Raw genomic sequence first — 288,358 nt, 5'->3', positions numbered from 1 at the left:
AATGTGTTTGTAAAGCTCAGCACAGTTTAGTTTTAAACTATATAAAGTTTTATATAGCGATAGTCTTTTTACTAGTAGTAACTTTACTGTCTTTTTGAAACCACAGGTTGGCACTATGACATGTTTTATTGAAATTTTATATATATATATATACAGCTCTGGAAAAAATAACCACTTGGAAATTATGAGTTTCTTTCATGTTTCCATATTTAAAAACCTCTGGCATATAATCAAGAGGAAGATGGAGATGATCACAAGCCACTCTCAGGAGTGGAATAAACTTATACAAAAGCAGTGTGTAAGACTGGTGGAGGAGAACATGTTAAGATGCATGGAAACTGTGATTAAAAACCAGGGTTATTCCACCAAATATTGATTCTGAACTCTTAAAACTTTATAAATAAGAACTTGTTTTCTTTGCATTATTTGAGGTCTGAAAGCTCTGTGCTTTTTTTGTTATTTCAGCCATTTCTCATTTTCTGCAAACAAATGCTCTAAATCAAAATATTTTTATTTGGAATTTGGGAGAAATGTTGCCCGTAGAATAAAACAACAATGTTCATGTTACTCAAACATATACCTATAAATAGCAAAATCAGATAAACTGAGTCAGAAACTGAGGGGTCTCTGAAGCTGTATATATACATTTGTACATACAGATTAACCATATTTTCCCTCTACTTAAATAAATGCATGGAGCTACAGCACCACCTTGAGGTCAGAGCTTTAGTACAATACTAAAAACTTCACAGAAAAGGGCATCTAAATGCTAAATCAGAGTATTTTGGTTTGTGTAGCACTTTTAAGTTACTACATGATTCCTTATGTGGTCCTTCATAGTCTGGATGATGTCAGTACTTGTTTACAATGTAGGAAATTAAATTTAAAAAATAATAATTATACAAACATTAAATGAGAATGTGTGTTAAAACTTGTGTCCAGACTAGTATTGTATGTTACAAAATATATATTTAACTAATTTATTCTCATTTTGTTTGCACGTTCTCCCCGTGTCTGCGTGGGTTTCCTCCGGGTTCTCCGGTTTCCTCCCACAGTCCAAAGACGGCACGTTCAGGCTAATTGGAACTTGATTGAAATTGCCCCTTAGGTGTGAGTGTGTGAGTGAATGTGTCTGTGTGTCTGTCTGTGTCTGTCTGCCTTGCGATGGCTTAGATCGTAGAACCTTGTGATTAGACAGTACCTTTCCTGCCGCGAAATAGCCGACGAGCTGATGTGGCGTTAAACTCGACTACCCAACCCAACCCATTCTCATTTTGTTTCTCATGATATGGCTTGCACATGAAAAGACTTGGTAATTGGTGGTTTAACACATTGCACATATAAAATGCATGTGCTCTTCAAGCTGTGTTTGAACTTTTTAATACGGAAGGGATGAATAAACACAGGTGTGTGTGAGGTGATGAGAGCTGTGTGGTTAATTTGAACTGTTTAAAAGAGGAAAAGGGTTTTTGTAGAGGAGAGAGAGTGTGTGTAACACTGTGTAAATGCTGCACAGAAATATACTGCACTGTCATTAGATGTGAGAGATTTAATGGTCAGTTTAGCGTTTTTATCTCCACTTCCTGATAAAGCCGTTTTATTAATGAATTCAGGCTCCCAGAAAGCCTGAGCGTAAGAGAGGTATCCAATAAGCTGGAGCTGCTGGTTTCTGGTTTGTTTGTACCAGAGAATGCGATTATAGCCAGAAATGCTGTGAGAACAATGCAGCTCTGCAGACTCTCCATCCTTTCTGAACTGATCAGGAGGAGTTTGAAAGACTTGATCACTGCTGGAAGAGACTGTAGAATGAAAAGAAAATAAAATAAAAGAAAAAGACAAAAAACGTCCTTCAAAAATGCATAGTATCAATATATTAGGAGTTTGAATGTAAATGGAAAAAAAAATACCTTACCTCTCAACCAGATTAAACAATGAACAATATAAACAAGAAAAAACTGAATCATACATTTAATCATGTTCAGAGTGTAAACAGGATCAATACGTATTAAAAATGCAATGATTCCAGTGAAACGATTCCTCCCTACTGTCTAAAACATGACAAGAACATCACATTAAATCTACAGTATCTACAGATACAACACTGCCCCTCTGGTTAATATACTGAACTGCACAAGAGAAAGTGATCACGAGATATCAGAGCAGCTATAAGCCTCTATATAGTGTTCTTGCCCATTAAAGAACAAGTAATATCTGATTGGTTTACATAAGGACTGCTCTACAGTTCCCTTTCACACCTGGTGAGACAGATGTGTTTTTTTCTCTCTGATATAAACTGTTTAAAAAAGCACTTAGAGGTCCATAATGATTTCAATAAATATATTTATTTAATATTTGCAATGTTATTTCAGTTTTACTGAAAAGCTTGTAACTCTAATGTACACTTTACACTAATGAAAAATCTTCATACCAGTGGAGGGATCCTTTTTGGTGGTGCATAAAATATTTATGATTCTTTAAAGAACCTTCTACAGTACCAATCAACAGTTTAAACACAGCTTCTCACTCAATCTTTCTCTTTATTTCTTTATTTAATTTATTTTCTACATTGTAGATTCATTTTAAAGACATGAAAACAGTTAGTGGACACATATGGAATGATGTAGTCAACAGTTAAAAAAAAAAGTGTTTTGTCCTCCGCAGATCTAAATCTGATAAACTGAGATGGTGATTTGGGATGAGCTGGAGCTTCACATTCAAAACTCTAAGAAAACTATTCCAGGTGACTACTTCATGAAGACACTGAGATTAAAATGCCAAGAGGGTGCATATCTTAAAGATAAATGTGGTACTTGGAAGAATCTAAAGTATAAAACATATCCTGGTTTGTTTAATGCTTTTTGTTAACAGATTAATTCTGCATATGTTTTTACAATGTAAAAAAAAATCATAAAAAGAAAGAAAACTAATTAAATGAGAAAAGGTGTTTCCAAAATTTTGACTGGCACTGTATTGTATCAAATATTGTGTTTTTACTGGGGGTGTGACGAGACACTAATATCATGAGATGAGACGAGAGGAGACACGATACTGGGTTCAAGAGAACGAGACGAGACGAGATTTTAAAATGAAATTTTAAAGAAAACGTCAAAAATTAAAAATTGCTTGAAAACTATAGTTTTATTTGACAATCATATAATGACAACTTAACTGGTTTCTCTCACACATTGATTCTATCTACTTACCTACTGTTTTTTTTCCCCGCGAGAAAAAAAGAAATATCGTCACGTTTTAATCTCGCAAGATCTCATGCCACGAGTTCTCGTCACACCCCTAGGTCTTACCCTTCCCCGTTTGCTCTTTATTGCTTCCTAGCAGCTTAAAATTGATATACAACATAAAACAATAGCAAAGTCTAATTCACAAACTGTGAATTTCTTCTTTAAACACACAGTTTAGTAGTAATGTAGAATTTTGTTAGGACATTTTTCAAAAAGTAAATTAAAAAAAGATATTAAATTTAAATAGGTCATTTTGGTGAATGGGGCCTAGTGTTATTAGTATGTTAGTGTTTTACTAGTGGATTGTGCGTATCCATATATTTGTGTGTGTATTTGCACATTTGTGTCAGCAATGAGTGCATCTTAAAGTAGCATTCAAGCATTTGTTAAACTCTGTTTACTTCAATTTGATCTTATAATCATCTTTATCTGTTAAACGACTTGGAATACACCTGGTTCTTAAAGGTACAATATGTAATATTTTCCTATATGTATGTTTACGATAAACTACCTTTTACTGATTAGCAGCAGACCTATTGGCCTGTTATAGACAGAGAGACATTTTACGGATCACAAACTGAAGATTTATTGATTTATATTGTTGAGTAATATTCTGTGTGGTTAATTCTTTGGTTAAAATTCATTATACAGGTATTGTAAAGAAAATCTACTTATTGTACCTTTTAAAAAAAAGCAAGAGTATGAAAATTTCTCTACTTGCTTTTAGCTCAGTGTTTTTAAGCTGTGAATAATCAATAAGGATTTCTTATTTTCCGTAAATAAATAAATAAATAAGAATTTATCTTCAGTAGTGGTGTTGGTGGGAGGTTTTTGTATTAGAGGGAGGGCTTTTGGAGCACTGTGCTTTGCTTGCTGCACAGTAATACACTGCACTGTCTTCAGCTCTCGATTTGTTTAGATGAAGAGTGGAATATTTAGCACCGTCTCCAAATACACCAAAGCGATCCTCAAAAGAGCTTTCAACAGTTGTTTTTTTGTAATAAACATATCCGATTAGTTTCAGTGAAGGGTCTCCAGTGGACTGCTTATACCATAATATGGTATAGTAGTCTGTAATACTGTGGTTACAGTGCAGCTGATGATTTTCCTCTGGATTAATCAGCAGGTTAGAGGGATACTGAAGAACTTTGTGGTTTTGTGTTTGTCCTGGAAAAGAGAACAGGATTTTAGTGTAGAATTTTATAGAACAGAAAACTGTGCTCTTCTATACTGTGAGAAGATCTTACCTGACACTGAGTGCATCACAATCAAAATGATAAGAATGTGTCTCCTCATCATGAAGGGTCTCTGATTAAGAAATGTATTAAACTGGTTAAGGAAGATCTTTATGGCATCAGTGACTTACAGAAGTAGCAGTAATTAAAAGAGTATGTGTCTCATCAAGCCTCACTTTCCTTTCAAACTCTCCAAAGTCCCCGCCCACAGCACGTGAACACGTGGACAAGATATCTAAATAGATTTTTTTTCTAAATAGATCATTTAATCATTCAAACAAACATAATCCTGCATTGTTAATGTACATTTTAATACCAAATCAACATCAATGATAAACTGAATGATAAACACAATACTAATCAATTTATAGACATGCCATAAGTCATGGGATGGCAGTATTTAAGTTGATCACGAAGTGTTGCCTCAGCAGACAGCCTGGGAACCTGTATAAGCAGGGAGGTTTTATCTTGTGATAGGGTCGGACAGTGTGTTCATAGCAAGGTGATTTGTTGTTATAGATGTCTTTATTATCATTTACTGTGGATAGAGCAGTGGGTTGTAATGATTCACATATCATTTACATAAGATCAAGATCAAATAATGTTGCTTATTATGTCATGGGCGAAGCTAGGAAAAACAATCATTCCTTGACACTCTGACCTAATGTTTAGCTTTTATTTTAAACTACCGTAATTTTTGGAATATAAAGCACACCTAAAACCCTTTAGTTTTCCCAAATCATCAGTGCCCCTTATAATCCAGTGCACCTTATGTATGAATTGTACCGGTCAGGTTGCGCTGCTAACCATGGCTGGGAATTGCTGTTAACCAGGCCTAGCTAGCACTGCTAAACACAGTAGGTGTCTAGTGCAGCTAACCAAGGCTAATTGCAGCCTTCCTGCTAACCGCTAACTGTGGTTAGCTGTTTTTTTTTATTTTTTTATTTTTTATTTTTTTAGAATGATGGTTTTGTTTTACTTTCCTCCAGCTTCCCCAGTAGAAGGGAAACATGGCAACACATCCAATGTAGGCATCCTTACTAGTGTTGCTTAATACGCCTTATAATTCAGTGTGCTTTATGCATGAAAATAAACCAGAAAATAGATGTTCATTAATTGTGCGCCTTATAATCTGGTACACATTACTGTATGTATGTGTGCGTAAAGCTGTTTCTGCCTTTATTTCTATCCTAAAGAGGGCCTACTAGAAATCAAAATGTTACACATATACTCACACACTGTACTTAAGACACTCACACATTTGTAAGCAGATTTATATAAGGAAAATAAAATAATTACGTTAGTTAAAGATAGAAAACCATAGAAAACCATTGCCTTTTTTTTCTATGACCACGTAAAGCACACTGTTCACTGACTGTTTTTCTTATGTTGCTCATGATTTAACATAAAGCTTTAAATGGAAGTTACTGTGGATGAACCTTGGAAAAATGAATACAGTTAGAACAAATAACATGTGCTCTATATTAGCAAAATATAACAGACAATTCTGAGTGAGCTGGACGTTGGAATTAAAGGATATTAGCAGATTTGTAGTCAGGCTTGGGGGCCCTATCGTACACCCTGTACAACAGTGTTCTTTGCTATCTTGCACCCCCTCAACAGTCTATTTAGCGTCGGAGTTTAGGAATAAATCTATACTGATGGGTATGGTGGTCTGGAAGTGAGGTGTGTTCAGGTAAATTTCTGGTGTGTTGCTACAGTATTTTGGTGGTGGAAAACACAGGTGCTCCACTGACTGAGATGAACCTAGACAACAGTCAATCATCACAGTCCATTCCTATAGGTTGGCTCAACCAATAAACAGAATAAACAATAAAATAGCATTGCTGTTCCCTTAAATGTGCTGCTGACGTGCAAAGTGCCGCGCTGTTACGATATCAATGCGCCAAAGTCAGAGCTCACCTGCCTCTTGAAGGGAATGACAAGTGACACACTGATTGGTTTATTTCATGTTACGCCCAAAGCTCACTCATCATTAATTAAGAGAATTAGTTTAGGCCTTTTGCACATTATAAGTTCAGAAAAGACATATTTTTTTGTGCCCTCATGATACCAAAGACTTGCCCATATGCCTTAAATAGCCCTTTTAGTCAATATATCAAAATTAGATGTACACCAGCATCAGAAGGAGAATAAATTCATATAGATGTCTAACTCATTTGGGTTTTCACACATCCTTGACCATATAAAATTGTATTTTTCCCTCCCAAAAGTTCATACTGAAGAGCTGCTGATTAATTGTGTAACATTGCCCTCTTCAGGCGTCCCCCAGTTCTGTTATTGTTTCACAAAATGTGTGTGTGTGTTTCTGTACAGCCTCTCCATGTGGTTCTAACACTGTGTTCTTTTACAGCACAGAAATACACAGCACTGTCGGCAGAGTCCAGATCTTTCACTGTTAATGATCCCTCCTCTGGAACCGTTTTACTGGCTGTATATTTCTGCTCATCAAACCCATCTCCAAACTCTGGCTTTTCAATATAGGTGATTTTGAGGACGATTAACTTCATGGGCTCTCCTGGCTTCTGCCGGAACCAGTACATCTGATTGTAAGATGCCCCCTTGTTCTGTTTACAGCTGATTGTGGCTGATTTTCCTGCATACTCCCAGACTGCTGTAGGCTGAATTACATCATCCACTTTTGCAGTGCCTGTAAAGAAATTGGAAAAACACATAAATGTTTGATAAAACTATTAGAGATATACAGTATTTTTGAGATATATGTTTTTTACCTTGAGTCCAGTACAGTGACTGAAGAAGAAATATTATAATGGTTCTGATCATGCTGACTCTTGCTAATGCTTGGAGAATTAATTAAAGTGGTATTTAAACTCTAGCTTTAGAAAAACGCGACATCAATATATCAGTGGCCACAGCCATGTGGTGTTAAACCCCTCCTTATGTAGGCTACTGGGGCAGGAGAAAACGTTGACAGGTATATATATATATATATATATATACAGTGGCGTGTAAAAATATTTGCCCCCTTTGCTTTTTTTCACATCTCTGAGGAGGACTTTTTTTGTATTATTTTCTTTTTTTATTTTAGAGGGTTTTCAAGGGTTTTAGGCCACTCCAAAACCTTTTTTTTAGCCATTCAGTAGTGGACTTGTTTGTGTGCTTTGGATCATTGTCCTGCTGCAGAAAGCAAGTACACCTGAGCTTGAGGTCATGAACAGATGACCGGACATTCTCCTACAGGATTGTCTGGTAAACAGCAGAATTCCTGGTTCCATCTATTACAGCACGTTGTTCAGGTCCTAAAGCAGCAAATCATTCAGTATGTTTTTTTTTACATTCAGTATGATGTTCTTTTTTCTTACATTATCTGTTAGTTTTACACCACATGTAACGGGACTCACATCTTCCAAACAGTTCCACTTTTGTCACCTCAGTCCAAAGAATATTTACCCAAAGTCGTGGGGATCATCAAGATGTTTTTTTGGCAAATGTGAAACAGGCCATTATGTTCTTTGGAACTCTCCCATGAAGACCTTTTTCGAACAGTCTTTTTCTTACTATTGAACTGGAGGAAGTGAGACCTGCAGTTCCTTTTTAAATGTTGTCCTGGGTTCTTTTTGGAACCTCCTGGATGAGTTGCCCATGCCCTTTTGAACTAATTTTGGTCAGCCTGCCACTCCTGGTTCACCAGTGTTCCATGTTTTCTCCATTTGTGAATAATAGATCTCACTGTGGTCCTCAGAAATGACTTTGTAACCTCTTTTAGACTTAAGATCACAGCATAATGTGTTGCCTTTTAAGATCCTTTAGCTGCTTCATGTTAGACAGCTTCTATTTAAGGTAGTGCTGGGCGATAAAACGATATCAATAGTTATTGAGGAAATTCTATATCGCGAAAAAGTGCTAAACTGCTCAGCCAAGTACAACCCCCGTTCTGGACCTGTGTGGATGTATAATGACTTTTTTAAAATTAATTTAAAAGTTGTTTGAGCACCTTGTATCCACCTGGCAAGTTGTGAATATCCTTGTGGCTGTCCACAAGGCTCTGAGCCTGCTAGTGAGCTTGGCCATAACTCCCTTATTCTGTCACTTATGAGTAAAAAGAAACCTCTAAGTGTAACAGAAAGTGATTTGATTAATATCGTGATACATATCGATATCGGCTGATATGGAAAACTATATCGTATGTCGTGAAGACTTTTTTCCATATCGCCCAGCCCTAATTTAAGGGATTTCTTGATAAATTAAATCATCATTATAAAGTTATTTTTATATTGTAAGGTAGAAATACTTTTTCACACCACTGTATATGAAGCAAATGAAAAGGCAAATGCTTAAATGTGATACCAATTTGAGGTACAAAAAAACATGAGCAGGAGGCCATTTAGTTAATAGTTTGTGTATACAATGTAACTTAAAATAACTAATATTGTAACTAACTGACAAACACTAAGTAACTAAAAGTACCCTAGATTCTAGAAGTCTGAAATTTACACATTACTACATAATGTGAACACATAAGTGATCACTTATATACAGTACCATTAACTTCCATGGACTCCAATAGACTTCCACTGAAAGTTGCTGTTTTGGAAATATTCAGACATTTTCACTGTACAATGACCTTAATATCACATGAGATCTATCTAGGTACCATGTACACTGTACAACCTAAACAGGGCCCATGTTTAACCCCTCCTGAACCACCAATCACTGAATCTGCTGGGCTTGAAGACAAAACATGCAGCTTCACAAGACTCCCCCTGTCTGTATGAATTATAATTACAGTATTATCAGTACAGGTGTTTTTGTACAGTGGTGTAATAGATCTGTAACACTGTGTTGGCTCACAGCACAGAAATATACAGCATTATCTGTTGAATTCACTTCGTTCACAGTGAAAGATCCACTCTTAGCTTCTTTTTTATAAGCTGAGAATTTCGTTCCTTTAAAAGCACCAAAGTCTGGCTCACTGGTGGTTGTTGTGAACACTATGAGCTCCATAGACTTTCCTGGGTACTGTCGGAACCAGTACATGTAAAAGTAAAGTGGTCCTTTATCATGGCTGCATTCTATTTTAGCAGGTTTTCCCTTCTCAGTCCAGAGTTTCCCGGGGGTCTGAGTTACACCACTGTCTCCTGCAAAAACTATCAGATAAAAAAAATACATTGTTATATGAAATATATAGCATAATGAGCCAGTGCAGGTGTATTCTGTATATTCTGTAGAGTATGGTACCTGGATTCCCCTGAAGTGCAAGTGAGAGAGTCAGTGTGATGATAAGAGTGATCATACTGAACTGCAGTGAAGACGAGTGTGAGTATGAGCTCACGGATGTTTGCATTCATAGCAGCATCCTTTTGAAAGATCAGCCAGAGGAAATGACATCAACAAGTGTTTCATCTTAGTTTTCATCTTTATATAGTACCAGTCAAAAGTATGAACACACCTCTTCGGTTGCAACACACGGTTGCTTAGTGCTTAATATACCACAGTTAGTTCCGACCCTGCAATGTGATTGGCTGAGAGGCGTTTTATGAGTGACATTATTAGCCCATAATGCACCTTAACCGAAGCTTTCTATGTATTACTCCACCACATACAGGTAACCTAGCAATGATGCAGCGCTTACAAACCAAATACACACCAAATGCGATATCATTAAACATCACTGGGAGGCGCTAGATTTTATAGCCACAGTGAATAAATGCCATGTCTCCAATAGGCGGTGCAGACAAAGAGGCGGTCCCACAAATAAATAAGTGAATGTGATAAGACTTATTTGTAATTAAGAGTTTAACACATTACACATATATACAATATATACATGTGCGCTTCAAGTCGTGTTTGAACTTAGATAGGGATGAATAATCGCAGGTGTGTGTGTGTGAGGTGATAAGAGCTGTATGGTTAATTTGAACTGTTTAAAAGAGGAAAAGGGTTTTTGTAGAGGAGAGAGAGTGTGTGTAACACTGTGTAAATGCTGCACAGAAATATACTGCACTGTCATTAGACTTGAGGGCTTTAATGGTCAGTTTAGCGTTTTTATCTCCATTTCCTGATAAAGATATTTCATTTTTGAATTCAGGCTCCCGGTATGGCTGAGTGTAAGTGAGGTATCCCATGAGCTGAAGCTGCTGGTTTCTGGTTTGTTTGTACCACAGAACAGTTTCATAGCCAGAAATGCTGTGAGAACATTCAAGCTCTGCAGACTCTCCATCCTTTCTGAACTGATCAGCCGGAGATTGGAGAACTTTATTACTGTTGGAAGAGACTGAAAAAAACAGAAAAAATGTGTTATCAATCACGATTTCTAAAAGTCAAGTGTTTTAAAGCTTCGTTAACACATATTACAGAAAAATAGCCCACCAGACTTACCTTCTATCCAGATTAAAGAATGAATGATGGTAATCAGAGTGAGCCTAATTCTGAGTTTACTCATGTTGAGGCTGAGCTTCACAAAACCCAAATGGTTCAAATTCTCAGTGAATCAAAAGAAAAGCTTTTCTATCGCATCACACATTTTCAAATGAGATACAACACTGCCCCCTGTTGTTAATTTACAAGGGTGGTAGATCTTCAGAATCCAGACTTGAGTACACCTGTCCTACAGGTTCTTTATCCATTAAATGTTCTTAGTGGTGTTGGTGGTGGTATTGGTAGTGTTGTTTGTGTTGGTGGTGTTGTTGATGGTGGTGATGTTCGTGGTGTTGGGTCAGTTGTTGATGGTGGTGATGTTGCAGTTGGAAGTCTTGGTAGTGGTGATGCTGTTGTTGATGGTGTTGGTGCAGTTGTTGGTTGGTGGTGTTGGTGCAGTCGTTGGTTGTTGGTGTTTGTTGTTGTGGTTAATGTAGTTGTTGGTTGTTGTGGTTTTGTTGGTTGTTGGTGGGTGTTGGTTGGTGGTGTTGGTGATGTAGTTTTTGTTCGTAGTGTTGGTGGTGATGTTGGTGCAGTTGGTGTTGGTGGTGTTGATGGTGTTCATGATGTTGGTGAAGTTGTTGGTGGTGATGTTGGTGCAGTTGTTTGTGGTGGTGTTGATGCAGTTGTTGGTGGTGTTGGTGGTGATGTTGATGCAGTTGTTTGTAGTGGTGTTGGTGCAGTTGGTGGTGGTGTTAATGGCGTTCATGTTGTTGGTGCAGTTGTTGGTAGCATTGGTGGTGATGTTGTTGCAGTTGGTGTTGGTAGTGTTGGTGCAGTCGTTGGTGGTGATGTTGGTGCAGTTTGTGTTGGTGCAGTCGTTGGTAGTGTTGGTGGTCATGTTGGTGCAGTTGATGTTGGTAGTGTTGCTGCAGTTGTTGGTAGTGTTGGTGGTGATGTTGGTGCAGTTGGTGTTGGTAGTGTTGCTGCAGTTGTTGGTAGAGTTGGTGGTGATGTTGGTGCAAATGGTGTTGTTGTTGTTGGTTGTTGAAGTTGCTTTAATTGTTGGTAGTTGTGGATGTTGTTTGTTGGTTGTTGTTGTTGGTTGTTTTGGTTGTTGGTTGTTATGGTTGTTGGTTGTTTTGGTTGCTAACTGTTGATGGTTGTTGTGGTGCACTTGTGTAATTTAAGCAGTCTAATAAAGGCTTTCTATAGATTCTAGAGCATTGCTGTGAGGATTTGATCGCTTTCCACAACAAACGCATTAGTGATGTCAAGATAATAATAATAAACAACCCACCTTATTTATCTCCAACTCCCCAATCTGATCCCAAAAGTATTGGCTGGAGCACCATCATTCCAGAAGACACAGTTCAACTGCTTTACAGCTCAACAGGGGGATTTAATACTCCTCTAGACTGTGCCTTGCATTGGGCATTATGCCAATAGGTTGATGTTTATCACCTTTAGAGAGTTTTATTATATTGACAGTACCTCTCTACACGGACTAGACAAACTATATGTGTGCATTTACACACCTATGTCAGCAACTTAATAAAGTAAATGAATCCACAAACACAACCCCCCCCCCCCCAAAAAAAAACAAACAAACAAAAAAAACACTAACTATTACAAATAAAAAGTCTTAAAACTAGAGTATGTATCTGTATGGTGCTGTAGGTTGGAGGTTTTTGTATTAGAGGGAGGGCTGTTGGAGCACTGTGCTTCTTTTGCAGCACAGTAGTACACAGCACTGTCCTCAGCTGCTCTCAGGTTGAGGAGACTAAGAGTAGAGTTCTTTTCTCCGTCTCCAGATACGTTGAAGTGAGTCTCAAATGAACTTTCAATCTTTGGAGTCTTGTAGTACATATATGCGATAAGTTTCAAAGCGGTATCTCCAGTGGATTTTTGATACCATAAAATAGTATCATAGGAATTAATACTGTGTTTGCAGTACAGTTCTCCAGATTCCCCTGGGTTAATGAACAGTTGAGATGGATTCTGATAAACTTCATGTTTTTGCCCTAGACAAAAAAAAGAGAGAACAATATACAATATTAGGGCACCGCCATGTACAATACAAAACTCTGTGCAGTCATACTGTGTAACACAGTTTACCTGACACCAAACTGAAGTGTAACACAGTCAGAATGACAACGATCTGTCTCCTCATGCTTGAAGTTTCTATGCGTTAATAATGTATGGAGCTTTATATGGAGATTTGTTTGACATCAGTGACAAACTACAGTAGCAAACCAATATCAGTAGCTCAAAAAGTGAGCAACTGAGGGAAATCCACCAGTTCAGATTTCCCAATATCATCCAGTTCCCACCCACAACACTGTTGTGTCAGGTGACTGCTTTGAAACATCTTGTGTTTTAGAGTGAGGGTGTTCTCTAAAGGATGGATCAGGCATTCAATTTCCAAAAGTTGTGCAAGCATTTAACGTTTCTTAATACACAGAGTCATGCATCTATTGGTAATTACCTCATCTACATTCAATTTATGTCAGGAAGAAATTGAATAATTTAAGGCGTTTTCACACCTGTACTTCTGTGGTCTGGTCTGAATAAGTTGATGAGTTTGTTTATTTAGAGAGTTTTTCTCCCTTGGTTTGGTTTCACACAGGCACAAACCTAAATGCACCAAAATGTGCACCAATTAACCCTGCAAGGACATTTGTCTCCTCTGATTGGTCAGTGCTGTCTGGAACAAAACCAAGAAAGTAAATATAGTGAGAAGATTTCAAACACAACGTTTTAATTGGACGTGCAGCACAGATCACATCCACGTATTACACCACAGTTAGTTCTGACCCAGCAATGTGATTGAGAGGCTTTCTATAAGTGCCGTTATCAGCCGGTAATGCTCTGTAACCGAAGCTCTCCATGTATTACTCCACCACATACATGTAACCTAGCAACAATATCTAGCAAACCGCACATCTATAAATAGAGCAGCAATGGAACTATTTCAACTCGTGAAGTTTTTATAATCAAACAGATCATATTTTTCTCATACTCTTTAACTCTTTAATAAAAAAATCTTTCAATAAACAGGCTGCAGGGCCAATTTTACACATTACAACACTGCCTTTCATGTATCTTTGCTTAGATAAAACAAAATTGACAGAGACAGATTTATTTATAGCTGTGGTAATTAGCATTATCTGGCTAATATATCAGATTAAACTGATCCTTGTGAGCAGTTTAGCTCAAATAAAAGTATATATTTGGAAATATTTGATAACTGGATCAGATGGTGATCAGATCAAGTTCTCACCACAAGCAAACCGCTCCAGAGTTTGGGTTAAGTTGTTTTGATTCGCACCCGAGTGCGATTATTTTTTACATTTTCACACCTGCTCAGTTGAACCGCACCAAGGGTACAATCAAACCAAATAGACTTAAACTCAAATCAGACGCATATACTATTATAAACATAAAACAAGTGTTTTTTTAAACATCTTTTCAGCAGATAAGAAGATAAAACTGTGGGGCGCAAACTTTTTTACATATTTTTTCGAGCATTCCCCCCAACAGCTCCCTATTAACAGTGGGGCATTACATCATATCTCATCATATCTAGTCTAGTCTAGCACACTGGCTAGTATTAATATAAACACAAAAAATGAGTTGAAATGAGTTTCTTTTTTAAAATTCTGTTTAAAGATCTACTATAGAGACAAACTTGCGTTTAAACACAGCAAAACATACTTTTTGCTTTAACTATTATGGGTGCAGAGACTTGTTTTAAGAAAACCTTGAGCCCCCCCCTAAAAAAAGGGTCAGAGATGCCCTTAGTGATGACAGTATATCTTTATGAGTTATGATTACAATACGTTTTTACATTAACCCTTTCGGACCTGAATTATCTTAAGTGATGGGAAAAAAATTAATGCACAGAAAAGGAGACTAATCTTTTACTATATAATCTATATAGCATATAAATCCATTTAAATAAAATATTTTCATTGCATTGGAAACCTGTGTGTAATATTGTCTATTTTATATTGACCTTTTTAAAGGAAACAGTTAAACCAAAAGCATGATTAAAAAGTGTTCTAAATCACAATGAATTAGTAAAAAAAATAGCTGGTACTTTACCTCAGTGATTCTAATATTACTGTTTTTTCCAGTGCATTGGGCACCTTGGCGCCAAGCTACTGTTTCATTGGTTTATAATACTTATTCATTGGCTGGTTAATGGTTTATTCTGATGTGCAACAGGACATTTTAAAATAAAAAGATACATGATGTCTATTGTAATGGATGCAGGGTCTTAAAGGGTTAAAATCAAGCTGAGAGTGAGAACCTGCAGATTTACTGTGCTACATTGCCCTCTACTGGAGCCCTTCACTTCTCTATTTTTTTGTGTAATACACTTGAATACACACACACACACACACACACACACACACACAGTCTACTGTACAAAGTTAAGTTTTTGTACAGCCTCTCCCTGTGTTTGTAACACTGTGTTCTTTTACAGCACAGAAATACACAGCACTGTCAGCAGAGTTCAGATTATCCACTGTTAATGATCCACTCTCTGGAACTGTTTTAACTGTTGAATATTTCTTCTGATCAAACTCATCTCCAAACTCTGGATTTTGAGCATAGCTAGCTTTGAAGACGACAAGCTTCATGGACTCTCCTCGGTGCTGCCGGTACCAGTACATCTGATTGTAGTCTCTTCCTTTGTTGTGTTTGCAGTCAATCGTGACTGATTGACCCGTTTCTGCACAAATTAAACTGGGCTGAGTGACATCTTCAGCTTCTGCAACACCTGTGAAAATACAAAGTAAATAAAGCTTTATTTTAATATATTTAACATTATTTAATTTTGTGATTTCTATGTATGTATAACAGTTATATAAAATAATCCACAGTATAATAAGTCGGTATCACTTTAAAATAAGACTACCTTTATAAAGGATTTATTAATGATTTACAATAAGTTCATTAATGGTTACTAATTAGGTCGTAAATGCCTTAAAATCATTAATAATCAGTTATAACACATATACTTAGAAAGAGCAACAATATAGATGGCTGTGTAATATAGTTCACTATTTGGCAAACAACAGGTCATTGTTGCTCTTTCTACTTATGTGTAATAACTGATTATTTATGATTTTTAAGGCATTTACAATCTAATTAATAACCGTTAATAAATGAATTGTAAACCATTTATAAACCCTTTATAAAGGTAGTCTTATTTTAAAGTGGTACCAATAAGTCTTTATTTTCTGTCTGTCACCTGGTATAGTGTAGCAGTAGAGTATCTGAAGCAGTATTATAAAAGTTCTGATCATGCTGGCTCTCAGTAAAGACCGAAAAGGACCAAAAATGCATCTAGATTGAGATGCATTGAGTATGAGAGTATGACGTCATACCAGTGGTTACATGAGGTTGACGCCCTCCTTAACGTCAGATGCGAGAGGACACAAAATACTAGTTTACCAGGCATTACTAACACTAGGTATTGTTGATCTGTGCTGCGCAAATGTGCATTTTGACACTTTTATTGGTGTTAAATTAATGACAGATAAGAGATGGTAGCAGATATAAGTATGAGTAAAATTAAGTTTTTTTGTTTTAATGATTTTTTAAAGGAAATGAAAATATAAATACAGGCCCGAATGTGAAATGTCATGTTCTAATAACAGAACAATTGTGAATAATCTGGGCTTCACTACCAATCAGAAACACTTTAGAGATCATCTGATTTCCAGACCAATTTGTTGGTTTATGGTGGCTATGAAGAGTTTATTGTCTTCAACAAGACCATTGATCTGTACTTTGTTAAAGTGAGGATGGTTATAGTGGTCAAGCTCTGACAACTGGTTTTAATATTGTATGCAGTTTTACATATATAAATCATATTGGATCAAATCAAATGAAAGGTTTTGTTACAAGCATAGTCATACACAGTACTACTATCCATGAAATGCTTTCATAATTGACCACCCTGTTTCTGTTTTATACTGTATATATTTTATTACATGCTGGAATTTTATTTCTAATATAATTCTTTTTTTTCAATTTTATTTCTTATTGTAGTTTTTTATTCCATATTTCTTTGTATATGGGCGTGTTTCTGTTAGTAAGCTGTTGGAATTACCCCTCATGGATTAAAAAATCTTATTTTATTTTATCTTATCTAATATTAAGTAGCAGAAAAATATATATGTATGTTTTTCATTATTAGAGTTGGTATAAAGCAGGGGTGTCCAAACTTTTTTTGTTGAGGGACAGAAGTAGAAATATATTTGAAGTCAAGGGCCACAGACTTTGTAATAAAACAGTCTTTTATTCTCTTTGGCCCGTTTTTCTGTGCTACAACTGAGCACTCTCTCCGCTTTTAGACTCTTTGACCCGTTTTTCTGAGCTACAACTGAGCACTCTCTCTGCTTTTAGACTGTTTGGCCCATTTTTATGTGCTACAACTGCACACTCTCTCCGCTTTTAGACTCTTTGGCCCATTTTTATGTGCTACAATTGCGCACTCTCTCCGCTTTTAGACTCTTTGGCCCGTTTTTCTGCGCTACAATTGCGCACTCTCTCCGCTTTTAGACTCTTTGGCACGTTTTTCTGCGCTACAACTGCGCACCCTCTCCGCTTTTAGACTCTTTGAATCTCACATTATAAAAACCTGCTTAACAGCGGGCCAACTTTCATTCTATTTCTAAAATACCTGGACACCCCTGGTATACAGTGAATAGCCCCATTTGAGTAATGTTCTAATCTATATTATGGCAAGAGTTTAGTCAATAAGGAAAAAATCAAGAACTTTAAATGTATCCTCAAGTGTATTCTCAAAGACCATCAAAAACATTATGATGAAACTGACTCTCATCAGGATCGCCCCAGGAAAGGAAGAGCAAGAGTTACCTCTGCTTCATCAGACTTAACAGCCTCAGAAACTGCAAGTTAACAGCACCCCAGATAAGAGCAGCCTTAATGCTTTACAAAGTATTTTGGTTTGTTTAACATTTCTTTAAATTTCTTATGTTTTCCTTCATAGACTGGATGACTTTAGTATTAATTTCCAATAAGGAAAAAATGCATAGAAAGAAGAATACATCATTGTGCAATTTAAAGATGCGTTGTTAAGCACAATGCTGTGTAACTGTGCAGGAGGTTATATAATAAATACATTCAAGTCTACACAGCTAGTGTTTATCTGTATGAGACCGTAGGAGCATTTCTGCAGCTGTGAAGGAGGAAGAGGAGGTTTTTGTAGAAGAGCTCAGTGTTCTGCAGCACTGTGTATATCTCACAGCACAGAAATACACTGCACTGTCATTCAGCTGAAGGCTCTTGATGGTAATTGTGCCATTATTACGTCCATCACCACCTAAGTCAATCTTGTTCTTCAGGGCTTCTTCAGGATTTTTAAAATTTAAATTTAGATATCCTAAAAGATGGAGCTGGTTGTCTTTAGTCTGTTTATACCAGAGCATAACATCATGGTTCGTTATGGCGTGAGAACATTGAAGTTTGGCTGATTCCTGTGCATTCTTGATCAGGTCAGCAGGAGTCTGGTGAACAGTTTGAGCAGCTGAAGAGTATCCTGTTTTAAAAAAGGAAAAAATAAATAAATAGCATGATTACTCCATTATTCTGAACATATGAGCATTTTACCAATAATGTACAGCTATTTATATATACTATTAAATAATAAGATTCCTAAAATAGTAAAAATAATGCAACTTTACCTATAACATAGATGATGGATGCAGTAAATGTAACAAGATTGGAGATCATCTTGACACGTTTTCTTATTTAGTGTCTGCATTTACACTAACTAATAGACAGTTACAGGGCCTTCACTATCAGGAATCCCTCAAGACGCCCCCTAACAGACAGAGGATGCAACTGCATCTATGATATGAATCATCTGAGGGCAGGTGCACTAATCAGCCATTGGTTAAAAGGCTTAACCACTAAGACATTAAAGGCAGAACACACATATGTTCTCAGATACTTTACCACAGAAACAAAAGCTGATACGTGAGCAAATATTGTCACTGTGTGTAGATGGGTTCATTCCAGGACACAGTAAAAATGAACATTTTCAGTTTTTTAAAGCCCTATCCGAATGGGATTAGTTTTTTTAGGGGGTCCTGGGGTAATTTTCTCTTTTATGGGGGGGTCCTCTGGATTTTATTCCCACCCGGATTAAGTATGTAGGTGTTTTTCTCAGACGTCCTCTGAGACAATTACATGCTGAATTACCTACGTTTTTTTGCTGTGGTCGTAAGGTAATTTTAGTCCCGTCCGGATCCACATCTCTGAATTCGTCAATTCGCATTTAATAAAATAGCCATTTGTCCACTGCCAGGCACCGTAATCACACTTTAGGTGTGCGTTTCCATGGAGACCCACATAAACACAACAGCGAGTGGAAGTAGAGGAGCTACTAACGTAATGTCATGTGACTTAGAAAGTAAAAAAAACTCACCGGTCCTCATGTTTTTTCATTTGCAGTCCGGACGCAAGAGTTTTATCACTGAGTAAAAGTGTAAAATATTTTTCACAGACGTGAAGAATCCCGTCTAAGAAACTAACCCCGTCCGGATAGGATATATAATATATATTAGCCAACTAATCATATCTTGTGTGTTAAATAATGTAGAATACTAAACTCTGCTTAGCTGTGCCTTAAACCCCATAGCAAACAACTACAAATCTATGTGTTTAGCTGGAGCATGATCTTAGCATCTCTAAACACAGTTTTATTATTGCAAATTTCTTAAACATGCACCTGCATTTTAAGGGCTGGATCCAGTGCTAGGCGGCCTCCGGCCACCAGAGGGGGCAACAGGTAGCTTCTGGAGGCAATCAGGCCTAATCAGCAACACCTGTAGCCTGCCTTTAAAAGGGGGAGGAAAACAGACCAGCATTTGTTGTGTCTTTGTGTGTATGAGCAGCAGCTAACGGCTGCAATTCTTTCCCTTCTCAAGCTTTTGGGTCTCTTGGACCTATTTTATGTCTTCCATTCCCTTTCAACAAAAGAAAAGTAAAGAAAATACAAAAAATATATAGAGTAATAAGTTTAAAAGTTACCCTTTTCCAGATCTTTAGTTTATTTTTTTTTTTGGAGGAGCCATTTTGTTTTGTTTGTCTGTTTTCTCTGTCTCTTAAAAAGCCAGCTTCTTCTCTGGCATTCTTTGTTTGTTTCCCGCCAAAATCCTCACATTAGGTGTGGGCTCTTGTTTTAACTTCCACCTGTTTTCAGCCTGTCCTGTCCATTATAAATCACACCTGCTTTGCTAGACCAGTGGTAGAGCACTCCTCTGGCAACAAGTGTCCTGGGTTCAAATCCCATGTTTAGCATTTTACCCCCTTTCTGGGTGAGCCATTATATGTAATGGTTATGAGGTGTTATCTTGTGAGTGAGGTTGAATCTTGGCTAGTGTGATCATGGAAAGGCAACATAAATTCCACATTTAGATGTCTATTCGTATCACTTTGTAGAGTATCAAACCTTAGGTCCACTAAAGGACATGATCATACTGAACCACAGCGAGGACGTGAATATATATATATGAGCCTTTGTGCAGCAGCAGCAGCTGAAGCCTCCTATTGAAAAACATATATAGCGCAATTTTGGTCTTCATTGCATCCATTTTTTATTTTTATAAATGTGTATAAATATATATATATATATATATATATATATATATATATATATATATATATATATATATATATATATATATATTTACACTAGAAAAGCCAATTTGCTATGTTATAAGCTGTGATGTGTCCTACAGAAACAATACATTTAAACTATGTACAGGTAACAAAATTTATGAAATACAGTTACTCCTCTGTTACAAGCGTCCTATGTACAGGGACTGTTGTAACACATACCAGGAATGATTGTAACATTTTATACATAATTAATCAATCAAATGTTTTAAATTTAAAATATTAACAACTCAAGCTACTGTGACTTCAATTCTTTTTTTAATAGACCTAATGATTACTTCTAATAAGTAGAACAAACATCCTCAAAAGACTTTAAATCAAATCAACATTCCCAAGGGGGAGCCACTATTCCAGCAGGACAGTGCTCAATCACACACTGCTGCCTCAAGAGCCTTGAAGTAACTTAAACATACTACCCATGGCCAACCACATCACCAGACCTATCCCCTACCTATCCCCAGAACTTCCTAACAATATTCAATCTGCACTGAATGGATTATTGCAGGACACCATTAGGAACCTCTACAACTCTACAAGTCTGGAATGTTGCGGTATACATAGGTTAAACACTACTTTTTTATGTGTAGCTCAATACATATGACCAAGAGTTGCCCATTATTTTTTCATTATTTGTAGTAACCTTTATCTTCAATTCAGCTCATCCTTCTTAACTACTAATCTACTGTGGCAACCATTGATTTTAGGATTAGTGTAAAAGAATAGCAAGTCACAAATTAATAAGGCTGTCTGACACTAATCACATTTGTATTAAAACTCTATAGCTGTCACACCTTAGCCTGTGTCTGTGCAGTGTCTTTCCTTTTCCTGCTTTTTGTAGTTTGTTTCTTTGTTTGTTATTTTTGCTTGTTTGTTTCAGTCTTTTAGTTTATCCTCTGTTTTTTAGTGTTTTGTTTTTGTTAGTTAATAATATGGAAAATAAAGACGTGCATTTGCATCCTGCCTCCTCCTCTGCGTTACAATAGTTTATGGTTTATGGTGAATGGTTTATGGTCTGAACAGCATTAATCTGAGGCTTGATGGTCCTCAAAACCTTAACAAACCCCATTTTCAGCTTCAGTAGGTGGGTATTTTCAGTACAGCTGTAGGCAGGAGGTTTTTGTATTAGAGGGAGGGCTTTTAAACCACTGTGCTTGACTAGCTGCACAGTAATACACAGCACTGTCTTCAGCCGTCAGTTTCCCAAGGTGAAGACTAGCATTGTTTGCACCATTTCCAAATACAGTAAAGCGACCCTCAAAAGAGCTTTCAACAGTTGGGTTTGTGTTATACACATATCCAATCAGTTTCAGGGAGGTATCTCCAACAGACTGCTGATACCACAATATCATATAGTAGCCTGCTATAGAGTGTCTGCAATAAAGTTGATTATTTCCCTCTGGAGAAATCAGCAACTCAGGTGGAGTCTGGAAGACTTTGTGGTCCTGTGTTTGTCCTGAAAAAGAGAACATGATTTTAGTTTATCGTTTTGTATGAGTGAACACTTTCTTCAGAAAGCAGTGTGGGAAAAAAAGACCTTACCTGATGCTGAGTGGACCACTGTCAGCATTATAAAGACCAGTCCCCACATTATGATGAAGTGTCTCTGATTGGTCATAAAATCAATGATTTTATCGTAACAAACCAGTTGCAGCAAGTGAATAAGTACACTGTGCCTTTTTTTTTTTTTTTTTTTTTTTTTTTTTTGATGAGCTGAAGCCTCAGACTGATCAAGGAACTAGTTATGAGGAAGTCATATCTTGATCCCACCCACATCATACAAACATGCCTATATCATTTTTCTTAAAAAATGAAATCCTGGTTATAATCAATCATTTATATATATATATATATATATATATATATATATATATATATATATATATATATATATATATATATATATATATAATTCACTCCAATAAATCAAGAATACTGTACTTTATTTTTCTCATTTCAGGGTCCTTTTCTATAAGAGAGAAAAAAACCTCAACATTAATCTATCAGCTTAATTCTTTTAGACATCCCTTTTGGAGTATATTGTTAAGTCAGGACGTTTTTATCAGCCTGCTTGGTGGACATTCTTGCAACTTGAAATTAGTTGATGCAGAAAGAGTTAATAAACATGTTAATTTAACTGTTTTGTCATTTTTCTTAAATAAGGACACCCAACTTTAGTTAGGTATTCTTAGTATGTAGAACTTTGTGTGTGTGAGAAGAAAATCTTAACAAGTTGGCTCAACTTTTTAAAAAACCTGAAACTCTTAGTACCGTATTTTTCGGACTATAAGGCGCACTTAAAAACTTTTAATTTTCACAAAAATTGACAGTGCGTCTTATAATACGGTGCGCCTTTTGTATGGATTTTACTCGTCAGGTTGTAAGGAGCAGTAAACACACACTCCGTGCAGCGTTATACAGAGTTTCAGTGCTATACAGAGTCCAGAGCCGTGCAGCTCCGAGGCTGAGCAGCAATAGCATTAGCTAGATGCTAACCGCTAAGCTAGCTAGCTTATTCACTGAGATCAGTATTATCTAAATTTTACTCGTCAGGTTGTAAGGAGCAGTAAACACACACTCCGTGCAGCGTTATACAGAGTTTCAGTGCTATACAGAGTCCAGAGCCGTGCAGCTCCGAGGCTGGAGCAGCAAATAGCATTAGCTAGCTTATTCACTGTTCAGAGATCAGTATTATCTAAATTTTACCCGTCAGGTGTAAGGAGCAGTAAACACACACTCCGTGCAGCGTTATAGAGAGTTTCAATGCTATACAGAGTCCAGAGCCGTGCAGCTCCGAGGCTGGAGCAGCAATAGCATTAGCTAGATGCTAACCGCTAAGCTAGCTAGCTTATTCACTGTTCAGAGATCAGTATTATCTAAATTTTACCCGTCAGGTGTAAGGAGCAGTAAACACACACTCCGTGCAGAGCCGTGCCGCTCCGAGGCTGGAGCAGCAATAGCATTAGCTAGATGCTAACCGCTAAGCTAGCTAGCTTTTTCACTGTTCAGAGATCAGTATTTTCTAAATTTAGTACTTTTAATACTGCTGGAGCAGTATTATTAGAGTTAGATGCTAATCGCTAAGCGTTCACCGTTCAGAGGTGAGTTATCGGCCTGTAAGTCTGTGCTGCTTTGCCTGGCTAGCATTAGCTAGATGCTAAGCGCTAACTCTCTCAGAGGTGAGTTTTATCAGCCTGTAATCTGCTTGTTTACAGTGTTAAAACAAGCTACGGGGGACGAATCGCTAGCTAATATCTCACTGTCTTACCAGAACACGCAGGATTACTCAGTGTAACGCTGTCGTTTAAGTTTGGGTTAACTTTACTAGTTTAGGTGACTAGCTAGCGTGCTAGCGGATAGCTATGCTAACGCTGGTGCAGCAAGCCTTAGTGGACATCTGGAAATCTAAGCTTACTGTAAATAAACTGAAGCACGTTACTCACCCAAATAAACAGTTTTCAGGAGAGGAATCTGTGTAGATTAATATCCAGCACTCGTTTGACTTTGAAAGAGCTAGATTTATATATACTGAGACGCTCCACCGGCAAGCGACCACCCCCGGTGGGGGAAGGGAAACATGGCGCCACCCCTGTTCACTTTGATATAGGCACCCTTTCTAGTGTCACTTAACGCGCCTTATAATTCGATGCGCCCTATGTATGGAAAAATAGCAGAAAATAGGCGTTCTTTGATAGTGCGTCTTATAATACGGTGCGCCTTATAGTCCGAAAAATACGGTATATGTAAAACTTATTTTTTTATTGAAGTATAAATAAATGTGTAATTATTAATTTAAACAAGAAATAAATAGTTGTTTCAATTTTTCTTAAAAACTTAATATTTTGAGTTGAGATCTAAACTCAAAAATAGAGTGCAGTAAGTTGCCTTGAAATTTTGAGTTTTTTCAACTTTTTCGTTTTTATAGTACCATACTGGGAAATGTCCACTACTATACAGGGCATGTGTTGATTAATATATTTGTTTCATATATAAATGGCAGCAGAGAAAACTTAAAATCACACTAAAGAAAGGGAGAAGAACAAGAACATTAGCTAAATAGCTAAATTTTAATTTTTGCTTATTTCAGGGTTCTTGTCTAAATAGAGAAAACAGGTTTCCTGCAGGTCCTTAAAAAATCTTAAAATGTCTTAAATTAAAATCAGGGTAATTAAGGTCTTAAACTGTATAAATTTCATTTAAATTTGCTGTAAGTCTTACATTTTCAGATGGTGCGTTAAATGCTGGCTGGAAAGCACATATCATTTATAGCAACAAGTTATCTAGGTTAATGTTACCTAGGAGAGAACTAAAGTTAGCTGTGAGCTAGCTAATATACTAACATTAGCAGTGAGTTAGCTGACATACTACTGTTAGCAGTGAGTTAGCTAAAATACTAAAGTTAGTGGCAAGTTAGCTATGATAGACAACTTAGGTTAGCAGAGAGCTAGCTAACCATGGAACAAAATTGCAAAAAATAAAAAATAAATAAAAATTACAACAAATGGAAAATGTTAAGTTTTGTTTTATAATACAATTAATTATTTTACAAAGAAATTATGACTACATGAGTCTTAAATTATATTTATTGAGGTCTTAAAAGGTCTTAAAAGCATTAAATTTGACTTTTAAAATGGTGAAAGAACCCTGGAGAAAAACCTCAACATTAATCAATCAGCTTAACATCCCTATGGAGTACTATACTGGAAAAAGTCAAGAATTTCACAGTGCATATGTTAATTTAAAGTATTTTTCTCATATAAGTGTCAGCAGAGCAAACAGATTTCTTGGGATCACCCTAAAGAAAAGGGAGAAGATGAATGTGTTAACATATTTTTCTCATATAAGTGGTAGCAGAGCAAACAGATTTTTTAGTCACTCTAAAGAAAAGAAAAAACATGAACCCGATTTAGAATGAATATCATTTAACATATATTTAACCCTAGGGAGCCAAGACTAAGGGGGTTAAGCCTAGTCCTGAAATACACAGCATTTAGAAAGGGGATTTTCATTTAAAAGGAAAATATAGACTAATATAACTGCTTAATTCCACCTAAATATATAAATGGAACTACAGCACCATCTACAGGGCAGATCCCTAACATCATACTGTCATTAACACTAAGAATGTGTAATGTAGCTAAACACAGAAATACAGATCTACAGAACATTCTAAAAAAAAATTAAGCTTATTAAAATGGTCCATTGATTGATGCCACAGAAGCACCACTACTGGTTTCACAAAGAGGAGCTAATGCTGCCATGGCCCATAGCCATAGCAGGCTAATTTGCTAACTCTGAGGAAATAAGGGGTGAATGTAAAAATATATACTGTAGGTCCTATGATGAGTAAAGAGGCCATACATATGAAAATACATTTAAAAAAAAGTATATTCCTCAAACAATAAAGTGCAAAACTGCTTTGTTGGCTGCCATTAATGAGCAATAAAGTTTGGTGTTTTTGACTGTTATATTTATTTTTGACATAATGCAATGCGAGCAATGACTATTTTTTAAATGATCTCTTCACTGCTTTTATACAACAGTTTATTTTTACAAAATGAATAAAGAAAATAAATCAAAGAACTTTGAGAAATTCAGTTTGAATATGCTTTAATATGGACTGTGCCTTCCGCCAAAAAGTAGTTCCACCACAACTTAACTATAAAACGGTGTATGGTTCATACAGACTAACACCAAGAAAGTTAGCTTGAAAGCAAAATTGGGAATAAGCGAAGATGGTGATGTTAGGAGCGTGAAATAACGCTAATACTCTCCTCTCCTGCTCTGTGGAGTTGTCTTCAGGTGAACGCTGCGCATTTTTTGAGTATTTCTGTTTGTTTTGCTGGGTGGTGTTGGTTAGCTTGCCGGTGTGGCTGGACTGTGGGTAGGTGACCGGAGTCAAGCTATCCGCGCTTCGGAAATTCCCTGTCAGCGTAGCTTGCTTTAGCTCAGCATTAACTTAGTTTAGCCTAGCCTGGCTGGTTAAGTTATCGTTCTGGCGGTCAGACGGCATTAGCCGAGCGGTTTTCCTCCCCTTTTTTTCACGAGTCAGCACTGCGGGCGAGTGTGCCGCGGCTGAGCGATAGCCTGTGCTAAGCTAACGCTGCTGTTGGTGCCGGTGGAGGCGATGATTCAGAACTGTCCTGTGTATATACGCCGTTACTAGGGCAACGCGTTGGCGGAGTGATACAAGTTTAGTGTGAGAAAGCTGTGATGTTATCACGAATATCATCACAGCTAGAACACTTCTCAACCAATCAGATTGTGAGGTCGGAACTAACTGTTGTATAATTCTAAATAATTTAAAATTTGAATAAACGTGCCACATTTTGCACGCATTATGTTCTACTGCCCCCCCCAAGCAAAGCAGTCTAGAACCGGGGCTAGTTTATTCTGTATATGGTTTATGGTCAATAGAGCATGTATCTGAGGTATGATGGTCTCATGGCTTGGTCCTCAAAACCTTAACAAACCCCGTTTTCAGTTTCAGTAGGTGGGTATTTTCAGTAGAGCTGTAGGCAGGAGGTTTTTGTATTAGAGGGAGGGCTTTTGAAGCACTGTGTTTGACTAGCTGCACAGTAATACACAGCACTGTCCTCAGCCTTCAGTTTCCCAAGATGAAGAGTAGACTGCTTGGCTCCATTTCCATATACAGTAAAGCGACCCTTAAAAGAGTTTTCAACAGTTGGATTTGTGTTAGACACATATCCGATAAGATTCAGGGAAGTGTTTCCAGGGAATTTTTGATACCATAATATCATAAAGTAAGATGGAATACTGTGGCTGCAATTCAGTCCTTGATTATCTCCTGGATTAATAATCAGCTCGGAGGGATTCTGATGAACATCCTTGTTTTGTGTTTGTCCTACAAAAGAGAGAATCTTTTTTAGTGTAGAATCTTAAAACACAGACATGCCTTTATGCTCATACTGTGTGAAAACCTGACTGTTACCTGATGCTGAGAGGATCACAGCCAGAAAGATAAAGATGTGTCTCCTCATGATTATGAGACTCTGCTGCTGGTGTAAAGCTGTAATAAACTAACTGGGGTGAAGAAGCATTTGCAGAAAAGTGAGAGCAAGACCTCCCTCAGGACATCAGAGCAGTAACTGATGCAGATTTCCAGCATCAGTACAAGGTATACTTGTTTAGTTCCCACCCACAACCCAAAGTATATAAATCAATATTATTATATTATTTTAAAGCCAAAACAAGTAGAACAAACTACCAGATCAGGAGAATCCCTCACTATCTTTAAGATACTCCTGAAGACAGAGCTCTTCAAAGAGCACCTACTCTCCTAACACCTCTAACTAACTACCTTCTACTACCAGATCAGGAGAATCTCTCACTATCTTTAAGATACTCCTGAAGACAGAGCTCTTCAAAGAGCTCTCCTAACACCTCTAACAAACTGACTACTTTTTTATAATTTCCTCCTCTTTTTCAGTATAAAATTAGGTTTATACTGTAGAAACTGTAAACTGAATTTTAGGCTGAAGTTTAGACAGCTTTAACTTGTCGTAGGAAACAAGTTTCCCCTCTGTTGTAAGTAGTAAGTACTCATTATTTCCCTTAGGGCCTGTATTAATTGTTTTTTCATCTTGAACTTCTATGACTTTAATTACTAATTGTACATCATTATAGCTTTGGACAAAAGTGCCTGCCAAATATAAATGTAATGTAATGTAAAAACCTTTTATCTTATTATTCCCCCCCCCCCCCTGACTAAATGTATAACTTGCAGTTGTGTATTTATTTATATATATGTAATTGTTTTTAATGTTTTTTTATTCTTTCAATTTTGACTTCTATTGACAGTTAAAAGGGTTTTTATTCTCCTATAATGTTTCCCTCCAGCTTTAACTTGTCATAGGAAGCCAGTTCTCGCTCTGTTGTAAGTGGTAAGTAAGAGTCAGGAAGGAGAGATAGATTTCAAATGTAAGAGATGGGGCAGTAAAAGGTTGCAAAAACTTAAAGAGAAGAGAGGTCCAACGGATTCATAAGCTTTGAGATTGGAAAGGGGAGGAGCTTTAGAAATATTTTTTATTCCAAAACCCTAGTTATTTCATAACACGTATTGCATGATATTTAACACGCAGTCCTGCCACTGTTGGGCCTCTGACAATGGCAATCAAAACTCACTGCTCCCTGGGTGCCACAGTGATGGCTGCCCACCACTCCAGGCCTGTTTGCTCACAGTATGTCACTGTTTTTGTAGTCTGAGTGAGCTCACTAGTGTGTGTATGTGTGTGTGTGTGTGTGATTGTGTTCTCTTTATTGATAAAAGACAGAGGCCATACTCCCATCTGTGTTCTGATATGTTGAAAGAAGTTGTTTTGCTTCACACCAAGAGAAAGTTAAAGCTGTAATTTTCTGGAAACCACCGTACCAGAAAATGTTAGTAAAAAAATGGTGCTTTCTACGTTAATTAGGAAACTTTACTGTGTGTTTTTTTTAAATGTAATACTTTTTCAAATGCAAATTAATCATGTTACCATGTTCCCAAGTATGTTAATAGATATAAGCAATACAAACTAGCATATTTGCTAGAGAAAAAAGATGAATGTGTAAAAGCAGAAGTGCACAGCGGAGCTGGGGGAGAAGCTGCTCACGTTTCTCATGCAGGGATTGAAAATGGAAAATGAGTTTTACGTTTTACATTTTAATAAACCTAATTTAATGAGATCTAATCAACAATTACTATCTATCTTCAGAACAGTGTGAAAGGGGACCACAAAGCATTTGTGCTTAAGGCACAATAATAATAATAATAATAATAATAATAATAATAATAATAATAATAATATAATAAAGTAAAAAAGGCTCTAGTCTGTTTGCTAGGCAAACAACTATTACATAATTATATTTGTCTACCTCCAGAAAATACAGGAATGTGCCAATATTTATTTTACATACCAATATTAATATTAATTTTATTAATTTTTTTGTGATTTTTAATCAGTTTTTTGTGTGTAAAATCACATGAAACACACAAGTATTTTATCGAGGGCTCTGAGTGGCCCAGCGCTGCCACTGTGATCAGGGGATCACTGGTTTGAATCCTGTTCATGTAGCTTGCCGTCGGCTACCGGAGCCCTGAGGGAGCACAATTGGCCTTGCTCTCTCTGGGTGGGTAGATGGCGCTCTCTCCCTACATCACTCCAAAGGGTGATGTCGATCAGCACAAGGTGTCTGTGAGCCGATGTATCAGAACCGAGTCACTGCGCTTTCCTCCAAACACGCTGTGATGCTACTCAGTAATGAAGTAGCAGTTTGAAAAGTCGGAGTTTGACTTCACATGTATCGGAGGAGGCATGAGCTAGTCTTCACCCTCCTGGTGTTGGGGCATTACTAGTGATAGGGGGAGTCCTAATGAGTGGGTTGGGTAGTTGGCCATTAAAATTGTGAGAAAATAGGGAAAACATTAGAAATAAAATTTATTTTAAAAAGTGTTTTATTGTGTAGAAGTGTTTTATTGTCATTTCTTGTGGAAAATAATGTGGATTTTATTAGAGAAAGCTTCATGTCAGAACTTTGTGACCTCAAATGAACTTCAAATAAAAGCTAAGATTAAAGTATTTCCAAAGGTGCGTTCAGAAATGTTGCAGGTTTATTGTGTCACAGTGCCACCTTTAGGTTTTATTATTGTTTCTCAACACAGATTGTAGGTTTTTGTACAGCCTCTCCCTGTGTTTGTAACACTGTGTTCTCTTACAGCACAGAAATACACAGCACTGTCAGCAGAGTTCAGATCTTTCACTGTTAATGATCCCTTCTCAGCCACTGTTTTAACTGTTGCATATTTCTGCTCATTAAACCCATTTCTAAACTCTGGCTTTTGATTAAAGGAGGATGTATAGACAATGGTCTTCATGGGCTCTCCTTGGAGCTGTTGAAACCAGTACATCTCATTGTAAGTTTGTCCCTTGGTGTGATTGCAGTTAATCGTAGCAGATTTATCCTTTTCTGCCCATATTATACTGGGCTGAATGACATCTTCTGCTCCTGTGACACCTGTAAAACAACAGTAAATAAGCCCATAAAACAGTTATTAGAGATCGATAGTTATCAAATTGATGTCTATTTTAAAGGTTTTGATTTGTATGTTTTTAGTTTACCTTGTATCCAGCATAGTGATTGAAGCAGTATGATTATGACGATGCTTCTGATCATTCTGGGTCTCGGTAACGTCCAAAGTGAGTCCAAGTGCCACAATGCAAACTCTAGCTGTAGATACAGGATATGCATCATTTCAGGGTTCGTAGCCATGTGGTAACTTCCTCCTTATCCATAAAAGAATGCAAACACTGTCTACCCCTCTATCTATCCATAGATACTGTATATCATAAAAAGTATCTGCATTTTTGTCGATGTTTAGTTTACTACATAATTTGAATATTCATGATGAATGGACCAATAGAAATTATCTGAAATAATCTTAAATAGACTCCTTTTTCATTGACTTCGAGTGAAGTTTAAGAAGGTTTTATCTCTCGCTTGTTAAGTTGCTATTTTGGAAATACATGTTTTTCATTGGACAGTGACTATATTAGATGAGAAATCTTAGTAATATAAGTTGCAAAACCTTTTAGTCCCTTAAATTATGCTAAAATAGGTCTGTAATATTATTGTTATTTTGGAACCACTAATTTGTACTTAATTACTACTTGTTTGTAATTAAAATGTTATAAATGTGCACTAAATTCATACAGAGTATTCTAGTCATATGTTATTTCCGCCACTATTTAATACAATTGAAGTATATTTGCGTAGACTGTCCAAATGAACATTAAAGACATATATAAAAAGTGTGAATAAAATCTAGATCTAACATCACATTCACTTTAAAGAAAACTGGGAAAAACAAACCCAAGATATCTCATTGCAAGCATCAGCTGTTAAAGGTCTTTCTACCTGCACTACACTAAACAAACTAAAGTAAACTTTTGAAGTATGGTTTTAAGGAGCAACACAAAACTAATGTTTTGTTAGTAAATTTGACTGAAGTCGGGATTTATTGCAGAAATATGAGCAACTACTACACACATATACACATTTACTAAAAGTATAGTTTCATCATATAAAAGCACAGTTTTTGTCATGTTCTGTGTTTTCCCCGTCCTTCCCCCATGTGCTCCTTGTTTTAAATTAATAAATTATTAATAATTATTAATAAATTAACACATTGTGAGGTTAAAGAACTTTCTCAGATAGCATGGCCATGTGAGGCCTATATGGATAGCTCAACTGGGAACCAGAAAGTTGTCTACCAGTTCACACGGCACTACCAGGAAGCTCATCGCCTGAATATTGATATCGCCTGGTTCACCCACTGTATATACACCTGCACTTTTTTTCAAACCCTGATTTTTGCTTGCTCTTTGATATTGTTTCAATGTGTTTGACCCTTGGACTGTTTCTCGTTTATAGTATGTTTATCCCCTTTTGCTGCTGTTTTCCGGTGTTAACCATGCTCGTTTTGACTACCCACTGTTTAAGAAGCCCAACTGGGCCCAGTAAAAGCAAATGTACAAAACCACTCAAAGCCTATGCCTAATCTGGAACCCACCCATCTTATGTTCCAATGTTCCACCTATTAGTTCTTATAGTGGGGCTGCAGATGTTTTGGTCCACACTGCCCCCTTTAGGTCTGCAGTCTCCTTTTTTTGCCTGATATACTTGTACACAGTGTATATTAACTGTGTGCTAGCTTGGTTGAGAACATTGGTTGAGAATCTTGATCATCTTAGCAGTCTTGGTGGTGTCTATGATGAGCTGTCTGGTGTGGTTAAACAGGTGCAGAGGTGGGTATACTGATTAAAATTGGGTTTTTGTCATGAAAATTAAGGAAATGTACCACTGTGCATATGAAGCTGCACAGAAGTACAGAGCCGTGTCCTCGACTTGTCTTGCTTTGAGAATATGCAGAGTAACAGATGATTTTCCATCTCCACTCACTTTAAAATGACCTTCAAATTCTTTTTCAGTCGTGTTAATAGTGGTCATTCTCACATAACCTATGAGCTTCAGGTCGGTGTCTCCAGGTCTTCGCTGATACCACAATACTGTGTCGTAGTTTTGGATGTTATGTTTGCAGATGAGATTAACAGCCGTCTGAGGTGGACATATAACGTCAGCAGGGCTTTGATGAACGTCTTTGCCAATCGAAGCTCCTAGTTTTAAAGAAAAGTGTAAAATTAATATTTAAATATGACTAAATAATATTTTAAGCCTATTTTTGGGGGCTAAAAATGTAAAAGTATTACCTGAGAGACAGCTCAAATAGATGATGAGTTGAAAGAGAATTCTGGCCATATTAATTTAAGCTGGTTTGAAAAAAATAAAAACAAGAATCTACACTTAAGCCAAATCAGTACTGCTAACAAAGTGCGTAGCGTTACAGTGTCTTTGAAGTAAGAGAGGATGTGACATCATACTGTGACAAAGCTCTGAGCTTCCCTTGTGGTGTAGAACTTAATTTAGCTGTTTTAATACGCTGCATTTATACTATATTATATTTCTTATCACTTTTTAATAGACATCTGCTACTGTTGCTTTACGTTTTATTTTTTTTTTTTAGTATGACTAATTTTCTTGTTAAAAACTGTGATATATCAGCATAATATAAACAATTTTGTACATAATTAGAGGAATAATTTTTAATTAAATGTATATGTTCCATTTATGCAGAAACATTTGTATTAAATCACATGACTCATTCAGTTTCAACATATTAACTGCATATTTTTCAGTCATGTTAGTATAAAATGTAAATAAAATATTTCTTATATCTTATATTTGTGACGCCTACCACAGACTCTGTAGTTCCTTTTTCTGACTCTGCCGTTCCCGTCTATGGACAATCCCCGGTCCGGAACTACACCTCCCAGCATGCACCTGACAACACCACGTGTTCGGACTCAGCCAACCGCGGCTCATTCGTGCGGTCTACGTCACCGGAATTCTAGACTGTGTTCAGGTGTTAGTAATTTAGTTTAGGTATAAATACCTGTCTGTTTGTCTCGCCTGTTGCGACGTATTTTCCCTGTTCACCAGCGATATACTGAGCGTTATTTTCCTGTCTGTATTACCCGTGTATGACCCTTACTTGTTCTTTTCGACTACGTTTTTGCCTTATCCTTTTGTTCTGTTTGTATTGTGATTTTCTGGTTATTTGAACTCTGCTTCTGGTTTATGGTTTCGTTTTCGGTTTGTGATTCGGCTCTGATGTTTTGGTTGGTTGTTTTCCTGGCTTTGACCCACGCCTGTTATCTGACTACGCTATCTGCTTACGTGCTTAATAATAAAGCCTCGTTTTGTTTTTACCGCGAGCGTCTGACTCCCGTCTGTGGCGTTACAATATTGGTGAAACTTTATGATATTAGAGTTAGACTTCCAGTGGTTGTGTTTTTCAGGTGTGTTGTTCAGTCTAGACTAATAGTGGTATTTTTGGTTAAAGAGGGAAACCACTAACAGTAAGCTGCAGTAAAGTAAGGCTGTGTCTAGAGCAGGGGTCACTAATAGGCGGACCACGGTCCGGGTCCGGACCCAGACATTGTCCAATGCGGACCCAAATCGATAAACTACAGATAAGGATTTAATTTTGACAGTGTTTATTTAAAGCGGTGGAACTTTTCTTGTTCACTCTGCAGCGACTAATACTATAAATTGAATTTCATTTAAAGAAAGAAACAGAACAAAGGAACAGTGCGAATAATTAAGCAATGATACACAAGAGGGAGTGCTATAACATGTAATATTGGCACTGTGCCAAACTTACACATTTTAGCATAAACTTTGAGTGTATTATTTCGATTATACCACAGTTCCATTATCACTGTTTATTGAAAGACTTTGAGTGAAAGAGGAGGAGAAAATATGATCTGTTTGGTTACAAAAACTTCACGAGTTAAAATAGTTCCTGTGCTGTTTGGTTTGTAAGCGCTGCATGGCTGCTAACCTATATGTGGCGGAGTAATACATGGAGAGCTTTGGTTACATTATGTTACCGGCTAATAATGTCACTCATAAAACGCCTCTCAGCCAATCACAATAGCAGGGTCGGAACTAACTGTGGTATAATTGTAATTAAACACGGGATACTGTTGTGATTTTAATCTGATGTGTTTTTTTTTTTATTAATTAGCACCACTAGTTTTTTAATGTCTAATACATTCTTACAATGTAGGCTCCATTTGAGAAACATGATCATCTGATAAGGTGACAGCAGTTGTTGAGGTGGTTTTTGATATAAAGTCAGATTTGGGGTAATGCAGCTGTACAGACGTCAGTAGAAAAGATAAAGGGAGATAATAGGTTTTTGTACTGAAGTGAGGGTAATAGCACTGCTGTGGAATAAGCAGCGCAGTAGTAAACTGCTGCAGTATCTGGTGAAAGGTTGGTCAAGCTTAGAAAACTCTGGCGCATATTTGCTTTCCCACTGATTTTAGCATCTCTGATATTTGCCTCTAGATTTCCTGAAACTCCAACATGATATCCTATGAAGGTAAAATCCATATTCTGAGTCTGTTTGTACCACAGAATGCGATCGTAGTTCTGAATGTTGTGGACACATTTTATCTCTGCAGATTCTCCCTGATTCTTGAAGAAGTGGGAAGGAATCTGTTGAACCACTTTGGATGTTCCATCAGAAGAACCTGTGGAAAAAAGAAACATTTTTTTTTTTTAGAAATGAATAGATCTTTCTAAACATCTCTTTTCATAAATATGAATCAGTTCTCAAAGTATGTTTTATATTACCTGCAACCAGGAGCACCAGACAGAACAGACTGAAGAACAGTTGGGACATGTTGTAGTAGCAGAGAGCATGAGGACGGAATGAGGGTGGAAGACTAAAATGATGATGAAGTGTTCTCAGTCTCAGAGTTATAGTCAGTAAAAACATTGGTTGTCACTCATCTGGTGCACCTGACGGGCAGAGAGTAGAGTTGGGGAAGCATGGAAACACAGTGCCATCACCTGGAAAGAATAAACACTGCACTTTACTTCAGATCACTATCATCAAACAAGCTCGTGGCCAAGGTTTCTGGTCTTTCTGGTTTTAAAGGTAAAGAAAAGCAACGTTCCCTTCTTTATTTTAAGTTTAAGTGTATGCATACATTAACACAATGTGTATTTATTAAACTTGTTTGTATAAAAAATAATACTGCACTAATAAAAAACTGTGAAAAACAAAATAACATTTAAACGGTTGATTAAAATCCATCCTAACCACCTTAAACTGATTCAGAAAGTCATGAGAGTCTTGGGACCAATACATTTATCCTGAGGCATATCTGGATGTGTCTGGTTCAACAGTGAAAAACTGCATATTTTATACAATAAAATTCAGTGGATCATCAACCTTCTTATGAATTACCTAATTGTTTCAGCTGAACTATTATTGGTTGTAAAATATTTATTTATCTGTACGTTGAGCCACCAGATGCCACCAGGACCCACCAGTGCTGTAGCCGCATAAATTGTCGGGTTACATTTATATCCCATAAGTGACCTTCTTCTAAGTTTCCTTTTTAGTTATCTTTGCAGGTGTAGTTGTTTTTACTTAATGATTTTCTCACTAACAAACAGGTGCTTACACTCCCTTTCTGTTTCTTTAATCCTTTAATTGGTTCCTGTCAGGCCAGCCACTTCCTGTCTGCCTGCCATGGACTCTAATTCAGTGACTCAGAACTACATTTCCCAGGATTCCCCTGTGCTCTCTCCTCCGGACTCTCCCAGTCACGTGCCACTGCGTCTCACAAACTCTCCATCTTACTAATTAGTCTGATTGTTCTCGCCTGTTCATCTCTGTATAAATACCCCTCATTTCCTGTTTTCTGTGCCCGGTAGGCTATTGAATCTAGTTTCTAGCTCTTCTACCTTGTGTAACAATGCAAACTTGGGACATAAGAAGTGGAACATACAATATTTTGGCTGGATTCATTGTAAAAACACTGTTAAGTGGTTGAAAGAACTCCAGGTAAATGGTTATGGTTTTAAAGAAAATAAGTGAAGCATTATTGGAATGTTTAGCTGCAATCCTGTCAACTCAGGTGTGACTTCTTTCCCAGCTCCACCTTCCAAATTTCTGAGGTATGATGGTTGCAGGATAGTGTTACAAATGAGAACATTCATGAGTTAACAGTGAGAAAAAATTAATTTTTAAGAGCCAGTGAAATGAAAAAAATGCACTTTTAGATAAAGGGTGTTTATTTGATCACCCATCCAAATCATTGAACTTAGGTTCTCCCAATCACTTCCATGGTCACAGGTGTATAAAACCAAGCAACTAGACATGATTCATACTACTTCTACAAACATAAGTGAAAGAATGGGTGGCTCTCAGGAGCTCAGTGAACTCCAGTGTGGTCTCATGATAGGATGCAGCGCCTGTGCAACAAGTCCAGTCGTGAACTTTCCTCAATAAATAGCCAACGGTCAGTGATATTATAACACAAAGCAACAAAGGAAAAGAGGTCTCCAACTTCCTGCAGAGTCACTACATCACTACACACCTCCAAACTTCAAGTAGCTTCAGATTAGCCCAAGAACAGTAGAGTGTAGAGAGACTCCTGAAATGGGTTTCCATAGCCAAACAGCTCTATCCAAACCTTATTTCACCAAACGCAATGCTGGTGAGCAGATACCTTTGGCAATATAGTCTTATAGGCAATCTAATCTACCACCACATATAGAAAAGTGTCTTAAATAAATGTGAAAAATCGGATTTGGTGTGTCCACATAGCCCTGGTCATCTGAAGAGCTTAAAACAATTGGATTTGAGTCACTTTAGCCTGGTAATGTTGTGTTAAAGTGAAAAAAAAAAATACAACTCATTCATATTTAAAAGAATGAATAAATGCAGGTGTGTGTGTGTGAGAGAGAGAGAGAGAGAGAGAGAGAGAGCTGATAAGCAGTTTGTGGTAATGTAGAGAAGTTTAAAAGAGGAAAATGTTTTTTGTAGAGGAGAGAGAGTGTGTGTAACACTGTGTAAATGCTGCACAGAAATATACTGCACTGTCATTAGACGTGAGGGCTTTTATTTGCAGTTTGCCTTCACTACGTCCATTCCCAGTCAGCTCAAGTTTTCCAATAAACTCAGTCTCTGGTTGAGGTTGTGTTGCAACAAGGGTTCCCATAAGCTTGAGTTGCCTGTGTCCAGTTTGTTTGTACCACAGAATACGATTATAGCTGGAAATGTCGTGAGAACACCAAAGCTCTGCAGACTCTCCATCTTTTCTGAACAGACGAGGGGGAGTCTGCGAAACTTCATTACTCGCAGCAGAGACTGTGGAGGAAAAAAAAAAGGGAGAAATAGTACATTAAGCATATATACCAGCATATATACAGTAGCATAAATAATGCTAAGAACAACAGATTTCACAGATTAAAAGATATATTCAAATTACATATACAAAAACTAACCTTGTAATCTGAGTAAAGTCTGAATGATGGTGATGACAATAAGAATAGATCTAACCATGAGTTTACTCATGATGGAACCACTAACTGACTGAACTGTGTTTCATTTGATTCAAAATAAGTATATCACCACTGTCTGTGTGTGTGTGTGGGGGGGGGGGGGGGGAATCATAGGTCATGCTAGTGCCCCCTATTTTTTAGACATCGAAATGCAAGAGAAAAAAGATACTTATGTAAGAAGCAGGGGCCTCATGTACTAAGACTTGCGTGGACTTCCTATTAAAATGTTCCGTACGCTTAGACCTGAAAAGTTCAGTACGCACAAAAAATCTGGATTTATCAAACCGTGCGTAGGCAGAATTCCAAGTACTTTCTCTTAGTACATCACAATCAACTTAAAAATCAAGCGCAAATGCACGAAAACATTACACCTGCCACGACTCCTCCTTAAATTGTATTATTCTAAATTAATAAATTATTTCATTTAAATGCTTTAAATGAGTTGCTTACCAAGAAGCCACACGTCACGCACTCAGTTTGTTTTCTTATCCACTTATGCTCTTGGAAATCTGAAAAGGCTTATAAGCCAGTCATCATCATGGGCCAAAAAAACATAATGGTCACGGGAAATGCGCTCTCTATGAATTCGGCCATTAGCAATATTTTCCAATAATGCCAACGCTGCCATCTCCAACAACTCCAGCGCAACATCTTATACATGTTTATATAATCTAGGCTAAGTGGAAACACGTTGAACGATTATTTCTGTAAGCCAATGAAATTGTCTGATTAATTTACTTTATTTTACCCAATAATGCTTACTACAATGTGTGCGTAAAGGATATCTTAATAGTTTTAATTTAAATGCATCGCCTCTAAGTGTCTCCAAATGACAAAAACACAATACATACGTACAAAAAAAGGCGTACCTTAGGGGACGTGGGCATGAAATATGGCATACGCAATGTTTTTGTGCGTACACACCTTTAGTACATGAGGCCCCTGATCTTTATCTATAACACTTTCCCTTACATGAGATTCATCTAGTGCATTTTATAGGCGTATGTTGCTGTATATTTTGGTTATTTTCATTTTAGATGTTGTTTAACTAAGAGCAAGCAAATTTGATTATTTTAGTAGGGGTACATTTGGATCAATAAATTCAATAAAAAAATAAATGGGTTATTTTGATGATATTAAGTTATGTGATGTTTGCTGTATTTGGGTTACAATGGGTTATTTGGGTTCAGGTTGTCATTTTTGATTATATTGAGCTATGTGGGTTCTGATTGTTGGGTTATTTGGGCTGCATTTGCTTATTTAGGTTATGACTTCTGTTATTTATTATCTCTGTTATATTGTTGGGTTTTGTGTGTTTTATATTGGGTAATTTTGGTTCTGATTGATTAAATATATGGGATATATTTCATTATTTGGGTTCTAAATATTAGATTTGAACTAGTTCGATATTATTTAGATATTGGGTTAGTTGGGATATTCTTAAATTCAAATTTTTAAGATTCATTGATTTATTTGTTTTTTGTCTGATAATTGTTGAATTACATTGGGTTATTTGGGTTCTGATTGTTGGGTTTTGTCTTTTATTTGTTATTTTGGTTCTGATTGATTACATATTTGGGTTCTGAATATTAGATTTGGATTATATTGGGATATTCTTAGGTTCTGCTGAACTGTTGAGCTTCAATGATTATTTGGTTCAGGGTTCATACATTTCTTAACCAATAAATTTCCATTATTTTTTTATGTCCTTTCCATGTCTTCAAGGTCAATTTTCATGACTATAGGATTTTTAATACATCAGTGAAGACATGGACAGTAAAATAAATCTATACTAAAACTGTAATCTAACTAAAACTATAATCAAAAAATCGATTATAGTAGGCCTAAAATGAATCTGATAAAAATAATGACAATTTTTAATAATAAAATGTGTGTCCAATCCTGAGAGCACCATTGTGTAGGGCTAAATTACTGAATTGTATATATTTGTTAGCTCAAAATAAACAAATTTGAGATTTGAAGACCAAATTTCCATGACTTTTTCCAAAACGTTTCCAAAACTTATCCAGGCCTGGAAATTGCTATTGGTTTTTCATGACCGTACAAACCCTGTTGATTTATTCAGGTTCTGATCGTTAGGTTATTTTGGGTACTATGGGTTCTGAATTGGGTTATTGTCATTTGCATTATACTGGGTTCTAAGTTATTTGGGCTTTTGGGTTCGGATTATTGTTATTTGTATTATACAGGGTTGGGTTCTGAGTATTGGGTCATTTGATTTCTGATTGTTAATTTTAACAGATTAAACAGTTAAGATGCACAGTATAAACTCCCAAGGCCTTACATATCAGATCACTTGTATAGTGGTTGGCAACAGTCCTGAACCAGACCTCACGCACAGGTGTGGAGGAGCTGATGTTGGGTTAATAATACAGCAGCACAGTAGAGGGTTTTCCATCCACCAAGTTTTTGCGCATTTTGAAAATGCGCATGAAAAAAGCTGGATGGAAAAAGTCAAAAATTCGAAAAAAGCCCCAAATATCGCAAAACGATTTTTACGCTAGGAGGGGGTGGAAAAGTTAGAATATCGCATCGCCAAAATTCGGAAAAACTGGATGGAAAAGGGTTTTTCGCATAAAAAATGACGTATCACCTGTGGTATATGGTGCGCCGCGTTATTGCGCTGTGCTATTTCTCGCGCCTCCGCCGCGTCCGGTAATGCAATGTACCGGTTCATTAGTTTTATTCGTATTGCTTGGCATACAGCGTACACACAACGATGGACTGTTGTAACGCTTACACCAAATGTTTCACCCACTACTCTGTACTCAGCACAGGTGGCCAGCTTGTATATGGCGATGGCGATTCTCTTATCAGTTGGCACAGGTGGGCGATGACTGGAAATACGTGGCCCTACATATGGTCCAATCATGACGCACAGCTTTTCGAAAGTTGTTTTGGACATTCTAAAATGCCGAATCCAAAGCTGATCAGAAAAATGGCTCTGAACGATGTTCTCCCAGAACAGTTTGTTTCGTTTGCGCTCCCAGGTATACGGTGGCTGTCGCCGTGGTCGCGCCGAGATTTCCGCCCTTAATAACGTTTCCAGTGCTCGTCCTGCCCGGCGTCTTTGAACAGCAAACATCATCACCATGTAGAGATGGCAAATGGACACGAAAATAATTCTGCACAGAGCAAAAACAGAATCAAACCTCTCCATGCTTGTTTGGCGTCCTCTCCCACGTTATCTAAAGTTTATTCGCATAACTGTAGTGAATGGAAACACGGCTTAATTCGCATTTTTTCCTGCCGAAATTTGGAAATTGCGCATTCTTTTTTCGAAAGGTTTGGATGGAAACCTGCCTAGTGAGAGTTTTTGTACAGAGAGTGCACTGCCTGTAGCACTGTGTAAACTAGCAGCACAGAAATACACTGCACTGTCATTTACTGACAGATCCTTAATGATCAGAGTCCCATCCTTTAATGCATTTCCTTTAATTATAATGTTTTTGTCTTTAAATGCAGGCTCATAATTGTCGTTGGTCATGAAGAGATATCCCAGTAATGTTAGTTCTTGGTCCACACGGCTCTTGTACCAGAGTATGACATTGTAGCTTGATATATTGTGCAGACAATGAAGCTCCATCGAGTCTCCCCTACTTTTAATCAGATCAGAAGGGCTTTGTTGGACCTTGCTGCTCAAGACTGAATCTGTAGAAAGACAAAACGCATATAAGTATCTTTTATATCCTGTACATCCAGTCATTCGGTCATTAAACTGAATTATTAAATTTAAAAGAAAACCATACCTGTGAGCCACAACACAGAGACAATAATGATGCTCTGAATGCTGAACATATTGCCTCATAAGTCTACTTAAAAAAGGTCTGAACCAAGTACTGATTTCTTGTTTATATAAAGACTCAACATTGCTCTCACGCTCTTGCAGAATTGCAGGATTTCCTCCTGTGTGGTGTACATTATAAGATGGTGTGTGGGCGCCCTCTACCTTCATTGTTTATTCTGAACAGGCGTTTGATACAGACTGAATCAGATCAGGAAAGAGTTAAATTACATAACTGTTACAACTGTACAACTGTTATTTGTTGGGTAATCATGTTTAATATTAATTCTAACTACAACTACAGTCTCAAAAAATAAAGGTGATACAAAACGTTCTTAAATTTGCATAACTTTTATTTTTAGAAGTGCTGTAAATGCAGTTGGTCTCCAATCCTTCCCCAAGAAGATCCAGGTTTGAAGACTGCCTTGCTGCCTTGAGACTGCTTAACATTACACTGGTGTACCGATCTTCAACTGCAGAAACTTTACAGTGGATGGTGAGGCACAAGGGTTTTCAACAGAACTCAATCTAAATAAAAGTGTTACCTAAATGCCTTGAGTTTAGGCTGGAGACCAATTTTATTGGCAATTAAATGAAAATGCTTGCATTTTTTGGGGTTTATCCTGGGTTATATTGGGTTATGGAATATGATTGTTGGGTTCTTTGGCTCTGACAGCTGGGTTATTGGGTTATATTTGGTTATTTGGGCTCTGATTGCTGTGTTGTTGAGTTATTATTTGTTATCTGGGTTCTGGTTACTGGGTTATATTTGGTTATTTGGGCTCTGAATGCTGGTTATTGAGTTATATTTGGTTATTTGAGTTCTGATTACTGGGTTATATTGGTTTATTTTTATTCTGGTTGCTGGGTTATTGGGTTATTTGGGTTTTGATTATGGGGTTATATTGAGTTACTTGGTCTCTGGTTTGTTTGATTATGGGGTTATATTTGGGCTCTGATTGCTGGGTTATTGGGTTTTTGGGATCTGATTGCTGGGTTATTGGGTTTTTGAGCTCTGATTGCTGGGTTATTGGGTTTTTGGGATCTGATTGCTGGGTTATTGGGTTTTTGAGCTCTGATTGCTGGGTTATTGGGTTTTATTTGGTTATTTGGGCTGTAATTGCTGGGTTTTACGGGTTATATTTGGTTATTTGGGTTCGGATTGCTGGGTTAAATTGGGTAATTTGGGCTCTGATTGCTGGCTTATTATGTTATATTGGATTATTTGGGCTTTTATTGTTGGGTTAATTGGATTGTATTAAGTTTGTCGGGTTCTGATTGTTGGTTATTTTAACCATATTGGGTTAAATGGCTCTGGTTGATGGGTTATTTTGATTATATTGGGATACTTGGGTTCTGATCACAGCGTTTGTTGAGATTCATGGGTAATTTTGTTTTTCAAGTTCTGATTGGTGGGTTATTAAGTTATACAGGCTCTGGTTGCTGGGTTATTGCGTTATATTGGGTAATTTTGGCTTTGATTGCTGGGTTATCTGGTTACATTGGTTCATTTGGGTTCTAATTGATGGATTATATTGGGTTATTTGGGCTACGATTGGTGTTTTTTTGGGGTTATATTTGAGTTTTGATTGTTGGGTTAAATTGTGTAATTTGGGCTGTGATTTCTTGTTTATTGGCTTTTATTGGGTTATTTGGGCTCTGATTGCTGTGTAATTGGGTTATATTTAATTATTTTGGGTTTTATTGTTGGGTTAATTGGATTGTATTAAGTTTGTTGGGTTCTGATTGTTGGTTATTTTAACCATATTGGGTTATTTGGCTCTGGCTGTTGGGATATTTTGATTATATTGGGATACTTGGGTTCTGATTGCATAGTTTGATGAGATTCATGGGTAAATTGGTTTTCAGGTTCTGATTGGTGGGTTATTTGAGTTATAATTTAACTGTAACAGATTGTAAACAGTAAAGATGCATATTATAAACTCCTAAGGCCTTACATATCAGATAACTTGTATGGCACCAGTCCTAAACCAGACCTCACACACAGGTGTGGAGGAGCTGATGTTGGGTTAATAGTACAGCAGCACAGTGAGAGTTTTTGTACAGAGAGTGCACTGCCTGTAGCACTGTGTAAACTAGCAGCACAGAAATACACTGCACTGTCATTTACTGACAGATCCTTAATGGTCAGAGTCCCATCCTTTACTGCATTTCCTTTAATTATAATGTTTTTGTCTTTAAATGCAGGTTCATAGCTGTCAGTGCTCATAACAAGATTTCCCAGTAATGTTAGTTCTTGGTCCACACGGCTCTTGTACCAGAGTATGACATTGTAGCTTGATATATTGTGTTGACAATACAGCTCCACCGAGTCTCCTCTGCTTTTAATCAGATCAGAAGGACTTTGGTGGACCTTGCTGCTCAGGGCTGAATCTGTAGAAAGAAAAAAATATATAATTTATTATATATTTAAATAATGTTTTAAATCATTCACATACATTTAAAAAATGTTGGTCAATGAATAATTACAGGGAGGTTTGAATTAAAAAGAATACCTCTGAGACACAAAAGTGAGACGATAATGATGCTCTGAATACTGATCATGTTGCCTATGGCCTCCTTAAAGAGGTCTGAACCAAATACAGGTTTTGTATGTTCATATAAAGACCCAACATTGTTCACACAGTTGCTGAACAGCAGGATTTTCTCATGCAAAGCACATTTTAAGATGGAATGTGAGCGCCCTCTACCTGCATTGCTTCTTCAGAATCTGATTTAGAGTGATTAAGTTGAAAGTTAAGTGTGGTAATCATCTTTAATTCTAATTATCACAACATCCAAAACGACACTTGGAGATTCCATAAGAGATATTTGCAATTGCCCAAAGTGACACTTGGAGATGCCCAGAGGGACACTTGATGCCAAAAATGAGATTTGGAGATGCCCAAAAAGGCACATGGAGATGCCCAAAGTGGCATTTGGAGATGCCCATAATGACATTTGGAGATGCCCAAAAAACACTTGGAGATGCCCAAAATGACATTTGGAGATGCCAAAAAGGCACTTAGAGATTCCCAAAGGGACACTTGGAGATGCCCAAAGGGACACTTGGACTTGCACAAAGTTGCATTTGGGGATGCCCAAAATTACATTTGAAGATGCCCAAAGGGACACTTGGAGATGCCCAAAGAGACACTTAGAGCTGCCCAAAATGACATTTGGAGGTGCCCAAAGGGACACTTGGAGATGCCCAAAGTGACACTTGGAGATGGCCAAAGGGACACTAGGAGATGCCCAAAGAGACACTTAGAGCTGCCCAAAATGATATTTGGAGGTGCCCAAAGGGACACTTGGAGATGCCCAAAGGGACACTTGGAGATGCCCAAAGTGACACTTGGAGATGGCCAAAGGGACACTAGGAGATGCCCAAAGGGACACCTAAAGATGCCAAAAGGGACACGTGGAGGTAGCAAAAATGAGATTTGGAGATGCCCAAATGGACATTTGGAGGTGGCAAAAATGAAATTTGGAGATACCCAAAATGCCACTTGGAGATGCCAAAAATAGCACTTGGTGATGTCCAAAGGGACACTTGGAGATGCCCAAAATGTGACTTGGAGATACCAAAAATACCACGTGGAGATACCCAAAATGCCACTTGGAGATGCCAAAAATGGCACTTGGTGATGCCCAAAATGCCACTTGGAGATGCCCAAAGGGACATTTGGAGGTGCCAAAAATGAGATTTGGAGATGCCCAAAGGGACACCTGGAGATGCCCAAAATGACACTTGGATATGCCTAAACGGACACCTGGAGATGCCCAAAGGGACATTTGGAGAAGCCAAAAGGGACACTTGGAGATGTCATAAATGGCACATGGTGATGCCCAAACAGACACCTAGAGATGCCTAAAGGGACACTTGGAGATACCCAAAGGGAAATTTGGAGATACCCAATATGGCATTTGGAGATGCCCAAAGGGACACTTGGAGATGCCCAAAATGGCACTTGGAGATGCCCAAAGGGACTCTTGGAGATGCCCAAAGGGACACTTGGAGATGCCGAAAGGGATACTTGGAGATGCCCAAAGGGACTCTTGGAGATGCCCAAAGGGACTTTTGGAGATGCCCAGAGTGGCATTTGGAGATGCCCAAAGGGACACTTGGAGATTCTCAAAGGGAAATTTAGATATGCCCAAAATAATACATGAAGATGCCCAAAATGACATTTGGAGATGCCCAAAGAGACACTTGGAGATTTCCAAAATGACCCTTTCGAGATACATAAAATTATACTAGATTATACTAGATAGATATTATATAGATGTTTAAAAAAATACAAAAAAAAAATTATATTGGCACCATTTTAAAGGCAGCCCACAGCTTTAACATTGTGAGCATATTTGTTGTTTTATGCATCTAATAATCTATTTTCATCTTTATTGGCACTTAATCAATGTCAGCCATCTGCCCACAGCTGCAGGTGTTGTGTGTTGGTGGTAAAGTAGATCAGATGAAGGTTTTTGTAGTGAAGTGAGGGAATCTACAGCACTGTGTAATATGCTGCACAGAAATACACACCACTGTCGTTCACTGAGAGACTTTTTATAGTCAAAGTAGCATTATTCTTTCCATTACCACTCAGTTCAATCTTGTTCTCATATCCAGTCTCTTTGTGGATAGATGTTATCACCAGATATCCCATGAGTTTAAATCCTGTGGTTTGATCTTGTTTGTACCACAGAATTCGGTTATAGCTCTGTACAGTGTGTGCACATTTGATCTCAGCATCCTCGTTATTATTCTTTATGAGATCAGAAGGACCCTGGAGTACATTACAAACAGCAGAACCTGTGGAGAGACAGAAGAGACTGTGTAAGGTATTTAAAAGATATAATAGTGTCTGTTAAATTGTACTCTTGTACTTTTGTCTTAGTGACACTATATAAGAGTATAAGGTAAGAGCTAGACTATGTTTACCTGTGAGGAACAACAGAGTTGTTGAGAGTGTGATGAGAACCGTAGCCATGATGACTCTGTGCTGTGTGGCTCTGCTCTGAATTTGAAGGAAGTGCTGAGTGGGTTGGTTTGAGGTTCCGCCTGCAGATATTCTTAAGTATCAGAGTGATTTTTGTAAGGATTTTAAAAACAGATAATTCCATGATCTTTTACCAAAAGCTTATCGTCGCTGTCCAATAAAAAAACACTTTTTTCTCCATTTTTGTCAATTTTTAGTTTACTATATAATTTGAACAGTCAAACTGTCCCTTACACTGTGCCAAGATTTCCTGATGAAAGGACCAATAGAAACTCTTCAAAATGACATGGAATAAATTCTTTTTATATTGACTTCCATTAAAAGTTTACAACGTTTTTTCTCTCTCCTGTAAAGTTGCTGTTTTGGAAATAAGTGTTTTTTCAATTGGACAGCGATGTTATGTACTATTTTAACATGCCATAATTTAAGTAAAAGACACTTAATTCACATACTAAAAGCTGATTGGCTTAGCTGGTCATATTGTGCACAACCACTGCTTTCTTAGGTGTGAAACAAAAAAAATGCCTTTAAAAGGAAAACTGGCACAGGAAGAGTCACGTCTGGCTGACCCACATGGCAACAGTGCATTTGGCTCAGCTTGACTTTGGACTATGACCAGAGGTGGAAATGTACTGAAAAATTGTAATTAAGTAAAAGTACCTTTACTTTGCTAAAATTCTACTCAAGTAAAAGTAAAAGTACCCATCTAAAAATCTACTCGAGTAAAAGTAAAAAAGTACTCAATTTAAAATGTAATTTTAGTAAAAGTTACATAGTTACTTTTAATTACTTGATGTAAAAAGGTACAACAAATCATAAATTAAATCTTTTTAAAAGAACTATTATTCCACATAATAATTTGGATCTTTCAGGCAGTATTTGTTCAGACCACCCCATAAAACATTTTCACGAACAAGTGGCATAGGTTTCTATGGTTTCTATTTTTTATAGTTTTACAGGTAATTATTATTTTTTAACTTCCCATTGCTATGCTTTAACTGCTATTTAGATTGTTCAGTGTTCCCAATAAAAACTTAAGGAATTATCAATAAAAAACGTGAAAAAATTCAAAACAAATGTTGGTTGGCGAATGCACAGTGCCGTAAAGAAGCACACATCGATGGGTAGCATAACTTGACAGAACACTGGTTCCCCGGAGCTGCACACACAGACCCTACGCTACACAGCTAATTTACACAGCGTCTCTCCCGCTAACCAAAATAAACACTCCTGGGAAAAGTTCAGCTGCACTGCCATGGAGAACAGCAGCAGAGAGGAGCGGAGGGAGGGAGGAGGGGTTTAGTGTGGATGTGAGCGTCAGACATGTGGATTGGACATTTATGAAAATACGGAACAAATCGCGTCCCGTATTGGTTTAATTATTTTTTTCAATTGTTTTTTTCCCAGCATTTTATTTTTTACTCAGTAACAGGGAGTTGTCCATTGAAGCGAAGTAAATTACTTCTGTCAAAATCTATTTGAGTAAAAGTTAAATTACCTATTTTAAAAATTACTTAAAAAATTAGAAATTACTCATAAAATCTAATTATAATCTTAATTACAGTATCGTGAGTAAATGTAATTCGTTACTTTCCACCTCTGACTGTGACTATGTTCACATTACCAGGCTGAAGTGACTCAAATCTGATTTTTTTTTGCTCAATGTGGCTCAAATGTGATTTTTTTTTTCATGGCTGCATGAATGTGCTAAATCCAATATTATTCAAATCAGATTTTAGTCACTTTCATATGTAAATCATATACGTATCCGATCCATGGACATGAGACATGGATGTAAACGGTGAAATTCATGCGGAATTCATGCATCCGATCCATTTCCTTGTATTAAGCTATAAGTCATCTCTCAAATATGAGTTTTTTTGTTGGTGGTGAAGAAGGCGATGTTTAAACGTGTATCAATATGCGCATGTGAGGCGTTTTAGGGACAGATTCGTTCACATTACACACAGATACAGATCACTTACACATACCTGTCAAGTCTCCCTTTTTGGCCGGGAAACTACCGTATTTTACTGCTCATTCCCGTCCACCCCCGTATTAGAATTTTCCCGTAAATTTCCCGTTTTATATTAACAAAAAAAAAAATCTCTTAAAAAAATCTCTTAACCAATCATGGAGCCGGATCAAGGCGAAAGTCCCGCCTTTCAGGAGAAACAGCCAATCAAGCTTGCTGGTTTTGCAGCGCGAGAAGGAGGGTCAGTGTGGGAATTGTCAGTTGTTAGAATTTGTTGAAATCTCAAGTAGTGTAATTTATTATTTAGAAGGGGTAGAAGAGATGGTTAAACTAGAGAGAGAGAGGACATGTGGAGAGGACTGAAATTAACTAAACTGATCAGGACTGGACTGATCAAAGAAAGAAGTATTAATTTAAGATTAATTGTGTAGACCCCTTAGGACTAATATTTATTAGTATTTCTTTAGAAAAAAATGTTTCAGTGTGTTACAAAAGGTAAAATAACAATTTAGAAACAAGTGAATTGTTTACATTATTACATTGCTACATGGAATCCATTATTGACACACTGTTTTGCATACTTTATTAAGAAATTATGGATTCACTGATGGAATATATCTGCTCCATGTCTATATGTTAAAGCTCATAATACTATTTTTAGGTCACCAACAGTCATTTTGCAGAATTCGTGCAGCCTTTGTTCAATTTTAAATCAATTAAATAAAAAAAAATATTAAGTAAATAAAAAGTAAACATTTCATGTAAATATCTAGAAAAGGGTTTTATTTAGGCTGTATTATAGGAATTACATATGTAGGAATGTTCACAACATTTCAGTGTCAACAAGGGTAGACCTATCAGATTCAATATCTAATTGTAGTGTGTAAGTGGTTCACAGGTGGTTATTTTCATACCTGTCAAGTCTCCCGTTTTGGCCGGGAAACTACCGTATTTTACTCCTCTCCTCCCGTATTAGTATTTTCCCGTAAATTTCCCGTATTATACTAAATAAAAAAATATATAGGCCACAGGCGACAATGCACTGACCGCTGTGTGTCTCTTAACCAATCGTGGTGCCGGTTCAAGGAGAAAGTCCCGCCTTTCAGGAGAAACAGCCAATCAGCTTGCTGGTTTTGCGGAGAGCTGTTTAGTGTGGGGGAAGCCCCGCCCCTCCCCTCGCTGTGAGTTCAGGCAGCTAGTCGGAACAGCTGTCGTTAAAACTAATCTGGATATACGGAGAAGAAAGAAAGGTAACTAACCATGTAAACTGTGATGAGATTGTTTCTGATAGCTGGTTAAAAAGACTCTTCTCTGAATCAAAACATAAATTAAACCCATTGTGTGTTTAATAAAATCCAGCTTGTGACTCAGTTAGCTTAACTTTAGAATTAGCTAGATAGATATTCAGGGTTTGAGAAAAATCTATAATATATATATATATATATATATATATATATATATATATATATATATATATATATATATATATATATATATATATATATATATAATGCCCTGCCCTTATGTGCCTGATCAGCCAATAACTATAATTTCCAAACTCTATTTGTTCAGGGCTAGTTTTAGGGTTTGTTAGAATTTGTTTAAATCTCAAGTATTGTGGTGTAATGTATTATTTAGAAGGGGTAGAAGAGATGGTTGAGCTGGAGAGAGAGAAAATGTGAAGAGGGCTGAAATTAACTGAACTGTTCAGGAGTGGACTGAACAATAGAAAGAAGTATTAATGAAAGATTAGTAATTGTGTAGGCCCCTTAGGACTATTATTTACTTATGGAATATATCTGATCCATGTCCTTCTTGTACCCTTCAATTTCATATATATATATATATATATATATATATATATATATATATATATATATAAAGCACAAGCCCTCAGTTGGGCTGTTGGGGCGGCGGAAAAAAATCCCTTATTTTTAAGTCCAAAACTTGACAGGTATGTTATTTTAGATTTCTTGTAAACTTAAAATGTAAGGGATACTGAACCTCAGTTGGGCTGATGGGACGGCTCGAAGCGGGCGGCGGAAAATTTCCCTTATTTTTAATTTCAAAACTTGACAGGTATGCTTACATTTGTGAATGTGAACCGTCATGATAGCCAAATCTGAGCCGATCTGAGCAAAAAAAAAAAAAAAAAAACGGAGTTAAACAATGTGGCTTGTAATGTGAACGTAGAATTAAAGGTCTGACAGATAAAGTGGCAGTAATGAAGTCATTGCAAAAAAACAACAACAAATAAATAAATCAATATATTGCTATACAATTATGCTACTTGACTACTAAATAGAATAGGTGTCTTCTAAAACTTTTGACCAGTAGTGTATCTATGAGAATTCACATATGACCTTTTACCTTTTTCATTAGTTAGGCAACGGCGCCTCCTGTCTGTATGAATTATTATTACAGTAATATCAGTACAGGTGTTTTTGTACAGCGGTGTAATAGATCTGTAACACTGTGTTGGCTCACAGCACAGAAATATACAGCATTATCTGTTGAATTCACATCGTTCACAGTGAAAGATCCACTCTCAGCTTTTTCTTTCTGTACTGAGAATTTTGTTCCTTTATGAGTTCCAAAGTCTATATTGGAGGTTGTTGTAAAAACTATGAGCTCCATAGACTTTCCTGGGTACTTTCGGAACCAGTACATCTGAAAGTAAGCACCTCCTTTATTATGGCTGCAGTCCATTGCAGCAGGTTTTCCCTTCTCAATCCAGAGTAGCTCGGGGGTTTGAGTGACACCATTGTCTCCTGCAAAAACGTTCAGACAACAAAAGCTGTAAAACAATCAGAGAACTTTGCAATTTGATACATAATGATACATATTAAGTCAACAGTTAAATTTATCAATGAAAACTATAAAAAAAATAGATTTGAAGTACCTGAGGTCCACTGAGGTAAAAATGCCAATGCGATAATAATGCTAATCATGTTTTTTCTTTTTGTAAAAGAAGATGATGACCTAATTACTGCTGGAAATGCAGCCTTCTGTTAATGATAAGTACATTATACTCATTTATATACTCTTTCTGAAGTGGGAGTGGCATATGATACGATGACATGATGGCAATGGCAGATGTTTCCTTGGTGCAGTATTTAAAATTCTGATGATAATAACCTAATAAACCCAATAAACTAGCATTACTACTTGGTTTCTTTAGTTGCTGCAATAGAATAGAACTAGAATACAGTATAATCAAGTTTTATTGTGCTAAATAAAACACAGAAAATGTGTTAAATTGTAATATTTTTTGGTTAGGCACCATGGTCAGCATCAAGATTAACCGTTTGTTAACAGTTTGGTGTGGAGTACAGTTTAACAGTGTTCTTGATTTAATTCAATTCAAGTGTATTTATATAGTGCTTTTCAGAACAAATTTCACAAAGCAGCTTTACAGAGATAAGGTCCAGGCCTCTTAAGAGTAAGCACCACAATGATGGTTCCAACAGTGGCAAGGAAAATCTCCATCATACTAATGCCCGGATCAGACTACACGATTTTAGCCTGATTTTGACCCGATTTTGTCGGCGCCGACACATTGCGTGCGTCGGATCAGAACAAAGCGACAAAGGTCCGTGTAGTGTGACACAGTCAAAGCTCAGTTATATGACGTGAGCGACGCCATTGGAGCGTCCGACGGAAAAACTGGCATGTTAGAATTTTTTGTATTTTATCGCCTAGTTTGACATGCTCCCCAACGTGCTTCCTGACTCTGACCAATAGGAAGACGGAGCGCTCTGTGGCGGACAGATGTAAACACGGGAAAAGAAAGCAGGACGGTGCTCCTGCAGTTTGCTGAACCAGCGAAACAGAAGAATAATCTAATAATCATCTAATAATCTACTTCATCCATGAGATATTCTGTTTACATTCACTGAAACCTAAGTAGCTACATATTTACCATACCTTAAGTTCTCTCTGGAGTACAAAAGGCATGTAATGTCCATTTGGGTCACCTAGGAACCCAGGAGCCCACAGTCACTTTTCCCCCTTTTTAGTTTTTTTTTTTTTCAGCACAAAAGCGCTTCCGTCACGCACAGGGCTTCTGTAGCCATGATTCGCAGATTCTATGCTTCTCCCCCGCGATGACCTACGAACTCGCGTGAGGACGCGGACGATGATTGGTCGGTGACTAACGTGTAGTGTTGCCAGTTCACAGAGAACGACGCAAAATGAAAATAACTGCTTAATCTGACATAGTGAACATTGCGAGGGACAAAATGTCGTGTAGTCTGAGCTTGGCATAAGAGGAGGAAACCTTGAGAGAAACCAAGACTCAGTAAGAGGAGCCCATCCTCCTTTGGTTGACCCTGACAGAAATAAAACCAACAAATGACAAAACAAAAACAAATGTACAGAGATATGGGAAGCTGTAGTTTTCCAGAACAGGACTGCATCACAGCGGGGAACAGGGCAGTGAAGAACCAGGCTGAGCAACATTAGGAACAGATCATCTTGATCCATGCGAAAGAGAACGAAAAGAAAGAGAAAACAGAAAAGAAGGAAAGAAAAAGGAACGAATAAATGCAAGACACTGTTAGGAACCTACATTCCATCTGACATCTGGCATGATGCATTAAACATATATTATACACTATTTCTGTATGTGTAGCTCAATTAATATGACCAAGAGTTGGGTTACAGTCTAAAGGCCCTATTTTAGTGATCTCTAGCACACTAGTCAATTTTACTTTCATCACAAAGCTTGCCTTTGGGGCGTATTTTTGGTATCATGAAGGCCCAAAAAATATATATGTCTTTTGCGGCTCAAAACATGCAAAACTAAGAGAATTAAACTAATTCTCTTAGCTAATCACAGCCAATCAGTGTGCCAGTTATCATTCCCTTTAAAAGCCAGGTCTGCTCTGACTTTGGCTTGTTGGTATCTTAACAGCTCAATGCTTTTGCACGTCTCAGCAGGAAGATACTGGCCTGCACACTCACACTGTGAAGGTGCACCAGCAGCTCATTTAAGGGAACATCAATGTTGTTTTATTCTTTATTCTGTTGTATATTGTTGATGTAAAAGCTGGACTTGTGGGCTGCAGTGCATCCATTTGTGTGTGTAACGGGGGGTGTACATGCAGATGCTCCTGCATGGCTGAGATAGGCTTAGGCAGCTGACTGTTGACTGTTGTCAGGGTTTTAGTCAGTCAGTGGTGCACCTGTATTTCCCAACACCAAGATAGAAACAAACCAGAAATTTAACTGAACACACCTCACTTCCCAACCACCACGTCCATCGATGTAAAAATATATTTGTTAACTCTGACGCTATTTTAACAGCGCTGGTGCAAAGTGTGCAAATAGACTGCTGATGAGGTGTAAGCTAGCATTAAGCATTGGAACTTGTCTTGTGCAGGGTGTATGATAGGGCCCTAAATCTTTAATCACTCGATCCTGGAAACATGTATCATCCTTCTGGATATTATTGCCATCCAACACCTCCTTCTAGATGCAACTATTTCTGCAACTATTTATCTGATGAGTGTGTGTACATGAAATGCACGCAATGTAACAAATATAATTGTGTGAAATACATAGTTTCATACATAGTTACATAGATAGTTATGTGTTAAAGCAGCACTAGGTAGGATTTTCTTGATTTTTGATCTTTTTTAAAGAAGTAAAATTACAGCCTGAAACTCACTGCAGCGCTGCATTGAGGTGTAATAGGAGGAATAGCGGTGCTCTCGTGTCTGTGCCGGAGCTCCTCTGTGCTCAAACCAGACTCTGTAAGTTTTCAGAGGCGGCCGCGACCAACGCTCGAGAGAACTGCGACCTGCTTTCCGACCTTTAGTGCTAACAGTTCTACTGGTTCTACTGGACTACTGGTTCTACTGGACTACTGGTTCATTCTTTACAAACTAACATACAGACACCGAATATGTCTGTGAAAACCAGAAAACGAGAAAGAGAAACTAATCTGCCTGAAACATTTATTACACTCTACAACTGTAGGGGGAGCCCGCGAGCACAAAATCTCAATCCTACCTAGTGGAGCTTTAAATCTATACTGAACCCACTCTAAAGCCATGGAAAGTATGGTATGCATGTACTTGCTTTCCTCTGGTATCTTTTGTATCTGTTACACAGGTGTGGAAGAGCTGATGTTGGGTTAATAATACAGTGAGAGTTTTTGTACAGAGGGTACACTGTCTGTAGCACTGTGCAAACTAGCAGCACAGAAATACATTGCACTGTCCTTTACTGACAGATCCTTAATGGTTAGAAATCCATTTTTTGTTGCATCTCCATTCAAATCGATTTTGTTTGTGAATGCAGGTTCTTTGTTGTCGCGTTTATTCCAGAGATATCCAAGTAATACCAATTCTTGATCTGCATTTTTCTTGTACCAGAGTATGACATTGTAGCTTGATATGTTGTGCTGACACTGAAGCTCCACTGAATCTCCTTTGCTTTTAATCAGATCAGTAGGAGTCTGCTGAACATTGGTGCTGGAGACGGAATCTGTAGACATAGAAAAAAAGTGGATTTTTATTGGATTTTTTTAAGAAACAAAGCATATGAAATCACATATGTATATAAATGCATACCTGTTTGCCAGGATAGGAAGACAAAAAAGATGAGCTGAACTCTAATCATGATGTCTTGTTCTTCTAGGGCACAGTGAAGGGCTTTGAACCACATGTACCAATTTCTCAAGTATGTAGAGTTTCAGTTTTTTCCAAATGTATGTTTTTTTTTTTTTGTTTAAATTCAAAAATGGAGCATGAGCTCCACCTACCTTGATTAATGGGAATTGCAGTCCAATATCTACTCTGCTGTTTAGAATTCTCCATAGTTCAATAAAGAGTGCAACATACACTTACATACCAAATGTCAAAGCACAAGGGACTTATATTGTGTGCTGTTAATGCCTCCTATGGTATATTCCCAGTACACACATGACCCTGTAAGTTGAGGAATGTAAAATGCCCACGTAACCAGTGATGGTATAGTTACTTTGTAAAAGTAATCCGATTACTGATTACTCCTTTAAAAAGTAACTTAGTTACTTTATGGATTAGTTGATTTTAAAAGTAACTAAGTTACTTTACAAGTTACTTTATTAGTTACTTTCAGCAGCTGCAGACACCACCTCCCGCCGCCTTAACATAAACATTATAACCAGTTTTGCCAATACTCCCTTTATTGGAAAATGCATTTTTAACAGCAACAATGTATCTCTAGACATTTAAAGTTGAACTATTTCCTGAAAATAATGTTTTTTTAATAAAAATAAAAGACCATTTCTCTTGAATTACCTTGGCATAAATACTTGTTTTTATAAAAAAATATAAAATAAAGAAAGTCTTTCTTGATCTGACATATTTAACACTGTAAAACTGAACATTAAACCTGTTGTTCTCTGCAGGGCAGCAAAGAGTGGTTTTATAAAACTAAACCGTGTATATGGTCTAGAACAGGGATCACATATTTGCAGACTGCGGTCCGGGTCCGGACCCAGACGTTGTCCAATGCGGACCCAAACAGATAAACTACTGAGAAGGATTTAATTCTGACAGTGTTCATTTAAAGCGTCAGAACTTTTCTTGTCTTTATGGTATACGCGCTCTGCAGCACAGAAAACTTGCAGACCAATCACGTGTGGTGTAAAATCTTCAAACACTCTCCTCTGCCAATCAGATCTGTGCAGACCGCTGCCCTGGCTAGTGAATTGGGACGCGGCCGGGAAAAAACGCCTTTATAAAGAGATAGGGAGCCTGAGAAGTGGCGGAAAAACGAGAACTGGCGGAAACTAAAGACACGCCGAGTGTGAGAGAGAGACAGGGGAGAAATGTAAAGTTAAGAGTGAAACAGTGGAGTGCAGTGAGTAAACCAATGGTGGTATCTCATGGAGATACAGTGAGAGAGAGTAACGCACCGTGACTTGGATAAGTAACTTTAATCTGATTACTGGATTGGAAATAGTAACATGTTACTTGTTACAAAAAAGGGTCAGATTAGAGTAATGCGTTACTGCCATCACTGCACATAACTTAGGAAACTGAATGTCTAATCCATCTGGCACCCAGTATCAGGCCTTACTTCAATCCCAACAAGATAATATACATCTTCTTGCCATCCTTTACTCACACGATAACACCTCACAGCTTACACAGGTGTGGCATTCCCAATCCATTCTTTGAGCTACAGTAACTCCTTATGATCAGTTACCCTTCTGCCATATTATGCCTTTGGAATGTCAGTGTACAGTGGACAAACTGCAACAACGAAATTAAAACGAATAATTCAGTACCAGTCAAATGTTTGGACACACCTTCTAATTCAATTTTTTTCTTTATAGAGTTTATTTTCTACATTGTAGATAAATATTAAAGACATGGACACAAATAAGGGACACATATGGAATTATGTAGTAATCAGTAAAAAAAAAAAGTGTTAGTCCTCCACAGTCTGCTGACCTAAACCTGATCAACTGAGATGGTGGTTTGAGGTGATTTAATTGGGATGAGCTGGAGCTTCACAGCGTGAAGGAAAAGCCGCAACTGTTGTTCAGCACCTCCAGGAACTCCTTCCTTCAAGATGCTGAGAAAACTATAAACTATTCCGGGTGACTCTTCCTCATGAAGACACTGAGATTAAAATACCAAGAGTGTGCAGATATGTCCTCAAAGATAAATGTGGTACTTAGAAGAATCTAAAGTATAAAACATATTATGATTTCTTTAACTATTTTTAACAGAATAATTCTACATATATGTCTTTAATACGGTCTTAAATATTAAATTTACAATGTGAAAAAAAACATAAGAAGAAAGAAAACACCAAAAATATGAGGAGAAGGTTTTGACTGGTACTATACATTCAAATAGACTCTAATATATACAAACATACTGTCTACATATACAATAAATATGACATAAGAGACCACAATGTTCCTCTTTTGAATGATGTGATGTGGTTTTCACAGCAGTGTATTCTCAACCTGCTCCCTTTGCTCTTCATTGCTTCCTAGCAGCTAAACATTGATATTTAAGCAATTCTAAGCAGTTCTATTGCTTTTATACAACAGATTTTTTTACTAAATGAATAAAGAAAATAAATTAAAGAACTTTAAGAAATTCAGAATGAATATGCTTTAATATGGACTGTGCCTTCCGCCAAAAAGTAGTTCCACCACAACTTAACTACAAAACAGTGTATGGTTCAGGCAGACTAACACCACGAAAGTTAGCTTGAAATCAAAATTGGGAATAAGTGAAGATGGTAACGTTAGGAGCGTGAAATAACGCTAATACTCTCCTCTCCTACTCTGTGGAGTCTTCTTCAGGTGAAAGCTGCACATTTTTTGAGCATTTCTGCTTGTTTTTCTGGGTGGTGTTGGTTTTAACTAGCCGGCTGGACTGTGGTTAGGTTAGCGTAGCTTGCTTTAGCTCAGCATTAACTTAGCCTAGCCTAGCTGGTTAGAGTTCTGGCTGCCAGACGGCAGTAACCGATCGATTTTCTTTCCCTTCTTTCCACGAAAGACGAGCCAGTGCTGCGGGCTGCGGGCGATCATGCCGCGGCTGAGCACTAGCCTGTGCTAAGCTAACGCTGCTGCGGTTGTCCTGTGTATATACGCCGTTACTCGGCAACGCGAGGGCGGAGTGATACAGGTTTAGTGTGAGAAGGCCGTGATGTTATCACATATCAGCACGGCTAGATCACTTCTCAACCAATCAGATTGTGAGGTCGGAACTAACTGTTGTATAATATGACATAAAACAATAGCAACTTTAATGGCAGTAGACCTCATTCACTAACTGTTCTTCAGAAGAAACGTCTTCTTAAAACCAACTAGATTTTTTAAGAAGTAATAAAAATTTTATTTAAATTGATATTATTGGTGAATTAGGCCTAGTGTTTTCAGTATTTGTTTTGTCTGTTTTTTACTTAATCTTAATTGGCACTGAATCAAAAATCAGCCTATATTTGCAGATGTTTTTTCTTGATCAGATGAAGGTTTTTGTAGTGAAGTGAGGGAATCTACAGCACTGTGTAATATGCTGCACAGAAATACACACCACTGTCGTCCACTGAGAGACTTTTTATAGTTAAAGAAGCATTATCCCTCCCATCACCACTCATGTTGACCTTCTGTTTAAATTCAGTCTCTATTAGAGGAGCCTGATAATTGAGGTATCCCGTTAACTTAAATCCTGTGGCCTGATCTTGTTTGTACCACAGAGCTTGCTTTAAATATTTACCTGTGAAGAACAATAGTGTGGTTGAAAGTGTAACAAGAACAGGAACCATCATGAGGGTCTGTGTAGCTGGGTAGCTCTGCTCTGCATTAAGGCAAGGGTTTTTATTTATACTGTTTCACAGTTCATATGCAGTGACTTACAGGTATTCTGTGTATGCTGTACAGTAGTTATAATGCTTTGACATTAGTTATTGAAGAGCTCCATCTGGTGTTCTGATTGATATGTACAAAAATGTGTTTTCTTTACAATGACAGGTTCAGTCATATAATGCAGACTAAAGATACACTATACAGTATGTCCAATTGTTTGTGAACACACACACACACACACACAAACACACACACACAACTTTGCCACTTTGTGCTATTAGACTGAAGGATTGCCAAAACAATAGAACAAACAATAAGTGAAACTGTATTTTCACTGTAATGCCAGTGTTCAGTCCAATCAAAGCCTCAGAACATGAGTAAAAAATCTTCCCTGGACACTAAAAACAGTTACTCCAACAAAAAAAAAAGAGCATAGTCAATTTTCCTAACTTTCAATTTAATAAGAAACAATAAATAATGTGCCAATGTCCCAATACTTTTGTCCATGTTGTATATTAAAGCAACATTTAGCAGTGCAGAAGACTGATATGTAGATTTGTACATAAAATGGGAATATTTGCTTTGAGAACATTTTTACCTTAAACCATATAACTAAAATACACAGGACCAGGGTTGTGAATCACCTATCCTGAGAATTTGGCCCCAAATCCCATTCATTGCCACTCCTTTATTATTTCTCCATCTGGCTATTTGTAATAAATTATACGCTGGCATGCCAAAAGTCATGGGACTGGAACTCATATATCATGTGACAAGGACAAGTTGGTCACAATCATTACCACCCACTGCGCTGTGCACTGTGTATAGTAATGCATTCTGTGACATATTCCTAAATCACGTGTGACCAAGGAGTAGATTAAGGAGTGTTAAATGCCCACAAAATGGAATGACCCATCCATCTTGCACTCATAATCAGTCTTTTCTCCAACTCTAACAATTCAATGATTTATGTTTCCTCGCTATGGACACACTGCCCAACCTTGCTATTAACCTCACTCACAACAAGATAACTCCACCAACTAACACTTTATGATCTAATTGCATTCTGCTGTCCCGTGACTTTTGGCATGTCTGTGTTATTTGGTGGCACGGTGATTTAGTGGTTAGCACGTTCGCCTCCCAGTGATGGGGTTCAAGTCCCTATCTGGGTGGAATTTGCATGTTCTCCCCGTGTCTGTGTGGGTTTCCTCCCACAGCCCAAAAACTTGGAGAACATGCAAATTGGAAATTCTAAATTGCCCAGAATAATTGCCCTGGTGTGAGAATGCGAGAGAGGATATAAATAAGTGGAATTGTAAGTTAGTAAAATTTAACATGCATCAACTTGAAGTGAATGAACGCAGGTGTGTGTGTGAGGTGATAAGAGCTGTGTGGTTAATTTGAGCTGTTTAAAAGAGGAAAAGGGTTTTTGTAGAGGAGAGAGAGTGTGTGTAACACTGTGTAAATGCTGCACAGAAATATACTGCACTGTCATTAGACGTGAGGGCTTTAAATGTCAGTTTAACATTTTTATCTCCACTTCCTGATAAGGCTGTTTTATTTACAAATTCAGGCTCCCAGTAAAACTGAGTGTAAACAGCATATGCCATGAGCTGAAGCTGCTGGTTTCTGGTTTGTTTGTACCACAGAATGGTATTATGGGTGGAAATGCTGTGAGAACATTGAAGCTCTGCAGACTCTCCATCCTTTCTGAACTGATGAGCTGGAGTTTGGGTAACTTCATTATTGGCAGCAGAGACTGTGTAGGAAAAAGAAATGTAATGTACAGAATTAGGATCTTTTGACCTTTTTGATTTATAATAAAGCTTGTAAATGACTTAATGTAAATGTAAATGACTTACCCATAATCCAGATCAGATACTGGATGCTGATAACCAGAGAGAGTCTAACTGTGAGTTTACACATGGTGAACCTGAACAAGAACAGGTAGAAAAGATCAAATCATTATGTTAAAACCTGCTATGAAGAGGAAGAACAACACTTTTATAATTCATGCTGGAGACAGAACTGCACTGCCCCCTCTTGTTAAGCAAGCAAAACTACAAGACTGTTGACATAACTTTTTATCCTTACCATTCAATGCTATGCCAGGTTTGCTTAGAGTAATACATGTTATTGTGTAATATTATAATAATTATATGTGTAATAATTACCATATATTGTCTAATGCAGGGGTGTCAAAACTTTTTTTGTTGGGGGCCACAGACTCTGTAATAAAACAAATAATGAAATATACCACTTTAAATAATACTTTTTTCCTGATTATTTCATTTACACACCATTTTACTTGACTTACTATCTTTATCTTTGACAGTGTTGTGTAAACTAAGATTTTTCAAATTGATGTTTTATTTCATGATGTCTCTTAATATTAAACTCCTTAATTACGGCAAATTTTAGACTCTTTGGCCCGTTTTTCTGCGCTAGAAATGCGCACCCTCTCCGCTTTAGACTCTTTGCCCTGTTTTTCTGCACTAGAAATGAGCACTCTCTCCGCTTTTAGACTCTTTGGTCCGTTTTTCTGCGCTAGAAATGTGCACTCTCTCCACTTTTAGACTCTTTGGTCTGTTTTTCTGCGTTAGAAATGTGCACCCTCTCCACTTTTAGACTCTTTGGTCCGTTTTTCTGCACTAGAAATACACACTCTCTCCGCTTTTAGACTCTTTGGTCCGTTTTTTTTGCGCTAGAAATGCGCACCCTCTCCGCTTTTAGACTCTTTGCCCCGTTTTTCTGCGCTAGAAATGCGCACCTTCTTATAAAAACCTACTTAACAGCAGGCCAACTTTCATTATATTTCTAAAATACCTTGCGGGCCGCTCCAAAAAAGGAAACGGGCTGCAAATGGCCCACGGGCCGTAGTTTGGACACCCCTGGTCTAATGCAACTAACTTAATAAAACTCCTGCATTAGCATCATTAACATCCTCCAGAATTTGGGCTCTAATAAACAGTACAAGAACTACATATGTAAATTTCAGGTAACTCTTTTTAAAGGAGCCAATTTAAGGCTTCATGTTTGTCTAGTAATAAAAAGTAATGGGATAATGCAGAATTTTGTTTTGTTTTTGAACCCAGAGGTCATAACTTATCCCTTGGGACAGGGGTGATGCTGCACTCTGTATGTCATACCTGGCGCTTAAAGCGATCCTCTCTCTCCCACACTCCAGTCTCTTGACTACATTGCCCAGAATGCACCACACACTGACATCACACCCTTTCCTGATCCTGACATGACACTGCTGAGGACACCTCCAGGAAGCAATCACCTGAATTTTAATCAACTGTGTTGGGCTCTATTTATGTTCCACCTGTCCTTTTCTTTGTCTATCCTTATATTGCTTTGCCCTGTCTGACCTACAGGGGTTGGACAATGAAACTGAAACACCTAAATCGGAGCAGCCTGGTGGCCAAACTTCATGAATTGCACATTGCACCAGTAAGAGCAGAGTGTGAAGGTTCAATTAGCAGGGTAAGAGCATAGTTTTGTTTAAAATATTGCAATGCACACAACATTATGGGTGACATACCAGAGTTCAAAAGAGGACAAATTGTTGGTGCACGTCTTGCTGGCGCATCTGTGACCAAGACGGCAAGTCTTTGTGATGTATCAAGAGCCACGGTATCCAGGGTAATATCAGCATAACACCAAGAAGGACCAACCACATCCAACAGGATTAACTGTGGACGCTGTAAGAAGAAGCTGTCTGAAAGGGATGTTGGGGTGCTAACCCGGATTGTATCCAAAAAACATAAAACCACGGCTGTACCCCAATCAGAATTTCCGATGTCTGAACAAAAATGCTAGTGTGAGAATGTTATCCATCTATTTGTGTCTTTATTGGCAGTAAATCAAAATCAGCCCACAGCACCTGCAGGTGTTGTATGTTGGTGGTAAAATAGATCAGATGAAGGTTTTTGTACTGAAGTGAGGGAATCTACAGCACTGTGTAATATGCTGCACAGAAATACACACCACTGTCGTTCACTGAGAGACTTTTTATAGTCAAAGTAGCATTATTCCTCCCATCACCACTCAGTTCAATCTTGTTCTCATATCCAGTCTCTTTTTTCTTACTATCAGTATAGAGGTAGCCCATGAGCTTAAATCCTGTGGTTTGATCTTGTTTGTACCACAGTATTTGGTTGTAGTTTGTTACAGTGTGTGCACATTTGATCTCAGCATCCTCGTTATTATTCTTTATGAGATCAGGAGGACCCTGGAGAACATTGCAAACAGCAGAACCTGTGGAGAGAAAAAAGAATATGTCTATTTATTTATCTATAGATTTTAAATGGTAAATTTGATGTTAATAGGTAAACAAAACACATATTTACCTATGAAACACAATAGTATGGCTAACAGTGTGATGAGAACTGTACCCATGATGCCTGTCTGCACTTTATGACTCTCCTCTGTTCTGTATAACAGTCTTAGTCTTAAAGTTTTGATGACTAGCAGCTCTGATCTATTTATCATGTACAGTAATTACATACAGTAAGTAATGAAAGAGCACCCTCTAGTGTCCTGAATTTTTTTAATTTTGAGTTTTGGTTCAGCTGCACCACCTGCCTCTATCACTGTGTTTTCCAGCTACACAGAAATATAAACCGCTATCATTCACTGTCAGATCCTTCACTGTGAGAGATCCACTCTCATAATAATTCTTCTTAGCAGCGTACTTCTCCTCACTGGAGGATCCAAAGTCAGGCTTGCTGTTGGTCATTGTGTACACTATGAGTTTCAGCTCTTGTCCTTGTTGTTGGTACCAGTACATCTGGTAGTAGCTTGAACCAAGAGTGTGGCGGCAATCCAGCTGTGCAGAACGACCCTGTGAAGCAAAGAGTCTACCAGGAGTCTGAAGAACATCACTCCAACCTGTACAAATGATTAAAACAACAGATAAAGTCATAAATTAGGTTGCACTTATACAAGTCATTATAGTTAAATGTGTGGATATATATGAAGAAATCATATCTTAAGTCTTACCTGGAGCACAGTGCATAAATACAGCCAATACTTTTAAAAGTCTCATTACGAGGATCCTCAGCATAAAGGGAACTATCTACACAGCATTCAGAATGATGCTGATTGTAATATCCACATGACATACAGGATATGACTTCACAGTACATCAGTAGAGGTTCAGTATGTTAAGGAAGTCAACAGATATGGTAGATCTTATTCACTGCCTGACCAGAAAAAAGAACACTCTCTAATATTGGTTTGAACCATGTGCCCAGGGCCGCCGCTCTGCATACGCAGACAACGCAGCCAGCGTTAGGCCTCAACCATTTTGCAGTTGCAGGGAGCCAAATTGACTGAGAATGAAATGTGTTGAAATTATGACATCATTAAATTTAAAACCCAATGTGAATTATTTATGATACGCTCATCTTTTTTGTCTTTAAACATTGCATGGGGCACCTACTCTACTACTTAAAAGCAGCACGTTATTATTTTTGTGCATAATATAATGCCCCCACCCCTATTGCCTGAAATGGCACGGCTCGGTTTGCTCTGTTGGTTGTTGCCAGATGTGACATTTTCCAGTCAAATAAATAATCAAAAAATGCATGGAGGCGCTAAATCTTGCGCATGTTTAACCATTTTTAAAGTGTATGTGGCCATTCTATACAAAAACTTGTCCAGTGCAATATTTGTGTAAGTTAAAAACTTAAAATAAAATAAACAAATAGGATGAAAAATCGTAACTTATCTGGCAACCTTAGTCCTAACTAAAGTAGCAACGCTACTTGAGTTTGGCAGGAGACAAGTTCACCGCGCGAAGTTGCTACTAAATGGTAATTCAACTATGAAGCGACGGTTTGAGTCTGGAGCTGAGAAGAAGAAAAAGAAGCAGAAAGATGAGGCCCATGCATCCCTTTCTGGTGAGTAACTTCGATGATAAAGGTTTTTATTAGTGATGGCAAACCGAGGCTTTCTGAAGCACTGAAGCCTTTTTCCTAATTGTATCGAAAAAAGGTTCATTACTCGGAGCTTCATAACACAGTGGACATCAGCGGCACCTGGTGGGCAAAACCTGAAAGTGCTTTGTGTATTTAAAGGACGAGGGGCGTTTTTTTGTCTTTTTACAGTTTTTAAACCTGTTCCAGTGCATTTACATGACATTTGAGGTTTAAATAAAAACTGAAAAAAGGAAATGGAAGAATATTTTGATGTCTGGATAATTTAATGCATTATATTAAAAGACATAACTGTAATATATTTTTAATTAATATATAATACACTTAGAATGTACCTTGATAAGGCACACTGGAGAAACTACACTTGTAATTCTAATTGCGTTCACATTGTTGCTTTTTTCCCTTCACCATGTTATTAATCTGTTAATATACCAAATTTTAAAATTATATTATTCACTATTATTCACATCTTTCCAAGCAGGGGTTGTAACATGTTTACATGTATCACTAGTCCATTGCCTATTTTTCCATAGGCAAGGCTCATGTAGATATGCTGCATGGGGGATATGGAAGAATTTGATGAAAGAAATGTATGCTCATAAAGGTGAAGGTGCTTGTGTAAGGGGCAGGGGGCACATATTTAATGGACGTGGTTATGTACATGTGTAATTTAGTTTTTATTTAGGAATAAAAAATTTTCCACAGTGCTGGGGTTCAGTTGGTTATTTAAAAATATGTTGTCATAAGGCAACACTTTTACTGGATGTATGCCATGACAGTACACACATTGAACTATGAGGATATATATATATATATATATATATATATATATATATATATATATATATATATATATATATATATTTATTTATTGTACACTCTTACAGAACTAATAAAATGCCATATGTCTAAAAGGCATAGTATTCTTTCAAAGTTTATATTTTCTAAATAATAATTTTCTACCTTATTTGATGGCAAAAGTTCAAAGTGTTCCCAAACTTCAGAACGGCCTCTTTTTCTTACTGGTTCCATTCTAATATTTTATTATCTACTATCTATATCTTATCTATCTATCTATATATGATCTATCTATATCTTATCTATCTATCTATATATGATCTATCTATATCTTATCTATCTATCTATCTATCTATCTATCTATCTATCTATCTATCTATCTATCTATCTATCTATCTATCTATCTCTCTCTCTCTCTCTCTCTCTCTCTCTCTCTCTTGCTCTCGCTCTCTCGCTCTCTGTCTCTGTATCTGTATCTCCGCTAACAACCCTCGAACTGCGCGCCAGGATTTGCCGCTTTTGAATCTTTCCCTGAAGCAGTCACGTGGTTGTGTGCCGAAATGAAGCTTCGGACGTCATTGGTCACGTGATCTTTGTAGAACGAATCAAGCATCGGCTCAGTGATTCGAACCAATGCGTGTCGTTTTTTCAACACACGCCTCGAAGCTTCAGGTTCAAGGGTAGCATCACTAGTTTAAATAGTTTTGATTACTTCATGTTCAGTGGTGTTGCCTGAGCTAGTTACGTTGGCTTTGCTGATTTGGTAGCTTTAAACGCTTAACTAGAAACTAATCTGGGTATTGCAAGGCACGTGGCACGTTTGCAAATAGTAGTAGTGTAGTTTGAAGATTTTTAGTGACTTAAATAAAAAATTAATAAACAGAGTAGCCTACTTATTGACTAATGCCGTCAGTGCACTATCCAAATGGTCTGTATGACAGCAGGATCAGAGCGGAGTAAAGTTGGTCAGGATCAGACAGCTCTATAGATTTTGACAGGCTGATATAAATACACCACGAATATAAACGATAATTTCATAACCTTTAAGGCTGGCTTGTGTAAATGACGTGTCCACTGCTTAAAATAGACATGCATCGTTTCATTTATTATTTATACATTATAAATAGTACTCTTGTGCTGTTCTTCACTGTTATTGGCCTTACTTATAACGTTGTAAATATTCACAGTTACATGTGTAATTTTAATAAATAGTAAAATTTTGCGTAAACCTTTTGTGTTTGTGTGTGTGTGTGTTTTTTTTTTTTTTTTTTGGAGGGGGGGGATGGGGGGGGGGGGGGGGGGCTCCCTGACCAGTTATGCTTAGGGCCTCCAAAACCTTAGCAGCGGCCCTGCATGTGCCATTGTTTTCACAAGCTTCTGCTATGTGACAACATTTATTTCTGTCTAGAGTTGCATTTATTTATCACCTAGATCTTGTATTGATGATACAAATGACAGAGTTTATTATAGATGGGGCTAGGCTTACAAGAGTTGTGAGGGACAGGCAGGGTCAGTAACAAAATGGCAGCAAATGTAAACAACATAGCAAAGAATAGTCAGGCAAGCAGAGTCATACATGATAAATCAACCAAAAGAGAGGTACGAAAATATACAAAAATGGTCGACAACAGGTAATCAATAGAAAGGGCAAGGCAAAAAAAAGATAAATGGTGATACAAAAAGGGTCAATAATGAAGTAGGCAAAACAATAGTATGAAAGCTAAGAAGTAGAGCTAAGAAAACTAGATTTAATACTCAGCACTGAACTGAGCAAACAGAGAGGTATAAATGCTAGGGAGGACAGGTGGAGCCAATTAGTAACTCGGAGAGCAGGAACGCTGTAGGGCCATGTGATTAGTGGAATCAGAGAAGTTCGGTGCGATTGCATGCTGGGAAGTTTTTTAGAGAGTCTTTAGAGAACAGTTTGAGTCTTGAGCAAACACACAAAATCAATGATATTTAATATTAGTAGAATAAATCATGATTTTTTTTTTGCAGGCAGACTAGATCCTTTTTTACTTTTTTTACTGTGCAAACAACTTCAGTGCCAACTTCACTGAAACTGGCAAAATGCGAGATCAAACGAAATGTGTAGTTCATTAGAGCTCACCAACATGCAGCAGCAACTGCACAGTAAATAATTACTTTAACAAACCTTCCCAAACCAACCAATCCTGAACTCACAAAGTGTTTATCATTAAAATGGGCCAATTGGGGTTCAAATTTTGTGAAAATTATTTTTATTAAATTAAACGTGACCAATCAGTGGGCCCTAATCATTGCATGAGCCCCAAATCTGCAGCCTAGGTTATAGCCTGTGGGTTAATTTGCCCCTGACCACTGCACAAAGTCTTCTCCAGCACATCCCAAACATTCTCAATGAGGTTAAGGACTCTGTGGAGAACAATCCATGTGTGAAAATGATGCTCTTATGCTCTCTGAACCTTTTGCACTCTTTCACAATATGCTAATGCCATCAGAGAAGAAACAATGCAGCAACCCCAGGTCATAGCACCACCCCCACAGGATTGTACAGTAGGCAGTAGGCATGATGTGGGTGTCACTTCAGCTGCCTCTCTTCTTCCCCTGATGCTCCATCACTTTAAAACAGGTTAAATCTAGACTGACCTTCTTCCATTGCTCCGGAGTTCAATCTTTATGCTCCCTAGTAAATTGAAGCCATTTTTGCTGGTTAGCCTCATTGATTAGTATTTTTCTAAGGCTACAGAGCTGTTTAGTCCTAATCTATTGAGTTCCCTTTATACTGTGTGTGAGGAAATGCTCTTACTTTCACTATTAAACATATCCCTAGTATTCTAACATATCCCTAACATATTGTAGTGTTGTTTTTATTTTTATTATTATTTGATTACACCAAAAAATCCATCTATTTGTCTTTTATTGGCACTAAATCAAAATCAGCCCACGGCTGCTGCAGGTGTTGTGTGTTGGTGGTAAAGTAGATCAGATGAAGGTTTTTGTAGTGAAGTGAGGGAATCTACAGCACTGTGTAATATGCTGCACAGAAATACACACCACTGTCGTTCACTGAGAGACTTTTTATAGTCAAAGTAGCATTATTCCTCCCATCACCACTCAGTTCAATCTTGTTCTCATATCCAGTCTCTTTTTTCTTACTATCAGTATAGAGGTAGCCCATGAGCTTAAATCCTGTGGTTTGATCTTGTTTGTACCACAGTATTCGGTCATAGCTTGTTACAGTGTGTGCACATTTGATCTCGGCATCCTCTTTCTTATTCTTTATGAGATCAGGAGGAACCTGGAGAACATTGCAAACAGCAGAACCTGTGGAGAGAAAGAAGAAAATGTCTATTTATTTAGAAACAAGGCTAATCTATAGATTTTAAATGGTGAATTTGATGTTAATTGGTAAACAAAACACATATTTACCTATGAAACACAATAGTATGGCTGACAGAGTGATGAGAACTGTTCCCATGATGCCTGTCTGCACTTTATCACTCTCCTCTGTTCTGTATAACAGTCTTAGTCTTAAAGTTTTGATGACTAGCAGCTCTGATCTATTTATCATGTACAGTAATTACATACAGTAAGTAATGAAAGAGCACCCTCTAGTGTCCTGAATTGTAGATTTTTTTAATTTTGAGTTTTGGTTCAGCTGCACCACCTGCCTCTATCACTGTGTTTTCCAGCTACACAGAAATATAAACCGCTATCATTCACTGCCAGGTTCTTCACTGTGAGAGATCCACTCTCATAATGCGTCTTCTCAGCAGCGTACTTCTCCTCACTGGAGGATCCAAAGTCAGGCTTGCTGTTGGTCATTGTGTACACTATGAGTTTCAGCTCTTGTCCTTGTTGTTGGTACCAGTACATCTGGTAGTAGCTTGAACCAAGAGTGTGGCGGCAATCCAGCTGTGCAGAACGACCCTGTGAAGCAAAGAGTCTAACAGGAGTCTGAAGAACATCACTCCAACCTGTACAAATGATTAAAACAACAGATAAAGTCATAAATTAGGTTGCACTTATACAAGTCATTATAGTTAAATGTGTGGATATATATGAAGAAATCATATCTTAAGTCTTACCTGGAGCACAGTGCAGAAATACAGCCAATACTTTTAAAAGTCTCATCATGGTGATCCTCAGAATAGAGGGAACTATTTACACAGCATTCAGAATGATGCTGATTGTAATATCCACATGACATACAGGATGTGACCTCACAGTACATCAGTAGAGGTTCAGTATGTTAAGGAAGTCTACAGATATGGTAAACATGTACTCTAAATCTACGTCTTTTTCAAAAAGCTTTCAGATCTTATTTACTGCCTGATCAAAAAAGGTCACACACTCGCTGTGGCATCGTTTCCACAAGCTTCTGCAATGTGACAACATTTATTTCTGTCTAGAGTTGCATTTATTTCGCACCAAGATCTTGTATTGATGATAGGAAATTTGGACCACTGCCAGTGGTAGATTAAAAGATAAAGGTGAAAATTCAATTCAATACCCAGCAAAGAACTAAGCAAACAGAGAGGTGTAAATACAAGGGAGGACAGGTGGAGCCAATGAGTAACTTGGAGAGCAGGAACGCTGTAGCACCACGTGATCAATGAGAGTCAGGGAAGTCTGGTGCGGGCGTATGTTGGGAGTTGAGTCTTTAGTGAACAGTGCAGAGTCTTGAAGTGCTCATGAAGAATCATGAAGCGCTCTGATTGGGCAAAAGCACTTTGCTTATGGATCAGTGGCAGAGTCAACTTTAGTGACAACCTGACTGAAACTGGTGAAATATAAGATTAAACGGTATACGTAGTTCCTTAGAGCTCGCCAACACACAGCAGCAACTGCACAGTGAATAATTCCTTTAATAAACCTCCCCAAACCAACCAATCCTAACCTCACAAAGTGTTTATCATTAAAATGGGCCAATGGGGGTTCACATTTCGTAAGAAAAAAATAATTAAATTAAATGTGACCAATCAGTGGGCCCTAATCACTGCATGTGCCCCAAGTCTGCAGCCTAGGTTATAGCCTGTGGGTTAATCTGCCCCTGACCACTGCACAAAGTCTTTTCCAGCACATCCCAAACATTCTCAATGAGGTTAAGGACTCTGTGGAGGCCAATCCATGTGTGAAAATGATGCTCTTATGCTCTCTGAACCTTTTGCACTCTTTCACAATATGCCAATGCCATCAGAGAAGAAACAATGCACCACCCCCACAGGATTGTACAGTAGGCAGTAGGCATGATGTGGGTGTCACTTCAGCTGCCTCTCTTCTTCCCCTGATGCTCCATCACTTTAAAACAGGTTAAATCTAGACTGAACTTCTTCCATTGCTCCGGAGTTCAATCTTTATGCTTCCTAGTAAATTGAAGCCATTTTTGCTGGTTAGCCTCATTGATTAGTATTTTTCTAAGGCTACAGAGCTGTTTAGTCCTAATCTATTGAGTTCCCTTTATACTGTGTGTGAGGAAATGCTCTTACTTTCACTATTAAACATATCCCTAGTATTCTAACATATCCCTAACATATTGTAGTGTTGTTTTTATTTTTATTATTATTTGATTACACCAAAAAAATCCATCTATTTGTCTTTTATTGGCACTAAATCAAAATCAGCCCACGGCTGCTGCAGGTGTTGTATGTTGGTGGTAAAGTAGATCAGATGAATGTTTTTGTAGTGAAGTGAGGGAATCTACAGCACTGTGTAATATGCTGCACAGAAATACACACCACTGTCGTTCACTGAGAGACTTTTTATAGTCAAAGTAGCATTATTCCTCCCATCACCACTCAGTTCAATCTTGTTCTCATATCCAGTCTCTTTTTTCTTACTATCAGTTAAGAGGTAGCCCATGAGCTTAAATCCTGTGGTTTGATCTTGTTTGTACCACAGTATTTGGTTGTAGTTTGTTACAGTGTGTGCACATTTGATCTCAGCATCCTCTTTCTTATTCTTTATGAGATCAGGAGGACCCTGGAGAACATTGCAAACAGCAGAACCTGTGGAGAGAAAAAATAATATGTCTATTTATTCATCTATAGATTTTAAATGGTGGATTTGATGTTAATAGTAAAACAAAACACATATTTACCTATGAAACACAATAGTATGGCTGACAGTGTGATGAGAACTGTACCCATGATGCCTGTCTGCACTTTATGACTCTCCTCTTATCTGAATAACAGTCTTAGTCTTAAAGTTTTGATGACTAGCAGCTCTGATCTATTCATCATGTACAGTAATTACATACAGTAAGTGATGGAAGAGCACCCTCTAGTGTCCTGAATTGTAGATTTTTTAAATTTTGAGTTTTGGTTCAGCTGCACCACCTGCCTCTATCACTGTGCTTTCCAACCGCACAGAAATATAAACCGCTATCATTCACTGTCAGATCCTTCACTGTGAGAGATCCACTCTCATAATAATTCTTCTCAGCAGCGTACTTCTCCTCACTGGAGGATCCAAAGTCAGGCTTGTTGTTGGTCACACTATTCACTAAGAGTTTCAGCTCTTGTCCTTGCTGTTTGTACCAGTACATAATGTAGTAGCTTGCACCAAGAGTGTGGCGGCAATCCAGCTGTGCAGAACGACCTTGTGAAGCAAAGAGTCTACCAGGAGTTTGTAGAACATCACTCCAACCTGTACAAATTAAAGTAGAAGCAAATCTTAATTTAGATTTAACACAATCCACAATTCAGCATTAATTTAGATTGGAAAAGATGCAGAAATTAGTGTTTCATGACCTGGATCAACATTGAGGAATACAATCAGGGCTAAAACCAACAGTCTTATCATGTTGGTCCTCACAAGAGTACTGCAAATTGTACAGAGACTGTGCTGTATGTTCTGGATTTTATTATTTGTGGGGGCTACAGGATGTGACATCACAGTGACGGCCAGGCAACGCTTATTCATTCATAGAACATCATAGAGAGGTTTTTGGAGGAGACTGTTGTTGTCTGCATTTTAGCCCTTTATCCATATGAAAACCCTGTTTTTGTTCATTTAGAATGGAGCTTTTCGAAAATACTCTTCAAGGTGGAGATTATTAAAAAATAGATATTTTGTTTTAAGGGTATTTGTGTGGATGGGGAAAACAGAACTTTAAGAAAACTCTGATGTCATAATACATGCACATTTATTTGTCTTTAAACAGCTCATATGGTGCTTGTGTTTGGCAGAAATGAAACCCCTGGACCCTATCCTACACCCTGCACAAGGCATGTTATGATGTTCATTGCAACCTTTCACCCCTCCAACGGTCTAGTTTCACGCCATGCATCTGCATTGTTTAAATAGCAACGATGCTTGTAAATATATATACACTGATGGGTGTGGTAGTCTCGAAATGAAATGTTTTAAGATAAATTTCTGGCATATTGCTATCTTGGCAACGGAAAACACAGGTGCACCACTGACTGAGTACAACCTAGGCAGATATCAACAGTCTGATGCTCATTGCTATCTTGGCAACACAGGTGTGCTGCGTGTGCCCAGAGAGTGTACAACCCCGCTAGTTACGTGCCCATAATACACACAGCAGTGCACAAACCCAACATTTACAATAAACAGAATACAGAATTAAAATATCAATGCTGTTCCTGTACATGACCTGCACAGGTAAGAAGAAATGAACACACTGAGGTAAATACGCTCCTGAAATAACAATTCACCAAAGTCAGAGAGCACCTGGCTCTGAAAGAGAATGGTAGTTGACACAAAGATTGAATTATTGCATGTTACACCCATGATTAGAATTAGAATTAGAACATGCCTTTCGCATTTCGTTTTTGAGCCCCGCAAGGTAGGGCTATGCGATACAGCAAAGTTGGGTATCGATCCAATGCCAAGTAAATACAAGGCTAGTATTGCCGATACTTTTTACTACTACAATCTATGGGAAGAGCAATGTATCATAAATTATTAAGTGAATGCATCATCAATATGCAAAATTGAATGAAAACTTAAATAATCATGATCATTTCATTATTTTGTAAATTTTCCCTTAATTAATCATGTTTATGATGATAATAAAACACAGCTGACTGAGCAGGAGTGAAGTGTCACTCAGTAAATGCCTGGAGTTGTACCGAAAATAAACTGAAACTTAAGAATCGATCTCACCACACAAGTATCGATCAATACCCAATACCAACATTAGTATCCCCTGTGAAAAAAAATCTATACTTAATTGTACCTAAAATATATTGAGAAAGTCTAAGTATGCTGTAAATATACTAACAGATTTATGTACTTATTTAAAATATATTAAAAGTACATTAGTTACATAAAATTTGATCATACTTTTTAAAACTAATTAAATATGCTTCCAAAAGTTTTTTTTTTCCATTTATTTGATTTTATTTACATTTTTAGCAAAGTGTGTGGAAACAACTGTTGCAGTAGTTCACTTAAAGTGCAATGTATTATGTAACTTTTTAAAGTAAATTAAAATACTACTCTTAATTAAAAAAATAAAGTACATTTTTAACATACTAAAAATATACAGTATATTAAATATGTATATTCAAATATATATTTTTATACACAACAAAGTATACTAGAAGTGTGCTACTTACAAAAGACAGGAACAAGAAGCATATTTGTACTCTAATGTAAATATATTTAACCTCAATTCAGTACATTCCTAATATACCCGGTTTAATAATGATACAGTTGTAATACTCTTTAAATGTATTATAATTTTACTGTAAGTATATTTAAAATACGGGGTTACATACATGAAGTAGTATTGTATGTTTAAATGTTACTTAAGTATATTTAAAATAGTTTCATTTCAGTACATTTAAGTACACCTAGCACAATTTAAGTAAGATTTTGTATTATTTTTATACAATTAAAGTATAATAAATACAAAAAAAGTTGTTCCATTTTAGCACTCTTTAAATATACTGATTAATAATGTGGCTACAAGAACATTTTAGTGCGCTATAGCATAATAATGCTTAGTATACTTTAATCTACATTTTTATTTTAAATCAATCCGCCCAGTGCTACTGCAAGGTGTACTTTTCCTGTTGTTACGATAGCAAAGTGCCATAGTGATCAAGTGTCCATATGTTAAAAAAAGGTCTGTTAAAACAAGTGTCCTATTTAAGTATATTGCACAGATATGCAGTATGTTGAGGAACCTGGGACAGGAATGGTAAACATGTGCTGCACTTCAGAGCGCCCTCATATCTCATGTATATCTAACTGTTCTGGCAGCAGGTCAAAACCAGACCTCACACACAGGTGTGGAGGAGCTGGTGTTGGGTTAATAATACAGCAGGAGATGGTGAGTTTTTGTACAGAGAGTACACTGTCTGTATCACTGTGTTACTAGCAGCACAGAAATACACTGCACTGTCTTCTACTGACAGATCCTTAATGGTAAGATTTCCACTCTTGCTTCCATCTCCTGTTATGGTGGTTTTGTTTTTAAATGCAGGTTCTACAAGTTTAAATGTATTTTGCAGATATCCAATCAGTATCAATCCTAGATCCACACGGCTCTTGTACCAGAGTATGACATTGTAGCTTGGTATTTTGTGCTGACACTGAAGCTCCACTGAATCTCCACTGGATTTGATCAATTCAGAAGGACTCTGGTGAACTTCGTTGCTGAAGACAGAATCTGAAGATAAAGATAAAAATAATGGATGAAAGAGGTTTGATTAAAATACTTTATTTATTCTTATAATATCACAATTTTAACATCCATCCATCCATCTATCCATATACTAGTGCATCTCAAAAAAAATAGAATATCATTGAAAAGTGCTTTATTTCAGTAATTCAGCAATTAAATAAGGACAAATCGTACTGCTGGAAAATGAAATCCGCAACGCCATAAAAGAGAACCATGTCATCTGCTGGTGTTGACCACTATCAAAATTTTTAACATACTAAAAATATACAGTATATTAAATATGTAAAAAAAAAAAAAAGTAAAATATATTAAAATATATATTTTTACACCCAACAAAGTATACTAGAAGTGTGCTATTTACAAAAGACAGGAACAAGAAGCATATTTGTACTCTAATGTAAATATATTTAACAACAATTCAGTACATTCCTAATATACCTGGTGTATAATAGTGATACAGTTGTAATACTTATTAAATGTATTTAAATTTTACTGTAAGCATATTTAAAATATGGGGTTATATACATAAAGTAGTATGTTTAAATGTTACTTAAGTATATTTAAAATATTTCCATTTTAGTACAGTTAAGTACATTTAGCACAATTTAAGTAAGACTTTTGTATTATTTTTATACAATTAAATTATAATAAATACAAAAAACTGTCCAAAATCACTGTTTTCCCAGAAAATCTTACAGCATTTCATGCTTCCCTCTGCCTGACAACTTTTATGTAGATGCTGAATTCATTTTCCAGCAGGACTTGGCGCACTGCCCACACTACCAGTAGTACTAATTGGTCTTATAAAATATTCTAATATTGAGACACTGATTTTTGTATTTTCATTGGCTGTAAAGCCATAATAATCAACAATAAAATAATTAAACGCTTAAAATAGATCACTCTGTGTGTAATACATCTATATAATATAAGTTTTGAGTCACATTTTGAACTGAGTTACTAAAATGAAGTCTGAGATGCACTAATATATTTACACACACACACACACACGCACACACACACACACACACAAAAAACATACATACCTGTGATCCATAACAGCCAGACAATACTGAAAAGCTGACTGGTGGTCATATTGCCTTGAAAGACAAAACAAACCACTCTGAACCAAACTCAAACTCAGATTCTAGGTTTATATTAATACACAGCTGCTGCTGAATGACTGCATTTCCTTTTCCTATGTAGTGTATTTTCTAAAACAGAACATTACTGCCCCCTACCTAAAGTACTGTTAATTGCAGATCATCATTACTACCACACATGTCTGCACAGGGTGTGTCTGTGTAAGGTTTAAATCAACAATGGTTTAAAATAAATATCATTATGACTACTATGTAAATTTGACCTGGCTGTCTTTTATATTCCCTGTCTTTGTGTATTTAAATATGTGTGTATAGTTAATATATGTCATTATTTTGTCTTTATTGTAGGATACATTCATATATACATACTTTTTTTAAAAATGTAAAATAAAGTAAAATTTCTAGTCATGTCGACAGCAAATCACAAACCCAGCTGAGTTTTTAATAATGCATAATAATAATAATAATAATAATAATAATAATAATCACCTAGAATCACCTACTGTTAATGCATTTGGTCTCTGTGTTGAAACATTATGATTATACAATATCAGTTGTAAAATTCAGCTCCAGGTAAAAATGACATATTTTACCTAGAAGGAATTTGCTTTTATACTGTAAAGGCATTTTATTAAATTTTCATAAAGATTAAGGTGTGAGAATGTTGAAATGTTGATTACATTGTTATTATTACTTGTATCATTGGTTTTGTTATAGGTGCAAATATTTGAATGAAACACTTTCAACCTTTATCATCTTCATTGTTCTTTATTTTCTGCAATGATAGAATACAAGGTTATATGTATACAACAATAATAAACCTGTTTTGCAGTATTTAGACAATCAGCAAATCCAATGAAAACTGGCCCCATTCAAACAATGTTGGGATGAAAAAGCCTTAATTTTTTTTTACTTATATTTTATCCATTAGAAACAGCAGAGATTAATAATATGAAAAAAAATCTGCCATTTATCTTTAAACTATATTTATCTCTAAATCTTTACAGATTTAATTTTTTTTTTACAGATTAAAAAAAAAGAAGAATTAAAGATTTCTTTACAGAACATCCAATGAACAGAAACCTAAAGGCTGTGTCACTTGACTTTTATTTATGAAAGGCCCTGATGTTGGATGGCTCAGCTTAGTTCAGATGGAAGTCATTGTGCTGTTCCACAGGTTGACCTCTGAGTAGTACAGCATGTTCAGTTTTCTGTTTTCGACCAGAACGTTTTAACTGGCAACTTCAAAATAAAACCAATCCCGTGGCTGCGATTGGCTGCTCTTTTCCATAGACAGCAATTATACATAACAAGCACATAGTTCACATAGCGAGGCGAGAGGATCTCCTCACGAAAGCTATCTGACAGTTACAAACGGTTTTCATTACTCGACCGAGAGACTTGAGAAACGCTGCTATACTTTACAGCTCGGCTTAATTGAGCTGTAAAAATTCAGCGGCTTCTTTCGAGTGTTTCATTTTTCCAAAATAGAGCGTGTGTTTGTTCTGGATCTCCGCCGCTAATGAGAAAGTCCCCCCACTTCTTGTAATCCTCTAATTACTCGTCCTTGTTACAAACAGCGTAGAGTACAACTGATCCGTCTGTTGTGCCGCCACATTCATTATGTGTTCAGTGTCGTGACCTCATTACTAAGGTGGTTGGGAAGTTTACCCTTTCGGCTTGTGTGCGAGAGTTCATCTGGTATACCACAACCTTCTGTATAATAACAATCATTACTGAATTTGTTAGATGTAGCAATGCAGCATCTAGGCTGTTGGAGGGCTGTGAACTTAGTTTGATTCTTTGTTGGACACTCAAATTTAATATAAATAATCAGAGTTTAATGTAATAAATGTAATATTTAAACATATGTTAACATAAGTAAAAACTCATATCGTCGCTGTGAAAAACACTTATCTCCAAAACAGCAACTTTACAGGAGAGAGAAAAAACCTTGTAAACTTTCAATAAAAGTCAATGTAAAAAGAGTTCATTTCAGGTCATTTTAAAGAGTCTCTATTGGTCCGTTCATCAAGAAATGTTTTGGCTCAGTGTAAGGGACAGTTTGTCTGTTGAAATTATGTAGTAAACTAAAAATCGACAAAAATGGAGATAAGTGTTTTTCATAGGACAGCGACGATATAGTCCCTTTAATGGAGATTATAACTAAAAGCCAATTTAAAAGATCAGTCAGTCAGCATATGATGTTATGCAAGTGGACTGGCCCTGGTGGAAAAAAAAAAAAAAAAAAAAAAAAATATATATATATATATATATATATATATATATATATATATATATATATATATATATATATACTTAACTGTATTTAAAACATATTGTGCTAAACATAAATGTCTAAGTATGCTGTAAATATACTAACAGATTTATGTACTTACATAAAATATATTAAAAGTACATTAATATTATGCTTTCATCAATTTTTTTTAAGTAATCTTTGATTATACTTTTTTGAAATTACAATATGGTGTATTTTAAATAAATTACTTCCATAAAGTACACTTTTATTTGAATGTAATTCAATATACTTCTAAAACACTTATTTCCAAATATACTTTTGGATATTTTTAGCAACGTGTATAAAAAAAACAACTGTTACAGTAGTTCACTTAAAGTGCAATGTATTATGCCACTTTTTTAAGTAAATTAAATTAAATTTGTAACATGCTAAAAATTGTAGAACAGTATATTTTTAAAAATATATTTTTATACACACTGATGTATACTAGAAGTGTGCTACTTACAAAAGACAGGAACAAGAAGCATATATTTAACGTCAATTCTGAGTAGATTTCTAATTTACCAGGTGTATAATAGTGATACAGTTGTAATACTTATTAAATGTATTATAATTTTACTGTAAGCTTATTTAAAATATAGGGTTACATACATGAAGTAGTATATTTAAATGTTATTTAAGTATTTTGAAAATAGCTCCATTTTAGTAAAGTTAAGTACACTTTGCACAATTTAAGTAAGACTTCTGTATTATTTTTATACTATTAAAGTATAATAAATACAAAAAAGTTGTTCCATTTTAGCACTGTTTAAATATACTGATTAATAATGAGGCTACAAGAACACTTTAGTGCACTAAAGCATAATAATGCTTAGTATACTTTAATAATGTACTTTTTTTCAGTAGGGGGTATACGAGAATACTTTGAGCACTTTGAGAACTTCGGACCCCTTTGAATAACATGTGGAACTTGGACTGAGAGATATGAATGAGTTAAATGGAGGTTATGGGGTGGTGGTGGGTTCCAAAAACATGTGAACAAAATTGAGATGGATTGTAGATAAAGATAGTAACTCAAGTAAAATGATGTGTAAATTATAGTAATCAAGAAAATGTATTATTGTAAGTTGTATAATTCATTATTTGTTTTATTACAGAGTCTGTGGCCCATGACTGCACATATATTTCGCATTCTGGACCCCAACAAGAAAAGTTCGGACATCCATGGTTTAGGGAAAAGAATGGAACCACAGTGTCCATATAGTCCACTATAGCTGGACTACATTTTGAATGAGAAAAAAAAGATAATGTAAAATATGTAGTCTCATCTTCTTCTATTTCAAAATGAAAGACATAATCTTGTTATTTGTACCAGCTGTACCATTCATAAAATCCTATCCATCCATCCACCCATCCACTGGTGGTTAAATGAACGATTGTCTTGGTTCTCGTCCATCATATTTACGTCAACATTTATAATCGCACAACAAGCGCTATAAAAACCACCACCATTCAGAGACGACCTTTTCAACATCATAGAAAGAGCTGTTTACCAGCATCGTTTACTGTATTCATCAGTGCCAACTACTTAAACTCCCGCCTCTCCAGCTCCTGTACAGAATTAGTTACAGTAAATGAGGCTTGCCTGCACTGGGTCCTGTTCTGTTTCTGAAAGGTGGGCACGGTTTGTTAAACTTGGATGGCGGCCTTTGCGCACACAGAGGGCGCAGGGCGGGTGGGAGAAATGTCAGATTTCACAGGCAAATAATAGCTTAAAAAGTCACTTCAGGGAGGCGAGCCAAGCTCCACAGGAGGAGGCATGTTTATTGGGGAGGTTGCTCATACGTCTTTGCTTATGAATACATGTCTTGGGCTGCCTGGTTCAGGCCGTTTTTTTTTTGGGGGGGGGGGGGGGGGGGGGTTCTTGGCTGCAAGTGTATGTAATTACTAGTGCATCTCAAAAAATTAGAATACTGTTGAAAAGTTACTTTTATTTCAATAATTCAGTTCAAAATGTGAAACATATATATTCTATAGATGTATTACACACAGAGTGATCTATTTTAAGCGTTTATTTCTTTTATCGTTAATGATCATGGCTTACAGCCAATTAAAATGTATGGGCAGTGTGCCAAGTCCTGCTGGAAAATGAAATCCACATCTCTAAAAAAAGTTGTCAGCAGAGGGAAGCATTAAATGAAGGTAGGATTTTCCAGGAAAACACTGCACTGACTTGATATGGACTTGATAATATAACGCAGTGGATCAACACCAGCAGATGACCGACATGACTCCCCAAACCATCACTGATTGTGAAAACTTCACACTAGACCTCAAGCAGCTTGGACTGTGTGTCTCTCCACTCTTCCTCCAGACTCTGGTCCCTTCATTTCCAAACAAAACGCAAAATTTACTGATGGTCAATGATGGTTTCAAAAATATTCCATACAAAGTATAAGTAGATACAGAAATGGCATTTTTATTTTTATTACTAAATTAAATGCAGGGTGTTTCTTCTTCTGTGGTTGAACTGGAGGTGTTCCATTGCTGTGTGGTCAGAAGAGTGGTCAAGAGAAAGTATTGAAGCTGGTCTTGTTGTGCAGTGGGATGCCCTCAGCTCCTCTAAACTCTGCAGCGATGTCGTCAAAGGTACGCCCCTTAGTTTCCGGGAGGCGGAACATGGTGTAGGTGAACGCTATCAAGGCCATGGACATGAAGATGAGGTAGACATAAGCCCCACATAGTTTCTGTAAGAGAAGCACATACTGTATGTAGGAACATATATGATTACTACAAGCATGTGATTTAAATTTAGATATGTGAAAGTGAAAAGTAATGTTTAGTAATAATAATCATTAACATGAGTATTTGATTTACAGTATGTCAGTAATTTACTTATGGTGGATCATTAGACACACAACATAAACACAATGGAATTTCGCTCTTCTGGACCACACCTAAAGGGTGTGGGAAATGAACTCAATTGTTTCTCTTTGGGAAGGAGGTCAGTGTGGCTTGAGAAGGTGAGTAATGAAGATAAAGTAGGAGAGCAGGATATGATGTCACATTAAGTTTACCAGACAAATGTTGTGATGCATCATCATGCAGGGCTTCTGTAATGTCTTGTGAGTTGTGTCTCAAGATGAAATATGCTTAAATTAGATCACCTTTGCTTTACTGTTGATCTCCGAGCACCAGCAGGCAGGGTATTTGGAAACATAATCAATAAGGCTGCTCACCTATAGTTAGAACTTTAGTTTTTCAGCTGTTGTTAATGTGATTTTAAATACAGCTCTGGAAAAAATTGAGACTGTTGAGTTAAGTTTCTGAATTAGTTTCTCTGATTTTGCTATTTATAGGTATGTGTTTGAGTAAAATGAGCATTTTTCTTCTATTCTATAAACTACAGACAACATCTCTCCCAAATACCAAAGAAACATATATTGTTATTTAGAGCATTTATTTGCAGAAAATGAGAAATGGCTGAAATAACAAAAAAGATGCAGAGCTTTCAGACCTTAAATAATGCAAAAAAAAAAAACAAGTTTATATTCATAAAGTTTTAAGAGTTCAGAAATCCATATTTGGTGGAATAACCCTGGTTTTTGATTACAGTCTTCATGCATCTTGGCGTGTTCTCCTCCACCAGTCTTACACACTGCTTTTGGATAACTTTATGACACTCCTGGTGCAAAAATTCAAGCAGTTCAGTTTGGTTTGATGGCTTGTGATCATCCATCTTCCTCTTGATTATATTCCAGAGGTTTTCAATTTGGTAAAATCAAAGAAAATCATATAAGTGTGCTATTTTTTTCCAGAGCTGTACATGTGGTCTGCACTGTTTGCTGTTTTGTGTTCTGGGCTGAGTTATGCACTACAGAAAAATATCAGCTAATTGACAATCAAGTTTGGCTGAAAATCAATCAATATATTAGAGATTATATATTAACATTAATTAAAAGTCTATCCTCTAGAGCACATTGAAAAAGATCAGTTGAAATCAAGACAAAAAAAAAAAGAATGGAATCTTGATGACTGAAAACAGTGACTTTAAATGGTATGTAAAATATTTCCAAATAAGTGGTAAATTAAGTGTCTTTACAGAAATCCATTGTTTAAAAACATGAACCAACCAATAATCCTGGGAAAAGCAGGGCCAGCAGGAATTTCCCTCCCCAGTTAAGCATGCTGGTGAAAGCCATGGCAATGGGACGGGCTGGCTGGTCAAACAGCTCGGCTGCAATGAACCAAGAGATGGGCCCTGGCCCCACTTCATACGCTGAGATCAGGAAGAAGATCACCAGTACCTGAATGCTGCGAAGGTCCGGGGCAAAAGGCTGAGAAAATAACATTAATGTAAAATAATTATTAATGTAAATAATTACAATCTGTAAAAAGAGCGCTGTTATTTATTTATTTATTTATTTATATATTTTTGTAAACAGGGTTAATACGGCCATGAAAAAAATGGAAAATAGCATTTTCCAGGCCTGGGTAAGTTTTGGAAAAATAAAAATACCGAAAAAGTTTTGGAAAAAAGTCATGGAAATTTGAAAAACTTGTTTCCGTTATTGACTATTTGGGTTTAAAAAAAATAATTTAATATTTGGGGAAATCCTTCACATCGGGCCACATTAGCTGGCTGTCTATGTGGGTCCTATTCAGACTGGAGTTTTAAATAACCGCAAATTCACACAGTGAGATAAAAAAGCTGATTTAATGCTGCCTGGCTTCATTCAGACACATATAAGGCAGAGACGTGTAAAATATGCATAAATGTTATTCAGCTAGGAGATATTTCAAAGTCTTTTTAATTAATTTTAAGTGAGAGATAGGCCTATTATAACCAGTTTGACATGAATTTTTAGTTTTCAATTTTTTTCTATGTCTGTTCTGATGTTTTAAAGATTGTATGTTCATTCAAATTTGCCGCGAAGTCAGGGAAAAGTCATAAAAAAATCATGAACATTTATCAGTTGAAAAGTGTATGAACCCTGTGTAAAGCAGAAACAGTCCACTCTCACCAGTATAGAGTCTGTGATGGTCATCAGTAAATTACAAAGTGCGACTGACAGGAAACCAGTGAGGAGCAACCTTCTGCGTCCTGCTCGCTCCACCAAGAAGAACTTCAAGAAATAGTTGGAGAAAAATATTAGATCAGTAAATTATGGTTTCCTTTGAAAGGCTATATTTTTAAGAAAAAGAACACTTTGCTACAGAGTACAAAATGTTTCTGAAAATTAATCCACATGTAGAGAAATAAAATGTGACCTGGGATAAATCTCTGGAGAGCATTCCACTCTGTGCTCCAGATCACACTGTGTTCTGTGTGTATGATGTTATTAACACTCACAGCCACTATGGTGAAGGCCACGTTGATGGCTCCCACTCCCAGCGTCAGATATGTAGCTTCTTCAAATTTGGCCTTGGTGAACATTTTAGTAGAATAATTTATGATCTGGAAAATAAATAAGAGATATGGGAAAATGATTAATCAGCAATTTCAGTGTGATTTTCAGCCTTGGGAGAATGCAACACACTAGCCTGATACCATGTAGAGAAAACAGAAAAAATGTCACATGATGAGACAAGAAAAATAACACTTAGATTTGAAAGCTAACTCTACATGTTCTCTGCACTCTACAATCTGAATTTCAGTATTGTAAAGGTACATTAATATTAATATCTATAGCTAAAAACTTGAGAAACTTGTGTTTAGCTTTGGGATGCCAAAATATTAATACACTTTTTTGAGGGTACAAAAACAGTGCCACTGGGGTGCCATCCAACAAAACAAATCCAACAAAACAATAAAATAATATATGCATATATATATATATATATATATATATATATATATATATATATATATATATATATATATATATATATATATATACATAATCCAATTCAATTTTAAGCCTTCACTCCACATTTTTGGTTTTATGTTTCTTTTTTTTAAAATAAGAATGGAAAGTGAATGTAATGTATGTTTAAAACTCATTTAACTCTTTAAATCCAAGTGTCTTATATTTAAAACATGTTTGAGTGTTTGAGATGTCTACAACACCAACATGACAATTAAATAATTATTTGTTAATAATATTTAAGTGATATATAAATTATATATACAGTACATTTTATACATAGACAAACATTACATGAATAAGAAGAGCCATTAAGAACTGAGCCCTGTAAAGAGTGGGCCCCAATCCATGCCAGTACACAAGGAACGTGAGCAAAATGGGCCCCTTTTCCTACTCGGGCCTTGGGTAGTCAGGTCCACTTTTCCCCCCACTATATTTTTTGTGATTTAAGCAAAATTTACAGAGGTAAAAGTAAGATTGCAATCCTTTTGAGCAAAACATAATAAGCATAAAAGTGAGAAATCAGTGTATTAATGTGAAAACTAACCGCGTTAAAGCCTGATAACTGACTGCCCAGGTTTATGATTAGAACAAGTATAATGGGCTGTCTGTAGCGTCGCTTTATGAAGAACTCGCTGACAGTCACTCCCGCCTCGCTGTGGGACGCTTCCTCTTTCATTTCCTCCATTTCTTGCATCACATTGCCAGAGTTTTTTCTTAATCGTCTCAATGCTGAAAATGCAGAGATTTAGAAGATAAGTCAAATGGTGTTGATGGCTTAAATGCTAACAATTACTAGCATTTTCTTATTTCTTAATTTTCCTTTCTTCTAAACCCCACCAGTTTCTGCTTCTTTCTCTTTGCTCTGGTTGATGAAGAGGTACCGTGGGCTCTCAGGACACAATGGCAGGGTCATATACTGCAGGAGGGCTGGGATCAGGGACAGGGACAGCATGAGTGCCCAGTATTTTTCAGTTCCCAGTACTGTTTCTAATCCCACCACCTGAAATACACACACACCACAAACACCAACAACTGAGAGGATAGACTTTAACTAGCATTAATGAGAACCAGGCCATGGTTAATGAGTGGGATATTCAGGGTTAAATAAATGATGTAAGTGGTACGTGAGAGGTACGTGAAGAACGTGTGTGGGCTCACCATGCCTAACAGAATGCCAGAAGCAAAGGAAACCTGGTTGAGAGTTGCGAAAGCACCGCGGAGGTTAAGCGGGGAAACACCCTGTATGTAGAGGGGGTTCAGACTCATCGCCAAACCACAGAACAAGCCAAATATAAAACGGCCCACGATGAGAACTTCAAAGGACTCCGCTGTCTTGCTGATGAACATGAGGAAGGCACCCAGTATTGACAGAGCATTGGCTATAAGAATGGAGTTTCTCCTATCAGAGGAAATGTTAAATGTATTAAATAAATGACAGATTATAATGAATACACAATAAAACTTTTTTACACTATTTTACAGTTTAATATAGTGTAGAATTGTTTTTAACCAGTAATGATTTAAACCAACTGATTTACCCAGTCAAAATTGATAAAAAAATGGTTTATTTTTTCATACAATGGTAAATTGTCTTACTTTCACCAAATGATGGATGTTCTGTGTTCTATTATGTTTGTTTGTGAGTGAATTTCTTACCTCCCATAGGAATCAGCGAGGCATTTAACTCCCAGTGCTCCCAGAAGGCCTCCAAAATCCTTAATACTGACCGACAGAGACCACAGCAGGGTGAGACTGTGGTCTGGCATGGACTCATTGTTTCTTGATTTCCACGTTGCATTGAAGAATTCCTCTATAACCTAATTAAGGAAAGAATAGGGGAAAAAATCCATGAGGATGCTGTTCAGTGTTTAGTCTCACTCACAAGATAATACCTCACAACTTATAGATGTGTAAACATTCCCAAGCCATACATGTCAATGTATATATTATGGGATTATGCCTAGTCTGGGACTACACAGCATTTTAAATGGAGATTTTCCATTAAAAGAAAACCAACACAAAATGTATCAGTTTTTCTGATTTTGCTATTTATAGGTATATGTTTGAGTAAAATGAACATTGTTTTATTCTATAAAGTACAGACAACATTTCTCCCAAATTCCAAATAAAAATATTGTCATTTAGTGCATTTGTTTGCAGAAAATGAGAAATGGCTGAAATAACAAAAAAGATGCAGAGCTTTCAGACCTCAAATAATGCAAATAAAACAAGTTCTTATTAATGAAGTTTTAAGAGTTCAGAAATCAATATTTGGTGGAATAACCCTGGTTTTTAATCACAGTTTTCATGCAGCTGGACATGTTCTCCTCCACCAGTTTTACACACTGCTTTTGGATAACTTCAGGCAGTTCAACTTGGTTTGATGGCTTGTGATCATCCATCTTCCTCTTGATTATATTCCAGAGGTTCTCAGTTTGGTCAAATCAAAGGAATCCATCATTTGTAAGTGGTCTCTAGTTGTTTTCCAGAGCTGTATGTCGTTGCTGTCCAATGAAAAACACTTATCTCCAAAACAGAAACTTTACAGGAGAGAAAAAAAAAATTGTAAACTTTCAGTGGAAGTCAATGTAAAAAGAGTTTATTTTAGGTCATTTTGAAGAGTTTCAATTGGTCCGTTCATCAAGAAATTTTGGCACAGTGTAAGGGACAGTTTGTCTGTTCAAATTATGTAGTAAACTAAAAATCGACAAAAATCGAGAAAAGTGTTTTTCATTGGACAGCATTGATATGCACAAAGGTTCAGTTTTCCAAATAGGGATTACGTCTAGTTGTAGACAATATTTTCCTTTTAATCTTAAATGGTCTCTGTTCAAAATGCTGTGTAGCTTGAAACCAGATGTAATCGGTTTGGGAAACTGCCCCTATATCTACAAAATCAATTATACATTTCAGAAAAGTTTATTACAGTCTGATATTTCATATTTCAGATTCCATCATAATGGCAGATTTGTAGATGGATGTTTCAGGTGTGATGTTTTAAGATTTTTGTCTTCCAAAACCCCAAACTTTAAGCAGGTACTTTCACCCACTTGACAGACATGACTAACATCTGGGAAGCCATCCGGGCAGGTTTAGAATAAAATGCTAACTGAAGAGGACTGGACGGCATCCATACTCAGAGCTGATAAATCAACACAGTCCAGACATCATAGCTACCTGTCTGTAAACACTAAGCCCTCAGAAACTGAAACGTTTCATAGCTGTGTAAAGTTTACCCAGAGTTCTGTGAGGACAGTGAGATGGGCCTCGGGCTAGCAGGAATGCTATGCTAACCCGAGCCTGTCAATCTCAATCTACCGGTACTCACTCTGGCCGGAGAGTTGACGTTGCCTGTGTGATATCCAATCTGCAAAGAGCCGAGAACAGCCGCCACCACAGAGGTCAGCAGTGTCGCAGTCAGCTGACTCTGCACACAGACATACATGCTAATAAATGAAGCTATAAAAGACAAGTGCAAACATTAGCTCATGTGCATTTGCTCTAGAGAAACACACCATTAGCACTCGAAGAGTTTTCTGCAGATATTTCCTCTTTTTCAGAATGTGCTTTTCATTTTATGCAATTTTTTAAAAGATCCTGTAATATAAGATAAGAAATAGGGGTGGGCGATATGGCCCTAAAATAAAATCATGATATTTTATGGTATTATCGCGATAACGATACTCTTGACGATATGACGAAATACTGAATTAAAATAATTATTTCAAGAATACACTACTGCACCAAAATGAATATTAAATGTTCTTATTGCATATGATATGATATGGCACACCCTTAACTGAGATATTAAAAAAAATTGTAACAGAAGTCAATGATCCAGAATGTCATGGCACTAAAATGCGCTCTACATATCTCCATATAAAAATAATGTATAAATGATACTGGACAGATATAATCTGTCTCTAGTAGATATATAATGGGAAATGAGAACAGTGTGAATTTTTCTTTTGCTAAAAACAGCAAAAAAGTAGTACCCTGATATGATAATTAGGGGTGGGTGATATGGCACCATATTTTAGGGTATAATATCGTTCACGATATAATTTTTTTTTGCCGATATTATCGTGTACGATATGATATGGCACACCCCTAATAAGAAATAAGATGAGATCATCTTTTATAAGCCCCACAATAGGAAAATACACAGTGTTACATGAATTTTATATAAAAAAAATAATAATACAATATCAAAACTCAGAACAATATACTGCAATACATTAATATTTACATCAGTTGTACACAACACACAATAATATATATTTGACATGTAGATACTATATATTTTTGAGGTATGTTTGAATATTAAATGCATCTGCATCCTGTAGTGAAAAGTGTGTGTGTAGTGTGTTTGCAATAATTGTACATTATAATTAATGCAGTTTAACCTCTTAAATGTCCAGGGATTTTTCCTAGAAATCACCACAAGTTGTGCTTTTCTGTTCTTTACTACTATAGCTTTAAAATGACCTCAAACAGTGTAAATTGATTAGCTTTACATGATACTGAATTTTTAAGCGTATTTTTAAGCATGCATCAAAGTCTGGGTATTTAAGTAAGTAATATGTATTTCAAACTTCACTCTGTTCTGCATTCACCAATGTATAAATTGCACATATTTACATAGTTATCATTGTTAGCGCTACTATTAGTCTAATTTACTCACCAATAAAACAATGTCATTCAGCTTATTACAAAAATGTAAATAATTACTTATAAAAGATATATTGAACAAACACTAACCTCCACGTATGCCATCAGCCTTCAGACAGCTCTCACTCCCTGAGGAGAAGGAGGAGTAGATTTTATATTTCTTTACTTAAGAGCTTGTATTTCCAGTTGTAGCACTTCAGGTCCTTAAAGTGGTAATTCACATTTACTGACTCTGCAATGATCTTCATATAACAGTGGTAATTAGAATACTGTTAAAATAAGATTTACTTTAAAAAGTATTGCAAATATATTAAGCATTAAAAAACACAAACAAACACAAAGATTTCTAAAATGTCTCCAGCATAGATATACAATTGAGAAAAAGGAAAAAAGAAAAATATATTGTAAATATAATAATATATACAAATATATTGTATATATTGTAAATGTAGCTCATATATGAAATATTTCTCTCTTTTGGAAGAAATCAGTTATTTTTGTTTTATTTTATTTTAAGTGCCTTCATGAATGAAGAAGTATAAATATATTAAAATGTTTTTTTTTTAAATCACGTTTTAGTTTTTTTAATGCAAAATTGTGACAAATAATGATTAAAGAGAAACAATAACGTTTTGACATTTCTCTTAAAAAAAGGAAGAAAAGGCTAATATAAATGTTTTTTTTTTTATTTAAAGAGCTCAAACCACAAATCAAAAAGTTTTACAAAAAAAACAAAAGTGGTTCTTCAATGGCATTACTCCAAAAATAAAAAAAACTTTAATGACATAACTTGCTTAATATAAATTTCAACAAATTCATACCAAAAACTCAAAAACCCAGCATTTACCTTAATGTAGAAAAGAGGAAAGCATAAACCTGCCAGCAAATCTGCTCAATAACGATCCATCCAGCATTCAGCTGCCCTCCGTCTTTCTTGGCACCTTCTGAGTATCTATAGGCTTCATCTAGGAATTAACACTTTGCTGTTCAGCAGCTCCAGGTCCTTCATTTCTACCCCACCCACCCCCCACATGCCCCGGGCCCGCTCCCCTCCGCTTTCTATCTCAACAGTAAGACATCACTCTCACACTCACACCTATCCTGAGCCATGAAGTTTCCTCCAGGTCCCCATGTGATCTGTGATGAAGTCACACCGGCTTGGTGAATTTGAGCTTGGTCTAAAAGAATGGCAGCGATGGGGCTTCAGCGGGCAGATAGATGAGCTTGGGTTGACAGGTTGATTCTGTTCTCTCTCTCTCTCTCTCTCTCTCTCTCTCTCTCTCTCTCTCTCTCTCTCTCTCTCTCTCTCTTTCTCTCTCTACATCTTTTCACCAAAGGTCACACACTCTAATATTTAATTGGACCACCTTTATCTTTGATTGCAGCACTGTGCATTCACTGTGGCATTGTTTCAATAAGCTTCTGCAATTTCACAAGATTTATTTGAATCCAGTGTTGCATTCATCTTTCACCAAGATCATTGATTGGCATTGATGATGGTAGAGTCTGACCACTGCACAAAGCCTCCTCCAGCACATCCCAAAGATTCTCAATGAGGTTAAGGTCTGGACTCTGTGGTGAACTCTCTCAATCCATGTGTGAAAATGATGATCTCCTGCTCCCTGAACCACTTTTTCACTTTGTCACAGTTCCAGCCCCATAAATCCTGGCATTGTCATCTTGGAATATGTTCATGATCATCAGGGAAGAAAAAATCCATTGATAGAATAACCTGGTCTATATTCAGTATATTCAGGTAGTCAGCTGACCTCATTCTTTCAGCACATACTGTGTCCAGGTGGAGATATATATATATTTCTTTGGCCAGGCAGTGAATATCTAGTGGGTAGTAAATGCGGTGCATAGTTTATCCAGTCCGTATCGTTATTGGACGAGTTTTAGTTTAAATATATGATTGTCAATCAATCAATATTTCTTTAATTAGATTGTCTTGATCCCAGCGGTTTTGGAATTCATGTTTTAATGTATCTCAGCTGGTGCATTTACAAATACGATTCATTACAAAAATAAAAAAAGGGCATATTATCTTGAGAGACAATATGCAGAACATTACAGAAGCCCTGCACGATGATGCATTATGATGCAAGTTTGCCTGGAAGAGTTAATGTGGCATCCGGCCCCGCCCTCGATCTGTGTCGTCAATTGACCCATAGTACTAAAATAGACAATCTGTTATTTTTATCTGCCCAAAAACACTGATTGGCACAAGTCTACAAGTCTAAAAAATATAACAAAATGAACAATTAGAATACATTACAACACATTCAAAATGCATCTTGAAGGAGTTCCTGGAGGTGCTGAACAATAGTTGCTGCTTTTCCTTCACGCTGTAAGGCTGATCAGGTTTAGGTCAGGGGATTGTGAAGGACAAACACTATTTTTTACTGTTTGTTATGTAATTCTATATGTGTCCCTTAATTGTTTTCATGTCTTTTCATATTAAACTACAGCTCTGGAACAAAATATAAAAGACCACATCAAAATGATCATTTTCTCTGATTTAACTATTTATATGTATATGTTTGAGTTAAATTAAAATAGTTGTTTTATTCTATAAACTGCTGACAACATTTCTCTCAAGTTACAAATACAAATATTGTCATTAAGAGCATTTATTTGCAAAAAATGAGAAAAGGTTAAAATAATGAAAAATGTTCCATGCTTTTAAACCTTAAATAATGCAAAGAAAACAAGTGTATACCTATAAATAGTTAAATCAGATAAACTAAAAAACTGAGACATTTTGAAGTGGTCAGATTTTTTCCAGAGCTGTACAATGTAGAAAATAAATAAAACAAATAAAGACAAATATTAAATGAGAAGGTGTGTCCAAACTTTTTGACTGGTACTGTATGTGTTGTATGTGTTAAGTCTATATGATGAGAATGTAAATACAGAAAGTGAGATGAGCGAGTGTGACACTGTCACTGTCCAGTGGTTTTCACAGGTACTTGTCAGAATTCACAGTAATCAGGGTTTAAAAGGCTACTTCCAGCAACGAGTTCTGAACATTTCTGCTTAGGTTTGAGAAAGTGTGCGGGGTTTGATGGTTAAAGTGAGAGAGCGAGTGAGCCTTTTGACCTTCATGTGGAAAATCATTAATAATACTATTGCTGCTTTTACCATATTCATCGTGTGTTAACATGAATATGCTGTACACTGATATATCATATAGTTATAGAGCATGCTGGGGCCTCCAGGTGGAATTTCTGCCACCATGTGAGTCACTTGTGAGTTTGCTAGGACAATTCTAGCCAGATGCTGCTAGTTATAGCCATTGCCGCCTACTGCCACTCATTGTTATCCACTGTGGGTGATAATGCCTTCTATGACATATTCCTGCTACACACATGATGCTGTGGATTAAGAAAGCTTAAATATCTACACAATTTCAGAAATGTAATGTCCCATCCATCTGTCATCCACTATCAGCCCTTGCTCTAACTCTTATTACTCAGCCTTGCTATGAGCACTTTGGCCACTTTTCATCCAACACTTCAAAACTTGGTGTGAGCATCCCCAAGCTATCTTTTCACAACTGACACCCTAAGGTAACAATTAATAATCAGTCTGCATACTGCTATCCCATGACTTTTGGCATGTGCATATGCACAGCCACTTTTTAATGTTTATTATCATGGAACATTTATATTTATCCAAAGAGAACCTATCTGATACGTGTATCACATACCCTTTAAAAGCTGTGGAAAGTTCCTTATGTAAGCATATTTTTTGTGTATTATATAAGTGTATTATTTCTCTCTACAGGTCTGTTTCAACCATTTATCCATGTAAATGCTTTACAGAATATTAATAATAGCTAGGTAATTGTTGTTATTTATGTTACATCATTAATTTCTGCCTCTGCAGCGGACTTGGATGATGTGCCTGTGACACATCACAATATGCAGATTAGACTATCAGTAATAAACCCATACATCACCCAGTGCCCCTCCCAAACCACCCCTCCAGTTTTTTTTAATCCTATTTTAAATCTGAGCTGAGGCTAGAGGAGTCAGCAAAAATCAGGGGGTTTAGTGCTCCTTTTAAATATTTAAAGTCTTAAGCTCACAATATGAAAAACAAACATGAATGAGTTGCTCACAGAATTGATCTGATTTAGTTTTTAAATTGGTATCAATGCTGTAAAAGCAGTTGGTCTGATTACAGTCTCAACCTTCTGTTTCTCAGCTTATCTTTAAGACTGAAATTCAAATCTATCAAAATCCCTGTTTTTTCTTCTATAATATATATTCTGTTGAACTGAATGTTATTTTTTTTTACTCGTTAAATTGAAGTGAATGTTGAAAAAAAAAATAATAAAGAAAATAAAGTTCTCACGCAAGGCCAGTCCAAACATATAAAACCTAGAGGATAAATATGCAGGAGTAATGGACCTGCTTGCAGATGCATTCCTATGTTCATACCACATCACAAGTGGGCTGAGAAACCACTTCAGTTAAAGCTGACTTACTTTACTAATACTATAAAACTGAAGTGTCCTGTATTTGCCCTCCGAGCTCCATCCCCTAAATTCCCCCAACTGACTTCACACACAGAGGTGATTCATTGCCTACCTTTGTTCTTAGAATGAATAATACAGAGTAGGACACACAGCATTTAAAATTTTAGAGAAAAAAAAACAACAACTTGATTTTGATAGTATGTTATAAATGCAGTGTTTGTTATGTCTGCATTTAGAATTACGGATAAAAAATATAGAGAAATCATGTATTTATTGCCTTCTGGGAATAAAGTTCAAGGAGTTTAAACTACTAGTATTACTATTCATCTTTCATAGTGCCAGCAGGGGGCTCACTCTTACCAGGCTATTGACCATTGATTTATTTATTTAATTTTTTATTCTTTTTTGGCCCACGTAAAACTAAATGGTAAGCATTTTCTTTGTGCACTTCCAATAGACCATGCATATACTAGCATTTATTGTTGCGTTTTAACACAAAAACAATAAATCAACCATTAAAAAAAAAAAAAAAAAATCTATTAAAACCGAATCTGCATCTGCAATAACATCCAGCATCCAGATAGAGGCTGATCTAATAATGTCTTGTAAAGCGATTGTAGAGCGCATGGACGAGAAAGTCTGGCCTAATTGCCAGCAATGGTTTTACTCCTGAAATTAGCAATAAGAAATGTAGTGGAGGGAAAATTTTCCAGGCTTTTATAACTGGCAGAAGAGGAGCCAGGCTGGAGTTCAGAGTCAATCAAAACACAATCAGCGCTAATGCAAAATATAATAGAAAACAGACGCGCCGAGACCGAATCTTACGCTGTATAAAAACGGACTTTTGAAACACATACATCATTTTACTTGCTTGTGCATGACTTTAGAGAGAAAATATATTAATATACATTAAGCAGTAGTGAAAGAAATAAGCAAAGCATGTTCATACAAACCATGTAGCTAATTTTAGTACATTTACCCTGAGTAGAAGTGCTTCTTTTAGACCTTCACATGAGTAAAAGTGCAAAAGTGTTTGTCTTTTTATGTGTTTAAATATCAAAAATTAAAGTAGCGTGATTTATTATGGCTCTTATAATTTTTATAGATGTTCAGGCTGTTTTTCAATCCTTTCAAACACAGTGGTCACTACAAGATATTTCTCACAGTTTTCTACATTTCTTCATTTTCTGAAAATTCAAAATGTTTTCTAGGCTCTAGATGGGACAGGAAGTGATGTAAGAACTGTAGTTTGTCTGTAATGGACAGATACTATAAGCTTATTGGATGGTATTTTATGAACCAACCTAAAAAAACACAAGTTATATAAAAGCTGCTTTTGGAAACACTCACTAATAGAGAAATAATGCGCTATATGTTGTGTCAGCTATTTTGTAATGTCAAAATCTCAACAGTATATTTTATTCACTATATACTTCAGTATCCAACACCCCTAATACATAACAAAATGTATTGTACAGACAATATACGCTAGAATTTCCAGTGCATATCATAATACAATGCGATGGTAATATGTTCGACGTCCTCAGAGCAGCACAAATAAAGATGTGAGTTAATATTTATCACCATTTAGTAGATAGCGGTTTCTAAACAATTACAACCCATATCTGCTTTAGTTTGTCATATTTTTTGGACTATAAGATGCACTATCAATGAAAGTTTATTTACTGGTCTATTTTCATACATAAGGCTCATTAAGTGACACTAATAAAGATGTCTATAATAGAAGTGGGCAACAGTGTCGCCATGTACCCAAGTACAAAAATATTTTCTTTCAAAGTCCAGTGAGCTCTGGATGTCAATCTACACAGATTTCTCTCCTGAAAAATGTGTATTTGGGTGAGTAACGCACTTCCTGCGCTGCTTATGCTGCTGCACCGAGCCTTATTTCTGACTAAACTTCACTGAAAACTCACCTGTATATCGCTGTACTTCAGCGGAGTGTCTTTACTGCTTCTTAATACCTGACCGGTAGAATTCATACATAAGTTGTACTGGATTATAAGGCGCACTGACGATGTTTGGGAAAATTAAAGGATTTTAAGTGCGCTTGTTTCATTAACATTATTTACATTTAATTTTATTATCATTAATACATTGGAAACTGTTGTCTATTAAAACTATCATAAACTTAAAAAACTGAATTAGATTTATTTTAACTTAATTACTTAATTATACGTTTGAGTTTAATAAAGACTTGCTTTAAGTATGAGTTTACCAATGAGATTTCCTTCTTTAGAGTGCAAAGATTAGATCAGATTAGATTCTCTGCTTGAGCCTGACCTTATCCCCACCTGAACTCGAGATTTACCACTACTTTCCTCTGGTTTTGTCGGGTTCCTCGGATCGGGCTTAAGAATATACTCTGTGACAGAGGCCTACGTTTTTTAATGCTATTTTTATTATATATAAAACTATGGCGTGATAATCACAATATGACAAATTAACAAATCTCTCTGTGATTGTGAACAAAGTTTACACACATTAGAATATTATAATTCCACAGCTCCTCTACTCGTCTGCATTGCACTTCATTGCTGTGCATTTACCACTGAAATTCTAAGACACTTAAATGCAAACAAGAGCATGTACATGATGTCCAGTACAACCCAAGAAAGCCCCATAAAGACACATGTGCACCACTCACTGCAAGAGAAGTGAAGGACGAGCGGCAGAAAAGAGTCAGACACCTGCCCTGATTAGGTCAGCTGTATTCTCAATCATGCATGCCTTTCTGAGACTTGACCTTCGACCCTGGACCTTGGCCTCCTGACAGGTGACCTCTGGGCATGGAGAGCAGGTGCTGCTGCAGACAGTCGAGCAGGACATCAGACACAAATGGCCTGCACCACAGACTGCAGACCCACCCGCTCCCCCCACCTCCTCCTCCTGTTGTAACTATTAACTATGACTCCCTTTAATAAGCTCTAATGGCCTCAGGGTCTTTGAAATATCCATCAGGGCTGGTGGGTGCACACGGCTGGCTAGCCTATGTATTGGCATGCCAATGCTACTGAAAACACTTCTTACAATGGTGTCCTTTTATTAAAAGAATGTAGCTTTACGTTCCTAGACATTTTTGGCAGCTGTTAATATAAATTTTAGATAACCCAACCCCTCCTAGTCTGCTATCAGAACAAGACGTTACCCAAAAGCCGTATTTATTGCAATATATTGTTATTGTTGCGATCCATTGCTCTCATCACTGACCTCACGTGTAAAGCCGCTGTTGTGCTGAATTCAGCACCCACGCCAGAAAAAGCACCCCCTCTTAAAAGTGTGCACCCATATCTTCTTGGCTTTGACTTTACCTTTAATTAGAAAACGGACATACCCAAGATACTGTTCTAAGCTACACTGACTCGTCAGAAATAAGGAGAAAAATAAGGAAACATCACCTGCGGCCTCTGCCGAGAGATGGTGCTTTTCCTGGCGGGGGTGCAGAATTCCATAGTACCATAATAGGGTCTAAATCTGTACTCCCTCCATGAAAAGCACACTCGTCTTCTTGATAAAAGCAGAGAAAATTGCTGTAGCTAAAGTTTAATTAGAAACGCAGAGGGTGGTGCTTTTCATGGCAGGGGTGCAGATGAATAGATAAATAGAGTTTATTTTAAAACAATTTCTGCTTTTTCTGCTGTATCATTTTTGGGGGGGACAAATCCACCTATTTCATCCCCCCTGGTTCCTACGCCAATGCTACCATACTTCAAATATTGTGTTGTATGACACATAATTGATGGCAACTTGTTTTTTTATATTATCACAGTCTAATAATAATAAAAAAAAAGTATTACCAAAATATGAACTTTACTGGACAGATATAGAACCTTTTTAACTTTCAATGGAAGTCAATGTAAAAAGAGTTTTTTTTTTTTCAGGTTAATTTTGGAGAGTTTGTATTGGTCCATTGATTAAGAAATGTTGCATGTTCAAAGTAAAGTATTAAACAAAGAATTAAAAAAAAAAATCTGCTCCTTCTGACAGTTATTAAGTTTATATTATATAAAAAAGATACATTTTGCATGAAAAACTGATTCACCATACTTGAAAAAAAGTAGGTTGTGTTAAATTGGCATCATTTAAAAAATAACGTTGGCCTGATGCTTTATGTTTTAGAGCGTACGTCTTTATGTACCGAAAACAGTCGTAACTCAGATTTTACGTGACCACTTTGCGACCTCTTTTTATCTCTTACAATAAAACAGGCTGTTTTTGTTACGGGAACTGTCAGACAGATGTATGAAAATGACCTCTGTTCTGATTGGCTGCCAAATAAATAAATAAATAAATAAATAACCCTTCTACCTAGCTACTCATACGCTGCTCCTACAACTCTTGCGCGCACACACACCCACACCCACACACACTCTCACATCTCTAAGCAGCTGCGTCATTATAAAACTCTTTTGAACTTCACACTGGAAGTCAAATGCCACATGTGTCAGTGCAAGACAGATGTACTGCAGCTGCCTGTAAGCTCCTTCTTTTTTTCTTCATCTACCCACCCACCCATCTCTCTTTTCGGCCCACCCCAGACATCAACACCCCAAAGCTTACCTCTGACACCACCACCACCACCACCACCACCACCACCACCTTCATCTGCAGATGCAATCCAGCATCCCTCACTCAGGCGTTTCTCTAAGAGCTCTATTGTGACCTCTTGTTCTTAACGTTCTTTATTGACAGCAATGGACCTTCTGGTTTGTGCAAGACCATCAGTAAGTCTCTGGATCTGTTGGTCCTGCATAAGTGTCTAGTTTTTAATCTACTGTTCAAACCAAAATTTGATTAAACAAGTCTAGTTTCTCACAGGTTTATGTAACATATTATATGAAGTATAAAAAAAAATAACAAGGTAAAATAGTATTGCTTTTCATAAAGAATACTAGAGAATTTAAGGTACCCATACTATTAAATGCAATTTGGCATTAAAGCAGAGGTGGAAAGTAATTAATTACATTTACTCACATTACTGTAATTGAGTAGATTTTATGAGTAATTTGTAATTTTTAAAGTAGTTTTTAAAATAGGTAAATTTACTTTTACTCAAGTTCATTTTGACACAAGTAATTTACTTCACTACTTTGAAAACTCTCCATTACTGAGTAATAAAATGAAATGCTGGGAAAAAAAATTCTGAATAAAAAAAATTGAGTTTTGTTCTCCATGGCAGCACAGCTGAACTTTTCCATGTAGTGTTTATTACGGTTAGCGGGAGAGATGCTATGTGAATTAGCTGTGCTCGGGGGAACAGGTGTTCTGTCAAGTTATGCTACCCATAGATATCTGCTTCTTTACAGCACTGTGCATGCGCCGAAACAGTATTTTTTGTATGATTTCATGTTTTTAATGATAAATCCTTAAGTTTTAATTAGGAACATTAAACATCTGCTTAAATGTAAAAAAAAAAACGTGTAAATAGCAGTTAAAGCAGAGCAATGGCAAGTAAAAAAAATATAATGATCTTTAAAACGATAAAAATTCAGTTTATAGTCACCTATATGACCAAACCTTTTAACTATTTTAACAGTAAAGAAAAAAAATGGACAATAGAAACCTATACCACTTGTTCTTGAAAATTTTTTATGGGGTGGTCTGAACAAATATAGCCTAAAACGTACAAATTATTTAATTTAATAATTATTTCATTTATGATTTGTACTTTATTTTTTGTACATAAAAAAAATAAAAGTAACTAAGTAACTTTTACTCAAAGTAAATTTTAAATTGAGTACTTTTTTACTTTTACTCGAGTAGATTTTTAGATGGGTACTTTTACTTTTACTTGAGTAGAATTTTAGCTAAGTAAAGGTACTTTTACTTAATTACAATTTTAAGTACTCTTTCCACCTCTGCATTTAAGAACCTGGCATCCCCAATTTGTTTTGTTTTACATTTTTTCAATAAATCAACAGATGTTCATTATATGAGCTCAATAATTCAATCAGTGTCAAGCTGTTTTTTTTATTTTTCAAGTGGTCATGTAATCAGCATAGTCTGATTTCTTTGAACAGATTAAGGTCTAGAAATCTGTTTTGGAAATCTGATAAACAGAGCTGGATTTTATCTCAGTGCATGTATACACTTACTCTGATTCCTTTTGATTTTTCTCAGTCTGCATGTGTATGCAAACATACCTGAATATAAAAGACGGTTGTTAAAAAAAAATATCTGATAACTCAGGTGCAGGTTTGTCATAATTAAACCAACAAAAATGCTTAAAAATAGTTTGAATAAAATCATTTTACATAAAAGTGAAAGTTTTGTAAGAATTTGTAATTGCACCAAGCATGCTAACAGTACTTTTAAAGTGTTCATTTTGGGCAGTCTCTTTTTAGAGTAAATGAATCTGGTGATATTAGTAAATGATGCTTTGTTGTGCTCAGTTTAATTTGGCCAGTTCTCTTTAGTTCTAATTCTGTGTTTTTTTTTTTCCTGAAATGATGGGTGGATGAGCAGGTGAAGATAGAGTTTGCTGTTTTGATATCTCTGTGTTTGCAGTAGTGCTTGTATCAGCACCATATGGTTCTTCAGGTAATCAGCAAAAGCTGTTGAAGCCAGAAAAAAGGACTTGGAACCTACCAGAACCTTCCCTGTTTTAAAAATGGATATACAGATCTGAAAAAAAAATTATATTTATAGGTTTATGTTTGATTAAAATGAACATTGTTGTTTTATTCTATAAACTACAGACAACATTTCTCCCAAATTCCAAATAAAAATATTGTCATTTAGAGCATTTAATTACAGTTTTCATGCATTTTGGCATGGTCTCCTCCACCAGTCTTACACACTGCTTTTGGATAACATACCAGTGATGCACTCCTGGTGCAGAAATTCAAGCAGTTCAGCTTGGTTTGATGGCTTGTGATCATCCATCTTCCTCTTGATTATATTCCAGGGGTTTCAATTTGATAAAATCAAAGAAACTCATCATTTTTCAAAGGGTCTCTTATTTTTTTTTCCAGAGCTTTGCAGGAATGATAGAAGAAGGGCACACTGGCGCCATTTATTACAACAACATTAGGCCTTTCCTTACCCAAAAACACTACTACCTTCAATTTAAAATAAAAAAAAAATCTTCTTAACTGCTGCTTTATCTTTTTTAACTTTAAGTCCCAGTAAAAGTTGTTGTTTTGACGATGCAAAAATATTGTGTGTCAGGAACTACAAAACAGATTGTAAATAAAATGACGTTATCATTATAAATCTGGGCCTTGCTAAATGTCCTTCAGTCTGAATGTGTTGGAAAGGTGGTCTGATATGAATCAGTTATGCATTCTCTCTCTCTGCAGTTGGACAGTAATCTCTATGTGTTGGGCCTGATAGCTTGATTAGCTGTGATTGCAGCCATTCTGACTCAAAGGATTCAAACGTTTGGAGTGTGATGGTTGCTCAGCTGCGGTCTGGAAGCACTTCAGGGGGCACGGACCTACAGCTCCAGGTGGGGGATGGAGAAAATGGAGGGCAGCTGTGGACAGGGGTGCAGGCCTCTTCGGAGAGTTCACCCCACCAACAGTTCCATACAGTACCGTGAATAAAGCCTAATAGATCATCCTGCATGTGTGATTATACTGTATCTCAGTGTGAAATCGACTGAAACATAACCACAACCCCTTAATTATTTACACTAACACTTCCCCAACCTCACTTACATTCAAGTACACTTTACTCATGATTGGGCATTCACATATTCACAATCTCTTTTTAGAACTATATTTGTTACAGATGCATATTTATTTTATATTTCTATGTCACACCAGTCACTTTCATAATCAATGTCATTGCACATGGCACTTTGCTCTGTTATTATTTAATTATTTAATGACCATTAGCAACATCTACTGCACTGCTCTGTTTACAGATATATATCTTTACCTTGTATAGTAAGTTTTTGATAGCCTTATATTTTTTTTCTATTCGTCTGTGTTTTAATTTATGTTTGAATATGTTTCTTATTGTATTGTGTTGTTGCTGCCTGATGCCTAAATTTCCTTCGGGATAAATAAAGTATCTATCTATCTATCTATCTATCTATCTATCTATCTATCTATCTATCTATCTATCTATCTATCTATCTATCTATCTATCTATCTATCTATCTATCTATCTACATAAATGACATTTTAAGAATACACTATCAGGATAGTCACACAAACAAAGACTAAAGTCTAAAACACATTTATTATTTAATGAAACTCTTGTTTCTCATCATTTGAGCACTTTATCGGTGTTCACTAGTGTTTTGTTTCCATTTCCTCTCACAGTGTGCAATAATACCACTTGTACAACAGTGCAAATTTGATGTACCCTCAAAATAACTCATAAATAATCAGACAGCCATTCATGTCTAAAACCACTGGCAAAAAAAAGTGAGTACATCTAAGTGAAAATGGCCCAATTGTGTCCAAAGTGTACCCCTAGTTTTTTAAGGAAGGCAGTAGTCATCTTGGAGGTGTGTTTGATTTCAATATCATGTGGAAATACTGCCCTGCAGCCCGGTTTCCGAGCAAGGCACACTTCTCTTTGTACTTTTTAACCTGGTTGCAGTCACACGTTTGACACCATCTGAACCAAAAAGTTTATCTTGGTCTCATCAGGCCACAGGACATGGTTCCAGTAATCTATGTCCTTAGCAGTGATGGTATAGTTACTTTGAAAAAGTAATCCGATTACTGATTACTGATTACTCCTTTAAAAAGTAACTTAGTTACTTTATGGATTACTTGATTTTAAAAGTAACTAAGTTACTTTACAAGTTACTTTATTAGTTACTTTCAGCAGCTGCAGACACCACCTCCCGCCGCCTTAACATTAAGATTATAACCAGTTTTGCCAATACTCCCTTTATTGGAAAATGCATTTTAACAGCAACAATTTATCTCTGTTAAGTTGAACTATTTCCTAAAAAAATACGTTTTTTTTTTATAAAAATAAAAGAATTAACATAAATACATTTTTTTATAAAAAATAAAATATGGTCTTTCTTGATTTTACTAAACATACTTGTTTTTATAAAAAATATATAAAATAAAGAAAGTCTTTCTTGACCTGACATATTTAAAACTGTAAAACTGAACATTGAACTTGTTGTTCTCTGCAGGGCAGCAAGGAGTGGTTTTATAAAACAGAACCGTGTATATGGTCTAGACCAGGGATCACATGTATGCAGACTGCGGTCCGGGTCCGGACCCAGACGTTGTCCAATACGGACCCATACCGGACCCAACTACTGAGAAGGATTTAATTCTGACAGTGTTCATTTAAAACACCGGAACTTTTCTTGTCTTTACGGTATACGCGCAGTGAACTTCCAATCACGTGTGGTGTAAAATCTTTAAACGCTCTCCTCTGCCAATCAAATTTGTGGCAGACCGCTGCCCTGGCTAGTGAATTGGGACGCGGCCGCAAAAAAACCGCTTTAATAAAGAGATAGGGCGCCGAGAACTGGCGGAAAACGAAAACGGGCGGAAACTAAAGACACACCGAGCGCGAGAGAGAGAGACAGGGGAGAAAGCGAGACGCGTGTGATTGGGGAAGAGCGGAGGGGGAATGGGTAAGGGAGCGGTGTGTGTGTGTGTGTGTGTGGAGGAGATGAGGTGGAGAGAGAGAGAGAGAGTAACGCACAGTGACTTAAATAAGTAACTTTAATCTGATTACTGGATTGGAAATAGTAACGCGTTAGATTACTCGTTACTGAAAAAAAGGGTCAGATTAGAGTAACGCGTTACTAAGTAACACGTTACTGACATCACTGGTCCTTAGTCTGCTCGTTTGTCTGTTTGCAGGCTGTCTTGTGCATCATCCTTAGAAGAGGCCTACTTCTGGGATGACAGCAATGCAGAACAATGTGATACAGTGTGTGGCGTATGGTCCGAGTATTGGCAAGCTTACCCCCTCCCACTCCTTAAACCTCTGCAGCAATGCTGGCAGTACTCATATGTCTATACGTCAACACTTGTAAGGCCTGTTTTAAGTGGAATCTGTCCTGTTTAACTACTGTATGGTTTTAGCCACTGTGTTGCAAAACTTCTTATAGCCTAGGTCATCTTAATGTAGAGTAACTATTATTTTTTTTCAGATCCTCAGAGTGATGCACACTAAAATAAAATTAATAATATAAAAGATTAAGCAGCAAATTGATGGGACACAATGAGAAATATTGCATGCATTCTGCAGGGAATTACAGATGACCCAAATTAAAAAATGAAAATGTCCAGAAACAGTTAGAAATAAACAGACTCAGAGATGAGACGTTACATTAAAATGTGTATTTTCAGTCATTTAAATGTGATGAGCAGACTTTCAAACAAATTTATGACAAGAGCAAAATATTTTACTTACACAGTTTACTCAAATGACGTTTCTAAATGATGTTGACGATGTGTTTAGAAATGGCCGAAGATTGCTGCAGGACAGATGACGTAAAAAGGAAAGACCAAAAGCACATATGATACATATTTACAACTTGAATGTTCAATTTTTTTCTTCTTCTTTTTCTTCTTCTTACACGAGCCAAAGCAATGGCATCTAAAGATAAGTCCATAAACAAACAAGTACACACACACAGAAACCAACAATAAACACACACACACACACACACACACACACAGAAACACACACACACACACTCAAACATTACAACAACAAACATCATCTTTCTTAAATTAGAAAGATAATCACATCACTGTTGGGAGATTTATCTCTGTATATCTCTGGGGTCTGGGATCACTGCTATCTTGATTCCTTTATTTATTATGTATTTATTTATAATTATTTATTATTTATTTATGCACTCTAGTACTGATTTAGGGGCCTAAACATAGCCGTGCTGTCATGCAACAAACCAAACCTTGTGTCTCCAAATCTTTTAATAGAAGTCAGGGTAAGAATGTAAAATTCTACTGGTCCATTCATTATGAAATATTGATAAAATGTAAAGAAATATATGGAAATGGAGATACAATAGCTACAGTGTGTCCAAAATGATACCATATTCACTATATAGTGCACTGCTTTGGGCCATACTTTTGATGTAGTGAAACAATCTCACATATATTATGATAATATATATTACCATATATATTATTTTTGGAATTCTGTACCCTATAAGTAGTACTGGATGTTTAATCCAATTAATTGCATCAATTGAACTAATGTTTTATTTAGATTTTCAAAATTGGGTAACTAAGATTGTACATTTTTGGATATATACCTTATTTTTAGGACTATAAGTGGCACTTAAAATCATCTAATTGTCCCAGAAATCAACAGTGTGCATTATAATTGGGTGCACCTTATGTATGAATTCTATCACTCATGTATTAAGAAGCAGTAAAGCGATTTTTATAGCCATATGAGTGAGTTTTTAGCGAAGTTTCTCCAGTACTAAGGCTGGGTCCAGCAGCATTAGTATTAGCCGCTAACCGCAGCGCTAGCTCTTTCGCCGTTCAGAGGTAAGTATATTGGACTGTAGTCTGCGTGTTTGCCGTGATAAACCAAGTTAAGTGGGATGAACTGCTAGCTAACATTGCCTTAGAGTTCCTTAGTCTAGCACTATTAGGCGGCATTTACATCCCACTAGCACTGCGCTTAGCAGCTAATGCTAATGCTGCTGCACCCAGCCTTATAGTGCTGGAGAAACTTCGCTGAAAACTCACCCTTAGACAAAATATTGGACAACTAAGCTTACTGTAAATAAACAGAAGTGATTTACTCACTCAAATATGTGGTTGTCAGGAGAGAAATCTGTGTAGATTAATATCTAGCACTCGTTTGACTTTGAAAAAAATATATATATTATTTTTTTTTAAGAATCACATTTTTGTTTTATTTAGGCTCTTCCCACAGCTTCCCCATTAGAAGGAAAACATGGCGACACCCTTGCTCACTTCGATGTAGGCATCCTCATTAGTGTCGCTTAATGCACATTATAATCTAAAGTGCCTTATAGTCCAAAAAATACGGTAGAAGACATCTTTACATCTGACAGACATTTGCTTCCGACAAAAACTTTTTTTTACAAAACAGCAGCTGTGTTCTTTATGTTTAAGAAACAAACTGAAGTTGTTATGTTAGAATTAAAAATCACATTTGAGTTTTTTTTTTTTTTACAATATCACTCTACTTATAATAATGCTATTTATAGTGGGTTTTCTGGACTTGCACATATAATAGGGACTAGTGAAAGTGGCACAGTTTTGGACACAGCTAAGGTTTTAGCATGACAGTGACGATTTAAAGAGTCTGACTGTGGGGAAAAACAAAACAAAACAACAAAAAAACACATTAATCTGAGTTTAGAACTCTACTCTGTGTATAGATCCCCACTGGCAAATTCACTGACAACAATAGGAACCCCTGCTGAGTTTACTACAGTCCACACAGCACACACCAGTCTACGCAAAAGCACTGTAGCTCTATTTTATTACTTCATTTTCTTCATAGACATTCACGGTTTAACTCTATTTCTGAATGCACTGATGACTTCCTCTTACCAGCGTTACTTTTGGTTCTATAGGAGCTGAGTAGTGATTAGTGATTGTATGTGTATTCATCACAGTGTATCAACGTATCAACAGACCAACAAACAGACTGCAGAGTTTACTGTGCCTATATCTCACTAAAGAATAAAAGGATGCAATGTGATGTGTTACTCTGTAAAAATATCTTAAGTAAGGATGCACCAAAAAATGACTATTTTACTTTATTTTATTTTTTCAATTATTTTGTGCTTTATTAGTATTTGTTCTTCTGGGATGTTAAAAATGTTCAGTCTAAAAATATAGATTTTTAAACTGTAGTTTTGTAATTGTAAAACAACAAAAATACATTTAGGCAACTGAATTTATGTAATGGTGAAAAAAGTGGCACATTTACCGTATTTTCCGCACTATAAGATGCACTTAAAATCCTTTTCCCAAATTTTCCCAAAAATCGCCAGTGTGACTATAATCTGGTGTGCCTTATGTATGGATTTTACCAGTCCGGTTCTAAGGAGCAGTAAAGCACAGCTTTATACAGGAGTCTAAGGCTGAAGCTATATTAGCATTAGCCGCTAACTGCGCTAAGCGTTGGCTCTTTCGCCGTAACCCCAGCTAGCACTGCTGGATCAGTATAAGCATTAGCTGCTAAAAGCACTAATTGCTAGCTAGCTTTTTCGCCATTCAGAGGTGAGTATTTTCAGACTGTAGCCTGCTGCTAACCCTGGCTAGCACTGCTGAAGCAGCATTAGCATTAGCCGCTAACCAAGCTAAGCACTAGCTTTTTCACTCTTTAGCTCTTCAGGGGTGAGTATCGGACTGTAGCCTGCGTGTTTACCTTGTTAAAACAAGTCATGTGGGATAAACTGTAAATAAACTTAAGTGTTTTACTCATCTAAATAAGTTTTTAGTTTTTAGGAAAGAAATCTGTGTAGATTAATATGCAGCGCTTGTTTGACTTTGAGAGAAAGTTATCCACCCTCTTCCACCCACCCATCACCACCTGGCGAGACCTGCTGAATTTGAAGGAAAACATGGCGACGGCCCTGTTCCTTACTAGTGTCACTTATAATCCGGCTTCATAATCTTGTGTATAAAAATAGATTATAGACGTTCATAGTGCACTTTATAATCCAGAGCGCCTTATAGTGCGAAAAATAAGGTAATGAAATTCTATATAAAAAATTTAATAAAAAACATAATGATCTGTATTTGGTATTCAGCCTTTAACCAAATGTTTCATTTGTATTCGGCCAAAAATGTTGATTTCGGTGCATCGCTAATCCATAAAACATATATCAAAACTGATAAAATAGCACACAAATGAAAATGTATGCATGAAAAAGCCTACAAAACAGCTTAAAGCTAACCGACGATCTTTTGTTACACTGAGGAACAAAACCACCATATACTACTGTGTTTAAATCTGCAACCGTTAAACTGTTAAGAAAAAAAAAAAAATAAAAAGGTTAGATGTAGATATGAGGCACATTTCAGGCAAACTATGCTTAACGAGTGCTGATACAACACTGTTCTACTAGTAGTGCTACCAAAATGCTGTGAAACTAAAAAAAAAGAGATCATACAATAAACTGGCCATATGGATCTATTACTAAGAAGCAACTCCTGAACCCTAATATATATATATATATATATTTTTGGACAGAATTTAACAGGGATTATTAGTGTCTAATTGATGTGAATGGTCTGTAATTCTGCACTGACTGTATAATACTGACTAGAACTTGCTGTGAGTAAATGTTCTCTGTAATACACATGATAATAATAAAAAAAAAGACGTGGTGTGTTTTGAAGCAGGTAGTCAGTCACATGTACGAGTGCCGTCATCTTATGCGAAGTTTCATCGACTCACACAGTTTAACAATTTGTCAGACATCATAAAATGTGTTCTCATCAAATGTTTACAACACAATTAGAGACAGAGAAAAAAAATATCTATCAATGTGAGGAGAAAGTGCAAATATTTTGGCTCCATCTTATCATTTCAGCGTTTTCTTTAGGAACCTCTTTTTTCCTTTTTTTTTTCTCTTTTGCTCCAAAATTCTCTCTTTCTTTTTTTTTCTGTTCAAGTCCCGAGCAGATGCCTTCCCTCTGTGCCCTCTTGCTCCTGGCTCATCTTCTGGAAGCTTCTATCCTCACACCAGACGACCTACTGGGAACAGACAGGGGGAGTGAGGAGATGAGTTTATGTTGAGAGTATGTTCATCACATCAATGGCCGGCTAACACGTGCGCTAACACACTCATTGCGTGACAAGACACCGGCATTCCAGAGCTCACCATCATTCGATTTGTTCTGATTTTCGTTATTAAACTGCATTAAGCTGCTGTTGAGACTGGATCAATAAAAATGGCACAGAATTATAAATTGAGCAATCAAATACATATACAGTGCCCAATGAACTACTGAAACTACTGAACCCGTTCCAGAAAAAGCCATGCAAGCCCAAGCCAAGACACTACCTCCACCAAGTTTCACAGATGAGCTGGTATGTTTGGGATAATGAGCAAAACCCTTTTTTTTGCTGCTGTGGTTTTCCTCGATATACCTGTTTAACATCAGTTACTTAGTACACCAGTGACGACTTTCTTATTGTGCAAAAGCTCTCAAAATGCACAGTCTGCACAGACAAAACCCAAATCTGAAACTGAGCATTCAGACGTTCAATACTTTTGGAGGGCACTGTACATGTATTCTTAAAATTAATTTTAGAATTGAGTTATAGTGTGTTAGAAACATGAAAATAACAATTCTACTGAATTCCTTGGCTCACAATTATGTTAAGAATCGTGTTCATTTACCTATATTGTTTATAGTATAATATAGGTTGCTAACGTGAAAAGCTATGCCAATTTCTTTTTTTAGTGTTTTCAGGTTTGGATTTGGGATAGATTAAAAATTAAAAATTAAAGATTAAAAAATTTAAAAAAATATGTTTTTTTAGCACACAGGATTTTAGCATAATCGAAAAATATACATGCAATCTATATTTCTGTATCAGAATCGAGTCAAAGGCATAAAAAACATAATATAATAATCATCATTCTATTAAATGGTAAAACTTAAAAGGCTATGTCAATTTCTTTTTAAAAAAAAGTTTCGGGTTCAGATTGGGAAAAACATGGGACATTATCTCATCCTGGTACCTATTAGAATCTTAAAATAGACACTTCAGGGATTAAGAAAACATATTAATGCATTAAAATAAACTAATAACACTCTACAATACCAGAACATATAAAACAATGTTATTTTAACTTTTACTTTAAAACCTTAAAAAAATCCATATTGAAACATGGTTTTTCTCAACTGTAAAATTACAATCAGGAGAGCTGTGAAATGTAAGTATTAGTTAATTTCTACTACTACCAGCACTACTACATGTATTATATGTGGTCAATTTCAGACAAAAAACTTGTATCTCCATAATAGTAATCTTACAGGACAAGTGAAAATCAAAACCCAATTTGGTAAGATATGTGAGTAGTGTTTAACTGTTAGAGACCAACCTACTAATCTCTACTAAATGCAATTTTTTGAGAGAAAAAAGAGGAAAATCAAGCTAAATTCTCTCTTTACATCTGAAAATATTCATGTCTTTCTGTAAATATTTGTGAGAAAGTGACTCAAATTTATATGTTTAAAAGGATATGAAGCTGATTAGTACCTGGGAATGAGCGGTGGTCTCATATATAAAAAGTCCTGATCTGTATTTGGTAATCAACCTTAAAAAATGTTGATTTTGGTGCATCCCTGATCTCTAAAACATATCAAAACCGTGAATGAAAAAAAAAAAAAAAACTGCTTAAATCAAACCGAATTATCTTTTGTTACACTGAGGGACAAAACCATGATATACTGTGTTTAAATCTGGATCTGCAACTTGAGATATGAAGCTGATTAGTATCTGAAAATTAGAAATGAGAGGTGTGGCTAAAAAAATACTAGTGTTAAATATATATATATATAACATTATCTACAGCATTTTGCACACGTCCATATTTAGTAATAAAAAGAGTGGATGTCAAATTAAATATGTATAATTAGTAGTATGTAACATGAGTTCTCTAACTATAATCAATCAATACAGCAATCAAAGAGTAAAATAAAGTACCTTATTTTTATAAGTCTATAAGACACACTTAAAATCCTTTAATACAGTGTGCCTTATGTATGAATTGTACCAGTCAGGTATTAAGGAGCAGTTCAACTCCGTTGAAGTGTACAGCACTATAAGAGTGAGTGTTCAGTGAAGTTTCTCCAGCACTAAGGCTGGGTGCAGAAGCATTAGCATTAGCCGCTAACCACAGTGCCAGCTCTTTCGCCTTTCAGAGGCGAGTATATCGGACTGTAGTCTGCATGTTTGCCAGGTTAAAACAAGCTACTTTGCACAAACCGCTAGCTGATAGCGTCCTGTGTTACGGGAACACTCAGAGTTCCTCAGTCTCGCACTATCAGGCTGCATTTCTGTGTTGCTAGCACTGCAGTTGGTGGCAAATGCTAATGCTGCTGCACCCAGCCTTAGTGAATGTTCACTAAAACTTCACTAAAAACTAAATTATATTAATTGATAGTGCGCCTTATAATGGTTTTACTTTTACAGAGCTACAGAACCAAGTTTTCCTATTGCCATGACGACAGCTGCTTCTAACAAACAGCAAAACACACACACACACACATATATATACATTCACCAAAAGCATCCTACATCTTACGTCATGAAATGTATTACTCCAATCATACAGGAAGAGACTGATGGGACACTGCTGACCTGCACACTGACAGCATGAGAAGTGACTACAGGACTACTGTGGGCTGCAGAGGTTCTCCAGATGCGTTCACACACACACTGACTGCACCACACGACTGTCAGCAGCTCCCAAGACGCACTGGATTTAAGTGGAATGCACCAAGTGCATCTCAATGATATCTGTGTGTGTGTGTGAGAGAGAGCATGAAAGGAGGATGAGGGAGTGTTTTTTTTCTTTCTCTTTCAGATGTCATGTGGGAAACAGATCGTCCCACTGTGGTCAAAGTGCAATCCTTTCTCTACCTTCCTGTGCTCATCTCTCTCTCTCTCTCTCTCTCTCTCTCTCTCTCTCTCTCTTTAGCTCTGTTCGTCTCCTTCTTTCTATCCTATTCGTTACAAAGAGTGTGTATTCCCTGCCACACAAACAAGCTCACAATTAACCTTTCTATTATTCAATCTTTAAAGTCCTTAAAAATGATTTGAAATAATATCTGTACTTCATATTTTTTTTCATGGCAACCAAGAAAACATATAAAAATTATGAAATTAACATGATATATGTTTTTGCTTATTATAAAAACAATAAACTCCCTCTGCTTTAGGCCCTGAGCTAACACCACCATACTTCTAGTAATGCAAGAACCACCGATACTTAAAATATCTGTTGTTACTTACGCTAACGTGTTTAATTATAATTAAGTATAATTTTCGGTGTCCAATTGATCCTAAGGATAATATTTAAGCACAATAATAGGGTAAAAAAAGTGATGCACTGAATTTATTTAAGTTTATTTGAGTCACAATTTCTATAGTTTACATCACCTTGCCATGAACATGATGGACAGTGTTCAAACCTCTCTCTCAATCACAGGATCACACCTCACAACTTACAACATACAGGCGTGAACATTCCCAAGCTATTCCCTGAGGAGAATATATTTTTTTTATATATTGTCGCTTTCCAATGAAAAACACTTATCTCCAAAACAGCAACTTTACAGGAGAGAGAAAAACTTTGTAAACTTTCGATGGAAGTCAACAGAAAAAAAAGTTTATTTCAGGTCATTTTAAAGTATTTCTTTTGGTCCATTTATCAAAAGTATTTTGGCACAGTGTAAGGGCCATTTTTTCCTGTTCAAATTTTGTTGTAAACAAAAATGGAAAAATGTGTTTTCATTGGACAGTGACGATATATACGGTATCTCTTTATAATATCTTTTTGACATGTCAGCCCATTTTTAAGACCATTAACCAAAGCTTTTAGACAGAGAAACTTCTATCTAATATCTGAATAATATTACCCATGTGAGTGAAATGTAGCATTAGCTGGCAGTCTTGCCTAAGTACTTTAGTATTGGTATTTGATATCCCAATTTCTTTTTTCTTTATTTGATTGCAACCAACGTGTTTTAATCATCATATATTTAGAAATAAACATCTATGTGTCAGCTATTATTATAAAACTACTTAAACACTTGTGTGCAATTCAGGCTAGATTTGCAGAACAAATAGGAATCTTTCTTTTAGCTGGTGCTAAAAGACAGTCTCATATAGAGTCAGAACCAGTCAAAATCTCTACATTTGAATTTAACCCATGTGAGTTAAAATGATACAAATATTCCATTCCATGACTTACTAGTACAATCTATTCACTGTAGGGGTGTAGAAGGTACCAATCCTGAAAAAATGCTTTAATATGAATGTGGTCATTCAAATCTTTAAAAACACACACATTTACATACTGCTACTCCATTGAGTCATATTATATAGGTGGGTGAATGTATAGCATGTATTAGCTACATCTAAATGCTTTAGGCTATCTTTATACAACTACTTTAAACACTTGCGTGTGCAATGCAGGCTAGATTTGTTACTGGATTGGATGGGATTCATTCATTTCCTATCCAAATATCTGATCCAGCAGATATTTTCTGCAGATATTATCAGCATAATATGGATACCAGATATCAGATCTGTGCCATTTCTGCATAGGCTTAGGTTAATTTAACAGCAGGTTCCTATAGTCTGGTAGAGACGACCCTGTCAGAGCCGGCAGGATGGGGCATGGGACTCCTTTTGGGCCCATTAATCATAGCTGAGCTGAGGAGCTGAGGAGATAGGTAGGGAGCCCAGATTGCTTGCAGATGGGAGTGGGAGAGTTTCAGTCATGCTCTCCCCCAGTATAACCCATGGGGGAAGGGCCTGTAGGGTAGAGGGGTCCGTAGCCCTGGAGAGCCCATCAGATGTCTACGTCTATGTGTGTGTGTGTGTTTGTGTAGAAGAATGGGGAAGGTTAACAGCAGGTTCTGAGGGCGGGGGTGGGGGTGACGCAGGTGTGCTCCCAGTCAACTTTTGGTATGTTTGTGTTTTATTGCGCCCACCAAATTTACTGCTTACAGCTACCTTAGCTGAAATGTAGATGCTTTGTAGATGCTTCGCAACAGTCAGTCCCATCAAACCGCACTATATATTTGAGTCATTGGGAGATAACCTGACTTTTATGTCCATTATTTAGTGAGAAGGCCCGTAGGAGCTTTCCGAGAGAATCCGAGAGTTAGTCTCATTTGTCCGCTCGCTCCGAGGATCCTCTGAGGTCTGTGTTTGAGTGTCTGTGCACCCAGTCCCCTCTATAGCCTGCTCCCCATTGGCAATTAAGAGGCTCCAGCTAAGCAGTCCACTTTGGCCTCGTCTCATTCAGCCAGGTAAAGTGGTGAAATGACTGTGCCATTAAGGACACAAAGCTTCTCCCCGAACACCCCGGCCCCTCATCTGATAAAGCGCAGAAACCAGATCCAGTGCGCCTAAGAGCAGCCTCACCTGACTGCTGATCTCCGATTAGAGCCCAGCGCAGGCTGGAGAACAGGAGGCCGGGAACAGACAGTGCGGACCAGTGCAAGAAAGGTTACAGAATGGCATGCAGAGGACTTATCGCCGACACTGAAGCTCCAGAGTCTGAAAGTCATCTCTTAAAGTCATTCTTACAGTACCTTCAGAGAACAGTAAGTATGTTCACAATGTTCACCCACCAAAATAACTGCGATCAGAAGCAATATAGAATTTGCTTTATGAGATTTCGCAGAGCTTAAACTGGGCTAGTACGCACAGGCATGCGTTATTGGCACATCCACATTTTATTCTTTGGCGTAACAGGACTTTTCCTGCATACCAGGACTACTCGTAGGCCGCACGTACGTCAGAAAATACGTCAAATATCTGGGATTAAACACGTCTTTTTAAGCCCCACCTTCATAGAAACTTTGAGAGAGTCAAAATCCACAGTACAACCAACACGAATCTCTCTTTAACAAACAATCAATCTCTCTTTTAGCTGGGGGTGGGCCAACAGACAGTCAAATTGGGTGTCAGACCCAATCAGAATCTCTCTTTCAGCTAAACCCATTGATGTGGCTCTTTTAAACAGTTTATCCAATTAAACAGTTTTTACACCAAGCCATAAACTAATATTAATACATTTGTTCACAATTAAATTACATCATCATTGAGTTAAAATGATAAAAAAAAAAAAAAAATGAATTTCATTGACTTAGTATTATAATCTGTTCACCGTAGGGTGTAAAAGTTGATTGATGAAATTAATTGATATTATTAATTGGTCATTTAATTCTATAAAAAGACGCATGTCGCCGTGCCGGATCTCTCGGCTCGCCGCGTATGGGCGTGTCCATGCCATTTTTAAATTCAAATAAACAATAGAAGTAATTGATTATAAGTTTAATAATCCATTTTCCATTTTTGTACTTTACTGTACCTTACTGTAATCTATAGTTCTATAAACCCATATTTCACCATTTTCAGCCTCGCTTTTTTGGTTAAGAGGTGTGGCTCTGTGTGTGTGGTGCTTGTATGTGCGAAAACTCGCAGCCTGCTGTTTCCTGATTGGCTGGACACAGCATGGCCGCTGCATTCATTTGAATAAAGTTGAGCTCTGCTGAACTTTTTCGCTGGAGGGTGGGGCTGCGATCAATGCAATGCAACCCAGCATGTACTGCAGCAATAAATAGGATGCGTAAGGGCTTAAGTTCTAGTGGACCGTTAGTGTACAGAGTCATATAACATAGGTTATATACAGTTTAAGGTAAAGCCTTAGCAATCATGCCCAAAGACTCTTCACGTTCACATCAATTTATTTTATATAATTATACCTTTACCCCTCCATACCATTTTAATAAATAAATTAGAAATGTAAGTCATAAGATTTAGCAAGAAAAATACAATTTGAATACTTTCAAATACTTTTTTAACTTTTTCTACTACAGAGAAGTTAAAAAAATAAAATCTACGAAAATAAAACTGTAATGATTTATGATTTGAAATTGCTGCATATTCTGGGTAGGACATTTCAGCAAGCTGGCCACTTTCAGTTTAACAAACTCCAGAGAATACATCACCATGATGTCACACATAATTAACAGAAAAAAAAATGTCTGTGAAGCAATTGCTACCTAGCAAGTGCGTCAGTGTCTCTGAAGCTTTTAGTCTGCCTAATGCATAAAGCTGCTCTTTCATGAGGCTAATGACCAGAAGCCAGACTCTCTTACTCTCTCTCTCTTGCGCTCTCTCTTTTACAGGTACATACACTCATTCCCACTCTCTCTCTCTCTCTCTCTCTCTCTCTCTCTCTCTCTCACACACACACATACACACTGCCTAACCACTAAATGTCTGTAGCTCTATAAACCCTCTTTAATGATGTTCCTACACTGAGTACAGTAGCAGTTTTACATGAGGGCACGGTCTATTACAAACGTAGTCAAATTTCCAAAAGACGATTTCAGCACTTTATTACTGCCCAGCATGATCAGAACTTTCTAGAATAAGCAAAAAAAGAAACAGTGCAGGTGGAGATGGAGGAAGGAGGAGGGATTTGCTCTTGAAACAAATGGCCTGGAAGGATTAGCCACTCTAGTTTAACAGCCCTCATAAGTTCTACCAAGGACATAAAAGTTAAGCTGTCCCACTTGAAGGTAATAATTAGTGCATTCCGGTTTGATCCCCAGTGATGCCATAGCCATCAGTGGTCAGGACTCCTAGAGAGCACAATTGGCCTCGTTTTTTTTTTTTTTTGGTGAACAGGATGGCCTACTTGTCTCCGCCAACCAGTTCTTAGCACAAGCGTTTGTTAGCTGATTTAACAGTACTGGCAGTTAGTGTTCTCTTTCTGAGCATGCATGTATTAGTAGCAGTTTAAAAAGATGCGCTGGCTTGCTAAATAAGCACATGCTAGCATTCATTCATCCATCACTGGTGGCAAAGAGTAATAAGGCGGTGTCCTAGCTGCTGGGAGGGAATTAAATAATAAAAAAACTAAATAAAAAGTAAATATTGGTTTTGAAAACACATCTCTGGAAAAAAATTAAGAGACCACTTCAGTTTCTGTATTGGTTTCTCAGATTTTGCTATTTATAGGTATATGTTTGAGTAAACATTGTTCCCAAATTTCACATAAAAATATTGTCATTTAGAGTAAATGTATGTGCAGAAAATGAGAAATGTCTGAAATAAGAAAAAAGATGCAAAGCTTTCAGACCTCAAATAATGAAAAGAAAACAAGTTTTAAGAGATCAAAAAATCAATATTTGGTGGAATAACCCTGTTTTTTATCACAGTTTTTATGCATCTTGGCATGTTCTCCTCCACCAGTCTTACACACTGATTTTGGATAACTTTATGCTTTGCACTCCTGGGGCAACAATTCAAGCAGTTTAGCTTGGTTTGATGGCTTGTGATCATCCATCTTCCTCTTGATTAAAGTCTCTTATTTTTTTCTAGAGGTGTAAGTAAGAAAATTGCAGTGACGTAATTAGGTGACACTGCTAAACGTATCCTATTGGTTTATCCATAAAAAATGTCATAAAGTAGGTCTAAGCATACTCATAGATTAGCAGTCATGAATGAATATTATATGCCCACCCAGGGTACAGAATTAACTTGGCACAGGATGATGCCAAAAATACCATATAATAAGGTTTGTTGCACATTGAAAAAAGCAAGCGTACTTGGCATTGCTAGTAGAGTACAAAACAATCAAAACTACGAAATGACAGATCTGATTTGATGTCCAAAAGGGCTTTATACAGGGTATCAGGCCAAGTGCATCATCTCTGAAACCACTAGGTAGGTGGCCATCATATTATATACATGTAACCCTTTAATAGCAGAGAAATCCTCTAAATGACCCCAACCTCAGAGAAAAGCCTTGATTTGTGCTTTCATGAAAGCTATAGACATTTTTGACTCTGGAAGTGTTTATAATGATACGTCTGTTTAGGCCCAAACTTCACAGAAACTTTAAAATCTACAGTACTCCAATATAAATCTCTCTTTAATGTGGGGGTGGGCCGAAAGACAGTCAAATTTAGAAGCAGAATCAATCAGAAAATCTCTTTTAGCTGGGGCTGGTGCAACAGACAGTCAAATTTAGAGTTAGAACCATTTAGAATCTCTCTTTTAGCTAGGGGTGGGCCAACCAACAACCACACTTAGAGGCAGAACCAATCAGAATCTCTTTTTTAGCTGGGGGTGGACCAACAGACAGTCAAATTTAGAGTCAGAACCAATCAGAATTTCTCTTTTAGCTGGAAGTGGGCCAACCGACAATCACACTTAGAGGCAGAACTAATCAGAATCTCTCTTTTAGCTGGAAGTGGGCCGAAATACAGTCAAATTTAGAATCAGAACCAATCAGAATCTCTCTTTTAGCTGGAAGTGGGCCGAAAGACAGTCACACTTAGAGGCAGAACCAATCAGAATCTCTCTTTTAGCTGGGAGTGGACTACACAAGGGTTAAATTGAAATTTTAACTACACGTACTTCATAGATCAGTCTGATATTACTGTGTAAAACACACCCACAAGAAAAGCCATCTGTTGCTTTAACAAGTTCACAACATTTCCTCCCTCTGCTCAGAATCACGACAATAGTGTGTGCTTTTGGATGAGTTATGTCTCGTGATACATTCATTGTCAAATTCAGCCTCTGCCAGATACGTTCAGGAAATGTCTGCTGGCGTCCACCATTGTGTTGTGGATATTTTGGCAGGGGTCAGTCCCAATCCCTGTCTGCGCTCGTCAATTTGAACTTAAGCGTTCTCCAACGACGTGACATAAAACTGTCTTTTTAGAAGAAGCCTGGCCCAATTTATCAATCCCCCAAGTGTGTGTATAGGGGGGGGGTTCAGGGGGGTCTAAAACAAACCCCGTTAGATGGGGGCAGCAGAAGCCCCCTCGGCTCTGCGAAGGAGCCTGATGTTTATCCTGGCAGTGCTTCCCATGGTGCACCGAGCCTGACGTTATGCCCACTCCCAGCCACTGTTTTTCAGCTTGAAGCGGGCAGCGCCAGGGTAAACACATGAGCTCAGCCCTTGCCAGGCCTCCGTTGGACCTCTGCTGGGCCTCCGCTGGCCCAACACGGCCCACGGGCCAGGGTAAACAGCCGCGACGCGACTAATAACAAGGGAATCCCACCAGAGAGAGCGGGAGAGGGGAGTGCTGTGGGCTGATGGCCTGTCATCACACAGTAACCACCTAACTATGAACAAGATAAAAATATGAGAAAAACCGACTCATCGCGAGAAAGGGGAAAAAGAGTGGCCTGTGCTCTCAGAAAATGGTGAAAAATAAAGAAAACTCAGTAGCTTTAATAAATGGGACATTTATCTCCAGTACTTAAATGAGAAATTAAAACGAATGATGTTTTCTTAATGTTTTTTTTAACTGTAACCCTCCCATAGAGTTGAATGAGTTCAAATAGCTAATAAACTTATCCTTCAAATCTATGGTGCCAAATAGTTTTTTTTGGAGTGATGCCATGGAAGACACTACAGTGCCCAGTACAGAATCATGGTTGTACCTTATTTTTCGCACTATAATGCACACTTAAAATAACTAAATTTTTCCAAAAAATGGACAGTGCACTTTATAATCCAGAGCGCCTTATAATCCAGAGTGCATTATGTATTAATTCTACCAGTCAGGTTGAAAAAGAGCAGTAAAGCGTTATACAGGAGTTTCAGTGAAGTTTCTCCAGCGCCGAGGTTGGAGCAGTATTGGCATTAGCCGCTAACTGCAGCGCTCGCTCTGTTGCCATTCAGAGGCGAGACTGTATTAGACTGTAACCTGTTACTGGAACAATCAGGGGCGACATTTACTAGCAATAAGCCCTCCTAACCGTGGCTAGCGCTGATGCTAACTGCACAAAAGTATTGGAAATCTAAGCTTACTGTAAATAAATGGAGGGAAGAAAAGAAATTTGTGTAGATTAAGAAGAAAAGATGTTTTGTTTTTAACTTAAGTTAAAACAAGTTTTTAAAGTTTAAAGTTGTTTTTTTAACTTAAGTTTTAGTTTTTGCTCCCCTAGAAGGAAAACATGGCAACACCTTTGTGCCTTACTATCGTCTCTTAAAATGCGCCTTAAAATTTGGTGCACCTTATGTATAAAAATAAACCAGAAAATAGACATCTATTGATAGTGTGCCTGAAAATACTGTGCCCCTTATGTCTGTAAATAGTATGGTAAATAGGCAGCTATGCAGGCATAAGGAAATATGGGTTTGTTTTGAATCTGAATCACTTACCTACTTCTTTAAGGAACCAAAAGTGGTTTGTAGAATATATGAAAGTTATTGCTAATAATTAAAATGAAACACTTTGAGACATTTTGTTGAATAAGTAAAGTTGAATAAGTACAAATACATGTATAGTATACAGACAAAAGCATTGGAACAAACCTCTTAATCATTAAATTTTAATGTTTTATTCAGTCCCATTGCCACAGGTGTATAGACAATTAATTAATCACCTATCCGAGCAATAGTCACAATAGACTGCCTTTATCAACATTAGTGAAGAATGGGTGCTTGTAAAGAGTTTAATTCCATAAAATGGCATCACTCCGCTCAATTGGTGAAATTTGCCACAGACTGCTTACCTGGTGTTAAAGCTGCAATGGGGGAATGCCTATGGGTTTAGTATGGAATGTCATATAAGTTCCTATAGGCATAACATAACTAAGTATACTAATAGGTTTGTCTATGGTAATTTAGAATCTACTAAGCACTTGTTCTACTAAACTACAGTGTACAATACGGTTTATGGATTATTCGCACAGAAAACCCATATTTTGAACCTTCCAGTGGACGTTTCTTTAAAGAACCATGCTTGTAACCTAAAAAAAATGCCTCAGAATGGTTTTTCACAAGTTCTATATTGGCCCCACATATAGTGGATGTCAGTTATGAGCCCCATCAGGTCTCTATGATGGGACCAAAAGGAGTTAAATCTGGGCTCCCCCTGGGTTATACACCGCATACAGGGCCTAGAAGGGACCCATGTTTGATTAAAGTGAACTGCAACTATAGGGCACATTTGGGAAGCCAAACAACATCCCAGTGAAATTACTTAGAGACCATTCCAGCCTGAAACTCCCTTAAGTGAGATCTACATGAGCATATGATGGCTATGCAAAGGCATCTGTAATCCACTCAACTGGCTAAATAAGAAACCAAACGTGGTTTGTCCATAGCAGTGCTCCAAAAAACTTCTTCTACACCTTCAAATTTGATGGTGTGTTCTGGAAAAACTACCTTAAGAATAAAGATGTCTCCAAAAAACAAAACAAAAAAAACAGTAATTAACTGCTAGTGGTTGTTTTGGAAACCATATCCTCACGATTTTGGATTTACGATGGTGGAAACATGTAACTGACACTCTAATGGACTGTCATTTCTTATCTCCGACACCAGACAAATGAACTGTTCAGAGAAAAGCTAGCTCTATTATGAGCAAGAACAGGTTTTAATCCAATGGAAACCAATCCAATGGAACTTCTTCTTCTACCATATGAAGAAATTTCTGTATTATTTCTGTAATAGGACAAGTGAGGCATGTTAAAGGCTAAAAATAAAAAAAAACCCAGTCAAAGCAGGTGCATCCTTCTCTGGCTTGTAAACCTGGGCAGGTCAACTGAGGGCATGATCGTTCCCAGCAGCAGAGCACATGATGATCCTATCCCATGCTCAGCCCATTTCTGGGTCTGTGATGAATTGCTCAAATGGATTGCTCAATCTTGCGTCACTTTGTACTCGGGTAAATTCGCTCTGCTTTGATTCTGTGCAGAGTAAAACTAAGGGGCAGTAATTAATCTCTCTTTTGGTTGCACAAACAGCCAGAAAATGTGTTAAATATATATACACAAGTCCTCAGTATAACACGTTAAATAATACAAATAACTGGTACTCCATTCTGAATTACACACATACTCCCACACACACTGACTTCAGTATTTCCACTACATACATTTTGCATTGGTGGTCTGTCACTGCAAAATGTTTTCCACTGCTGCTTCAGAATTACATATTGGCTTCATGACTCAGAACAACATTCCATTTTTCAATTTTTTCAACAGTTACGTTTCAGACAGATATGCAAATTTATTACTGGTGTAAAAGTGATTTCTACGCTGCCTTATGAAATGGCGTAGAGGCTAATTTTGGGTAGAGTACCTCTTAGTGAGAGATCGAGTGCTAGACATGCTTTGGCACACTCAAAAAAAAAAAGCCTTATTTAAAGACTAATAGAGAAGAGGGTATCAATTTACAAAGAGAAGCATGATGACGTTCCATCATCCAGCGTTTGTCTGCATTTTTAGACAGGATAATGCAAACCCACACACAATGCCAGTGATGTAACAGTTGCTTTAGCGTTATTTAAGCATTTATGGCTATATTTCTAGCTCAGAGATGCCAGCATAAGCAACCTACGAGTGTGCAGAATATGTATTTATATATTTTTCTTCAATAAACAAATTCAAGACCAAGCATAGCCACATTAGATCACATGTAACTTACATAAAACATGAATTCACACAGAGAAAGACAGACATTTGTTTGGCTTGCAAGCTCAGCTATTGTACTATCCTAGTCCTGTACAGCTTGCATGCATCTTTTACCAGGAAAACAGCCAGATTATGAAGAGTAATATATATATATATATATATATATATATATATATATATATATATATATATATATATATATATATATATATATATATATAAACTGGGTCAACCTATCCCAAAGATAATAAGCATGATGCATTTTTTGCTTTAATTTATGTGAACAGAATTTAATGCATTTTCAGTCTCCTCATGACATCATTCTATTTAGCTGCACTATGATAAGCAAGGACACTTTAAGCTATCTGCCTGGGGGTGTGGGGGGTTGAGTGTGGGCTTGATTGCTGAAAAAAAAAATAAAAATAAAATAAACTTAGAGCAAACAATGCACGCTATGCCTTGTACTTAAGCAATAATACACTCAAGGTTCGTGCTATAATGTATAATATTGACACTGCTGTGCTGCGGTCATTACTGCAGCAGTGCCAATATTACATGTTATAGCATGAACCTCAAGTGTATTATTATGATTATACCACAGTTCCATTGCTGCTGTTTATTAAAAGATTTTGAGTTAAAGAGGATGATACAATCTGATATGTACAATCTGTTTGGTTATAAACACTCCACGCGTTGAAATAGTTCCATTGCTGCTCTGTTTGTAGCTGTGCTGTAAGGTGTCTTGCTAGGTTACTTGTATGTGGCGGAGTAATACATGGAGAGCATCAGTTACAGTGCATTACCAGCTGATAATGGCACTTGTAGAACGCCTCTCAGCCAATCACATTGCAGGGTCAGAACTAACTGTGGTATAATTTGCATTATTGTACCCATTAGCTCATTAGCTCAATGCTGAAATCCATATTAGCACGGCATTCAAGTGAATCAGAATGTTAATGGATTACGTTTGGAGCATTATCATCTGCAGCAACTGAAGCCAATGTTAGTGAAAGCTATTAGTGGAGCCTTACTGAACAAATTTGTCCCTTGCCTTGTCCCCTGACTGCTGATGCTGCTGCTTGTCGTAGTTCCTGCAAGAAGCAGACAGACAGACAGGGATTAGCTCTTTGCACACAAACACAACACACATACAAACAGCAGCTTGGAACAAGCACTACTATAGCCTAAATGTGGAGCATTTTCCCAGACGAGTCATCTTCCTATCAAGACCTTTTCCATGAGTGCTGTTTTCCAGCAGTGAGAAAATAGAACATGAACATGGCTCTCACAAAGATGCCAGTGTGCCTGGATTTGACTTGTGGGCTCCAGTCACTGTTAAGGGCCCGGGATGCCTCGCGAGGCCTTTCTTTTCCATTTTTCTTTCCTTAGCTTTCATTATAAAGCAATAAAATGGCACAGAGCAACAGGTTTCTTTTGGACTACTGCTGTTTTCTAGACATGCTAAAATAAAGGTAAAGGTCTGAGGACAGCAGGACTGTCCTTGAATGAATGTCTGTCTGGAAAATTGAATTCACGGACAATGTTTTCTTAGACATCACTTTTGGACAAAAGTACTGGGACACCTGTTTATTTTATGGTTTCTTTCAACATAAAGACTAACACACAATTTAGTTTTTACTGTCCAAACATGTCTTTCTGCTGGATTCTGAAGAATTAATATACAGGGATTGGACAATGAAAACTGAAACACCTGTCATTTTAGTGTGGGAGGTTTCATGGCTAAATTGGAGCAGCCTGGTGGCCAATCTTCATTAATTGCACATTGCACCAGTAAGAGCAGAGTGTGAAGGTTCAATTAGCAGGGTAAGAGCACAGTTTTGCTCAAAATATTGCAATGCACAACATGGTATGGTTGGGTGACATGCCAGAGTTCAAAAAAGGACAAATTGTTGGTGCACGTATTGCTGGCGCATCTGTGACCAAAAGCCACGGTATCCAGGGTAATGTCAGCGTACCACCAAGAAGGACGAACCACATCCAACAGGATTAACTGTGGATGCACGGCTGCCTAAATCACGGCAGAAGTCAATGTGCACCTCAACTCTCCTCAACAATAAATTATTGTGGTCTAAAAACGTCGTTTTTAGTTTCTTTGTCCAACCCCTGTAAGTATGTAATTGCATTCAGCGAAAAGAGATCACAAGAGTTGGTGAGGTCAGGATGTTTGAGGACCACCCACCGTCATTCTAGAGAGCACAGTTTCACTGCTGTACAGCTCAATGTCTTAATAGCCCATCAGCCCATCCAACATCAGGCCTACTCTAATGACAGTACTTCTCTACCTACACAAGCTGTGTGTGCATATATAAGTATATGTATGCATATGCTGTATAAGTAATGCAACACAAAGTTCAACAGACAATCATCAATGATCACCTTCTTTATTGACTCCCAGGCATCCCTTCAGCTCTGGCAGAGAGATGGTCTTGTCCTTGTTAAGATCGCAGTAGTCCGTGAACTTGCGAGCACACCGCTTGGGCTTGGCTTTCTTTTTTACGTAGCGCTTGAAGGGCTTCATCTCTTTCTTGTTGATGTCGTGGCTGCCATTGTTGTCCAGCTGAGCGAAGTACCAGTGCACCACGCGCTCCTCCAACGTGTGACTGGGGTCGGGCTCCACAAATCTGAGGATAAGAAACAATGAGTAATGGCCATTAAACCATGATAAATGTATAAGATTGTCATATACATTTGATGTATGTATACAACCTGATACAGAAATGCAAAAGCTGCTTCTTCATAAAGTAATAAAGGGAAATGAAAATGAAGATTTGTGCTAAAGAATACTCAGCCATACATAAATTAACAAGTTGAAATGAATGCGCTATTTTTCAAAAAGTAAGAAGGGTAAAAATAAAATAAGTATGTACTATGATTAAAAAGCAGTTAATTAAGGAATACATTGCAAAACAAGTTAGGACGATTTCAAACAGGCTACAGTCATAGAGGAGCAAAGATGGGGAGATGCTCTTCAGAAACATTCATGCATTTTTCATTAAGACAATGTGCAACCACATGCTGCACATATAGCTCTGTAAAAAAAATAAGAGACCACTTAAAAATGATGAGTTTCTTTGATTTTATTATTTTATTATTATTATTTTAATTGAAAAAACCTGATGATTGATGATCACAAGCCATCAAACCAAGCTGAACTGCTTGACTTTTTACACCAGGAGTAAAGGCATAAAGTTATCCAAAAGCAGTGTGTAAGACTGGTGGAGGAGAACATGCCAAGATGCATGAAAACTGTGATTAAAAACCAGGGTTATTCCACCAAATATTGATTTTCCTAAAACTTTATGAATATGAACTTGTTTTTTTGCATTATTATCTTTTTTGTCCTCAGTCGTTTCTCATTTTCTGCAAGTAAATGCTCTAAATGACTATTTTTATTTTGGATTTTGGGAGAAATGTTGTTTGTAGTTTATAGAATAAAACAGCAATGTTCATTTTATTTAAACATATACCTATAAATAGCAAAATCAGAGAAACTGATTCAGAAACTGAAGTGGTCTCTTAATTTTTTACTTGAACAATGAAGAATTAAAGAATTTTGAGTTGAACAATGTTGACCTTGTGCTTTTAGACATCTTAAGACGTGTTTGCAGAAATAATGGGACAAAATATCACATGAAACACTTCATCATTTGGTGCATCACTTCATCATCTTTAGTGCAAATGCATGGGAACATTACAAAGTGGTGAATGCATTACTATCCCCACTTTTGGAGGCTTTTGGAGGGTGTTTACCCAACAAGATAAACAATATACAACATAACCGGGTTCATACTTTCTGCAATAAAACATATAATAGTCAAAGTAAATGTGGGAAGCTTATTTTTTTCGATATATTGGTAACATTTTCTAATTTGTGCTTGTATAGACATGACTCATATAAGAAAAAAAAATCACTTTATTCCAGATTCAACAAAAGACGAACAATTCTCCACTTACCTCCCGCCACCAGAGGGAGTTGGCGAGTTAATGGCCTGTACCATGTCTGTTGTGAGGGCGTCCAACAAGCTGGTTATGAATTCATTTTTCTTTCCTTCTGGACAGCCTGCCATGTTTAAACAAAGACGGATATACATGACCACAAGCTTACACATTGGGGCATCTGAATAGCTTGGCTCTCAACAGTCTGCCACAGTCCTTGCCACAGTTAGAAACAAAATCTTGTGTAGTTTTGGGGCTTAGAATGAGCATTTCTTTCTAAATTTCTTCTTTATTTAAAAAAAAAATGCTGACCTAAGGGTGCCTAAATGCCAATATAACCCAATGTGTATAGATGTTCTCAATGGTGCCTATTGTTCTCTTTTTTTTTAAATATGTGTGAAAAGATTTAGCATTTATGTGTATGAATAAAAGCGTGTAGATTGGAGCTAGACGGGCAAGGTGACAGGAGTGGTCGTTGAGCACCCAGTTAACTTTTACAATGCATTGCCGAACACCTTGGGTAGCGCCTTTTAATTGCCCCAGATGCAGGGCCATAACGGTATGTTCGACCCAATGTGCAAAATGCCTTAAATGCGTCTATTAAAGCATAACTTCAAACAGGAGAATATAATAATAAACTATAAACTAATCTACTTTACTAGTTTTACATTTTTACCCTTCTTTTAGTCTTATAATCCTCTTAACCATCGCTTACAAACTCTCCAGCTCGAACTGCAGCCTTTCCTGCCTCAATTCTTTCTGTTTTTCCTTTTTTTTTTTTGGCCTCCAGCAAGCCCAGGGCAGTGTGTGGGCGGCGGGGTCCTGTGGCATGCCAGGTGAATCCAATTAGCATCGGTGGGGCAAGGACAAGCACTGTGACGCACCGCCTCACTGCCTCTCAATCCAGGTGTTAAATTAGAGCAGATGGAAGTTAACCTATCTTTTTTTTTTTTTAAACTCTTTTTGAAGACTTTTACTGTAGAATTAAGGCCAAATACATAATAAAAGTCAAAATAGAAATGCATATGTATTCTTATTCTTATGTTTATTTATTTATTTATTTTTTATTTACTTCTAGAACAATTCCAACAAGTAGATTAACAGCTAGTTTTTCAATTTAAACGTTTTTCAATTCTAAGCAAGCTATTGGACATGCTTAAAAAAAGGCCAAATTAACCCTCCTGCTATCCTCCAATTTAGTAACACCCTTTATTCTCTGGCTCAATAGGATCCCAGCATTTTAAACCTCCAAAAAATTATAAAAGATTATAATTCCAAATAATTAAACATGTCAGCAAAGTTTAATGTTTATTTGACATTGGTATTATTAGTTTATTACTATTATATAACTAAGTGTTGTGTTGTTAAGTCAGGGCCTAAACTGAAGGTAAGTTTAGAGACAGATAATAAAACTGAATGTAATAGTGAACTAGACATTATTACCACACAAATATGTGTAAAATATATTGAGATTTCTTATGTTTTACGCCAATAAAACAGACATTGAAGTTGATATATTTGAAACATCTCATGTTTTACTTATTGTCTTTATCAAACTAGGAGAAGACGGTAAATATGAATCATAAAAATAAATTCTAATTTCAACCCTTTTTTCAGAGGCTTTAAACATTAAATGAGGTCAAATTGACCGCAAAGATAATAGAAGGAGGGTTAATGCCCACAGGGATGACACCACAAAGGCCGTACAGCTTCTCAGCAAAGTGGCAGAGCATCCAGCTAGAGTACGTAAAAATAATTCCCCTCAACCCCCCCACAGGCAGCGACACCCCACCCGATAACCACCAACCCCCCTCCCCCTGCTGCAGCCCCTCTCCACCGGTCCAAGCAGTCGTAAACCATGGCACACATCTGCTGCGCAGTCAGGAGCCATGTTTTACTCTGTAAATGTACCAGATGGGGAATTAAAGAGGGGTTACAATGAAACTTTAAATGAAGGGGAGAGAAGTAGATCAACCAGAGGGAAGCGAGAGGAAAGCAGTGAAAGGCTTCTAGAGACCTCGTGAAAGCCTCCCACTTGAAAAGTCTTTGTCAAACAATGTTCCCGAGCACAAACAAACACGGAACGTTCTTACTGTATTCAGATGTTCACAATTAGGAGCAGTGGCATTCTCTAGTCCACGTGAACTATCCGGGTCCTTTTTACGCAAAAACACAGTTTATTTAAACTCCTTATTATTCAGTTATACATCCTAATGCAGAAAATCTTGTGTAAATAATTTGGTAATCATTTGGTTTAGCATATTTTGTGGAGATCTGCAGGGCTCTATTATGAGGTCTATAGAATTGATGGCAATTACAACAGAAACAATGCTCCCATTTAATTTAGCATATCTTGTGGAGTTGTGCAGGGTTCTATTATGAGGTCTATGGAATTTATGGCAATTACGACAGAAACAATAAAAAAAAACTGTTTATTTAAGCTCCTTACATTCTAGATTTATTATTCAGTTATACATCCAAATGCAAAAAATCTAGTGTAAATAATTTGGTAACCATTTGTTTAGCATGTCTTGTGGAGTTCTGCAGAGTTCTATTATAAGGTTTATGGAATTGATGGCAATTATGACAGAAACAATGCTTCAAAGCACAAACAAATACTGGCCAGAGAATAACAAAAAGTGGTGGCATTATAGTCAATCTGAACTTCTTGTCACTTTTTATACAAAAACAAAAACAAAACAAAACTGTTGATTTGAACTCCTTACACTCTAGGTTTATTATTCAGTTATATATCCTAATGCAAAAAATCTTGTGTAAATAATTTGGTAACCATTTGTTTAGCATGTCTTGTGGAGTTCTGCATGGTTCTGTTATAAGACCTATGGAATTGTTGGCAATTACGATAGAAAAAATGCTCCCGAGCACACACAAATACTGAATATAGAGCAATAGAAGCAGTGGCATTTTGTAGTCAATGTGAAATTTCATTTCTTTTTTTTTACGCAAAAAGTTATTTAAAACTGTTAATTTAAACTTCTTACACTTTAGGTTTATTATTCAGTTATACATCCTAATGCAAAAAATAAATAATTAATTTAAAAACATAAATCAGTTGGTAACCATTTGGATTAGCATGTCTTGTGGAGTTCTGCATGGTTCTGTTATAAGACCTATGGAATTGTTGGCAATTACGATAGAAAAAATGCTCCCGAGCACAAACAAATACTGAATGTAGAGCAATAGAAGCAGTGGCATTCTCTAGTCAATGTGAAATTTCTTTCCTCTTTTTACGCAAAAACAGCTATTTTGAAACTGTTAATTTAAACTTCTTACACTCTAGGTTTATTATTCAGTTATACATCCTAATGCAAAAAATCTTGTGTAAATAACTTGGTAATCATTTGGTTTAACATATCTTGTGAAGTTCTGCAGGGTTCTATCATAAGGTCTATGGAATTAATGGCAATTAGGATTACGACATAAACATTGCTCCCGAGCACAAACAAATACTGAACGTAGAACAATAGAAGCAGTGGCATTCTCTAGTCAACTTCTTGTCGCTTTTTATGCAAAAAAAAAAATAAATAATAATAATAATAAAACAGTTAATTTAAACTGTTAAATTAAACGCCTTACACTTTATCTTTATCTTAATTATCTAGTGTAAATAATTTGGAAACCATTTGGTTTAGCATATCTTGTGTTCTGCAGAGTTCTATTATAAGGCCTATGGAATTAATGCCAATTAAGACAGAAACAGTGCTCCCGAGCACAAACAAATACTGAACGTAGAAGCATAGAAGCAGTGACATTCTCCAGTCAATGTGAACTTATTGTCACTTTTTATGCAAAAAAAAAAGATTTTAATTTAAACTGAGGAGTTGTGGAGTTCTGCAGAGTTCTATTATAAGGCCTATACATGTATAGCAATTATGACAGAAAAATAGTTAAGAGCTTTAACAGGAAGTGTGTGAGCTTAACTACAGGGTCTATGGGGTTAAAATACTTATGTTTTTAAATAATGTGATCTATAAATCACTGTTACTTAGACATTTTGTAAACAGAAAGAGCTAAAGAATACTAGTGCATCTCAAAAAGTTAGAATATCACTGACAATCAGTAATTCTTTTTATTTTATTTGGAAGTCAAGGGACCAGTGCAGTGTTTTCCCAGGAAATCTTACAGCACTTTATGCTGACAACTTTTATGGAGATGCAGATTTCATTTTCCAGCAGGACTTGGCACACTGCCCACACTGCCAAAAGTACCAATTGGTCTTATATGATATTCTAATTTTCTGAGACACTGATTTTTTGGTTTTCATTCATTTTTGGCTGTAAGCCATAATTATAATAAAATAAAATAAATAAATGCTTAAAATAGGTCACTCTGTGTGTAATACATCTATATAACATATGACTTTCACATTTTTAACTGAATAACTGAAAGTTACATTTCAATGATATTCTAAGTTTTGAGAAGCACTAGTAGAATGCACCTTAGATATATATTTAATACTGATAAAAAATAAAGTGAGTATTAATACAGAGATACAAAGACTACACTGAGACTGAAAGACAAATAAATAAAAGTAAGACATTTATGTGGAACTGCAAGCTTGAGTAAATGCTGAAGTGCTGAATTAAGTGCTTTTAAAATAGAGATGTTACAAAACAACAGCAGCTCAGCTGTTCAGAGACCCAGGGGGGTTTGATTCCACCACCTCGGCTGCTCGTAGGTCAGAGAAATGTCTAGACACTTGTCTTAAAAATGGTGGGTCAAGCCAAGCTGTACTCAAAGCTCTCTTGGCCTCTTGGTCCAAATTGGGTTTTAGTGCTACTCTGTGTAATATGCTCTGATATTTTAAATGTCAATAGGAGAGTAACATGCATACTGAGCTTGGAAACACCCAAACCTATAATTATAAGTTGTGAGGTATTATCTTATGAGTGAGGTTGAAAACTGGCCGGCATGCTTATATCAAGATAACAATAATTATCAATGAGAGTCGATGAGAGGTCATTCTTTGAGCCACAGTGTCAAATATGTACTGGTTATACAGCTCTGGAAAAAAATAAGAGACCACTAAAAAATAATGTTTCTTTGATTTTACCAGATTTTGCACCAGGAGTGGCATAAAGTTATCCAAAAGCAGTGTGTAAGACTGTTGGAGGAGAACATGCCAAAATGCATGAAAACTGTGATTAAAAACCAGGGTTATTCCACCAAATATTGATTTCTGATCTCTTAAAACTTTATGATTATAAACTTGTTTTGCTTGCATTATTTGAGGTCTGAAAGCTCTGCATCTTTTTTTTGTTTTCAGCCATTTCAGCCATTTCTCATTTTCTGCAAATAAATGCTCTAAATGACAATATTTTAATTTGGAATTTGGGAGAAATGTTATCTGTAGTTTATAGAATAAAAAACAATGTTTATTTTACTCAAACATATACCTATAAATAGCAAAACCAAATTCTACCACTAAGTGGTCTCTTATTTTTTTCCAGAGCTGTATGTCACCGCACTGTCCACTGTGGGGGGTAATGATAGTGAACAGCAGCATCTGGCTAGACGTCCAAATGGACAAGTGACTTCCACATTCTTTAACCTTAACCTTTTAAGCAGGTGTTATTACACCATAGCATACCGTACCTTATTTTTAATGTATTTATTTGTTTATTTATTACCAGACATACCTACAAGATACGAGGCATACGAGTTGGTCATACATAAAAACATGTATGTGTGTGTCACACCTCCACCTTTAAGATCAGCCTCTCCAGAGTACTAATTAGATGTCTCCGCCCCTCCCACACACCTGTGGGACATCAGCTGATTACATGGACTATTTATACTGGTTCTCTCCCGGTTTCTAGTTGCGAGATATTGCCATATTTTTGCCACATTATTATTTTATTTATTTATTTATTTTTTATCCTTGCCTGCCCTTTGACTATGATTTTTGCCTTGTGATCGATTTCTGGTTTTTGAACTCTGCCTGTTTTTTTGACTACGACTGTGTCTTGTGTTTTGGAACAATTAACCTGCCTGCATTTGCATCTAACAACCTTGGTCGGTTCTTACGATGTGCAAGATATTCTTGCATTCGCGTTGTAAACTTGCTAAAACAGTGTTTTTTTGTTTCTTTTCATTTGTTGCCATTGCCATTTCTTTCCGAAAAAATCTAATTTATGCCATGGAGGGTTAACATTTCTAAGCTTCATGGGTCTTTAGCTTTTTGGCAAAAGTCATGGGATGCAATACTAAACCCAGTACCACGACAAATTTTGTGTCAGTGTAGGATAAATTCGAAAATTCTACTTCTGCATTGAGTCAATGCAGCATAAACAACATAGCCTGCGCAGTTGTGAGCATTTATACTTGTGCTTTGGTGTGTATCCCAATTTCTACAGCACACAGCTTAACAGAACAGCCACTAGGATCCAGGCCATTCAACAGCCAGTGAGAGAGAGTGAGAAAGAACACACTGCAGGTTACTGAAGTATTCTGGAGGTCTGTAACCTCTCTCCTCACCTGTCAGATCTCTATCTCTGAAAGGATCCTCCATCTCAGACACCCGGGAACGAGCTGCACTGTCACACTCTGGCTTCTTATACCTGAGAGAAAGAATGAGAGAGAGAGAGGCAGAGAGAAAAAGAGAGAGATTCAGCACTCCTGGAACAGTCTCGGGCCCTCTGAGACGAAATGTCAAGTGTAAAATCCTGGATTCAGGAAGATAGTGGGGGGAGTGAAGGAGCCCGAGCCAAGACCATAAGAACACAAACCTGTAAATCTTGTTCTACCAATTCTGACAAAGCAAGCCGAGGAGGTTAAAAACAAGTTTTAAAAGCTGAGCATACACCCAGAGACCTGATGGATGCCTTTGCCTGGCTTTTTAAGAGAAGCTGCAAAAAGAACAGCTCTCCGAAACCTGGATTGCCTTAGTTTTATACTCTCATTAATGCCGACAGAGGGAGAGAGAAACAAATCACTTCCAAACACCTCTCAGAAAAAAAAAAGAAACAAACAAAAAAAAAAAAACAGAAGGGGAAGTGAGAATGAGCGTGTTTCTCGTGAACACGGCTGGTAATCACTAGTGCTGAAGCTTGGGCATGTGCATTTCATCTCACAATTCGATCAGTGGGATTGCTTTTATATTCACTTCCAGAAAACCTCGCTGCCTTCCAAAAGCGAGTGTTTGAGGCATGAGAATGCATTTCATCTCACATCTGGGGTAATGAGAGAGAGCAAAGCTACAACCTCTAAACGATCTGTCCATCAGCTCAAACTCTCAACACAAGCGGCAGGGTGGGCCCGGTGCCTGAAGTCAAACTGCAAACCTTTGCCTACATTTAAATTGCAAAACCATTTTTTTTTCTTGTGGGGAAAGAGGGCATTTTAATATGAACTGGTTTTATTATTATTATAGTAGGCACAATGTGGAATAAAGCAGCGGTTCTTACATTTTTAACAACCCTGTAACAACCATTAAACCACCAAACTAAAACTTCCAAGTATCACCTACAAGCCTACAGTACATTTCACAGAAACACATGTAGCACAGACATGCTTTTTATACACAGTAACCTAGATACTGTAGGTAATCCACACATACACTAATGCATGTAAAAACATTCATTAAAAATCATAAAAAAATCATCATTAAAAAAACAATTTATTTCAGTAATTCAGTTCAAAATGTGAAACTCATATGTTATATAGATGTATTAAACACACAGTGATATAAGCATTTATTTATTTTATTATTGTTGATTATGGCTTACAGCCAATGAAAACCCAAAAAGCTGTATCTCAGAAAATGAGATTCAATGATATTCTAATTTTTTGAGATGTACATGTTGTCATATCTTAAGTTTTTTATTGAAAACATGATTACTGTGTCTGATTAATATAGATTCCTACTCAAATATCTCAGAAGGATTTAGACAAAGGAAAACAACAAGAAAGCCAAGCAGTAAACTATAGTGTTTACTACCTTATTTAGCTATTAACTGTAATGCAGAAACTGTTGGTGCCTGTTGGTTGAGATAATGTGTCTTGATTCTATCTAAATTCAGCTTTTTTTCTTGTACTTACCTGGCTGAGGTTCCAGGTATGGGCCGTCCTGTGTCCACCAGTACACACCAGCAGTAGCCAGTAGACTGGTGGCACTGGACAGGCTTGTACAGTCCCAGCGGCCCACAGTCCGGGATGAAGATGGCGTCTCGAGGGCTCTGTCTAGCCTCGTCCAGTGCACTCTGTCTCTCCTGATCACAAGAGGGAACTTTCTCTAGAACCACGAGAAACATAGTTAGTGCAAAGGGTCCTAGAAAAAGAGCAAGTCGCAAAAGAAGCCCCCCCCCCCCCCCAAAAAAAAAGAATGAATCTACATTACATTACATTACATTAGGCAGATGCTTTTGTCCAAAGCGACAAAGACAAAAAAGAATAATGATGAACATAGAGTAATAGAAGTCCAAGGTAAAATCAAATTCTATCAAATCTATCAAATTCTAATAAAATGAAACCTATAGAGTAGTGCTGGGCGATTATAGATCATTTTTACCTCAAAATCAAACTACAGACCACAAAGAAATGGTTCACCACTAGGTTTACACTGACGAACAATGGATTATACTTCAGAACGCGGGTTTGTGACTGAAAATTGAGAAATAATGCACTAAATGAGTCAAAGAACAAACTTTGAAGGAGTGATTATTGTTTTTTTTCCCACAATTAATGACGTATCCTGAATGGAGAGTGATGATGCTGCATATTTGATGAGTCAAACGGTAGGATTTATTTCTAACTAAATATATGCTTTATTCAACCGGGTGTTTGTGTCGAAAGTGCTCAATCCTCAGACTGTTTAGAAAATATATACAGGTTAGTCTGTGGGAGGCGCTGGTGCTGGTTACCAAGGTAAGCTGGATAAACACTTCAGAAATGAGAAGCGTTTTTAGATATTTTAGATTAAAAAGATAAAATGTGTGTATGTAAAAAATCTCAAAAAAATCGCATTAAAACTGTAATTTGAATTATCCAGATTAATCGTGAAAATCGCCCAGCACTACTACAGAGGAAGGAGTGATAAAACATAAGCTGCTGAATGGGGTGTTGAGTGCAGCAGCAGATCATACTGATGCTAATAATACAGCATATTTACAATAGGGCTTCCGTCCAAGACGTGATTACGTAACACGTAACTATACATCCTTGCAGTCTAGAAAACTGTTGCCTGGCCCATATTGAAGAAATTACAACTGCCAGATGAAATCCTCTGCTGACACAAAGCGTTTGATGGAAAGTGGAAGTGCTTGTTTAAATTAGGACAGGCAGAAGCTCGGTGATGGAAACGCTCTCGGGAGGCGTCTCCGGGCCCTGACACTTCACACATTCCTCCGGCTCCCCCTTATTTATTAACGCCACGGACACTCGAGAAATGTTCATTTAAATGTTTTAGCGCCTTGTCTCATAAATCTCTATTTATGTTGAAATCCATTTAGCGCATCACTCACTTACCGTAGCGGGGCCAAGTACAACAGCGCCACATGCTGAAGCTAATCCAGCTAGCGCTGCGCTGAAGAGGGCTTTTTACCAGATCCCTAATTCATGTCCTTTTTAATCAAGTGTGTTTATAGAGCATTAAGCTGCGACAACACCTTTCTCAAACACGTTTTCCTACAATCTCCTCCTCCTACTCAATCTCCTCCTTCTTTGTAGAGGGCTTGTGATGGAACAAGGTGCAGGCTGTCAAACAGGGGACCAATGAGACAAATGATAATCACCTCCTACTGTGCTCTCCACTAGGGGTGGTAATGCCTTATACTAATGCATCCCAAAAAATAGGAAAACCCAAAAATCTGAGTCTCAGAAAATTAGAATATTATATAAGACCAATAAGTACTTGTGCCAAGTCCTGCTGGAAAATGAAATCTGCATCTTCATAAAGGTTGTCAGCAGAGGGAAGCATGAAGTACTGTAAGATTTTCCAGGAAAACACTGCACTGACTTAATATGGACTTGATAGAACACAGTGGATCAACACCAGCAGATGACATGACTCTTTATACCATCACTGATTGTGGAAACTTCACACTAGACCTCAATCAGTTTGGACTGTGTTTCTCTCCACTCTTCCTCCAGACTCTGGGACCTTGATTTCTGAATGAAATGCAAAATTTACTGATGGTCGGTGATGGTTTGGAGAATCATGGCAATAACTTAAGAGCCACTAAACTCTAAACCATATTATTTTCATTATTAGCTGAAATTCTGTGCTCTGTTGAAGTTGGGAAACATACAAGTCCTGCTTAAAAAAATCCAAAACATTTCCTAACCTTTAAAAAAAAATGCTTTTATTGTGGTAATTTCCGCCTCTGCTATAAGTCAGGATGATGTTTCCCTGTACTTATGTACACAGGCGCATCACAATATGCAGATCAGTCAATCAATAATACCACCCAACCGCCTGGATCTCACCGCTATCAGAGACACACTACCAAGCCAATCAGCTCTCTTCCTCCAGCCCTGCCTCTAAACCCATACATCACCCAGTACATCTTCCAAACTACCCCCACCCATTATTTTTAGCCTTTTTCAAATTTGAGCTGAGGTTGGAGTTGACACCAATCTTTGACACTATTTCACGAATGCATTAACACAGCAATTCCCAAATCCCTCCAAAAAAAAAATCTAATCTAATGACAGCAATCATGTCGTACTAGCTCATATTACTCCCACAGTTTGTGTTGTGGCTAGGAGAATTTTTCGGATAAAGAGCGGAGATGGGAGGCTGACTCCGGCCTGTGGGAGATTTAAATGGTAAAGCATGCCACGGTCCAGCCAAAGGCTGCAGAAGCCAAGGGTTGTCTGAGCCTCCAAATCAAAAGCATGATATCCAGCCTCACTGGCTGTAACCAAATACTGTTGTTTTTGCTATTGTGTCCTTTGCAAACAGTCCTGGTACAGGGACTGACAGCGCTGGCATGTTCTGGAACAGGCCCGAGGCGTTTTGAGCAGGACCTGGCTGGAAGGGAGTGTGCGTTTGCGTAGTGTCAGGGGTAGGGGGGGTGGGGGGACCGGTTTCCAGCAAGCGTTCGCGAGCGCTTGCCATCGGAGCGCCAGTATGAGTCAAAAGCTCACGCTCCGTGCTCAAGTGTTCTTGAGCTGCTCTCGCTCCTGGCCAAGGCTCTTCACATCCAAATTATTTAGCAGTGTTTATGATAGTGGGGGTATACTGGCGCCAGGCTGCTGCGATTCCCAAAAGAAAATAGATTTTTTTTTTCTTATACACAGAAATGAAAAAAGGAAAATATCCTGGACAGTTACGACTCAGTCTTCTCTGCTTCTCTGCTCCTTTTTTCCCCCCACAGTGTTCATGTGAAACTCTATCTCTGTCTCTACTCTTTCTCTCTGTCCTTCATTTACTGCTTTACTTCATGCCACGGTGCTTCCAGAACAAGATATTCTGGAAGGAATTGTGGATAAAACTATATGAACAAACTTAGCACACAAAAAAAGGGCTGAGCAAATTGGTTGAGCAGCTTAAGTGGTCCTCACTTTCAGTCAGTTGCTAAGCTGTTGCTATGTGGTTGCCATGGTATTCAGGAGTTGTTGCTATGTGGCTGCTGTGTTATCCTGGTGGTTGATATGTTGTTGCTAAGTGGTTACTATGTTGTTGGTAAGATGTGTGTTATAAAATATGCTGTTGCTTAGCATTGATTATTAGGGTATAAATAGGTGGGTGCTGAGTGGATACTGTGGTATTCTGGGTGGGGCGCTTGCATTGGAATCCCATGGGGTTGTTATGGTGTTGCTAAGTTGCTATTTGCTATGGAATTGTATGTGGCTGTTAGGGTATCCCAGGTGTTTGCTATAATGTTGGTAAGTGGTAGTGGTTGCTATGTTTTCCTATGTGGTTGCTATGGTATTCTGAGTTGCTAATATGGTGTTAGTAAATGGTTGATACGTGGTTGCCATGGTGTCCTAGGTGGTTGCTATTTGGGGTGTAAGAAAATATCAATAGCGCACTGTATTGTCATTTTTGTTTTGTAATACTGTTCATTTTCAAAAACACACCAATGTAGGCCCAACATCAAACATTGGTAGACAACCAACAGCAGGACAACATAGACCCCAAGTCAAACATTGGTAGAAACCCAATGGCAGGCCAATGTAGGCCCAATGTCAAGCATTGGTAGACACCCAATGGCAACCAAACGTTAAACATTGCTTACCACCCAATATCAGGCCAGCGTAGGCCCAACGTCAAACATTGGTTGCCACCCAACGTCAGGCCAGCGTAGGTCCAATGTTGAGCAACTGTAGACACCAATGGCAGGCCAACAAAGGCCCAATGTCAAAGATTAGTTGGCACCCAACGTCAGGCCAACAAACACCCAATATTAAATATTGGTCAGCACCCCATATCAGGCCAACATAGGCCCAATGTCAAATACTGGTTGGCACCCTATATCAGGCCAACATAGGCCCAATGTCAAACATTGGTTGGCACCCAACATCGGGCCAACATAGGCCCAACGTCAAGCAATGGTTGACACCCAACATCAGGCCAAAGTAGACCTAACCTCAAAAATTGGCTGGCACCCAACATCAGGCCAAAGTAGGCCCAACGTCAAACATTGGTAGACACCCAACGACTGAACATCAAACATTGCTCGACACCCAATGTCAGGCCAACAAAGCCCAATGTCAAACACTGGTTGGCACCCAACATCAGGCCAGTGTAGGCCCAATATCAAACATTAGTTGGCACCCAACTTCAGGCCAATGTAGGCCCACTGGCCAAAACAATGTAGGACCGACTTGATTGGCCAATGTCATGCCAACATGAACATGTAAATAGTGATTCTGAGCCAACGTTCAGTCAAAGTATACTTGCTTTCTGTCTGCAGTATTCTAGAATACTGTTATACATCTCAGATGGTTCCAATAGTCTTGACAAATGGTTGCTATGTTTTCCTAGGTGGTTGTTATGGTGTCACTTAGTGGATGCTAGATAGATGCTACAGTATATGCTATTGCTTGGTGGTGGCTAGAGAGTTGCTAAATGGTTGTGGAATAAAAAGGAGGAGGAGGAGAAAGAGGACAGCTGAGGTGAGAAGTTTTGCTTGGTGTTCTGTCTCTGCTGTTTACAGGCTTAAGTTGATTAGTTGATATGAAGCTGAGCTGTCGGTAAACCAGTCTGATTTCCTCCGAATCGCTGCAGAAAATCACTGCCTCCTGTTCCTCATCTCGCCAACGACGTGCCAAACAAAACAGCTCTGAAGACTGAAGTGCCCAAACGTATCAGTCTGCTATAAACAGAGAGTTCTCTCTCTCTCACACACACACACATGCATGCACAGAGTCACACAGTCAAACCGAAAGCCTCCTGCTCCTCTACTGTCCGTCCAATCATTTTCAGCTGTGCTCACTGTGCTCTCGTCCCTGTACTCTCTCTCTCTCTCTCTGAAGTTTAAATAGTTATTATTCTCCACAGAACCCAGCTTAGATTCAGAACACATGATCTATACTATATATATATCTGTCATCAAACAGAAACCACCTACCTTGAAAATCCACAAATGATGATGAGCGCTGTAATAAACCTGTTTTTCCTCTATGTCCTCGTCTAGATATTCTATAGCCTACAGAATCTGTGCGCATGTTTAACAGAAATATATTTAATATATTACTATAAGCCTAAATCATAAAGTTGAGACATTATCGAACACTTGCTTTGAATTTTATTTAATAGTATACAGTATGAACTCATGATACATCATGTTTTGCTCCATTCTTCCTGCAAACACACTGGGTTGCTGTCACATTTTTAATTTTTTAACATTTGCACAGATGCTTGATTGTGGACAAGACCGCAGGAAGGCCAGTCCAATACTAAAAACCTCTTCTTCCACAGCCATGGCATGTGTTTTTGCATTGTCTTGTTGAAAATTCTCAAAGATCTCAACATACTCAACATATTTTTCTGCATTAATGCTGCTGCCATCAAAGAATCATACTGACACCATACTGAAACCATACCATCACAGACCCTGGCATATCGACTTACTACTGATAACAGTCTGAATGTTCTGAATATTAGGAATACTGGTTCAGTCTGACCTAAATTAATTTTTGAACAGGGTTAACCCCTTAACACACCTTGTCAATTGTCTGCCATTGTCTGTCATTACACCACTAAATCTTGAGGATTTCTATTCAAGCATTACATAAAAAAAACTTTCATGTTTGATAAGGAACATAACTGAAAAGCATAACTGTAACTGTACTAGAAAATATAAAAATATATATTTAAGTCTGCTAATGTCAAAATATAATGGATGAAATCATAAAATTCTCCCTTTCCTGAACTTCATTCTAAAATCAATATTTTAGAATTTGAATACAAATCAAACAGTTCATTTCCTCCAAATCTTTAGTTTCATTATGTTTGTCTAGTTTTTTATGTCGATTTTCAAACACGCAGAATTTGGGTTTATTCCTGTTAATGATCTGAAACTATTATAAGTGGAGTAGAGAGAAAAACAAGCAGCTTCTCCTGTTCTGTAGGAGATTTCAAAGCCCTCAAGTTTTCAGAATGTAAATAAGATATTGGTACCACTTTAAAATAAGACTACCTTTATAAAGGGTTTATAAATGGTTTACAATTAGTTTAATAATAGTTACTAAGTAGGTTGTAAATGCCTTAATAATCAGTTAGTGATGGAATGATTGAACTTGGCAGTTAAATGGTTAAACTGATGTTGACTGATGGAAAATATGGAGATGGAGAAGCAAGTTGAGTTAGATGGAGAAGACATAGTAAGTTGAATATCTGACAAGATCTAAAGTTTAACAATATAGATGGCTTTGGGTTCACTATTTGGCAAAATTGGTCATTGTTGCCCTTTCTACGTATGTGTTATAACTGATTATTAATGATTTTTAAGGCATTTACAACCTAATTAGTAACCATTAATAAAGTAATTGTAAGCCATTTATAAACCATTTATAAAGGTAGTCTTATTTTAAAGTGGTACCAAGATACTTTCACCTATATATCACCTATAGCTCTAGCCCGTATATGGGGCAAGAGATTTTAAGGGGTTAAAATAAGGCCTCTGTTTAGCAGATTAAATTTTAACTAGCATTTGTAAATGCTACTTTTTATTATAGTGTTTAAAATAAATATGTGCCAAAGTAAACCCCCTTGTCTTGTGTTTATATTGCCTATTGATGACAGTTCTTGATGCAGTGCTGTCAAAGGAATTGGAGATCACAGCGGTTGTATATATATATATATATATATATATATATATATATATATATATATATATATATATATATATATATATATATATATTAAAGTAAGTGAAGCTGGCTAGAGAGAACAGAAAATATCATGTGCTAATATTGTCTACAATTAAAGAAGTCACAATAAATGTAAGAATCAATGAAGAAGGGTTAAAAATAAAACTTTTTCTTTCTCTTGTGATTGCTTGTAAAACATCCATTCATAATTTGTGTGAGCCTTTCCAGTAAAACAGTTGTTCATTGAAAATGTTAGTAATCGAGCTGCAGCTGAAACTGATTAAATATTGAGTAAGATGTTAAGTCTGTGTCTTCTCAGCCTCAATTTGTTTATTGTTTATTCCCATCTCCAGGCTATGACTCCCCTTATCACATGGGGGAGTCCTTCCTACAGTATTTAGTCAGAGTCATAACCATAAAGGGCTAAAGTGTTGATGAGATTTCAAACTTAAGATCTCCTGTCTAGTGACAAAGGGGCAGTTAGACAGTTGTGCCACTGTGGAACTAAGAAAGAACAGAAAGGTAAACTGACTCAGAACTGTTTTTATGTAGTGTAATTTTACAGCTTTAGAGTGGCCCTACAGTCTAACTGCTGCTGCTCATTAGGTGTGAGGAGACCATCAGTTAAAATCCCAGCTCAGGGCTCCACTGTCAAAAGCCTCCCAGTCTAGAAAAATCAGGTTATAAGCATAGTTGATTGACTAATGTGCATTGTCAACCAAACTGAGATGCAGAACTTAAAAAAAAATGCCAGTAAATGGAACTTTTAACTAAACTAACTTGAGTTAACTCAAAAAACACTTTGCAAGCTGTTACTGCTGCATCTTATGTATTTATTGCACTATAAAACACCATTTAAAATCCTTTAATTTTCCCAAAAATCACCAGTGTGCCTTTATAATCCGATGCACCTTATGTATGATTTTGGCCAATCAGATTCTAAATAGCAGTAAAGCCACTCTGCTATAAGTGCAGCGTTATAAAGGAGTTTTAGTTTAGTTCTCCTGCATGTTTGTCATATTAAAACAAGCTATGTGGGACGAACCGCTAGTTAATATCGCCCCCGCTTTCTAAAACACTTTTACTTTCACTTTTACTGTGGCTAGCACTAGTTGTTAGCTGCTGATTCTAGTGCTGCTGGACCCAGCCTTAGTGGAAATCTGGAAATCTAAGCTTACTGTAAATAAACAGAAGTGCTTTACTTATCAAAATAAATTAGGGTTTTCAGGAGAGAAATCTGTGTAGATTAACTTTAGCAGCAGTCGATTGACTTTAAAAGAAAAAGTTGAGAATTACTGTTTTGTTTACTTAGCTTAGCTTTACTTAACTTAATTACCTCCCCCTACCACCACCTAGCAGCGAGACGTGCTAGAGAAAGAGAAGAAAAACATGGCGACACTCTTGTTCCTTACTAGTGTTGCTTAATGCGTCTTATAATCTGGTATGCCATATATATATGAAAATAGACCAGAAAATAGAAGTTCACTGATAGTGAGCCTTATTGTGCGAAAAATATATACCAAGTGGAAAGCTTCTATAGTCCATATTCCTTAACTAAACAATCTACATAGTTTCTTAATAGTTACAAGGTAATTAACAGTAATAACTAAATAATAAGTCTTAATAGTAAATTAAAAGCAACACTATGCCTCAAGTTTACAGCATAAAAAAACAACCAACAGTGTCAACGTGTGAATCGCCACATGGCCCCGAGCTCTGGAGCATAAAAAAAGATTCTTAACTCATTAGCCTCTGACCCAAAGCTACCCATTCATTCCCAAACTGAGAGCTGATGGTTTACTGTCTCTGTCCTCCCAGGACATTAGATGCTAATTAGAAGCAGGAGGAGGCTCTAAAGGATCCCAAACAGCTGTCAGTACAGATCAGTCCCTGACTGCTTTCTCCTCAACAAAATGCCCACTGTCAAATCATTGTTTTCTCTTATGTTTTTTTTTTTTTTTGTGGCAGAGCTTGAAATAAACATCTCGGCTTTCTCTCCACCTACATGAGCCATAAACACACACACACACACACACACACACACAGTGATACCACTGTCATGTCCCAGTACAAACCGTCCTACTCACATGCTACTACTGGAGTTACACACACACACACACACACACACACAAATGCACAATGAACATGTGCGCCTGTATAAAAACATCCACACACACACACATACACATACATCATACATTCATACATGCATGCGTCTCTGCTCTCAATCAAGAAACCCACACATCCCCAGCTCCCCGATAATTCAATCCCCTCTCCTACACTCTCCCTCTCTCCCTGCTCACGCATGAAACTCCCCCGGCTCGCCAGAGCTGACTAGGCATGCCCAGAGGGTGCCATATTCATGTGAAGGAAACAGCAAGGGAGACGCGGAGGGCCAAACAAATTACACCGCAGAGAGCAGCGCGAGTGACGGGCGCCCTAATCCGAGCGGAGTTGGGTTTCACACTCCTGGACTTGTTTTATAGTGGAGCAAAAACATTGTGCAATCTGCATCACCTCAATGCGCTGGCGCGGGCGCTGTTATATAGACGCTTTGAAACGCGTCTATAGGAGCAGCGCCACACGTCTGCCAGCATGTCGGCATTAAACCTGATCTGCAGACACTGCAGTGCTTTATTCATAGCTGCTACTGGCAGCGTGAGGTAAAGTGTGCACATCGGTTATGAGTAGAACACATGACAATGTTTTACTGAATCGTGCAAATGTCTTTTGATAAATCAAGATATGAAATATACTTCTCAAAACCTGTAGTCAGAGTCCAATTAAAACAAGCATCTCCAAAACAGAGAGATAGAATCTTCTTAATTCAGGTTTCGGAGAATTTCTATTGTGACATTCATCAAGAAATTTGGACTCCATCTATGGGTGAGTTTGGGCCCTATTTTAATGATTTATAGCCAGTGATAGAAAAAAACGGCGTTGAAATAAACAGCGTTACTAACGCGGTCCTTTTTTCAGTAACGAGTAATCTAACTATGGGGGCAAGTAAAACAAAAATATATAGTTACTTTTACTGTTAATGAGTTACTTTTATAGTGGAGTAAGTCAGTTAGTAACTCAGTTACTTTTTTGGAGAAGTAACTATAACTAATTACTTTTTCAAAGTAACGTGCCCAACACTGTATATAGCGCACAGGTCAAATGTGCATCGCTCAGCTTGATTAAGGCAGTGTCTGTATTAAGGCCGTGTCTGAATTAGTCATGTACTAATTCTCTTAATTAATCAAGGATGTGTTTTGGGTGTAATGTAATGTAAACATCAGTGTGTCACTTATCATTCCCTTTAAGAGTCAGGTGAGCTCTGACTTTGTCGTGTTCGTATCTTAACAGTGCAGCGCTTTGCGCGCCTCAGCAGAGGAAACTGAACCAAGCGTTCACACTGTGAAGGTACTCCAGCAGCTCATTTAAGGGAAAAGCAATGTTTATTTATTCTTTATTCTGTTAATTGATGACATAAAAGCGGGCACAAGGTATGAAAATAGACTGATGACAGGGTGTAAAATAGCAATAAGCTTTGCGATGCGTCTTGCGCAGGGTGTACCTTGCCCTTGGTGTGTTCCATTTATATATTAAACTAAAAAGCAACCAAAAATGGAGATACTTCTTTTTTTTCTTTGAACAGCGACGATATAATAGATCATATAAACAGAGAACACTGACAAATAGCAAGTTTGAGTGTGTTAATTAGTTATTCCATTTAAACTGGTTAAAATGCAGTTTTAATAATCTGCATTTTGCTGTGATCACCTCTTTCCCCTTGCATCATGAAAATATCTTAATGTTTGACATAAAAAAGTATTATTGATGGGAGTTTTAAATTTTGACTCATCAAAAAGGAAAAAAAAAACATTTTAATCAGTTATTATCAGTTATTAATTATTCATTTAAAATGATGCTATATTCTTCTACAGGGAATAGCTATCATACTATTTATATTTAAACAAAATATCTATATTTGGACAATAAAAATGGACTGCATAACTGCATGATTCAACTGTGTTCAATTATGATTATGTCGATTAGTAAAGCCACACTTTGACATAGCTTTTGACGACTCAATCCAGTGCCAATCCATTGAAAAGACTGCCAACACTATCAGAGATAATACTACTTAGCTTCAGCTTCAGCTTATCAAGTAAAATTGCTATTTTTTTATTTTAACTACATTTAATAATTTAATTAAATGATTGCACAATGTATTAATCCTTACCTGGCCTTCTGCTGTTGGAGTTGTTCTGCTTGTTGTCTTTGTAAACCAGCTGCTTGATCCACAGTGTGGGTGCAGTGATCTCTGTGAAACAATATCAGAACAGAGCAATTCATGATTTGCAATCAAGAGTATAATCAAGAGAACTTAGCACTTACACAAAAGATGTAAAACAAAGGGCTCTATTTTAGCGATCTATAAACCAATAAACCAATCAGTTTGCCACTTGTCATTTCCTTTTAGAGCCAGGTGAGCTCTGACGCATTGATATCTTAACAGCGCAGCGCCTTGTGCGTCTCAGCCGACGTTATTGACCTGCGCGTTCTCACTGTGAAGGTACACTAGCTGCTTATTTAAGGGAACAGTAATGTTATTTTATTCTTTACTCTGTTTATTGTTGAGTATTGTTGAGTGGATTTCTCCTCTGCAGCACTCATGGCGCACCTATAGGAAGGGATTGACTGCAACACACCAGATATTTACCTGAACACACCATACTTCCAGAGCACTACGCCCTTCAGTGTAGCTTTATTCCTAAACTCTGACGCTCTGAGGTTAACGACATGGGCACAAGGCGTGAAAATAGAATGTAGAGGGGGTGTAAGATAGCATAAGAGAGCATCGCGACACGCCTTAACAGTACATATTGAGTTCAGCTGTAAACCAGTAAGAATTGAGCTACAGATTAAATATTTCGTAATGTTGTTGATATTATTATCAGCATACTCTAAATCCTCTACTCTTATATTTCACAGTCTAACTGCTTCTTATCTAGTATAAGGTTCAAAAACCCAGCAAGGGCTCAGCACTTAAGAAAATGTAATTTAAAAATAATTTGTGTGTAATTTAAGAATCATTCAATTTAATCTGTCAAAACTGACATTTATTTATTTATTTATTTATACAGTGTGTTAGATGCACTACGATGGTGGATAGACTTACCCTCACCGTCTGGGATGACCGGGGTCTCCATGGTCGGTGTGGGTTTGGAGCCGTCATCTGGATTGAGGGTCAGAAAGAAACGGAAAGAGACTACCATTATTGAGGTTAATACAATCTACTCTCCAGAACTGTTGAATGGTTGGGATTTGCACATGGCCCGGCCAAGAGCACAGAAATCAGACAGAAGGAAAGAGCAAGAGATGGTAGATAGAGAGAAAATTAGATGAGATGAGAAGAGAAGAGATACAGATCATTTAACACACATCTACACCTTCCTCTCACTCTCATTCTTTACACCTCACACACATACACTCACTCAAACACACACTCATTCACTCACTCACTCAAACACAAACACGCACACACACATAGACACACAACTGAGCATCCAAAACAAATCAAACTGTAAGACCTGTATAGCTAGTGGGGTCTGAACTAAATCTATATATAAATCTATATATGTATGTATTAATTTAGAATTTAAATAAAAAGCCTACAGTAAATGTGCAGAATCATGGCTGTATAGTGTCCTACAGTACTTACCCAGACATGTGGCATTGCATTCGGCCCTCTCTCCTTTTGGGCTCCAGCGAGCACATGCAAGCCCTGTGCAAGCCCTGGCAAGGGAGCGGCCATGCTAATGCCAAGATCAGGTGGTATAGGAGGCTGGGTCACAGAGTATCACTACTTATAACGTAATTATGGACAGTCACTCAAATAGGCCACTCCAGTAGAATAAATAATAAAAAATATATAGCTATAACATTTTTACCAGTTTTTCACGATCATTTTTTGAATAAATAGCAGAGGCAGAGCAACATTCCTCTAAAGTGAAACCACTACAGGTTTTGCACCCCTGCTGGTTGGTTGCAGTATGACATGTAGCTCTGTTCATCCACATGTTTCAACCACAAAACAACCCATTTTCTTCTCTTTAGGGTAGAGATTAGTGCTGGTCGGTTCATTCGGTATACCGCTGGCTGAACTTAAACCGGTATGTGTTTCTCTCATACCGCCATACCAATAGAGGGCGCTGCAAAGCACCGTGCGGAACAGAACCGTCAGAGAAGAAGAGAGTCAAACGCCCATCTAGTTCCATCCTGCAGAGAAATCAGAACATCTCCTGCTGCTGTTTCTACTGTATGAGTGTTTTTATCCCAGTAAAACAGAGCAGTAACTCCAGTACTCCAGTAACTTCTAATTTTCCCCATTTCCTCCCCAATTTGCCATTTCCTCCCCCTTTCACTAGTAATGGCCCAACACACCAGGAGGGTGAAGACTAACACATGCTTCCTCCGATACATGTGAAATCAGCCACCGCTTCTTTTTGAGCTGCTGCTGATGCAGCATTGCCGAGTAGCATCACAGCGCACTCGGAGGAAATCGCAGCGACTCGGTTCCGGTACATCAGCTCACAGACGCCCTGTGCTGCGGACATCACCCTAGGAGTGATGTGGGGAGAGAGCGCCATCTACCCACCCGGAGGGAGCAGTGCCAATTTTGCTCCCTCTGAGTGCCGGAAGCTTGATGGCAAAGCTGCATGAGTGGGGGTTCGAACCTGTGACCTCCCCGCTCATAGTGGCAGCACATTAGACCACTGGACCACTCGGCGCCCCAACTCCAGCCCTTTTAAATATATTAATACTGTGGCTTGAAGGATTATTTGAATGTATTTGTTAACTGAAGAAAGAAGGGAATTGTAGCTGATTTAAATACTGTAATGCCTCTAATGGCTTCAGGAATAACTATAACATTTTTACCAGTTTTTCACGATCATTTTTTGAATAAATAGCAGAGGCAGAGCAACATTCCTCTAAAGTGAAACCACTACAGGTTTTGCACCCCTGCTGGTTGGTTGCAGTATGACATGTAGCTCTGTTCATCCACATGTTTCAACCAACAATTTTGCTCCCTCTGAGTGCCGGAAGCTTGATGGCAAAGCTGCATGAGTGGGGGTTCGAACCTGTGACCTCCCCGCTCATAGTGGCAGCACATTAGACCACTGGACCACTCGGCGCCCCAACTCCAGCCCTTTTAAATATATTAATACTGTGGCTTGAAGGATTATTTGAATGTATTTGTTAACTGAAGAAAGAAGGGAATTGTAGCTGATTTAAATACTGTAATGCCTCTAATGGCTTCAGGAATAACATATAGTAAATTGATAATACACTTGTGCAATAAAACTTTTGAGAAATATCTCATTGAATACTTAAACATTGAGTACTTTAGGTTTGTTTATTGTGTTTATGGAACTATTTATTTATTTATTTTTTTTTTTTTAAGGGAGTCGTGTTAAATTTGTTAGCGTATCTATTTTTAAGGTCTATTGTTTACATTCTTTAGCTATTCTTCTGATAATAAAGTCTGATCATTGACTTTTGTTACAAATCTGATAAAATTCTCGTATTTTTTAATATCTCAGTTAGGAGTGTGCTACATCATATCGAATGCAGTAATAAAACAGAATTTTCATTTTGTTGCAGTAGTTTACTCATGAAAGATTTTTTATTTTATTTTGTGTTTTGTCCTCAAAAGTATCGTTATTGCAAAAATACCATGAAATATCATGATATTATTTTAGGGCCATATTGCCCACCCCTAGCGTCCATGTTTTACAACAGACACTGGTCTTTAAGCAAAAAGCAGCGGCAGTAAGATTATCTCTTTAACAGTCTTTCAAATATTTCGGAAGTTCAGAAATCTGTTACACATTTCAACTAGTTGTAATCGTACTACAACACTTTGGACCTCCCAAACTGTGTTTCTTAAGGATGGACATACAGATATCGTTTTTTATTCTAAATGAGAAAACAATGTAGCTATGTAGCAGCTAGAAATGTCAATGCTCAAGATTGAAATATCATTTAAAACACTTATATCATTTAAAATCAAATTTACACAAATTCACCATACCCCAAAAGACCAAAGTCAACCTGTCATGGCTTGATCAGATGTCTAAATATGCTTCTTTAGTTTTGCACCGGAGCAAAAAGCCTAAGGTAACTAACCACTAACAAAAGGTTATAACCACCAATTAGCGAGCATTGTGCAAAATGCAACAGTCCACCACTTGCAGCAATCCACAGAGAGTTGTTGGGTATCTTAAACAGACTTGTGTATGTGGTTTCTGGTATGACAAACTGTTATTTTGTGCATTTTGTAAATAACAGTGTGTTATGCAGTGTCATCCAGTGTTACTCAACACAGTTTGGGGCAAGCATGTGCTGATTTAGGCCTGTGGATTAAATTGCTATTAACTTTTTAGCGTGTCATGACTTGTTAGCTACTTTAGCCTTATAGCTCAAGCTCAAACAAAAGAAGTTATAGTTGGACTTGGACTTGGGCTCATATGGAGAATACTTAAAGATCACACTACCAGCTTGAGGCTATAGTCTGTGAAAACAGTACTTAAAATTAATATTCATTATTCATCTTCATTAATCTTATCAAGTAATATAAAAATATATATCATATTTACTATTAATTTAATTAATAAGCATAGTTTTTTTATGATGATAATACACACGTAAAAAAAATATTAAGGCAAACAAATAAATGAACAAATATTTGCACCTACTAGTGCATCTTAAAACATTAGAATATCACTGAAAATTTACTTTATTTAAAGTAATTCAGCTCAAAATGTGAAACTCATCTATATTATATAACGCACAGAGTGACCTATTTGAAGCGTTTATTGACCATCATTGACCATCAGAAAATTTTACATTCCATTTGTAAATTAAGGGGTCAGAGTCTGGAGGAAGAATGGAGAGACACACAGTCCAAACTGCTTGAGGTCTAGTGTGAAGTTTCCACCAATCAGTGATGGTTTGGAGAGACATGTCATCTGCTGGTGTTGATCCACTGTGTTTTATTAAGTCCAAAGTGTCTACTTTAGAAAAGGTGTCCCTTATGAAAAAGTAAACTTAAATTATGCTGAAGCAGGACTGTACTTAAGTTGTGTTAACCACTAATTTATACTTAATTACTTTTTGTTTGTACTTTTTTTAAATGTATTAAAGGTGTGATTAAAATATTTTGATTTAACATTACATAAATTTTGAGTAGTGTATATAAACTGGTAAACACAAAAGCTGTCTCGTTGCTGCGACAATCAGCTGTTAAAAGTTATTTTACCTAAACTAAACTAACTAAAGTAATTTTTATTATTTTAACACACACACGTTCATCATCAGTTTTGATTTGTCAACACAAATTTAATGTTTTGGTCACAAATTTGACTGAAGTACAGTTTTATTGCAGAAATATAGGCTCCTGGGACACATTTGGGAAAAGTATACTTTCATCATAGAAATACTAATATCAAATACTATATTAAGCATATATGTTTAAGTACATCACTAGTACAAAATTTACACAGCCAACTAAAGTATATTTTTTCAAGTATACTGAAATACAGATAAAGCAGGTAAAAAAAAAAAGTATGTATAAGTAGAACTATATTCCTACACATATAGTTCAAGTACACTATTAATATATTTAAATATTTATTGAATTCATGCAGATGGCTGTACTTTTAGCCAATCCATTCAACATAATTGTTCTGGACTTATTATGGATTAACCTTATTCGGGGAAATTTTGTAAATTTGATTTGCCAAACTATTGCTTTAAACATAATTAATTAATTATGAAACTGCTCAATTAATCATGAAACTGCTGAGCCAAATGCCTGGGGTTTTAGAGTTAAAAGGGGTTTTAAAAAAAAGTTGCTACCTAGAGTATCTCTGCAAAATGAGCTTGCAAACAAAAAGTGCTGCATCATCACAGCGCGTCTGGCTGGTAGTGACACTAATCTGTTTAACGAGCGCTCGGCCACAGCCCTGCTCTGGGAGAACAGCACAGCGTAGGCAAAGTGTAACACGATCTGAAAAACGAAAGCCAGAGCCAAACCCTCAGTCGACCCCCCCATCCACCCCCCGCCAAACACACACACGCACCCCCTTCTGCCCCCGTGGAGTAAACCTCTGGCCACACTCGCACCCCGTTACACTGCCTCTGGGGCCCGTAAACGACAACCTGGCTTTCCAGAGTTAAGAGCTGAAAGGCTGCATCCCTGCTGCCGTCGCTGTTAACGTCTATATTAGTGGTTTGAGATTTCACTGCTGCGGTGGGGACCGGGGAGGCATTGGCGGTTGTGGCAGAGAAAGGGGAAGGCCTGCAGATCCCCAGCCTTTGATCAGGGCTAGGTCCTCACATTGGCTGTAAAACTGAACAACTGGAATATGTTTTCATTGTTTATGGCCCCAAGAAGCCAAGCACCTACTTACAGAAACTCAAGCCTGGAGTCAAGCTTTGACACAAATAAGCTGCTCTTGTCAAATAGGAGCAGCGTAGCGAGCGGGATAAATTAATGTGACAGGATAAAAGAAAAAAAGGCCTCCTTTTTCCTGTTAGATCACAGCCTGCAGTAAATGCTGGGAAATTGGTACATGGGGGGAAAAAAGGCATCCATTAACGTTCCTGGTCAGTGACTCTCCAGTTTAACTTCCACAGTGTTTCTGTTACTAATACATACAACCAATTACACTTGTAGACTCACACACACACACACACGCACACACACACATAAGTACACAGAGAGACACACTGGCACATGCACCATACACAGGAAAATAGGGCTGCACGATATTGAAAAAATTGTACATTGAAAATGTTCTTTTTTCTACGATATATATATATATATATCTCGCAAGATTAAACAATGCAGGGCCCATGACTTCAAACCCCGAGTAAAACAGCAAAACAACAGTAATCGGCCCTTTAATCAGGCATTTAAATGGCTTTTAAAAGGTAAATAAGGAAGTTTTTTTTCTAGGATTAAAAGCGTGATTTCAGCTGTAACTGGAAATATCTGCACCGCAAACTGTGCTGGACTGAGGTGCACAGCTTTCCACACGTGCCCACATTTACAAGCACGCACCCAACCATGTGGATGGAGGCCATGCGGTTACCTCCTGTGTGTTTACTTCTGCCCCTCCTCATGCTCCGTCTCCCCCTTGTGTTTCTCACGCAGGCAGCAGCAGTCTCTCACTCAGACAGACACAGAGACAGCGCTGTGTATCTACTTCTTGTGTCAAGAATTGCAAGAAACATTGCAACATGACCTGTTTGGTTAAATTGCCTTAAGTGACATCGTGCATCCTGCGATGTGACTATTGTGCCCGCAAACATCGTGATGACTATCCTTAACGATATATCATGCAGCCCTACAATAAATTCATGCTCACACACACACACACACACACACACACACACACATGCTTGCATGGGCACATGCAGACACACATAAAGGCAATTATTTAGTAAACAGAAAGTTTACTTTCGAAATAAACCAGAATATGTTTTATACTGTTTTAATCTCAGTGTCTTCATGCCTTCAGGAGAGTCACCTGGAATAGTTTACTCAGCGTCTTGAAGGAAGGAGTTCCTGAAGGTGCTGAACAATAGCTGCTGCTTTTCTTTCTAGCTATGAAGCTTCAGCTTATCCCAACTCATTTACTGTTTACTACATAATTTCATATGTGTCTCTTAATTGTTTTGATGTTTTTAATATTAATCTACAATGAAGAAAATACATTAAATAAAGAAATAATGAAAAACATTGAATGAGAAGCTGCATCCATGTATAGAGGTGCATACACACAAACAAGAGCCCATGCAGCACACACACACACACACACACACACACACACACACACACCTATATACACATCACTCGCTCTGCGGATCTCAACTCACCTTTTCTGCCAGAGCTAGGGGGTCCCGGGGGTTTATCAGTTACTGAACCTTTAGAAAGAGAGGTCAGGAAGACAGCTTTTATAAAGATCCTCAAATACAAATATATTTACATGGATTAGAGAAACAGAGGTATGGATTAGAAAAGTCCCACATTTGCACAGTTTTGCTTTGTGAAGAAGCATGCACACATTCTAGTGTAGTCGGGAAGATCATGTCAAAGTTTGTGAGAATTTAAATGTCATCTAATACTCGACACAGACGAGACAACAAGCAGACTTTAGTTTACAGATAATAATAATGAGATTTAATGGATTTTTTTCATGCAAAACATTTACACTAAATTAACAGTAAATGACCCAAATTCACCAAACATCAATGTATGGCATATTATTCACCTTATTTACTTATTTACTGTTAAATCAGACAAAGGAGGCAGTAATACAGTCTGTCACTAGGATGCTGGACACCTGTCACTTATTATTATAAAAGTAGCCTATGCATTTTAAATGTGTCATTTAATTGGTGGCAAAAACACAAAAAACACAAAAACAGTTAAATTACAGATGAATTTACAGATACTATATACAAGGTCAGCAGTCAGTGGACAAGGATCCAGGTACGTGCAAACATTCAAGTTGGCATGCATGAATACACCAAATTAGACAGTTACACCAATTAGAATGCGAGGGAGAGAGGAATTTGAGGTGAAAGGTGATCTGGAAAGAAATTTACTACCTGTCAATGCACTTGTCCCAGCATGAGTTCCCAAAAATTCATGGAAGTTTCCTGTAAACGCGTGTAAGATATTTCACTTTTGGCATGATTCATTTCTCTCTTTTTCTGTGACAGGTGTCCATCATTTGAATAAAGTCTGAATATATAAACACATTTTACAGTGCAAAAAAAATCCATTGGCAAAAACTAGACAAAATATATGTAAATTGAGATGTAAATGCTTAAAAAAGGAAATCGGCCAATGGGGTGAGCAAATTTTACTTAGTAAGATTTATTTAAATAAGCAATCGCAAAGTCGCAAAAACAGTCACTTATTTTGTTGCTTAACTTTGAGTACCGTATATTTTAGACTTGGTGCACCGGATTATATATATATATTATATGTATATGATTATATATATATCAATGAATGTCTGTTTTCTGGTCTCACCTCCAGCGATGAGTATATTGAACTGTATTTTGCAGCAAAAGAACTAGTGCTCCAGTTAGCGGCTAATGCTAATACTGCTCCAGCCTCGGTGCTGGAGAAACTTCACTGAAGCTCCTTTATAACGCTGCACTTTAGCAGTGTAGCTTTACTGCTCCTTACATCCTGATTGGTAAAATTTATACATAAGGCACACCAGATTATAAGGCGGACTGTTGATGTTTGGGAAAATTTGAGGATTTTAAGTGTGCCTTAGTGTAAAAAAAATGGTAACTTGACTTAAGATTTATTGCTTTGAAATTAGATAGTTTAACTTGCTAAGATTTATTTTTTGCAGTGTATAAACACAATTTTATAGGCCTGTATGATATGAAATCTTCATTCTTTTTTTAAATAAATCCTAAAATAATTTTAGGATAATTCATAATTTATAGTAGTTACTAAAACAATTGTAGTTGTTACTGAATAATTCTTAAAAGTTGTAGAAAGTGTGTACTAAATATTTCATAGTAGTTGCTAAAATGTATAATGGTGACTGAGTGATGCATAGTAGTCACTGGATAGTTTGTAGTTAATAGGAACTGAATAATTTGTACAATTTACTTAATACTACAGAGATGATACTGATTAATTCATAGTGAATATTACATGATTCAAAGTACAAACTACTCATTAATTGACAGAGGGTACTAAATAACTGGATAACTCGTTTGAGTACAACAATATTGAATAGTTCATAATAGATACTAATTAATTCATAGTTCATAGTAAATAAGTCACTAGGCCCTGTATTAGTGGTCTTTAAGCGAGCTGTAAATTGTGCACCACACAGCTTGATTTAAAGTGTGTCTGTGTGTCTTCGCTATCATAACCTTGGGAAAAGTACACCTTATTCTCTTAATTAATCATGGGTGTGTTTTGGGCGTAATGTGAAATATACCAATTAGCGTGTCGCTTGCCACTCCCTTTAACACCTAGGTGCGCTCTGACTTTGGTGGATTAGTATTTACGGCAGAAATTTACCTGAAAACACCTTATTTCCAGACCACCACGCCCATCAATATAGATATATTCAGATGCACTGTTGCTATTTTAACAAATCAGGCGCAAGGCGTGAATATAGACAGATTGCGAGGTATAAGATAGCAATCAGCCTTTTAAATCTAATTCAGAAACAACCCTTACATTTAAGGGGTTAAAGCAATCAAGTGATCGAGTGAAGCAAATCAGATGAAATATCATTTGTTCAGATCATGAAGTCATGAAATCCAATATTGAGGAAGTTCTTGATTCCCAATAATGAAGCAGGAGCACACTGGAGGGCAGCGCGAATAAAACAATGATTAAAAGTTTTGGATGCGATTGAGGGGGGTGGGGTTGAGTTAGATCTAACTTCAAAACAGCACATATGAACACCTGCCTCCTTCTACATAGTCTGACGCCAAATTTTATAAAAAAATCTTCAGATATGTCTATGTTACCTTTACAGAGGTAATTACTACACATGCACTCGCCGTGGGTAATCATCAACGAGCGCAAAGATCATGCAATGATCCGGAGCATTTCTGGAAGCCCTTATCAGTGTAAGATGTCACTACAACATGTAAAAACATGTGAAAAAAAGGAAAGCAGACTAGAAACAGGTGCTCAATCACGGTGCAAATCTAATTCTGGCAAGGGGCCAGGGTATTATCTTCAGTGGAGAAATTATAGCTATTACAGTAAAGTATTCCCATTCACTTTCACAGAGCGTAGCTCCCCTCACTCCAAGCATCTTCCTCGGAAAGCAGTTGCATGTGTGTGCGTGTGTGTGTGTGTGCGTGTGTGTGTGTGCGTGCGTGATGGTAAGAGGGGTCTGAGGGAGAAGAGTTGTGGAAAGAAATGCTGAGACGTAAGCAGATAGAGAAAAATTGGAAAGAGAAACGGCCGAACATTTTTAGCTCGAGAAAATCCTCCAAGAGATCCATCAGCCCTAGACGCAGCGCACAAACAGAGGACATGTAAAATAAACACGGCAGTAGCTTGAATTTAACAGCATCGTGAGTCAAACAAAGTCCAGAACCTGGACCAAACAAAGTCTAATATGTCTCAGGGTTATGATGCACAGACGCTGCAGCTATGCTACAGCAGACAAGCCTTTCAAAACACACGCGCAGTAAAATCCTCAGCGCCAAATTAAACTTAAAGCAAGTCAAAACTAATGCGTACGGCATCGCATCGTCTCCATGTGTCTCCTGTTATATATCCACACACACACTGGAGTACCTGAGCACACTGGGGTCTTGTTGTGCACTGAGGAGCCGCTGACAGGCTTGCCGTCTGTGGTCACACACCAGCAGTAGCCGGTGAGAGTGTGGCACTGGACCTGAGGGCACAGACACACACACAGCACACACATACATATACATATGTACACTCATATATCGTCGCTGTCCAAAAAAAAAAAAAAATTAAATAAATAAATAAATATATATATATATATATATATATATATATATATATATATATATATATAAACAAGTATCTCCAAAACAGCCACTTTAAAGGAGAGTTTACAGAAAACCTTCTAAACTTTTTTTTTAATGGAAGTCTATGTAAAAGAGTTAAAAGAGTTAATTTCAGGTCATTTTGAAGTATTTCTATTGGTCCGTTCATCAAGACGTTTTTGGCACAGTGTAAAAGACAATTTGTCTGTTCAAATTATGTATTAAACTAAAAATTGACAGTTCATTGGGGTTTTAAGGATGTATGATACATAAAACTATTGATATATTGTGTTTTGGGTGCTGATAAATAATAATTAATTTAAAATATATATATATATCATTCAAGTACTGTAATGACAGAAAATAATTACAAATGATAACCTGTAAGAATAGTATAAGTGCAGAGTTTTGCTTGCAAAGGCATACACACTCACACTGACATTTCTGTAGTTATTTATTATTTAAATAAGAGGCTGAATCTGAATAAAACAAGCTACTTTTAATATGTTAAATATGATTAGTTCTATTTAAGTAAATGAAAAAAAGTTATTATTCCTATGCAAACTTACTTTCCTATATAAGTAAAGCTAACTTATCATAAGAGGAGATCTTTGTAAGCTAAAGAAACTAAATAAAATAGTAGCATTAATTAATAATATGAGAAGGTATTTATCTATGGATTCACTATGCTATATCTATATCATGTCTTATGTAAGTTAATAAACTAAACAGAATAATAGTAGTTATGAACATGTTAAAAACCCTATTTGTGTGGAACAAAAATATTATTTTTGTATGTGGGAAACTCTGTGTGTAAGTTAATGTACTGCATAAAAAGAGAATAATGATTAATATGAAAAAACACTATATCACTTAACAGACTGAATAAAATAACATTAATTAATAATAGAACAATAAAAAAAATATTTGTCTGTTCCATGACTAATTAATTTGTTAGAAATTCATTTCAAAACTTCCAATATCAGCACATTCCAGGTTAAATTTCAGCTTTTAAAACAAAAGTCTATAAATGATGTTCAGCCATAGACATTATCTAAAAAAAAGGCAACTATCAACAATATGTCTTATTCACTGACAGCCTGCCTAGACTTGGCAACCCCCTTTTGACAAATTAGTAACTGAACGGAACGAATGGCTGGAGCAGGTCTCTAAAGTGAGTAAATACATGTGCATTCCCGATGTTCGCGTATTGATGAGAAATACAGAAAAGCTCCATGTTCCTTGGACTGGGATCAAGGCTGTGGGTGAATCTCCTGTGGCTCATTTCTCCACCAGAATACTCTGTGGATCTCTCCGTGTTCACCGGTGTCAGAGGTAATGTATAGGACACGCTGGTCCAGATACAGACCTGGGCGAATGTCCCGTCCTCGTTGCACTCGGGGATGAAGATGGACTCCTGGGGCCTTTTGGCTTGCTCCAGAGCCTGGCTCCTCTCCACCCGGCACTTCGACTGGCCTGCATCTGAAACACACAGCTGGACTTACTCACGGCCTACAACTCTTATAGACGCCTTTCACATCAGAACGATATCTATATCACTAAAAACACTACAGTACACACACGCTTTGGTATGGCATGTATGAGGGGCTTAAAATGAGGATTTTTCTTTATTTCACAATTGAGCTCTTCCAACAAATAACCACATGACCAAAACATGCATCTCCACAACTGCAACTTTATAGGAGAGAGATAAAACTATTATTGTTGTTGTTGTTGTTGTTGTTGTTGTTATTATTATTATTATTATTATTATTATTATTTTCAATGCAAGTCAATATAAACAGAGTTTATTTTAGGTAATTTTGAAGAATTTATATTGGTCCATTCATTGAGATATGTTGACACAGTGTAAGAGACTAAAAATCATGCCTTCAAAAATGAAGAACTGCAAGTCTATATAAAGTACATATTTGTTTTTGATCATAAAAAAAAGAAAGAATAACTGATTTCTCCATAAATCGAAAAATAATTGGGATATGGTTATTTTTTGGAAAGGCTCAATTAGTAACTCAATTAGTGTTAACTTTAACAGGTGATTTTGATTTTAGTTGTAGTCTCTTGACTAAAATGTATAATAGTTTAAGACACATTTTAGGTTATTATTAGTTTTAGTCTAGTTTTTAGTCTAAATAATTTTAGTCCAATAAAAAGTGTGTATGTATTTTTGCTGTTTTGCTATTTAAGTTATTTGTATTATTTTGAGATTATTTACTGCTAATGTTTATTAAAATAATAGATTTTTAGTTTTGTTTTTGCATTTAAAATATGTTAACATTAAATTGTTTTAAAGCAAGTAACCTGTAAAGATGGTGGAACAAATAAAGCCAAGTCTCTGTAACGATACACTTCTACTACAGTACAAAATGTATACTAAGATTAATGGCTTTTAGGAGACTAGACTTGCATTACTTAACAAATGAATCAGCTGTGTGGGGCTCGGAGGAACCGGTCATAGGGACACTGTGTGGAGTGGCTGTGTTCCAATCACTGGCCAACAATATAATGTATTGTAAATAATTAACCATTTATTAGTCTTTGACATTTTTGTTTAAAGGTGTAATAAATGTCATCAGTTTTTTCTCCAAGTATTGATTTTTATTTAGTTCTCGTCTCGTTTTCGTCATGAAAAATAGGATTTTTTGTCATAGTTTTCGTTAACAAAATCAGGAAACACATACTACAAATTAGTAAATTAGTAAGTGTTTACAAGCAATCAAGTGAATAAATAAATAATTACATCTATTAAATGAAATTACAGACCAAATAAGCATGAAAGTCCAACTTTTACATTGGAAAAGTGTACCATGACCATCTAAAGTGCAAACATCTGATCATGTAGCAGTAACACATGCTGAATGGTGGGTCAATTTGGACAAATAAGCATCACTTAAACCCCGGATCAAAGGGCTGGATCACATGGAACTACTATAATGATGGACCATTTTTACTTCTCTGTTCATTTTTTTTAGTCATTACTCATGAATTAGTGCTCACATGTACTACAATAATACAGCTTTTTTGCTAGAACTGTCTAACTGGCTATACTGTCCATAAAAGGCTTTCTAATGGTATTTAAAGCATTGCTGTAAGGATTTAGAGACATACATTAACATTCTACTGAAGTTGTTGGTGTTACTGGCTTGGGCGGCTTGGGGATGCACGCCTTTATAAGTTGTGAGGTGTTATCTTGTGGGGTTGAACACTGTGGCCAGCATGCTCATGGCAAGGTGATGTAAGTGATCATTGGAATTCGGGTTGGTATATTGTTATTAGGTTAAAAAAAAAGGTGTAATTAGTAACATTACAAGGTGGTGATTAAGAAACACGTACGTACTACAAATGAGTAAATAAACAAGCAAGCAAATGAATAGTTAATTGAGTACATAGTTTAAATGAAATTACCGATCAAATAAACATGAAGGTCTAACTTTTACTTGGGAAAAGTGTACCATGACCATCCAAAGTGCAAAATGGTGGGTCAATCTGGACAAATAAGCAACACTTAAACCCAGGATCAAAGGGGTCTATTATCAATAGGATTAATTGGACAAATGTGGCTGCATTTATATCCAGTGTTTAATAATGCGTTGCCCATTATGTTTCTTGAGATTCTGAGAGTGAGGTTCTGACCACAATCTCAAATTCCTTCTGTCTTCGGTATCCACAGATCTTGCGCGTGAACAAGGTCTGTAAACACTTGCATGCATACCAGTGGGCATGAAATGAAAACCATGCCCTACTCTGGTAGTTAGCCTTAATTCTCCAGGGACCGTCTCTTCACTCTGATCTAACGCAAACATCTGGACATCTGTCTTGTAAAGTCTCAGCAGCTGATGTACATACAGCTTCCTTTACACTGACATAATCTTACCTACTACCTACTGCGATCTAGTGGCCAAAAAAAAACATATCCTCAATATATCCACTTAATGAAATCAAGGCACACGTGTCTCAAGCTTTTTATTTTAAGTGTCAAGTATCCAGTTTTTGTAATTCTATTCTTTGTTTAAGAAAATGTGCAAGCTGACCGCAGGTCTGCTTTAAGAAGTTTGACAAATAAAGAAATGGAGCTAGTTGTGTTCTTACAAGTGGTGTCAATCAATTAATTATAAAAAAATTATCCTATTAATCAAAACAATATTCTGTGATTAACTGTGATTAATCGCACTTATTCTTCTTAAGACACACGTTTTTATAGTGGATATTTAAGTGTTTAAATAAAATGTTTAAAAAGAAGAATGTAAGAAATGTAAAAAACAGTTATATTTATATTAGTGGTGTCAATTAAAATACTAGTATATACTTGTATGTATGAGGGTAGATAAAGCCAATGTGGGCCTCTGGAATAAAGAATGCATGAAAAATTGGATTGACTCAGCTTGGTTGTAAGGATTTCTGAATTAGAACTTAATTAGCTGTGTATTAAAGAACATTTTCACACCTGTAGTTGGTTTCTATGGTCCGGATCAATTGATGAGTTCGTTTATTTGGAGCATTTTCTCCCTAAGCATGGTTTGGTTTCACACAGGCATAAACCTAAGTGCGCCAAAACACTCACCAATAATGAAGCTGGAGCAAGAAAGTAAATATAGTGAGAAGATTCTGTTTTCCTGCTTGTACATCTGTGCAATGTGAAGCTGCTTTAACACTGGAACACTGAACATTTACCACTGTGCTTTTAAACACACTGTTTTCAATGGGACATGCAGCGCAGATGTCAGCAGTGATAGCTGCACATTACTGTGAGTGTAAACAGCATGGAGCAGCAGAGACAGTGCTTGTTCATAGCAGTATATTATCTGGAAAAATACAGCAGATTAAACAGTGCCTTATCAGCAGTTTAGCTCAATTAATAAGAAGTATAATTGATAACTGGGTCAGATCAAGACCAGATCTCATTCTCACCACGAGCGAACCACTTCAGAAAAAAAATCTGCGTGTTGGGTGGGGGTGAAGCAGATTGCGGCAGAAGTTAATTGCATAAGATTCCAAAGAAATGTGTGCATTAACACTTTAACGTTAACAGCCCTAGTTCTTACCTTTCAGCTCCAGCTCTTTACCCTCTGTGGATAGCGTCGGAGCAGGAAGTATTGGAGGCTGATCTATCCGGACCCAGTTTTTACCTGAAATGCAATGAAAAGCATAAGAATATGCAGTCCTACTTTTAGTAGACTGTTTAAACAACAGCCTTATTATTCATTTATCAATCTTAGGACTTATTAATTATAATCTATTTTACGTTATATGGTAACTGCTGGGGACATGTATATTACATTTATTTACTTTAATTTTAAATTTTCAGATTAATATATTAAACCAAATTATCTAAAAATATCTAGACATATTTAACACTGGATTTGATTTTTAGGAAAAATAACCATTTTTAATATTTTAATTTTAACATTAATATTAACAACATGAAACATTTGACCTAAATTGATCACTAGACACATTTTTTCACCTATTTTCCACTGAATTTGACACTTTTCCAATAATCTAAGTAAATGCATAGTCCACTGTATTTTATGCTGCTCTTCAAAGACAAATCAATTACAAAATACTGTTATTTAAAAATACATTATAACAATTTGATTAATCCCAGCAGACATACCAACAAATAAAATACATATAGCTTGCAAGATTATGTAACCTATTTAGCATACCTCAGCTCTGTGACTATGCATCCATAAAAATACAATTAAAAATATGTATAATTTTTTTAAACAAGATGTGTGTATATATATACATACATACATATATATATATATATATATATATATATATATATATATATATATATATATATATATATATATATATAGTGCACATGACTCGCACGTCTTTCACACTCAGAACAACATAAGCACTGTGATCACCCACCTCTGCATCGGCCCCTGTGGGCTAACGTGAGAGTGCGGTCCTTGCACTTTGCCCTCTGCAGGTCACAGCTGGTTTCGTAACTGCGTCCATCTGAGCCGCACACTGGCTTCCCGTGAGTCTTAGTGCAGATGACCCCACACTGGCTCTCTCTGTCCCCGATCAGCCACTGCACATTAACAGCACAGTCAGTCAGACACAGTTAGATACATACATTTATACACTATCGGCCCTATTTTACCCATCTATAGCGCACCGGTCAATTTCAGATCATGCAGCCGGATTTAGGGTGTGTATGAGTGTCTTCGGTAAAAAAAAAAAAAAGCCTTGTGAGGCTCGAAACGTGCAACGGGCATGTACTAATTCTCTTAATTAATCATGGGTGTGTTTAATGTGAAATAAACCAATCAGTGTGCCAGTTGTCATTCCCTTAAAGAGGCAGGTGAGCTCTGACTTTGGCGCATTCGTATCTTAACAGCACAGCGCTTTCGTGCTGTTTGGGTTCATTTAAGAGAACAGCAAAATTATTTTATTCTTTATTCAGTTTTAGTCAGTATTGTTGAGTTTAAAGTTGAGTTTTACAGAGATGTGGTGAGCTGTGGTGCAGTGGAACTATGATAGTGCTCCATTTATTACTTTTTGGATGAGTTGGGTGTATGGTAGGGTAGTGATCATTTAACATTCTGATATTACTAAAACTCTTGTCGCTGAATGCAATCAATTCCTTACAGCAATGCTCCAAAATCTAGTAGGAAACCTTTCTCCCTGGGCAGTAGAGACAGTTACTCCAATAAAAGCAGGATAAACTTGTTTTATTATCCATAATTTTAGAAAAAAAAATACAGTAAATGAGCAGATGTCCCAATGCTTCTCTCCATATAGTGTATTTAATAATATACATATCTTTTTATATCTTATTGGGCAGCATGCAAAGCGAATACAACCACATTCATTATTTGTTTTGGTCACAAATAATGAAATTTAGTCTCAGTGTTTAACCAATTCATACAGTGAACACACACACAGTGACATATAGTAAGCACACATGCCTGGAGTGGTGGGCATGACCCAACAATGTCAAAACTGTGTTTTTAAAACAGCAAAAATGTTATCTACAGTTAGTAACAAATAAACACAACGAGATCACTGCAGAACATGCTTTTATGTCTCTGGCAGATATGCAGTACCAATAATCAAAATAGTCAAAACTTGTTTTGTCTTTCTTTTACTTTTTATTTTTTATCATTTTATACTTCGTAGATTCATATTAAAGACATTGAAACTATGATGGAACGCATATGCAATTATGATGTAAACAAAAAGGGTTAAACAAAAGACAAAATATGTTTTATTCTTTACATTTTTCAAAATAGAACCTTTTTTTACCCACTCTTAGTTGATTCTCTCAGTCTGCTTCATGAGGAAGTACCTGGAATGGTTCTGCAACAGTTTTAAAGGGGTTCTAGAGCTGCTATACACTTCTAAACCACTTTTTCTTCACTCTGAGCTCCAACTCATCCCAAACAACCTGGGTTGGTTTTTTTTAAGTCAGGTGTTTGTGAGGTCAAACCCTTGTTTTTTCTAACACCTAACTGCATACAGTATGTGTTCCTTCATAGGTTTTAAGTGGAGCTTAAGTGGAGCTGCTCGGCCATGGAAGCCCATTTCATGAAGCTTTCTACCCTCTACTATTTTTGAGGAGGCCAATCTGAAGACCATATGAAGTTATGGAGCGAAAGACCAGAGAATTGCTTTAATTTCCAGTCACTTTCACTATGTTATAATATCACTGACAGTTGGCTGTGGAATATTTAGTAGTGAGGAAATTTCACGACTGGACTTGTTGCACAGGTGCTGCATCCTATCACACCTGTACCATGCTGGAGTTCACTAAGTTCCTGAGAGTGGTCTATAATTTTACCAAAGATTATAGATACAATCTGCATGACTAGCTGCTTGGTTTTATTATAAATCTTTGGCCATGGAATATATACATTTAGACATGTATACTTTTATTCCATTCGTGAATGTGGTAATATCATGAACAGACCTTTTATGCTGCAGGTTTGAAAATTGAAATAACAAAGCACGAGGTAGTCCAGCTTTAAAAGTCCTTAATGAGTTACGCAGCTTTAAAAGATTTCCAGTAGCAGAAAAATCCCTCCCATCCGTGCAAACCTCCATTTAGATGAATCATGGGTCTGGGAAATGCTGAAGCGAAATGATGTATAGTATTATTATGAGTGATGTATTGAGAGTTATCAAAACATAACAGACGATTTACTAGACAGTCAAGCAGTTCTATTGACTTCAGCCTCCGACAGACAGGCGAGCTCATGCGTTTCACTGATTCACACAGTTCCTTCAACGCTCTCCAACTCCAGATGAGCCATCAGCAGATAAAAGGCTGCAAATCCTCCGACAGGCATTAATAACAGCACTTTACTCTCCTCCAGATTAGACTACAGCTAGGCTATTGTTTCTGGTAGGCTTGTTGTTCTGACAGCAGTGACCACACAGTGCTTTATTCAATAACACTTTCTGAAAATGTCATGTCTATAAGACCCTATGAGCGCATTCAGAACACATTATAATGCATTCATAAGGTATAATAACCATGCAAGTAAATATAATAATGTGTAACAAATTATAATCATTTAATCATAATGCATCATAAGCTGTATATGTGTTATATGTCAATACCTATTTACAGTGGTGTTCCTGATTTCCTGATTTTTTGCATGTTTGTGACACTTAAATCAATTTAAATATTAGTCAAATACAACACATGTAAACACAAAACACTATTTTTAAATAAAGGTGTTTATTATTAAGGGAGAAAAAAAATCCAAACCTACATGGCCCTGTGTGAAAAAGTGATTGCCCCCTTGTTAAAACATACCGTCACTATGGTCTCTGACACATGCGTACACTGTCCCTAGCCACACCCAGTCCTGATTATTGCCACACCTGTTCTCAATCAAGACATCACTTAAATAGGACCTGCCTGACAAAGTGAAAGATCTCCACCAAAAGATCCTTAAAAGCTACACTTCAAGCCGAGATTCCGGAACAATTGAGAAAGAAGGTAACTAAGATCTATCAGTCTGGAAAGGGTTATAAACCCATTTTCCAAGCTTTGAGAATCCAGCGAACCACACTGAGAGCCACTGTCCACAAGTGGCGAAGACATGGACCAGTGGTGAACCTTCCCAGGAGTGGCCGGCCGCCTAAAAATTACAGCAAGAGCGCAGCGACGACTCATCCAAGAGGTCAAAAAAGACCCCACAACAACATCCAAAGAACTGCAGGCTTCACTTGCCTCAGTTAAAGTCAGTGTTCATGCCACCACCATCAGAAACAGACTGGGCAAAAATGGCCTACATGGCCATGAGTTCCTAGACGAAAATCACTGCTGAGCAAAAAGAACATTAAAGCTCATCTCAACTTTACCAGAACACATCTTGATGTTCCCCTAGACTTTTGGGAAAAAAAATACTCAGTGGACAGATGAAACAAAAGCTAATCGTTTTGGAAGGTGTGCCTCCCATCACATCTGGCATAAAAGTAACACCGCATTTCAGAAAAAGAACATTATACCTACAGAAAACCATGGTGGTGGTAGTGTGATGGTCTGGGGCTGTTTTGCTGCTTCAGGACTTGGAAGACTTGCTTTGATAAATGGAACCATGCATTCTGCTGAATTCATTAGCTGACAGTGTCTTTACAATATCTGAATATTAAGAAAATATTGGAAGTACTGGTTTAAATCTTATGATGCATTATGGTCATCATTTATAATGCATAGTAAACATGGCTTTAAGATGTTATGCCTGTGTTCATAGAGTCTTACAAGAAAATGATTGCTTTATTTTTACTTTTCCACTCTCCTGTAGTCACCTTAAAGCTCCATGTCCAAAAAATTCAGTGTGAAACTCAATCACATCAACTTTGAATGGCACAGTGGGGAGAGAGAGAGAGAGAGAGAGAGAGAGACAAAGCACGAGAGAGGGAGAGACAGAGAGAGAGAGAGAGAGAGAGAGAGAAAGAAAGAGCGAGAGAGGCCAGCACAGGAAGGTGCTTGTGAGCCAACTTAGCACCACACTAATTTGCTTTGGATTGCCGTCCAGCAGGAGTCAAATATAACGATGGACTCCCAGCCCAGCAGGTATATTACATTAAGACTGACTATTTCTCACAAGAACTCTCTCTCACACACACACACACAAACACACACACTCCTCTGGCAAACAGACGGGAGTGTTGCTTAGTTACTGATCCTCCCTATTTGAAAGCAAATCAGTAAGTAAAAGATATGCCAGACTGCTTCAGCCAATTTGAAGTATCATCAAAACAGGATTTATGGGCGGTAATAAAGCTGACCCAGTCCTGTCCTCCTGCAACAGCACTGATCCAAAATCAGAGCTGCAGTGACAAAACCTCTTATCTCTTAAATGTCATAGTACAAAACATACAATTTTAATTTTAAATTAATAATTTTATGAAAAAAAGTGAATTTTTGAGGCATTTGTGAAATGCAGAGCCATGTGCTCACAGTATATTGAGGCATAGAAGGGGAACTCGAGAAACTTGAGGGATGAATGGCGTTCTGGACGGCTCTTGCCTATGTCTGCAGTGATGTATTGTACAAGAAACCCTGGGACCTATCATACACCTTGCGCAGGGCGTGTTGCAATGCTCATTGCTATCTTACACCCCGTAAACAATCTATTGTCACGCCTTATGTTTAGGATTAAATCTACACTGGTGGGTGGTGGTCTGGAAGTGAGGTGTGCTCTGGTAAATTTTTGGCATGTTTCTGTTTTAGCAGCGGAAAACACAGGAGCTCCACTGACTGAAATAAACATAGACAATAGACAGTCGTCAGAGTTAATTTCTATATGTGCACCATGCGTGCTGCACACGTCCGGCTGCAGAGTGCAAACCTGACTTTTAATTTAATAATAAACAGAATAAAGGATGAAATAACATTGCTGTTCCCTTAAATGAGCTGCTGGCATACCTTCAAAGCATGAATGCACAGGTCAGTTTTCTCTGCTGAGACACGCAAAAGTGCTGCGCTGTTAAGATAAGAACACGCCAAAGTCAGAGCGCACCTGGCTCTTAAAGGTAATGGCAAGTGACACATAGGACTGCTGTTTTTCTGTGTTTTTTTTAGAGATTGAGGACTAATCGACTAATTGAAAAAATTATCAGATTAGTCGACTACCAAAATAATCATTAGATGCAGCCCTAGTGACACACTGGTTTACTTCATGTTTACCTAAAACACACTCATTATTAATTAATTATTAATTAATTATTTAATTAATTATTATTATTTATTATTTATTTATTAATTAAGATAATTAGTACATGCATTTTGGGCATTTCAAGCGGTGCAATGTGTATTTTTTTGCACCCTGATGATCCCAAAGACACATCTGGAGCTAAATCATCTTCAGCGATTAATCAGACGATCAGGTCTAAGTATGAATGCCTTGTGGCGAGCAATTCAAACTTGCCTTTGCGTTGGTGTGATGTTTTGGGGAACCATCATTTACCACAATCAGTCACCTCTAGTAGTGAGAATAATGACACTAACAGCTCAGTGATATGTGCAGGACATCCTGCAGCCACTTGTGTTGCTTCTTACGGCAGGGCTCCAAACTGGCACTTTTCAGCAGGATAATGCCCATCCACACACTGCAAGGGTTTTTGGCCTTAGCATTAATAGTACCAGCTTCGTCAACTGAGGGCCCAGGATCTAAAGTCCCAGTTGTAACATCATATAAAGCTCTGGAAAAAATAGGAGACCACTGAAAACACTGAAAATAAAATCAAAACCCTCTGGAATATAATCAAGAGGAAGATGGACGATCACAAGCCATCAAACCAAGCTGAACTGCTTGAATTTTTTGCACCAGCGGTGTCATACAGTTATCCAAAAGCAGTGTGTACGACTGGTGGAGGAGAACATGCCAAGATGCATGATGATTAAAAACCAGGGTTATTCCACCAAATATCGATTTCTCATTTTCTGCAAATAAATGCTCTAAATGAAATTTTTTGGGGGGAATTTGGGAGAAATTATGTCTGTAGTTTATAGAATAAAACAACAAAGTTCATTTTACTCAAACATATACCTATAAATAGCAAAATCAGAGAAACTGATTCAGAAACTGAAGTGGTCTCTTAATTTTTTCCAGAGCTGGATATCCAAGGTAGAGGCAGCCAAACTAGGTACTAAAGCCTCCTGTCAACTGTATTGGGATCCCCATTAAATAAATTATTTATTTATTAGTTTCTGTTCTTCTGTGTGTGGGGCCTTATGTGTTTTGTTGTGCTGTGTTGCTCCAGCCTACGTAGCTGGTACCTCCCCCGTAACCTAGGGTATGGGGAGGGGCCATGCAGATGGGTGCTGTTTAGGGCACTCACCGTAAAGTAAGTGAGTAGTGAGTTTAGTCACTTGGTTCTGTGGGTAGCCTATTTGATAGGTTGGTTTAGCTCTTCTAGTCTTGTTAAAGACTGTAAGTGAGTGCAAGCCTGTAAAATAAAAGAGCTAATGAGCATTCATCATGAGTCTCACGGGTCTTCCGGGTCTTCAGTATGAAATGGCAGTTATAAAGTTATACTGTAGTACTATGCAGTTATGAGATGCTGTGTGAGAGCCAGGTCTAGTTCAGCCACTGGAGTTAGAATCACATAAAATGCAACAACTGCAATGACTGCATTTAAAATATCAAGTTCATTTATAGCACGGTCCTCTCCACAAACACTGGCTGATTGTCCTGCCTCTAGAGTGAGCCCTAATTCCCGCAAAAGAAAGAACTTCATCCTTATATGGCTTTTTTTCAGTCAGAATAATAAAAATAAAAAAATCATGATAAAAGCAAATGTGGTAAATGTGGTAATGGATATTAAAGCCATCTCTTGGTGAACTGGGAGCGTTCTGTTGAAAGCAGACAAAATAAAACTGAGTTACGGCTCCTGCGGCAGTGGACGGAGGGAAGCACTGCCCGTAATTTCACTCTTAATTTTTTATATCCTCTTACTGGCTTTAGTTAAGAACAGATAAATTAAAAACGTAATGCTAAAGCGACCGAAAGCCTCGTCCGAGGCCAGCCAAACTACTTTAGCGAAAGTCTGCCCGGCCTAAACGCTAGGCTGTAAAGGCAGCATCTGAAGCAAGCTGTTTTAAAAGGTGAGCGAGAACAGTGCTTGCTTTCATCTAGCGGGTGATGACTGCTCCTGTTGGTGTGCGAAGCGAGAGAAAGAGAAAGCAGTGGCGCCTCGCATCAACACAGAGTCGTAAGGCCCCATGGGACCTACAGCTGTCTCTGGTTTACCACAAGTACCAGGTAATTATTACGGACAACATACAGTGGCGTGAAAAAGGATTTGCCTCATTAGAGATTTCTTTTGTTTTTGCATTTATGTTATATTTGTGATATGTACATTTTTCTGATTATCAAAAAAACTTTAATATCAGACAAAGATAACCTGAGTACATATAAAAAGCACCATCCAAAAAAAAGTATCATCATCTAAATTAAGGGTATTAAAAAGAGTAAATTCTGCTTTTGTTGGAGTAACTGTCTCTAATCTCCAAGTAGAGTCCTGCTAAAAAGTATCAAAAAAGTATCCAACCCAATCTCTTTCCCTTTGTGAAAAAGTGCTTGTCCCCCACAAATCAACTGCGATAATCACACCTTTTAGAAAGCTGAGTTCAATTTCAATACTAACCCCAACCAGGCCTGATTACCACCAGACCTGTAACATCAAGAAATCACTTAAATAAATCCTATTAGAACATGAAGCAGCTAAAAGATCTCAAAAAGCAGCACATTATACCACAATCTGAAGAAATTCAAAAACAGATGTGAATCTATTAGTTTGTAAAAAAGGTTAGAAAGTAATTCCTAAGGTTTTCTTGGGACTCTAGTGGACCACAGTGAGAGCTATTATTCACAAAAACACTGGAACACTGGTGAACCTTCCCAGGAGTGGCCGACCAGCTGACCGAAATTATTCCAAAAGGGCATGAACAACTCATCCAGAAGGTCACAAAAGAACCCAGAACAACATTTAAAGAACTGCAGGCCTCACTTGCCTCAGTTATGGTCAGTGTTTATGATTTAATAATAATAAAGAGACTGGGCGAAAATGGTATCGATGGGAGAGTTTCAAGGCAAAAAAAAACACTGCTGACCAAAAAGAACACAATGGTTTATCTTACATTTGCCAAAAAAAACTTGATCTTGATCATCCCCAGGACTTTGGGTGAATATTCGTTGGACTGACATGACAAAAGTGGAAGGTTTGCTTTTCGTTACATCTTAAGAGAATCCCTTATTACAGCAGCAATATGTGGACATTGTTCTCTTGAAATAGCGCACCGGAGTTTGCTTTAAAAAAAGGTAGGGCCACTGGTTGCAGGATCTTATTAACATTTATTGTTCCTGTAACAAAAACCAAACATGATATGGCACTGCACAAAATTGTATCTCACAGAACAATACCAGGGCTGTTTGATGCAGGACAGGTGACCATGGTGTCTCCACACATGGATTTGTCATTCTAAAAAAAGATAAAAGCAGGACTCGTGACTGAAGATGACCCACTGCCATTCTGAGTCACTCTAAGAACGTCTGGCATGAATAACCACCAAGGTTTACTCCTGTCAGTTATTTCTTTCTGGGTCCAACTTGTTTGTTTGGTGATAAGTGTATTTGGTCAATATGTCTATAATTTGGTTAATATGTGCAGTCAACACTCTTTAAACATCTCTCAACCAATCCCATTTCATGGTTGGAACAAACTCTGTTATCATTTGACTTAATCTGCTATTGTTGTGTAATGTGACAAATGATTACAGTAGAAAATCAAAAATTGTATTGTTATTGATAATATTGTCACTGATAATAAAAAGAACCTTCTTAACTTCCAATGCAAATTTTATTCCAAGTAATTTTAGAGCATGTCTAGATAGATAGATAGATAGAGATAGATAGATAGATACTTTATTGATCCCCGGGGGGAAATTCTTGGCATCCAGCAGCAGGTTACACAATACACAAAGTTAAAAAGATAAAATATAAAATATAAAGATACATATAAATACAATCAAATAAGAAATAGAATATACAGTGTAAATGTACAGTCTTCGTGTGTGTGTGTGTAATGGGGATGGAGAATGGAGGTAGTGCAGTTGAACACAATAGACAGTGAACACCAGCTGATGTGCATAAAGTGAGGATAACTGATGTCAGCCAAACAGAAAGTGCAAATACAGTTATATAATACTTTAAATTAAGCAGTGCAAAAGATACGTAAACAGTGCAAAAGATACGTAAACAGTAGATGAATTAACTAGTGAATGAACTACTAGTGCAAAATATGGTAGAACTATAAAAAGTGTTCTAGGCATCAGCAAGTCTGAGAGTGTGTCCATAGCTGGGGGTGTGTCCATGGTGTGGCCAGAGTGGCCGGAATGAAAAAGTTTCACAGAGTCTTTAGTTTGCTGTGCTGAGAGGAGTTGAACAGTCTTATGGCCTGAGGAACAAAAGACTTTCGGAGTCTGTCTGTGGAGCAGGACTGAGACAGCAGTCTGTCGCTGAATGAGCTCCTCTGCCTGGTGATGGTGCTGTGCAGAGGGTGGTGAACATTGTCCATGATGTTCAGCAGCTTGCTGAGGGCTCTATAAAGTATATATATATATGTCTATAAAGGTTTTTGTGGATGTCGGTGTTTTTTTACTGCACTTTTCAGTGGAACTAATGTTATGGCTCATCAACAGTACACATTATATCATATATAGAATTCAGTTATTATTTCACACTCACTATATAGTCAGTAACTTTGTCTCTGAAGGTGCACAGTATGAACTGGCTGTATATTGTCAATGTTTTGAAAAGGTTCACAGTCAGGGACACAAGCTGTGTTCTAATCTTTACCAGATAACCCTGTTTATCTCTGAACTTCCACAAACCGAGATACAAATTACAAACAGGCATGGCCCAAATGAAAACATCTGATAAACACAAACTGTAATTAACATTCTAGAAATCCAGATAAGCTGCCATTCTCAGAGGCACCTGAAACCAGCGCTGGCCGAAGCTGCACCTCTGTTTATTATTCCAGGCAAGAAACGGGCAAATAAGGCTTTCCGCTCTCATTTTTCAACACAGTATATCAGAATAAAACCACTTCAGTAGTCCATATTTCTAAATGTCCCTACTTTTTACTACATTTGTCTCGGATATTTTAACACTGTGCTCCTCTTGTGATGTCTGTGGCAGTTAAAAAAAAAAAAAAAAGGCGTATATTATCATTTTATACCATTTTATGCAGCTTAACATACATATACAGTATTTTAGTATTATGAACAGTATGGAATGTGAAATATACATTTGAGTGAATTCTACAATTTAAAATAAACAATATGCAGTTCTATTAGAACTATATACTAAAAGTATAAGATTCTTGAGGAACTTCTGGGGGCTCTTCAGTATTAAATCTGCTTTAAAATCCTCCAAGAAAAGGTTTTTAATAAAAAAAAGTGTTTCTTAAAGCATCTTTAGGGGTTCCTCCACAGTTTCAATCAGTAATTAGTAAACAGTTACACTGGTAACAAAGAACTCTATATATCATCTTTATATATTAACCATTGTCCATATCAAAGCTCTCAAAGTATGAGCATCAGCATCAGCCAATAAAAAAACGATATGGGTCGAAAATCTACTGCAGAGTATAGCTCCAGCCCTAAGCCAATAGATCTGATTTAGGTTACCAAATGTTTTGAGAGCATTTGAGAATTAGAGCTCTGTGTGTTGGAACATGATCTCCAGAACCAAAATTTGGTCACCCCTGATTTACAGGAATTAACAAGGTAAAGGAGTCACATATATTGAATATTGATTATGCAGGTATTAAGTTTGGCTGCCCCCAAGCGGAAGCTAAGATTGGGATTGGTTCTGCCACTGAGAATGACGACCCCAAGCTAAAACTTATATTTTGACTGGTTCTGCCAATAAGACTGACCACCCCCAAACTGAAAATAAGATTGTTATTGGTTCTTCCACTGAGAATGACGTCCCCAATCTAAAACTTATATTTTGACTGGTTCTGCCAATAAGACTGACCACCCCCAAACTGAAACTAAGATTGTTATTGGTCCTTCCACTGAGAATGAATTCCCCCAAGCTAAAACTTATATTTTCATTGGTTCTGCCAATAAGATTGACCACCCCCAAACTGAAACTAAGATTGTTATTGGTTCTGCCATTTGAGATTGGATAACAAACCTACAGTGTTACGTTAGTTGTCTGTAACACTTAAAAAGATACCTATATATATATTTTTTTTTTCTACAGTGTATTCTGGAGATCTTCCATCCTGCAGAAAAGTGATTGTCAGCTTAATTGCCATTGGTCGATATTTGTGCACATGAGGCTAATATTTAATAAATGCCTTAAGGCATCAATCTGGGAAGAAATGTGAGTTTTGATGTTGTGGAGCTCTGTTAGGGCACCATTTTAAATTTATTATTGCATTTTACCGACAGACAGCAGAGGAGATATTCTCAGAAAAAAACGCGAAACTTTGGTCTGATGACGTGAACGCTTCTAAAAGTGTGAGAAATGAACTCTTAACACACCTTCAGATCCTTTTCTACACAGAGCTTTTGGACACAAGCTAAATGAACAAAAATTCTCATTAGCCTAAACAGAGAGTGAACAGCTTCATTTCAGCTTGGACTCGATTCTAACAACCAGTAAGTAAATCCATTTGACAGGCTTTTGTGATGAGCAGTGAAGCTTATATCTGACAGTGTCTGATTTAGATAACCAATGGCTTTGGGAGCATTTAAGAATTTGGGCTTGGTGTGGTTTTCTGTAATTAACAAGGTAAAGGATTCTCTTATAATGATTATGCAGGTATTAAGTTTGACTGCTCCCAAACGAAAGCTTATATTATGATTGGCTTTGGCACTATGCTTGACCACCCCCAAGCTGAAATAAGATTTTCATTGGTTCTGCCACCAAATTTGACCAACCCAAGCTGAAGTAAGCTTATTAATTGGTTCTGCCCCTAAGCTAAAATTGATTATGATTGTTTTTTTCACTGGTTTTAATCAAGGCCAAGCTGAAGTAAGATTTTCATTTGTTTTGCCACCAAGTTTGATCACCCCCAAGCTAAAATTGAGATTATGATTGGTTTTGCCATTGGTTTAGAGCACATCCAAGATGAAATTAGGTTTTCATTGGTTTTGCCACCAAATTTTATCACCCCTAAGCTGAAGTAAGATTTCCATTGGTTCTGCCACCAAGTTCAATCAACCCTAAGCTAAAATTGATTGATTATGATTGGTTTTGCCATTGGTTTTGATCACATCCAAGTTGAAATAAGATTTCCATTGGTTCTGCCACCAAGTTCAATCAACCCTAAGCTAAAATTGATTGATTATGATTGGTTTTGCCATTGGTTTTGATCACATCCAAGTTGAAATAAGATTTTCATTGGTTCTGCCACCAAGTTTAACCACCCCCAAGCTAAAATAAGATTTTCATTGATTTTGCCACCATGTTTGACCACCCCAAGCTAAAATTGAGATTATGATTGGTTTTGCCCTTGGTTTTGATTACATCCAAGCTTAAAATAAGATTTTAATTGGTTCTGCCATTGTGCTTGACCACTCCCACTCTGAAAATATGATTTTGATTGGTTTGGCTACTAAGTGTTGGTTATCGCACCACTGCTTAAAAAAAAGAGGCAGGTCAAATACCCCCTATACAGCTTTTTGTGACAATCACAACCACAACTACACATTCCAACATGGATCGCATTTGGGTTTCTATTGAAGTCTGAAGATTCAGACTAGGAGGAGCCTAAAATATAACGGCTGAGACAGATCGTTTCCAGACATTAAATATGTTCCTCCTTTAAAGTTAAAAACAAAAACCCAATTTAGAGCTTCTGCGGTGTAATGTGTCTATAACAATCATAAAGAGAAATCCAATACAACACCACTGAACGCCCATTCACCCCAACTGTAGGGTTTTTCTCAGAAAAAAACACTCATTCATAACATAAAAAGTAATGTATCAGAGTTAGAGCAAAGAAAGACAATAATGGAATACCCAATCTTTGTTTTAAACTAAACGAACAGCAGGCTACACATGAATGCCTCAATATTAGTTCAGCATTTAAACTTTTAAGCGCTGGCTTAAAATCCACTGGCAGAGCATTCAAAGCTGCAGATATGAGGGGAGAGTAAAACTTCTAACACAGATGCTTATTTAATCTTGGCAAGGGAGCCATCATGGGTGTGTATGTGTGTGTGTGTGGTAGCTACATGGTGCCAGAGCTGCTCTCTCTGTAACGTGTGAAGCACTCATTCATTACCTTTAGATGGAACAACAACGAAAATAACAGTGGCAAAGAAAAGCCTTCTGATTGGCTTGCAAATGATTATCAGGTGAAAGTGTATCTGGCAACCTGAAAAAGAAGTTTTTAAAAAATAAAATTAAGAAAGTCAAGTGAGTGCTTGACTTTTAAACGTGGGCCTTTTAAACATACACCGATGAGCCATAACATTAAAACCACCTGCCTAATATTGTGTAGGTACTCAGAGTGCTGCCAAAACAGCTTTAAACCCCCTTAGACATGAACTTGCCAGCAGAATTTACTTTATCAGTTCCAGTTTGTGCTGGAAGAGCCTCTATGTGGGTCACAGCAAATGTTTACTGTATGTTTTAATGAGCCTTGGGTGCTAATGACCTTGTCAACAGTTTTGGTAGGCAATGACCAGCTCAAACACCCTACATTTTGAAGACTGGTCTAGTTTTGGCCCAGTTGGCTAGCTATCACAATTTGGCCCTGGTCAAAGTAACGGTATATCAGATTTATACACATGCCCAATGCCTAATGTACATCCAACTCTGTGACAGTTGGTGTTAAAATAAAGGTAATCAATAAGAATCAAGTTTTGAGTCATTGTTAGTCCTAACAAAAAGTTTACTTCAGATAATTATGCTTACTCCACCAGTCAGCAGTCTAAGCCCTAATTAACAATGTAACAGATCAAATTTAAGAATTTTAAATGTGATTATGCTAAAAAGACACCAGCAGATATCATGACTCTCCAAAACATCACTGATTGACCTTAAAACTTCACACTAGACCTCAAGCAGCTTGGACTGTGTGTCTCTCCTCTCTTCCTCCAGACTCTGATGACCCTTGATTTCCAAATTAAATGTAAAATTTACTGATGGAGAGCCATGTCATCTGCTGGTGTTGATCCACTGTGGTATACAGTATCAAGTCTAAAGTCAGTGCAGTTTTGTTTTCCTACAAAATCTTACAGTACTTCATGCTTCCCTCTGCTGATAACTATCATGGAGGTGTGGATTTCATTTTCCAGCAGGACTTGGCACACTGCCCACACTGCCAAAAGTACCAATTTGTCTCATATGTAATACTGAAATTTTCTGAGACACTGATTTTTGGGTTTTCATTGGCTGTAAGTCATATTCATCAACAATAAAAGAAATAAACACTTAAAATAGATCACTCTGTGTGTAATACATCTATAGAATATATCGTCGCTGTCCAATGAAAAACACTTATCTCCAAAACAGCAACTTTACAGTAGAGAGAAAAAACCTTGTACACTTTCAATTTCAGGTCATTTTGAATACTTTCTATTGGTCCGTTCATCAATAAATTTTGGCACAGTGTAAGGGACTGTGCCACATAATTTGTCTGTTCAAATTATGTAGTAAACTAAAAATCGACAAAAATGGAGATAAGTGTTTTTCATAGGACAGCGACAATTTGAGTTTCACATTTTGAACTGAATTACTGAAATAAAGTAACATTTTAATTATATTTGACCATGACCAAAGGTAAAATTACCAGAAGTAGAATTTTTTTTTTTTTTTTTTTTTTTCGTGTAAATATTGCTTTTAGATAATATGAGTTTTATTTCCAATATCAGACAGCCAACTATTGACTATTGTCAACTATTTAAATGTTGGTAAAATGACATAATACATAATATAAAAAGGAAAACCTGTTTTTTCTAATAGTAAGCGTGATCTCATAAGATTATTTTAGTTCTTATGAATGGCGACTTGGGAATTCCCTTCCCAGATACTGCAGGCTTCCCAGGCTTACAGCTCGAGCAGAGACAGGCAGTCTAAGCGTGTTAGAACTGCAGATTAGGTCATTACACCCTCATACCCCATCAGAGGCAATGCCATGTCCCTGATTCATCAAGGAAATGATAGAGAGCATAATGAGGATTATTGAACAAATAAAATTAGAGCTAAGAGGAAATCTGCTTATAAAATTTCCTTTCTACTAACTCTAATACCCAACCTGGCTGAAGAACAATCATGACAGCTCATAAGGTGCATTTCAATAATCATGAGGCCACCCAGCAGGCAGGAAGGATTCAAGCCATCCAGCAGAAGGAAATATGGGAAAATATGCAGCAGCACCGAGCAGCTCAATAATCTGCTGCTAGACAGGCAAAGGAAATTCTTTTATCATAGCATATCCCCCTAATGTTGGGGATTAAAGATTAAAACCGCCTACATTAGCAATTACAACTCGTTCCTGATCCATTCTGTGAAATCTGAAAGCGTGAGTGAAAAAGGCAAGGAATAAAAGCTTGAGTTCCTTTAATATGAGCACAGCTTTCTGATTGAACCCTGTGTAGTGTACGTAAGCCAGTGATTAAACAGCACACAGGCTCATAGCCCATGACTATCGGGTCCAGAACTACAGTAAAAACCTGGCCAGAGACTCCAGACCATGCTGGACAACTACAGCTCTGGAAGCAGTGCTCTGGACTGCGATTAATTACGCTGGTTAAAAAGCCTCACCACTGACCTTGGAGTCCATCTGTTTTGACTGAGGAGCCATCACAACGGATCAAGAGGTGCTTTGATTGGCCACTGTAGATGCCATGAATATATATATATATATATTGTCGCTGTCCACATTTATCTCCAAAACAGCAACTTTAAAGGAAAGAAAAAACCCTGTAAATTTTCAATGGAAGTCAGTGTAAAAAGAGTTTATTTCAGGTCATTTTGAAGAGTTTCTATTGGTCCATTCATCAAGAAATTTTGGCACAGTGTAAGGGACAGTTTGTCTGTTTAAATTATGTAGTAAACTAAAAATCAACAAAAATGGACATAAGTGTTTTTCATATATATGTATAGTCCACCCACCACGTCTAAAAAGGTTTAAATCATCATACACTTGGCTAAGCTATGCCAAATGCCAAGTGTAAAATGTATGGTGTATATATATATATATATATATATATATATATATATGTATATATATTTTTATACAGTCCACCCACCACGTCTAAAAGGTTTAAATCATCGTACATTTGGCTAAGCTTAATTTAGTAACGACCATAAATATTCCAACAATGATAATTTTCATTACTTATATTTTAAGCATAGAATTATGGCAAAACATTCAAAATACTAAGTCTAGTTTAGTTTTGACTCAAATTCATTGTTAACTTATTTGTTGAATGGTTTTTTTTTTAGTTTTTTTATGATCTAAATATTATTTAGAGATGCACCAAATTCACATTTTTCCAGAAAACAAAACCGAAAGGCCATATACTAAATACAGAACCCTAAAAATTTCAAAATTACAATTAAAAAAATATATATGATCGGTTGATATATTGATATAATGATTGGTTGGGTTTAAATCATCAGACACTTGGATAAGCTTATAATTAATTTAGTAACAACCAGAAATGCTCCCACAATGGCAGCTTTGATTTTAATATATACATTTTCAGTATGATATAATGATATAATGAGTTATGGCAAAACATTCAAAATACTCAGTCTAGTCTAGTTTTCTCTCAAATTCATTGATGAATTAATATTATTTAAAGATGCACCAAATTCACATATTGGCAGAAAACAAAACTGAAAGGCCAAATACTGAATACATAACCCTAAAAATTACAAAGCTACAATTTAAAAAAATATATATATATTTTTTTTATATTTTCCAGCTGACAAACCAACAAAGTGCAATACATATACCTCAGCAGTGCTATTCTATTCCTGAATTTACTTTAGAGGTGCTATTCCAGTCATAAATTTACCTCAGCAGTGTTCCCTCAGCTCACATGTGAGTGAAATTTACACAGAGAAAGGCAGCTGGTCTTTAACTAAACAAACAAATGTTAAGGGTCATCAGATCAGCCCTGTGTAGCTTGTATAACTTCTATAATAATGTATGTTCTATTAAATTAAATGATGAATTATTAAGCTATATTCTATTAAATCATGCTTTATGCATTTATCCTTTAGCACATTATAACCTCTAAAATAAAGCCATTAGAATGGAAAGACACTAGTAATTGGTGCAGCTCACAACAACCAAGGTGTGGTTTTCTTGCCTTGCTTACAAAATCACTAGAAACCATGTTCCATTTACTCCCCCTGCCCTAATTTCCTGCTGGTCCAGGGCATTGACCTGGCAACCTTTGGGTTCCAAACCCACTTCTTTAACCACTTGTTGCCCACTGAACTTTCTCACATATGTCAGCTCTGAGAGTCAGGGTCAGAGTGTAGGGTCAACACTAACACTCAGTAACCCAGCACTCTAACCACTGACCCACCACTGACCCCTAAACACAACACATGGACCTGACTGTATATGCAGTGTCATTTACAAGGCTGGACACTTAATATAACTCCCAGTCACAGTAAATAGATGTAGCATCACTAGTGATCAAACCAGCTTTCTCTATGTAAGAGGACCAACACTTTGAGAGAAATGGTGAAAGCTGCACCATTTGTGAAGGAAAGCTAAATATTTCACTAGAGCTGATACATGACTTTTAGAGTGCAGGGGGTTCACAGAATAGTGACTCACTGAGCTTAGCTTATAACACAGAAACACTAGTTTAAAAAAAAAAAAAAAACGCTGATAAAGCCTGCAGTGGAGGAAGCTGGCCAAAATTTTTTATCTGACGTGCCAGCACAGCTCCTAAAATCCCCCAAATCTGTGGCAGCCTAACATGGTAACTTTGGTTTTATTGAATCAAGCTAGCAGAGATCAATTTTGACAATTATTTGCAAATATTTGTAGCTACTGACAAACATTTAAGCAAAACTTTGAATGTTAGATTTTGGTGTTGATCCTTTTAGCAAAGATTTAAAGCAGATTTGTTCTGCGTATAGAATTTAAAATCATATTAATAATCAAGGACTTAAATAGGGAGAAAAGCCCTTTTTATTACTATTCCAAGCTTGACATGCCAGAAACTGCACTATGTAACTTTAGTCCAACAGACAGACAGGAGAACACTTGTGAGAACTGTGCATGCAATGCTGCATAATTTGAGCAATATGTATTTAACCCTTGTGTGGTGTTCATATTTTTGTTACTCGTTTACTTTGTTACTTGTATTTAATTCAGCAAAATTAAGCAATTTTACATTAAAATGCTTTACACATGCTTGCTTCACCTAAATTGCAAGCAATATAAACAGCTTACATGGTTAATATTTGCCCTTTACCTTTCTTATGTTACATTTCTTTTAAAAAGTGCTACTCTTTTTATTTATTATTTTTTTTAAATAAAATGTAAAAGAAAATGAATTAAACTCAAGATATGAGTAGAACATTTGTTTAGTTTCAAATTTACAAATGAAGCAATGTTTATTAGCCCTTGGCCAAACATACTGTATGTAATATAAATGTGTGTGTGTTTGTGTGGGGGAGGGGGGTGTACAGTGTGTGTTTTCACAAAAAATGAGCCAATGCCAATGAGTTTGAGTTAGAAAAAATATATTTTTTGTATCATTTGATGAAAAATGAAAACCACCTATTTTATATTACTTTACTGCCTTTCAGAGCTTAGATTCTCTGCCCAAACCTGACCCGACCAGAGGGTGCCTGTTTTTTAATGCTATTTTTATTTTAAAATTATTTTATAATGAATGCTTTTTTATGTTATATGAAACTATAACCACAATTTAGCAAGGTAACAAATCCATCTGTGTTTTAAAAAAAAAATAAGTTGCAAAAGTGCGGGTTGGGCTCAAGAAAATAGTCTGCAACACTTTTTTTTCAAATGCTATTTTTATTTTATATAAAGCTATAATCATAATACAGCAAATAAACAAATTGAACTGTGCTTTAAACTGTGTTTTTAAGTTGCACAAGTGCGCAGTGCACACTCCACTTGTCCATATTGCGCACTTGACTTGCAGCGCTGTGCAATTCAGTGCATATAGCCTTATTACTGATTTTTGTGTTTTTGCGCACAAACTATAAGCTCAGTATAAAAAAATGTTTCTTTAGAAATGATTTTTTATTATTAAACCATGTTAAATTACATTAGATTGGAGAAAAGTCATTCAGACATCATTCTTGTAGCCTAATTCGCCGATGTTCAGGCCTGTGGATCATTGTTTGCACGGTTTGTGTTTTAATCTTTTGGGGATCTGTTCTTAATAATTGTTTTTTCTTAAATAATAGGTCTTTTTCAGTGTTGATTAACATCATTCTGAACAGATTTTGCTCATTTAAACAGCCTTAAAATGTGGTAATGTTTAAATTAGGCTCAGGCTCAAAATGACAGTGTATGGCGTGGGCCGGGTCGGCCTGGATATTTTGGGCCCGATCTAAGCTCTACTGACTTTTCTAGTCTACAAGCTTGCCCAGAAATGCAGGTGAAAAGCATGTCATATAGTGGAGGCAGAATGCGTGAATTACATTAGTCTTTTGTAAAGGCAGGCCCAGGACCAGAAAATTCTGAATTCTTTTATAATCCTGCTTTAAACTCAGAGCCTCTGAATTTTATTTAAGTCTGTTAGTAAAATATAATGTTTTAAAACGCGGCATTGCTGTTTTACACTGCTGTAAAAAAACACATTTTACAGTTTCAGGTTTATACAATATAGGTAAAATAAGTCAAATATTCGATCTGGCAAGGACAATACCAATTGTTTCACTTTTTTAAGTTATATTCTGTTAAATCATGCTTTATGATTCTTTATTACATTACACATTAAACCAGGCTCGGGCTCAAAATTACAGTGTATGGGGCGGGTCGGGTCAGGCAGAACGTGCCTGGGCTCGGGCTGGGTTGGGCTGGATATTTTGGGCCCGATCTAAGCTCTACTGCCTTTCCCAGTCCACAAGCTTGCCCAGAAATGCAGGTGAAAGGCATGTCCTTTAGTGGTGGTGGAATACGTGAATTACACTTTGTACAGGCAGCCTAGGACCAGAAAATTCAGAATTCTTGAATAATAGTGCTTTAAACTAAAAATTAGCCTCTAAGGCAGTCTGTTAAATTTAATAGTATTTTTTTTTTTATTGATCTCCTTTTGATCTGCATTTGAGAATAAGGTATAAATATGAAATAAGGGGCATATTTAGGGTTTCTGAACAAGGACTGCCCATTTTCACTACTGTCCACTATCCACTTTCCACTGGGCAGTAGCTGTCATAAAGACAGCCTACTACTGCTGACCCTTAGCTTTCTAAACTCTTAGATCTGGCAGGTCTTCGAATACAATAAAACCCTCTCACCATGTTCCATAAAGCATCATGGACAAATAACAAATATGGCAATAAAAAAATAATAAAGCGTGAAGATACACTTCTCATGAACACAGGCAGGAGAAAGAGACTTGCTTTTATCCCGTTGTAATTGAAGGCTCTGGGAGGCTGGCAATCTCGACGGTATTTCCCACAGTGTGCCATATCATTATGCTGATACCCACTGCTATCTCTCCACAGCAAAATGCCTTAGCACTGACCCAGAACACATTCTCTGTGTCAGAAAGCCTCCCTTATCCAAATCCCAGCTGTCTTTCATTGTGTACCAAGCACACAGCCCTGTCTGTGGCCCACACAAGCAGCGCAGCCTTCCAGCCCCGTCTTCTCTCTCTCTCTCTCACTTTCTCTATCTTTTGGTCTCTCGCCCTCTATCCGTGCCACTCTGCCGTCTGCCCACTGCCTGTTGTAATTAAGCCTGAGTTCAACATACGAGTGCATGTAGAGCAATGATGCTATAACTAGGGATGCACTGAATATTCAACAAATTAAATTAATATTATATTAATAAAAAGTACTTTCAGTGTTTGGCCACATATGTAAAAAAAGACTGATTTATTTTTTTTACTGAAACAATGGCTTTTTTAATGAAGTCATGGTGCGTTAAGTGAGGTGCTCACTCTTTGTACTTTGTATATATTGACATATTTTATTTTTACTCTGTTTTTCTGAGGGGGCACTTCAATGTATAGTTTTGCCTCATTTTTAGGTCATCTTGTGCTTTTATTCTTTGTCTACTGGAATTTTTGTATTGTAATTACTTTGAAAAACTAAATAGAATTGATAAAAGCAGTGATTGAACCAGTTGGCAGCCAAACTAGGGTTGGCTTCTAATTCTAACTCTCCATTCCACCTTAAACAGTGCAGCAGTTACACTGGAAATACGTCATAGAAGGCATTACCACGCACATGGTGATAATGATTGTGACCGACAGTGTCTGGCTAGAATTGTCCATGTAAACAGACAAGTGCTCCGCATTTAATGCAGGAGGACACGCATATCCCACATATCCTGTGGGTCAGTGCAGCATTCCTTAGCTTTCACAGGATATGGCAAAAGTCATGGGACACAATACTAGTTCCTATCCAATGACATTTGTCATGTTGGGGTAAAAAGGATTAATTTCATGTTGTTTTACAGCATTTCTATTGACCCATTCATACTAAAACTGGGGCATACGGTAACAAACACATGCCCAGATTCACATTATGTAAAAACATTTAAAACATCAAAAACTGAGAGTTTTCACTCATCATGTATTATTATTACTGTCAGGCTTGTGTGACATTACCTTACCTTGGCCTAGCTCACCTTGCTAAACGTGATTCAGCCTTTCCAATAATCAAGGTTAATAATAATAATGGTGAATTTTCTGACATTTTCTGATAGTTTTGGTCTATGCCACCAAAATCATTATATATCCATTTGAGGAAATATACTCCCACCCCATCTTTACTCTTGAATGCTGGAAGTGCTCTGTTTAACCTGGAGGAAAATTGTGCTCTTTTATTTGGTTCTAAACCAGCACTGGGGAACTTGATGGGAATATCCATATAAGGTCTGTCCATGCATTTTCCTGCTTTAGTTTTTATTTCTTCACTTTAAACATTATTTAAAGCAAGTAAATAAAGATTTTTCCACATAGTTACTCGGAGAGTTTGATGACAGTCCATGTCCTGTGTTTCTTAGAAAGATTAGAATAGAATTTTCTGATGTAATTAAGAAAGCTTACATCAGATATCAGACATGTCTTGATTGGCTGCATCTGGGGTATATAAAAAAGTGTACATCACTCCCTTATCAACAAAATAAAGAACTGCAATATTAGACTTAGATTTACATACATCAAACACTTTCCTTTTGTAGAATTAAGAACGTCTATGCTTTATTGCTTCTCCTATAAATGCACCATTTCAGAGATGCATCATTTTGTTAGCATAACGACCAGACGACCACGCGCATGTAGAACATTATGCTGCATATTCCCGCACTCCCACACACTTGCAGCTTGTGTGTGACGTCAGTGTCTCCAATAAAAAACGCAAGGTGGGAAGGGGTGCTGGGACCAGGCTCTGATCTTTAAGGCTGGGAGAATGCAGACTTGGCACGGGCCATAGATTTGCCTGGCTGTGTTTGTTCTTTACACACTTTTACGAAGCTTTTCGGTGATGCACTCGTGCAGGTATGCTGCGGGCCCTGCGTCTGAGCTCATCCCCAACAGCTTTTCTGAATTTCAGTCGTTATTAGCATTTTCATTAGCCTTACATGAGCTTCTTTCTATTCTTAGGTTTAAAGTGTCCATTTTAGCCTCAAGCACTTTTTTCCCCCCAATTAATGCCTCAGGAAATGTGCAACACGGTCTCAGACCATGTGTCAACTTCCCTGTGCTGAACAGCCTGTGTCTCCATAATAGGTGTGTGCCTTATTGTATCGTACAAAATAACATTTTTGTTGTTAAAAAAACATTTTTCATATTTGTTTTGTTATTTACTGTAAATCTTAATTTTTTTGTATAATTGTTTATATTTGCAGTTTATATGTATGCCCTAAATATTTAGAAGTTTATTTAACACTTTATTATTGTTGTGGCCTTTTATGTTACATTTTTGTCATTGCTGTTTTGTACAAAATAAGAGTCTTGGTAAGTTACTGTTCACAAAAAAGATTACAGTTTTTTTGTCTCTACTGGATGTTTGAAACTATTATATTACTACTAAATAACACTTTAATATGTCCGACATCCGACTCTGCACTTGTCACTAAAGACTCCATTTCCCAGCATACACCCACACTGAACTTCCCTCACTCCACTGATCATGTGACACTACGGCGTTCCAGCTCTCCGAGCTATTGATTGTTTCCACCTGTTCTCCCCTCTATTTATACTCCTCAGTTTGTCTTGTTCGTTGATTCTATTTATCCTAGCGCTTCTACAATGCGTTTCTTTGTATTGCCTTTTTGTTACGGACCTGTTTTTTGTCTCTACTGGATGTTTAAACTGTTATATTACCTCTCAATAAAACGAGATACATTGTGATCTTTTAAATGCAATTTTAGAAACTGACCCAGCACTGTCATCTAGTGAGTAGGGCTTAAACACAACACTAAACACTAAACACAACACGGTCTGTCACCAATCTTTACATGTAAGCTAATGATTAATAATTAATAAATAATATTTTTATTTATTTGCCGATATATTTTTTAATCACTACAAAATATTAGTGATTGTAGTGCAATTTGTCAATATTTTCTTACACCCCTATTTGTCACTATATCACCAAAAATATCATTACTGTAAAGTACCCTGAAATGTCATGATATTATATTACAGCCATATTGCCCACCCCTGCCCCATAATGCAAGGATTTATATCAGTGGGTTGAAAGAATAAAAAATGGATTACTTGGCGTTCTATCACGGGAAGTTTCAAACAGTAAATTGACTTCAAAGGGCAGGAAATAATTGAGCATCCTAAGCAGGGCTTGTGTGTGTGTCAGAAATGTGACTCTGTTCTTGGAAAGGGCCAGCAGTTTTCTAGATAGATTAAGTGTTAAGGCCTTGAATACTGTACTGATGGGAAATCCCCATTGAAAACCTGGAAAGCTTTCCAAATTGGTTCTTAATGCAGTAAAAGCAGTGTCAGAGTGCAGGAAGAGTTCCACCAGCCCGCTGCACTTTATCAACAGCTTAAGCTGGAAGCTGTGTTCCTGACATAACATGCAACCATGAGAAACAATTAAGACACTCCACAAGAACCAGTCGGGCAAAAAAAGTCCATAATATGAAAGCAGGACACAATGTAAAGTGTGCTGAATAACCAAAATGAATGCTCTTTTATACTTTTTTACATAATGTAAATTTGGGCACATGTTTGTTACATTATGTCCCAATTTCATTATAAATAGGTCAATAGGAAAGCTCTAAAACGACATGAAATTAGGCTTTTTTACACCAACATGACAAATGTCATTCGACAGGAACTAGTATCGTGTCCCATGACTTTTTGCCATATCCTGTGAAAGCTAAGGAATGCTGCACAGACCCACACAATATGTGGTATATGCGTGGCCTCCATTACTAAATGCAGATCACTTGTCTTTTTAAATGGACAATTCTAGCCAGATGCCAATGGTCACAATCATTATCACCCACTGCACTGAAATGTCCACTGTGTGTGGTAATGCCTTCTATGATGTATCTCCAGTATAACTGTGAATTAAGTAACGTTAATGTCTGCACTTCAGAACTTCAGAAATGGAATATCCCATCAATCTGGCACTTGCTTGAACTCTTGTTGACTTGCCATGAGAACACTGACCAGTAACACTAACTAAGATCTGCGCAAAACTGTGCTGGACTGAGGTGCACAGCTTTCGACACATGCTCACGTTTACAAGCACGTACCCAACCATGTGGACGGAGGCCATGAGGTTACCTCGTGTTTATTCCTGCTCCCCCAACCCCCCTCCCCTAGCGCTTCTTAGGCAGCAGCAGCCTGTCACTTACACAGACACAGAGACAGCGCTGTGTATCTACTTCTTGTGTCAAGAATCAAAACACTGCAACATGACGTGTTTGGTTTAATTGCCTTAAGTGACATCCTATGTCCTGCCATGTAAATATTGCACATATGCTCAAATGATATATCGTACAGCCCTACTGTTAATTAGTTTTATTTTAAAAATTACCTTTAAAAATAATTTACACTCAAAATAAGCACAATAATTCACCAGTAAGGCTTATTCTCATTCTTATATCCAGATTTAAGCCAACATATCTGTGATATTTGCTTGATTTAAGTCTTCACTTATTTTTTTTTGACTTTGAGATTGCTTATTTTAAGACATCTTACTAAGAAAAATTTGCTTACCCCCTTGGCAGATTATTTTTGCTTAATATAAGTTTATACATCTCAATTTAGATATCGTTTTTTAATTTTTTTTATTGTTTGCCAAAAGATTTTTTGCAATGAATTGCTGTCAAACAATTTCATTCATCTATCTAAACTATTCTGTCGACATGTTCTCTAGTAAACTTTACGAGACTCAGTACCAAGAATGAAAATACACAATGGTAATGTTTTCTACAATACAAACCACTAGACTATGCCCTGGTGATTCTTTAAGTGGAGGCTTTTCTTTGATTGATATTTCAGATGCAGGCACATTGGCCAACTGAAATACTGCGCGTCATTTTTTTATTTCATTCATTTTACAGCCGGGCTCTTCCCAAGCTGGAGTTGAGTAACATCTCTCAAGGTTACAGAACCGAGAGCACATGTGGTACATGGACATGTTACCCTCATATTTCTCCATAAATCAGTAATACTACAGTCAGCCTTTTACTTTGTAATGCTTTCTGTCTGTGGTTGTTCACGAGCTGGATGACTCTATGTTATGTTTTTGAAAGGGAGGGAAAAAAATACATTTGTTGTATTGTAGACAGGGCTATATAATAATTTGATATCGATATGTATCTCATGATACAATATTCTCATGATATATTGCCCACAATAACGATGATATTATGCTACTGTGATTCTACGTTACTCAACATATATCGCAGGACAATTCTCTTCAGTACTTCAGGGCATCTGTGTAACTTAAGAGGGTAAAATACTCCTAAATAATAAGCAAATTTCAGGATTATATTATGGATTTATTACTGACTGGTTTATGCTAGTCATTTATTTAGTGCCACCATGTGTAGTAATTTAAATCGGGGCGTAAGTCTTAGGAAGTTTAGTACGTCTATGTATTATTAAAAATATTGATATTTGAATCCACATATCAAATAAGATATGATGCACTTTCTATAAATGTTGTGTCTATTAGATTCTATAAACATGCTTATAGCACATTATAATGCATGGTGGACATCTGTCACTTAAGAGTGTCCAGCAACATATTATAATACAATATTAGTACAAGCTATTACAATATTTAATATAAGCATAATATAGGAGTGTTTGAAAAGAATTACAGCATGTTTTGTTGAGGTTATATTGACATATAACATCTTATAAACATAGCTGATGATGACTTATGATTACAGTTCATAATGTATGATAAACATGGCCATAATTAAAGCCATTTTTTTAATGCTTCATAAATGCATTATAATGTGTTATGAGTATGTTTATATAGTCTAATAGGTGCTAGGGTGCCAGAGGAATACAACGTTGCGTGGGTATTTAACGTTTCTCATTGCACAGCATCCTGTGTGCCAGGAATACGTCACAGACAGCGTCAATACGCCAACACGTCAACACTGGACCGTGTAGTGGATGATGATGATGGTGACCTGCAGCATCTGGCTACAATTGTTCGTATAAACAGACAAACCTTCCATGAAATATGGCATGACAAAGTCAGGGGACAACATCTTAGTTACATGAACTGTGTATGTTAGTGTAAACAGGCTTTATATTAAGTTTAATTTTTTTCTGAGCATTTCTATTGGTACGTTCATTATGACATTGTGACACAATGTAAAAAAATAAACTGTCAGATTCACACCATGTAAAAAATGGAGAAAGAAAATGAACTGTCAGATGCACAGCATGGAAAACAAAATGGAAAAACTGCATGGAGAATGGCATGACAAAGTCAGGGAACAAAATCCTAGTTCCATAAATTTTGCTTTATATTTCAAAGAAACAGGCTTTATAATAAATGTTAAGTATTTTTGAGCATTTCTATTGGTCCATTCTTTATAAAATTGTGACCCAAAATAAATAAAATAACTGTCAGGTTCACACCATATAAAAAATGGAAACTATTAAATGTCAGATCCATACCATTAAACAAAATGTGAAAAATAAAATGTCAGATTAACACCATGTAAAAAAAATGCATGAAAAACAGCATGATAAAAGTCAGGGGACAACATCCTAGTTCCATGAATTTTGCATGTTAGGCCTAATATTGAGTAATTTCTGGTCCATTTGTTATGACACTGTGACACAATGTAAAAAATATAACCCTTAGCTTCACACTAGGGGTGGGCGATATGGCTCTAAAATAATATCACGATATCTCAGGGTATTTTTGCGATAACGATATACTTGGCGATATAGGAAAACTAAAATATGAGGAATATATAATAATGTATAATATAAAAGAAAAATAGTATAACAGTTTAATCATAATGTGGCAAAATAAATAATATAGCATAAAATAGTATAATGCAGCAAAAAATATTGCAGAATATTTAGTGCATGCATATAAACTGCAAACTAAAACAATTATACAATAAAATACACTTAAAGCTTCACAGTAAATAATAGACTACTTTTAAGACAGAACCCTATTATCAGGATATGGATTTTTAATATCATGATATTTCTGTGTCATGATATATTTTATACGATATAATATTGCCCACCCCTACTTCACACCATGTAAAAAGGAGCTCAGATTTATATATTTTTGCTTTAAAGCTAAGCTTTAATATTCAGAACACTGTACACTGCGCCATGCACTTTAAATTTTTTTTAACCCGACTGGCAGTGTGACACTACACTCCCAGACTCAAGGGTCATGTTTGCCAGATCTTCGTAACAGGTAAACAACTGGAAAAAAAAAATATTCAGGTGGCCTTCATACACACTTCATCCAGTGTGTTCTAGATGTTCCAGCAGCCACTCGTTTGGACAAATTGTTTCATTTAGCTGTTCGGCTACTGGTTTAAATACTTGCAGACCTTTCTCTCACTCTTACTTTCTTAAGCTGTGAAACCTCAGAAAGGCCAGGTGAAAGTGCTCTGGCCCTGAATCCTGATTAAACGGAGAAATGGAAAAGTTACAGTTCCTCCGATGGCAAGAGAGGCTTTTTAACACAATCACAACCCTATTATTGCCCCAAACGCACCTTCCAACACAGCATCCATAACTGCCCATAAAGCTTTCCGTTCTCATGGCTAACGGAGAGATAAGTTAGCTCTAATGAGGCTCAAAGGGGAGGGCGATGTTTAAAAGGATTTAACTTCAGCTTTTTTAATATCATAACCCCACTAACCTCCTGTAATGATTACACTAGGGCATTTAAAAACCCTCTGAGGCGCAGGAGGGAGGATGTGTTTAGTACTGTGGTGAGCATAGTTTCTCAGCTTTTTCTCTGTAAAAGAGTGCATCAGTTTATTGTTCGCTCACTGCTACTAAAACATGAATATATGCATAAAAATATGAACATAAGGCCCTTTAGAAGTGCTTGAATTTCAAGTATGGGATGATCTGACTCATCAGAAGCAAAGTTGACATCTTACACAATTTTTACGCACTTACAAACTTAATCTCACCAGATTCCACACGGCATGGCTAAAAACTTACAATTTTATATATATTTACAGCTCTGGAAAAAATAAGAGACCACTTAAAAATGATAAGTTTCTTTGATTTTGCCAAATCGAAAACCTCTGGAATATAATCAAAAGGAAGATGGATGATCACAAGCCATCAAACCAAGCTGAACTGCTTGAATTTCTGCACCAGGAGTGAGTAGCATAAAGTTATCCAAAAGCAGTGTGTAAGACTGGTGGAGGGGAACATGCCATTATGCACGAAAAATGTGCTAAAAACCAGGGTTATTCCACCAAATATTGATTTCTGAATTATTTGAGGTCTGAAAGCTCTGCATCTTTTTTTTTTTCTTTTTTTTTCAGCCATTTCTCATTTTTTGCAAATAAATGCCCTAAATGATAATATTTTTATTTGGAATTTGGGAGGAATTTTGTCCGTAGTTTATAGAATAAAACAACAATCTCAAACAACAAACTCAAACATTTACCTATGAATAGCAAATGAAGTGGTCACTTAATTTTTTCCAGAGGTGTATATTTGTTTTTACACATTATCATTTATTAAAAATAAAAAGGAAGATTTCCTCAATATCAGATTTTTTACAGTCTGACCAATAATTAACATTCTGTTGGTGCATCCTCTTTTATTGCAAAATATTAGAAGTTAGAAGTTTGATGTATCTAACGAGCTTTTACTTGTTTCCCTGCAGAGAAAGTTACATCAAAGGAAGTGTGTGGCAAGCATATGTCCATATGTTAGAACTCTATGCAGATTTATGTGATCTTTTATCCGAAGTAATGTTTGGACAGACATAAAATATACGTTATACTCTCTTAACTACATATAACATATTAGTTGCATAGTGTTTATTACTGAATAATACATATTAAAAACACTTAACCTTGATTTAAAGCAACATTACGCATCAATTTTGCCTTATAAGAGCAGCCATTAAACTTATGCTAATGCTTTATCATTTTCACATTTTCTGTAAATAAATGCTCTAAATGACAATATTTTTATTTGAAATTTGGGAGAAATGTTTCAACTCCTCTGGGTTGAAATGTTACTTCTGCACTATGGAACTTTGGTGAAGCTGCACTAGACTTTCTAATATTAATCCCTAAATATTATTTTACCACCTCAGTCCACATGCTGCTTTCACTTCAGATGCATGTGTATAGCTGTTCATGAGGGGCAGGCCAAACAGTCATTTGTATTTAAAAAAATGAGGAGACCACTTCAGTTTCTAAATCAGTTTCTCTGATTTTGCTATTTATAGATATATGTTTGAGTAAAATGAACATTGTTGTTTTATTCTATAAACTACTGACAACATTTCTCCCAAATTTCAAATAAAAATATTGTCATTTAGAGCATTTATTTACAGAAAATGAGAAATGGCTAAAAAAAAAAAAAAAAAAAAAGATGCAGAGCTTTCAGACCTTAAATAATTCAGAAATCAATATTTGGTGGAATAACCATGGGTTTTAATACATTTTTCATGCATATTGGCATGTTCCCCTCCACCAGTCTTACACACTGCTTTTGGAGAACTTTATGATACTCACTCCTGGTGCAAAAATTCAAGCAGTTTAGCTTGATGATTTAAAGGCTTGTGATCATCCATCTTCTTCTTGATTGTATTTCAGAGGTTTTCGATTTGGTGAAATCAAAGAAACTTATCATTTTTAAGTGGTCTCTTATTTTATCCAGAGCTGTAAATATATATAAATTTTTCTGTTTTTAGCCATGCCGTGTGGAATCTGGTGAGGTTAAGTTTGTAAGTGTGTAAAAATTATGGAAGATGTCAACTTTGCTTCTGATTCTAGATTCTAGAATGGAAATGAAATGACAAAAAAGATGCTGAACTTTCAGACTTCAAATGATGCAAAGAAAACAAGTTCATTTTCATAAAGTTTTAAGAGTTCAGAAATCAATATTTCGTTAAACAACCCTGGTTTTTAATCACAGTTTTCATTCATCTTGGCTTGTTCTCCTCCACCAGTCTTACACACTGCTTTTGAATAACTGTATGCCACTCCTGGTGCAAAAGAAAATAATCATATGCTGTTCTATCCTATATCATCTTCTATCATCTAGTCGACCTTCTTCTTTTTTTTTTTTGCACAGATGTTCAAGATGCTCTCCTCAAGCCGTTTAAATGCTTAAACAATGTTTTCATTATAAAGTCTATTAATCACTCTGTATATGGACACATCCAGTCAGAGAGTCCATTGTTTCTAATGAGAGTAATGTGTGAGCGTATTGCAGATTCATGGTTGAGTCACCCCCAACCCCCCCCCCCCTCCAATTTGACCACAAATATGACAGTCCCTCTACGCCATACACACAAAAAACCCATTCACTTCCTTTCTCTCTCTCTCTCCCTCTCTCTCCCGCCGTACTTCCCCTCTTTCTTTCTTTCTTTCTCTTTTCTTTCTCGTTCTCTCTCTCACTTTCTCTCACTTTCACTCTTTCTCCGCAGTCTCTGCGGATCATTAAATGGACATTTACCGAACGGATGAGCTTGCCAAATCATTCTTGCGCCTCAACGGCTGTCAGGTACTTGAGGTTTCTTTCCCTCTCTCAGATGGAAAAAATGCTGTAACTGGGGCACATTTTCGAGTTTTGTCTGGCCAGTGTCATATCATTGATTCAGACTACAGAGGATGGGGGGAGAAGAAGAAGCAGGAAGAGAGCATGAAGAGAGAGAGAGAGAGAAAAAGAGAGAGAGAAAGAGAGGAAAGAATAAGGCTCATCATCACCATGACTCAGACTTTCTCACTTTTGAGAGAAATGACAGCCTGACAAATGAATGAACAACAAAGGTTGGCAGAATGGGAAAGTATGGGTTTTAAATACTATTGAGGACCTCCTGCCCCTGCCAACGGATTCAGCTGTGAGGACGAGAGGAGGAAAAAAGGAAAAGAAATTCACCATGTTGTCTTTGTTGGAAATGTATAAAATGCTGTGCTGGAAAGGCAATGGCCCGCTCCTTTCTTACGACCCAGAGGGGTGCACGGAGAGCAAAAGAGCTAAGCGACAAAAGGGCAATGGGTGCACTCAAGTATCACTGACAAACCCACAGGACAATGCAACTCCCTCCACACACACAGCTGTACTATTCAGCCTGTTCCATACACTAAACCGCTCCGCAACGTTTTAAACAGCCTCACAGTTTGAGTGTTACGGTAATTATTCTGTCAAATCTGCGATGATTTTTTTTTTTTTACAAATCGAACGGAAATCAAGGCGATTCTGTGACATAGATTCATGACTTTCTATCATACTCAGCCATGTTGGCTGGTAAAGGCCTTTAGTGGAGAGGCCTGAATCGGATTAACTGCGATAGTGACAATTAGGGCTGCACAATATATCGTATCAGCATCGCACTGATGTGCTGAATGTTTGGCAGCTGAAATTATTATTCAGCTTAAAATGGCTACAACACTACTTGAAATATGTTAAGCAGTACTTCTGTATGTGTAACTCAATAAAGTGAAAAGAATGAATTATGCATTTGTGAATAGTTTAGTGTTCATTGGGATTACTCAACATGACTGACACCAAAACCGTCCAATCCCCCGCTCCCTGATCTCAATATAAGAGAAGTGTCACGCAGCACTTCTGTATGTGTAGCTCAATAAAGTGAAAAGATTACATTATGATCTATAACGAACAACATGATGTTTTTGATGACACTATGCATTATGCAGTGTGGAGCGAGGAGCGTTTTGTAAACATAGCAGTGGTGAAAAAAAACGTGGCAAAATGAATAAAAAAACATGCAAAAAAAAACAGGGTATATATTTGGTATTCAGCCTCTAACCCAATGTTCATTTTGTTCCGTTTCAGAGAATCCCTACAACATACACACACTTTAATATGTTGATATATGCCACGCATTAATATATATTAATCTAATGACATACTGTCTCATTCTAGGCTTCTAGAGATTTCAATACTGTGCAGTCCTAGTAACAATATATTGAGGGCATATATTATATTTGATGTTTGTTTTTCACCTTTTGATCTGATTTAAATCTGGCAGTTGATCTTTACATTGTATTACAAGTTCATAAAGAGTGGACCAATAGAAATGCATGAATGCTCCCAAATTATACAATTAGGCCTGTCACGATAATTACATTATCAACTTATCATACAATAAATGGACATCAGTTCAATAATTTTTGATAATCGTGATATCATCTATTTTATTGTGTTTAACTGTATTGTATGTTTATTCACATACAGTATATAACAGTGAACAGTATTTTGCTTCAATAACTGCGACTCCATACACACAATGTGGACTGCAGTAGAAAAAGAAAGATGAATATATTATTTCCTAAACCATAAATATAAATGCTTTGTTATGCTATTCTATTATCATAGGCTGCGTTCACATTACAAGCCACATTGCTCAAATCTGATTTTTTGCTCAGATCTTGATGCTTCACATTCACAAATGTAAGTGACCGCATCTATCTGTGTGTAATGTGAACGAATCTGTCCCTAAAAAAAGCCTCACATGCGCACATTAATATAAACGTCCCCTTCTTTACCAACAACAAAAAAACATCACATTCGAGAGACGACTCGCAGTTTTATAAATGCAAAACAGATCCATTACCAGCTCATATGTGGAGCATCTTTTGCTCGAGAGGAGAGTAAACAGCTGGTCTGAAGTACATGCTCAGGTCGAGGAGGTGAAAAAGGGCCGGGCGGTTTGCTTTTGCTGTTTTTTTTGCAGCTATAGCTGCACTGCTGCACCAAGAGATGTGTGGGTATGAGAGAGAAGCACGTAGCGCATGCGGAAAAGCAAAAAGACCCATGATTTTTTCATGAATTTACATTTACATTCATTTACATTCATGATGTGTGTACCTAATAAGCACCATTAGCACTTTTCACTTGAGTATGGACTCTGTTGTGTATACTTTTTGTGTTTACTTATTATTATTATCTGTGTGCTGTTGGACAAATGAATTTTCCCATTGGGGATTAATAAAGTATCTATCTATCTATCTATCTATCTATCTATCTATCTATCTATCTATCTATCTATCTATCTATCTATCTATCATATTGCATGTCCATGGATTGGATATGTATCCAACTTTGGACCACATATGAAAGTGACTCAAATCTGATTTAGAAAAAATCGGATTCGGCACGTTCACACAGCCATGTAAAAATCAAATCTAAGCCACACTGGGCAAAAAATCAGATTTGATCAGCCTGGTAATGTGAACGTAGCCATAATGTCAATGACATTTAAATGGTCTTAAAATGACAATGTTGCAAAAATGTAATCGGGACAGGCCTACAGGATACAATAATTTTTTTTTTCACAATACATAAATTGATCGTTCAATTTTTTTTTTCTTCCCTGTTGGTTGATTTGGAGATATTTTAGTTTTTTGCCTTTTTATTCTAAGCCATGCTGTTTATAGGTAAACGGACACACAGGTAGACTTGAACCCATTCACACACACTCTCTCTCTCTATCACAAACACTACACACTCCATGAGAAAGAGCAGCTTTTCTACACAGGATTCAACTCATTCACCTCTCAAGTCATGACAACTTCCAGTGACAAATCACACAAGCCAGTAAAGGTCACGTGACAAATCTAACAGTCATCGATAAGCTCTCTCTCTCTCTCACACACACACACACACACACACGCTCTCTCACACAGAGACACGCACGCACGCGCGCGCGCTTACCCGGGAGCCGTTGGATTTCTGCGCTGAGGTCCGCTGCACCAAATTCAGCGTAAAAGTGTCCAAAAGGACGCAGAGGAGGAGCTGATGGAGCAGAAGCATGTCGTCGGTGTGCGCGCGCTCTCTGTCTTTCTCTCTCTCTCTCTTTCTGTCCTGTAGATATACCTGATTATCAGCAGTCCCACAAAACAATCAGATGAGCTGGAAACTCCAGAACAGAGGCAGCGCGCTCCAGAACCGCTCCTCAGTGTCTCTCTCTGCCGGGCTGTGTCTCTCTGTACCGGTAAATATTCACATAGTGTCCGGGCTGCTCTCTGTCTCTCTCTGTCCGCGCGCGGCTGCTCTGCGTGGCTCTGCCGTATCCACTGCACGCGCTCGGGCTCGGGCTCGTGCGCTCCTGGCGATAGCTACAGGTTGAATAGTTTAGTTTCCATTGGGACTCATTTAAAAGCCCGGGAGGTGGGATTACTCAACATGACTGACACTGGAAGCGTCCAATCCCCCGCCCCTCTGATCTCAATATAAGAGAAGTGCTTCACTTAGAAAAGACACATGGCGCCCTCACTCAAATAAACCACTAGTACTGCTGCCTGAATTAATTATAATATAATAACTATAGAATAATAAAACACATAAAAACATAACAACTATGCACATACAACAGATTTTCATGTTTTTTTTCTTATAGCTTCACAATAAGAAAAACAAGAGCAGATTTGTACTTAAATAAAAAAAAAAGAGTACAAAGCTTGTCACTGGGGCTGTACCTTATATTATGGTAGGATAGAGTACTAGGTTTGAGTTTTCTGTACCAGTAATGATTATAAAGATTATAAACAGTATCATCAACTGGATATGTGTCAAGAACTTGATGCAATCCAAAATTGTCTGGCTTTCAAATAAAAAATGTATTGTTAAAATACAGATACAGAATACCAAATGTACCTTTCAGCTGGTTAAATGGTACTAATCTGTATTTACTGCTGTTAGGACAGACTATAGAGGCCAATATTATATCTTTGAGGGTACAATAATGAAAAGTGTACCTTTAAGTACAAGAAAATACTTTTATCATATCTCTGTTTTTTAGTGTGTAGCTGTGAAACAAGAACATAAAACTTAATATCTTCTGTATTACAGGAATAGTTCACTAGTTTGCTTAATAAAATATCCCACTAATCACTGTGTTCATTAAGACATCTCACAGCTGTCCTCATTAAAGTCTAATGTTATTTAGTGTTATCATCATATCAGCTCCTGATTTATTAAATCAGTGATCAATGGTGTTAACTCTCGTTGTTTGTAACACATTCTCATTAATATGTGTTCTTTATTTGTATTATTAACTACATTGTAGATTAATTTTTAATAATTAAAAAAACTGAACTATGAAGGAACACTTATGCAAAAAGGTAGTAGACAAAAAAAGTGTTTGGTCTTTACAAACACCTGACATACAAACCCAGGTGGTTTGGGACGAGTTGGAGCACAAGGAGCAGGAAAAGCATTTAAGACCTCATGAAGCCGACTGAGAGAATAATGCCAAGAGTGGGCGAAGTTGGCATCAAAGCAAAAGGTGCTGCTTTGAAGAATCTAAAGTATAAAACATATTTTGGCTTGTTTAAAATTTTTTTGGTTTAATTTATAATTGCATATCATTTCCATCATAGGTGTGATGTCTTTATTAAAATTAATCTACAATGTAAAAATTAAGAAAAGAAAAAAAAAAACATTAAATGAGAAGGGGTGTGTCCAAACTTCTGACTGGTTATGTACATTCCCTCAGCAATAACACTGTTTGTTCCTGCTTGTAAACACGCCATACGCATTTAAACATGATACAGTTAAAAAAACACATTTTTTTTCAATTTGAAGAAAGTAGGTGATATCTTGTGAACTAGTTTAGTGTACAGAGCTCCAGTAAAGTTCCTGATTTCTGCTGGATGCCTCTAATCAGGACAAAGATGGGTTTTATCATTTTATCATCAGCTCACTTAATTTAACATTATTAAACAATGATTTACCAAATGTTAAGTTTTACTGAATTATGTACACACACACATATATATATATATATTTATAATAATAATACTTAAACAATAATATTTATAATAATATAATAGTGATAATACTGTATATATAAAGCTGCATCCCAACCGAGCACTACACATTAATACTAGGTTATATACTATATACTAATTTTAATAGTGCATATTGACAGGTCAGTACGTACTGACCTGTCAATATGCACTATTAAAATTAGTATATAGTATATAACCTAGTATTAATGTGTAGTGCTCGGTTGGGATGCAGCTTTATATATACAGTATTATCACTGTCAGACAAAAAAAAAAAAAAAAAAACGTATAGCCTTGTATCTTGTATTTGCTGTTTTTTTTTTTTACTTTTACCTTTTGACATAAAGTAAATCTAGCAGTTGTCTTTTACATTGTGCCTTTCACAATGAAAATTAAAATTAAATTAAAAAATAAACTTTTATAAAAATTTTTTCAAATGTTGATAATTTGGAGATAATATATGACTAAACATGTGTAAAAGGAGAAGGCCTCTCTTGAGATCTCTAACCGTCTACTTTTTAAACTTTTTTAGGAAGGTAACACTGGGCAGTGTATTACTATAGTTCTTTCTTTCTTTGTATTATTCTATTTCTTTTTTCTCTCTCTCTCTCTTTTTAAGAGTGTCTCAGTGGTAGGTGTGTGTATGAGAGTGTGTGAGGCAGAGAAAGAGGGGCTTTGAGCTCTGTGCAGGTGTCCTGCTACACACTCTACCCCCCCTCTTTTCCCCTCACACCCTCCCTCCCTCACTCTCTCCCCCCTCTATCCCTCACACACACACACACACTCGCAGAGTCACTCACGGGAACATGGCTTTAAAGAGCTCAAAGACTGTCTGGTCAGCCTCCAAAAGAAGTTTCTTTTTTTTTTTTTTGGACAATTCCAGCAGACCTCTCTTTGTCCTCCACATCATTCAGTAGTAGGGTTGGTAGGCCGTGACAGGGCGAGACTTTTGGAGATCGTCACTGAACAGGCTCATAATTACAGCCATTGAGAGCTTAGAACTGGCACAATTAGAGTGGGAATTAACAGTCTCTGTACTTGTTTCAACTGGAGGACATTTCTCCCAAAACAATGTTCAATCTGTGTGGTGGAGAAAAGAGAGTGTGTGGATGTGTGGGGCAAGCAGAGAGAGGGAGATAAAGATACTGTGTGTGTGTTGTGTGTTCTGTACATTTCCATGACCAAGTACTTCAATAATTTAGGGGTATCCAATTTTGAAAATCTCTTGTCAAACTGCCACAGATGAAGCATCAGATGAAGGACAGGAAGTGATGTGGGAAGGAAGTGCTTCCAACCCACCTCTGAGAGAGCAAGGCCAACTGAGAGAGCAAGGCCAACTGTGCTCTCTCGAACTCTGGCTGCTGATGCCAAACAACATAATCCGCGATTCAAACCAGTTCCTCGGATCAGTTTTACCCAATTTTTTACCCAATTTGAAAAGCCAATCCCTGTTAATATCCCCTTGATGGCACTTCCTTCCCACATCACATCCATTGTGAAGCTTAACTATGCTTTCTTTCATGAGAAAAAAGTGGCAGTTTTGAAAAAAGGTAGTGGATAATTGTTGGGGGCATTACTAGTGATATTAAGGTAAATTTCATATTAACAGGGATTTGGTAATTGCCTTTCCAAATTAAACACTAGTTCGAATTCCGAGTTATGTTGTTTGGCATCAGCAGCCAGAGTCTGAGAGAGCTCAGCCCAGCTGGCCTTGCTCTTTTAAAGGTGGGTTGATGGCACTTCCTACGTACATCACTTCCATTGTGAAGCTGAACTGTGCTTTCCTTCCCTACATGAAATTACCCTTAATATCACTTGCAATGCCCCACAACACTAGGAGGGCCTCCTCCAACACTTGTGAAGTTATCCACCACCTCGTTTTGAACTGCCACTGATGCAGCATTACTAGGTAGCCAATGTCACAATGGAAGTGAGCAGCTGTGCTGAGCTCTCTTAGACTCTGGCTGCTGCTGATGCCAAACAACATAATCTGGAATTCGAACCAGTGTTCCTCTGATCAATTTTACCCCATATTTTTGCCTAATTTGGAAAGCCAATTACCCAAACTCCCTGTTCATATTGTCCCTAAATATATCACTCGCAATGCCCTCAACATTAGGAGAGCCTCCTCTGACATTTGTAACGTTATCCAAGACCTCTTTTCGAAGCTGCCACTAATGCAGCATCACTAGTTAAACAATGTAGCCAATGTAGCATCACAATGGAAGTGAGGTGGGATGGAAGTACCATCAACACACCTCTGAGAGAGAGCAAGGCCAGCTGTGCTGAGCTCTCTCTCAGACTCTGGCTGCTGATGCCAAACAACATAGTCCAAGATTCGAACCATTGTTCCTCAGAGTAATTTTACACCACATTTTAGAGAGAATGTTACTCCTTGTTCATATTAAATTTCCCTAGATATCACTAGCAATGCCCCCAACATTAGGAGGGCCTTCTCTGACAATTGTTAAGTTATCCACAACCTCTTTTCAAACTGCCACTGATGCAGCATCCCTTGGTAGCCAGTGTGCTCATGGAAGAAAGCACAGCCTAGCATCACAATTGAAGTGATGTGGGAAGGAAATGCCGTCTAAGAGAGAGTAAGGCCAGCTGTGCTGAGCTCTCTCAGACTCTGGCTACTGATGCCAAACAACATAATCTGGAATTTGAACCAATGTTCCTCGAATCAATTTTACCCAATTTTATTTACCCAATTTGGAAAGCCAATTACCCAAACTCCCTGTTAATATGACATTTCCCTAAATTTCACTTGCAATGCCCCCAACATTAGGAAAGTCTCTTCCAGAAAGAAGGGCCATCAACTCGCCTCTGAGAGAGCAAGGCCAGCTGTGCTCTCTCGAACTCTGGCTGCTGATGCCATACAACATAATCTAAACTCCCTGTTCTTATATGAAATTTCCCATAATATCACTAGCAATGCCCTCATACATTACGAGGGCCTTCTCAGACACTTGTGAATTTATCCACTACCTCATTTCAAACTGCCACAGATGCAGCATCAGTAGGTAGCCAAGGTGCTCATGGAGAAAAGCACAGCTCAGCATCACCATGGAAGTGAGCAGCTGTTCAGAGCTCTCTCAGACTCTGGCTGCTGATGCCAAGCAACATAATGCGAGATTCGAACCGACAATCCTCGGATCATTGTGGCAGTGCCTTAGTTACTGCTGTTGGTTAGGTTTAGAAACTAGATTTAGAAATTTAGAAATCTATACACATATATAATACATAATGCAGATCAAATTAAACTGTCCCATGACTTTTGCCCCACTGCCACTAAAGAACACTGCACAGACATGCAGGACATGCATGTGAATTGTCCTGAATTGAACATGTGTGTGATTTCGGACAGAATCGCTTGTTAGTCTACATGGATAATTCTAGCCAGAGGCCGCTGGGCAAAATCATTACCACCCACTGGGCTGTCCACTGTAGATGGTAATTATTTAAGTAATTTACAAACTACTTGATATAGCTTTCTATGATGTGTTTCTGATACACGCATGATAAAATATGGATTGAGGAAGTCAAAAATGAAATGTCCCATCCATCTCCACCCACTACCAGGCCTCACTCAAACACAAACGATAATGATATAATTCCCATAATTCATGTCGTCTTGTGAAGAGCACACTGGACAGTGTCCAGCCTCTTTCACAAGATAACACTTCATCCTCTGAGGTAGCACTTCATGATACATCTATATGCTGCTGTCCCATGACCTTTGGCATGTCAGTATACTGTATTTTGTCCCTATATGTTTTAGAGAGGTCAGAGAGATAGAGAGAGGGATGAAGGGAGCCGATTTTAATAGAGAAGGATACAGGAGGCTCAGGGAACTAGAGCTCCTGACATGGCATGAAGAAAGTTTTATCAGGCGGAAGTTATCTTAGGTGAGATTTACAGATGGGCAGAACGCAACGCGAACGTGTGGGTTGCGATGTTGCTATCAAGAGGTGCGGAGAGGTGGGCCGAGCCTCGCCGTAGTGCTGGATCTCTCCCTGGGGGCTTGGCTGGGCTGTGCTACTCCCTGACTGTGCCAGCTGGTCCACTGCTGGCCAGGCCTGTGTGAAGTTATTCTGGGGGAGGGGAACAGCAGTGTCTAATGGAATGTTAACGAGATCACTTTATGTCCTGTATCCACTTTCCCTCCGCTCTCTCCCTTAACTATGCCCTTACGCCAAACAAAGACGCCAGGGCTTTCTGGGGTGTGAAAACTGTTGTTGGTGAAACGACGGCCGACGCAGACCGGTGTTGTCACTTGGCCGGACTTGAAACGGCCGCCTGACAAGGGCGAGACAGAATAGAGTAAACGAACAAGGGCGAAAAAAAATAAAAAGGCCTGTGCTGCCCAATTATCGCGCCAGCCCTTTCGAGAAATCCTCAATGGCTGTCCACTGTCTGTTTACAGCAAACAAAGCCGACAGAAAATTAGCAGGTGTCTGTAGACAGGACCGGCCGGCCCAAGCCAGAGGCACCCTGCCGATTCCGGGCTCAATTATCGCCGGGCTGCGCACATTGTATGCCTTTAATCAACACAAACGGACACAGCAGAGGCTGTAACCCCCCTAGCCTGTGTATTATTTTGATGTCTAAGATAAGCATGACAAGCCCACTTCATGTTAAGTGGCCTTAATACCTGCGTATTTAATACTTGCGCAGTTCTCACTGCTGTTAAACCCAGTTGCGGCTTGCGTAATTAGACATCTGGACCCAGCTTTATTGTGGTTTCGCCAGATCAAGGGGAAAGTTTCTCGGTCCGGCCTTTTTCACACTGTCTGGGAGATTCCTGAAGTTTCCTTAATTGTTAATACGTTTTTAACAACGATAACCCCCTCTGAGACACGCATACCCTCACCGGCTTTCTAATTACACTGCAAGCGGCTTCACTACCAGCATGTGGTGCAACATCTCGATCTAGCATGGTTCAGAATTTATTTTAGAATTTTAATTCATTCAACCACATAAGCCTTGTGCAGCGTTCCAATAGGTCAGAATAGCTCTATTTTCGATGCTCTTTGTGTTTGAAGACTTTCAACATACTTCATAAACAATATCTCATACCGGCACCTGAAAGTTTTCGCTCACCGCCAAACTAACTGGGTTTCATGGCCTCAAGCGCTGCATTCCGTATTCACCATCCATACCAGCCCGGCCTGCATGGCCTCTCTTCGTCGGAAGAACAAAAGAAAAGGAGTAAAGGTGGGAGAAGAATGGGAAAGATGGACGGACAGGGGGACTTCACTCGGAAAAATGTGAGGTCAGAAAGAGCACCTACTCCCTTTAAAGTCTCTCATCTGGCTTTCATTTGATGAATTCCACGTCTTTTACATGTAATGGTTGCACTGGGCTCAAGCTCTTGGATGAATGGAGCTCCTCCACTCCATTCTGGTCATTCACCATACCATCTTTAGCTTTTTGCACATGTCCAACAAGTACACTTACACTTACAGTGGTGTTTGATGTTTGGCCTGGATGTGTGGTGGATGTTATGCCATGCAATATGCTGTACCTCCTCATGTTATTAAAATATGCTGTGTATTTTCTATCATTATATTTTTTATACAATTCCCTTGTAACATCCAGACTGTTCTCATACAGAGTTCCCCAATGCTGGAACAAACTACCTTCCACTACCAGATCAGGAGAATCTCTCACTATCTTTAATAAACTCCTGAAGACAGAGCTCTTCAAATAGCACTTACTCTCCTAACACCTCTAACTAACTACCTTCTACTACCAGATCAGGAGAATCTCTCGCTATCTTTAATAAACTCCTGAAGACAGAGCTCTTCAAAGAGCACTTACTCTCCTAACACCTCTAACTAACTACCTTCTACTACCAGATCAGGAGAATCTCTCACTATCTTTAATAAACTCCTGAAGACTGAGCTCTTCAAAGAGCACTTACTCTCTTAACACCTCTAACAAACTACTTCTAACCTCATTTCCTTCTTCCCCTCCTTCACTCCTCTATCCTATTGTTTCTCTCTGACCTCCTTTAGGCCCTGTCTAAAGATGTTTTACCTTTAACTTCTATTACTTTTGTACTTCACTATTGTAAGTTGCTTTGGACAAAAGCGTCTGCCAAATGTAATGTAATGTAATGTAATATTAATTTCTGTGCAAAACTGGAAAGACGGAATGTGACAACTGTTCCTTTTATTTATATAAATGTATTATTATTATGTGTCTATTTTTTTTTCTAAAATGTTAAATCAAACAAAAATATCTAATTAGGTTGGTTTTATGGTAAATGGTGGAGAACTTGCAGAGAAATTTAGGAAAAGGAAACAGGTGACCATTTAAACAAATATATCAATAGTAAGTTGTATATCTGGAAAGTATGTTTTATAGAAGAATATTTTTAGAAAGTATGCTTTCCATTTTGCCCCACAATACTCAGACATATACCTATTTATTCAAAAATTAAAAATCAGCATTTTGTGAGATTATTATTATTATTATTATTTTGTTTTATTTGGTCTCCTCCTACAATTGATGAGTGTATTTAAAGTTTACTCCTCTGTAAATACAAATGAGTGTCCCATTATGTATAGCTGTACATGTACACTTAAAAGCTGTACACTTAAAAGCTGCTATTTTAAATTGCAATTGCCACAAAATGTTGCTTTAAAGAACAAAAAAAAGTGCCATGACTTACACTATATATTATTCAGCTTAACACAATTAACATAATTCAACTTAACACTTTACATTTTTCAATATCACAAAAAGTGGCAAAAACGACCAAGATTGTCTTTCAACATCATACCAGTGCAATATTGTCCAGCCTGAAAAGCTAATATATCACTAGAGGACTGACATAACTGAAAAATTCTGGCCTTTTCTCACCAGCTTTGGATTTTCAGATAAACAATGTTGGTTTCCCCTCATTGTGGGCTTTCTGGTTTAATACACTATGGTTTCGTAAAGTTTAGAGATGGACTATATTTTCTTTTCAATGGGAAATCTCCATTCAAAATGTTGTGTAATCCAAGACAGGTCTTAATCCCTGTCTGGGAATCTGCTCAAAGTTTGGTTTGTACTAACATAAAAACACACTTTATTTACTGAAGTGTCTTATCTCTTTCTTTCTTTTTTTTTTTTTTGCACTGTGATAATTGAATGTAATGGCTTAGGTTAAAACTAGGGCTGTATGATACTGAATAAAATAACTAACACTGCAATATTTAGATGTTCTCTGGAAGGTATAGCATGGAAAATTTTATATCAAAAGTTTTAAAACTGTAATTTAACACTACACAAGACAATGCATGTCCTGCGATGTTACTAGTCCATATGTGCACATTGCAATGATGATGCTATATGTAAGTGATACAGCTCTGGAAAAGATTAAGAGACCACTTCAGTTTCTGAATTAGTTTATTTGATTTTGCTATTTATAGGTATATATTTGAGTAAAATGAACATTGTTATTTGATTCTATAAACTAGAGACAACATTTCTCCCAAATGTGTAATATAAATTTTGTCATTTAGAGCATTTATTTGCGGAAAATGAGAAATGGCTGAAATAACAAAAAAGATGCAGATCTTTTAGACCTCAAATAGTGCAAAGGAAACAAGTTCATATTCATAGTTTTAAGAGTTGAGAAATCAATATTTGGTGGAATATCCCTGGTTTTTAATCACAGTTTTTTATGCATCTTGGCATGTTCTCCTCCACCAGTCTTACACACTGCTTTTGGATAACAATATGCCTTTACTCCTGGTGCAAAAATACAAACAGTTCAGCTTGGTTTGATGGCTTGTGATCATCCACCTTTCTCTTGATTATATTCCAGAGGTTTGTAAATCAAAGAAACTCATCATTTTTAAGTGGTCTCTTAGTTGAAATTTATCGAGAAAACTTTTTAGGGTACTTTTGTAGGGCTATTTTTTTAGGGCTTTTTTTAGCCCCCATTTATTTCTAACTAACATCACATCCACACTCAACACTTTTAAACACTAACAACACACACACAAACACAGGAGCTCCCCATGCACCTCATCACTCCAGCACCTCATCTTATGTTATAAGTGAGCGCGAGTGAGCGCGAGTGAGCGAGAGTGAGCGCGAGTGAGTGAGTACAGAGGGAATCCGGGTGTGAAAAGAGCCATTGAGACAGGGCTTGGGTGTCCAGCACCTGCGCCGCCTATTCACCCCACTGTTTACACACTGTCATCCACAATTAATGGCTCTCAGGGGTAGGGCTGCCTGCCCTCCGCTGGGCCCCAGGACCCTTCCTGGGCCCTTATGGGTGCCTAATTGAGCATACCACCCTCCTGATTGAATTAACAGCTTGTTCCCTGGGACCTTTCCCCCACCAGCGTGGGGCTTCACTCCTTCTGTGCCAGCCCCAGCAGAGCGGTGGGGGGGTGACGGCAAGAGGTTAGGGGCACAGAGTTGTGAGTTGTCAAAACTGTCAGGAAAACGTGGCCCTCGCTGTTGGCAAAGCAAAGCTAGAAATGTGAACTGGGGGCAAACAGAGGTCCCGGTCTTCACGAGGACAAGCCTGCCCGGTGGACACTGGGTCCTAAGGCTGGCGAGACGCTACTGCTTTGTATGATCCACAAAAATAAATAAATTAAATTAAAATATTTTTTAGAATATTGAGTATTAAAATGGTGCTGTTTAAAAAAGCATAAATACCAGCATAAACCCTAATAGCTTTCCCAGGAGACACATGCTGTGAACTACTGAGCTCTCAGCATCTATTGCACTTTATTAAAAAAAGGAACCACACAATGTTGGCTACAAATACTGCTTACCTAGCTAGTTTGCTAATTTGCCCTTTATATGTAATAAATGTCAAAAACAATTGACTAGTAGTAATTTAGTAGTAACTAATATTCTTCAGTTGAACCTGAAAACCCAGCTAACAATTTTTTGGTTAGTAGAATGTTTTCTGAATTTTACAGGTAACATTTTTAGAACATTCACTCTGTCAAGTTTTCTAGATTTTATTTAACATTTTTAAATCATCTGGTAACTTGTCTGGGTCATACAGCACTGCCACTGGACTACTTAACAACAATGGCAGACAAACCAAGTCTCCCTGAAGCTGTTTCGGTAGTGGCTCCCTGATGCCCGCGAGTCACATATAATCTCCCGTAATTCAGAACGAGTGCCCCAAACGCGCACACAGGCCACAGACTTTTTTCTCTAATTGCGTGTGGGAAGGAGAGAGAGAAAACAGAGTTGATTTCAGGGAGGTCAAAAAAACTTGCACACACACCAAAGGATAACGAAACTTTACTTTTATTTGTTTATTACTTTTTTTAAATTAAATTTAGAGCATTCAGAGGTGAAATGAGTTTTATATTTTTTCTTTTTGGAAAAAAGGGAGAGGGGGAAACACTGCCCGCCCACACCAAAAACTGATTGGCTGTCTGACAGACTCTTTGCAGAGAACAGGCCAATCAGAACCCTCTCTGTTTTCTCTCTCTCCTTCCCACACGCGATTAGAGAAAAAAAGTCTGTGGCCTGTGGGCGCGTTTGGGGCGCTCGTTCTGAATTCCGGGAGATTATATGTGACTCGCGGGCATCAGGGAGCCACTACCGAAATGCGGGAGACCCCCACAGCTTCAGGGAGACTTGGTTTGTCTGAGACAGCCAATCAGTTTTTAGTGTGGGCGGGCAGTGTTTCCCCCCCCCCTCCCGGACGGGAATTGTTCAGTGAGTGAGAGAAAGCAGATCATGGCGGAGGCAGGGAAAGCAGAGGCAGGGCCTTCCAAAAAGAAAAAAAAAGAAAACTCATTTCACCTCTGAGTACTCTAAATTTAATTAAAAAAAAATAACTTTTGCAACTTGGGATGTCTGCAATGGTGTTCTAAAACTTTTGACTGATAGCATAGCTGGCCAGCACTGTTGTGTGTTGTATTTGAGTTTGCCCATGCTAGTTATTCAGTTGGTTCAGTGATGGTGGTCATGCCTGTCAATCAATTTCATGCTGGTCAAATTTAAATAAAAGCATACCCTATGCTGGCCAACAGCTAAGATGACTTTTGCTCAATTAAGTTGATAAAAATAGTCATTCAAACTTTTTCAAGTTGGATTTTTTGCAGTGTTTGAATATTGGCTGCCCCCTTCCTTCTCTGGAAGACATTTCCAGCTCCCGATACATCCAGGACAGTGCTGGACATTTAGGGCAAAGCTTTACTGCTACTTTACTGCTACTTTACTGCTTTTACATTATTGTCTTTCACTGAGCCATCAAAACTCTATTTTTTGTTCTAAGACTAGTTTATACTTGAAATATTCATACAATACATTACATTTTAATGCAATATCCCAGGTGCATTACTCTCCATGTTTTCTGTTTTGTCCTTACTTTTCTGTCTAATTTTGCGCTGATCATGTTTAGCAATAAAAAAAATCTAAGTAAAAAATAGAATATCCTTGATAAGTTATTTTATTTTAGTAATTCAGTTAAACATGTGAAACCCATATATTATATCGGTTTTATTAAACACATAGTGATCTATGTATGTGTTTATTTATTTTATTGTTGATGATTATGAAAACCCTAACTCAGAAAATTAGAATATTATATATAAGACCAACTGGTTATTTTGCCAGTGTGGGCAGTGTGCCAAGTCCTGCTGGAAAATGAAATCTGAATCTCCATAAAAGTTGTCAGCAGAGGGAAGCATGAAGTGCTGTAAGATTTTCCGGGACAACAAAACTGCACTGACTTTAGACTTGATAAAACACAGTGGATCAACACCAGCAGATGACATGACTCTCCAAACCATCACTGATCATCTTTAAATGTTGCATTTTATATGGAAATCAAGGGACCACCTAATGAAGACACTTAACATTTATGATAAAGTTTCAATAGTAAAAGTAAATAACTAAACTAATTTCTTAGCTGGCTGATTGAGTGGTTGATACATGGTTATTTGGTGAAAGGGCCCAATTAATACACAATTTTTATGAAACATTTATGAGAATTGAAGACAGTAGGAACCTTTTTTCTAAGAGTTAGAAGTTTAGAATTTGTTTATTTCATTAAAAATAAGAATATATGGTCAACAATATACTCAGTTAGTACACTGCAACAACCTTCGGGCTGTATACTATATATATTGAGTTATAAAAATATATATTAAAATACTGTAGGGAAAAATGAACAATTAATTCATTATGTACAGATGCAAAAATCAATAAAAAAAGGTAAAAGAAGAATTATCTGAATATTGTGAAATATTCCAGAGTTCTCTGTTAGAGATTTGCAGCTAAATCCACGTCATTTAGATATCCATCATGTTTTACACTCACTAAAAAAAACGCTGTCAAACATTTCTGCCTTTCCAGCAGAGAAACCGAGGAGGAAATCCAACATTATATCAAGTGTTTTATTTGATTTATGTGCAGTGAGTTCAACCTGGCCAGCAAAACATCAAACATCAGCGAGAAAAAGCATTCAGCATTCTTGAACGTCATATGAAGTTTTGATTAGGATGTGGGAACACCCCCGCTCGGCCAAACTGGCCCCAGGCCTGTCTCTGTGTTCCGTAACTGCACCATGCAACTCACCTCTCCATGACCCCCCAGTCCAGCACCGGGACATACCCCTGCACCAGTGAACTGTGCAGTGGCTGCACCCCATGCAACCCCCTGCCAGATCCCATGCCCCCAATTTACAAGGCAGCCAGCACGTTCCCTGCTGTCACTTCTTACCCGCTGCCCCTCTGATATGGTCCATACGGGCGGGGTCAATTAAACTCGCACTATTCCCCCACCAGGTCAAGAGTTTAGTGGGTCACCACCGCAGATTCCACCACAGTTATCTAATCCAGTTCCCTGAAGCCACAGGCTGACTGTACCCACAGGATGACCCTTAGTAAGACACAGTAAAAAAAAGAAAGATGCATGTGTGAATTAGTGCAGGGTGGTGTATTGGTAACTGTATTGGTAAAGGTGGTGTTTAATTTTGTGAGAGAAAGCAAACCCTACAGTTATAAAAGCCTTTATTTAAAGCCTTAATGCTTCATAATCTATGTACTTCTGCGAGTAGAATAAGCCTCAAACCTATATAAAAAAAAAACAATCACACAAAAGAAATAAAAAACCCACAATGATATACAGCTCTTAAACAACTTAATGATGATGTTTTTCCTTTATTTTACCAAATTGAAAACCTCTAGAATATAAACAAGAGGAAGATAAATGATCACAAGCCATCAAACCAAGCTGAAATGCTTGAATTTTTGCACCAGGAGTGCTGACATAAAGTTATCCAAAAGCAGTGTGTAAGACTGGTGGAGGAGAACATGATGCCAAGATGCATGAAAACTGTGATTAAAATCCAGGGTTATTCCACCAAATATTGATTTCTGAACTCTTAAAGGTTTATGAATATGAACTTGTTTTATTTGCATTTTTGAGGTCTGAAAGCTCTGCATCTTTTTTTAATATTTTGTTGTTTTTCACTTTTCGAATTAAAACTGAATCTGAAAAGTGTCTTGTCACATTGTGTCAGACTCAAAAACCTGGAATAAAGTTTTTACTGACTTCCATTGAAAGATTAAACATTTTTTGGTTAGTAGAATGTTTTCTGAAATTACAGAGAAGGTTCTTAAAACATTTAAACTGTCGAGTTTCCTCTATGTCCTCAAAATATTTGTACATTTTTAAGTTTTGGTAATATTGCTGCAACATCACTTGTGTCAAAGTTAAAATTTTTAATTTTGGGAATGCTACTTTTAACATTCCATGATTCCATAGTCTTCTAGCTGGGACCCTTATGTAAGAAACGTTCTAATAATGTTCTAATATGATGCAAACTATTAATACCTTTGTTGAATGCGCAAAATACCAGTATTGCGCTATTAACTGGTATTGCTAACAATGATAACATGGGACATAAAAGTTTAAAAAGTTATTTTAGTAATTAGAAACATATCTGTTTTTTTATGTCCCATGTTATTATTGTTAGCAATACCAGTTGATAACACAATATTGGTATTTTGCACATTCAGTAATGGTAATCCCGGATTGCATCATAATATTATTAGAATGTTTCTTACATAATGGTCCTAGCTAGAAGACTACTAACATTATGGGAATGTTAACCACTCCTGCGTGCATACATATAGTTGGATAGGTTAGTGGCTAACACCACTGGCCTTCTCCACACTGCATTGTTTGCTATACCCATTGATAATGCAAATACTTTTTGCACTCTTTATGTCCCATATAATAAGACACCAAAAGAAAAAAAATATTTTACATACCTCACAGATTAAACATTTTGATACAATACAAGCCACTAAACTGTCCAACTATAAGGTTATGATGCAATCTGGGATTACCATTATTAAATGCGCAAAATACCAATATTGCGTTACCAACTGGTATTTTAATTGAAATATATCTATAACTTTTTTTTAAATGTTACTGTTAATGTTCTAAGAATGTTCAATCTGTCAAGCAGTAAAATCAGTAATATTATACAATTCTGTCTTTATTATCAATTAGTGTCCTCCTAAATGGGACATAAAGAGTGCACAAATGCTTGGTTGCACAAAATACAGTAATTGCATTAGCAACTGGTATTTTTTTAAATATATATGTATAATTTTATTTCAAATTTGTCCCATTTTCTCCCTAATTTAGCACAGCCAAAGACCCAACCCACTCAATAGAACTCTCCCTATCACTAGTGATGCCCCAACACACAGGAGGGCAAAGACTAACACATGCTTCGTCCGATACATGTGAAGTCAGCCACTGCTTCTTTTCGAGCTGCTGCTGATGCAGCATTGCCGAACAGCATCACAGTGCGCTCGGAGGAAAGAGCAGTGACCTGGTTCTGATACATGAGCTCACAGACGCCCTGTGCTGCGGACATCACCCTAGGAGTGATGTGGGGAGAGAGCCCCATCTACCCAGCCGGAGGGAGCAGGGCCAATTGTGCTCCCTCTGAGCGCCAGCAGCTTGATAGCAAAGCTGCATGAGCGGGGGTTCGAAACTGTGACCTCCTGCTAATACCAACTGTATTTATTTAACAATGCTGATGTGGGACAATTCTCACAATGATAACACAATGGGACACAAAAAGTGAGACACACAGTATTTCAGTTGGATTCTTTATTAAAACACCAGTAAATCCATGACGTGCATTAATAACATATTTAATCTTAATATTACATACAATGGGATACATAACAACTGATGTAAAGTTAAATTCTTTGGAGTAGGCCCTGTTATCAGCTATGGTCTTTCTGCAGCATCTGGACCCTCGCAGATCCTGCTGTATGTAGGAGGCAGGGGCAGAGCCAACCCCCGGGCAGTAGGCGGGGAAAAAAACCCTGAAGCTTGTGGGGAGGAAGGAGGGGAAATAAAACAGATAAGGTGTGTAAGGGGAGGAACACAGGAGATATGAGTGAGGTGCATTCAAGACTACTGCTATAATAGTGCAGAACCTTTCGTTTTTTTATAGTGTAGAATTATTTGAATGTTCATACTCCAGTGTAACATAATTCTCATCTCAAACGACTGATTTCTGTGTTGAATGAAACGGTGTGCTATTTTAATGGGATGATTTAACAGGATTCAAAGCCTAGTCCTTCTGCTACTTGCACTGCAAAATAGATACATAAAATTATATTTTTTTATATTATGCAAAATAAACTGCCAATGGAGTAAGCAATTTTTCTTCGAAAGATTTCTTAAAATAAGCAATAACAAAGTCTCAAAAAAATGAGTGAAGTAAGACTTGAATCAAGTACAAATCCCAGATTTTTTGGCTTACATTTAAAGAAAAGAATCAGAATAACTTGACTGGTGATTTTTGTGCTAATTTTGAGTTCAAATTACTTAAAATAAGATGAGAAGTAAGACTGATTAATCTTACACTTACACATACAGTCCTTAGTAAGAGAGACAAAAATTAATCTTCTGAGATTAAGATTTTTTTTAGTGTGGAGAACGACAGTGGTGTTAGCCACTAAGCTATCCAACTACACGTAACAGTACATGCAGGTATGCAGGGCTCTCTGGTCACTACACTGTGAGCCCGGATAAGTTGAATTTTACTTTAAAACTTTGAGCAAACCGATTGCCTTGAAAAAGTTAAGTAATGGGTAATGAAAACTAGAGTTTACATAATTCAAAACATCAGGTTAAAGGGGAACTAAAGGGGAAGTTGATTTAACTTTTTTATTTTTGCTATACCAATTCATTTCCCCAAAAATTCTCTTTAGTGTTTTGTATTCCAAATAAATAAATAAATAAATATGTTGATTTCTTCTTACTTTTCATTTGAATTTTATTTTACTTAAATATTTTATTTTATAAATAAAACACTGTAAGCCTGGAAAAGGTGAATTTAGGGGCCAGACAGTTAATCATAATATATGATCTACAAGTTTACCAAAGGCAGCCCCGGAGGGAATGACTACACACTGATGATGGTGAGTGTCATAAGCTGGAGGACACACCCAAAATGAAAATAGTTTGTCTGAACAGACTAAACTCAGTTAAATATAAGTTGACTTAACTCAAATATCACAAATACCCACAAATGTTCACCTAAGTTGATAAATGTATGGAAATATCTAATTTTACATAAAACAGCCTTTTTTTATTTTAGTTTACAGTTTACTGTGTCGTAGTCTAGTACGTGCACTATGTGTATAACTATGATTATCACTGAAATACAGTTCAGAAATATGTCTACCTTGTATCCATTTCTCTGAATTTCAGATATGATCCCATCGAGACCACAGAACACAACAGTTTACAGCTAGTTGCCTGGGCCACTCTCTGGGGCATCCCTGCTGGAGAGAACTCTCACAATCTTATAAACAGCAATCATGGAGGAAAAAATGTGTTCTATTGGAAAAAAAAAATATTTATACTTGCCTGGACCTTTGGAATCATTTTACATGTTGACAAAACAGAAGAGGAGTCGGGTGGAATTTCCTTTCCACTCATTCCTACAATGGATAAAACTCCTGACTCTTCAGCAGCTCGTGATTCTTCTCAGAGTGAATTCAAATGAATTCAGTCCTATAGGATAGTATAGTACAACATATACAGGCCTAACTGTACAGTATAGCTATCTATAACCACCTCTATGTGTAAACATTTGGGAAAATATAAATCATTTTTATTTTTTATCATTTTTTCCAAATAGTTCAACATAACTCAAATACACACTGTCACACTTGCATCTATAACTCTCTATCTATAAATGCTCAACCTGAGAACACCTAACAATTCGAATTTATTTGAAAGACTTGGTAAAGTCCATTTATTGTCACCCACAGCTGTTTTTTATGCTATTCCGACCAACACATTCCCAATCTTTTAAAATATATATTTTTAAAAATATATATATATATTTTTAAATATTTTCTTTTTTCCCTGTTTGCCTGTCTAATCATAAAGTGTATACAATATAAATTAAATGACATATTAAATAAATGTCTAATAATGTTTGAATTTCAGGCTGTGTGGATGCAAACATTATGTACGTTTATAAAATGCTGATTTGGGATTTTTTGGGGCTAAATTAAATACAGATTAGGCACAATAGGCACATACATATTCCAAATTGTGCCAAAATTACTCTTTCTTTATTCTAACAGATTTAAGTGTGCTGACGCTTCTTCTGTATTTAATTATTAATTTATTTTTGGTGTGTGTGTTTTGGCTCCATCTCTTTTGACAATTTTTTTTATTGTCTTCTTTCCTTCCCCTCTGTCTGCATCTAAACATAAAGTGTATATAATATGAATCAAATTGCATTAAAGTGCATAGAAAGTGCAAACAATTTTGTTCTTTTCCTGCTCTGTTTTTTCTGTACTCCAATATTCATTATGTTTGATGAATTTTATATTAAACATATGAAAGTCAAATTATAAACAACATTGATTTTGGATTTTTAAAGCAAAACTTAATAGGGGTGAAACACTCAAATCTGCGCAAAAACACTTTATATCTGTCTTTAATCATTAAACACATTTGTTTGCACAGATTTCTGTGTGTAGACACTTTTTCTGTATTTCACATTTTGGTCTTTCAGCTGCAGCACCTCAGCTAAGTCTTTTTTTTTTTTTTAAGCAAGATTGCCAGTGTGTTAGATAATAAAAGTCCAGAACTGAACATATTGGTAAGAATGTATCTGACCTCTTAGTCTGGTGTTAATTTTAAGGCTATCTGAGTATCAGTCAGCAGTGTATCTCATGTATTGATGGGTAAAAAGACTACACTGCAGCAGAGTGCAGGCCTTCAGGAGCTTCAGATTGCAGGCCTGGGTATGTGGCGCCCTCTTGGGTATGGTTAGCCTTACTGCAAAGGTGCTGTAATGCGCTGCAACCAGCGAAAAACATAAATAAACCGTATTTAATAAGATGAGAAACGCTAATTCCTTGGAAAACAAGACAGTCTACATTATCCAGACCTTTAAATGGTTGCTGCTACTTCCTATAAGGCTTAATGTACAGATTTACTACACTTGCATTTTAAATTTGGGCTCAATTATAGGCTTAACATCAGCCTGTGTTACATATTTACATCCCTCTATACTCCACCCCCCTATCACATCCCTATGTATACATAGGCCATTCCACATTGCCACTTGCTTGTTGTAACTCTTCCAAATTAAATTATTTTTTAAATCTTTTTTAAACTCTGAATATATAATAACACATATTTAATTATTTACTATAAAACATGTATTGGTCAAACTCAGACAGATTTATTAATTTTTTTTAAAGGTTTCTAAACCGAAGATGGCTATAAAATTTAAAAAGTATGTTTAAAAGCAAGTCCATTAATTCCTTTAATTTTCTCTTAAGAAAGTCTTTATTTTAAATAAATGGTTGACTACATGTTTAAATAATTGATATTTATGAGAAGAAAAATCACTCCTGTTAATGGCACTCATTCCTGTTACTGGAACTCACTCCTGTTACTGGCACTAATTCCTGTTACTTTTTATGTTTTGAGTAACAGGAATAAGTTTTTAGCATAGAATAAGAAACAAAAAAACAAGAAAATAGCTAAATGGCAGCTATGCTAATAGCATGAGGACACTGAGCACATTCAAGGAATTTTCCCAAAATTTGTATTTTAAAAATAATCAAATAAGATCTATGTATTAATTCAAGTGACATGAATGACTGTTGAGATACATGTCATGTCCTCAGTCATAGTTACAATAAGATCAAAAATACAGAAAAACAAATGAGGGAATTTAATTTTGGTCTTCCCATGGTCTTCAGAAGAACCGACCGATGTTACTTCCTGTTGTAGATGTGACTTTTAGAATATTTCAAATGTTTAGATATGTATTACATTTTTCAGATAATTATTATGGATTTATTATGAAAAAAAAAAAAATAATAATAATAAAGCATAGATGGGATTTGGAGTTACGCAACAAGGCAAAATAAAAAATTACATCTAAAGTATTTTAATAATTATATTTCATGGTAAAATTTATAGTTAGAGAGTGGAGACAGGTAACAAATGAACAAATGCTATTTTTCAGTGTTCTAAGTCGTTTTTAATTTATTTATTTTTTAATTACAAGTGTACAAGACACTATGTTTAATCCAGAAAAAATAATATTATAATTTATATACTTCATCAGATAATTTAATTTAATTTAAAATAAATTATAGACATAAAAAACAGGTTACGAGGTTAAACTACGCTCGAGTGAATGAAGCGGCTGACAGAACCAGAGGCCATCCTGAACTGACAAAGGCTAGAAAGTGCTGGATATTTTTAGCTTTCTGTAACAGGGAGGCGGAGCGTGCACGCAGGAGATGCGAATGGCGAACAGCAGGTGGAGGCGTTGATGAGGGGTTTTCCCACCTGTATTCCGACAGGCCACGCCCCCCCTGCGCAACCGTTGGTCAGTACCATCGCATTCAGCGCTGGGATTGGCAAGTAGCGTGTAGGAACACCCCTACAAGCCATTCAATCGACGTGGTTGATGCTACTGGCTAATGGTTGCGCATGGATGCGCTTTACACTCCTGTCCAATCGTTGCGCATGAAGTGGGCGGGCCGTGCCGCAAAACAGGTGGGTAATAAAATAAAATAACGCCAGGAGGAGACTGATGCGAAAAACAAGAAGGAGCAAACGACAAGGACCATAAACGATCTGCCAAAACAACGAGACCACCTACAGACTGGGATTGGGATTTTAAACCCTTTTACGCACGAGCGTCAGTCTTAATTTCAGGTTCAGGAGGAGGAACAGCAAGAATGCCCCCCCTGTAGCCCCCCGTGGTATTATGCAGGGTGGAAGGGGGGCTGCGAGCATCTGCTTGGATCAGATCATCACAGTTCTGACAGCATCCAGCGCGAGGAGAGGTCAGTCGTGGCTTGAGACGTGGTGTATGTTTCTGTTATTTTGTCTGTGTTAAACAAACAGTGCGGAAAGTGCTTAAACTGAGCGATTATTATTATAAAAAATATTATTATTATTGGTCAGTAGCTGCTTTGCAGTGGTCCTGCAGTTTGTGAGGGTCTGTGTTGGGCCTGTTTTGGCAAGATGGTTAGATGATTGGGTGGTTTCATGAGATCTGATTCAATAGTTCATTACTTTATATCTATCTGTGTGGCCTTCTCAAGGTGTTTGATGGCAATGTAATGCACATTTTACCGCAGATACCACCCACATTGGGATTGACCTAGTGGTATACATAAAATAGACGTAGAAAACGCAAACGGTACTATACCGTTAATAATGCATTTATTGCACGCGTGAGTGTCTTCTGACGCATTGATGTGAAGAAGATTGCCTCTGACTCTGTCTGTATTGCTGTCGAGTGGGGGAAGCTGTGTTTGACCTGTATGGATGGATGGAGAAATAGATAGATAGAGACGTTAAACGTTAAAGTACACCCCCTGCACCCTCAGAATCACTGGCTCCAAAAATAGGCCACACATATGATCTCATCCCCCCTCAAGTTGCACAGTATACATGCAGACTTTTGCATTTATCCCGAGGCATGAAGGCAGCCAGCTAGGGTTTACTAGCACAAGCAGAGCGTAAAAAAATATGAATGCATGTGGAAGCTGGACCACATCCCTGATCCTTGTATTGCATCACTCTTAATCTCTAATCTGGCCAAAACAATTCTAATCTAATTCCTGATTCTTGCTTTTTTTCCCCCGCAAATCTGTCTTGTTTAGTTTCTATTCTGTAGAGTTCTATCACTGAAGTATCAATTGAAAGTATTCATTTCATTTTCTCTTATTCATGTATTATTATATATGTTTACAGCCCAGCATGGTGGATCCACTGGAGCCTGAGGACCAGAGTAAGATCAGGGGCCCACAGTTTGAGACCCCCACTGCAGCCTCGGAAGCCCCTTGTCTACCTGAGCAAGGTGAAAATGGAGAAAAGGATGAGGTTGTTGAGGAAAGACCAAAAGAAAAAGAAAAAGAAGAACCAACAGTCGAGCCTGAGCAGAGTCCTCCAGTCAGCCAGCCACAGAACAGTGAACCCGAACACCCCAAGCTCCATCTGGACCTGTACAACTTTGACTCCCCGGCTGCAGAGGGTAGTCGCTATGTGCTCACCAGCCCTCGTTCGCTGGAGGCATGTGCACGATGTGGAGTCAAACCCGTGGAACTTCTGTCTCGGCCGCTGTCCGATTTTGCACGTGAAGCTCCTGGGCGTAGCATGCGTGTCGCAACAGGGATGTTTGAGGTGTACGAAAGGGACAGGCATTCCAAACTCAGACAGTGCAGAGAGGAAAGAGAGAGGATAGTACAAGAGGAGAAGAGAAGGATCCTACAAGCAGCACTCAACAACAACAGCAGCAGCAGCGGCAGCAGCAGATCACTGGCTTCAGAGAAGCCTCAAAATACTACAGTCAATGCTGAATTATCCCAGCAAAGCAGCCATGTTTCCAGCAGCTCTGGCCCCGGCCCCAAAATGCTACCTGCAAGCAGTGGCCCACCAAAAACACAAATCACATCAACTTCACGTCCCGCCTCAAAAAACACACCTCAAAGTTCAGAAGAGTTGTCAAAGATGTCCACCTCATGTACAAGCTCCTCCCCAAAATCTAGTCCAACTCAACCCATCAAAGCTAGTCCAGCAAGTTCTGCACCCACTGTTAGAGCGACATCTGTAAAACAGTCTAAGCCACTCGCTACAGAAGCTGCTGGAAAATCTCAAGGATCCATATCTTCAAAACAGGTTCAGTCAACTTCAGTCTCCAAAAAGACTCCTAGCACCACAACAAAGTCTGCAAATACCTTTCCCCGATCAACACCAAAGCCCTCCTCTTTTCCAAGGACGTCAGCATCGCTGGCCCCAGTCGTTTCAAAGTCTGCAGCTCAGAGTCCTGCTAATGGCGTCACCAGTCCATTTGCTCAGCACAACGGGCACATTATGCCCAGGTCAAGAGTAAGAGAGAGAAGCCACTCTTTAGAGTCCTTACAAAGAAGACGAGAACCGCCAAGCTCCTCTACTACTTCGACCACAACCACAGCTACGACCACATGTGCCTCCTCAGAGTCTGCATCCTCTTCTTACAGCTGGGATGGGACACGGGACTATTGGGGTAAAAGCTCCAGCCCTCGTGCTCGCACCTTAGCTACCTTTAACTCTCTGATGGGCCGAAGCCTAAGCTTGGGAGACCTAAGCCACTCTCCACAGACCACACAGAAAGTGGAGCGCATCGTTAAAGAGGTCAAGCGACGAGGCCTTAAGGCCGTGCCAGAGCGTGACCGCAAGATTGCAGCACTAATGCTGGCGAGATACCAAGAGGAAGATATCATGAGTCAGACACGCTATGTCGCACATCTGCAGTGGGACAGCGAACGGCGGCTGGAGGAGCTGCGACGTGAACGCGAGGAACGAGAAAAACAGCGGGTTATGCTCCAGTGCCAGAGAGCCTGGCAATCCCAAGTTTCTACGAGGCAGAGACGACTCAGTCAGCAAGAACGGGAGGCAGCTGCAGCCAAGTTACGTCAAGTGTCAGAGAGTGAGGTGCGCTGGAAAGAGCTAGCCGAGCAGCAGGAGCGAAGCAGGCTGCAGAGACTTCAGCAGGCTGCTCGTGAAGAGAAGCAGAAGAAGACAGCACAAGAGCAGAACCTCAAAACCATGGAAGAAGAGCGAGCTGCCATGGTGGAACAAGAGAAGCTGCTTCTCAAGGAGAAGCTGACCATCGCGGAATTGAAGAGGCAGGAGCGAGAGCACCAGATCCAGGAGGAACGCCGCGGGCTCAATCGTGCAGAGAAGAGGCGCCATGCGGCCCTCATCCAGGAGATAGCACGGCGTGAGGTGGACGAGCGCGAGGAAGCTCGTAGGGTGGCGGAAGAGAAGCTGAACCGCTCACAGGAGAACTATCAGCAGATCCAGGAGCGGCGAGAGCAGGAGCTGCGTGAGAAAGCCAAGAAAGAGGAGCAGCAGAGCCAGAAAGCGAGAAAAGCAGCAGAGCGTCGTGAGAAGCAACTGAAAGAACAGATGGAGGCTCGGGCGAGAGAGGCTGAGAAGCGTGCACAGCAGGCTGCATTGGTGGCTGAAGAGCGGGCCAAAGAGAAGGCCCAGCGTGCAATACAAAGCAGGATGGAGAAGGAGCGTCTTCAGAGGCTGAATCGTCAAAAGGTGGAAGAAGAAGAGCAGCAGAGGCGCCTAGAGCTTCTGCAGTCCATTGAACGCAAACTGGAAAAAAGTGAACAGATTTTCCGTGAAAAACGAGCCGTGTTAGAAAGTGCCAGGTCTGTGGCACGGGCCTCCTTCCATGTGAGGGACCGAGTGCGAGAAGAAACGAACATGCGTACTTTCGACAAGATGGTGCTGGAGGCACAGCTAAAGGCTAGTTTGGATGAAAAGTGAGATGCCCTAACTGTTTACCAACCCCATCTACCTGCTGCTGGTAATGAGCTGCTTGAGCCTCCATTGGTAGGCCCACAGCATTGCTGGATATCTCCTCAAATGTCATATCTCAAGTTAAATAAAGTCATAATTTCTTTCCCAATTTGCTGAACCAACATATCATGTATGAAATATCCTTCCCTTATTTTTATGACCTGGAGTTTGGCCTTGTGGTTGTCTGTGGATGACTTGTTTCCTGGGACATGCCTGTGTGTTTTCTTTACCCTTATTTTTTTTTGCAAGTTGGCAAGTAGCCATGCTGAACCAAGGACTTTTCCCTGTCTGTGGATCACTTTTTACATCTTTGATGGCTTTTTTTTGTGTTAAATGTGGAACAAAAGTGAATGCAGACTGCTTTGTCAGACCGAACTGCTGGATGAATTCCTAGAGACTTTGGTTGCTAAAATCTCTGCTGAGCGTATACCGTGAATTGCCTGTGTGTGTTATACAACGCTGAAGTGCTGACAAAGCGGGTCTTCAGTGGTGACATGGCAAAGAGTGATCTCAGCACAGTCCAGCTGCTGATGAAGCAGTGGAGCCTTGGTTCTGCATCAGGGCTCTTGAGCCTGCGCTGCCGTTCTGCATTCTATCAAAATCAGGTACGTCCTTTTTGTATGCTTCAGTTTTTTTTAACCAAAGGCCTATTAGGTATGTATGTAGCATGTGTTTGTTATATGAGCATGTATAATGGTGCATTTTCCTGTATGTAAGTATGTTGAATCAGAACATAATATTAAGCCAGCAGGTTTTCTGTACAGGTAAATTATTGCCCATGGCAGAGGCAGTTCTAGCTTGTGTAGCACCTTGGATGAACTTCCACTTCAGCATCAACACATCAGTACAAAAGTCTCCCCAACAGTGTCCTCCAGGAGTCCAGACTAAACCAGGTCACTCAGTGGCTGTCCATAGCGATTTTATATTCATTTTAATGGATTCACCCAAGTAGAAACAATACAACACCAAAAAATACCAGCATGATAGATTAATTTTATACTTTTTATCACTTGTGTGCATTTTGGTTCATTGAATGTTTTTGTTCATTGGATTTTGGTGCATCCCTAACATGTACCCAAAGCAGACTTTTGTCTGCAAGATCTAAATTATTATACTCCAGTCCTCAATACAGTATTCGTTATTAACATAAAGGGCCCTCTTTTACACCCTGTACTAAATACCAGAATGGATAAATGACATAATTTTACCACAACATTTAATTAAAAATTTTCCCCCATGATCCTTTGGGTGCATCCCTTTGGTTCAATGAATGTTTTGGTTTTGGTTCATTGAATGTTTTTGTTTTTGTTCATTGCATATTTTTTCAACTTTGAAGATATGAAGCCCAAAGTAGCCTCTGTATTCTAGTGATTACACTGCAGTGTGCACATACTTAATAATCAAATCACATGATGTGCAATAATGCCACATATGGCAACTTTAATAAAACAAATGTAAGGAATATCTGAATATATGGCAAACAAAGAAAAAAAAAGCTAATCAAATTACTAAATAATGTATACTAAACAAAGACCATTTCTTTTAAAAGTAGGACAGAATACATATAGGTAATTAGTTTATGCAATGGGGAAAAAAGGGGCCAACTTAATAAAAACCTGTGACGAAAAAAAATGTTTGGTTTTGGTTTGTCTCAAAGATGTACACCAGAGGCTGATTATAACTGTAAATATCATAACTTTCACTAAAATATTTTATATACAAAGGGAATTATTAACATCATACAATGCTGGAACATTGGCAACTTTTTTTAAATTGCATGATCGTGTTGATCAAAATGTATTTTTCCGATATTGTTCAGCCTTAAAATTAGTGATGAAAAGAATTTATATAAAGATATTTCACCATTCCAGTATATTTGTGCAGGTGTACTGTGCCACCCCGGGCAATATGCCACCCTGGCCAGCTGCCCACATTGCCCATTTCTATCTCTGCTGCTGCCCTGTGGTAATCAATTTCTGCAGATGGAGATTAGATTACATCATCACATTAGGAAATTCACCTATGTGTTTCTCTACTGTATCTTCCTTTTTTAGAGAAGTACAGGAATGTGTAATCTCTGTCTCTGTTACAAATTGAAATGTATTGTGTGCCCTTGATCAAAGCACTTACTTACTGCAGAAATTCACTTGCTGCAAAATCAGCAGAAAAATCCACACTGTTCTTATTTTTCAAAACATATCTTAAGGATGCACCAAATATTTGGCAACCAAAATTATTCAGCTAAGAATATTTTTTTTGTGTTTAGGTGAATAAATGAAAATACAAGATAATATATACCAAACAATATAATTTTCTTCTGAAAAAAAAAAAAACAGGAAAAAAAAAACTTTCCAATACCTTATTTGATGCATACATTGGTGAAAAAGTGGCAAAATAAAAGAAACACTGTGAAAACATGTGTTTGGTTTTAGGCATTCTGTCAAATTTTTCAATTTGTTTTGTTTCTGTTTTGGACAATTTTTTCTGGTGCACCCCTATTATATCTTTCTTAAGTTATTTATCATATTTGGCAGTCAAAATGATTATGCCACATGACTAAATAAGTGGAGAGACCAAATAATTCAAACCAAATAAAGCTATTTCATTTATGCAGTGGTGAAAAAACTAGCAAAATGAATGAAAACCTGTATAAAACCATGTTCCGTACTTGGCTAATTGTTTTATTTAGTCCGGTTTCTGTTTAGGCCAAAAACTTTAATTTCGGTGCATCTCTAAAATACCTACCAGTTTTTTCCTGCCCAATGTCCTCCAGTTTTCAATATACAGAGTGCATTTTTAACATCATGGGCCCTATTTTATCAATCTGTAGGCGAGCCTTCATACATGCACAGTGCATTTTGATTTAGGGCGTGTCAGTGTGTCTTTGGTATCGTGGGAACTCAAAAAATATGCCTTTCACTACTCGAAACGTGCAGAAGGCATTTACTATTTCTCAGGGGTGTTTGTGTATTGAGTGTGTCCCAAGATAGCAATGAACATCTGACTGTTGATTGTTGTCAGGGTTCAAATCAGTCAGAGGCGCACCTGTATTTTCTGCTGCCAAGATAGCAATATACCAGAAATGTATCGAAACACACCTCATTTCCAGACCACCACACCCAAGAGCGTAGATATAGTGAAAAACTCTGTTGCTCTTAAAGTGACACATGCGGAAAATGTAAAAACAGACTGTTTGTGGGGTGTATGGTTGCAATGAGCATTGCACTGCTCCTTGCACAGTATTTAATATAGGTTCTCAAGACTTATTGGATTATTGACTTCTGGAAAGACCTGTTAAAAAAAAAAACTAAATTTTATAATTTATTGTACATAATAAATCAAAAGCAGATTATATCTGCCCAATATATTTTTTTTTTTGTAATCTTTTTATACATTAATATTATGACAAATTGGATTATTGGCTTCTGGAAAAAATCTGGTTTAACAAATCTTGAATTTGTAATACCGCATTATCTCTGTTTTTATTGAGGAAATCACCCTTCATTCTTTCCTTTCAGCAGCACCGCTCTGGTTTGACTGTAGAGCATGAGCGAACTGTTCAGTGTTTGAATACAAATTGAGTTGTATTGTGTTCCCCTCGATCAAAGCACAACCTCACTGCAGTCAAATATTTCCTACAAATTATCCAAACAAATCAGCAGCAGCTAAAATGACTCTACATTTTCCTAAATTGACTGAAAATCCGGGGACAGAAAGCGTGCGGGTAATGAATAACGAATCTCACTTTTATACAGCAGTTGCCATAGCGATGTGCAATAGAGCTGGTGGCACAGGCCTTTGATGAAATCACCAGGGATCATGGGAATGTGAGTGGGTTGCCAGTTAGGCAGGAGAGGGGGCGGAGTCTGAAGCAGCTCTTTCCCACTACGCCCAGCTGTAGCTGAAAGTGCCATCTCATTCTGGCCCAGTTTTAGATTGGACGGGATTGGTGGATTGATTTGATTGATGTCTGCAGAAAAGCGCATTCTGCAGATTCCAGGACATGGGTACCGGTGAAATCCTGTGAAGAGCATGACCCAGCACCATGCCAGCTCCACTTCACCTTGTTCTGGCTTTTTTTTTTTTTCAAAACTATCCTTTAATCCTTTAAAAAAGCATGCATTTCAGATCCACCAGATTTATTTCAGACAGATTATGCGCGTAATCCTACTGGACACAGACTGTGTGTTCAAGAACTCTGTCCTTCATGCAAAGTCAGAATCAATTTGGAAGTACTTGATTAGATTAATAATTAAGATGATTAATTTTACATTTTAAACACACAACCTTACTTGTCAATCTTTGTTATATATATTATTAAACCTTTATCATCCTCATCAAATGAAAAAAAAAAACAATGAATTATTGCAGTGTTTTTATTATTTTTTTGTTTTTGTTGTTGTTTTAATTTTAAAGACCCCAGTTGAAATATACACCTCTGTCGGATGTTTGAGATAACAGGTATAAAAACCAAAACACCAAACTCCCCCCCCCCCCAAAAAAAAAATACACGGTATGTTGCATAAAGTTACATAGCTCCATTAATCTAAACCAGGGGTATCCAAACGTTTTTTGTTGGGAGCCAGAAAGAGAAATATAAGTCACGGGCCCAGACTCTGTAATAAAACAAATAATGAAATATACCACTTTAAATAATACATTTTCCTGATTATTTTTATGTACACACCATTTTACTTGACTCACTATCTTTATCTATCTTTTACAGTGTTGTGTAAACTAAGATTTTTCAAATTGATGTTTTATTTCATGATGTCTCTTAATATTAAACTCCTTAATTACGACAAATTTTAGTCTCTTTGGCCCGTTTTTCTGCGCTAGAAATGCGCACTCTCTCCGCTTTTAGACTCTTTGGCCTGTTTTTCTGCGCTACAACTGCACACTCTTTCCGCTTTTAGACTCTTTGGCCCGTTTTTCTGCGCTAGAACTGCACACTCTCTCCGCTTTTAGACTCTTTGGTCCGTTTTTCTGCGCTACAACTTCACTCTCGACGCTTTAAGACTCTTTGGCCCGTTTCTGACACCTAGCGTTCAAACTTTGAATCTCATATTATAAAAACCTGATTAAAAGCGAGCCAACTTTCATTCTATTTCTAAAATACCTCGCGGGCCGCTCCAAAAAAAGAAATGGGCCGCAAATGGCCCGCAGGCCGTAGTTTGGACACCCCTGATCAAAACCAAAAAAAATTAAATGGCAAAAATTATATGATTACCTTGATGTGCTTACCTATTGAAAGATACACCACAGATCTTTATTGGATTTTTATCCAAAATATGCTTGTTAAATCAGTTTAGTTAGATTTAACAACTTCTTTAATAAAATACAATTACTCAAATTAGCTCTACTAAATGGGTGGGCAAACCTTATAGGATTGGTACCCAGCTGTCAGTGGGATTGGTACCCTCAGCAGTATATCTTCAGTACTTTTAGTTAAGAAACACAGCTGTAGTGAAAGGGAACGGCCTGTGCCGCCAGTGGCCAGCAGAGGGCAAAGACAAAGAAGCACTGTCGCCCAAGGAAACTCCAAATCCCAGAATTCCAAGAGTTGAAGATTTGAGTGGAAACCAGGCACACCTGCTGGCACTGGTATATAAAGCCATGCCAAGCAGCAAACTCCTGTCATGCTTTTGTTTAGGAGTGAGTGGACAGGTATGCTGTGGCTGGGAGAACAGAACAGAACAGAAAAGAAAAGAAAAGAAAAGAAAAAGATAGGTCTCAAACTTATGCAAAAAAAAAGAAATTAACTCAAATGAATTAAAAAAAATAAGTTAAAAGGAGAGATCTCAAAATGAATCAAAAACGGAGATTAAAAGAGATTTCTAATGAGAGATCTAAAAATAAATCAAAAAAAGAAAAGATCTTAAAGATCTCAAAAGAAAGCAAAAATAAAAAATAAAGAGAGATTTTAAAAGAAAACACAAATTAAATATCTTAAATGAAAGCAGACAAACAAACTGGTACCATTTTGGTGTTTTCTTTGTTTGCCTTTCCCGCCTTTTTTCCCCTTCTTGTTTAAGGGGTATATTTCCATCTAGTGGTCCTTAGTCCTTATCAGTGGTGCAGTGCTAGAGGGTTTGCCCAGCACCGACAAGGTTATTGTTTTAAGCTCTGCTTGAAACAATCGCTCTCACAGAGGTAAAAGCATTCACTGTCTCTACTACATTATATTAGCAGCCAATAATATACAAAAAACTGACGCGTACTCTCATATATGTGTGTACATTTATAACCCGCCTTTTGCTTGGGTCCAATCGCTGGTCATCTTGTGATGTACTGTATGACTTTGCAGTTGTTTTCACCTCATTGTAAGGTACACATTTGGAACTGAAGGATCAGGTTGTACTTTTGAGGGTACATCAGCACTTTTTGTGCTACTTTGATGAGCAAAATGTACCTGTACAGTACCTTTTTTTTCCTGAGAGTGTAACCCAGAACTCTTCCTGAATATTACTCAGAGGAGCTGTATGTGTGAATGCAAATGTCTGTATCAGTTGTACAGATCATTAACCTGATTTTATCCTGCTACCCCCTAGTACAATGTCTGGGTAATGTTTGCAACTTACTCTTTATAGGTGGGGTAAATTGTATCGCATGGAGTTTGGTTTGTAAGCTCCGTTAATAACAATTGAAAACAATAGCTCTGTGTTGCTTGAGCCAAATGATCTTTACAACCCAACGGCATTAAAAAAATGGGTTTCCAACATGGAAAGATTAGTGTTTACTAATAAAAGTTTTTTACTGTTTCTAATGAGTATGTAGGGACAGTTCAGGAGACAGCTTGAGAATACAGACACCTGTGTAAGTTGTGAGGAGTTACCTTGGGAGTAAGGCTGAAGAAACTTTTATTATTCTGCGCAAAAAGCCTGTGATTGTTTTAAATGAGTTTTTTAATGGATTGTTGTTTTTGTCCATTCTTTTGTTTTGTTTATATATACATTTTTCCTTTGAGTGTGGTTTGGTTTGTTGAATTTTTATCCCCAGATGCGTATTTGTTTTTTTGTTTTTTTTTTCAGTCTTACAAGTCTTAGTAATTTTTCTTTGGTCCTGTGGAGTTTTTCGTTTCTTATTTTTTTTAATTCGTTAGATTATATTTTTGTCAACATTTTGCGTTTATTTTCGTTTGTTATTTTTCTAATAATAATAGTAATTACATCATTTATTTTCTTTTTTTTTTTTTTTACAGGGCAAATTAATGCAATAGTTACTTTTATGGTGAAGTAACTCCGTTAGTAACTCAGTTACTTTTTTGGAGAAGTAACTAGTAACTATAACTAATTACTTTTTCAAAGTAACGTGCCCAACACTGCTCACGGCAAGGTGCTGTAGTGAGTGACAGATGGATCAGACATTTTAATTTTGAATTTGTGTGGGCATTTAACATTCTTCAATTCACATAGTGCCACGTGTACTGGGAATTTGTTAGGCCAAAAATACATATCAGGGTATTTTTCAAAATTCTGACGTTCTGATGTTCACGGTACATTATTTCTTTTTTTATTACTATTATTTGCATGACTGGCCTTTAATATAGGGTTGTAAGTTACTGTATTGTTAGGAGTACATGTAATATAAAACACTAAGGCTTTAAATTAAGGCTTTGGTTAATATTGGCTTTTTTTCCACAAAATTACACAATATATAAAGAAATCAGACTTTATTATCAGAAAAATAGTGTCTAAGCATTTTTTCCCTGAGAGAAAAATGAATGGGCTTTTTATCACATTCTGTGGTACATAAATATGTTCAGAACCTTGTACATTTTATTCTGTGTACATTTTACTCCTAAACATCACTGGATCCTCTGAATATCGAGATTGTTTAAGAGTCGTAATTAGAAAAATGCTAGCTTTAAGCTAATGCTACAGCGAAATGAACTGACCTAACAGCACAGCTTCAGGGAACGGCAGGGGACTCTTTTCGGCACAACACCAGCGAACTCCTGCCCATGTTTACAGCATATTACACCCAGCTGATCCAACTCATGAATAAAGGAAACAAACATTGTACTGATGCAGTATGGCTGTATGTGTTTTATTAAAACCAGATCAAATCAAAGTTATGATGCAGTGTGGAATTGTGCTTATTAATTTCCCAATAACATTAAGCCAGCCTCCAAGAAAATGCACCCCATCTTAAATCTGGTTACATAATTATTACTTGTATGATAGTTAGATGTCATCTATGTTTGAATCTTTGAAGCAAAAAAAAAATCACATCATTCAGAAAATATAGCTTGAATAAGTTTATAATTATTTTATATAAGAGGCTTGTGACATGTTTCTAAGTAGGACACTGTGATTTGACAATATGCAGATCTTATTTAATTTCTCAGATATAGAAACAGCATATGTTATACATCAAATGCAATTTTGTGTTTACATCATTATATGGGACATTCCAGGGGTGGTCACTTCTGAAAATGTGATCCATCAATTTGATCATTTTTAGTCCTATATTTCTTAAATACAGGTAATAGACTACTTAAAAAACTTTGATTCGTCAAGCTCAGGTATCAAAGCAGTTTTTTAAATTAGATTATGCAATATATTTGGTAACTTACAGTAACAGGGTTGCAAATCTAGGCTGTTGTGGTTTACCCCAGGAACAGATGCTAACTGTAAAATTTAGCTATGTATACAAGATCAAGGACAAACATGGTTATATAAGTATATAAAGAAAAATTTGACTCTATTCATTATTAGTCTTAAAATATGAGTAACAGGGTTGCGTTCACTGAGTGACACACAACTTTGGACAAACATATTTGGAAAAAAAAAACTTGAAAATTGTTAGAGCACTTACTCTTGGTTTTGCCATAAGGGCAGAAAATGTCCTTGTGATGTAACTTCCTTTGTGCCAGTAGACAAATATTCTTTCTCTGCCAGGTAAAATTCCTTATGGTAACATTTGTTTTCATAAGTAAAGGAGATGCATATCAACAATATACAAGAGGAAGTAATTTATTTAGAGCTTATTTTAATTGTTAAATTTGCCAAAGGAGTTGGTCACCCAATGTGTGGGCCAAGAGACAATGGCCATTTTTTGAGGTGGTCCAAAGGTATTCAGTCTTTTGAATAATATCTAAGGAGCTTATTTTTCCACCATATTTTACAGTTTGTCTTAAAACAAGTATATATTTTCACAAAAAATAGTCATTTAGATATTTTGGATATGTACATTTGACATTTAAGTGGTGGGACAGCAAATGTAACCAAAATCCAGGAATGTCCCATATACCAGTGAAAGGTGACCAAATTGGAAGCTAGATTTTTTCCCACCAGTATCACTAAAATATGCACAAGAAAAACAAGTGACAAGTGCACAAGTGATTACACTGTTAATGCATGTTTTAAGCTCATAAATCTGCATTGTAGTTTGGATTTGTAATGATGTATCAAATAATAGTATGTTCAAATGATTTCATTTACATATAATTTGCATACAAGTTGGAATATATGATCAAATTGATCCAAATTATTATATGAACTGCCCATTCACTAAACATCTTAAACATTGTATTAATAGCTTTTAGACCAGCTATTTTGATTTTATGTAGTGTTACAGATATAAAGCAGCTCTTTTATGAACCATTCATAGACAACTGTCACACATTGCATTGAATTTGTATTATCTTTATTTCCTTTTACATTGTACATTTGGACCGAAGTCTTTTAGCTGTATATTTATACAATTATACGTCTTTACGTGATATTTTTGTTGAAAATAAGAAATTAATAAACACTAAAAATTCTACATTGCAGCATAACTGTGATATGATCTGGTTTCAATAACACCGAGACAGTCATTCTGCATCAGTAAAATGTTTGTTTCCTTTATCCATGACTGGATTTGTTTAAATTGTTGGTTAATTAGCTCCGCGATGGACTGCGCACGCTCTAACCACACGGCAGGCGTCTCGCGGCGGGGAGCGGACGCCACGGTCGACTCCTACTCGCGCGCTGTGGTGACGCCATCACCACGGCAAAACACTAGAGCATTAATATCAGCAGGATATAAATGTGGATACCTGTATCATCACCGCACCCCTGTAACAGCTCAAGAGCGGAAAATGCTCCTTTTCCTCCGAGCTTCTTATATTAGTGCGCATAAAAATCGTTCGTTCGAATTACAGAAATCGTGAGCACGAACTGCTCGTTCACTTTTTTTTATTCACGGCTCCTCCCGGGCTCCGTACTATACAAAGTTGAAATTTACAGAAATTTCCTTCTGCGCCTCTACTATCACCTGAAAAAAATATATTGATGCAGGACATAGGAACAGTGTGAAAATTTGGGAGGCGACAATCATACACTTTGATGGTATGATTTTAGTCTAAGGAAAAAAAATAATTTCACACTTTATTCATCACACGTAATTTATTCGCCTAAAATATGGATGTATAAAATCACATTTGTAACCTGACATTTTATTGTATTTTTTTCCCCACAAACTTTTATTGTTGGTGTTTTTAAACTGTTGCCTTTCAGCAGACAAATAATACCTGAAAGTATAAAATAAAAAAAATATTATTAAAAAAAAATTAAAGTTTTTTTTTTATATATAAAATATTAAGCTTAACAAAAATGCTGTGTGGTTGATGCGCTATAGTTATATTGTACAGTAGTAGTAATTATTATTATTATTAATAATAATAATAATAATAATAATAATAATAATAATAATAATAGTTCTCAGACTAACAGACACTTTACAAGAATAAAACCATTACATAATTTATATTTCTGTGCCCAAGAAAATGCATGCATAAATGTGCACAAAAAATAAAACATAAAAAACGTTTAAAAAATCACTTCTGTTACTGGCACTCATTCCTATCACTGGAACTCACCCCTGTTACTGGCACTTAGTCTTGTTATTCTTTATGTTAAGAGTACAGGACTGAAAGTAACATGACTGAGTTTTAGCATAGAATTAGCAAAAACATGAAAAATAGCTAAATTGTGGCTATGCTAATAGCACGAGGACACTGAACACATTCTACTGATTTTGCCAAAATTTGTATTTTAAAAATAAACAAATAGTATCTAAGAATTAAATTGGGTAACTGGTCAGAGCGTTGACATATACCTCCTCAGTCATAGGTACAATAATATCAAATATACTGAAAAACACATGAGGGAACTTAATGTTGTTCTTCTCTTGATCTTCAGAAGAACCAACTGAGTTGACCTCCTGTTGTAGATGTGACTTGTAGAATGTTCCAGGTTGTTCAGATGGGGTAACGTGTTATGGTAACAGGACTGAGTAAAAACCCAGGGACACAACTAAAATGGGTATTTTAACTTATATATTATAAATTCACACAACAATGCACAATGCAAAAATAATTACTTATCTGAAGGATTCTAATAATATTTCATGGTAAAATGTATAGTTAGAGAGAGGGGACAGGTAACAAATGCTAAGTTTTCAGTGTTCTAAATATATATATATTTTTTGTTTTTAATTTCATATCCTACTTTTGCAATTAGCTTAACGCAGATACTATGCTTAAAAATAAAACGTACTTTAAAGTTACTTTGTGCACATTTTTACATTGCACCATTTTTACCATTTTAAATGTAGGATACTTGTGTTATTATACTGTTAAACTAAAACTGAAATAGATTTCAGGCTAAAGCACAGCTCATACCTCGTCGTCCTACTCGTATAAAAAGTTATATGAGTAAATATAATCCCTCAGTAGCTCTATGGAACTGAATGACACGTGAAAGAAGCGAAATCTAGCGATCATTACCAGTAACAGCCTCCTTGTACGAAGACGCAGCGGTGTTTAGACCGGAGTCAGGACTCCGGGAGTTCGGGGGAGTTTTGCGCTTCTACAGCGCTGTAGACAGATTTATTAATCTCAGGTAAATTCATATGCGTGTATAATTAAACTACAAATAAATAAAAAAAAAGGTCTTGAAGTGTTGACTCGCTGGAGGTAAAGACATTGAATGTCAACATTTCAACCCAGGAGGAGCTGCGCTGGGACAAGCGTGCACATCATAGATCACAGCAATACACAATAAAATAAAGTCTTTTCATATTTAATTTAAAAAAAAGCAGATTGCAGCATCTACTTGTGTTTATTGTATGCCACAATCTGCTAAATGATAGAATTTAACTTAGCATTATAAGAGACATTTAAAGGACGTAAGACCATAAAAGACGTTTAAATATATTTGTATAAACGTCGCATAATAGTCTTCTAAATGTTTATTGGTGGTCCTACAAACGTTCAATAAGAACGTCCCCTGCAATTTTTAGCAACCCAACAACTTAACGACCCTTATTTTAGTTAGCAGTGCTTTTATTTTATCTAAATGTTATTTATTCATAGTTATATATATTTAAAATTTAACTGTTGTCATATGTGAAGTAAAACGCGTTACAGCAGTAGTGAGGAATTGAGCTCAGTTTGTTGTTTAGTTTTTATCACCTACAAAACAGTTAAAAGTGCTGATTATTTTTTGAAAACTATTCAAAGTATTTTTTTTATTCTAATCAACATGAAAACTGATTTACAATCTTTATGTCAAAAAGATTTGGAGCCTTTAAAAAAATAAAAATAATTTAAATAAAAAGATTGAAAAAAATCTAAACAAAATAATAAAAAAAACAAAAACGTGAAATTATGAACAATACAAATAAACCTGATAGTTTTAGCAACCACAAAAAAATATTAAAAAGCGAAAAAACATAGTCGGCGTCAGTCTACTACATTAAAAAACAACCATAAAAACACTACAAAAACAACCACAAAAATAATTGAATATTAAAAAAACAAACAAAAAAAGATTACATTAAAAATCAACCACAAAACCACTAAAAATAAAAAAACTACCCGCAAAAAAGAATAATAATTGCATATTAAAAACTACCAAAAAACAACCTACCCCCTCAAAAAAATAACCACATAAATATTTATATATTAAAAAAACGAAAAAAAAAAAAAAACGAAAAAAAGATTACAATAAAAAAAAGTTTGTAAATATTTTTAATCAGATTTTGGACTTGGACCTTTGCTGTTTGTTGGCTTATTGCCAACATTCGAACGTTCATGGACTGGATAAAACTGTGACGTCGCTGACATGAACTTTCGAACGTTGGGACTGGCAGTTAAAAGGCGCAGCAGCCCGAAAACTTCAGTCGTCGACGGATCTTCGCAGCGACAACATGTGCTCTATTCGAGGGATACTGGGAGCGGCGGGCGTTGCAGCTCTAGCTGTAGCGGCCGGTGGATCACTTTACTACCTGTACCGATCCAGAGCTCAGAAGCCGACGACAACGGAGGAGACCACGGTCACTCCAGTGGGAGAAGACACTGAAACGGTGGAGGAGATCCAGGCTGAGCCGATGGTTGAACCTGTACTCTCCAAGACTGTGATGGAGTTGGTGGAGGAAGATGGAGGAGTTGACTGCCCCCAGGAGGAAGATCAGACCACTCTCATCATGGATGAGGCACCAGAAGCTCCCAGCCTGTTTCTGGTCACTGACTTAACAGAGACTGAGGAAGCTGAGGTGACCCTTTATTCAGAGCTTCCTGAGAGTGTGGTGAAGACACTGGTGGAAGATGGAGGAGTTGACTGCCCCCAAGAGGAAGATCAGACCACTCTCATCATGGATGAGGCACCGGAAGCTCCCAGCCTGCTACAGGTCACTGACCTAGCAGAGACTGAGGAAGCTGAGGTGACCCTTTATTCAGAGCTTCGCGAGAGTGTGGTGGAGACACTGGTGGAAGATGGAGGAGTCGACTGCCCCCAAGAGGAAGATCAGACCACTCTCATCATGGATGAGGCACCGGAAGCTCCCAGCCTGTTTCTGGTCACTGACTTAGCAGAGACTGAGAAAGCTGAGGTGACCCTTTATTCAGAGCTTTGTGAGAGTGTGGTGGAGACACTGGTGGAAGATGGAGGAGTCGACTGCCCCCAAGAGGAAGATCAGACCACTCTCATCATGGATGAGGCACCGGAAGCTCCCAGCCTGCTACAGGTCACTGACCTAGCAGAGACTGAGGAAGCTGAGGTGACCCTTTATTCAGAGCTTCGTGAGAGTGTGGTGGAGACACTGGTGGAAGATGGAGGAGTCGACTGCCCACAAAATGAAGATCAGGCCACTCTCATCATGGATGAGGCACCGGAAGTTCCCAGCCTGCTACTGGTCACTGACTTAGCAGAGACTGAGGAAGCTGAGGTGATTGTAGAGCCTAAACTCTGTGAGAGTGCGGTGGAAACAATGGTGGATGATGAAGGAGAAGAGGTGGAGTGGTGGAGACCCCAAGAGGAAGAAGATGAGGATAAGGAGCAACCTCTCCCAGGTGTCTATCAGCTCTACAAAGACTGGCCAATAACTAAACATGAACAACCAAAAGAGCAACGTCAGAAGAGACGAAAAAGAGAGCGGGAAATCGGCCACAAGAAGGACAGTGGAGAGGAAGCTGTGGTGACCGTGGAGCCTGAACTCTGTGAGAGTGTGGTGGAAGCACTGGTACTAAATGGAGAAGTTACCAGCCCCCAGGACACGGACCCAGCAGAGACTAAAGAAGCTGAGACGAAGGCTGAATGCAGATCTGAAGCTGAATCCAAAAAGAAGCAGAGGAGACGAGGAACACGAGGAAAGGGGCGGAAAATCAAGTATAAGAAGGACAGTGTAGAGGATTAAGTGAAGAAATAAATCTTCATAAATCTAAATTTGAGTGTAAGGGTTTTTTTTAGGGCTTTTTAGTCCTTTTGAAGTATTGTATGTGAAGTACAGTAGCACACTCCATAAAAAAAGAAACAACTACAAAAATAATTTAGTATAAAAAAAATATATATTACATTAAAAATCAACCAAAAAAAAAGCTACCCTTAAAAATAAATAAAAAAAAAGTAAAGGTAAAATATGGAACTGCTACAGAAGCTGAGACAAAGGCTGATAATGAGCAACCAGGAGGTTGTTGGGGAGGAGGTGGGATGTGAACTTTCGTCACGAAAGGTAGGTAGTTAGAGCAGGTATTTATTTATAGGGCGGTTTATTGATAAGAGGTGGAGTTAGAGCAGGGGTGTGTCAAACTCATTTTGGCCGAGGGCCACATTGGCATATTGGCTGTTCTCTGAGGGCCAGATGTAACTTATAAATGTAATAAAATGTAACCAAATGTAATATAAAATAAATGTAATTACTCCTTAATGTTAAATAACTCTCAATATATTATTTATTCAATCAAATATTACAGTTGCATGGAAAAAATGTTTGCTTGTTGCTCTATCAACATAAATCCTTTTAATTTGTCATGTTATGAATTCCATCAATCAAGAACCAAACTATTCAAGTAAATAGAAATGACATCAAATACAAGTTATATTAACTTTGATTAAAACGTCTGATTCTGAAAAGAAGCTTAATAAATATAAAATCAAAAATTGTGAGCTGTTAAGAACATGTGACAGATTTAGCATTTTACAAAAAAAACTGACTGCAACCGCCTTGCATCAAACTAGATGCTTAATTACAAAAAAATACATTAACACATAAAACCTGCAAACACTAAATACATTGCAACAGCTACACATATAAATAATAGAGATGGAACGATCGATCGGCAGTGTATCGGTTTAGCCAAAATACGGTATCGGCGATCGGCAGATATTCCTCTGATTTTAGCCGATCTGATTCAGGAGTTTAGGGTTAAGCAGTTTATCAGAGCTGTGTGTGGATGGCCGGTGAAACGCTTACAGGAAGTTGCAGTTCCTCATCCAACCACTAGTCGGAGCTGCAGCAGCACAAGCCCCGCTGTCTTTACTCAGTCAGAGCTACAGCCCAGCCACGGGCTACAGGGCTCAGCTGAGCCAGTCTGGAGCGTTTTTTTTTTTTTTTTTTTACAGTTTTTAAAGTTAATCTGTGTAGAAAATAAAGGTTTTAACCCCACTAACCGGATAATACAGCTCTCTGCACTTCATCTTTCAGCCCAAGCAGCTAACAGCAGCAGGTTAGAACAGCCGACACGGAGGCACTGCTCGGATTACATTATAAACAGGTCAGTTAGCGCGCTGCTAACCTCAGGATGTTTATAACTACGGAGTTTAGTGGACACACCACGGCTGCAAGGTTAGACTGTTGAAGGCTACTGAAGACTATTAAAGGCTATTGGATGTTATTGAAAGGGTTATTGGGGGCAGAAATCAGTACAGGCTGGTTAGATAAGTGATTCACGTCCTCGTCCTTTGCTGAGGTGAAACTGCAACTAGCGCTGTCACAGTGATGTTTATTAACGTCATTAAAACAGATTTTTTCAGGTATTGTCTTATAAATATTTACACACAACTTATAAAAAGCGTTTATTTTGGTCAGTAACACTCGTGTTTATTTAATAGCAGCGTAAATTACCAGTGTATAATTTGGCGTGGATGTAATTAGGGGAATCTGTAACGTTACCAGGTTTGCCTGGCACCTGTGTGGCATTAATGTGGCATTTGGCCCCGCCCAATATCGTTATCGGCGATCGGCCGATCGGCGATCGGAATCGGCCCCAAAAACCCTGATCGGTCTATCTCTAATAAATAAGTATGTAATGAACTTAAAATACCAATGCCGGTGTAGAATGTACTCTTTAATAACCGACACTGCTTCGTAACACAAAAGGCATACCGGTCTTTCGCCTTGAAGCACAGCCGTCCGTCTGCATCAACTATTCTTTTTCTGGACATTATGGCATAAACATTTGTATGTCTCAATTCCACCCGCGAAGTTACGCCTTCCCTCCGGCAGGGTTTCCACATCAATGACTACACTGCCGTGTAGTGGCAGTAAGCCGTAACTTCGTGGATAACACAATCGACAAGCATTGTGGGAAATGTAGTTTTTGGTCAAAGCACGCTTTTGACCTATTTATTATAGACACTAAGATCTTACAAGCTCTCGCGGGCCACATAAAAGGACGTGGCAGGCCACATTTGGCCCGCGGGCCCTGTGTTTAACACATGTGAGTTAGAGCATGGAGATTGGGCGTGGTCCTTCTCCCAAACTTTTATTACATAACATAATTTATTGTATTTGGAATACTACAGATGATGTCAGCATTACAATCTTTTATAGCCATTAATTCACTTTTTTTTTTTTTTTTTTTAGGCAAAGACCGGAAGCCTTAGAGTAATTATCAATCAGTTCTAGAGCGAGGGGAATTTGAGAGTCATCCTTTAGGAAAAATACAGTCTCATCTGCCAGTTGGCTAATGATAATATTTTTATCTTCTAATTTAATTCCTTTTAATAAACTCCTGGATTTATGAAGAGTAAGAAATTGGGAATCAATTTAAAATTAATAAGGCAAAATAGGACGACCTTGTTTAATCCCACGCACCACCATACATGTTGGCAATGTTCCTAATTTTAGTTTAACGCTGAACTGCTATTATTTTTGTATAATATTTTAACGGTTTTACAAAAAAAAAAAACACTCCAAAACCAGCCTTAGAGAGAGCTTGTAGAATGAATCCATGAAGCTTTATAGAAATCAAGGAACAACGTAAAGCTATCATCACTGACTAATTCATTGTAATCCAACAGATCTTAAACCAATTTTATATTATTTGTAATATGTATTTTTCTCATAAACCCTGATTGGGATTAATCTATAACATAACCAAAAAACCTCTTTGATCCTTTCTGCAGAGATTGGATGGGGACTCTTTTCGGCGCGACACCAGCGAACTCCGGCCGCATGTTTACAGCATATTACACTCAGCTGATTCAACTAATGAACTAACTGCCCTCTCTGAGGAGAGCTGGGAGTGTTACAGCAGAAAACCACTAAAACAGGACAGAGTTACCCCAGAACCAGCTTTAAACACTGTAGCACGTTTACTGTCTTTATTATGCAGTGAAATAAATTAGAGATGTTTGGTGCCTTTGGCTCATTGTTTTAGTACATTAAGCCAGCGTTAATATTTGTCCTTATAATAGGTTTCAGTAGATAAAACCCACATTAAGCTTTTTTTACATTAAGGGTTTTAGACTCTCTGGTTCTTCAGTTAGTAACTCTGTGGTTCTGATGTAACACTTACTGCTAGTTTTCCTGCTGTATCACCCAGCTCATCTCAGCGAGGGCAGATAGTTAGTTGATTAGTTAGTTGTTGGGTGATTACTTGGATTAGGTGTGCTGTAATTAGTATAAACTAATGATCAAAAATAAATAATAAACAGCGCTACTCCTGAACTGAGAACCACTGAACAGTAAAAGCTTGCTTTCTCTTATTATCTGCTTTATAAAGATTTAACACAGGCTACGCTGGTCAACATCACCAGACTGAAAGTGTTTCCACCTCTTTAAATACTTTAAATACACCACTGTGAAGAAGACGAAGAATCCAAAATGTGATGTGGCGCAGAATCGAGTCCGGTGTCATTTCCAGCCGTTGTGCTGTGATGTCAGTTAAGCATTAGCTTAAAGCTAGCATTTTTCTAATTACTACCCGAAATTCAGAGGATCCAGTGATATTTAGGAGGTAAATGTACACAGAATAAAACATATTTATTTACCACAGAATGTGATAGAGGACAGTTTTTGAAAAGCCCATTCAAATTTTCCATAGGCCTGAACCACTTAGACACGGAACCCCAAATATGGGCATAAACAACATGGGGCAACTACAAAATGAGCACACGACTTCAGTGGTCTATAGGCATTACCGCCCACAGTGGACAGCACAGTGGGTGGTATGCAGAACCATCCACTGCAGAAATCACATTCAATGCAGGAGAACCCACTCATATCCCACTGGTGAATAGGGCTGCAACTAATGATTATTTTGGTAGTCGACAAATCTGATTAGTCGATTAGTCAACGATTATTTCTGCCATGTCCTCCATGTCTAAAAACAACAGAAAAACAGATAAACATAAGATTTAAAAGGCATTTAAACGTCTGGATGTTGTTTACACATAAAAATTACTATTATTTAGTGAGTTTATATGTAATCTGTTGAGTTTGGACCTTTTAAGTTGAGTGTATCCTGTGTGAGTGAGGCATTTACCCATCTTCCTTTGCGCTTCTGTTCCCAGCACTTTGTGTAATGCATTACTGTTCCGAAATAACGATTAGTCAACAATTAAATTTGTAGTCGACAAATTTAAATAATCGACATCGCCGATTATGTCAACTAATCGTTGCAGCCCTACTGGTGAATGCAGTTCTCTTTAGCTCTTAAGCAAGAAACATGATAAAAGTCATTGGACATGATAAGTTCCTCCAAGTTGCACTCTGTAGAAAGAGCTCCTTCCTGTTTGTTAATGTTGTTCATATTAAATTACACAATACATTGTCAATAGTTTTAGATATTAGAAACATTTTATGAATCCTCTCATAGTAGGTATAGAGTGGGTGAGGAGTGTACTGTAAGAATGGAAATTAATTGTTATTGGCATTTACAAGGCAAAGTAGGTTTTATATTGTGTGTGTGTGTGTGTGTGTGTGTGTGTGTGTGAGTGTGTGGCCACTGGCCAGTATGTGATATATAAAAGAATCCACACAAAGCTTAACAATAGACAATTCACAGCGGCAGTTAATTAACTGTGTTTTCGGTTCCGGACAGTTTCTGAACACTGGTGGCCCCTGCCACTGCCTGCTTTAATCATACTGTTTCTCTGAGAAAGAAATAGAATGAAAAAATGATTGTAGTCAGGAACAGGTTTTAATAAATTGCAAAGTTAAAATAAATAACCAAATAATAAACATACACTGGGAAAGACATCAACCATCTTTAAACTCCTCATAAAATGTTATACATTTAAGTCAGTGCCATAAAAAAAATGTGACGTTGAGGTACACTACAGCTCTGGCAAAGATGAAGTATCAGTTTATCTGATTTTGCTATTTATAGGTATATTTTTCAGTAAAATGAACATTGTTGTTTTATTTTATAAACTACAGACAACGTTTAGAGCATTTATTTGCAGAAAATGAGAAATGGTCAAATTAACAAAAAAAATGCAGATTTCAGACATCAATTAATGCAAAGAAAATAAGTTCATATTCGCTGGACAACCCTGTTTGTTTTTTTTTTGTTTGTTTTTTTTTATCACAGTTTTTATGCATCTTGGCATGTTCTCCTCCACCAGTCTTACACACTGCTTTTGGATAACTTTATGCCACTCCTGGTGCAAAAATCAAGCAGTTCAGTTTGGTTTGATGGCTTGTGATCATCCATCTTCCTCTTGTATATATTTCAGAGATTTTTGGTTTGGTAAAGTCAATAAAAACTAATTTACTCATACAATGTGTTTTTTTTTTTTTTTTTACAGGCTACATGTTTCTACAGGAGTGGCGATGATGATGATGATGATGATGAAGATGGCATCCATCGACTCATCTCACAGACTCTTCCCTGACAGTGCACCCACATGCCGGCGTTCCCACGTTCTTCTCCCTTATAACTGGTGATTTTTGAGTTAAGCGTGACTTATTTGTGACTTTATCAAGCATTAACATGGTATATATATATATTTTTTGGAGTACAAATATCAGTCATTGACATGAAGGGTACAGGAAAAATAATGGAAATACATCTTTACATCTGTATATTACCATCTACATTAATTTCTGTATTTGTGTTACAGTTTTGAGGATGGCCAACTGAAAGCAAAATAGTGGTGCTTGGTTAAAAATGTATAATGTAAAATAAGATTTCATATCATATCATAGTTATGCTATTGCTTTAAAAAATATTTATATTTGGTAGTGCAGGGTAGAGCAAAACTAAAAGGTGCAAAAAAATATTTACATATCTTAACATATATCATCTTATGAATAAAACAGTTAAAAACCAAAGGAATGTTAATAAAAATAAAAAAACAAAATTCTCCTTATGGCTGAAATTGTTATATGAGGCACAGTAGCTAGGGTGGATTATTAGCTGTATCATTAGCCTGACACATTGCAGTATTATTACAGGTGTGTGTGTCAGGAGAGGTGCTATACTTTTTGGCCCAGCACCACAGTTTTGCTCCTTTTGTTGTTGCTGAAGCTCATTTAGTGTAAAATGATTAAACTCTTCAGCTTTTACCATCACAGCAAAACCATATGAGGGCACAAGCAGCAGCGCACAGATTAATGTATTTACAATTACAACCAACAGTACTGTTTTTTTTCTTTTGTTGACAGAATACAGTGTATGAATGATGGAGGAAAATAAACTCAGACCTTTTCCATGAGTGCTATTATTATGTGTCCAAGTTTTTTTTTTTTTAGATTTTTTTTGTAAGATTATGTAATACATGTTACAGTTTCATATCTAACATAATACTTAGGGTCAAATATATATATATATATATAGTATACTGGAGCATTTTTTTTTCACAGCCCCAAATCAGAAAACATAGTGACAGTGCAGGAAATTAAGAATTATTAACAACCTAAAAAAAAAACAAAATGTTTCTCCTATATTTACATTGAATTAATTTAATAACAGACAGTAATATTACAGTATATTGTCGCTGTCCTATGAAAAACACATCTCTATTTTTGTAGATTTTTAGTTTACTACAAAATTTGAACAGACAAACTGTCCCTTACACTGTGCCAAAATTTCTTGATGAACCGACCAAAAGAAACTCTTTAAAATGACCTGAAATAAACTCTTTTTACACTGACTTCCATTGAAAGTTTAAAAGTTTTTTCTGTCTCCTGTAAAATTGCTGTTTTGGAGATAAGTGTTTTTCATTAGACAGCGACGATATATAACAACCCAATATTTCATGTTAAGTCTTGTCAGCTGCATTTCATTTGTAAAAGTCAGGAAGGTAAAACAAAAAAGATTTACCATTCTGTAATTTTGCTATTCCTTTTTTAATAAGTGTAATTTCATTACACTGTGTACCTGTACTCAGATGTAATGACAATAAAAGCCCCTTGACCTTGACTTAAAATAAGTTTAGCCTAAAAGATACCAGGCAATTATGTGTTTTAAGTTTTATTTTCAATCTATTCTTATTGCAAACCTCTCTAAAGTGTCCAACAGCATCTGTTTCCATTTTAATCAAGCATGCATTTGCAAAAATAAAGAGTTACCACCTGAATTTAAGTAAGCAAATGGGTAAGAGCCTCCTATTGGATTTCTGCATCAAGCAGAAAAAAGATCTAAGGAGATTGCAGAAACTACTAAAGTTGGGTTAAGAATTGTCCAACGCAATATTAAAAACTGGAAGGCCAGTGAGGACCCATCGTCTTTGAGGAAGAAATGTGGCAGGACAAAAAGTCCTAATTGATGGTGATCTGCAATTACTTAAACGTTTCGTCAAATCAAATTTAAAAAAAACAACACTAGAATTCAGGGACATGTTTAATAGTGACAGTAAGAGCATTTCCACATGCACAACGTAGTGAAGGGAACTCAAGGTATTGGGACTGAGCCGCTGTGTGGTCTTATGAAACATAGTAATTAGTGAGGCTAACTGGAAATAAAGGTTTCAATTTCAGCAACGTTATGTGCCCAAAGAATGAGGTCAGCTGACTACCTGAATATACTGAATATAGACCAGGTTATTCCATTAATGGATTTATTTTTTCACTGATGAACACGGCCATATTCCAAGATGACAATGCCAGGATTCATGGGGCTGGAATTGTGAAAGCGTGCAGAGTGATTCAGGGAGCATGAGATCATCATTTTCACACATGGATTGAGAGAGAGTTCACCACAGAGTCCAGACCTTAACCTCATTGAGAATCTTTGGGATGTGCTGGAGGAGGCTTTGTGCAGTGGTCAGACTCTACCATCATCAATGCCAATCAATGATCTTGGTGAAAAATTAATGCAGCACTGGATTGACATAAATCTTGTGACATTGCAGAAGCCTATTGACACAATGCAACAGTGAATGCACAGTGCCACAATCAAAGCTAAAAACAGTCCAATGAAATATTAGAATGTGTGATCTTTTTTTTTGGGGGGGGGGGGGGGGGGGCAGGCAGAGTATGTGCAGCATGTGGTTTTGCATTGTCTTGTTGAAAGTATAGACATGCCCTTATTACATCTCGCCCAATTTCAGGCATGAAATGTAGGAATGGATGTACAGTATGCTGAAAAATGAAATTAAGTTGACCACACAAAACAAGATACTGTATATATCTTGGGTTTATACTGGCTGCAACTGAATAATAGTCAAATTAAACATAATAAAACACTTTTAAGAAAACATTTTAGTTTATCAATCATTATTATTATATTATTTTTCATACCTCCTCAACGTTTTCTGATTTGGGGCTGCACCAAATGAGGTTCATGCACCTGTCCTCAGCCTACCCTGTAAATTATTCTGTCACAAAACTGTCACAAAAGCCAGCCATTACTTTCCATTACAGTTTTAGCATCAATGTTAACTGATTGATTGAATATCAAACATACCCCTGGTGGCAAAAACGTAAGAAAACAGATTTTGTTTGTGACGGATGTCGACCCTAAATCAAACAGGAAGTGATCCTGGCTCTTGCCTCCTGAGGTTCACTGACCCTGGCCTAAATTGGAGCCTCATTGCAGCAGGTTTACACTGTAGATAAAGTGTAGAAAACCATGAAAAAAAAGATGTTTCACCTTTTTTTAGGACCACCACCTGCCTGTCAATGCATCATACCATTCTCAGTCCTCAGACTGCGAGACTGTGCTTTGCTGGGTGATGATCTTGTACATGCGCTGTCTAAAGCAGCTGTCTGAGGTCAGGCGCCGGGCGGTCTCCTTCAGGTCCTCCAGGTTGGGATCCTCTCCATGTGAGCAGGCAAACGACTTGGAGTGTTTGACTGCGTGAGGGAACCAAAAAAAAAAAAAATGAAACGAGGACAGGAGGACAGAGAGTGTAGAGAGTGTGTGTCAGGCCAGTGGAACGAGTTCATTTAGCTGATTGAAATCATTACATTTAGCTCTAAATTTAATGAGGGCGCCGGAGTGAGCCAGCAGCTACAGTCTATCATAATGCCAATTCAGTGTTCAACAGTGTTCAACTGTTTTTCGAGGTGATCCAATATAAAATTTCCTTTTATGATTCCAAGTGGAACATTAAATAACATTACAATGTCACAGTGTGAGTGTGTGTGCAGACTATGTGTGTGGGTAATAGTAGGAGAGAGAGAGAGAGAGAGAGAGAGAAAGAAAGAGAAGAGAGAGAGAGAGAATATAAAAGACTCACGCCAGTGCTGCCTGGAGGCATGTCTCTGGACTCGACAGCTCTTGATGCGGCGAGCAGCAGCTTTATGCAGATACACAGCGTTCTTCATGATGGCCGGCAGCTTGGCCTCGATCTCTGCCGCACAGATACACTCCTCAAAGAACTCTAAAAACAATCATAAAAAAACAAAAAAAACATTTTTTTAAAAGCTGAATGCATCCAGTGTGTTTGAATAGAGATATTTTATAGCATCACATCATTTAGGATGTAAGGTGCAAAGTTTGGACACAACTCTTCTCTTCTCATTCAATGTGTATCTTTCTTTTTATGTTTTTTTACATTGTGAGAGAACTTGTGTAGAACTTGAATGAAATCTTTTTACTTTGACTGTCACTGACACTTCAAGTTTTTCTTTTTTTTTTTTACTTTGCCTGTAAATTATTATGTCCAGATTTTGATATGTGCATATACAGTGGATATATAAGAAGTCTACACACCCCTGTCCAAATGCCAGGTAAATGTTCACCTTTAATGTGACCTAGTGCTGGGCGATATCATATATCACAATATGGAATTTTTTATATCACGATAACGATATATATCATGATATATCACATTTGAGTATGTTTTCAGTTATTCTTCGAAAAATATGACAGAATAATATCGTTGCTTACTTTTTTTCCAACTTTATTTCAAAGTGACATTAAACCAAACTTTCACAAATGAGAATTACTACCTTTAGTGCAGCAATATATATATATATATATATATATATATATATATATATATATATATATAAACCAAGTTTATGCGAAGTGACCATGCCAATACATTTCATCGTAGCCTACTTTATATATTTGCATGAATAATTGATGAAATTACTGTAGAAACGACAGGAACGATAGAAGGTAAGCAGCACGACAGACACTTTTCTATCGTCCCCACGATATTTATCGTCATATCGTACAGCACTGATCTGTGATCTATAACCTGTACAATGCAACTGAAAAACAAACAGAAATCTGTCAGGGAGGTCAAGAAAAAATAAACAACTGAGATAATGTGGTTCCATAAGTGTGCACACCGTTTTAAAACTGGGCACAGGCACAGGCGACAGACTTTTTTTTCTCTAATCGCGTGTGGGAAGGAGAGAGAGAAAACAGAGAGGGTTCTGATTGGCCTGTTCTCTGCAAAGAGTCTGTGAGACAGCCAATCAGTTTTTAGTGTGGGCGGGCAGTGTTTTTCACCCCTCCCGGACGGGATTTTTTCAGTGAGTGAGAGAAAGCAGATCATGGCGAAGGCAATATTAATAATTATTGTAATATGATATGAAATGTTTTTGATGTTGTGCAATTTTTTGTGATATTATAACTGTCAATTTATGTCAAATAAAGGCTTTTTTTTTAAAAAAAAAAAGGAAAGCAGAGGCAGGGCCTTCCAAAAAGAAAAAATATAAAACTCATTTCACCTCTGAATACTCTAAATTTAATTTAAAAAAAAAGTAAAATTAATTAATATAAAAGAAAAGTTTATTTTTACTTTGGTGTGTGTGCAAGGTTAACCTCCCTGAAATCAACTTTTGCAACTTGGGATGTCTGCAATGATCCAAAACACACATCTAAATCAACAAAAGAACGGCTTCATTGGAATAAGATTAAGGCTTTGAAATGGCCCAGTCTGAGTTCAGGCCCAAATATGTATATGCAGAAAAGTAAATACAGAAACAGTTTTTCAGATTTTTGCTGAAGCTGTGCGGCCTTCCCTAAAAAAAGAACATTAAAACGCCAAACTAGTATCAGAAAGCACAGTATCTACAATAAAAAATAAAATACACTTCTATATTAAACAAACATGTTTTAATTCACAAATTAAATTATATATGTATTACTAGAACTGGATACAGTCACCCCTGTAGTATAATCTGGTGTACAAATGTGCAAGACTCTTATTGTCACTTAAGTAACACAACAGCAGGTGGTACTTAAACGTATATGTTTTGGACAGGCCCTTTTGTGCCACTTTTTACGATGGAGAAATATGTCTGCTGACAGTACATCGTTTTTGGATATACAGTACTGTGCAAATGTTTTAGGCACCTGTAGGAATTTCAGTAAAGAAAAAGCTTCTTATCTGTGAAGTAAGTGTTTATTAGCTCGGTAAAACACTAAATACAACATTACAATAAATACAAACAGCAATTTTACAAAAAGCAGAGCTTTTACAGCCCTGTTTTCCTTAAAACATCTCCTAATCTCTCCTCCTCATCTGAGTTTAATAGAGTTATTTCTAGTTCTCATCATATTAATCAACACCTGGTTTGGTTTATTGGTAAATTTGGTAAATCAGGTGAGCTGCTGACGGAACTGAACATATGAGTTACACATGCTGGCTGAGGGAAATCATCCAGGAGAAATCTGGAATCTCTACACTTTGTTCTTCGGCTTGGCTCACAGGATATAACATAGTTATAGTTAAAAATAAGAATTCCTTGTTGTGTTTTACTGTATGTTTTTTTTTTTTGCATTTGTTCAAATTATATGTGGTGCTTTTTCTCAGGTAAAAACACTCATATTGCTGAGATAAATAGATAAGTGTAATTTTCTTTGGTGCCTAAAAGTTTTGCACAGTACTGTTACTGTATATACAATACTCTTTTTATGATTACTTATTAATTTACCTATGTTATTTGTTAGCTTTTTATACATTTTATTGTTTTTATATGTTTATTATATGTATTTTGTGTTTTTTGCTTGTACAGTATTGTATTGATGGATGAAGTATTATTATTAATATATACAAATATTTATCACAATACGTATATATAAATTTCAAAATGACATTCATTTATTCATTCATTCACAATGTTTATAAATTTCCCTTGTCCCCTTCTCTCAAGTTTATTATCTTTTCAGTAAGAGACTGAAGTCATTCAGGAATTCTGTAAGTGGCTTGATAACTGAAGTAATGAATATGCACGAGTTATTATCCGTCCACTCACTGCGGAGGTGGCTGACATCCCCTCTCATCTTCTCGTCTCTCTCGTGGCTGCGCTCGATACAGTTCAGGCCCTGCTCCAGATCCTTCAGAGCTTTCTCAGCAAACTTCAGCCTCTGCTCCAGCTCAGCACGAGACTCCATCTCAGCCTAACACACACGGACCCAAGCCTGAATCATTAAACGCATTGACAAAAAAATACACACACAAAAGGAGGGAGTTTTTAAAAAAAAAAACAAAAAAAAAGTTTATGTAAAGATGATCAAATAAGTATATAAGTGTTTACAATATTATAGGGAACTTATAGGTTTATTTGGGAAAATCTACAATTATATACAAATGTATCATTCAAAACAGGCTCTACTACCCCATTGGGAACCTCTAACCTGGATACAAGAAAAAAATATGGTTGGGCATGGAGGCATAAATATTCTGTATGGCATCCTGCAGTACAACTGCCCCAGATGTTGCAGCTGTGCCTGTAGATCCTGCAAGCTCATAAGTTGCCAAAGCTGATGTTATAGCTGCTCCCATAAATGCTCAATTGGTGATAATTAATCTGCCAATTGGTCAGGACAAGAAAATGTTGTAATCTGGCAGAGACATTCCTGGGAAACCTTTGCAATGTGTGTGTGTGCAGAGGTATCAAGAGGTACATGATCCCAGAAGAAGCCTGTGAGAGACTTTTACGCATTTTACACCCTCTTGTGGTGAGACTCAGTGTCTAATCAGACCAAACCAAGTTTTAAATGTTCCTTCTGTTTTTAAAACTAAGATATTGGGAAGAAAAGTACAGCAGATTCCTTTTGGCTAATCACATATATACAGCTCTGGAAAAAATAAGAGACCACTTAAGTTTCTGAATCAGTTTCTCTGATTTTGCTATTTATATGTATATATCTGAGTAAAATGAACATTGTGGTTTTATTCTATAAACTACGTACAACCTTTCTCCCAAATTCCCCCCAAAAAAGTCATTTAGAGCATTTATTTGCAAAAAAATGAGAAATAGCTGAAATAACAAGATGCAGAGCTTTCAGACCTCAAATATGGCAAAGAAAACAAGTTCATATTCATAAAGTTTTAAGTTTATAAATCAAAATTTGGTGGAATAATCCTGGTTTTTAATTACTGTTCTCATGCATCTTGGCATGTTCTCCTCCTCCACCAGTCTTACACACTGCTTTTGGATAACATTTATGCTCACTCACTCCTGCTGCCAAAATTCAAATTAGTTCAGGTTGGTTTGATGGCTTGTGATCATCCATCTTCCTCTTGAAGATTCCTCTTATATTTTAGAGGTTTTCAATTTGGTCAAATCAAAGAAACTCATCATTTGTTTACATATAAAAAGTTTATGGATGTTTTTTTTATTTATTTATTTCATAACAGCATTATATGCTCATATGTGGTGGCACTGGGTTATTGATCACTGGGTTGTGAGCTCAATACCCACATCCACTAAGCTGCCACTGTTGAGCCCTTGAGCACTTAACCCTATCTGCTCCAGGGAATCCATATGATGGCTGACCCTGGGTCTCAAGGCTGGGGATAATGTATGTGAACAGAACACAACGGACAAAATTTGGAAACCTGATCATTTATTGTTTCTATTCAAATCAATGCTTTTGACTTGATTTTGGAACATTGCTGTGAGGACTGCATTGCATTTAGTGAAAAGAGCATTTGGATGATGACCACTCAACCAAACTTCCAACATAACCTGAAAGTATTGGATGGAACATCATCATCAATCCAGAGAACTGCTCAATGCTGGGAGGCTATATACCACTATATACCTCTCTAGCACATGCCTGGCTTTAGGCATGGTACCAATAGATGAATCTAATCGGTAGTCAGACATGTATTCTCATCTTTCTACCATTGGATGTTGAGTGGTCTTAGTTATGAATAATATGCTCCCCTCTCAGTATACAACTTTCAAAAAATGTGGATATTAATTTTACGCTTTTATGACTTTTATGGAAATATACAGCATTTAACATAAAAGAGAAAGGAAATTGACTTTTCTATCACTAAGAAGAACAGAGTGCATGTGCAGCGGAAGAGAGAAAGAGTGTACACAGAGAATCTCAGACTCCATGTAACCTGATAACACAGTCCAGTAAGGTGCAGTACACTCTATACAGATACCATCATTGTCTTACAGACATGCCTGTATTACTGGCAGCCGACTGTAACTTGAGATGGAGACCTGATTTCTCCTCTGTGCGGGCTGCAGAAGTAGGCTTTCAGTAGCTGGTTAGCTGCAGTGATTTCATATTGTATTCTTAAAGTGTTCTTAAATATAATGTACAGTAGCAGTATGACCAGTACTAACGGCTTTTAGTATCAACTTGCTGCTCCAGTGAGTGTTAAAAAGAGAACGATATCACTGTCATTTCCATTCCATGCTGAAATGCTGCTACTGCACTATGTAACTTTGGTGGAGCTGCATGAGCCCACTTGCGAAAACTGTTTATTTGTATAAAATTATGTAATATTACTTTACTATGTGTCAGTCCAAATGCTTACTTCGCTTCTACTTGTCAAAAAAATGCATGTGTACAGCTCTCAACCTTCTCAACAAATCTTTTTGATGCATAATGAAAATGTCTCTTGGCTCACTTTGTGTAAGCCAAGTAAAAGAACAGCCTGGAAGTACAGAGGTGTATTTTTAACATTTTTATTATTTTTATCATTCTAACCTCGTTGTGGACTAATTCTATAAATTCAAATACTGCCGTCATCAGCTTTTTCTCCATGTTTGATGTTTTCACCGAACATCATGGATGCCCTCGACACAATTCACCCCACCATGCACCACAGCATGTGGCAGCATGAAGTGAAAAGAATGTGTTGAGGCAAAATGGTAAGTAGACACATACCGTTAAACCATTACCGTTACAGCTGTGATATAATGGTGAATTACACTCCGGACCTCTAGGGGGAGCTCAGGAGAAAAAAAAATACTATTTCTCGCATAATTTTTGTATATTTATGGGCTCAACGGATTATAAGGAGCATTAAGCGACACTAATAAGGATGCCTACATTGAAGTGAGTGAGGGGAAGCTGGGGGAAGCACCTATATAAACAAAACTGTAATTCTTTTTTTTATAATTTAATTTCTAATTTTTCCCATTTTCTTCCCAATTTACACAGCCAATTACCCAACCCACTCATTAGGACTCCCCCTATCACTAGTAATTCCCCAACACACCAGGAGGGTGAAGACTAGCACATGTTTCCTCCGATACATGTGAAGTCAGATACCGCTTCTTTTCGAGCTGCTGCTGATGCAGCATTGCCGAGCAGCATCACAGCGAACTCTGAGGAAAGCGCAGTGACTCAGCTCCGATACATCAGCTCACAGACGCCCTGTGCTGCGGACATCACCCTAGGAGTGATGTGGGGAGAAAGCGCCATCTACCCACCCGAAGGGAGCAGGGCCAATTGTGCTCCCTCTGAGCACCGGCAGCTTGATGGCAAAGCTGCATGAGCGGGGGTTCGAACCTGTGACCTCCTGCTCATAGTGGCAGCGCTTTAGACCGCTGGACCACTCGGCACCCCAACAAAACTGTACTTCTTAAAAAAAAAGAAAAATTCTGTCAAAGTCAAATGAGTGCTGGATGTTAATCTACACAGATTTCTCTCCTGAAAACTGTTTATATGGGTGAGTTTTCCTACAATGTTAACATCCCCAATATACATATAGCCTTGCTTAAATGATCACATTATATTGAGAAATATTAATTTGAAACCCCTGTATTGTGATACATATATCGCTAAATTCTTGCCAATACATAGTCCTAATATTTACTGTACATTCAGATACTGTCATGCCTTTCTATAAACCAAATGATTATTATGGGCATGTCTAATGGAGACAATGCAATGCAAAGATCCACTATTTAAAAAAACTTTCATATGACACACCCCTCCTGCAGTCACACTGAAGACTGCAGTGCTTTACTGGAAGAGTAGAGGTTACTGTAATATGACTTCTTTCATTGTGCTGCAATATTACACCTCTAACTCACCTTCAGCTCGGCTTCAGTCTGCTGCTTGTCGACAGTGAGCTGGCTGAGGGACTGCTGGAGGGCGTGAGCCTGAGAAGAATAAAACTCTCTCTCCTCCTGCAGAACCAGCGCCCGCTGCTCGTTCTCCTTCAGCCTGCAGAGGGGGACAGTAAACCCTCAATCACACAGCCACACATTCACGCACTGCAGTGGTGTGTAGTATTCCTCAATTCTACTTCTTAGCGCTTTCCCTGCTCCCAACACCTCTGATACAACTAATCTTATTAAGGGTCTCATTCCATCGTTTTTTCATTCATTTTAAAATGTCTAGTCGTGCTCTCTAGTATGAATCAATGCCATGTGAGCAGATTTTTTGTGAAAGCGAGAAGGACAATAGTTAGAAATGTTTTAAAATAAAGACATTTTTACACTAATAACAGTCTTTGCAATGTCATATGTTACTCTACAACATGTATAATGACCTGCTAAGTACAGTTCAACCACTGACCTAGTCTTAGAGTCTCTGTAAAATGCCAAATCCACCGGAGATCCTTTGCAAACCTAGTTTCTTACACACAGGTTGGTCCAGGTCCAGAAAGTAAAAATGCACCCTGGATACTTTGCTAGTGGTGTTCCATAGAGAAATTCTAACCACTTGATCCTTAGCTTTAAATGACTGGGGAAAGCATATAACACTGATGTGTTATTTGCACAAATAATACAGGAACAAACTGCCAACGAACTTCAGCGATGCCAGCGAGGCCATGAATACTAATTCACAGGTTGACGTAGACACAGTGCTTTTAACTAGCTATTGCAGACAATGGAGGTTGAGGAACATTTTCATGTGTAGTATGCATATACAACTCAGAGAGATCTATGGTATTTCACTAACAACAAGAAAATGGATTTTAGCAGAATGAGTCCTTTTAATAACAGCCTATTATTAAGGTTAAGCAGATGTGTAAAAGCAGGGAAAAGACTAAAATATACAGCTTAAATTTGAAAAAGGCTAACAAAAATGGGAGGGGTAGTTTGGGAGGGGCACTGGGTGATGTATGGGTTTAGAGGCAGGGGAGGAGGGAGAGCTGATTGGCTGAGCTGCAGCAGCAGCAGCTGAAAGGGCACTGCAGAGGTGGAAATTACTGCAATAAAAACATTTTTTTAAGGTTAAGAAATGTTTCAAAACATTTTAAGCAGGACTGGTGTGTTTTATTACTTCTAAGGAATGCATTTCAGGTATTCATGGAAAAAATATAGTTAAGGGTTTAGTGGCTCTTTATTAGGATTAGAGCTGTATAATCCAGGTCTAGAAATGTAAAACCTGTCCCAGGATTTAGTTCCAACTGGGTGGATGGTTATCTTTGTATAGTCGATATGCAACAGAGATGTTGTTGTTATTAAGGAGAGCAGCCACTTGTTGAAATAAGATTGGGATTTCTCGTGGTGCTTTAAAGGGGCATTAAACTAAATCCCATGATTTTAGTTGACTCTATCCTCAGCTTAAATTTGAAAAAAATCTAAAAGAAAAAAAAAAATCACAACTTTTGGGGGAGATATTGTAACAATTGAGACAATTGTAACAAACTATTAATGACATTTTAATCAGATTTTTTAAGTGATTCAATTTTACCTCTCTCCCCATTGAAAAAGATAAGAAGATAGTCTCTCCTGACTGGAAAAAAGCTGCTGAAAGAGTGTCATAGAGTGAAGCTACTGGGGAGATTTATAAGAGGACTATAAGGACTGCAATAGAATCAGTCAGCCTGTTAAAATAAAATAGGATACATTTTTTTTAACTTACAGACCTGGATTTCCCACCAGTAATAGTATAATAGATGAAATCCCTCTGCTTTTCAGAGAGGTGTTGTGATTATGCTCTAGGCCAAGGTCCTTTCTGATCACTCAGAAAGTCAGAAAAAGCCAAAATAATTAGCCATAATATTAAACCAACGTGCCTAATATTGTATATGTTCACTTTATGCCACCAAAACAGCTCTTAACCATTGAGGCATGAACTCCACAAGACTTTCAGAGTTTAAAGTCCAGGTCAAAGTGATTCCAACACAATAACTTCACTTGATGACGCTTCACTTGATGCCTAACATGTAGATCATACATCTTGACAGATGTCACTGATACCAGGTAGCTAATCAATGTTGTTGTTATTCTCACTATTATCATCGGTCAGTGGTTTTAAATGCTATGACTGATCAGAGTTTTACTGTTTATAAGAACATATGAGTGAAATGAATGATTTTTCTGACTGAATAAACTGCAGCAGCTGTGTGAAAGTCTGTTTACAGTACATTCTCAGTGCTTTCAGTAGCAGGGGACTGGGCACTGGGTAGACAGGGCTGCAAATAACAGCTTTCAAATCACCAGAGAGTCACTAAAGCAATAAATACACGAGCACTCTGCGAGGCCTGCCGCGCAAACTCTGCACGGTGACTGGTAATTAATTGGCCTGAGTAAAAGCACAGTGAAAAATAGCCAAAGCTCTGTTAAGTGTTATTACTGCACTGAGCTCTTGTGTAAATGGTTCATGAAATAGAGCTTCCGCTCAGACACGCCATGTCTGTAAGGTCATTTCTAGCCTCTAGTCAATCCACTTCCTCACTGTTGCTCTCCGCTCCGCACTGGTGTCTGGTCGATATGATTGCTTGTTTGCAAATCAATGGACATTTCCACTTAGTGGCCTCCACCCTCCATTAACACTGATAGAGCCTCTGGTCAGGCCGTGTGGTTTTCACACATCGGCACATTCCTTCACATATATTTTGTGCGAATGAATACTCCAGAATGCAACTAGTGTATGGCAAGCTGTCAGTGATAAAATACTCCTAGTTAAAAAAACATTAATGATGAGTCATACTAGTAATGTGATTAGTCATAAAGACTACAACTCCAATTTAACAAAATAAATAAACAATTAGGACACAAAGTTACATGTAAAAAGAAATGTGCAAAAAAGAATGCAATGATTTTAATAACAACAGTTTTTTTGTCTCTTAATAAATAAAATCATCCTTTAAAAGTGCTTTTTTATATTTATTTAGGTTGTATTTGTCTGATATTAAAGTTTGTTTGAAAATCTAAAAATGCAAAAACAAAAACAAAAAAATCTGTATCTGTAAATACATACATTTAATGTATAAATGAATTATTTTAATACCAACGGAATTTTCAGATGTTAAAAGTGAGCACCTGGATTTTCTACACTTCTTCAATAAAGTGTCGATGCTGTGACAGATGCAGTATGTGGTTTAGCATTGTCTGACTGAAATAGGCCGTACCTGAAAGAGGTGTTGTCTGTATGGAAGCATCATTTTTTTTTTCCTGAAACCTGGTTTACATAAAGATTTTTTTATTTATTTACAGTATATGACCACAGAACAGATTTCCATTTTGTCTGAGACCATTTAAAACAGAGTTTAGATTCTCTGCTCGGCCTGAGATTAACCACCACTTTCCTCGGGCCGGGTTGGGTCAGGCTCAAGAAAATGGTCCGTGATGTAGGCGTCTGTTTTTACTACTGTTTTTATTTTATATAAAGCTATGACATGGTCACAATATAGCAAAGTAACAACTCAAACTGTGTTTTAAAAAACAGTTGCACAAATCAGAAAGTACAGTATATGTAGTCTGCATTACACACTTGACTTGCAGCGCTGTGTGTAGCTGTTCTTAATAAAGGTTTTCCTTAAATAACAGGTCTATGCTTCTTCAGTGTTGCAATGATGTTAATTAACATCATTCTGAACAGATTTTACTCATTCAAACAGCCTGAAAATGCTTTTAAAAAGCTCAGTTTTTACGCTCTACTTACTAAAAAAAATGTCAGGTTTAAATTGGGCTCAAGCTCATACTGTAATGGGTCGGGTCAGGCAAAATGTGCATGGGCTTGGGGGCGGTTTGGGCTGGGCTAAATTTTTTTGGGCCCGATATGAGCTCTAATTTGAAAGGAGCTTTGGGCCAGAGCATTGTTACTGCATTGTGTTGACATATACAGTAGCTTCTTTTTTGCAGGATACAGCTTTAACATGCATTTGTGCATGTAAACTCTGTTCACTAATAGGGATTTGTGGAATTGTTTCTTTTTATAACCAGTCATGTGAGTTAGCTGACAGTTTACAGATGTTATTTACTTTTTTACATTTACATTTCCCAGCTTTTGTTGGAATTGGGGTTGTATTACTAATAAACATTTAACAGATGATCTCTGAAATTAGACTTTCTACTTGTATTTTTTTGTTTTATCCAGTACAAACTGAGAAAAGACGTTTACACCAGTTTTACTGCTGTGATTTTAAGCTAAAACGATCTGCCATACTAGTTTTTCCTTTACCACTAGAAATTATCTTGACATCTTTGAGCACTTGGCACAGAGCTGTATATTACAGGGAGAAATTTTGGTGTGTATTGTGTATGCTGGAGCACTCTCACCTCTCCTCGGCCTGCTGCTTCTCTCTGAGCACGCTCATCATCTGCTCCTCGATGTGGCGTAGGTTGCCCTGCAGCTGCTCCTCCGGTGCCTCAGGGCGTTGAGAGTTTGCTGAGGAAGCCTGAACCGGAGTAACCGGCTCAGCCCCCGCCAGTCCTCGGTCTCTGAGCATCTCCAGAGTGCGCTGCTTCTCTTTAGACAGGTCCTGACCAGGAACAAACACAGATCACCAGCTGCACGCTTCATCTGCCTGTATGTGCATATACTGTATGACCAATCCACATTCAGTCCAGCACTGAATAATTTAACTCAAATGCTCACATAAATATCATCACACAAAAACCTGTATCTTATTGTGATTGGATCAACAGAAATCTTTCCAATTTAAGTAGTAAATTTGACATTTCATACAGTATTGATATAGTTTATATACAGTATCAGTCAATCTTAAGTTTGTCAACAGCTGTGCTGAAATTTCAAGAGTTAATTACTTGATTTTCTTCCTCTTTTAATGTGTTTGAGAGCATCAGTTGTTAATTTTATAGTAAAGTTGGTACACAGGGACCAGAACTGGCAAGAACTTCTCAACTAAATAATAAAAAATATATATATATATATTTTAAGAAATGAAGGTCAGTCAATATGAAAAACTTCACGAACTTTAAAAGCATCCTCAAGTGCAGTTGCAAAGACTATCAAAAACATTATGATGAAACTGGCCCTCATCAGAAATGCTCCAGGGAAGGAAGAGCAAAAGTTACCTCTGTTGTACAGGATATGTTCATCAGAGTTACCAGCATCCCAGATAAAAGTGTTTTGGTTTGTAAAACACTTAAGTTTACTACATGATTCCTTGTGTTTCTTCATAGTCTGAATGACTTCATTATTAATATGGGGGAAAAAAATATTAAATTAAAAACTTTTGGCTGGTACTGTACATAGTTATAGGATTGTTATAATCAGTGAAGGGAATAATGGCGTTGAAATAAACGGCGTTACTAACGCTGTTACTTTTTCAGTAACGAGTAATCTAACCAATTACTCTGACTGTCACTATAACACCGTTACCATTTCCCACACCCCGTTACTGCACGTTACTTTAGCTGCTCAATATATATATATATTTTTTTTAACTTTGCGCATACAGACAAAGGCGCAAGTGTGTGTGTGTGTGTGCGTTGTGTGTGTGAGTCACAAGGGATGAAAGGATGAGATAACCGCCTAAGCAATGATTGTTGTCTTTGCTGTCGTGCACTCTATTCATCTAGCTTATGAAACACGTTCTGAGAAGGTGGGGGCCGGGGGCTTGGGGTTACGGGGGCGAGAAACACAAAAGTAGCACAATAAGTACTTTTATAGTGGAGTAACTTAGTTAGTAACTCAGTTACTCTTTTGGAGAAGTAAATAGTAACTATAACTAATTACTTTTTCAAAGTGCCCAACACTAGTAATAATGATTCAGTTAATTAGAATTACATAAGTTGTATTTATTACGAATACCAATTATTTGGTTTACCCAACAAAAAAAAAAATCAGTTTTTTGTACCTCGAGAGATTTCTGCAGCAGCGTGGTGAGATTGTGAAGCTCAGCTTTTTCTGACTCCACCCCCTTTAGTGACTGAGCTGTGCCATCCAGATCTCTATATATGAGAAAATACTATTGTAAATTAAAAAAGTTTCATCAGTGCATGACATTTCTATTGTATCAACCCGCATTACCAACATTACATCTAAAAATCACTATAGGTGCCATTTAGGAATAAGCCTCAGCTTGACGCTCTACCACACTCCCCTTGGTTAAGTCCACCAAGAAAAAGGAAATACCACAAGAAATGCACAGAACCATTGGGTTTAAATTTGAACAGTTTACTTCTTCCAAAATTAGGTTTATATTCTTCCAATGTCCTTTCAAAGTTAACCAAAAAGGGGAACTTAACAAAGAAAGAGAGAGAGAGGTTAAAAAACTGTTTGGCTTTAAGGCTCCATCTTCTCCTTCTTGTTCACCAACCGACCCTCTCCCCCTCCCTCTCCTGATTATCTCTGGAACTCTTAGCCCCTCCCACAGCCTATTTCTCATGGTAGAGTCAAATTACTCACAGCTAGCAAGGCAACCACTCTGTTCTAAATCTAACTTTCCACAATACATAAATAATCTATAGAAATACCTTAAATTCTATATATTAATATATGAACTGTAAATCCTTCAAATAAAAATTAATTGTACTTAATAATGAACTTGAAATATGGTATTATTTCTAATAATCCAACAACCAGATAAACATTATATACATAAACTAAATTTAGGCTCTTACAATCACCAATGTAATAAAACCTGGTATCAAACAATTGTTATTGTTTAGCATTAAAAAAAATCAATAAATACTAAATCATTAAGAGATATCATTAAGTGAGCCTTTTTTAGAGCAGCCAGGAAAGACAAAAAAAAAAAAAACATAAAATAATATTTAAAATTGACTAGCATGTGTGTTAGGTCAGCAACGTAACCAAATGAAGAACTGCTGCCATTTTTAAAAATAAATATACCACCCCACTACATACTGCCCTATCTTAATTATGTTGTCAATATGGCAACTATATTTAAGCAAAAAATATAATATTAATAAGGAATTTATGCACAAGGGGATACGCACATTTTGTTGCATATACTGTATACATATCTTTCATGATATGGATTAAAAAAAAATGTGTTTGCTTTTGATGACTCTAGTGAAGCAGTAGAGTAAACACTCTGGGTAAACATTAAAAAAGTATATAACTAATTCTATACATTTAGTTAGTATGTATGTGTCACATATTAGCCTGTCTGTCCTGTGTTTTTCCCTCTTTTGGTTTTCTGTGCTCCTGCCCTGTTTTCCTGTCTTGTGTTTCCAGCCATGTGCTTTTTTGAGCACATGGCATTGTTTTGTTATTGTTCTGTCTCCACCCTAGCCCCGCCCTAGCCATTAGTGTTGTCACCTTGTGTCTTGTTTGTAACCCCGCCCCCTCATTACCTGTCTTCACCCTCCTTGTGTATAAATAGCCTCTTGTATGAGTGTTGCCTTGTGGAGTCTTTTGTATCTTTGCTGTCTGTAAAGCCAAGTTTTGTATTTTGTGAATTTATGTTCCCTGTATCCAGGTCTGTTGTTTTGTTAATTCAGTAAGTGTACCTATTTTATTTTGTGTCCCTAGTGTTCTAGTTATTCAGTGTTTTGTTTGTTTAGTCATACTTAGTTTTGTTCTATTCAATATTCTACTTCCAAGGGTTTATTTCTTTATTTATGCGATACCCGTGTTTGTTTTCTGTTTGTTTTCATTCATCTTGTTTATTAAAAATACTTGTAATATATCTGCACTTACGTCCACCCTCTCATTCGTGACAGTATGTATGTAGTTCCAGCCTCTTAATACACAACTCAAAACATAGCTCACAGTTTAATCTGCTCCTGCTCTGTTCTCAGCTCCACCACCACCTCCTCAAACTTCTGCTTCTCCTCCTCCAGCAACTGGTTCAGTCGCTCCAGCTCCTGCAACGTCAACATACATGTGTACACACACACAAAAGCCATGGAGACAAACAATTCATTTGTCATGCATTTATGGGTGGATGCACAAGCACAAGTGTGCGTGCATCAACACATCAACACACATGCATACTTAAAACCCCTATAGCAGCAGAAGTGCATTTACTAATGAATGTACCTCTAAAATAAACAAGAGCTACTAACTAACCGCCTTCTGTTCTCTCTGCAGGCTCAGTTCCTCCGTCTCCTCCATCAGTTTATCTGCAGAGACACAAACAGAGTCAACAGCTTTACTGCTGAGCTACTTTTTTTTACAGCTTAAAAGATCCCATTACTAAAAGATCTAATCAGTGGTTTGGTAGTCATGAGGTTGTGTCAGCTAACAGTCGTCCCACACTGCAAAAAACTTAGTAAATCTTAGAAGTGAAATTTTCAAGTTTTAAGGCAAAAGATTCTTATTTTCTTCTCTGATAAGACTTTTTGTCTTATTAAGCATTGTAAGTTTTAGATTATTTATATTTTAATATAAGCATGTCCAAATTTACATATATTTTGTTAAGCTTTCATCAATGGATGTTTTTGCAGTGCAGCTAACTGTTTTTGGTTAGTACAATTTCTGAACATTGCAATTAACATTATTAGAACGTTCAATCTTTCAAGTCAAGTCAAGTCAATTTTATTGCAGTTTAGTAAGTGGAGTAAAGAACTTTACCACAACTTGTCATCATTGCCTATGTGGGTGGAGTCTCTCTATACTTTGTATTAATCTACTGTTACAGTAAGTAAATTAATTCCCAGTCTAAGCATTTGTGTTCATACTGCTGCATGATGCACCTAAAAACCAAAGGGAGTCGGATTTCGGAACAAATTTAAAGACTGCATCAACTTCCTGTAATTGGTCTGAAAGTCTAAACCATGTAGAACCATCTAGAAAAGTGCTTTCACCCTGCAGATGAACGAGACCATGGTTCAGTAGATTTAATACAAAACAAGACCACCTCTTTTGGACCTTTGGCCTGGACAGTAGTTTGCTGGCCCTTTATACCTGCTACTTTGGTTCAAATTCCGGACTAAACAATGTAATAATAATAATAATAATAATAATAATAATAATAATAATAATAATACATTTATTTCATAGGCACCTTTCTGTCACTCAAGGACACCACACAAATAGAAAATAGACAATAAAATAAAATAATAAGAAGAAATACAACATTAAAAATGTATTATTAAACATTAAAATAAAATAAAAAATAAAATAAGACAATGTATTTGAGTTAGATGGAAATGGCAATTCTAAACATTCAGATTTTAAGTGTGGATTTAAACTGTGAAATATGGGTGGGAGATATTGCCATAAAATATCATGATATTGCATGGTATTTTCATGATAACGATACTCTATGTGATATATCAAAACACTAAATTTAAAAAATATATATATTTTAAGAATACACTAATGAAAATTTATTTTTATATTTGCATACGATATGATATGACACACCCCTAACTGAGAAATTAAAAAATACAAGAATTTGATCAGATTTGTAATAGAAGTCAATGATCCAGAATGTCATGATACTAATAATACTAATAATGCACTCTATATATCTCCATATATCCAGGATTAAAGTAAAATAAATTATACTGGACAGATATAATCTGACTATAGTAGATATATAATGGGGAAATGAGAACAGTGTAAATTTTTCTTTTGCTAAAAGCAGCAAAAAAGTAGTATTCTGATGTGATAATTAGGGGTGGGTGATATGACACAATTTTTCAGGGTATAATATCATTCACGATTTTCAAAAATGTTGGCGATATTTTTGAGTATGATATAATATGCCACAACCCTATTGTGAAAGTGAGTTTATGTTCCTTATGTCAGGTGGTAAGATGTTCCAGAGTTGGTGAGACGGGCAGAGGGGACAGTCAGGTGAATGGAGGAAGATGATCTGAGGGAGCGAGTGGGAGGAGCAACATGGAGAAGATTGAAACAATATGGTGGGGAAAATTGTGGATGGCCTTAAAAGTAAAGTAAAGTAAAGTTAAGCTGTTGCAATACAAAAGTGATGCGGTAATTGGATGGGGATTCGGATAATGATATGGGCAGCTGAGTTCTGGACCAGTTGGAGTTTATGGAGAGATTTATGGGTGAAGGAGTTGCAATAATCCAGTTGCAGTAATGGGGAGTAAGGGAAGGGTGGAGGCAGTTGATGTTATATAGGTGTAGGAGGCAGACTGGGTAAAGTTGTTAATATGAGGTTGAATTGAGAGAAGAGAAAAGAGTACTGTTGAGGATGACACCCAAGCTCTTTACCTGTGCAGAAGGAAAAACTGAGCAATTATCTACTATCTACTTAGTGTCAAGAGAAAAATGTTTGATTTTGGATAAAGTTGGTTTTGTACCGATGAGAAGAACCTAAGTTTTATCACTGTTTAATTGAAGCAGATTCGAATAAAACCAGGATTTTATTTCTGTAAACTGTAATTCTGTCAGTAAGGGAGGAGGGTGGGAGGTTGGTAGGTGGGTTTACTGGCAACGTAGAGCTGTAAACCTTTAATAGAAGTCTCTTAGCTCCTGGAGCGTTCATGACACTCACCCAGGTACTCCTGCTTCTCTTTAGCCAGCTGCAGTCCCTGAGCCTCCAGACTCTCAATCATCGCCTCTCCCAGCTGAGCGTTCTTCCAGGTGCTGAGGACAAATCAGTGATGCATTAAAACATACATGGCTTATACACTAATGATTTCACTTTTTACACAAACTGTCCACTTTATTAGAAACACCTTGCTTCTTCTGTTTTGTGCACTTTCTTCCCTGATGTGGAAATATTTAAAACAAAGTGTCTTCAGTTCTGCAGTCCTGCGGACACCATTTCCAGTGTCAGTTGAACTTTTCTCCTGAATGATGATTCCTTCTGTATCTTAAACAGTACAGAATAAAGAATCTGGATAGCTCGATTGGTTGACGCAAAACCTGTGATGAAGAATATTGGTTGCCAAATTCTTTGAAACTGACACCAATAAATCCATGGTATTTATTTTCTGGTATTTTTATTTTTAAGGATTATTAATATATTTCCTCCTCTTCAGTAACACAGATGCTGAATATTTGCATAACTCGTTTGTGATATATTGAGTATTTGTAAGAAAGCAGCATGCACCACCAGTAGAGGGCCTGGAGGCTGCAGTGGACGAGCTGGTTGACGTGGGCAAAAAAACTCCAAGTCCCAGAATCCCCAGCAGTAATTAACACTGAGCAGGCTCAGCTGTGGGAAACAGTATAAATAGCCCACTCAAACCACATCTCTCTGTCACACCTTTGTAGAGGGGTGACCGGTTACAGTAAAAAGAAAAGAGAAAAAAAATAATAAAGGAGAAAAGTAGAAAAAAGACAATCAAATGATTTGTATTGGGGAAAAAAGCTAAACTACACAACTTTGAGTTCAGCTCACAAGTTTAGGGCCTGCTGTCAATAAAAAACTGTCAGCATCAGTGCATTTCTGTTTTGTTTCAAGTTGTAGTTTTACTGCTCTCCTTATTTTGAACATATCATATTTGGCATTTCCTTTGTTTGGTTTTCCCGCCATTTGTCCACCTGACACTTTTAAGGCCTTATTTTGGAATACATTCAAACAGTTCTTCATTATTCTGATAAACAAGTAAATAGCTAAATAAAATATATATATTTAAAATGGCAGTCTGTATTATTTTGTTTTTAAACTATGAGCAAAAGCATTTCTGAGTGGAGAAGGGATAAAATGATGTAAGAAAATATGACTCATGAAACCTTGTTATTTTGAAACATTATTTAAAAACAGGAACATTTTTAAAGCTTTATTTGGACAATACTGGGAAATAAATAATAAAACTAAACACAAATCAAATATACATTTGTAACATATACAGTACAAAAAATAATTTTCTCGTAAGGAAAAGATGAGGACATCCCCAAGCTTGTCTTATTTAACCCTAAGATATTTGGCTAGGCTGGCATGCTCTTGATTGTTAAAGTAAGTTGATCACCATGACCAACGATCCAACTTGCTCTCTGAGGCCTACAAAAAGTAGATTGTATAAGCTGGGAAGCTGAGTCTGGGAAAGGATTTACAAATGACTCGTTCTGTACTGTCTGCTAAATAATTTAGAAGTGGAGACCATTTAAAACAGCCGCTAATGTTGCCAGAACAGGCTGTCCAAGCAAGTTCAGCCCAAGAGCAGACCACAAGATGGTTAGAGAGGAGTCCAACAACCCTAAAGTGTCATCACGGGACGTACAGTTGGCTCTGGCCAAAGTTGATGCTTCTTTATATATATTAATGTGTTCTGTTAAGAGTGTTAAGGCCAATATATTGTGTGCTTTTGCACTGAATCTATGCCAAAGTCTATGTAAACCCTATGTATAGCCCACTCTGTAATAAAGAGACCACTTAGAAATGAGAGTTTAGAAAACATATGAAATTTAATCAAGAGGAAGAAGATGGATGATCACAAGCCATCAAACCAAACTGAACTGCTTGAATTTTCGCACCAGGAGTAAAGGCATAAAGTTATCCAAAAGCAGTGTGTAAGACTGGTGGAGGAGAACATGCGAAGATGCATGAAAACTGTGATTAAAAAACAGGGTTATTTCAACAAATATTGATTTCTGAACTTTTAAAGCTTTATGAATATGAACTTGTTTTCTTTGCATTATTTGAGGTCTGAAAGCTCTGCATCTTTTTTGTTATTTCTGCAAAAAATGCTCTAAATGGCAATATTTTTATTTGTTGTCCGTAGTTTATAGAATCAAACAACAATGTTAATTTTACTCATATACTCATAACATATACCTATAAATAGTAAAATTAGAGAAACTGAATCCCCAGAAACTGAAGTATAATTCACATGCAAACATCTACAGCTATAAACCATATAAACTAAGATAGACTAACCATAGACCACAAACTAAAGACTCCTGAAGCAGCAGAAATGAAAAGGAGCATCAACAGCTACGCTCCTATGTCTATCTACTGTATACACCAGCAAGATAAGTGGCTCTAATAAATGGCAATTATCTGCGTGCCAATATAAATTTTTAATCCACATATTATGCATGCTCAGGCTCCCCCTTACACTTTTCCAGACTCCTGCAGCATCTCCAGCCACTGGCTCTGCTCAGGCTCCGACTCTGCTGCTAGTGCTATCTCCCCCTGTGGAGAATGATAAGAGCAGCCATGTCAACACACACACACACACACTTCAGAATTATTATGTTAAATGTGGTGTAAAACAGAGGAATAGAGCGTACCGTGAAATCCTCATGATTGATAACCATGGCAAAAGGCATGCCCTGGTCTTCCTTCGGCTCAACCACGCATCCACCTAAAGGGATGACGCCCTGAAAACAATAAATATATATATATATACACCATGCATTAACAAGAAAGAGATGTTCAAAAGGCTAAATAATCAACAAGACCATGCCAAACATCTATGTAACCTTCAGTTAATAGCTAAAATGTTCCTTTGAAGTTGTAAAACATACTATTCATACTTAAAAAATGTATAAACATTTCTTAACCTTAAAAAAAAACACTTTTTTTATTGTGGTTATTTCCACCTCTGCAGCTCCCTCTCAGGTTCAACTGTGCTATAGGCGTGGATGATGTGTACTTTGGTATGCATACACATCACAATATACAGATCCAACTATCCAACTGGATCTCATCGCTATCAGAGACACACTGCTGCTGCTGCAGCTCAGCCAATCAGCTTTCTCTCCTGCCCTGCCTCTAAACCCATACATCACCCAGTGCCCCTTCAACTCCTCTTATCATTTTTTTTTCTTCAAATTTGAGCTAAAGGGTGGAGTCAGGGGCTTTAGTGCTCCATTAATTAAACTTATTTTGATGTTAAACAGCTTGGCACACCCCTGTATATGTTGTGAGGTGTTATCTTGTGATTGTGTGGTTGTGGTTGAGAACTGTCCAGTGTGCTAAAGGCACAGCAGCATGAATTGTTGGAAGCCTGATAGCAGATCCCAGATATTTGTGAGGAGTTAACAATCCACAGTGTCATGTGGGTACCTGGACTATGTCATAGAAGCCAGTGCCATGATTGCCACCCACAGTGGACAGTGCAGTGGGTGGTAATGATTGTGACCAGTGGTGTTTGGCTAGAATTGTCCATGCGGACAAGAAGCAACTCTGGCCAAAATCACACCCACATTCAATGCCAGAGGCCCGAAAAGCATATCCCACAAGTCAGTGCAGTGTTCTTAAGCTTTCAAAGGACATGGCAAAAGTCATGGGACACAGTTCTAGTCAGATGTCTCAATGTAGCATGTCACCTAAGATAATCTGAAGATAATGTAAAGATGATGTAAATTTCAATGCAGACAGTCTTATTGGATGGACTTACCTTTGGATGGATGTTGAAGTATTTGTTAGTCTCAAAGTTTCGTTTCTCATTCTCTGCATAGTAGAGCAGGAAGCTGTCTTTAATGATGAAAAACCTGTACAAAGTTAGAAAGACCAAATCAGCGCATGGTAACAGAGGAGATTCAACACTATTTTAATACAAATAAGGTCCAGAACTTATTTGGCAGGCATAGGGTTTAAATGTTGCCGTATTGATAAGAAAGACACAATATCTTGTTTTCAGAGGTGTCAGAAGATCATAACCTGAATACAGTTTTCCAAAATGGTTGATCAGTCATGATTGATGTTCTGAGTTTGCTTCCTTAGTTTTATGCTGGAGCTATGTATCTTATGTAGGATAGTGGATAGCAAAACCATAATAGGCAATTTGTTTATTTCAAAGCATTACAATATTTATTATCTAATATATTCACATCATTGGTCAACTTCTCCTTATTCATCACCCACATGGGAGTTTCTTGTAAGCAAAATAAGTCAATATACAAACCAGTCCAACTCCAAGTGAAAATAACTTTAAATTGTTGGAATTCTTGCATATAGTGTAATGTTTGAGTCACAAGTCATGTATTGTTAATTTCTGTAAGGCAAGTACTCCACACCACACCAATAATAGGCGTCCTTGGACAAGATTTCTAACACTTCATTCTCCTACCTGTAAAACACACCTCTAATGTACTATAAGTGCATTATATGTCCTAAAGTTTGCAGACAACTGCTTCTTTTTGTGATAGGCAGTGCTGCACCACTGGCTGCCAGCAGGGGGCTGGTAGACATAAAAAAAAGAAATGGTAAGGTTGGAACGCAAAACTCCAACTCCCAGAATCCCCAGCAGTAATTAGCATCAACCAGCTGCACCTGTGCAGCACCCTTTATAAACCTCAGTCAAACCAGATCTCACCTTTGTAGAGGGGTGACTGGTAACAAAGGATATAAGAAAAGAAAAGGAAAGATCTCAAAAGAAAGCAAAATACTTTTTAAAGTTTAGTTGGGTTTTAGTTTGGTTTATTTGAAGCTGAACGTTTTCTTTAGCTTGAACACTCCATTTTAGGCATTTCCTTTGTTCTGTTTCCCGCCTTTTTGCTACAACTCTTCTGAGGTGTTTAATTTTTTCCACCCAGTCTCCTTGGTGGAGAGACAGTTGCATAAGCACATTTTTTAAATGAATATTTCAAAAATGTTGACAGAACTGGCTAAAAAAATAATATAACTATACCTATGTAGGTAAACAACTTAATTAAATAATATATACACATACGTTCATTGTATAATATACTCATTATATAAATCTTCCTATCATCTCTGCTCTAGGATAGATACTAGGATTTTCTCAAAGTTAAAAATGGTGTCTTGCACTCTCAAAGGCAACTCCACCTCTTTTTACTCCAACTGAAACTCTTTTCTTTCCTATGTTGATTCCCTATCAACATCGCCGGCCAAACTTCTTGACTTTGGAGTACTATAATAATTTGGATTCATTCATATATATATATATATATATATATATATATATATATATATATATATATATATATATATATATATATATATATATATATATATATATTATTAACTTAATTCATCATGTTGTTCAGTTTTGCTTCAGTGTTGTTTCTCTACTTTCTTGTGTTTGTTCTTGCTATAAAAAAAATATTAGACAAAAATAATGACAGAGAAGTTGTTTTACCTTTACTCTTCTGCAACAGACTTGCATTAAATTTTGAAACATTTCTGTGAGGATGTGATGGCAGTTGGCCATGGGAGCATGAGTGAGGTCAGATACTGAGAATGGAAGATTGGTTATAGAGCAAAAGTGCCAATCAAACATATCCCAGAACTATTGGCTGTTCCACTGCTCCATTGACCAGTGCTGAAGGCCATTTTACTCATTTATCTACTGGATGCCATTACACAAGATTGTCCTGTTATATTAGCAATGCTTTTATACAGTGATTATAAGTTGTTTATGTGCAAGTACAGTAAAAGCCTGTTTCAGAAATGGGCTTAATGTAAAGAAGTTAAGATCAGATAAAAGCAATAAATGTAAAGCCTGATTTTGTTTGGTATAGACATGCATTACTCATGGCTGCATGGCCCCAGTCCGAACAAGGCTAGGCCGATCAACAGAATAACTATTCCTCCAGTTTTAAACTTCAAGTTTGGTTTCCCCAAAAATAAATCAAAATTTCAAAAAATCTATCTAATGCTGACTTTACTCACATGGTCAGTGTATATTAAATTGAAGGGGGCTGCATAATTCAAATAAACATTAACAGTTACTAATATAATGCAGAGAATGCAAAATGCAACAAAAAAACACGCATGTCACAAGTAAAAGTTTGAGTACCTCCATCCAAATTCCTCATTTCACTTAAAAACACCCCAAAAAATAACAAAATGAAGAAAATTGTGTTTTCTGGAATGGTAAACAGTGTTTATATTACGTGTATGCAATATTTACATTGCTTGTACAGTAGTAACTTAGTGGCTTAGCTATAGTATATCCTAATGGATCTCTTTTTCATAGCTCAGCACATTACATTTTTAAAGCAGCCAGGTCAATAATGCTATAATGCACTGTCTATCCTTCACCGCAGTGCACTTAAAAATGTCAGTAAATGCAGTGCAGGTGGGGGATTTAATATCTTAACTTTACCCAGCATTTCCTTTTCTTTTTTTTTTATTTCATTTAATTATAGCTTTTATATACGTTTTTAGGTTTTCTCATGTACACTATATAAATTATTAAAACTCAATATTTTTTTTATTTTAAAGTAAACCCAAATTCTATAGAGATTTTATAGAAATCTTTAATTAAAATCTATGAAAATATGAAAAATCAATGTCATTCAACAGGGAAGCAAAACAAGTTACAAATTATCCTCAACATTAAAATAAATATACACATACACAAATACAACATACAAACACCTGGTCTCATATATGCAGTGAGTTCCACACCATACCTTTGAGACCACTTGGCAGAGAGTCTCCCAAAGGGTCTCTTCCACAATAGACTCCATACACTCTAAGGTGACCTTGTGTTAAAAAAAAAATGATGTGGTGCCACAACTTATTAAGGCGTGGGAATGAGATAATTAAGGCATGGGGATGAGCTTTTAGTATTTTTTTTTATCTAGAATTATGCCATGTCTCACTGCAATAGACTATCACCAAAATAAAATATCACCATAATTCATTCCAAGATAAACAATAAAAAGAAACCAATTAACTCTCATTTCCTATTTTCTTACTAATGATTATTTTTTGATTGGAGCTTTGATGTTATTCTCAACATTAAAATAAATATACACATACACAACTACAACACACAAACACCTCGTCTCATATATGCAGTGAGTTCCACACCATACCTTCGAGACCACTTGGCGGAGGGTCTCCCAAAGGGTCTCTTCCACAAGACTCCATACAGCTGCACCTTAGTGCTGATGTCCAGCACGTCCGAGTCAGCCTGCTCCATGGAGGTCCAGGAGTAGAATGAAGAAGATTTGGATGAGGAAAACATGGCAGACACTTTCAAAAAAAAAAAGAGGGGGGGAGGATGGGGTGGTTATAAATAGAGAGATAGATAGATACGCTCTAAAGCAAATAAATAAACACAAGCCCAAAGCCAGAGAGGAGAACTTCCAATAATTCAGTGAGGTGGAATGATGCGCTTGCCAATAGTGGCATCAGCTGGCACCGGAATGACGTGAGCATAAGAGCAGGGATGAGTGGAGGGATGAGGGAGGCGGGGGGAGAGAGAGAGAGAGAGAGAATCAGAGAGAGAGAGAGAGTGTGTGTGGGGGGGGGGGGGGTGGTGGTGAAGAAGAGTTTCTAAATCCGAGGTATGGTCAATAATAGACATCATGTCATATGAAAAGCTGTTACTCGGATTAAGCCACACTTCCAGCAGTCGCATCATCACTTTAAGCACTGGGTGCTGGAGATCCCAGCCTACATCAACACCACTCACACTCTCACACTTACATAAAAGAGCAATCCGTTCACTTTCACAGCGCATTAATCTGCTTTACGGCTTTCTCCCCGTGTCAGGTCCACAGGATGTTTCCGCCCGCTTGTTTTTCACGGATGTACTTTAAGGACAGAGAGGCATGACATTTCATCCGTGTTTTACAGCTTTTAACACATCACAAATGTCAATAAAATAAATGTTCACACGCCGTGTATGACACGCATCCTGGATGTTTTAGGCCACTCGTTCATCTGGGATTAAGACCTCTGCACTGTGCCTTCAGTGGATTTGTGCTGAGTAACACTGAATATGGGCTCCTGGAAGAAGGTTCTGCTCAGCAAAAAAATAGATCCAGTTTTCTCAGAGAGATGTTTTTTGCTCCTTGCCTCAAGCTATAAAATGAATATATATACAGTGCATCTCAAAAAATAAGAATATAATTGAAAAGTTACTTCATTTCAGTAATTCAGTTCAAAATGTGAATCTCTGTTATGGCTTACAGCCAATGAAAATCCCAAAAATCAGTGTTTCAGAAATGTAGATTATTATATACGACCAATTGGTACTTTTAGGCCAATTGGTACTTTTAATTGAAAAAAACTAGAAAATGAACTCCATAAAAGTTGTTAGCAGAGAGAAGCTTTCCAATGATATTCTATTTTTTTGTTTTTTTGGAGATGCACTCGTACAATCATTGTTTACTTTTGAACCTCAAATGGTCCAGTAGAGGCACTACTTTATCCTACCAGTGTTTAAATGAATAGGCACTGTGTAATTGTCCTTGCAAATTGTATAGAAAAAATAGTACAATTCTAAATAAATATTTAAAATATATAAATTAATCTGCTTTACAACCTTCACTGGGTTCACAGTGTGTTTGTCTGTGTGATTTTCATGGATTTACTTGTTTTTCATGGATGTGCAGATAAGCGCAAGACTCATTCATGTTTTACAGCTTTTAACATCACAAATGCCAAAAAAAAAGTTTACACTCAATGTATGACACAGTAACTCAGTAACAGCTCTTTACTGATTTATAGTGTGTATGTGTTAAAGCAGGAAAAGCACTATCATGTGGAGCAGTGAGTCTCCAGGATCATGACTTAAAAAGACTCATATACTGATCTTAGTAGTTCAGGTTTGTCAGTTAAAAATGAATAACAAATGTACTATCCCATTTAAAAAAAAAAAACAAAAACAAACTCTGCACCCAAATCTTCCTGTCATATTTGCCCAATTTTACGGTATATAATAACAATAATGCAGTGCCACGACTTAAGGCATAAGGCGTGAGAATGGGATTCTAATGCTTGGAAAAGAGATAATTAGGCATGGCCACGGCTTATTAAGGCATGAGAATGAGTTATTCAAATCGTGGCTACTAACGTGTGGCCACAAGGTCCTTTTGTTTCAGTTATTAAAGCAAGCAGCTCTCAGGGGTTGTGCACAATATGAATATGTTAAACAGGTCTAAATACTGTCTGTGTCTGAGCCCGTCAGCTTTTAGTATCAGAATTAATGGATTTTCCGTACTTTTCTGCACAGTACAATTTTTTTTAATGACGCTGTTTTTCTTATTTTACAAACATCATCTCCCTTTTTGTTTTGCATTCCATCATAACCACACCCAAAATAATGGAGTCAGCTGTAAGTATGCAATGTATACTTGACGTATACCCAATGCTGACAATCTATTTATACTACAAACTCATAAACTAGTTAGTGTCAATAGATCGTATGCACTAGGAATGTACCCAGTGTGGACGTACTACCAGACTTTTCTTTTTACTGTCCTTTCAATACATTCAAGAATGTTCCTCTGGAGGAAGGATATAGTGTATCCAAACTCCTCCTGTTTACATGTCAAGTACTAATATGAGATTTGGTAACAAGTTAAATTCATTCAAATAAAAAAAAATAAATAAATAAATAAATCATGATCTGACTAAATATGGAAAAGCTGAATGATGTACAGTATCTGTGTAGGTTCTGTTCTGTTTATTCCTTTATAAACTAAATAAAGCAAAAACTTCCTTTAATAAGGCCAACAAAAAGCCAATTAGTTAGATTAGCTATTCTTAGCTATTATTAGTATTTTGCTTGGTTTAAAGCACTTGTTTTAAAAAGTACTAGACAAGATAACTATATATTAATATATGTATATGTATTATAAAAGACACTATTCCCTGTACAGAGGCCAGTGCTCACATTGGCTCCTATTTGCTGGTCTACTCTGCAGCACCCTCTGGTGTAGTGATCTCTCACAGTCTCAGTCTGTGTGCTGATGGGAGTTTAAAAGTGGAGGCCTGAACACATGCGTTATACGAGGCAGCAGCTGAACATAAAGTAGCTGTAGAGATTTTATGGGGATAGAGGCTTTTTGTGGGAGGTATAAGGGAGTGATGGAGAGAGAGGATAGTTTCATTTTGGCTTCATTATTAGACTCCCTCAGGTCTCCATATGGTCTGTTATCAGAGTCTGGCAGGTGGAGATGAGCTGGAGGAGATGTGCTGTATACCGGTGTCATTTATGTAGGAGTGCAGCGGGAGATGATGTTGCTGAAATGGAGTTTAAGATTGATACACAGAGTCGTGTACAAAAAGTTTAGGAAAGCCGTGGCCAAAAGACACCTTTTTTTTTTTTTTTAGTTACTTTTCAAAAGAGTTTCTTTTGAGAGCTTGACACACTGTTTCTGTATTTGTGTCAATCATTAAATACTTTTAAAACCTTTTTTTCCCCGAAAACCCTAATGTAAATTGATTTAATAAATGTTCAGCATACCGGTAAATATTAAATGTTTATTAATAAACCTGTTTATATAGATTGTTAAGGATTTTAGCAACACTAGCCTCGTCATTTCCTACTGTAAACTAAACAAACCTGTCCGATATCATTTATGCCATGGCAAATAAGACTATACCTGCAGTATGTGATAACCATGTTCATAAAGTTTTTCCACAGTTAAGACTCAAAAAGCCATTTCTAGGAGTTTAACTCTGTCCATAAATGTGCACCATTCACTATATACAGGTGCGTCTAAAATAAAACCCAAAATGCAAAAAAGTAAACTCATATTCACAGGATTTATTAAACAGAGTGGTCTATTTTAAGCGTTTATTCTGTTAAATGTAGATTATTATGGATTTACAGCTAAGAATCTCAAGAAATTAGAATATTAGATAAGACCAATTGGTATATTTGGTGGTGTGGGCAGCTGACAAGTCCTGCTGGGAAATGAAATCCGCATCTTCATAAAGATTGGCAGCAGAAGAAAGTAAGAATTACTAAAATAAATAAACTTTTCAATGGTATTCAGATTTTTTCAGATGCACATGTAGCGCACTACTAAGTGTTGTCCAAGAACGTGCCAATTTTCTAGTGCACTACAACAATCAGAGTGCACTGTAATATGTAGTCTCCAGGCAATATACAATAACAGAATACCCACAGTAACCACAACACAGTAATCAGCTCACACAAAAACATGTCCAAAACTGTTGACTATCTTTTCAAACTTCTCTAAAGTAGTGTGTTCTATTTAGTAAAATGGAATTTTTCACCCTTGTAGCAGGTCGCGAATAAAAGCGGCCGAAATTAGTTTCCTCAGAAGGGTGGCTGGGGTTTTCCTCAGAGAGGGCTCGGAGTAGAACCGCTGCTTCTTTGCATTGAAAGGAGCCAGTTGAGGTGGTTCGGGCATCTGATGAGGATGCCATCAGGGCGCCTCCCTAAGGAGGTGCTCTTGACACGTCCAGCTTGGCGGAGACCACTCTGGCATGGAAACGCCTAGGGATGCCCCTGGTCAGAGTTGGAAGATGTTAGCCCGGATGGGGAACTTTGGGGCTCCTTGCTAGAACTGCTACCCCTGCGACCCGACTTCGGATAAGCGGTGGACGATGCATGGATTGATGAATGGATGGATGGTTGGAATTTTACACGCAGGAAACAGCGACTAGGTCACAGTTCTGGACACAGCTTTGTTTTATTTATAAGACTTCTTTTTAACTTCTAAAGTGTTGAAGATGGTAAACAATTTCCTCATAGTAGCTGCCTTCCAATGCGTGGGCTGCATTTCTCAAGGGTGACCTCAAAGGTGGCTGTTCCAAAGTGAAGAACTCATAGTATAGAGTCATGAAATTCAGCTGGCCTTTGGAATGGTTTAAGGGACGCAACTGATGTATCCTTCCAAGTCTTAGGTTCTCTGATATGCCAAAAGTTCTCTCAACACATATAATGTTTTGGAGGGGTTGGAGAAGCATGACAATGGCAGAAAAAAAAACATCCAATTTTTATTTTGAGTTAAAATATAAATAAATGTAGTGTAAAATTTGTATTTTATCATTCTACACATTGTTTGAACTTATTGTTGTTAAATTCAGTGATAATGTAGTTGTATACTGTCTCTTTAGGGAATGCAGTAGGAATGTTTTGGGGCTTTTATCTCACTAGAGGGCAATATTGGGCAGTTAAAATTTGGTTGGAAACTGAAGCAGTTTTTTTATAAATTGGATATTATTTGTTGAAACTTTTTTTAAGTTTTGCAAACCTACAGGTGTTTTCTGTGGGTACGATGAGGTCAACAGCCTACAAAGCAGGCTGCATTTTCTCCCACACTTCACTCTCAAGTTCTACACTGGAGGTCGGACCTTTCTGGTGACATCACCACTTTAGCCCAAAAGGGATTCGTTTCTCAGGGGAACATCTTTAAAAAATATTTCATACTTCTACTCAATGATAAAACTCCTGCATCTGGATTGCAATTGAAAAAACAGGAGGACTAGTGAGTTTTTGGCTTTTTTTGGTCATGTGACATTCAGGTGTTCAGTAGCTCCTCCATTTCCACTCACTGTTGTGTTTATGTGGATCTCCGTGGAAATGTTTAAATTGTATAATTACGGCGTGACAGTGGGCCAAATAGCTATTTAATTAAGCATGAGGTGACGAAACTCAGATGTGCATTTGGACAGGAATAAAATTAACGGAGTACCACAGACTTCAGCGAAAAATTGTAGGTAATTCAGCCTGTAATTTTCTCAGAGGACTTCTGAGAAAAAAATTCACACACAACGTCAATCTGGACGGGAATTAAATCACAGAGGACCCCCCCTCCCATAAAAGAGAAATGACCAAATTACCCCAGGACCCCCTGAGAAACTAAACCCGCCTAGACACGGCTATAGATTCATTAAACAGTATAATATGTAAGACCATCAGACTACTGAGAAAGAGTCTTCATAGGACAGATAATGTGATTCAAAAGATGTGGTGTAACAACATAATCAATACCTTTTTAAACAATTGGGTAAAAGATTAAGTCACACGTTTTTCACTGGAACAGTTCTTTAGTTCTCCATACAATTAGTCTCAACACAAAATAATTCACACCCACATTAAAAATGTAGCATTACTGAGATTCTTGTAAAATATTTATTACATTCCCTACCCACTGTTTGAATTAAACCCAGGTCCTGTCTTCGTTTCCCTCGCGCTGCCGCTCTAAACTGTACTAAAAGACTGGGTAAAAACTCAATATAGGACGTCTAAAAGTGAAGCCAAGTTTCCATTAAGCGCAGTTCATAGTGATTTATACAGAACACATTATATACACAAGCTCTGCTTCGGGCAGGCATAATAGATACACTGAAAACATCCCAGCCTGCCCACATGAACGGAGCTCGGAGATGCTTCAGAGAAAGAGAAAAGCAGCTGAACTGGTGGTGTAAGTGACGAGTCACGAGCACAGAGGAGAAGAGAAGAAGCTTCAGCAGTTCTTTCAAGTCAACTAGCTTCATAATTTAAACAGTTATTCGAAAAAAAAAAGTGTCCAGACATTGTGGAAAAAACGGGCATACGTCGTACATCCAGGCCGTTCCAAAGGCGCTCTGGGGTCTCATACATGTTCCTGGCAAGCTGTAAGGAATGTTAAATCCTTAACGTAATGCTAAACCTCCGACGAATGCTAGAAACATTGTTCTTCAACTATTATTCAGTTCCTTCTACATGACATGAAAAGATGACCTATGGTCCCACATGAGTAAAAAAAGACAATTACATTATTTCAGTTATCACCACCAAAAATAGACACTGTTTCTGTCCAACTAGTACCTATACAATTGCAAACAAATTAAATAATTAAACAAACAAACAAAATAATTAAACAAACAAACAAAAAAAATCTTGTTTGGCAGTTCAAAATATTACATGGGCATACTTTGATTCAAATTGCAAAACTTTTTTAAAGTCTGTTTACACCTGGAATTAATCTGGATAGTATCTGGATATGTTTAAACCAGATTCTGTTTACACTTATCTTATTAAGTGGTTCTTATACTGTTTTTTTCTTCAAAATGGTCTTGTCTTGAGACACTGAGACACCATCACAATGTTTTTTTATGGGGACAAGTGAAATCTAAATGTAATCTGAGCAAAAAAACAAAATAAAACAAGGCAATGTTGTTCTGATGTCTATAAGTTTACTGTTTCAGATGTCTAGAAGTATTTTCTGAGACTCTGAGATGACTAATACTATTTAAGTCAAGTAGAATAACAGACTCACTGCTCTTCACCATATTCATACTGTTTTGTGGAGAAAAAAATAAAATAAAATAAAATAAAATAAAATATAGGCTCTAAACAACTGCATTGCCATACTGCCATCATGTGAGTCCAAAAGGCTGTGTACATTATTATATATATCTGTCCCTTATTTTTAAAAATGTATTTTGACGATTAGTTTGATTGATTAATTGGTTTAAGAGAAAGTAAAAAAAAAAAAAAAAAAAACTAATTTCCAGAACACACACAAAGAGCTTACGACTGATTGGCTAAAAACAAAATGTGATCCATAGTGAAGTTATTAAGAGATACTGAGAAGATTTAAGAGAGAGGCTGAAAAAAAGAAAAGAAATGGGGAAAAAAAAGACAACATAAACCCACGATGCCATTCATTAAGAGAACAGCTAATGCCTGCTGTTGGCACACAATCCTCTGTGGAAGAGAGGAGGTAGGGGTTATGGTCATGTGATCACAATGCTGTCCAACCCACTTCCATAAGTCAGCTGCCATGCCACAGATCCGAAACCCCCAGAGAGAGGCACGACGAGTTAAATCGACTCAAATCCCTTACGGCTTCCAATTTGGTTAAACAGACAAATGCAATTCAAACCTGTGGCATGAGGTGTTTGGCCACCGTTTGGAAAAGTCCCCTGTTAGCAACAGTTCATTTTCCCTCATTTCCTCTGCTAGCGACTCTAATGCTGATGGCCGATGGACAGCACTAGAGGGATGAGGCAGCCCATGACCAGAGCCAGCACCTCCACTTTGCTCAGTCCTTTTCCTCCGCTGCCTCCAGGCGAATGGCTGTGCCCCCCTGTGCCCCCGACCTCCGGGAGGACGTGCACCGTGGCTACGTACAGGAAAGTGCCAGCGGAGAAGAGCATGGCCACTCCAGTAGCATTCACGTCAGACAGGGCCTCTTTACTGCTCTGTATGGTGAAAGGACACACAATTACAGGGAAAGCATAAGGTTACTGAAGTTTAATGTGCAGAGCAAATATAAATTGATTTATCAGTTTTATGTAGTTATACAATATAGTGCAAAAAAGTATCTGCTTGCATGCATTACACTTGGTGAGGTAAGACTTAAATGACTTTAATGGATCTGCTCAGCTCCTTTCAAACTCATTCCATGAAGTACGCTCTACTGTTCCTGTGTTTCTGAACTAATCTGAAGGCCACATGAAGTTTAGACGTCTGTAATGATTAACTTAGACATTTTGATTGATTCTGATTGAAAATAGTTTTTGCTATTTATAGGTATTTGTTTGAGTAAAATGAACATTGTTGTTTTATTCTATAAACTACAGACAACATTTTTCCCAAATTCCAAATAAAAATATTGTCATTTAAAGCATTTATTTGCAGAAAAAGAAAAATTGCTGAAATAACAAAAAAAAAAAGATGCAGAGCTTTCAGACCTCAAATAATAATAGAAATAATAAAGAAAACAAGTACATATTCATAAAGTTTTAAAAGTTCAGAAATCAATATTTGGTGGTTTTTAATAACAGTTTTCATGCATCTTGGCATGTTCTTCTCCACCAGTCTTACATACTGCTTTTGGATAACTAACCATCCTGGTGCAGAAATTCAAGCAGTTCAGCTTGGTTTGATGGCTTGTGATCATCCATCTTCTTCTTGATTCCATTCCATTCCATTATATTCCATATTTTAAGTGGTCTCTTATTTGTTTTCAGAGATGTATTTAGTAGTGACGAAATTTTACAACTTGAAATCACTGTGCTCCTGAACGCCATCAATTCTTTCACTAATGTTTGTAGAAGCACTCTGCAGCATGTCTAAGTGGTTAGTTTTATACACTAAAGTATTGAAACCTGACTTAGTTAGATGACTGAGCAAATACTTATGGAAATATTGTTTATAATTCAGGTATGCAATGATTTTTTTATTAATTAAAAGAAAATTAATAAAAATGCTGCCAGTATTCTTTGAGAAAACGGCTTTGTTCAAGAAAAACTGGCAGAACTAGTTAAATATTTATACAAAACACATTATTCCAGAATTCCAAGAACTGGAAGTTGTGAAGCAATATTTACTATAAAAATACGAACCAAACTGCCATTCAGCAACAACATACAGAATAATTTAAAATGCAGACATTCCCAGAATGTATTAAATAATTGTCTGTTTTTCTGTTTTTTGTTTGCATAGATTCGAAGGCCATCAGTTTCTAAGGAAAGTCTGCCAAATTCCGTCATCCTGCAGTTTTATACAAAATGGTATTTTTCAAAAATGAAATGCAGGATTATATCTGTTAAAAAAAACTTATTTTTTTCATAACAGTATAAGAAAGTTATTTAATAACTAACACCAATTGATGCCCGCAGCCAAACTTAATTGGCTTAATTATTTTATTATACTTCTTTTATAAGATCATACCTGACTGAGACCTAAAAAGGTGAGCATTGCCAGGAGAGGAGCCGCCAAGGCAAAAACCAGCAGGTGTTTACGAATTCGGTTCCTCTCTAAACCTGCATGCATGAGGAAGGAGACCAGGCCGAAGGCAGCAGGAGCCTGTGGAGAGAAACAACATGCTTCAGACCTAAGAAAAACATCATACAACAAGCAACAAAAGACTAAATTTACAGCATTCTTCTATGAAAAAAAAAATTCTAAATATAAAGTACACTAAAGAAATGAGGACCAGCACAGCAAGTATAAAAGTGAAGTCAGAATCTCTATAATGCAAACTAATTTAAATTCAAAATAAGGAAATCTATAACAAACAATGGCTTGAAGAATGCATTAATGTTATGTGCAATCAGAACTCTCACAAAAGCTGCAAAAGTATGTACCTTATGAAGCATAATGGCCACAAAAACAATGAGCTGGACGCTAGCCTGAGAGGTAGAAGCTGCTGCTCCAAGAGCCACTCCATCAGCTTTAGAGGGAAAATAAGTTTAAAAATGAATGATTAATAACTGTAAAACATGTACAGAAAATATTGAGAGTATTGTTCTATGATTCTATAGGTTTACCTGCAGCATGGACAACCAAGCCAAGGGTAGTAGTGACCTTCGAGCTAGCAGCTCTTGCTGCTTCTGGATCTACTGAGGAAAAGAAAACAGACATACAATAAATATCAGAACCTGATTATATAAAGGTGCCTTAACTTATTAGGATAGTTCTTCTCAATCTTGGTTGTGGAGGCACCATGTCCAACACATGCATCACTTTTACACCTGATTTAACAAGAACTTTAAGAGTTGCAGGGAGGAAACCACTAAAGTGTGCAGAGCAGGGTGCCTCCAGTTCAAGGGTTGATAAACACTGTATTAGGGAATATTCCACTTTTTAAATAGCTATTTTAGCACACTGACCATCGCCGCTGTGCATGTGGGAGCTGCCGATCTGGTCTACCAGGAGCATGAAGACAAACCCCAGCACCAGAGAGATGCCTATGTAGGCATGGAGCTGCTCATGACTGTGGGCGTGTTCACCACTGGGCCCAACCACTCCCTCAGCTACTTTCTGCTCGGGGACGGACACCTCAGCCTGGCCGTGAGCATGATGTCCAGCTGCAAAGAAAGAGAGAAGAAAATAATGATTTATTTTATTTAATGTCCATAATTTAACAACACTACAAAGTGTTTAAAATGTGTAATAACACCTTTTAGATTCTTCCTCTTGTATGGTAACCACAATCAAACATTGATTAAACTGATGTGTGTAGCATAATTGCATATGTACAGCTCTGGGGGGAAAAAAAGAGAATACATAATGATGTTTTCCTTGATTTGACCAAATTGAAAACTTCTGGTATATATATATCTCAAGAGGAATATGGATGATCACTGCTTGAATTTTTGCACCAGGAGTTGCATAAAGGTATCCAAAAGCAGTGTGTAAGACTGGTGGAGGAGAACATGCCAAGATGCATGAAATGTGTGATTAAAAACCAGGGTTATTCCACCAAATATTGATTTCTGAAAACGTTTTAAATATGAACTTGTTTTCTTTGCATTATTTGAGGTCTGAAAGCTCTGCATCTTTTGTTATTTCAGCCATTTCTCATTTTCTGCAAATAAATGCTCTAAATGACAATATTTTTATTTAGAATTTGTGAGAAATGTTGTCTGTAGTTTATAGAATAAAACAACAATATTCATTTTACTCAAACATAAACCTATAAATAGCAAAATCAGAGAATCTGATTCAGAAACTGAAGGGGTCTCTTATTTTTTTTCCAGAGCTGTATAAATGTAGGAACATGAACTATGTTTATAGTTAGAAGCCTCACTTTCCAATTAAACTGCATTCCCAAGCAGTCTCTTTTAACGCTGAGTATTGGCCGTTACTGATCTAATCTAGTCTTTTTTTGTTAAAAAAAAAAAAAAAGTCATATAAATGTGATGTTATTTGTGTAGTTAGATATTCGAATCAGAGCTAATATACAATATATTCCCTCTGGTAAAAGAATAGGGCATGCTGAACACAGTGGCAATAAAGAATTAGAACCGCATCAGGTTACAAAAAGCCGATACTTCAAAGTAAAATATATGCCTGGGTCAATTTCAATCCCAAGCTATTGGATCAAATCAGGACATTTCTAGTTATAGTTCATTTGTAGTATTTAATAAGATCACTTTTTTTTTATTTTTAAAGCCAGTCCAACCTGAATATTTTAGTAATGCTGAATAATAAATTATTATTAAATATTAAATCATTGAAAATCTATTCTTGACTTCAAAACCGTATCATTAACCCTGAAAATGTATTCTCTCATCTCTGAACACAAATCTGAAGTTCATCCTGACGGACACTCACCCTCCAAAACCTCCTCATACAATGCATGGACTCCTTCAGGAATAATCACAGCCAGTGCTGTTCCACATAACAGGCCTGCTCCCAGTACAGTCACCAGTTTGAGTTTTTCCTGGAAAGAAGGGCAGAGGGATATTAGTTTAAACCCACAACTACTGTTAGCATGACATGAACCTGGATCAATATTTTAAGGTTTGCAATGACGTGTTAGTCTGACTAGGTATAGACCGATGCATAGACTGTACATTCTAATAATGCTCCCATAAATATCAGCCAGTACCAGCAGTTTAAATTATGTTCTTGGAGTAATGCTGTCCTGGGTCTATTACCTTTCATTCACTGTGGGAAATAATACTGTTTAGGTCAATTTTTGTTGTTTTGACATGATTTGAATCTGGTAGTTCTTTTTAACCTTATGTCAAAGTGTAATGATGAACAGAACTATTTTTAAATTATATTCACACTGATTTTCATTGAAAGTTAAGATGATTTATTTATTTTCTTGTAAAGCTGCAGGACAGTGTCAATTCGCAACACAGAATAAACTATTCATTAACCGACAGAAACAGAGAAGAGATAACAAGATCAAGCAGATGTTTGCCATTCCAACCCCTAAAGAACATGGAGATTAAGTTAACTATGTAAACTATAACCACAGCATGGCTTTGTGCAATATAGTAGAATTAGTACAGCTAATCTAATGATTCCTACACTAAAACAGCAACAGAGGCAACACTATATGGACAAATAGTTTTTTTTTACATTTACATTTTAACTAATTACAGTATTTAGCAAAAAATGCTAATTCATTTAGTAGTCATTAAAATGTACTGGGATTTTAACAAACTATACTTTAGCATTTCTCAGTATTTACTGGGCACTAGATAGACCTCAGATTTTACTGTATCACACACCACTACCCTTGTCTGACCTAAATGTTGGAACACTGCTGTGCGGATCCTGTGAGGATGGCACTAAGCCTTAGTGAGATCAGTCTGATGTTGTCAAAAAGAAATTTACAGCAATTTTCACATACAAAACACACTGTTAAAAGGACTGTATCGGCCATTCCTAGAGTCCACAAAGCTTTAGACATATAAGCTAACTAGTTAGCTTGCTTCTTAGCTGTTAGCCAAGTTAACAAATACTCTTAGTAGTAGTTGGGGGTAGGGGTGGGCAATATTATATTGTATATAATATATCGTGACACAGAAATATCGTGATATTAAAAATCCATATCGTGATAATAAAGATGTTCTGTCTTAAATGTAGTCTATTATTTACTGTGAAGCTTTAAGTGTATTTATTGTATAACTGTTTCAGTTTGCAGTTTATATGCATGCACTAAATATTCTGCATTATTTTTTGCTGCATTATATTATTTATTTTGCCACATTATGATTATGCTGTTATAATCGTATACTATATTCCTGAAATTAATTAATTAATTTTCTGTTTTCCTATATCGCCAAGTATATCGTCATTGCAAAAATACCCTGAAATATCGTGATATTATTTTAGAGCCATATCGCCCACCCCTAGTTTATTATCTTGTGTACTACTGTTTGTTTGCAGCTTATATGCATGCACTAAATATTTAAAACTATTGTACTATATAAAAAGATTTTATTTTCTCATCACCAAGAATAAATATCATTAGCAGAAACACCCTGTTACATTATAATAATTACTCTAAGGCTGTACTGCTCATTCCTAGAGTCCACAAATATTTAGACTTGTACAGCTCTGGAAAAAAAAAAATTAAGAGACCACTTCAGTTTCTGAATCAGTTTCTCTGATTTTGCTATTTATAGATATATGTTTGAGTAAAATGAACATTGTCGTTTTATTCTATAAACTACGGACAACATTTCTCCCAAATTCCAAGTTCAGAAATCAATATTTGGTGGAATAAACCTGGTTTTTAATCAGTTTTCATGCATCTTGGCATGTTCTCCTCCACCAGTCTTACACACTGCTTTTGGATAACTTTATGCCTTTACTCCTGGTGCAAAAATTCAAGCAGTTCAGCTTGGTTTGATGTCTTGTGATCATCCATCTTCCTTCTGATTATATTTCAGAGGTTTTCAATGTGGTGAAATCAAAGAAACTCAATTTTTAAGTGGTCTCTTATTTATTTTTTTGTCCAGAGCTGTAGTTAGTTACCCTAGGTAACGTTAGGTTAGCTAGTGTTGCTTCTTAGCTAGTTAGCTAGCTGTTAGCTAACCAAACAAACACACACTGTTACTCTTATTAAGCTCTTAAAACTCACCTCTGAGAAGTTGACAGCCAGAGGAATGGTCCCAGCAACATAACAGCCCACTAACATCGCCAGAGAGAGCAGAGATATAGAGCTGAAGTCGTCCATTTCTGCTGCCTGACTCAGTACACCACTGCTTTATACCCTGAACTATAAGCTAACAAGCTAACCTAACTACCTACAAGAAGCCTGCTGCTGAAGCCAATCTAAAGCTAGCTAGCTTTGGGATATTCTCAACAAACAAAAAAACAGTGTTAAAACCGCTTCCAATACAATACAGTACAGTTAAACCCTGGAGGAGCAGTTTAAAAAAACTAAACGCACCGATTTCTGGTGGATAAAGGCAGAAATCTGAAGATTAATCAGAACTAGAGATTGTTTTGGTTAGCAGCGCAGGAAGCAGCTTATAAACAGGAAAACAAGAGAAAGAAGGCGTGAATATTGCTGGACGGACTCTAATGTACTCTAATATTACAGTATTTTACACAAACACACACAGCTCTCTGAACTAAACCCAGTTATAAACTCAGCAGCAGCTCCGTTTCGGTCGAGTTCAGCTCCTGCCACAGTGGCACAGACCCACAGACCCACAGACCCGAGCAGCAGAGGCGGCAGCAGCAGCAGCGCTTCCCCACCACAGTAAACCCCGCAGCAGCTAACCCCGCGCGCCACAGGCCGATCCTCTGCTCGGATTGATCTCCTCCTGTGGGGGTAAAGTCATCCTGCACTCGGAGGAACCGCTGATATAAAGCTAAGCAGCGCTGAATCCTCTACTGCAGGCTCGCCCCTAACCCCAGCTCTCCGCTGTGATGTTGGCAGTCTGAACGTGAGGATGTCCGGGTCAGCAGACATTCAAAATAAAAGTCCCTCACAAAAAAAACGTCCAATTTATTTGTAATCTTTAGATTTTTTAATTATTAATTAATTATTAAAAGTGTTTGTAGTTGTTATACATAACAATATAACTAGACATAATATATATATATATATATATATATATATATATATATATATATATATATATATATATATATATATATATATATATTTCACAGTCGTACTATTACAAAATTAAAGCCGTACTATTACAAGATTAACATCGTAATAAGATTAAAGTCAGAATATTACGAGATTAAAGTAGAGAAAAAAATATTAATTAATGGTCATCTGATTTTGCACTCATCGTTTATACTGAGAAAACAAGTGAGTGAGAGTTTCTGAATAATGTACTCTCTGAATGCAGAGAGAGATGCAGAGAAGTGAAATATCAAATTTTGTGGCCTTATTTATTTTGTGCAGTTTTGATATGTAATTTTATTGTATTAAGTTTTATACATGTAGTAGCCAAGTTCCCCCTCAGTTTCTTAAAAAATAGTTTGCATGAATATGTATTGTTCTTAAGGCTATTTTTCAAAAAAAAAAAAAAAAAAAAAAAAAGGGGCTGGTTTGTATTCTATAAAAGTGGGTCACGGTTTAATGAATATGAGAAAATGTGGGTCCTGGGCTGAGACCAGTTGAGAAACCCTGTTCTAAATGCTTTGTGTTTTTTTTATTGTCCTTGTCTTTGTTGTCCCTTACTGAAGAAAAGTACCCTTTGCAGCTAGTTAGCAAGGTTTTTCAGTAAATCCCAGGTAAGTTCTGATAGGTAAATGTTAATTTAAACTATTGTAAACAGGTTTAACAATAGTTAAGCATATTTGAAAGCATTTTAACCACACATTTAAGCTGATGATTGAGTCAGCTAAAATCAAGGGGGTTTAGAAGGCCGTAAACTTTTAAAGACCTCTTAAAGGGGCTCTAAACCCCATGAATGCCTTTTACAACTGAAGCAATTTCTAATGCACAACTTTACATTTTCAACCCCACATTTCACCTATTAGTAATGTGGACAAAACGAAATGTGGTTTCGTTTTGAGGTATTGCTTTATTAGCAGAATTGCTTTATTGGCCAAAAACAGTTGCTCACAAATGACGTGTTTTAATCAGATTCATACATAAATAAATGGAGAATGCAGAATGCATGTGATAAAAAAAAAAATACAAGGACACAAGGCCTTAGGGAGTCTCACTGCTATGTGTGGAATATAGATTAAATGTGCTGGGATGTACAAGTATAAGTAGATGTGGATCAATGTCTTTAAAAAGTGAAAATGTGCAAGAACATTGCAAGATGCATAGAATAGGCTCGAAATTAAATGTGCATGATATTTGCACCATGACCTGTGTAAGGATCACAAACATGCATGTGCATTTAGAGAGAGACATTATCATTATATTGCTGACAATGGACACTAGAGGGTAGTGCTGTATTGTTTGATGGCACACCTGTTGGAACACCCTCCCCCTTAGTGATGATAATAAAGAAGGTAGATGGGTATTAGAATTGCTCAGTGTGTCTGTGTGTTTGCACGGATGGTAAGTCTAGTCCGAGCAGTGCATACACTGAGGGATTTCATGATCTGCTTACCAAGGGACTATACACGTCTTATTCCCAGTAACCTGATCATTATTTCAGGATCAGCAAATTGGCAGAGGGATGTTTGCAGAGGCATCATATACCTGCTGTTTGTATTGTGTATATTCCAAAAGCCAATTGGCTGCACAATCATCCAATAAGAGAAGCAGGAGGAGGGAGCTTGGTCCTTCTGATTCACACATTTATCAGTATTGCAGTACCTTCAGGAATGGTGCACTTATATTTTGTAGGTGGAGGTGGCTTAGGGGTTAAAACACTAGGCTATTAGTCACATGGTTCTGGGATACCTAGATCCAGTAAACAGCCACTGCTGGGCCCTTGAGCAAGGTCTTTAACTCTTATCTGTTCCAGAAGCAATGCAGCGTGGCTGA

The 288,358-nt window shown here is 37.1% G+C and overlaps 6 protein-coding genes and 4 gene segments (V, D, J or C); 2 read left to right on the top strand and 8 right to left on the bottom strand.

Annotated features, from left to right (window-relative positions):
- Positions 1–15,252: 15,252 nt before the first annotated feature.
- On the bottom strand, positions 15,253–16,142 carry LOC125781137 (T cell receptor alpha variable 14/delta variable 4-like). The segment is given in 2 exon segments: positions 15,253–15,602; positions 16,077–16,142. Coding segments are annotated over 2 exon segments (405 nt in total).
- A 10,894-nt stretch (positions 16,143–27,036) lies between these two features.
- LOC125781136 (T cell receptor alpha variable 29/delta variable 5-like) lies at positions 27,037–27,637 on the bottom strand. The segment is given in 2 exon segments: positions 27,037–27,398; positions 27,486–27,637. Coding segments are annotated over 2 exon segments (411 nt in total).
- Positions 27,638–30,188: 2,551 nt separating this feature from the next.
- LOC125781135 (Ig heavy chain V region-like) lies at positions 30,189–30,739 on the bottom strand. The segment is given in 2 exon segments: positions 30,189–30,550; positions 30,655–30,739. Coding segments are annotated over 2 exon segments (417 nt in total).
- Positions 30,740–68,800: 38,061 nt separating this feature from the next.
- Positions 68,801–72,020, bottom strand: LOC125781009 (immunoglobulin lambda variable 2-23-like). The segment is given in 2 exon segments: positions 68,801–69,173; positions 71,950–72,020. Coding segments are annotated over 2 exon segments (357 nt in total).
- A 9,312-nt stretch (positions 72,021–81,332) lies between these two features.
- Positions 81,333–90,433, bottom strand: LOC125781115 (solute carrier family 2, facilitated glucose transporter member 1). The gene is made up of 11 exons (XM_049464220.1): positions 90,262–90,433; positions 89,505–89,543; positions 88,072–88,170; positions 86,400–86,560; positions 85,902–86,142; positions 85,581–85,743; positions 85,288–85,472; positions 84,227–84,331; positions 83,898–83,999; positions 83,007–83,210; positions 81,333–81,620 (listed from the first exon to the last, which is right to left on the bottom strand). Exons 2-11 carry the CDS (start codon positions 89,517–89,519, stop codon positions 81,441–81,443), a joined length of 1,455 nt encoding a protein of 484 aa, XP_049320177.1. The 5' UTR covers positions 89,520–89,543; positions 90,262–90,433; the 3' UTR covers positions 81,333–81,440.
- A 13,747-nt stretch (positions 90,434–104,180) lies between these two features.
- smoc1 (SPARC related modular calcium binding 1) lies at positions 104,181–197,835 on the bottom strand. 6 transcript variants are annotated; one of them, XM_049463652.1, is made up of 15 exons: positions 197,417–197,835; positions 162,754–162,919; positions 161,913–161,996; positions 158,222–158,334; positions 156,632–156,731; positions 153,940–153,990; positions 153,205–153,252; positions 146,438–146,527; positions 145,499–145,579; positions 134,047–134,239; positions 132,484–132,566; positions 126,004–126,109; positions 124,426–124,670; positions 123,060–123,119; positions 104,181–108,579 (listed from the first exon to the last, which is right to left on the bottom strand). In XM_049463652.1, exons 1-15 carry the CDS (start codon positions 197,513–197,515, stop codon positions 108,563–108,565), a joined length of 1,536 nt encoding a protein of 511 aa, XP_049319609.1. In that variant the 5' UTR covers positions 197,516–197,835; the 3' UTR covers positions 104,181–108,562. The 6 variants fall into 6 exon arrangements, with proteins under 6 accessions (XP_049319609.1, XP_049319608.1, XP_049319610.1 ...); XM_049463651.1 differs by having other exon boundaries at positions 123,080–123,119; XM_049463653.1 differs by having other exon boundaries at positions 104,181–108,576; positions 123,080–123,119.
- A 20,742-nt stretch (positions 197,836–218,577) lies between these two features.
- On the top strand, positions 218,578–243,593 carry ccdc177 (coiled-coil domain containing 177). The gene is made up of 3 exons (XM_049463979.1): positions 218,578–218,855; positions 219,772–222,977; positions 242,676–243,593. Exon 2 carries the CDS (start codon positions 219,778–219,780, stop codon positions 222,337–222,339), a length of 2,562 nt encoding a protein of 853 aa, XP_049319936.1. The 5' UTR covers positions 218,578–218,855; positions 219,772–219,777; the 3' UTR covers positions 222,340–222,977; positions 242,676–243,593.
- Positions 235,392–237,882, top strand: LOC125781061 (uncharacterized). Of its 2 annotated transcripts, none has more exons than XM_049463982.1 (2): positions 235,392–236,253; positions 236,422–237,882. In XM_049463982.1, the coding sequence occupies exons 1-2, from the start codon at positions 235,573–235,575 to the stop codon at positions 237,055–237,057; spliced, it is 1,317 nt and encodes a 438-aa protein (XP_049319939.1). In that variant the 5' UTR covers positions 235,392–235,572; the 3' UTR covers positions 237,058–237,882. The 2 variants fall into 2 exon arrangements, with proteins under 2 accessions (XP_049319939.1, XP_049319938.1); XM_049463981.1 differs by having other exon boundaries at positions 235,393–236,085; positions 236,254–237,879.
- Positions 243,594–245,334: 1,741 nt separating the features above from the next.
- plekhd1 (pleckstrin homology domain containing, family D (with coiled-coil domains) member 1) lies at positions 245,335–271,583 on the bottom strand. Its single transcript, XM_049463980.1, has 13 exons — positions 271,310–271,583; positions 267,919–268,012; positions 266,807–266,896; positions 266,632–266,708; positions 264,120–264,211; positions 261,719–261,771; positions 261,419–261,513; positions 259,536–259,629; positions 257,992–258,194; positions 253,567–253,699; positions 249,529–249,673; positions 246,552–246,695; positions 245,335–246,165 (listed from the first exon to the last, which is right to left on the bottom strand). Exons 1-13 carry the CDS (start codon positions 271,459–271,461, stop codon positions 246,008–246,010), a joined length of 1,530 nt encoding a protein of 509 aa, XP_049319937.1. The 5' UTR covers positions 271,462–271,583; the 3' UTR covers positions 245,335–246,007.
- Positions 271,584–277,307: 5,724 nt separating this feature from the next.
- Positions 277,308–286,348, bottom strand: slc39a9 (solute carrier family 39 member 9). 2 transcript variants are annotated; one of them, XM_049463991.1, is made up of 7 exons: positions 285,524–286,348; positions 283,255–283,363; positions 281,808–282,005; positions 281,466–281,537; positions 281,283–281,368; positions 280,867–281,001; positions 277,308–279,392 (listed from the first exon to the last, which is right to left on the bottom strand). In XM_049463991.1, exons 1-7 carry the CDS (start codon positions 285,617–285,619, stop codon positions 279,159–279,161), a joined length of 930 nt encoding a protein of 309 aa, XP_049319948.1. In that variant the 5' UTR covers positions 285,620–286,348; the 3' UTR covers positions 277,308–279,158. The 2 variants fall into 2 exon arrangements, with proteins under 2 accessions (XP_049319948.1, XP_049319949.1); XM_049463992.1 differs by having other exon boundaries at positions 281,466–281,534.
- Between the last annotated feature and the right edge of the window lie 2,010 nt (positions 286,349–288,358).

This window comes from Astyanax mexicanus, chromosome 14 (assembly GCF_023375975.1).
Source record: "Astyanax mexicanus isolate ESR-SI-001 chromosome 14, AstMex3_surface, whole genome shotgun sequence".
Lineage (NCBI taxonomy): Eukaryota > Metazoa > Chordata > Actinopteri > Characiformes > Acestrorhamphidae > Astyanax > Astyanax mexicanus.
The sequence above is the reverse complement of the archived record's forward strand: the minus strand, read 5'-3'. Positions and strand labels throughout refer to the sequence as shown.

What these genes read in the sequence shown, in the direction of transcription:
- LOC125781115 (XM_049464220.1), bottom strand. An exon ending in CCATCACAGACTCTATACTG is followed by an intron (nt 83,211 to 83,897) that starts GTGAGAGTGGAC and finishes TTATTTTCTCAG; the next exon opens with CCTTTTGCCCCGGACCTTCG. An exon ending in TGCTTTTCCCAGGATTATTG is followed by an intron (nt 81,621 to 83,006) that starts GTTGGTTCATGT and finishes CTTCTCTTACAG; the next exon opens with AAACTATGTGGGGCTTATGT.
- smoc1 (XM_049463651.1), bottom strand. Translation starts at nt 197,515, where the DNA reads ATGCTTCTGCTCCATCAGCTCCTCCTCTGCGTCCTTTTGGACACTTTT. An exon ending in AGGACGGGACATTCGCCCAG is followed by an intron (nt 156,732 to 158,221) that starts GTCTGTATCTGG and finishes CTGTGCCCTCAG; the next exon opens with GTCCAGTGCCACACTCTCAC. An exon ending in ATACCTGGAACCTCAGCCAG is followed by an intron (nt 132,567 to 134,046) that starts GTAAGTACAAGA and finishes TCTTTCTCTCAG; the next exon opens with GTATAAGAAGCCAGAGTGTG.
- ccdc177 (XM_049463979.1), top strand. Translation starts at nt 219,778, where the DNA reads ATGGTGGATCCACTGGAGCCTGAGGACCAGAGTAAGATCAGGGGCCCA.
- LOC125781061 (XM_049463982.1), top strand. Translation starts at nt 235,573, where the DNA reads ATGTGCTCTATTCGAGGGATACTGGGAGCGGCGGGCGTTGCAGCTCTA. An exon ending in CAGAGACTGAGAAAGCTGAG is followed by an intron (nt 236,254 to 236,421) that starts GTGACCCTTTAT and finishes GAGGAAGCTGAG; the next exon opens with GTGACCCTTTATTCAGAGCT.
- plekhd1 (XM_049463980.1), bottom strand. Translation starts at nt 271,461, where the DNA reads ATGTTTTCCTCATCCAAATCTTCTTCATTCTACTCCTGGACCTCCATG. An exon ending in ACTTCAACATCCATCCAAAG is followed by an intron (nt 266,897 to 267,918) that starts GTAAGTCCATCC and finishes TATTGTTTTCAG; the next exon opens with GGCGTCATCCCTTTAGGTGG. An exon ending in AGAGAAGCAGGAGTACCTGG is followed by an intron (nt 261,772 to 264,119) that starts GTGAGTGTCATG and finishes GTGTCTCTGCAG; the next exon opens with ATAAACTGATGGAGGAGACG.
- slc39a9 (XM_049463991.1), bottom strand. Translation starts at nt 285,619, where the DNA reads ATGGACGACTTCAGCTCTATATCTCTGCTCTCTCTGGCGATGTTAGTG. An exon ending in CCACATGCACAGCGGCGATG is followed by an intron (nt 281,538 to 281,807) that starts GTCAGTGTGCTA and finishes TCTTTTCCTCAG; the next exon opens with TAGATCCAGAAGCAGCAAGA. An exon ending in CCTTTTTAGGTCTCAGTCAG is followed by an intron (nt 279,393 to 280,866) that starts GTATGATCTTAT and finishes TTCACCATACAG; the next exon opens with AGCAGTAAAGAGGCCCTGTC.